This window comes from Mastigoproctus giganteus, chromosome 11 (assembly GCF_048544385.1).
Source record: "Mastigoproctus giganteus isolate SK-2022 chromosome 11, ASM4854438v1, whole genome shotgun sequence".
NCBI lineage: Eukaryota > Metazoa > Arthropoda > Arachnida > Uropygi > Thelyphonidae > Mastigoproctus > Mastigoproctus giganteus.
Window position 1 is genome coordinate 2898904 of NC_143585.1, and position 220328 is coordinate 3119231.

The 220328-nt window shown below is 37.2% G+C and overlaps 1 protein-coding gene across 2 annotated transcripts; it reads right to left on the reverse strand.

Moving 5' to 3' along the window:
• Window positions 1-27223: 27223 nt before the first annotated feature.
• Mcm3 (minichromosome maintenance 3) lies at window positions 27224-207473 on the reverse strand. Of its 2 annotated transcripts, none has more exons than XM_090385070.1 (18): window positions 207323-207473; window positions 201982-202094; window positions 193197-193319; window positions 179961-180046; window positions 170103-170233; window positions 164785-165023; window positions 156116-156221; window positions 146918-147048; window positions 125674-125828; window positions 120404-120612; window positions 119722-119811; window positions 107592-107676; window positions 88781-88907; window positions 73245-73395; window positions 68628-68863; window positions 56627-56739; window positions 39504-39615; window positions 27224-27425 (listed from the first exon to the last, which is right to left on the reverse strand). In XM_090385070.1, exons 1-18 carry the CDS (start codon window positions 207389-207391, stop codon window positions 27224-27226), a joined length of 2478 nt encoding a protein of 825 aa, XP_090241196.1. In that variant the 5' UTR covers window positions 207392-207473. The 2 variants fall into 2 exon arrangements, with proteins under 2 accessions (XP_090241196.1, XP_090241195.1); XM_090385069.1 differs by having other exon boundaries at window positions 39504-39618; window positions 207323-207472.
• Window positions 207474-220328: the final 12855 nt, after the last annotated feature.

Consider the following 220328-nt stretch of genomic DNA (forward strand, 5'->3'; position numbering starts at 1 on the left):
TTAAGGATGGGTTACACAAATAATTAGAGGAGATGAATAAATGATATGGGTAGGGTTTTTTTATGATTGATGCTGTATAAGTTTGCACCTAACACCAACTTAGAAATGGCTCATTTTATTCCAGATATAAAAATTAAAATTCTTTCAACATGTTAAGAAAAAAGGCATTATTTGGGATAATTATTCAGTACAATAAATTAGGAAAACACACTGCTCAGCATGGTTAAATTAAATTGAATTTCTAAAATAAAATGTTGGTAAGATATGTGTTCCCTCCGTGCATGCACACAAGGTACAGTCAACACACCAAATCAAAATATAGGTTACATTTTTGGATCCTCTCTGGGATTCTATTACTAGGCCAAAAAAAAAAAAAATAAATAAATAAATAAAAAAAAATATATATATATATATATATATTTTTTTTTTATTTTTTTTTTTATATTGCTTTTACAAAAGGATAATCACCTTCCTGTCTCTGTCAGAAAAATTCTTGTATATCATTGACAGATATCCCAAAATCTTTCTGCACTGCTCAGAGAACTAGTCGGAACTGTACAATTACCACTAGGTCTTTTTCATTTTCCCCTACTTTAATCCCAGAATAAGATATCCAACATATGTTATTCCGGGATTACTGCTACCCATGAACCACCTTGCCAAACTCTGTATCATCAGTAAACTTAAGACATTAAGCTTGATATGCTTTTATTAAGATCATTAATAAATAATGGAAACAGTAAGGGCTCAACACTCAACTCTAAAGAAACACCCCAATAACATTAGACCATGGCAAGTGACCATTAATAATCACTGCCACCTTCCACTCAACCATCCTTCTATCCATAGAATAACTGGTCCCTAATGCCACACCACTCCATTTTTTTTTTTTTTTTTTTTTTTTTACTGAGAGCTTTAATCCAAAAAGTTATTTAAAATATTTCCTAAACATAGAACATACAACCTACACACAATGGAAGCAAATTTTATGTTTCTCAGAATTCACACCAAGAATGCAAGATACCCTTAACATTAAGTGTTTAACTGTTCAACAGCAAAAAGAAACAGGTTTAAAAATAAGAAGCCAAAATGGGACCTCTCCTTGTCCCAACAACTACTCAACACATCACAATTAAAAACATGGAAGCATGTGGTGCACAGAAGCATAATTAGTGGGATATTAATATAATGGGAACTCATCAAATAGAGTATTACTTGTTAGCAAGATTTGAGACCTCAGGTAATCTCCATAGCCAACAATTCAGCAGATTAAGATTGGAAAAATTAAGAAAATTACTGTATATTATGACAAAATAATGCATCATAGTGTAGTGCACCATAACCATTTATTAAATTGTTGATTCTCATATTTACCATTGTGTCCTTCAGCTCCTATGAAGCTTGATGTCAATTTTTAAGATATGGCCTCCACTGCCTTACACATTATTTCAAGTGCAATATCACAATTACCTTACACAAATTAATTAAAAAACAAATTAAAAAAAATTACCTTACACAATGAATTTATAACTACCCTAATTCCTTACTCTCCTCCAGAAGTAATTGTTCAAAAAATCATCAACAGGCTACCATACGGCTTCTTTGATACCTACACTTGATAGAGAACTTCATATATGCTTCATATATGCATAATTCCCCAAATCCCTTTCACCTTCCAGTGTTTTTAATTCAACCCCAACAAATGTATGTTATTTTGAGATTATTTCTCAAGTGTAAAACCTTACATTTTACACCATTAAAACATAGTTTCCACTAACAGACGATCCCTGAATCCTGTCTAAATCATCCTGGAGCAATCTTAACCCTAGTTATCATCCACTCTCCTGATCTTCATATCATCTGCAAATTCTTACATTGTGTCCTGTATCCCTTCTTCAGTGTCATTTAAGAAAATCATAAAAACCTGATCTCTGAGACAATTTCTGGGGTTGAAAGAGGGGGGGGGGCCTATTTCTAACTCTAGCATAATCTGAAGAGTAATAATTAATTAATACCCTTTGGGTTGAAACTCACTTAAAGGTAATTTTAAAAAAATACTCTTTTTACCATGGATATGGTTTGTGTAAGTTGTTTACTGAAATGTTTTCATCTTAATACATATGTAAACAAAATATTTTGATAACATTTCAGGATTCTACCAAAATGTGACTGTGAACCAGTCCCACACATTAATTCGTTCATAAGAAATTATTAAGCCTAAGAGGGTTAAAAAGTGTTCCTGCAACTTAGCTCCTTTAAAAGCACATTATTAGGCTGAAGGTGAGCTTCAGTAGAAATCTGAAATGTTACCAAAATCTCTTATTACATATACATTGTGAGGTGACAAAATTTCAGTAAATACCTTATATAACCTTACAGATGGTAAATATATATATATATATATATATATATATATATGTTTTTTTTTTTTTTCAATTAACAGCAGTTTCTTTAGCTACTATTATTTATGTTTGATTACATTTGAATTTAACCCTAAAATGCTAAATTGATCTAATTTTTTGGAATACAATAAATATACTTACACTATATTCACACACTGTAAGTAAGGACTACTGTGGCTTATTTCATTCCTATCTGAAAGACATCTAGTTATAACACTCGGTCAAAGTTATCAGCAGAACTCAGATGTCAGAAATAAAATTTCCAAAATGCAATTTTGCTGTTTAATTTCTCCCAAGAGAAGACTGTACAAAATTACATCACGCATGGCACATATTTTTATTTTTCATAAAAGTATTTAGAAATAGTTTTGAATTACATGAGCAAGCTTTATATATTAATTTACATTAATGATTTCTTAAAAATTTTTACCTCTGAAGCTCAATTTAACATTCCAGATGACAGAAGATAGATTGTTTTTTATGAGTTGCATATAGTAAAAATTTTTTGTGTTCCTGAATGTTTTAATGTATTCTATGGTAAATAGTAGTTTTGTCATTCTTTGATGGACAATAGGATATTAGTATGTAAAGTAATCACTCATTCTAGGTAATAAATATTCCTGGTGGTAAAACTGGATTTGAACTCCACCAAGTTGAATTTGTTAGTCATGCATTTATGTACATTGACCACCAGATGGTCCAAAGGACTTCATTTTTTTGCTGAAACATCACATCAAGCTTTATATTAGTTCATCTGAATAATGCCACCAAACATTTACATGATATATCTCATCAATCTAAAAATTGTAAGAATTCTAGAATTTCCTACTAGAGGGAAAATTTGTAGTACGTTAATTATTATCCATTGTTATATCATTACTTATCCTGTACTCAGCTTATTATGAGTTAAAGGATCTAATAAAGAAATTATTTTATCAGACTAATTTTTGGATGCTACACATACACTGTTTAATAAGCACAGGGTAATCATTGTAAATAAGAAGCCAAATATATATATAACTTCAAGTAAAAGGGTGCTGAAGACATGAAATATATAAGTAACATTCTTTATTCTGTGCATGGTGTCAAATCTGTTGACAAATTAAAACTACACATCCACAGTGCAAACAGTAAAAACATGGCATTCAAGCATAGAGAATGCATGTGCTTGTGGTGAAACATTACCTCAAAAAACAGTAATTTAAAACTACTCAACATGCTTGAGTAGTTTTAAATGACTGTTTTTGTAGGCACTTTCAATATCATAAGGCACCATCAAAATCTGGCGTAACAGTACTGGCAAAACAATGCAAGAAAGGAAGCTTATGTAGTGCCAAGCCAATAAATAAATAATAATAAAAAAATAAAAAAAATAAATATACATTAATTTAAAAATAAAAAAAACTCAAATTAAAAAATAAAATAACTGGTGTCACATCCTCACTTCATTAACTATTTCAGAGAAATAGGTATCCAATCCCTCCTTAAATTTAGATACTCCCAAATTCTACAACAGTATGGGAATTTATTCAAACAGGCTCTAACTAATGAAAAAATTTTTGACATATAGTCTACAATTATCTCCAATTAATTTAAATTTATATCCCCTGGTGTATGTGATGTGGCTAAGTGTAAAAATTACTTGGCATTTAGTTTACTCAAGCCTTTTTGGAAGTTAAAATAAAATGGTGGTTTTTTTAGTTGAAAAAGGTAAAATCTAATAAAAGAGATACTAATAAAATGTTCAGTCATTATCTCAGCAGGACTGGTATAACCTTCCTACAGCTTAACAATTCAAAAATGCCAGAAACAATATCCTATATATGTATTTACAACTTCCACCCAATTGTGGATCAACTGATATTGCTCTAGGTAACCAGGGCAATATCAGTTTACAGTACACTAAACATAGCAGCTGCTGTAGCCTAATGGTCAGGCGTGCGGGTGCATAAGTACACATGCCTTGAGTGACCAGGGTTCAAGCCCGTGACTGCTGAATATGGTGCTGTTTCTTGTATTTTGTCTATCTTGTGAACCCCTCTGACCGTTTGGTCGTCCCGGAGTATAAACAGAAAATTTATTTATATACTGTCATTTTTTTTTACAATATAATGAAATATAAAAACGCCTACCTAAACCTTAAAATGCTATTAAAACTAACATTGGAAAAAAAATTAATAAAAAAAAAATTTTAAATAACACTACTATAAACATAGGTTACTTCCCAAAGTAATATCATTTGACCCACAACTGGATGGAGGATGTGTGTATATAAGTTGTTTTCTGCATAATTGGATTGTTACGCATTTTTTCCTTAGTTCAGTTTATTACTGTAATGTACAAGTAAAATAAAAGTAATATTTTCAATAATTTGGTTGCTTGGCATTATTACATATATACAGAGTCTGCAACTAAAAATTGACTTATGTGTATTGAAGAATATAACTTAGTAAAACTAGATAAGGTTAACAGAAACATATATGCATAAATTATTATCCATTCTCACTGTGTAAAGGAGAAATATTAACATTAATAGTGGTAAATGAGGCATCTATTCTGCAACCATCCTTTATTCAGTTTATTTTCCCTTATATATGTGTTGTCTGAAAAAAATTAAAGATACCCATCATTAGTCTCCTCAATCCATTTAAAGCCTTAAACAGTTCAATCTGCTCACAAGCACTTACTTTCCAAGTGCTCCAGTTTGTAGAAGTGAAGTCTTTCGTGGGTGACCTTTAGTTTTTGAGTACGTACCCTTTTGTGTCCTGGGGTCTTCTTTGACCCATTCCAAGAGATCCACATACTTTTTAAAGTGAGGCTTTCAGACCTAATGGCAGTACAGGTCTGGAAGCCTCACTTTAAGTCATAATTAGCCTCACTTGTTCAAAATACACTTTGGCTGCTTCACTCAAAATTACTGGGTATGTGCCATAAACTCCTTACTTGACTTTAGGCTCAAAATTTTTTCATCTGTAATAAACAGTCATCTGTAATTCTAAAATCATTAATTTCATATGTCTCAGCCTCTCTTCAGCATGAAGGGTCTGTCATCAGTAGAGACAACTGCAAATTGCAAAATACAGTAATGATATCACGTGCCATACAAGTCATGTATGGTACGTGATATCATTTAAGATGATGCTTGCTAGTATCATGTACCATACATGACTGGATCACCTTAGAAGCAGTATAAATAGTACATATGCTATGAGCCTAGTATTCTGTGCTATTGAAATGGCTAAGTTTTCGCAATTAACACCATGTAGAAAGTTGCTGTTGAATGCAGAGGGACATTCTACCATAAAAGAGCTAAAAGGATTCACTGTAATCAGTCAACAGTGGTATGTTTATAACAAAAATTATCAGAAACTGGCAGTCTATACAAAAAGAAAGGTGAATTTCCACAAATATCTTCTGCAGCTCAGTACAGATTTCTCGTCTGTCTGTGTGTGTCTGAAACAGAAAATCCTCGACAGCTCTCAAGGATACAGCATAGGGAGGATACAAGAGTAAAGGCAAGTACTACTATGTAGATGCCTTTTTTTCATCAGGATTAGTAACATACTGCCCAAGAAAAAAAGCAGCCACATTTGATGCAAAAAATGAAACCCCAGCATCTAAAGTGGGCAAAAGAGCATGCTGGAAGATCTGGGGATCAGTGGAAATGTGTTATTTTCTCTTATGAATCAAAATTCAATTTGCATGGTTCAGATGGCTAGCAGACTTTTAGATGAAGATGAGGAGAATTTCATCCTGACTGTATTGGTCTCCACAGTGAAACATTCTGCATCTCAAATGATATGGAGCTGTATTTCACATAGGCGAGCTGGTTGTCTTGAATTTGTGAAGGGTACAGTGAATATTGAGGTACAGTGAACAAGGACATTCTCAAAAAAAAAAAATTACTTCCCACAATTAGGGATCACTTGGGGATATTACCAATTGCATTTCAGGATGACTCTGCTCCATGTCACAGAGCCAAAACTATAAGTAGTACTTCATAAAATCAGCAGAAGTTTTAAATTTATGAAATGCTGTACTCTCGCTTAAATAAATGTAATTTATTTCGCTGTGTTTACTGGCTACAGGTGCGAAAACGGTTGAAAGATAAATTAATCTGCACAATAACATGGACTGGAAACAATCCAGACTTAAATCTGGCTGAAAATTGTTGGAACAAATTGGGTGTTTCAGTAATGGAAAAGAAACCAAAAACACTTAAGACAACTGCAGGAGACATTAATTCATGTTTGGTACCATGAGATTTCCCAGGAATACATTCAGAACCTTATCAAGTAGATACCACAACTATGTGGCAGTCATCAAAACAAGGGGGGGGGGCAATAAAATATTAGTGTGCATTTTGTTGTTTTATGATTACATAGCTGCCTGCCATTCTAGAATGAAAAATTAATGAAAAAAAAAAAAAAAAATGCTGCTTCATAGAAATTTTATTATATGAACCATTAAGTAACATGCTGTTATTTTGGAAAAAAATAGAATTTTTTTTTCAGCGTGGTCTGTGCTTGCTAACAGGAGAGACTGCTTTTACAGGGATGGGATATACTTAAATAGAAAGGGTGCAAGAATGTTTGCTGATGCTATCGAGGCAGTGTTAGGTGGGTCGGAAAACTGCTGGATCGGGGAGACTCGTAGACTAAAAGATTAACAGTAGCGGCGGGCAGAGGTGAAAGTGATTCTTGTACTACCTCTATTGTAATGAGCAGCAGCCTAGAGAGCAAGTTGCTAGGGACTTCAAGAGCTGCTGGGAGTCATCATGGAACAAGTAAATACATGGTCTGTGCTAGGGTAACTAAGAGTAAGAACAAGTGCATGTATACTTGCACATACACTAATGCTAGAAGTATAGTAAATAAAATTGATGAAGTGCTGATCAAGACATCAAAAGCAGATATTGTTGGGATATCAGAGACATGGTGTCACAGATATAAGCAGTGCAGAATTAGAATTCGTGAGTACAATGTGTACAGAAAGGACAGACAGGGTAGGAAGGGAGGAGAGGTTAAACTGTTAGTTAAGAAACACAAAATCTAAGGAAGTGCATCCAGTTGACACGGGTGGACAGTGCAATGTTGAGTCTGTTTGGTGTGATATAAACACTGGAAAAGAGAATGTTTTAGACCTAATGATTCTGATGAGTACAATGAATAGTTGTGCAGAGAAATAGAATGGGCCAGTAAATCAGAATGTATTGTAATTGGGGATTTTAGCTTTCCAGATATTGACTGGAACTTGTGGGTTGGTCATTCACATGCTAGCAAGCCTTTTGTGGATTTATTGGAGGACTGTTTTCTACAGCATGTTCAAGGGGCAACCAGAGGGAGTAATAAACATGATCTGATTATCAGCAGTGATTATTCATGCATTAAGAATTTGCAAATAAAGGAACCACTAGGTTGTTTGTTTGTTTGTTATTTGGTTTTTAGGAGCATTAGCAACTAAGGCCATATTGCTCCAGGGATATGCAGTGGTCATTCCCTAACCTTTCCCATCCTCCGTATTTGGTGGTCATGGGCTCGAACCTCGGTCTAATCAAGAAGCGTGTGCTACGCACTGCTGCTCCTGCCCACCTGGCTACGGAGGTGCCAACCACTATGTGACAGTGATCACAGTGTACTGATGTCGGATTTACTCAAAGAGGTAATTACCATCACGGGTAAAAGGAAGGGTTTTTGTTTTCGTAAAGGTGACTACAGTGGTCTCAGACAGTTTTTAAATTCTATACAGTGGGATCAACTGATGATGTTACCAATGATGAATTCTAAATGGGAAGACCTCAGGGACTTAATCTTGGAGGCTACTAAGGCTTTTCATACTAACTAAGAAATACTGTTCAAATTTCGCGCCTAAATGGATGTCGGATGAAATAATGAGGCTCGTGGAAGAAAAGAAAAATACATGGGATGCATATAAATTATCAGGAGACACAGAAGCCTATGGCAGATATAAGCTAGTCTGTAATCAAGTCAGAAAGGAGGTTAGGCAGGCGAAGGCAGATTATGAGAAATCTTTGGCAAAGGACGCAAAGAAAAACAGTAAAGAATTCTTTACTTATGTAAACTCTAGGAGGAAGGGGATGAATCAGATTGGTCCACTTTACATAGATGGTTAGACTACTGATGATCCTGCTCAAGTAGCTGATAAACTGAATGAGTATTTTGCATCTACATTCACACATGAGGAGTTATTCAAGGAGGGGAATGTGAGAAGTTTATCAAACTCAGGGAGATAAGTGATTTTGTAATAACTGAGAGCAAAGCGGAGGAGAAATTGTTGAAGTTAAACATAAAAAAGGCACCTGGAATCTATCCAGTTATAATGAAGGAGGTAGCTGTTTGTTTGTTTGTTATTTGGTTTTTAGGAGCATTAGCAACTAAGGCCATATTGCTCCTTGAATATGCGGTGGTCATTTCCTGACCTTTCCGCATCCTCCGTATTTGATGGTGACGGGCTCGAACACCGGTCTAATCAAGAAGCGTGTGTTACGCACTGCTGCTCCTTCCCACCTCGCTACGGAAGCACCCGAAGGAGATAGCAAGGGAAGAAAGCAAACCCTTAGCCATAAGTATGAGAGCATCCTTAGAGTCAGGGAAGGCCCCCAGTGGACTGGAGATGTGCAAATTTATCCCCAATTCACAAAGAGGGTTCAAAGGGTGACAAAAATAATTATAGACCTGTTAGTTTACCTTCTGTTCTGGGGAAAATAATGGAGTCAATGGTTAAAGAGGTGATACGGGATCACCTAGATAAGCCAGCAGTAATAGTTCAGACACAGCATGGGTTTGTAAAGGGGAAAATCTTGTCTGGTCAATTTGACTGAATATTATGATGTGGTCACAAAGAAACTGGATGCAAAAAATAATTTTGATATCATATACTTGAATTTAAGGAAACTTTTTATACTGTTGCACTTGGACGACTGCGTACAAACTGGAGCAGTATGGCATTAAGAGCAAGTTACTCCAATGGATATGGATAAAGGGATGGTTGAGTGAGAGATAGCAGAAAGTGTAATAAATGGACACTGGTCTATATGGATAAATGTTATTAGTGGAGTTCCCAAGGGTTCAGTGCTAGGCCTATTGTTGTTTTGTGTATTTATCAATGATATCGATGAAGGTATATCAGGCTTAGTGTCGAAGTTTGTAGATGATACAAAGGTTGGCAGGGTTGTTAATAACAGTAAAGACAGTATGCTACTGCAACATAATCTAGAAAAGTTAGGCAGATGGGCTGAGAAGTGGCAACTGAAGTTTAATATTGACAAATGCAAAGTACTCCATATGGGTAGAAGTAACTCAAGAGAAATGCACTAACTGTGTAGTACTACACTCAGGGAGGTGGAGAATGAAAAAGACCTAGGGTGTAATTTTGCAGTCAGATATGAAGTTCTCTGAGCAGTGCAGACAGGCTACCAGAGCAGGTCATGGAGTTTTGTCAATGATATATAGGAGTTTTGCCAGCAGAGACAAGGAGGTGATTATTCCTTTGTATAAGGCAATGGTCAGGCCATACCTTGAGTACTGTATACAGGTCTGGAATCCTCATTTTAGGAAGGATGTAGAGTTGCTAGAATGAGTACAGAGAAGTGCAACAAGATTCGTGACAGGAACAAAGGGGTGCGCTTACGAAGAAAGCGCAAAAACGGAAGTTGATAGCTTAAAAAATTTAAGGCTGAACTGGATAAACATTTGGATTGACCGGATGGGTAAAATGGGAAGGGGTTGTTTTTTTTTTTGTTTTTTTTTTGCTGATGCTGTATAAGCTTGCTTTCTTGTATCGCATGCCTCTGCTAACGATGCAACAAAGCAAGCTTATACAGCATCAGCAAAAAAAAAAAACAACCCCTTCCCATTTTACCCATCCAGTCAATCCAAATGTTTATCCAGTTCAGCCTTAAATTTTTTAAGCTATCAACTTCCACAACAACAGATGGAAGTGTGTTCCAGCAGTCAACTATCCGCTGGCTAAAGGCAAACTTCCGCACATCTATTCTACAACTGTCTTTCCTCGATTTGAATCTATGCTCCCTCAGGTTGTTAATCTGAGCAGGGGGAAGTATTCCATCAGAATTGAGCCTGCTCAAGCCATTCAAGGCCTTATACACCTCGATCAGATCACCTCGCAGGTGCCTAGTTTCCAGATGCTGCAACTTGCTGAACTAAAGCCTTTCTTCGTAAGCACACCCTTTACAAAGAAAGGCTTAAGTATGCCTCAACTAATGCTAACTGATGCTAATATACTATTTAATTGTATATTTATCCATAAGGTATAAAAGTAAATTTTTCTGCAATTAATATTTTCATATGTATATTGTTATTACTTATGTTAGTGATGGACAAGTTCCTTATGTTAGTGATGGATCGACAAGGAGACACAATATCTCCGAAGCTGTTTACTGCTGCCCTTGAGGAAGCTTTCAGAAGATTAGACTGGTCGCAGAAAGGAGTCAATGTGAACGGAGAGTACCTAAACCATTTAGATTTGCAGATGACATTGTGGTTATAAGCCATGATCCCAAAGAATTAGAGGAAAATCTTAATCAGTTATGCACAGTTAGTAAGGATTTTGGACTAAAGATGAATATGGCTAAAACAAAAGTAATGATGAACAAGTATGCCACGGAAAGGGAAATAATGATTGAAGGAGCAGTAATTGAAAAGGTGGAGTCATATACTTATCTGGGACAAGTTATTAGCTGTAATAATGATAAATGGCTGGAAGTCAAGAGAAGAATAAATTTTGGATGGATAGCATTCAGGAAATATAGTCACATACTGAAGAGCAATATCCCAGTTTGTCTGAAACGTAAAATAATGATTCAATGTATACTCCCCACCATGACTTATGGAAGTGAAACTTGGGCACTCACCAAAAGAATGGAAGAGAAGCTGAGAACTACACAGCGAAGAATGGAACGAATTATATTGGGAATCAGACTGTTAGATAAGAAGAGAAACACATGGATTAGGCAGCAAACTCAAGTAAAGGACATTCTTATCAAAACTAAAGAACTAAAATGGTCTTGGGCAGGACACACAGCTCGAAGACATGATGACAGATGGACTAAGAAAATAACAGAATGGTACCCAAGAGGAGCTAGAAGAAAACCTGGAAGACAAAGGCGGAGATGGATAGATGAAATTCGTGAGTTTTTGGGTAGTAAATGGATGGCCAGTGCTCAAAACAGAAGGAATGAAAAGTTGCTGGAGAGGCCTTCATCCTGCAGTGGATTGAAAATGGCTGATGATGATGATGATGTTAGTGATTAGCTACCAGTATAAGGAATACGGCCTCCGTAGCCTAGTGGTCATTGCAAGAGTGTAGTAGCACATGCTCTTTGAGTAGACTGGGGTTCAAGCCCCTGACTGCCAAATACGGTCGATCTGCCAACCCACACTGGACCAGCGTGGCAGATTATGGTCCATTTCCCTCAGGATGAATTGTTGAGGAGGCTTCCATCCTACATTGGGTTGATAATGACTACAGTATACCTTTTTTTTTTTTTTTTTACGAGTATAAGTTAAAACAATTTATAAAAAATGAGGTGATGCAATTTTTTTGAGAACCACTGTAGCCATTCAGTTCACCAGCAACGTCAGCTGGGTTATCTAAGACTGTCCCACATCGAGTACACAAGGATCCAATCTGATTTGTATTCTTTTTTTGTATTCACATACATGAAAGACTTCTTGTCTCCATTCCTTGCTCTCTTAGTCAGTACTTTCTCATACTCAACTTTGGTTATCCTAACCTTACAATACATATTATATATGAACTTGTAGCTCTTAGTACTTTTCACTGCTTTGTAACATTCCCATACTATCTTTTACTGCTTTACGAGACTGGCAAGCTTCGAATTCATCCACCTCAGCATGCCATCACAGTTGCGAGGTCATTCCACAATATGAGTGATGCCAAATGGTGTACAGAATAATACAGTATTTGAAGATTAAATGTGCAAGGCCAGTGATTAGCTATCATGTAGACAGGCAAGGCAATTGGCTCTGGGCCTCGGCCCGGCGTCTTTGGCTGTCTCCTGTTTTTGCAATTTTCATTAATTAAGTAGGGGCCTGAACATGTTCTTTGCCTTCGGTCCCGGAAAAGGCATAATATGATATGGATTTAAATTAATTATATAATATCTGTGTAGATACACCATAGTTTATCCATAAATTTAATAACGTACATAGTTCAGAGGCATCATTTAATTTTTTCATATTGTGGCTACCTTCACAATGAGATACCAAGTATTGCACTACTTCTAATAAATAATGCTTTTCTAGTAGAGACTACTGTTATTTATTCTCAGTGGGCACCACCACCACCATCCAGACGGCCATTTCAAAGCTAGTTGGCTTCATCATCGGTGGGCGGGCGGGCGGGCAGGTATCCTGATAATGCAAACATGCTATCGCAATTGCCAAATCGTTCCCCAATATGAGAGATGCCAAATGGTGTACAGAACTATACAGTATTTGAAGATTAAATGAGCAAGACATAATATGATATGGGTTTAAATAATATCGGTGTAGATACACAATAGTTTACCCATAAATTTAACTACATATGTAGTGTAAAGGCATCGTTTAATTTTATCTCATATTGTGGCTGCCTTTACAAGATGAGGCCAATGAACTAGCTTCGAAACATGTCAGGGTGGTGGTGGTGCCCACTGAGAATAATTAACAGTAGTCTCCTCTACTAGAGGAGCATTATTTATTCGAAGTAGTGCAATACCTGGTATCTCATTGTGAGGGCAGCCACAATATGAGAGAAAAATTAAATGATGCCTTTACACTACGTACGTAGTTAAATTTATGGGTGAACTATGGTGTATCTATACTGATACTATATAGTTAATGTTATAATAAACATTTATGAATTCTGTGATTACTTTAGCGATATCCCGTAATCCTAATGTATTTGCCCTCCCTCTGCAATTCACCCACTTAATAGGTATCATGTATCCTTAAAACTGTCATAATCCCCCCCCCCCTTCTGAAATTAAAAATTCTGCCTTTACCTTCTGCAAAATTTTTCTTCATCTTCCAACTAGACTAGCAAGTGCAGGATCACTACACCAGCTAATGGTTCCTGTACTTAAAGTCCTATGATGTAACATCTCTGACCTGCTGGTACAAATATTAGATTCTTATGCTGTGGGTAGCACCTCTTCTTAACCAAGAGGTGCTACCCGCCCCCCCCATCCTGCACTGTATCCTTCATGTACCATCTCAATGAAGTGGGCACTCAGTGTAAATTATTAAACTGTCAAAAATATTGGGAATACATAGCAAAATATATGTAGGTGTGGTCACTCCACCTCACCTTTTTATACATAACTGAAGGGAAATTGAGATATGAGTGATAAATCTTTTTTCTTAAGATTGGCTGACTAGGAAACTCTGTTCATAGAAAGTGTAGACTGATGACCACTAGGGATATGCTCTATAACAATTGACTTTGTAATTGACCAAGGAGTTGAGGAGACATCTGAAGTCTCCTCAACATCTGAAGTCGCCACAGGATAACATCAGGATGGCTATACTGGAGTGACCTTAAACAAGACTCCACTGGGAATATCAACCTGCTTTTCAAACATTTGTTATTACTGTCCTCCACTATTGCTGATTAAATAAACTGTTAAGGCACTCTGGTGTGACTTTTGATATGGTGTGTACTGTTCTTGTTCTTTATTTAGAGTTGAATACATTATACATCACAGTGCAATCTATATTTCAAGTTGCATAGAAGGAATCAGTTCCTTCTGATGAACTATATAATATCAATGTAAATACACCATAGTTTACCCATAAATTTAACTACATAAGTAGTGTAATGGCATTGTTTGATTATATCTCATATTGTGGCTGTTATTTATTCTCAATGGCACTACCACCCAAATGCGTTTTGGAGCTTGTTGGCTCACTCATTGATGGGCAGGCAGGTACTCTGATAATGCAGACATGCCATCATGGTTGCGAAGCTAATACCACAATATGAGAGATTCCAAATGGTGAAGATAATGATAATATTTTGAAGACTAAATGCACAAGGCATATGTTATGAGTTGAAATTAATTATATAATATCAGTGTAAATACACCATAGTTTACCCATAAATTTAACTACATAAGTAATGTAACGGCATCATTTGATTATATCTCATATTATGACTACCTTCACAATGAGATACCAGGTTTTGCACTACTTCGAATAAATAACGCCTCTCTAGTAGAGAAGGCTACTGTTAATAACAGAATGGAAACAGAGATGAATGACTGAAAGTCACAGATACTAAACCAGTTCCTTGTTATAATGAATAGTACAACAGACACTACTGAGTTGGGAGTTTTCGGAATAGGAGAGACTTGGATAAAGGATTTGGGTTGAATTAGATGTTAAGGATCTCAAGCAGGTTTCACAAGTTTGCAGTGATTCTTCATGCATTAAGAATCTGCAGATAAATGAACCACTAGGTGGCAGTGATCACAGTGTGCTGAAGTGGGATTTACTCAAAGAGGTAACTACCATTAGGGGTAAAGGGAAGGGTTATTGCTTCCGTAAAGGCGACTACGATGGACTGAGACAGTATTTAAATTCTATACAGTGGGACCAACTGATGATGTTACCAACAGCAAATTCAAAATGGGAAGCATTCAAAGAATTAATCTTGGAAGCTACTAGGCTTTACATACCAACTAAGAAATATTGTTCAAGGTTTAGGCCAAAATGGATGTCAGATGAACTAATGAGGCATATGGCAGAGAAGAAAAATGCATTGGATACTTACAAATTAACACATGACACAGAAGCCTATGATAGATACAAGTTGATATGCAACCAAGTTACAAAGGAGGTTAGGCAGGCGAAGGCAGATTACGAGAAATCCTTGGCAAGGGATGCAAAGAAAAACAGCAAAGAGTTCTTTACTTATGTAAACTCTAGAAGGAAGGGGACGAATCAGATTGGTCCACTTGATATTGATGGGTCAACTGTTGATGACCCTGCTCAGGTAGCTAACAAACTAAATGAATATTTTGCATCGACATTCACACATGAGGAGTTATTCAGCGAGTGGAATGCCAGAGGTGTATTCAACTCTAGCAGTAAGCTACAGAATCTTGAAATAACTGGGAGTAAAGTGGAGGAGAAACTGTTGAAGATAAACACAAGAAAGGCACCCGGGGTGGATGGGATCTATCCAGTTATATTAAAGGAGGCAGCAAAGGAAGTAAGCAAACCCTTAGCCATAATTATGAGAGCTTCCTTGGACTCAGGGGAGGTACCCATAGACTGGAAATGTGCAAATGTGACCCCAATTCACAAAGGAGGATCAAAGGTTGACACAAGTAATTATAGACCTGTGAGCTTAACTTCTGTTCCAGGAAAGTTAATGGAGGCACTGGTTAAAGAAGCACTGCAGGATCATTTAGACAAGACTTCAGTTATAGCTCGGACACAGCATGGTTTTGTTAAGGGGAAGTCTTGCCTAACCAATTTGATTGGATACTATGATGCAGTCGCAAAAGAACTGGATGCAGGGAATAGCTTTGATATTATATACTTGGATCTTAGAAAGGCTTTTGATACTGTTGCACATGGAAGACTGCTACACAAATTGGAGCAGTGTGGCATTGGAGGCAAATTGCTGCTATGGATAAAGGGGTGGTTGAGGGGGAGAAGACAGAGAGTGGTAATCAATGGACACTGCTCATCGTGGACTAATGTTATTAGTGGAGTCCCTCAGGGCTCAGTGTTGGGTCCATTATTGTTTTCTGTATTTATAAATGATATTGATGATGGTGTATCAAGCTTAATGTCCAAGTTTGCAGACGATACAAAGGTTGGCAGGGTTGTCAAGGACACTACTGACACTATGCTGCTGCAACTGGATCTGGAAAGGTTGAGCAGATAGGCTGAGAGGTGGCAAATGAAGTTTAACATTGACAAATGTAAAGTACTACACATGGGAAACAGCAACCCCAGAGCAATGTATCAACTCTGTGGTACTACACTGACAGTGGTAGAGAATGAAAGGGACTTGGGGGTGGTTGTGCAGGCAGATATGAAGTTCTCTGAGCAGTGCAGACGGGCTGCAAGAGTAGCTCATGGAGTATTATCAATGATATACAGGAATTTTTCCAGCAGGGATAAGGAGGTGATTATTCCCTTGTATAAGGCAATGGTCAGGCCACACCTAGAGTACTGTATACAGGTCTGGAGGCCTCATTTCAAGAAGGATGTAGAGCTGCTGGAACGAGTACAGAGAAGGGCAACAAGATTAGTGAATGGAACAAAGGGGTGCTCTTACGAAGAAAGGCTTAAGTTTTGCAAATTACAGTGTCTGGAGACTAAGCACCAGCGAGGTGATCTGATAGAGGTGTATAAAGCCTTGAATGGTTTGAGCATGCTCAATGCTGATGGGATTCTTCCTCTAGCTCAGAATAATCACCTGAGAGGGCATAAATTCAAATTGAGGAAGGACAGATGTAGGATAGACGTGCGGAAATTTGCCTTTAGCCAGCGGGTGGTTGGTTGGTGGAACAGACTTCCATCCCTTGTAGTGGAGGTTGATAGCCTAAATAAGTTTAAGGCTCAGCTGGACAGGTATTTTGAACGAACAGAGGTGTGAAGTGGAAGTGAGTTTTTTTTTTTTTTTTTTGGCTGATGCTGCATAAGCTTGCTTTCTTGCATCAAATGCCTCTACTAATGCTAAGTTTGTGTTAACGGAATATGGATCCTGTAATTCTCTCTATCTAAAAGAGATCAATATTAAAAGAATTTTTTTTTAGAAATAAACAAGGAGTTGCCTTTTATTCGGTCAGTATGATTTCTTCTTTACCAATTCTCCTTATGCGAATAAATTATGAAATGATACGTTAAAACAAGATTACATAATTTAAAACTCATAATGTGTTACTCACTATTGACACACGGGCAGTCCAACACCCCAGGATATATTGTTCAGTGGTGAACCTCAACCTGATCCCAGAAATATCAACCCCCCCTCCCCATGCAACCTTTAGTGAAGGAAGACATTTTGTCATAAACACGAATTTTAAATATGAATGAAATACTATTAAAATTACATAAAAGTATGATAAAACAATGAATTTAAAATTTTTATAGGATTTTAAATTCATTGTTTTATAATACTTTTATCTCAGCATATTGGCAGAGTAGGTTTTGTCTTCTAAGGTAAAGTGGAGAAGTCATGTACTTCTATGTACAAGCTGCAAACTGGCAAGGGACTAAGAGGTTGCCTTCACAAAAAGTCCTTCCTATACACATTGCACTCACCATATTCTGTAGGTACCTAATGCAGATTGAAGGCACTGTGCTGGATGGTGCTGAGAGATCATAAGATACTCTTTTTAGTTGAAACATACTATAGCTCCATAGTCTAATTATGACTGGATTAGATTGGTTGTTGTTGCTTCTCTGTGTATATCGTCTGTGAATTGCATGTTTTAAGGTCAATTTTCTGCTTGCTGGATGAAAAACCAGAGTTTCTGGGATGAAAAACCATGCTACCCTTGCCTGAGACTGACTTAGCTATGTTGTGAAAAAGACAATAATTCCTCCTGTCATCGACAGGATTCGAACTCGGGTCTTTTCCACCCAGTGTTGGGAGGACAATGATCCTACCAACTGCACTACCCATGAGAGCTGTCTGACAGGTGACTGTCAGCACCGCAAGACGTTGAGGATACAATACAGTACGAATTATCTTAAATTTCTGGAGGCACGTAGTTCACAAGTAGGTAATATGTTTGTGAATTTTTTTTTTTTTTTTAGTTTTGTTTGAAAAACTAAACCTAATATCTTATGGAATTGGTCATGGGTATTTCTATTCCTTTTAGTCTTAAGACAGGTTCTGGATGAAGACTACAATTTACAGATATGTATCGAATCTTTTCCCCCTCAGTTAATTGATGGCCATTGCATTTTGTCCAATTTTCAATTTTAGTTATTGCCCATTACAGTTGTCTTTCTATGGTGGCCATGTTTGATGACAGACAGGAAATAGCCAGATCATCCAGATATATAATGGTTTCTACTGTAGCTGGAATGTCTTGTACTAAGTTAATACTGGTACATAATGCAAAAAGAGTTGCACTTAAAAATTGATCCTTGAGGTATTCCTCCTTGCATGTTAATCCTATTCTGGAATTGTGCTTGAAAGGTCCTGAGACAGAGAAAATTCTGTATGAATTGAGGCAGGTTACCTCTCAGTCCAAGGTTGTATAAGCCTTGGAGGATTCCATATTTCCAGGTGATGTCGAATGCTTTATTAATATCAAAAGTTACTATTACCAAGTGTTCCTTTACAAAAGCATTTTGTAAAGGAACAGGCAAAAACAAAAAAAAAAAAATTCTGTCCTAATGCTTCTTATGTTGAATAACAAGGTAAAATTCTTATTAGTAGTATACCCTAAGAACTGTTATAGTAGACAGCCCACCTTCACAGGGAAGGAGAGTGAGTAACCAGTGAGATCCATATTTCTACATCTCATTGGACTAAGAGGCTGATTACTCAACACAAACATCACAACTTAACACCACACTATACCACAAACATACTCACCACTACACTGATTGGCTTTGCTGGGTGCAACATCTTCACATGCATATGGCATGGGATGTTGCCTTCACAAAAAGACTTTCCTTTAACCACACTCAAATTCTACATCCCTTGTGAGGAACCGGAATATGGTGAGTATCTAATGATTATTTGATGACTTAACCAGTACTTCAAATTCATAAAATTTCTTTACTACACTTAATGTACAAGCAAGTATATATGATCCTGTTTTTCAGCTTAGTAACCCTGATACAGCTCCCATATTTGCATGTACCATGACACCTTCTAGTATGCCACAATCTGCAACACCCTGCTTTCCAGGCTGCTGTATATCCCAACAGAAGTGCAAGAATTACTTTTACCTCTGCTTGCAGCTGCTATTAGTCTGTGCATCCCTGCAAACTAGCAAGTAATTTTGTAACTAACTTAACACTGCCTTAATAGCATTAGCAAATATTCTTGCACCCCTTCTATTTAAGCACATCTTATCACTATAAAAACAGTGAACCTATCCTATCACTATAAAAACAATCTCTTCAGGGTTGAATTGGTTAACAATGCTCTCATCATGTACTCCCTACTATCGTGTTTCTATTGTACTCCTATCATGTTCATATAAAACAAATAAAATGCATAAAATTTGCTCCTCCTTCGCTAATATTTTTGCTATTTTTCTGAAAATTCATTTATACGTGCATGGGCAACACAAACTTGCTAACGTGGCTCCTCCTGGTCATAAATTGTCAGTGCATTAACAATGGTTTAAATTTTGGCACTCTGATAGATTGATATTAAGACAGCTTAAGTGTATTCAGGCTATTAAAATTTGACCAGTGACTAAATTAACCCTTATTAAAATTTAACTTATTAATTTAACTAAATTAATTTAGTTACTGGGTTACTTTACACATGCACATGGCATGGAAGTTAAATTTCATTAAACTACCTACAATTATATATATATACGTGTGTATGCATGTGCATGTATGTGTAATATAACAAAATACACTTTTCAAAAATACACTTTTGATGCATAGTAGGTCAAGTAAAAAATGTTTTGTATAATTTATAAATACAACGGTCTCCAGTTATTTTGGGTGCATTGGGACAAGTGCACTTTGTTCTGATTAAGCGGCTGCCCCAGTTACACAAAGTTTCACATAAATAGTTAAAAATACACATAAAAATTTCACATAAATAGTTAAATGTTTGCTTTTTTTATTGACTTAAATTGGCATATTAATTTATTTTCTAGAAGTGCTTTATATTCCTAGTAACGATACTTAGTTTAATTTGAACTTAGATAAAGATTTTGTAGGTTATTACTTAGTATCGGTAAGGGTATTTAATCCACATGTTGGACCAGTTTTGCAGCTCCCACAAACGCTAAGTTTTTAATTATATTTAGCCGTTTTATTGACTTAATTGTTATATTAAATTGTTTTCTATAAGTAGCTCATAGACCTAGTCAAACTCCGTGGTTTATTTTGAATTTAGATAGCACAATTTTGAAAGTAATTAATACCTAGTGTCCGTAGATTTACCGTTCGTAACTTGCTGTCATTGTTATACAATAAAACGTATACCCCGAACTAGATAGTGTAAAGTTTAACGTAAAACTACACAGCAAGTATAGTAGTATCAATTAAATTGTACTTTTTAAACTGGCGCCTCCGTAGCCAAGTGGGCAGGAGCAGCAGTGCGTAGCACACACTTCTTGATTAGACCGGGGTTCGAGCCCGTGACCACCAAATACGGAGGATGCGGAAAGGTTAGACAATGACCACCGCATATCCCCGGAGCAATATGGCCTTAGTTGCTAATGCTCCTAAAAACCAAATAACAACAACTTTTTAAACTAAATATATATAACGACCTAGTTTTAACAAAATGTAACATTATAAATTAATACATATAACTTGACAGGAGATAAGAAAGTCATATAACGTAACTCAGAGATAATAATCGATCCTGAAATACACATATATAGTGTTATAACTGCATTGGGATATAAGTTTAAGGTTATATTTTGTATCGGAATTTTATTTGAAATTGAATAGAAATAATAACTCAGACCAGAGCAGCAAAGCAAAAGGCTCAAACTAATGGGAGTGCTGTGGCTCAGGGGAGAACTGAGGGGGGGGGGGGGTTGTCCTCTGAATCACAGCCTTTTGAAATGCACTGCTTGTTTGATGTTTGTGGAGCAATCAGGAAAGGGACATGATATTGTCAAGGGGAATGTCTTTGTGTGTGTGCGATGTAAGGAGTGTGAGGAAATCAGGTGCCAACTCAGCGTTATTATGGGCCTATATGAGAGCTTGAAGGATAGGGTGGATGCCCTCGAAGGTTTTAAATTGAGGGGCCCATCAAGCTCTCAGCTGCCCAAATCAATGCCAGAGCTTGCACTTGAACATCACGCAACACAGCAGCAACCCCCAAGGCAGAATGCACTGGTCCCAAAGGAACTAGTTGTCAGTGACTATTGTCAGGGAAACGGGGAACATATTGGGCAAAAAGGATAAGTGGCACAGGACTAGGATATGTCTGCCAGGGGCAAGGGTTGATGACATTGTAGAGCAGATATCATCTTTTAAGGGCACAAAAAGTGATATTGTTGTACACGTTGGCACTAATGATATTAAGAGTAGGAGACCGGCAGAATTACTTAACAAGTACAGGTCAATGTTGAAAAAAAGCCGTGAGTTAGGTTGAATTTGAAAGTGTCTGCAATTCTGCCCAAAACACGAGAGGAGGGAGTATATGATGAGAGCTTGTCAATCAATTCAGCCCTGGAGAGATTGTGCAAGGCTCAGGGGGTAGAATTTTTCTCAGCCTGGTTGGTCTGTTCTTGTTAACAGGACAGACTGCTTCTACAAGGATGGGGTATACTTAAATAGAAAGGGTACAAGAATATTTGCTGATGCTAATTGAGGCAGTGTTAGGTGGATCAAAAAACTGCTAGCTTGGGGGGGGGAGTACACGGACTAATTTTTCCAAATTACACTAAGTTTTCTGAAGTTTTGCAAATTACAGTGTCTAGAGACTAGGCTCCTGCGGGGTGATCTGATTGAGATGTATAAAACCTTGAATAGTTTGAGTATGCTCGATGCTGATGGGATTCTTCCTCTTGCTCAGAATAATTGCCTGAGAGGACAAATTCAAATTGAGGAACGACAGTTGTAGGATAGATGTGCAGAAGTTTGCCTTTAGCCAGCAGGTGGTCGATTGCTGGAACAAACTTCCATCTGTCGTTGTAGAAGTTGTTAGCTTAAATTGATTCAAGGCAGAACTAGACAAACATTTGGAGCAAGTGGATGGGTGAAATGAGAAGGGTGTGTGTGTGTGTTTTTTTTTTTTTTTTTTTGGCTGATGCTATATAAGCTTGCTTTCTTGCATCATGTGCCTTTGCTAATGCTAATACAGTGGACCCCCATTTTACGATTGGTTCACTGTACGATCAAATCACATTACAATGGACTCCCCATAATAGAATAACATTCACTATACGATATGTAGTAAGAGTTGTTCATTGCGATACTGTTTGTGAATTGAATTTTAGTTATATTAAATGGTATTCTAATAAGCGAAAATAAGAGGAATATTATCCATACACTATAAAAGTAAAGATATATTAAACACAAATTTACACTTTATTACTTTACTAATTAACAAATTTAAATGATATATAAAAACAGGAAGAATATTTTCCACAGGTTAGCAAAATAAAAATAAATTTACGCTTACATACTAGCTTAATTAATACTGTAATAAGTACATACTAGCTAATTGATATTTCTGTTCATTGACATTTTTTTTGGTTGTAAAATTTAAAACAATAAAAAAAGATAAGAAATCAATAACAAAGAACATGACACACACAAATTACAATTAACACAATACATGCAAGTGGGAAATGGAGTAACAAATTTACAAAGCTTAAAAAATAAGATGATTAGAGATGATTATGAAAATTTATTGATGTTTTTTTTATATGATTGAAGATTTCAGTGAAGGAAAATTTATTGATGTTTTTTTTATATGATTGAAGATTTCAGTGAAGGGAAAACACATTTCACTATAATAATGTAAAACCCACAGAATTCCACCTATTGGTATTATCGCAAATGCATTAAGATCGGGTTTACTACCTGTTCATAACAGATTGTACTAATAGAAAAGCCCAAAAAACTGGAAACTGCAAATTGTTTTTCATCTTTTATGGTAGTGACCTCCAGAAATGCGCTTTAGAAAAATATCACAAAGGCATTCAAAATCAATTCTTATAACCGAACATATGATAACAATGAAAGTGTAGTGCGTTTTAATGATTTGAAATTTGATTCTATAAAGTGGATGATTCTACTAACCAGTGATCATGTTGACTGGCACCTACTTATTTCACTTTTCAACGGGCTCACAACTGTCTCTGACCGGACGAAGTGGTCCAGTCGGAGACAATGGGGAAGGGAAATCTCGACCGGATTAACCGACGAAGTGGTCCAGTCAGAGACAACTGGGGAGGGATCTCAAGTGCAGCAGTCTCCTGCCCCAATTAAACAGCATGTTGTCCCGTTTAACTGGAGAGAGTGAAGAAAACCCTGGCTATTTTCTCGATTTGGTTCTGTTCTTTAAGAGATGTCCCAAATAAACAGCTGACCCCAATTAACTGAAATCCGTTGTAATAATAAAGGCTTTTTAATGTGCAACAAGTTAAGTAACAATTAATGTAATAATGTACAGTAATTAAAATTAATAATTTAATAAGTTTTAATTTAATAATTTTAAATTAAAAATTTTAATAATTTAATTAAATACATTAAAATTAATTTACTTCACTTGCTGTACATTAAAAAGCCTTTATTATTATTATAAATTAAACAAAACATTGTTTACTTATGAAACAAAAGTGAATTTTCTAAAAGTGTACTTTATTTTATTTCATCCCTCAAGCTAAAGCTGCTTAGTGCTGGTCCTATATGTACTCACCATATATTTCTTGCCAGTTCACGTGTTAACCATACTTTTGTTTTCCTAGTAAAGTTATGTAGAAAATCTGCCCAAGGCCTTTATGTACCCCACGGTTCTTTACATTGAGGTAGTTGCACTGGTGTTTTACTGTACTAAAACTATTCACCCTCCTAAACCCATAAATTCTAAAAATTCCAATATAGTAACTGTCTGGCTAGAAATTTTTAAAAATTCTAATATAGTAATTGTACTATATTGGAAAGGCCTCCGTAGCCAAGTGGTCAGGAGCGGGAGTGCAGTAGCACACGCTCTTTGAGTAGACCGGGGTTCAAGCCCCTGACTGCTGAATACGGTCGATCTGCCAACCCGCACTGGACCAGCGTGGCAGATTATGGTCCATTTCCCTCAGCATGAATTGTTGAGGAGGCTTCCATATTGCAGTGGGTTGATAATGGCTGCACTTTTTTACTATATTGGAGGCGTTATATTCCAATTATATGGCCTAGTTTTATATTTCTGCAACAACTAAAGCAATAATTCCTATATATATTAGCAAAATTATACATAATGCCAATTGCCTTGCTTTGCAAGGCAATTGACATCATTTTGATATTTCATTATTAGAATATACACCTTAGAATTAAAATAATAGCTATGTAGATACATATATACACACATACTATATTTTCAGTATATTTACACACTAGGTATCTGTCTAAGCTTAAGATCTAATGATCTTAAGCTTATTAATACTGTACAGCATCATTCCAAGCAGATTTATGCCACTTTTTTGATTAATGTTATAGGACCAGATGGCACATTAGGAGCTAATATATGCCTAAGTACATATTAAACTTCACCACCAAATAATTTTCTTAATAAATCCATTCATCTTATATGGATGTTCCTCCATTATTATTATTATCATTCACAAGGAAAGTGAATGGGCTTGTGTACCAGTTGCAGTTATTTCAATATATCAGTACTGATTTAATAACAGAAACTGGTATGCAAAAATGTACTAATTTCTGTTATTTTTCTATATTAAATTTGTAAAATTTTGTGAATTTTGAGCAGTGAATAGGGATAAAAGTATAAGTTAGAAATTTGAGATGATTAATAGTCAAACAGTAATCTTGTAACATTAAATACAAAAAAAAAATGGGATCGGAACACAAAGCCTAATACATAAACAATGCATTAAAAAATACACACACATACATACCTGAGGTGTAATGAAAAAGATTCAGGGGCTGATTTTATATCTTGCAACTGCAGAATCATAGCATGTTGTGATTTGTTGCACTGTGTTTGGTGGTCATCTAACACATAACAGTGAATGAATCACCCATTTAACTAAAATTCTTCTAAATTGGCATTCATTTTAAAACAAATTATTTTACTGAGTAGTGAATTTGCATCAAATTTTGTTTCAAATTACAGAAAATACAACAGAAATATAGAAAATGTTAAAAACAACTTTTGGAGGAAATGTGATGTACAAAGTTCAAAGGGACTACTTGTTCATTAAAGATGATCCTCACTCTGAAACCCAAAAAAAAAAAAAAAAAAAAGATTCAATCACTCATGTTCAGATCTAATCAAGAGTGATTGATGTTTAACTATCAGCAAAAGTTGTTCTAGAGAAATTGAAATTCCTTATGGGAAATGCAATCAATTTTAATACAAGATTTTATTGCCATGCATTTCAGCAAAGTGTGCCTTGCATTCTCACTGATGATCAAAGAGAGCTGTGAGTTCATTCTTGCATGTAAGGAACTCTTTCAACAGGCCTGCTGCTGACTTGCACTGTCTATTCCATTATTACTGGTAATGAATCATGGCTATGACCAGAACGAAGCCAAGTACTCTCAAGCAGAGGCTCAAAAAAGAAAGAAATCTCAATGAAATATAAGTGCTTATTTATTATTTTTTGTTTGACTCAGATGGAGTTGGGAAAAAAAAAAAAAAAGTAAGAATTTATCCTGCATGGCCAAAGAATGAACCAGAAATACAATAACAACAATAAGCAACTCTACAACAACTGTGTGAAAATGCCTGAACACCACACTCCATCACCAACATCACATCCTCCACTGTACTTAATGGATTTAGCTCCCTTTTTTTTTTTTAATTTTCTTTTTTGGTTTCCCAAGCTTAGTCCCCATTGAAAGGTCACAGATTTTTGAAATAACTGGGGAAATTATTCAGAACATGACACAGCAACTGGAAGCAAAATTTCAAAAGAAGCCTATCAAGTATGTTTCCAGAAGTTGAATTAGCACTGGAATCAGCCTATACAGTGTCAAGAGACTGCTCTGAAGGATGCCATTTGAATAGCTGGTAAAGTTCATTTCTCAAATATCAGCCAGTCTCCAAACGTTTCTCATCACACCGTGTGTGTGTGTGTGTGTTTTGGTAGTAGTTGGCGCATCGGCTTCTGTGGCCATAATGCACCTCCCAAGGTTTTTGCAGTACTTTGATCCAAGCCCGAGGCGGGATTCGAACCCGCGACCTTGGGTTGCCAGGCAGGCACTTTACCCACCTGGCTAGCCCAGTCAGCAGTGTGTATGTGTGTGTGTGTCTGTGTGTGTGTGTGTGATTATATTATACAAAATATTTAATATAAAACAAAATTTATATTAATTTTTATATTTTACATGCAAATGTGCAATTTTTGAAGACTGATTTTATAAACTTGAAAATGGAAAAAAAACTAATAATTCATGCAGTCTATTCAAGCATTGATATACTCCAAGCAGAACAAGCTTACTTCAGAAATAATATGGAGTTACAAAAACTGGGCAAAAATTAAAATGTAATTGTTTTTAAACAGTATCATAAATATTAAAAAGCACCTACATTCCATTATTTTATTATGTAATTGTTCATCAGAAAACTTAATATTCATTGGGCTCCATGTTTAAAGTGTTCACTATATGGATATGGACCTTACAAAAAAAAAAAAAAAAAGGCTGTGATTATAAAAAGATTTTTTTCATATTATTATTAATAATCACAACTTTTCCATTTAAAGCATAAAATGAGCATTTTAATTACAATATCAGCATAAAATTATGCTATATTCATTTTAATGAAGAGAATTTTGTAACATAATAAAATACAAAATTAATGTAAAATTAAACTGCAGAAGACTAAAAACAATAACAGACATTACATTCAACAAAAAGTTGCAAATCTCTATATACAAAATGATTTATGATGGAGTTCGGTAGAATCTACTAAATAAGGAAAACTACATCATCAGCAACCATTACTTGGTTAGCATCCATCATTTTTAATAAGGCTAGATCAATCTCCTCACGTTTAAAAGGAGCCTGTTTAACCTCCTTAGCAACAAATTCAACTATTTCTGCTACTGGAAGGGACTGGGTATGTTTCTCCTTAAAAATTTTCATCACAAGTGTACGGAAATATTGTAATCTGAAATAGAAATTAAAATGGATATAAATATTAATTTCAATGTGAATGGAAATATTCTTAGTGAAAGTTAATTTGATCTTTAAATAATTTTTAATAAAACAAGCCACAAGTAAGGAGTAAATCAGTGTTTTTCAAAATTTTTAACTGAAATTCCCACCCATCCCCAACACAAACATTACTACTAATAGTCACACCCATCCACTGAGACATTTTTAATGATAGTGAATCAAACTCATACATAAAGAACTGTGCAGAATGTTGCAAATCAGATACCACTCTTAATTTTCACGCATCATTATAACAAAATGTCATTAAGTGAAGTGTTGTTAATAAAGACATACCTTTCTAAGAGCAAGAGCTGAGAATTTTTGTAAATAGTGTCATCTGACATTTTAGGAAACCAATGTTTACTATTTTCACACAGCCATTAAGGAAACAGAGGTAATACCCTAATACAGAGATAATGCAATACAACAGAGATAATACCCTGCCCTGTGTGTGGTACTCCTCTGTTAGTATAGTGGGAGTAATGTTTAAGATTTGTGGTTTTCAATTTTCTCCATTTTAAAATCACCATAAGGATGGAGAGTGGTTCCTCCTTAATCTTAAAATAGTCACTCATATTATTAATGAGTGCCAGAATCAATTCTCTATTATAGGCAGCTTTTAGGTCAAGGAATATTACTGGGCCCTATTCCAATGCTCTCTTAATCCTAAATAGCATGTTCAACAGGTTGGTATTGGTTGATCTTTTCTTGTTAACTGTATGTAAGTAGGGAAAGGGCTATTCCCAAGGCAATGTTGAATAAGAGATGGGAGTATAGCCTTCTCAAATAACTTGAAAAGAGAGTTGGTCTAAAAGTGATTTAACTTCTTCAAATAGGCCTCTGGGGTTGGGAAAATTCATATTCACAAAAATTACACACGTACACCAACCATTGCTGAAATAATTTACTTTTAATTTACTTTAATACTGTAACAGTATTAAATTGTATTTTATTTTATTAGTATTTTATTAGTTCTATATACATAGAACTAATAAAATAACAAAACTTTTCTTTAAATTAATGTAGAATTAAAATAAAATCTATTTACAATAAATATATAAAAATATAAGAATTTATGAGAAAATAAAAGCGATAAAATAATGAAGCTAAAACCACTAAAATACCAATAAAACAATGAGACTAAAACCGCTAAAATCCCGACACTTTCAGAGGCATCCACCTCCTTTCTCAACAGTAAGATTTTTATGGTACAACACATCCTTAAATAACAGCAGGCTCACGGGCTCTCAATACATGGTTCCACAGGAGCATGGGCAGTATTCTCTTCATGCGCACTGGAACCGGAAATGGCTCGGGAGCGTGCCAGACGGAACCAATCATCCCGTCCGGGAATCACCACCTCAAAGAGGGGATGAATACGAATTCCCCTGTCTCTGTTAATGGTATTGTTCTTAGAAAAACAAATCCGCAAGCTCTCAAGCCGCTTGCAGTCCCAAAACCCATGTGCATGGCCGACGATGACCGCTTCATCCGGGGAGATCTGATGATGCTTTTTTGGGACATCCTTTTTTGGAACAGAAAGAGGACAGCCATAAAAAGAGAAGACAATACCAACGTTGGGCAAGAATTCCTCCACCTCTTCAAGAAAAAGATCGTTGCAAAAACTATAAGGTATTCCCAACAACAGCTGTTGAAGTCATTGGTTTTTCTATTCCACCCAAAAAAGCATTACTATATAATAATATCACTTCTGCATACAACTAAATTTGCACAAAATTAAGTAATTTTTTCAGTGTAAGTTTTCCTCTCTCCCCACCACTTTGTGGTGGGGAGAGAGGAAAACTCTTGCATCTAATTTATAATCCTCCTTAAAACTATATAAATTTTTACAACTTATAACACTTATTTTAATAATTTATTTGTATAACTCAACCATTTGTTATTCTGGGTTTGACTTTAACTAGCACCAGGGGCCTACTGGGATACTACATGGAGACAGTTTGCTTATGGTGACCCACACACACACTCAAGGTAAGTTTTTCTCTTAAAATTTTCAAATAATAGCACGAGCACCGCATTATTGTAATTAGCCTTATATTATTCAAAAATAAAATAGCAATGTTTGTTCTTTAATAATGTGAGTAATCACTAACGGTCATCTCCATATTGTTAATGAGAATTCAATTAATTTAAAATAGTGCAACATTTATCATAAACAGTTCTTTAACAGTATTAGTGATAACAATTGTCTGAGTATTCTGAATAAGATTTTGACCTAATACAAACAAGGAAGAATTAGACAAATTATTAAAGATGAACAGATGTGATGGATAGTTTTTTTTTCTTTTTTTCAAAAAAGTATTTCATAGTTGCAAATGATTGAAGCTTGCTAACTTCCATCAATGTACAATCAATGCTGTACACTTGAAATTGAAATTACCTGAACTCTATCACGACAGAATTTCTTACAAATAAAATAAATAAATAAATAAAAAATTGGTGGCAGTACTTCTGGTCTATTTTCTATTTTTACAGATTTTACAAATAGGTTATTTTTATACAAAAATACATAAAAACAGAAATATCAAAGGCTACATCCTCCAAACTTCTGAGATGTTTTGGAAGTTAAAAATTATTTACTTGGAATTTAAATTTAAAAATTTACATGCAAAGAACCTGTCTGATCCTGTACAACTATTTACCTTCGCTGTGTGTGTTAATTCTGCTTTAAGTGTCTCAAACAACACTGCTCATATTTGAAACTGGATATGTTGGATGATGTGTGGCTGACACTTCTGCCACACATCATTCAACAAAAAATACAAAAAGTAGTTTCTTTCTATGTTTTGTGTTTAATTGTTGTACAAAATGTGTTTTTTGTCTTTATTATTATTATTAATATATTTATTCCTTTATTCATTTGACAATGTGTGCACATATGTAAGTTTAAAATTTCATATTCTTAACAGTTCTCTGAACTTGAAAATAGAAGTGACTATTAGTTTCATTTTCAGACATATTTTGCACAGCATTTTTTAAGTATTTAAATTTTCTTATTAAAAATTACACATAATAAGTACTGCAATCTATTAAGAAAAGAAGCAGTGGGAAAAAAATAATAATAAATAATGTTGAGTGACTGTCAGGTTCCATGCAAATGTGTTTATTGCAAACTGGAACACAACAACCACTGCCAGGTAACTAGCCAGCTCTTTAGTTACTCATCTTGACATCCTCGTTATACTGTTTTTTTGTTAAAGGTATATATGCATTCATGGCTTCTGCAACCCTGCTTTACAGGAAGCCAGAGACAGAGGGAGGGCAAATTACATTACAGTACTTGTCCTCTGTGTGTCTGTATCTTTATTCACTCAGTTAAGAGGGGCCATATATTTAAACTCTCACAGTTCTCTGTCCTAAAATTAAAACTGTTGCTTTTACCTTCCACAACTGCCACATCTCTTCGCTGTCCAACTTAGAACTGCACTTCACTCCTATTATTCGAATGTTGAAATAATAGATTGGGCTAATAATGCTTACCATCTCTCATGGTAAGAAGCCCTCCGTATAGCTGTAGCAGGTTCCACCATCAATTGTAGTGCTCAAACCTGCATACATCCCTATTATGGAGGCTGTCATTTAGCAACGTGATGAGAGGTGCCAACCTAATAACTTTCCTAATGAACAATGCCACAACAATGCTGAGTCTACAGTTAATGTCCTCTTCCATTATTCCTGCTTTCCCTTCTTTCTTTTCTTCACCAAGTGCAGTCTGCAGTTGGATATCTGTATGCATTGCACAAGGCTACCTTTCTGCATTATAGTTGGCCTGCTGTTGTAGGCTTCAATAAGTTGACAAGAAAGCTCTTCGTCTCAAGCTATTTGCCCCATTTGCTTGATTTTATGTTTTTAATCCAACTTTTTATTTTAAAATTTTTAATTAATTTGATTTAGTTTTGTTTTTAACAGTCTAATTTTTAATTATATCTCTTCAATTTTAATTACACATTTTTGTTCCAATAAACTTTTGCTTTTTATTTATATTTTATTTTATTAGCTGTCAGTGGAGGCACTTCACTCCTTTTAAGGATTTCTGTGTATCAATTAAAAATTCTGAAGACCACAGTGAGTTCCCCATCACTTGCTTCACGACATAAGGGGCTAAATAAAATCATCCGTAAAACATTCACACTTGCTCATCCATTCCATCTGAATACAGAACCCCATGTAATACTCTACAATGTTCTGGTCTGTACCCCACCCACTCTCATTTTCCCTTTGTTTCCATCTACACAGATTCTATGTTGGAATTAGCATTAGCAGAGGCAAATGTTTCAAGAAGGCTATGCAGCACCAGCCCAAAAAAAAAAAAAAAAAAAAACCTCTCCCATTTCACCCTCCATTTGTTCTAAATGCCTGTCCAGCTCAGCCTTAAATTTATTTAGGCTATCAACTTCCACAACAAAAGATGGAAGTCTGTTCCACCAATCAACTACCTGCTGGCTAAAGGCAAATTTCTGCATATCTATTCTACAACTGTCTTTCCTCAATTGGAATCTGTGTCCCATCAGGTTCTTAATCTGAGCAAGAGGAAGAATCCCATCATATCATCATTCAGCATGCTCAAGCAATTCATAACCTTATACACGTCAATCAGATCACCTCGCAGGTGACTACTCTCCAGGCACTGCAATTTGCAGAACTTAAGCCTTTCTAGGTAAGAGCACCCCTTTGTTCCACTCACCAATCTTATTGCCCTTCTTTGTACTCGTTCTAGCAACTCTACATCCTTCCTAAAATGAGGCTTCCAGACCTGTACACAGTACTCTAGGTGTGGCCTGACCATTGCCTTGTATAACGGGATAATAGCCTCACTGTCCCTGTTAGCAAAATTCCTATATATCATTGACAAGACTCCATGACCTGCCCTGGCAGTCCGTCTGCACTGTTAGCGAATTTCATATTTGACTGCACAATTACCCCCCAGATTTTTTTCACTTTCTACTTCCTTGAGTGTAGTACCACACACAGTTGGTACTTTTCTCTTCTGTTATTCTGTAGGAATTCTGTACGTTTCTCTTCTGTTATTCTGTAGGAATAACAGAAGAGAAACGTACAGAATTTCATAACCAGTACTTTGCATTTGTCAATGTTAAACTTCAGTTGCCACTTCTCAGCCCATTTTCCCAAGTTATCTAGATCCAGTTGGAGTAGCAAACTGCCTTTACTGTCAGTTAACAACCCTGCCAACCTTTATATCATCTGCAAACGTGGACATTAAACCTCATACACCTTCATCAATATCATTGATAAATATACAAAACAACAATGGGACCAACACCGAACCGTGGGGAACTCCACTAATAACAATTGTCCACGAAGAGCAGTGTCCACTGATTACCCTTCTCTGTTGTCTCTCACTCAACCATCCCTTTATCCATTGTAGCAACTTACCCTTAATGCCATACCTCTCCAGTTTGTACAGCAGTCTTCCATGTGCAACAGTATCAAAATCTTTCCTGAAATTCAAGTATATGATATCAAAATTATTTTTTGCATAATTTCCTTTGTGACCACATCATAGTATCCAATCAAATTGGCCAGACAAGACCTCCCTTTAACAAACCCATGCTGTGAATTAACTATTACTGCAGTCTTGTCTAGATGATCCTGAAATGCTTCTTTAACCAGTGATTCCTTTTATTTTCCCCAGAACACAAGTTAAACTAACAGGTCTATAGTAACTTGTGTCACCTTTTGAACCCCCTTTATGAATTGGTGATACATGGGGACCTCCCCCTGAGTCCAAGCAAGCTCTCATAATTATGGCTAAGGGTTTCCTTACTTCCTTTGCTGCCTCCTTTAATATAACTGGATAGATCCTGTGCACCCCAGGTGCCTTCCTTATGTTTAACTTCAACAATTTCTCCTCCACTTTGCTCTCAGTTATTTCAAAATCACTTAGCTGTTAGGGTTTGATCAACTTCTGGCATTCCCCTCATTGAATAACTCCTCATGTGTGAATTTTGATGCAAAATACTCATTCAGTTTATCAGCTACCTGAGCATGATCATCAATAGTCAACCTATCTATGCTAAGTGTTCCAATCTGATTCATCCCTTTCCTTCTAGAGTTTACCTAAGCAAAGAACTCTGCTGTTTTTCTTTGCATCCTTTGCCAAAGATTTCTCGTAATCTGCCTTCGCCTGCCTAACTTTCTTTGTGACTTGATTACAGACTAGTTTATATATGCCATAGACTTCTGTGTCACCTGATACTTTATGTGCATCCCATACATTTTTCTTCTCTGCCACAAGCCTCATTAATTCATCTGACAACCATTTAGGGCTGAACCTTGAACAGTATTTCTTAGTTGGAATGAAAAGCCTAGTAACCTCCAAGATTAAGTCCCTGAAGGTTTCCCATTTAGAAGTCAACATTGGTAACCTCATCAGTTGATCCCACTATATAGAATTTAAAAACTGTCTGAGACTCCCTTTATGAAAGCAAAAGCCCTTCCCTTTAGCCTTGATGGTAGTTACATCTTTAAGTATTTCCCACATCAGTACATTGTGATCACTGTTACCCAGTGGTTCCTTTAACTGCACATTCTTAATCTGATTAATTCTTGATTAATCAGATCAAATTCTTAATGAATTTGATCTGATTATCACCAGTGATAATCAGATCAAGAGTATTACTCCCTCTGGTTGCCTCTCGAACATGTTGCTGAAGAGAACAGTATTCCAATAAATCCACAAAAGTCTTGCTAGTGTGCGAGTGACCAATCCACAAGTTCCAGTCAATATCTGGAAAGTTAAAATCCCCCATTATAAGACATTCTGATTTACCGGCCCACTCTCTTTCTCTGCACAATTGCTCATTATACTCAACAGATTCATTAGGACTATAACACACACCTACTCTCATTTTTCCTTTCCCAGTGCTTATGTTACACCAAAAAGACTCAACATTGCATTGTCCACCAACATCAATTGGATGCACTTTCTTAGATTTTATGTGTTTCTTAACTAACAGCATAACCCCTCCTCCCTTCCTGTCTTGTCTATCCTTTCTGTACACACTACTCCCCAAATTCCAATTCTGCACTGCATATGTCTGTACCATGTCTCTGATATCCCAAGAATATCTGCCTTTGATGTCTTGACTAGCACTTCAAGCTCATCAAATTTATTAACTATACTCCTAGCATTGGTGTACATACAAGTATACATGCACCTGTTTCTACTCCTAGTTACTCTAACACAGCCCATGTATTTATTTGTTCCACTATGACTCCCGGCAGTCATGGAAATCTCCATTGCCTCTGCCTGCGGCCACTGTTAACCTTTTAGTCTGTGTATCCCCCTCAAGCTAGCAGTTTTCCGACCCACCTAAACTGCCTCGATAGTATCAGCAAATATTCTTGCACCCTCTCTATTTAAGTGTACCCCATCCCTATAGAAGCAGTCTCTCCTGTTAACTGGAGGGAGTATATGATGACAGCCTTGTCAATCAATTCTACCCCTTGAGCCTTGCACAATCTCTCCGAAATGATTGACAAGGCTCTCATCATATACTCCTTCCTATCATGTCTGGGCAGAATTGCAGACACTTTCACTTTCAACTCTAACTCGCAACTTTTTTTCAACATTGACCTGTACTTGTTGAATAGATTTCTTAATGTCATTAGTTCCAACGTGAAAAAACAATATCACCTTTTGTTCCCTTAAAAGATGATACATGCTCGACAACGTCATCAACATTTGCCCCTGGCAGACACACCCTGGTCCTGTTCCACCTATCCTTCTTGCATAGTACATTTTATATTACCCGTGTGGGTTCCAAGTATGGAAATGTTTCTATTGTGCTTAGGCTGCATTTAGCAATAATAATGTCAAATAATGCAAGAAAGCTTATACAGCATTAGCCAAAAAAAAAAAATCCCACCTCATCTCTCAAACACCCTCTAATAATATGTTAGATTATTAATATGTTAATATGCCTCTCTAATTCTTCTTTATATTTATTCGGACTACCTACTTTTACAACTCCAGATGATAGTTTGATAAGAAACATCACACCCTCCTACATTACCTATCTTTCCTAGACATGTTATAATTTCACTATAGTACCTATAGCAAAAGAAAGGAAGGGTGGATGTGATGTTATATACAGGATGACTTTTGCGTAACATCAAGTTTCTGTTAGTCTCATTATGTGAGTGTTAGTTGTCTTAATTCAGATGTTCAAATGTGCTCATTTCATTGATAATACTTGTGACATTCCTGAAAAAGCTACAAAACGATGATGACATTCTTATTGATTCAGATGTAATCAAAGAGGAAAGTGTTAGAACGTGTTACCAAACAGTGAAGATTATTTTGGGGGAAAGTAAGAAATGTGACTGAGACATGAGGCCATATATCAAATAATAGTGACATACGATATAAAGAAGGAAGCTTATATAGTATCAGTCAAAATCTCCATCTCCCTCTAAAGTGTCTAATCTTTCCTTAAATTTATTCAAGCTATCTTCCTCCAAAACACCACATGGAAGCCTACAACCACCTTTTTCAATTTATATTTATGTCCAAGAAAGAGCAAGGAGGCCATCAATCCATCTGAACTCCAAAATATCTCAATCAGATCTCCTTGCAAGAGCTCAACTCCAAGACACTGCAATCTACAGAACTGAAGTCCTGGGTAAGAGTACCCTCTTGTTCTCACATTGCTCTCCTCTGCACTTAAACACATCCACATCCCTCCTAAATGAGGATTCCAAACCTGTAAGCAATATTCAAGATACAACCCAACTGCTGTCCTATAAAGCTAGACAATCACCTCTCCTTGTCCCTGTTAGCAAGTCTCCTGTATATAATCAACAGAATCCCATAAGCTGTCCCAGCAGCCTGTTGATACAGCCCAGAGAATGTAAACAAGAATAAACTGGAATAGCAATTAAGGGAGGGGGAAAATGGAGGAGAAGAGGGAAGTGAAGAAAAAGGGAAAATAGAGAAGTCCAAATTAAATTACACAAATCCAAAAGTTGCTTCAATACTGAAATTTTTTCATTATGAGGAACTAGAAAAATATTTTTGTTTTAGCATTATAAAACTTACAAATACAACACTGAATCAACAGAAAATTTCTGATTTCTTCAAAAAAGACTATAATTGGAAAGGTCTGTGTCTGTCTGCATATAATTAACTTTTAGTTATTTATTTAACATATTAATATTCATTGCTTAAAATATTATGTCCTATTTGATTTAACTATTTATATTTTCAAGTTTGCTTTGCATATAAAAATTTTCTTAAAAGCTTCTTTTTGTTTTAATTATATCTATGTCCTAATCCCCCCATATAAATTAACATATCTTGCTGGACTGTGGATAGTTTATTTTGATGAAGTAAAACTTGAAAATATGTAAAGATGATTAAAGATAATTAAAAGATCACATTTGATAATTTGAACTTTTCATTTATTTGTGTTACTCTTCCCCCTTATCAGTCCAAATTACTGAGGTTTTATTCTATTAACACACACAGGAAACCAGAATGCAACATATCAGCTACCCATCTGTTTGTCCCATCTAAATGAGTACATTTAAACTACAAAAAAATAATAATAAAATAATAATTAAATTAGCTATTCTTGCAGGTTAAATTTTATAAATATGAGTGAATGTCAGGTCATCTGTGTAAACTAACACTACAGTGACCAAATGAATGTTGTGATTAGTACTTAAAAAAAAAAAATGTAATACCTTAGTAGTTGTTATATTTAGGTGGCACCTGTGTCATGTCTGCCTTTAGAATGATGAATGTAAGATGACAAACGTGTGAGAGGGCTGTTATTCATTCTGCCCCTAAATATATATATAAAAAAAAGCAGCGCATGACTGCATAAATGTAAGTATGACAGGTATGCATGTAGAGTGTGCGTTGTTCTAACACGCCCCCCCTAATTTGTTTCAGTGGGGGCAACCTATTAGGAAATCCCCCTGCTGTACTGACACAGTGCCCTCTGATCCGAGGCATGACATGGGATTGCTGACACTGGTTTCAGTTGGCCTGACCAGTGTGGATTACTAACACAGCAGCACTGCATGTCCAGTGTGCAATCTCCTTCCCCACATAGAGTACCCTGGCTCTATGACTTTATGTTGCTCCAATCCATTTCCCTTCCCCACTTCCAAACCCAACCTTTTCACCTGATGAACTCTACCACTACAAATCTTTCTCTCTCTGCTCTTAACAGTCTCCCCTGTGAAGGATGGGCTCCTCCCACAGGGATGCCCCTCTAGCCCTTTAACTTCCTGTTCCCAGGTCTTCCTGTCATCCTCCTTTATCTTCATCTGTTCTTCCTCTCCTCATCTGTCTTCCTCCCTTTTTCGCTTTCCAGAGTTTTTTTTTTTTTCTTCTTCTGGGACCCTCCCTGGCAAGCTCAGGCATCACCCAAGGTTCACTGCCACCAGAGACCTTTCTATTCCCTACTATACCTGGCCTACCTCCTTGGGGCAGTGGATGGGCAATGTGGGGTCCCGCTAGGGCCCTGTGGCTAAATGTCCAGAGGAACAACAGATCAGCACAACTCAAAACTAAAACTCACACTATCTCAGGCGTTTACAGAGTTTCTACTGACACAGAGCATACAAATGTGGAGTTGGGGGCTCCCAATGCCGCTTGTTAATCAACACTATACTACACTGTTCCCATTTATTTCTGAATTGACACAAGTTGCATATTACTTCTATATAAGCACATTAAATTTGATGCAACATGGTATTTTCTCTCATCTATGAATGATTTATTTCAAGGAATTTAAGGAATAAATATAGTACCAGGTTTTTCCGTTAAGAGGCCCATGGGCTTGTATTTGGTTTTTGCATTTTTAAGGTTCTCATGTTGTCCCTAAATAGAAGCCCATGAGCTTCTTAACGGAAACAGGTTTATTTTGAAATAATATTTATTTGATTAATGAAAGGTTATTTTTATTTTAATTATTGCAACAATAGAACAGTATGAAATTAAAAATTATTCTTATTATCTTAAAAAATATAAATATATAAGACAAATAATAATTGCAAGAAGAGAATTATTTATATTAGTAATTTTCATTCAGAACCTGTTGTATCAGAGCAATTCGAGTTGTCCATGATGAGTTATTTTACGTGATCTAATCCGATGTCTCCTGGTCCATCCAAATAAGAACTTGTTGCTTACTTTAAAAGCCGGTGGTATTTTAAGGCCAAATTCTGGTGAGAAAATATAGTTTTGCAATGTGTTATAGGTAACTGATCGGTGGTTATTTCGTTCCTTTTTGAAAAATTCAAATAGTTTTTTTCTCAATTTCGGGATAAAACGCCTTCTTCCTGCACCCTCAAGACGTTTGTGTTTACGTTTTTTAACCAGCTTCAATAATTCTGCTTCTTGTTGCAACCAACGGCGAAGATTTTTCCTGTCAATGCGATGTTGTTGCGATATCGAATTTTGACTTTCCCCTGCTTTTAAACGTGTCACAAACTGTAGTTTTTCCTGGATAGTATACGATTTTCGTTTACTAGACTTTTTATTTTTCATTTTTAGGGTTAAATATTCTGACAACGAGTAAAGACGCGCAGTTCACATCTATTGCAATGACATCTCGGGCATGCGCAGAGTGCCAATATACGGTATGTTACGAGAAAGTGCGATATTATTCGTCCCCAATAAAAGCCCATGGGCTTCTATTTGGAAAACAAAATCCTAATATAGGCCCAGATGGGCCTATATTTGGGTGGGCCTCTTAACGGAAAAACCCGGTACTTGAAATAATAAATATTCCTGAAAGCTTTCACCGAGGAACAGTTACTGTTATTTGTAAAAAAAAAAGACAGCAAACAATAAAAAATTTTGATCTACAGAAATCCAAGTCCAATATAAAGAGGCATCTGCCTTCTCAGTCCAATCCATATACTGTCCTTGGGTATTACAGATTCAATAACCTTCTTTAAGGCTAACATTTGTAGTTTTTTAAACATCTTTAAAAATGCTATTTTCTTTTTCCATTTCAATTTTAGTTCTTACCTTTCCTCTGAAATTTCTAGTTTCTTTCCAGAACCATCCCCTCTTGAAACTGATTCATCTTTAGAAAGAGGTGCCACAGCTTTTGGAATGCTCGAAAGTTTGCGCTGGCCATCTTCTGAAAAGAAATACACTCATAAGAAATTATACCATTTATTATAATGAAACAGCAAACAGATAACTAGTGACCAACAAAATATTTTATGTCATTAAAGGTTGACATTTATGAACATATTAACATCACACCAATTTGTTATACAATAACAAGCAACTGGTTATGAGGAAACAGTCATACCTATAAAAAATACAAAGATTATACAACCTTTGTATTTCCATAAGTGTGACCTACGGAAAACAAAGTACAGGTAGCCCTCGATTTACGCTGGGATTAGGTTCCTGGGGGGACAGGCGCAAATCGAATCGGTACAAATGGAATCCTTTATATCATGGAGTCAGTGGGAAATCACAGGGTTAGGTTCTGGGCACCAAAAATTTTACCTACCCTTTTCAATACTGGTATATTTAAAGAAAAGAAATAAACTTTTTTAATTAAAGAAAGTGTTTTATTTTTAACCTCCATAAATACAGTATGTACATGTAAATAAAAAATAAATTAATTACATACTTAAAACAATTTTACAGTGGTGTAATGTCAAAGTTTTAGTTGGCTCTTGAAGGTCCTGGTTGAGGATCTGCTGTTGACGGCCCTGATTGAAAAGATTGCCTTTTTTGAAGAAAGGATCAAGTGTTGATTGCCTGGATTTCGACTGCCTGGTGTAGAGCGAGCAACACTACACCTGCAAAGATCCTTTGTAGATCACTGGTCTTCATAATTTTTGGAGGAGAGTCTTCTTCTGTCTCTTCCTCCTGCTGTTGGCTAAGTTTTGCAGCTAACTCTTCAAGGTCTTCCTTTGAAAGAGTCTCTGCATGACTCTTCAAGAGCTCAGTTACATCTTCAACTGTAACTTCTAACCCTGCCCCTTGTGCCAGCCTGCTGATGTCTTCTACAACATTCTGTTGTGGCTTGAATCCTCCGAAGTCATGCATGGGGTCTGGGAGAGGTTTACGCCACACTCCATTTAGACAATTGACAGTCACTTCTTGCCAGGCTGTGTTAATGTGATTGATACCCTTTAAGATATCAAACGATTGCCAGTATTCTCTAATGGTAATGTTGGACACATCCAAAGCCTTCACCATTTCTGTAAATGTTTGCCGCAGGTAATAAGCTTTAAAGGCAGCTATTACCTCCTGGTCCATTGGTTGCAAAACTGATGTTGTATTAGGGGGCATGCAGACAACATTAACTTTACGAGGTGTTCTGACTTCACCCAGATTTGTAGGATGTCCAGGGGCATTGTCCAAAAGAAGAATAGCCTTGGTTGGAAAATTTTTGTCATTGCAGAATTTGAGAACAGCAGGGCAAAAATAGTTGGTGTACCAATCTAAGAAGATGTCCTGTGTCACCCAAGCCTTCTTGTTTGACTTCCAGTACACAGGTAACATGGTGTTTCTGAATGGTACACCAACATTGGCTTCAATTTTAAATTGCCTGACACATTTGCTCCCAACAAAAGTGTCAGCCTGTCTTTTGATGCTTTAAATCCAGGAGCCAACCTTTCTTCATGGGCAATAAAGGTTCTTGAGGGCAATTTTTTCCAATAAAGGCCGGTTTCATCAACATTGAAGATGAGATCTGAAGGGTAATTACCCTCCTGTACTATGGCCTGAAACTCTGCAGGGAATGCGGCAGCTGCCTCAACATCTGCACTTGCTGCCTCGCCAGTAATTTTCACACTTCTGCATTTAGTTCTTGCTTTAAATCTCATGAACCCTCCCTTGCTAGCCAAAAATATTTCATTGCACTGACCTTTCTTCTTTAAGTCTTCAAAAATTGACTTAGCCTTTTCAGTTATTACAGCTTGGGTAGAGGGAATGTTTTTTTGGTTTAAATCATCGACCCAAATTGTCAGCAATTGCTCCATTTTTTCCAAAAGCTTATTTCTGCTGTAACTAACTTGTGTAGCACTTACTCTTGTAGTACTTTGAATTGATTCTTTTATTTTATCAGCATTCTTCATAATTGTAGTAACAGTCGATGTAGACATATTCATAGCCCTACACACATTAGGGTGGCTTTCACCAGCTTCCATCCTCCAAATAAGCTCCATCTTATTTTCCAAAGTAATAGATGGATGTGCCTTTTTCAAGCTTTCATTTTCAATAGTATTCATTGAATTTCTTTTACCAGACATGGTGTCTCTTTATTCTAATTAAATTAAAAACTTAACACAACTGGCAAGAGCTGCACACTGCTATTAATGATTATGCATTTAACTTATTAATAGCACAATTAGTAATAAATTTCCAACACGTGTACAAGGTGCAAACACCCAACTGAATGCTTTGCCTCCCACTTCCACAAGTAGCTACTCTGAGAGCGGGAAATTTTCTCGTCTCTGATACGGATGCGCTAATTGCTGATTAGTTCAATTGTTCTTGATCACGTGAACAGTGCATGATACATAGTACAGTACAATGCCATTAAATTTCGTCTGATGATTTTAAACTTTCAATTTATAAAAAAATTGAAAAAATAAATAAATAAAAATGGCCTTGTGGTTAGTGACCAGCGCAAATTGGACTGGCACAAAACGAGGGCAAGTAAATAGAATAGTTATAACAAATATTCTACAAATCAGTATTACAGCTTGTAGTTTCATTTTAATCTATTTTGGCATTAAAAATATCAAAAATAATGAGACAATGTTATTTGCATATACCATTAGAGATGGTGTTATATCCCACTAGGTCCCCCCTCCCTATGTTTGTGGTGCCTGTGTGAATTATGCTGTCAGCACATACCTCGAGTCAGTCTAAGAAATGCAATAAAAACAAACAGAAATGATAAATTTCTCTGATTAAAAACAAATAAAATTATTTGTAGAGTGCAATTAATAAAAATATCTGATATATGGTTAGTAAGAAACAAGTCATCATTTAATTTAGCATTAGCATTAGCATTAGTAGAGGCATATGATGCAAGAAAGCAAGCTTATTCAGCATCAGCCAAAAAAAAAAAAAAAAAAAACCCTCTCCCATTTCACCCCTCCGTTCGTTCAAAATACCTGTCCAGTTGAGCTTTAAATTTCTTTGGGCTATCAACTTCAACAACAAGTGATGGAAGTTGGTTCCACCAACCAACCACCCGCTGGCCAAAGGCAAATTTCCGCACATCTATCCGACATCCGTCCTTCCTCAATTTGAATTTATGCCCTCTGAGGTGATTATTCTGAGAAAGATGAAGAATCCCATTGGCATTGAGCATGCTCAAACCATTCAAAGCCTTATACACCTCTATCAGATCACCTCGCCGGTGCCTAGTCTCCAGACTCTGTAATTTGCAAAACTTAAGCCTTTCTTCGTAAGAGCAACCCTTTGTTCCATTTACTAATCTTGTTGCCCTTCTCTGTACCCGTTCCAGCAGCTCTACATCCTTCTTGAAATGAGGCCTCCAGACCTGTATACAGTACTCAAGATGTGGCCTAACCATTGCCTTATACAAGGGAATAATCACCTCCTTATCCCTGCTAGAAAAATTCCTGTATATCATTGACAAGACACCATGAGCTACTCTTGCAGCTCGTCTGCACTGCTCAGAGAACTTCATATCTGCCTGCACAATTACCCCCAGGTCCTTTTCATTCTCCACCACTGTCAGTGTAGTTCCGCAGAGTTGATACGTTGCTCTGGGGTTACTGTTTCCCATATGTAGTACTTTACATTTGTCAATGTTAAACTTCATTTGCCACCTCTCAGCCCATCTGTTCAACCTTTCCAGATCCTGTTGCAGCAGCATAGCGTCAGTAGTGTCCTTAACGACCCTGCCAACCTTTGTATCATCTGCAAACTTGGACATTAAACTTAATATCCCATCATCAATATCATTCATAAACACCGAAAACAACAACGGACCCAACACTGAACCTTGAGGAACTCCACTAATAACATTAGTCCACGTTGAGCAGTGTCCATTGATTACCACTCTCTGTCTTCTGCCACTCAACCAACCCCTTATCCATAGCAGCAATTTGCCTCCAATGCCACACTGCTCCAATTTGTGCAGCAGTCTTCCATGTGCAACAGTATCAAAAGCCTTTCTAAGATCCAAATATATAATATCAAAGTTATTCCCTGCATCCAGTTCTTTTGTGACTACATCATAGTATCCAATCAAATTGGTCAGGCAAGACCTGCCCTTAACAAAACCATGCTGCGTCTGAGCTATAACTGAATTCTTGTCTAGATGATCCTGCAGTGCTTCTTTAACCAGTGCCTCCATTAATTTACCTGGAACATAAGTTAAACTAACAGGTCTATAATTACTTGTGTCAGCCTTTGATCCTCCTTTGTGAATTGGGGTTACATTTGCACATCTCCAGTCTATGGGTACCTCCCCTGAGTCCAAAGAAGCTCTCATAATTATGGCTAGGGGTTTGCATACTTCCTTTGCTGCCTCCTTTAATATAACTGGATAGATCCCATCCACCCCAGGTGCCTTTTTTATGTTTATCCTCAACAATCTCTCCTCCACTTTCCTCTCAGTTATTACAAAATCATCCAGCTCACTGCCAATGTTTACTTTACCTACATCATTCTCCTTCCTGAATAACTCCTCATGCGTGAATGTAGATGCAAAATACTCGTTTAGATTGTTAGCCACCTGAGCAGGATCCTCAACTGTTGAACCATCAATATCCAGTGGACCAATCTGATTCATCCCTTTCCTTCTCGAGTTCAAGTATGTAAAGAACTCCTTTCTGTTTTTCTTTGCATCCTTTGCCAAGGATTTTTCGTAGTCTGCCTTTGCCTGCCTAATCTCCTTTGTGACTTGGTTACAGACCAACTTATATCTATCATAGGCTTCCATGTCACCCATTAATTTGTATGTATCCCATGCATTTTTCTTCTCTGCCACATGTCTCATTAGTCCATCTGACAACCATTTAGGCCTAAACCTTGAACAATATTTCTTAGTTGGTATGTAAAGCCTGGTAGCCACCAATATTAGTTCCTTGAATGCTTCCCATTTTGAGTTTGTTGTTGGTAACATCATCAGTTCGTCCCACTGTATAGAATTTAAATACTGTCTCAGACCATCATAGTCGCCTTTACGAAAACAAAAACCCTTCCCTTTACCTCTGATGGTAGTTACCTCCTTGAGTAAATCCCACTTCAACACACTGTGATCACTGCCACCTAGTGGTTCATTTATCTGCAGGTTCTTAATGCATGAAGAATCACTACTGATAATCAGATCAAGAGTATTGCTCCCTCTTGTTGCCTCACGAACATGCTGATGTAGAAAACAATCATCCAATAAATCCACAAAAGCCTTGCTAGTGTGCGAGTGACCAACCCACAAATTCCAGTCAATATCTGGGAAATTAAAATCCCTCATTATAAGACTCTCTGATTTACTGGCCCACTCTATTTCCCTGTACAATATATTATTATACTCATCAGAGTCATTAGGCCTATAGCACACTCCTACTCTCAATTTTGATTTCCCTATGCTTATGTCACACCAAACTGACTCGACACTGCCCTGTCCATCGATGTCAACTGGCTTCACTTCCTTTGACTTTATGTGTTTCTTAATTAATAGCATAACCCCTCCTCCCCTCCTGTCCTGTCTATCCTTTCTATATACATTGTATTCCCCAAATTCCAGTTCCGCATTACTTATATCTGTGTGACACCACGTCTCTGATATCCCAACAATATCTGCCTTTGATGTTTTGAGCAATACCTCAAATTCATCAAATTTATTTACCAAACTCCTAGCATTGGTGTACACGCAGGTATACATGCACCTGTTTCTATTCTTAGCTACCCTAACACAACCCATGTGTTTACTTGTAACGCAATGACTACCAGCAGTCTCTGAAATATCCTGCAATTTGTTTAGTTAAATGTAATAAAATTCTTAATTTAACAATAATATATCATAATTTTGGCAAAATATATAACAAAATTTTTGTTTATTAACATCAAATTAGTACAGGCATAAGGGAAGTCATTTCACAGTAAGTACAAAAATCTATGCATACAGATTTAATTACTCCACAAAATAAGTTAAATGAAAGATAATCTATCAAACAGCATTTAAAAAAACATTAATGTGAAATTTGGTTTTGAGCCTGGTATTGACTGCACAGCTTTGTAATTTGTGGAGAAATTTTTGTTAGTCACCCTAAGCTCCTCTTCTAAAACTTTTTCCCTTTTCTAATTTTTACAGTGAATGTCACTTAATATTATCACTGGTTACTGTTATCAGCTACTTATTGGGACCAATATCAAAAAAGGGCTATATTATCAATGTATGAGCATGCTAATTAAGATGAAACCTTTAAATCATAATTTATTTGGTAAACTACAATAGTTATTGTAATGACGAGCAGTTTAGAGGTGTTAAATATACATTTTGATATACAAAGGTAACAGCAGAGTTTTAATTTTAAGAATGTTGATTACAACGCAAAAAGGATTCTTGAATTCAATTCTTTTACTTGAGGGGGGAAAAACACTTCAACTATGGAATACTTATTACAGAAATCATGAATGTATTCATTCTATTAACTACTTACCTGACAGTACGAGTAGATGCACTGTTTGAAAATTGATTTGCCCATATGTGGTATGTACATCATGCATTTTGATATCTTGGTTTTATTGTGGTCACAAATATTCACTATCACGGATTTGTGCAATTTGCCTGTAAGGCATAACATAATTTTTTCTATAACCATAATCAAATATACCACGAAAACGTTTCAGCTTTTCTTCTGAGAGCAGTTATCATATTGTATCAATTTTCATAACAAAAACTAGTGGATAACAGCAATTCAGAAATTGAAATTTTTCTTAATGAATCAGATTGAGTCCCATATTTCAAATTTATGACATTACCGTATTTCTTTGATTCTAAGATGCCATCGATTGTAAGATGCACCTTAATTTCAGAAAAAAACGCTTTGATTCTAAGAAAAAAAATAAAATAAACCACTAAAATAAATCTAACTAATATTTTTATTATAATAGAATTCAATTTACTAACAATAATAGTATCAGTATTTATCAGTAGGTATGTTATTCATCACTTCCTTCTGAATCTTCTGAGGTCGATATCTGCATCTGAATCAATATCAGAGTCTACTTCACATTCAGGGTCAGATTCTTCTGAGCCGTCGTTATCTTCATTATCCCATAATATATCATCTTCTGAGCCATCGAGAGCGTTGGTGATGCAACATTTTTTAAATGAGTGCTTTACTATTCTTTCTGGGATCAGCTTCCAAACTGTTGGTACCCATTCTGCCAATTTTGATTGCAGTGCTTTCTTAATTTTTCGGGAAGGTGTCAGCGGAAGGTTGTCGGTCAACAGCCAGGATTCATATTCCTTTCTCAAGTAATCCTTAAATGGTTTGTTGACTGAAACATCGAGTGGCTGTAGTTGGCTAGTCATGGCACCAGGACCCTCAGTCCCCAGCAGCTTTCATTCCCCCTCTTACGGCAGCGAGAGGATCAGAGTGGAAGCAGAGGGTGCTAAGAATCTCTGGGTACGACCAGGCTGCCATGCACGGAAACTGAACTTGGCCTGTTATAACGTAAGATCACTCATCGGTGAAGACAGGATATTAGAGCTGGAAAAGGAATTAGAAAATGTGAATTGGAATATCATCAGTTTGGCTGAAACAAGAAGAAGAAATGAATCACTTATAAGTTTATCAAGTGGAAATCTGTTGTACACCAATGGAAACAGTGAAAGGAGTGAAGGTGGAGATGGGTTTCTGGTCCATAAAGATTTTAAAAACAACAGTTTAGAATTCAAAAGTACATCACCAAGAGTGTCAAGACTAATACTCAAGATTTCTAAGAGGTACAAGCTAAAGGTTATAATGATTTATGCACCAACATCGAGCCATGATGATGACGAAGAGGTTGAAGAAATGTACACTGAAATTGAGTCTTCTAGATGAGCAGAAAACCCACTACACTATTATTATGGGAGACTTCAATGCTAAGGTTGGAAAAAGACAAAACAGCGCAGAAAGGGGAACTATAGGAAATTTTGGAATTGGTGAAAGAAATGAAAGAGGTGAAAGACTTGTGGAATTTGCAGAATCTCAAGGACTGTCAGTAATGAACACTTTTTTTCAAGAAAAGGGTGAACAGAAAGTGGATATGGAAGAGTCCAAATGGATTAACAACTAATGAAATCGACTTCATCCTCACTAACAGAAGAAATATTGTGAATGATGTTACTGTCCTGAATAAGGTCAATGTTGGAAGTGATCACAGAATGGTAAGATGTACACTTGATATAGACGTAGGAAAGGAAAGGAAGAAACTGACTTGAGTAAATAATAAAAAGGTCTTTGACATAACAGAAGAGGAGAAAAAGCAGTATGTACTGGAATTTAAGAACAAGTTTGAGCTTCTGCAGACTGCTCAGGACCAAGATATCGACGAGGATTATTACAACTTTCTGAAAGTGATAAAGCCCAAGAAACCTATAGGGAAAAAGAAATCCAAAGAAGAAAAAATTAGTCAAGAAACACTTGTCATGATGAACCGAAGACGACAAATGAAGAGCAAGAAAAACACTGACAGGGAGAAAATTGAGTATACTGAGTTATGCAAAGCCACTAGAAAGAGACTTAGAGAGGACATAAGAAGATTTAACACAAGAAAAGTAGAACAATCATTAAGGGAAAACAGAGGATTTAAATCAGCAGCTATGAGCAGTAATACAGAAAGACAAATGATACTGAAACTGAAGAATAGCGATGGTGTACTTATAAACAGCAGAGAAGGCATAATTCAAATAGCAGAAGACTACTATAGAGAATTATACAAGGAGCAGGGGAATGATGCCAGCAGTGGGGAAGATGGATTGCAAAATAGCAACACATACCCGATATTCTTCCTGATGAGGTAGAACATGCATTGAAGAAAATGAAGAATCAGAAAGCCCCGGGGGAAGATGAAGTTACTGTAGAGTTGTTAAAATTGGGAGGAAGAGACATAACACAAAAACTGGCAAGGCTCTTCACAAAGTGCATTAGAAAAGGTGTGACGCCTAAGCAGTGGAATAATGCAATCATAGTTTTGCTGCATAAGAAAGGAGATAAATCAGAAATTGGAAATTATAGACCAATTAGCTTGTTATCCCACATCTACAAGTTGTTCACAAGGGTAATGACCTTTGTGAACAACTTTTTGTTCACAAGGATTAGAAAGAATACTTGATGAGAATCAACCAAAAGAGCAAGCTGGCTTTAGGACAGGATTCTCAACTATGGATCACCTTCACATAATATCCCAGCTAATGGAGAAAGCAAATGAATATAAAACACCATTATGCCTGGCATTTGTGGATTATGAACTGGACTGACGTTATTAGTGGAGTCCCTCAGGGCTCAGTGTTGGGTCCATTATTGTTTTCTGTATTTATAAATGATATTGATGATGGTATATCGGGCTTAATGTCCAAGTTTGCAGACGATACAAAGGTTGGCAGGGTTGTCAAGGACACTACTGACACTATGCTGCTGCAACAGGATCTGGAAAGGTTGAGCAGATGGGCTGAGAGGTGGCAAATGAAGTTTAACATTGACAAATGTAAAGTACTACACATGGGAAACAGCAACCCCAGAGCAACGTATCAACTCTGTGGTACAACACTGACAGTGGTAGAGAATGAAAGGGACTTGGGGGTGGTTGTGCAGGCAGATATGAAGTTCTCTGAGCAGTGCAGACGGGCTGCAAGAGTAGCTCATGGAGTATTGTCAATGATATACAGGAATTTTTTCAGCAGGGATAAGGAGGTGATTATTCCATTGTATAAGGCGATGGTCAGGCCACACCTAGAGTACTGTATACAGGTCTGGAGGCCTCATTTCAAGAAGGATGTAGAGCTGCTGGAACGAGTACAGAGAAGGGCAACAAGATTAGTGAATGGAACAAAGGGGTGCTCTTACGAAGAAAGGCTTAAGTTTTGCAAATTACAGTGTCTGGAGACTAGGCACCAGCGAGGTGATCTGATAGAGGTGTATAAAGCCTTGAATGGTTTAAGCATGCTCAATGCTGATGGGATTCTTCCTCTAGCTCAGAAAAATCACCTGAGAGGGCATAAATTCAAATTGAGGAAAGACAGATGTAGGATAGACGTGCGGAAATTTGCCTTTAGCCAGCGGGTGGTTGGTTGGTGGAACAGACTTCCATCCCTTGTGGTGGAGGTTGATAGCCTAAATAAGTTTAAGGCTCAGCTGGACAGGTATTTTGAACAAACAGAGGGGTGAAGTGGAAGTGGTTTTTTTTTTTTTTTTTTGGCTGATGCTGCATAAGCTTGCTTTCTTGCATCAAATGCCTCTACTAATGCTAATGCTAATGAAAAGGCATTTGACTCCATACAACATAAGGCAATGTTTCGGGCACTGGAAAGACAAGGCATAGATACCCCATATATTATGATTTTGAAGAAAATATATGAGAATGCTACCTCCTTTATTAGACTAGACAAAGACAGTGGGAAATTTAAAATTGAGAAAGGAGTTCAACAAGGAGACACTATCTCCGAAGCTGTTTACTGCTGCCCTTGAGGAAGCTTTCAGAAGATTAGACTGGTCGCAGAAAGGAGTCAATGTGAATGGAGAGTACCTAAACCATTTACAATTTGCAGATGACATTGTGGTCATAAGCCACGATCCCAAAGAATTAGAGGAAAATCTTAATCAGTTATGCACAGTTAGTAAGGAATTTGGACTAAAGATGAATATGGCTGAAACAAAAGTAATGATGAACAAGTATGCCACAGAAAGGGAAATAATGATTGAAGGAGCAGTAATTGAAGAGGTGGAGTCATATACTTATCTAGGACAAGTTATTAGCTGTAATAATGATAAATGGCTGGAAGTCAAGAGAAGAATAAATTTTGGATGGATAGCATTCAGGAAATATAGTCACATACTGAAGAGCAATATCCCAGTTTGTCTGAAACGTAAAATAATGAACCAATGTATACTCCCCACCATGACTTATGGAAGTGAAACTTGGGCACCCACCAAAAGAATGGAAGAGAAGCTGAGAACTACACAGCGAAGAATGGAACGAATTATATTGGGAATCAGGCTGTTAGATGAGAAGAGAAACACATGGATTAGGCAGCAAACTCAAGTAAAGGACATTCTTATCAAAACTAAAGAACTAAAAATTGTCTTGGGCAGGACACATAGCTCGAAGACATGATGACAGATGTACTAAGAAAATAACAGAATGGTACCTAAGAGGAGCTAGAAGAAAACCTGGAAGACAAAGGCGGAGATGGATAGATGAAATTCATGAGTTTGTCGGTAGTAAATGGATGGCCAATGCTCAAAACAGAAGGAACTGGAAAGTTGCTGGAAAGGCCTTCATCCTGCAGTGGATTGAAAATGGCTGATGATGCCACCAGGAATCACAACCAAGTCACTACGTTTTTGCACGATTTTATTTTTGACACATTTGGACAAATGTCCACGAAATGCATGATGTACTAGCATGCTAGGCGGGTTACAAAGACTTCCAGGACATCTATTCCACACAACATTTAGCCAGTCTTCCATAAGCTCTGCCGACATCCATTTATTTTTTTGTGCATGCACAATAAATATCTTTGGGGAAAATTTCATTCTTTGGTATGGTTTTTCTATTTAAAATTAAATATGGTGGCAATTTTCGACCATCAGCAGTGAAGCATAGCATCACAGTGATATGCTGTTTTTCGTAACCTGTGCTTATAATCTTGATTTCTTTAGCACCTTTAGCATCGACTGTGTAATTTCGAGGCATATCAAAGAAACTTCGATATGCCTCGAAAACCCTAGTTCATCTTTGATGAACTGGGGTTTCATCAGCATTTCCAATTTGACTAAACTCAGTTTCTTTTTTTCCCTTAATTTCATCACCTGTCGCTGAAAGTTAATCAGCTTATGCTGAAAGTCTGCAGCAATGTTTTGACAAACAGATGTTCGGTGCCTTAATTATAATCCACTACGATACACGAGTCTTTAAAAAGCCTTTAAAAATTATTTTCTCTATTCCGAGGGACTTGGCAATTTCTCCAGCTTTCAATTGCATGGCTTGTCGAGTGATGGGTAATCCTTTTGTGCGTGTCTCCATTACAAAACGTTTCACAGCTTCATTGACTTGTGGAAATCTTCCATTCTTAGGCCCTGTAAAACACTTGGTTGTTGCTTTGCATGAAAATATGGAATTGCGATCATTTCTCCAATGACGAACATTTACTTCACTAATGTCAAAATGCCGACCCACAGCTCAAGTTTCCATGTTCTTTTGCATACAAAATAACTTTTTGTTTCAATGCGGCTTCGTAGTGCAATCTTTTTGACATTTTAATGTGCAGTAAGGGATCAAAATTAACGAAATACAGTAACTCCACTTCTTACATACTTTCGAAGATACAAACAAAACTTCCTAGTTTTCGCTGAGTGAGCTCCACTATAATGAAATAACGGTGGCTTCACATTTCGAAAGCACGTGAAATCACCCACGCCACTTTATTCTCCAATGGAATTGGAGAATGCAATAACTTGGAGGTGGGGTTTCCACATAAAAACAAAATGTATGGTGCTGTGCAAAGTGCGGGAAAATTGAAAAAAAAAACTGCAATTGTAAGATGCCATCGATTCTAAGATGCACCCCGTTTTTAGAGATGTTTATAGGGGAAAAAAGTGCATCTTAGAATCGAAGAAATACAGTAATTGGAATTTTATTTTTCTCCTCTTCTTTCAAGATGATTGAAAGAAATTTAGACAAGGATGATGACCTCAGTGCAACTAAATTTAACAATTTTATTATAAACTTTGTTTCTATTATAAACAATTTTATTATAAAATTGTTTCAAGTATAAACAAAAGGGTTTCAAATATACTGCAACTCTATTTCGAGGTGGCCATCTTATTTCAAAATAGAATGGTGGACAGCTCAGATTTGTATAATAAGTTGTTATATAACAAGGCCAGGAAGTGGGGGGCTTGAGTAGGTGAAGTCAGAGTATGAGAATGTGCAAAAATGAATTTTGTTAGAAACAAACCTGAATCACTGTATCAAACATTTTCTTGAAACTCTTTTGATTTTATCAACCTAATAGAAACTTGACTGAGAGACATTGAGTCACCGCAATCAATAGCCCTCAAATTTGGTTATGATGAAAATTCATTTACATGGCCTAGTAAAAGAGGTGATAGAATTTCAATCCTATTGCAGACACATCAAAAAGTTATTTCCTTTAGAGGTAATTCTGAGTCTGTAACGATGACAGATGACATATCTCTCATTCTCTCACAGTAACAGTCTGTGCTGTTTGTCTTATACTTCAGGTTTCTTGTCTTACTTGTAAATTATTGGCTTAATAGCTAGAATTATTATATTAGTAACTGACAACATTTGCATTTGCAAATGTTTTAAATAATAATTCCAATAATAAATGGCTTCAAAATCATTACAGAAAAATTCAACCTTGCAATCCCAGCCACCATTAGGACATGAATGGTGGCTGGCTGGATGAATGGTAACCTGGTCGATAATCTGAAAGTCTTAAAATTTAAAGTACTGTCCTCCTCTGGCACCAGCTCAATCAATATTGGTCATGTAGATATGGATTCTTAACTCTGACACCTGCCTTCAGTCTGCTGCTTTGAACTTGGATCAGATCACAGTCCAAATTAATACAATGCCTGCCTTGTATTAGTGTGGACTGTTTGTTTTTGCAATGGATTAGTTTCATTATTTTTCTAGGATTGTGTAATAATTTTGCATCATTCCAATCCATGGTGAAATAAACAGCTTTCAGCTGCTTTTAAGGAAAATTTATCTGCTCACTGAAATTACAAATTAAACCCATTGATAGTTACTTCCAGTGAGTTCATTTACAAAAGAAAACTCTTCCAATGGCTGAAGCAGCAGAGTGTATGGTGTTCTGACATTGACAAGAATTCTAAAGCAAAGAAAAAGGATTTTTTCAGTAGCTTCATGCACTAAACCAAATGTCTTCCACACCCTGCAGTCACTGGGATGGGTAGTTCACATCCTCAAATTTTCCTCCTCTCACCGAGCAGTGGTGAATCTACCATGAGGATTTTTAGCAGGATAATACTTCTAAATAACAACTGATTGATTGAAATAATAAATCAGTTACTACTCTAGTCTAAGGTAGTGTGGATCAAATTTTCATGCTATGCCCTCAAAATTTTTAGTTATTATTGCATTGATAACCATATTTTGATGAGGTTATCAATGTAGTTAACAAAAGTCTTGATTGATAGAATGTTTGCAAAAGTCTGGGTTCCTCCTTCTGGTTGGAACATAAATTGATTCCCATGCTCAATACAAACATGTCAGCCAATCAAATGGATTTCTGATCGATCTTCCTCTCTTGATTCTGGCTCAATTATTAGAAAAATGCTACTTTTGTTACTTATTAGCCCAAAGTTCAGAAAGTTATGAAGTGAAAGTTTGAAGATTATACTAGATAACTTTAAAAAATTATCTAGTCATCATCATCATCAGCCATTTTCAATCCACTGCAGGATGAAGGCCTCTCCAGCAACTTTCCAGTTCCTTCTGTTTTGAGCACTGGCCATCCATTTACTACCCACAAACTCATGAATTTCATCTATCCATCTCCGCCTTTGTCTTCGAGGTTTTCTTCTAGCTCCTCTTAGGTACCATTCTGTTATTTTCTTAGTCCATCTGTCATCATGTCTTCGAGCTATGTGTCCTGCCCAAGACCATTTTAGTTCTTTAGTTTTGATAAGAATGTCCTTTACTTGAGTTTGCTGCCTAATCCATGTGTTTCTCTTCTTACCTAACAGTTTGATTCCCAATATAATTCGTTCCATTCTTCGCTGTGTAGTTCTCAGCTTCTCTTCCATTCTTTTTTGTGAGTGCCCAAGTTTCACTTCCATAAGTCATGGTGGGGAGTATACATTGGTTCATTATTTTACGTTTCAGACAAACTGGGATATTGCTCTTCAGTATGTGACTATATTTCCTGAATGCTATCCATCCAAAATTTATTCTTCACTTGACTTCCAGCCATTTATCATTATTACAGCTAATAACTTGTCCCAGATAAGTATATGACTCCACCTTTTCAATTACTGCTCCTTCAATCATTATTTCCCTTTCTGTGGCATACTTGTTCATCATTACTTTTGTTTTAGCCATATTCCAAAATCTTTAGTCCAAAATCCTTACTAACTGTGCATAACTGATTAAGATTTTCCTCTAATTCTTTGGGATCGTGGCTTATGACCACAATGTCATCTGCAAATCGTAAATGGTTTAGGTACTCTCCGTTCACATTGACTCCTTTCTGTGAGCAGTCTAATCTTCTGAAAGCTCCCTCAAGGGCAGCAGTAAACAGCTTCGGAGATATTGTGTCTCCTTGTCGAACTCCTTTCTCGATTTTAAATTTCCTACTGTCTTTGTCTAGTCTAATAAAGGAGGTAGCACTCTCATATATTTTCTTCAAAATCATAATATATGGGGTATCTATGCCTTGTCTTTCCAGTGCCCAAAACATTGCTTATTATTATTATTTTTGGTTTTTAGGAGCATTAGCAACTAAGGCCATATTGCTCCGGGATATGCGGTGGTCATTCCCTGACCTTTCCGCATCCTCCGTATTTGGTGGTGACGGGCTCGAACCCCGGTCTAATCAAGAAGCGTGTGCTACACACTGCTGCTCCTTCCCACCTGGCTACGGAGGCGCAACGAAACATAGCCTTATGCTGTATGGAGTCAAATGCCTTTTCATAATCCACAAATGCCAGGCATAATGGTGTTTTATATTCATTTCCTTTCTCCATTAGCTGTGATATTACGCGAAGGTGATCCATAGTTGAGAATCCTGTCCTAAAGCCAGCTTGCCCTTTCAGTTGATTCTCATCAAGTATTCTTTCTAATCTGTTAGTAATGACCCTTGTGAACAACTTGTAGATGTGGGATAACAAGCTAATTGGTCTATAATTTCCAATTTCTGATTTATCTCCTTTCTTATGCAGCAAAACTATGATTGCATTATTCCACTGCTTAGGCGTCACACCTTTTCTAATGCACTTTGTGAAGAGCCTTGCCAGTTTTTGTGTTATGTCTCTTCCTCCCAATTTTAACAACTCTACAGTAACTTCATCTTCCCCCGGGGCTTTCCGATTCTTCATTTTCTTCAATGCATGTTCTACCTCATCAGGAAGAATATCGGGTATGTCGTATGTGTTGCTACTTTGCAATCCATCTTCCCCACTGCTGGCATCATTCCCCTGCTCCTTGTATAATTCTCTATAGTAGTCTTCTGCTATTTGAATTATGCCTTCTCTGCTGTTTATAAGTACACCATCGCTATTCTTCAGTTTCAGTATCATTTGTCTTTCTTTATTACTGCTCATGGCTGCTGATTTAAATCCTTTGTTTTCCCTTAATGTTTGTTCTACTTTTCTTGTGTTAAATCTTCTTATGTCCTCTCTGAGTCTCCCTCTAATGGCTTTGCATAACTCAGTATACTCAATTTTCTCCCCGTCAGTGTTTTTCTTGCTCTTCATTTGTCGTCTTCGGTTCATCATGACAAGTGTTTCTTGACTAATTTTTTCTTCTTTGGATTTCTTCTTCCCTATAGGTTTCTTGGGCTTTATCACTTTCAGAAAGTTGTAATATTCCTCGTTGAGTACCTAGTACAATCTAGTACAATCTTCAAAATTATTTAGTATAATCTTCTCTGCCATTAGATTGGATTATAGAGATTTCACATTTCAGTAAGATTTACTGTGTACTAATTAATACAATGATTTAGTAACTGACAAGTGAGAACTCTCCCCAACCTACAAAAGTAAGGAAGCACAAAAATTATTTTTGGCAAAATTTAAAAATTTTTAAAGAAAGTTACATTAATCTCCTTAATGGTTTTAAGATAATTTCCATTCTAGGAATGGTGTGTAATTAGGTTATTCCATAATCAAAAATTACTTTTAAAATTAAACAGATATGTGAATATAAGTTACTACCTTCTTCAGTCTCCATATCCTCATCAAAATCATAAGGATCATATCCTTCATCTCCAGGTTTACGATGTGGTTCACGGGGTTCAAGTTCTGGATGACCAGTGCTGGTATGTCGTCTGGAAATGAAAAATATTTCTATAACATCTCAATTTGCCCAATCACTGAAATTCTCAATGACCTCAGAACTTACAAGATTATCTAAATTATTATTAGGGGAGGACTTTTACCCACTTCACTTACCCATCCCTTCTAATAATTTGTCCAATCTCTCTTTAAATTTAATAAACCTTTCTATGCCACAACATTAATGGATGGTTATGCTAACAATCAATGACTCTGCCTAAAAGCAAATTCCTGCACACCTCTATTCCACAGCCATCTTCAGTTTATTTTTATATTCCTGTGTGTGTCACCTGAGAAAGAGTAAATATTATAAAAGTTGTAATTAGCATTAGCAAGGGCACATGATGCAAGAAAGCAAGCTTATATAGCATCAGCCAAAAAAAAAAAAAAAAACCCCTTATTTCACCCATACCCTGGCTCCAAATGTTTGTCAAGTTCTGTCTTGAATCTATTTAAGCTGTCAACTTCTACAACAGAAGGAAGTTTGTTCCAGCAATCAACCACCCGCTGGCTAAAGGCAAACTTCTGCACATCTATCCTACAACCGTCTCTCCTCAATTTGAATTTATGCCCTCTCAGGTGATTATTCTGAGCAAGAGGAAGAATCCCATCAGCATTGAACATGCTCGAACCATTCGAGGCTTTATACACCTCAATCAGATCACCTCACAGGTACCTAGTCCCCAGACACTGTAATTTGCAAAACTTAAGCCTTTCTTCGTAAGAGCAACCCTTTGTTCCATTCATTAATCTTGTTGCCCTTCTCTGTACTCGTTCCAACAGCTCTACATCCTTCTTAAAATGAGGCCTCCAGACTCATTTTAAGTACTTGAGTACTGTATACAGATACAGTACTCAAGGTGTGGCATGACCATTGCCTTATACAAGGGGATAATCACCTCCTTATCCCTGCTAGAAAAATTCCTGTATATCATTGACAAGACACCATGAGCTACTCTCGCAGACCGTCTGCACTGCTCAGAAAACTTCATATCTGCCTGTACAATTACCCCCAGGTGCTTTTTATTCTCTACCATTGTCAGTGTGGTACCACAGAGTTGATATGTTATTCTGGGATTACTGCTTCCCATGTGTAGTACCTTACATATTTATTTTTAATTTAGATAAAGAGTTTTTGCAGATTACTACTTAATATACGTAAAACCTTTGTTTCGTTCGAATCTTGCAGCCATTGTTTTTGTATAGAGTAGTAGGGAATTCAAATTTTTAATTGTAGTAACTAGGCAGCTCTAACATATAATTATATAGCGTAATACGCATCACTGCATTTAAGATTCTATTAGATAGCGTAGTATTGCCAATTAATTGATTAAATTTATTGATCTTATTAATTTAAAATATCATGCCCCAGACTAGAGCAGCAAAGCAACAAGCACAAAGTGGCAGGAGTGCTGTGACTCGGGGAAGAACTGAGGGGGGCAATTCTCCAATGCATCGCAGTCTAAAAAAATGTGCAACTTGTGAAATGTTTGCCGAACTCTCTGGAACAGAACACGATCTAGCCAAGGAGGATGTCTTTGTGTGTGCCAGGTGCATAGAGTTTCTAGAAATTAGGCATCAACTCAGCATTCTACTGGGCGTCTATGAGAGCTTGAGGTTTAGGGTAGATGCCCTCAAAGAAATTAATATGAGGGGCCCGTCAAGCTCTCAGCTGCCCAACTCAACACCAGAGCTCACTCCTGGGCATCAGGCAACACAGCGACAATCTCCAAGGCAGAATGCGCTGGTCCCAAAGGAACTAGTTATTGTTGGTGACTCTATTGTCAGAGAGGCGGGAATATATTGTGCAAAAAGGATAGATGGAACAGTACCAGGGTATGTCTGCCAGGGGCAAACGTTGATGACATTGTAAAGCATATATCATCTTTTAAGGGCAAAAAAAGGTGATATTGTTGTACACGTTGGCACCAATGACATTAAGAGTAGGAGATCTGCAGATTTACTTAACAAGTACGGGTCAATGTTGCAAAAATGTCGTGAATCAGGGTCAAATTTTAAGGTGTCTGCAATTCTGCTCAGAGAAGATAGGAGGGAATACATGATGAGAGCCTTGTCAATCAATTCGGCCCTGGAGGGAGTGTGCAAGGCTCAAGGGATAGAATTTTTTTCAGTGTGGTCTGTGCTTGTTAAAAGGAGAGACTGGTTCTACAGGGATGGGATACACTTAAATAGAAATGGTGCAAGACTATTTGCTGATGCTATCGAGGCAGTGTCAGGTGGGTCAGAAAACTGCTAGCTTGGGGGGAATTCACAGACAAAAAGGTTAAAAGTAGCCACAGGCAGAGGTGAAGGTGATTCTTGCACAACTTCTATTAGAATAAGTAGCGACCTGGAGCGAGGGGTGCTGGGACTGATGGCAGTCATCGTGAAACAGGTGGGTATATGGGATGTGTTAGGGTAACTAATAATAAGGATAGGCATATACTTGCATGTATACCAATGTTAGAAGTATAGTAAATAAATTTGATGCAACTAATAATAAGAATAATAAGTAACTAATAATAATGATAGGTACATGTATACCAATGCTAGAAGTATAGGTATACATGTATACCAATGCTAGAAGTATAGTAAATAAATTTGATGAATTTGAAGTGTTGGTCAAGACATCAAAGGCGGATATTGTTGGGATAGCAGAGACGTGGTGTCACACAGATATAAGGAATGCAGAACTGGGGAGTACAATGAGTACAGAAAGGATAGACAGGATAGGAAGGGAGGAGGTGTTATGCTGTTAATTAAGAAAAACATAAAATCAAAAGAAGTGCATCCAGTTTATATAGATGGACAGTGCACTGTTGAGTCAGTTTGGTGTGACCTAAGCACTGCGAAAGCAAAAATAAGAGTAGGAGTGTGTTATAGGCCTAATGACTCGAATGAGTACAATGAACAATTGTACAGAGAAATAGAGTGGGCTAGTAAATTGGAATGTCTTATTATGGGGGATTTTAACTTCCCAGATATTGACTGGAACTTGTGGGTTGGTCACTCACACACTAGTAAAACTTTTGTGGATTTATTGGATGATTGTTTTCTGCAGCAGCATGTTCGAGAGGCAACCAGAGAGGGTAATACTTTTGATCTGGTTATCAGCAGTGATCGTTCGTGTATTAAGAATTTGCAGATAAAGGAACCAATAGGTGGCAGTGATCACAGTGTACTGATGTGGGATTTACTTAAAGATATAATTACCATCAGGGGTAAAGGAAAGGGTTTTTGCTTCCATAAAGATGAGTACAGTGGTCTTGGACAGTTTTTAAATTCTGTACAGTGGGATCAACTGACGATGTTACCAACAGTAAATTTTAAGTGGGAAGCATTCAAGGAATTAATAGTAGAAGCTACTAAAAGTTTCATACCTATTAAGAAATATTGTTCAAGGTTTAGGCCTAAATGGTTATCAAACGAACTAATGAGACTCGTGGCAGAGAAGGAAAATGAATGGGATGCATATAAATTATCAAGCGACTCAGAAGCCTATGGCAGATATAAGCTAGTCTGTAATCAGGTCACAAAGGAGGTTAGGCAGGCAAAGGCAGATTACGAGAAATCTTTGGCAAAAGATGCTAAGAAAAACAGCAAGGATTTCTTTACTTATATAAACTCTAAAAGGAAGGGGATGAATCTGATTGGTCCACTTGATATCGATGGTTCGACTGTTGATGATCCTGTTCAGATAGCAAAGAAACTGAATGAGTATTTTGCATCTACATTCACACATGAGGGATTATTAAGGTTTGAAAATGGTAGAAGGTTATCAAATTGTAGCAGGGTGCTTAATGATTTTGTAATAACTGAGGGCAAAGTGGAGGAGAAATTGTTGAAGTTAAACATAAGAAAGGCACCTGGGGTGGGTGGGATCTATCCAGTTATATTAAAGGAGGCGGCAAAGCAACTAAGCAAACCCTTAGCCATAATCATGAGAGCATCCTTGGACTCATGGGAGGTCCCCATGGACTGAAGATGTGCAAATGTATCCCCAATTCACAAAGGGTGGTTAATTGCTGGAGCAAACTTCCATCTGTCGTTGTGGAAGTTGATGGGTTAAATAAATTTAAGGAGGAACTGGACAGGCATTTTTACATTTGTCAATGTTAAACTTCATTTGCCACCTCTCAGCCCATCTGCTCAACTTTTCTAGATCCTGTTGCAGCAATGTACTGTCATTAGTGTCATCTGCAAACTTGGACATTAAGCCTGGTATACCATCATCAATATCATTTATAAATACAGAAAACAACAATGGGCCCAACACTGAACCCTGAGGGACTCCACTAATAACATTAGTCCACGAAGAGCAGTGTCCATTGATTACCACTCTGTCTTCTCCCACTGAACCATCCCTTTATCCACAGCAGCAATTTGCCTCCAATGCCACACTGCTCCAATTTGTGAAGCAGTCTTCCATGTGCAACAGTATCAAAGTCCTTTCTAAGATCCAAATACATGAATCAGTTATTCTTTGCATCCAGTTCCTTTGTGACTACATCATAGTATCCAATCAAATTAGTCAGACAAGACTTCCCCCTTAACAAACCCAATTCTGTGTTCGAGCTATAACTGAAGTCTTGTCTAGATGATCCTGCAATGCTTCTTTAACCAGTGCCTCCATTAATTTCCCTGGAACAGAAGTTAAACTAACAGGTCTGTAATTACCTCTGTCTCCCTTTGATCCTCCTTTGTGGATTGGGGTCACATTTGCACATCTCCAGTCCATGGGTACCTCCTCTGAGTCCAGGGAAGCTCTTATAATTATGGCTAAGGGTTTGCTTACTTCCTTTGCCACCTCCTTTAATATAACTGGAGAGATTCCATCCACCCCAGGTGCCTTTCTTATGTTTATCTTCAACAATTTCTCCTCCACTTTACTCTCAGTTATAAGATTATCTATCTTACTGCCAGAGGTGTATTCAACTCTGGCATTCCCCTCCCTGAATAACTCCTCATGTGTGAATGTAGATGCAAAATATTCATTTAGTTTGTTAGCTACCTGATCTATCATAGGCTTCTGTGTCACATGTTAATTTATATGTATCCCATGCATTTTTCTTCTCTGTCACATGTCTAATTAGTTCATCTGACATTCATTTAGGCCTAAATCTTGAACAATATTTCTTTGTTGGTATGAAAAGCCTAGTAGCTTCCAAGATTAATTCTTTGAATGCTTCCCATTTTGAATTTGCTGTTGGTAACATCATCAGTTGGTCCCACCGTATAGAATTTAAATACTGTCTCAGACCACCTTAGTCACCTTCACGAAAGCAAAAACCCTTCCCTTTACCCTTGATGGTAGTTACCTCTTTGAGTAAATCCCACTTCAGCACTGTGATCACTGTCACCCAGTGGTTCCAAGTAATGAAAGAGTAAAAGAAATGTTAAGGTGAGTGACAACTTGCTCAATTTCTGCCTGTGCTCATAGCATGAGGTACTCAATATTCTTAGTGTGGGACTGAGTATTAATTGCATAAAGGGACCAGTGTACATCGTATTATGGGGGCCACCATTCTGCAATATGATGAATAATGATGACACACTCATAATTTTGTTGAAAATGCATGTCATCTGCCACCAACAAATCCTAACTAGTTTTTGTTTCCCTTCTTATTTCCTCTCCCTTCTCCCTTCCTTGTTCCACCCTTTCTTTGAAGATTGTCACATCCTAGCTGCTTCTGTCACAAGGCAACTTTGCTTTTTAAATTGATGTGTGCGTCCACTGTTAGAAGAACTCTGCCTTGAAAGCATCTCACCTTGTAACCACTTACGTGTTCTTCATTCATTTTATCTTTTTTACCTGTATATTTTTTTAATCATTTTATTATTATTATTTTATGTGTTCTTAATTTATTTTTAATTTTATCTCTGCAAACATCATAGAAGTTGTGTAGGTGATTGCTGCAAGGAATCTTTAACGAAAAGAGTAAAGATGTGGTTGTTGCAAGGAATCTTTAATGAAAAAAAGTAAAGATGTGGTTGATGCAATGCCCTGTAACAGTTTTAGTTTAAATTCTTTTCAGTAGTACAAACTGAGGTTGTTAATAAATGCAAATGAGAATTGTTCAGAGGAGTAATTATTACTAAGCTTTTTATACCAACTAAGAGATACTGGTAAAGGCTCAGATCTTAATGATATGAATGAAAAAGACTAGTGATAGAAAAGAAAATGCAAGATGATTATACTACATAGCAAATTTCAAAAGATAAACAGATTATGTTTATCTGATTTCTTGGCATTTCTTTATGAATTTGGGTATGCTGATTCCAAATATGATCTTAGTTTTTGCTGGATCAATCGTTTGCCTGGAAACTGAAAGAAAAGTAAATATACAATAATACTGTATCATATTTATTAAATATGTTTAATTTCTGTACAGAACTGAGTAATGATCTTTGCTACAAGTAAACAACAAGCTAAAAAAGATAAAAAATTTGGAAACCCTCCTTGGGTTGCTGTTGTTCTTATTTGATAGTTTAATAGCACAAGAGCTACTGTGGCCAAATTGTGCCTATTTATTTAATTTAAAGTATGTACTCAGTAGAAATTAGAACTTGGTGTATAACTGGATTCTTTTCATATAAGTGAAAAATTCTGTCAAATTTGCATCTTTCCTGATCAGATGATAGAATACCAATGAATAAATTCTGTAAGCGCTAAAAATTGTAGATCTGGCATTTTGATAGTGAACTCAATCAATAAGAATGTTTCCATTGGTAAGGCATTCCACTTTACACATTGCAGAGAATCACCCTACATGTGGTGAAAAGGTCAGATTGGTGTGATCAACTGAAAGCACAACTTCTATTTCTTATGATGAACTTATAATCCACAAATGGAACCTGTGCATATATGGATTTATCAATGGCTGAGTGTTTTGCTGCTTGATCTGCACGTTCATTTCCTGTAATGCCGGGGGGGGAGAGAGAAAGTGTTCTGTTAGTCTTTTGTAATTTAATCAGTCAGGTGCTTATTTGGGTTAAAATAGGATGAATGATGAAGATTTATTTTATAATGCAGTTACTAATGAAGGAATTGTAGATTATGATCTACTGTTATAGGAGTTGTATGATGCATTCCAAAGTTAGTTTAAATGCACACACCTCTCTGCAATAAATAAGCTACATTCAACAGGAATGTATTACCAAGAGTGTGGAGTGGGAAGTATGACTGCTGCACCCATAGCTGTGTCCATTTTTGAGCTAATGGGGTAAATTTAGTGGTGCAATTTTTGAGCTAATGGTGCAATTATATGAGCTGCATGTAATTGCAAGGTAGTCTGATTTTGCTAAGTTTTTCTCCCATTGATAGATAGCAGTGTTATCACAGAGAGAATGTACATATGACTCCATGGGAGATCAGGCATTTCAACCTCCTGAAACATGTTAACAAAGTATATATTCCAATCTTGCATTAATTCCTGTAATTATGTTTTTTTTTTTTTTATGTAAATCCCAACCACGAGAGGTGTTAGAACCTATAGTACTTAGTACCGTGCTTGGGATGGAGGTTGAGAAGACGAAAGAAGATATTTGTTGACATTGGACTTGAACTTCTGTAGACTGTAATTTTCAGCAAATACGTATGAAGGAAGGTTGTTCCAGAAAACGGCAGTTGAATGAATAAACGAGGAAGATGAAAAGTTAGTTCTGTGAGTTTGAAGTTGGATAGTAAATTGATGTTGGCTGGTGGCGGCACGTGTTCGGACTGTTTTGAAAGAGAGAGCAGGAATTATAGAAGCTAATTCAGAAGAACGGTGCCTATGGTAGTATCTGTAGAAGAGGCATGCATACGTCTATGAGACAGCGAGTGGAGAGACTCTGTTAGAGATAAGTCATTAATTAACCTAACTGCCCTCTTCTGAATGGAATCAAGAAGCCTGAGAGAGGTTTTGGGGGCACCACCCCAGATGTGGGAACAATATTCCATGGCAGGGCGGATTTGCGATTTATACAGAGTGAGCAGCTGTTTGGAAGAAAAGTAACACCGAGAGCGAAAGAGAAAACCAAGTTTTTTAGATGCAGAAGAAGCAATATTTGTAACGTGCTTGTGCCAAAACAGATTAGAAGTCAGGGTAATCCCCAAAAGAGATATATCATTTTGCCTAGAAATCGGAGTGTCACTAAAGATAAGTATAGGAGCAGAAGACTCCTTTTTGCGAGATATAAGACAAGACTGTGTTTTAGAAGGGTTGAAATCAACTAAGTTGTCTTTACCCCACTGGAGAAATACCTGAAGATCGGCATTTAAGGAATTGGTAGCAGATTTTTGAGAAGTTGAAGCTGATTGAGCAGGACAAGGTTTCTCAAAATGGAACGTGGAATGCAATGTGCTATCATTGGCAAAACTATGGATAGGATTTCCAGTCAATGGAAGAAGGTCATTAATATACAAGAGGAAAAGAGTGGGGGAAAGAACTGAACCTTGGGGGACACAGGCATTAGTGGAGAAGTTAGAAGACAGAGCCATCTACCATCACCCTCAGTGAGCGATCAGAGAGAAAACTGGATAATCAATTACTAAAACAGTTGGCAAACCATAAGATGAACACTTGTTTAGAAGACCTTTATGCCAAACACCATCGAAAGCCTTTGAGATGTCAAGAGCAACTACTTGTGTTTCACCGAACCTTTCCATTGAATTAGTCCATAAATGGGTAACATAAGCCAGAATATCACCAGTGGATCGACACTGACGGAATCTATACTGGCGATCGTTGATCAGACGGAAGGTTTCTAGGTAGTTTAAAATTTGGCGGTTAATTGATTTCTCCATTACTTTAGAAAGAGTAGAAGCAATTGCAATGGGACGATAACTGGATGGGAGGGATTTGTCACCCTTTTTAGGAACTGGCTGGATATGAGCAAATTTCCAAGCAGAAGGAAAAACACCTTTGGAATAAGAAAGTGAAAAAAGGCGGCAAAGAATAGGAGTAAGTTCAGGAGCACAGGTTTTGAGAACAAGTGGAGAAATACCATCGGGACCTGGAGCTTTCTTAGCATCAAGATTCGTCAAAATCTTTCTGACATCCTTTTGACGGAAGACCACAGGAGGCATTGAATGGAGCATGTTGGGAATAGTGGGAGGTGTTTTACCAAGATCGTTAATGCATGAGTTGAAAGAAAAATGGGATGCCAGCAGGTCAGCTTTATCCTTGGCTGAAGTGACAATAGAACCATCTGGTTTGGACAGAGGTGGGAGCAGAGATGGGCGAAAGTTGTGCCCAATAGCTTTGGCAAGAGTCCAGAATGCTTGGCTACCATTAGGGCAAGAAGCAAGTTTTCTACTCTTACCCTGTTCAAACTCTGGTTTGGACTGGTTAATAACTGCTTTACATTTGTTGCGAGCTTTGGTGTAGGCAGAAAATGAAACTGAAGAATTAGAAACAAGCCAATTACAATATACAACATTCTTCTCTTGAACAGCCTTAGCACATTTATTGGAAAACCAAGGTTTAGATAAAAGACGAGATTTTAAAGTGGAGTGTGGGATAAAGGATTCCATTCCTGCAAGAATAATTTCACTGACAAGATCTGAGCAAACATTGACATCAGAACTTTTGAAACGGTAATCCGACCAAGGAAAAGATGAAAAGAAGTCTCGCAGGTCATCCCATTTTGCATTCTTGTAATGCCAAACAACACGAGGTTGGGAATAGCCATGAGATAAAGGTTCCATTGGAGAAGAGACAATTACCAAGTTGTGATCTGAAGTGCCTAAAGGACCTCTCACATCGACCGTGTACTTAGAAGGGTTGTTTATGAGAAAAAGATCAAGTGTATTGGCTGTATGATTAGGATTGTCCGGTATTCTTGTAGGTAAATGAACAATCTGTGCAAGATCATTAGTAATTGCAAAAGCCTCAGCATCTCGACCAGCTGGTTCGGTGTGACTAGAAAACGGAAGCCAGCTGGAGTTGTGAACATTAAAATCACCAAGGAAAATTACCTCACTGTTAGGAAAGTTGGACTGGAGAAAGTCAAGTTGCAAAGAGAGGAAGTCAAAGAGCTCCAAGTGATTAGTGGAGTTGGGAGAATGGTAGAGACAACAGATGAATTTGACACAATGAGGTAGAGAGATTTTAAGCCAGAGAAGATCAAAGAGAGGAGATTCCAAATTGCCAAGTCTCTGACAGGGAATATCAGAACGGACATATGCAATGTCCGTTCTGATATTCCCTGTCAGAGGTAATCCTGGCATTAGCATTAGTAGAGGGATTTGATGCAAGAAAGCAAGCTTATGCAGCATCAGCCAAAAAAAAAAAAAATTGACTCTGGTAGGTTTATTTTCATTAGTCTTGCTTCTGTAATGATTTATCCACTGCTGCTTGAAAAGAAATGGTCAAACAGGATGAGATGGAAAACTCTGCATTTGAATTGCATATTGGAAAAGAAGAGGAATGTTTTCCTAAGAGCAAGTGGAGGTACATTAGCTTCTACACACACACAGACTTTGAATTGGTGTTGTCCAGAAAGCATAAGAGCTATTCTGAGAGCAGTACACACTTGATAGGAGTAAGCCACTCACTCATACATAGTCAAAAACAGGAGCACTGTAATCAAAACAAAACCTGATTAATCCTTGATATAAATGGAGCAAAGTATAGTGGTCAGCACCCCATGTCATGGCAGACATTACATTGTGTCTCTTCATGGTTTTCAGGCAAAGAGTTCAATATGTGTTTTCTTTTAAAAATTCAGTATTCTGTCAAGGATTAAAACCCCGAAGCATATATTATTGGTGAGAGGTATGAGGCAGTTACTCAGTAGTAATTAGGGTTCTAGATACATGTTATATTTCTCGCAAAAAAAGTGGATAGCAGTAGATTTCTGCATTCAGAAAGGTGATAACCATTTTGTGATGTCCATTATTCTATTATATTTATTGCAATTTTAAATTAGCTATGAACGGTCTACATATTCTGCGAGTCTGATCAGCATAAAAGTATGCCTCAACAACAGTAATGTGGTTTATTCTGATGGTAAATAATGTAGTACTGAACACAGATCCTGGCAGAGGACTCTTCTCGTCCTGAATAAAAGATCAGGAAAGATCTCAACTTTAGAAAATATTGATTTAGAAGTGGTAAGTGACCGGACAGTGCTGTGTGTCAGGTGCTCTTTCAATATCCAAATTAACATTGACAAGATGTATATAAAAGGATTTTATATATACAAAAGGATCAAACATATAAAATCTTCTTTTATAAAAGGATTTTATACGTTTGACTAAGCTTTAACCATGAGGTCTAGACTGGATCTATTTTTTCGAAGAGAGAGAGAGAAATTGGTCAGCAATTCTGTGAATGTGATAGGTCTTTTCCTGGTTTGAGGATTACTAAAATGTAATGAGTGATGCAAAGTGAAGATAAGAGTTTTCAGTAAAAATTTGGCTGAAAAAAAATAGTAAAGAATGCAGATGCTGGAGAATTAAGTAAGATATTCTATCCCGATCACTAGCACTGTTGGTTGATCTTTTTAATGCTTACTGTAGTTAAGATATTGTGAAAGGTTGGTTATAAGGAAAATAATTATTGGTTATAGAATTTATTTTATGTTTTTCTGCTGAAAGGAAGCAATGTATAATGTCGCAAATACTTTAAAAAATGCTGCCACAAGGACATTCACTGGACTAAAGTGCCAATTTCTATTCAAATGTCAAAGAGATAGACCCAGGAGTTGCAATTAAGTACATCTGGAAGGGACAATTAAGTTTTCATTTTCTTTGTTTTAGCTATTAGAAGATCTAAAAAGGAAATTAAAATATACAAATAATTCTTAAATTGTTGCATGGTTTAATTTATCACCCAAATTCTAAATTTCACACATGTAAGAAAATGACTAATTTATGTATACATAAACACAATACTTTTTCCTTTTCTTCCCTCTCTCATCATCTTCACTATGTTCTTCTTCTTCATCATCTTCACTATGATGACGTCGCTTGCGAGGTCTTTCCATTACTTTTTTGAAATAAGCAAACTGTACCAATTCAATGGCAGCCTGTGCATCTTCCAGACTCACTTGTTTAGAAAAGCGAGCTTTTGCATGAGCAGTAGCCAATCGAATTAGAGTCTCCAGTGTTCTTGCTGTCACAGGTTGTGTCTACAGAAAAATTTGTACATTATAATTATACAAATTATAATATAATTTCTATATATAAGTTTAAATTATATTTTATGTTATTTGAAATAATTTATTCTGTATGGGGAAAATTGCAACAGATGATTACTGGATGGAAAGGGGACCAAAGTTCTACTCTATCTATCAAGTGTTTTGTGTATGTAATCTCAAATGGAAGACACTAATTATGAACTTGAATTCTGATGTCATTTGAATAATGAATCCACAAGAACAGAAGGCATAATAAGAAATTTATTAAAATTACTAGAAAACCTGTGGCAAATGTTTTGCAAAACCTGTTTCAGAGAAGAAGTAAAGATTAATATCGAAGTAATTACAAAAACTTTTCGCTTGGCTTCCCTTCACTGCTAACTAATGTGTCAGTGGGATGGACTCAAGTAAAAATGCAATTTGATAATTTTTTACTGACTGTAAAAAAATGTCCTGTTAAAAAAATTATAATTATTGCACAAAAATTACCTGTAAACTGCTATGTAAAGATGTCCACGAGCAAAAAAGCCTGACCCTGAAATTTGTTGATTCTGATAACAAAAGCCAAGAAATTGCCTTCTCTTCAAAGAGAATGACAAGTTAATTTTACTGGAAGTTAAATCAATTCTTGGGGTTTGAAAATCAGTTGGAAAAATTTTTGGAATTTTTTTTTTTTTCTCAATTTCAATGCTAAATAAAACTGATTGCAAAGAGAATCAGGTTAAAAGCACACAAGCTCATGTATTCAAGTTCAAGTTCAAAGAACGTTCAGGACAGTGAGACATAAGCAAATTATTATATAGATTATACATGACAAGGAGGAAGAGTAGATTATACCCACATCTGAACTAGGATGGGATGGCTGCTGCTTATTCAGGAGGAATAATAAATATTTTGGGAGGTTATAGTATTGATTATTCTGAGTAAAAAAGTTCACATAAACATGTGTTCTATTCTCAATGGATACGGAGATACAGCTGTTTGAAACTGGTGTGCACAAAGTCATTATGAGAGGTATTAAAGAATGATAAATGACTTATTGTTTGTATTTATTGACTTTTTGATACAAAACACAAATAATTGACAAATTTTTTACAGTTCATAATAAATGTTCGAAAATCCTACCGCTAACCTCAGTGCACTTTGCAACTCTTGTGGTAATACAAATGTTGTTCTTCTGAGGCCGTCTTGGCATTCCTTTATGAGGGCAGCAGTATCCAAAATGCAAGCGAGCAATTCGTCTCTTGTAGTCACCTTTTCTTTGTATACTGAGCTTTTCATCCATCGCCACAAACAAAAATCTAATGGAGTGAGGTATGGAGTGAGGTATTACTCAACAGAAACTCCTACAATGGCATAATAACCTATCCTGCATGGCCAAGTTCTAAGGAACCAGAGGGAAAAGAATCAACAATTGGAAAAAAAAACCACAGGTCATTTACTCATACTCAGTAAAATACCATTAAAATAACTTCAGAACATGAATTTGGTGGCCAATGAACGGGAACACCCACAACAGCCGATCCGTTGTTCAGGGAAAGTTCAATTTAGATATTGTATCGCCATATGGGTATAATGTGTAGTCATGCTGAAAGTACATACCAATCCTCCAATAGTAGTGGAAGTTCGTGTTGCAGAAATTCTAGGTAATTGGGCCGTGTAAGATGATTTTGTAACACAACAGGCCTAATCAACTGATTGTCGATGATACAATACCACAGAGAAGCAATGTTGAAAATTTGTTTCTACAGTAGCATGTGGATTTTCGCCTCACCACTTGTGAGAGTTATGGGTGTTGCTGATACCGTGATGGGAGAAAGTAGCTTCATCACTGAACAGTATTAATGGAATTAATCGGAGATTAGCATTTACCCATCGACAAAATTCCAATCACTGGGCATCGTCTCCTGGTTGAAGATGTTGCACTCGCTGTATGTGAAGATACAAGCCATGCTCACGTAATGTTCGACATACTCTTGTCTGTGGAACATCAATATGTGTAGAAATTCTTCCGCCTGAAGAATGTGTCTATTTCATCCACATTTTGTTCATTTGCACATTCAGAAGAAATATGGGCGCTGGAAATTATACCAGTCTCCCGCAGTTTGGTATAAACACTAGTAAACACTCTTGAATCTAGTATTCTACAGTTAGGAAACTGTCGACAGTATTCTCTACAAGCCAAGCAGCAGTGGCACTTCCACCACAAACACCATATCAGCATATTCAGCATGTGTGAAGATGTGCGGCATTCTTAACAACACTTCTAATACCAAACAGCATCAGGTTATAACTGTTTCTTGGTCACATCTGATTCAAGGAGGTGTGCACGCCAGTTTCAAACAGTTGTATATTTCTGTATCCATTGAGAATTGGACACATGTTTATATGAACTTTTTTACTCAGAATAACTGATACTAATACCCCCCAAATATTTACTATTCCGCCTGAATCGCTCTGTATATGAGGATTGTTCATTTAATTTGCAGACTGGTGCAAAATTTTGTTTACTGCACAAACTTTCCATAATTGCCGCTAGAGGTGCTCTCCCTGATCACTGTACTTGTACTTGTCAAGTACTAGTGTGCCAGTACTTGTCAAGCTAGTGTTGCACGAAGAGAGTTTTTTTTAGCCGTGTGTCACTGACAATCATTTTGAAGCAAGTATCATGTCAGACATACAGATTGCACAGCAATGTGCGATTCATTATGGTGTCAGAAGGGGTTTAAATGCATCGGAAACAGTTAAAGAGATGAATGAAGCATACAGTAATGAGTGTCTTGATAGAACAGCTGTATTCCAGTGTGATCGAACTTTCCAGTGTGAAGTGGCTTCTCCAATCAAGACAATGCCAGGCCCCATATGGCTAATATTGTGAGGGCAGTTATCACTGCTATATGTGCTGTGGTTCTGCCACATCCCCCTTATTTACTGGACTTAGCCCTGTGTGATTTCTTCCTGTTTCCACATCTGAAGAAAGCTCTGAAAGGCAAGCATTTTGCATCTGACACAATGATGCTCACAGAGCCACAAATGAAAGCACTTCGCAGTCTTTTGAAAAATGGCATGCAAGAAGCATTTAATGCATGGGTATGACAGCGGCAAAAGTGTGTAAAGTTGAAGGGAGAGTATTTCGAGAAGGAGAAATTCACAAAAGATTCAGATGATGCCAATTAAGATAAGAGCCTGCACCAGTTTGCAAATTAAATGACAATTAAGTACCTTATAATTATAGATGGCAACTGATCCTAATCATTCAATTAACAAAATAAAGGTGCCTCTGTAGCCAGGTGGGAAGGAGCAGCAGTGCGTAGCACATGCATCTTGATTAGACCGGGGTTCGAGCCCGTCACCACCAAATACGGAGGATGCGGAAAGGTCGGGAAATGACCACCGCATATCCTGGAGCAATATGGCCTTAGTTGCTAATGCTCCTAAAAACCAAATAACAACAACAAAATAAATAATTAGCCAGTTTATTACTCAACAGAAACTCCTACAATGGCATAATAACCTATCCTGCATGGCCAAGTTCTAAGGAACCAGAGGGAAAAGAATCAACAATTGGAAAAAAAAACCACAGGTCATTTACTCATACTCAGTAAAATACCATTAAAATAACTTCAGAACATGAATTTCTTCACCAAGTTGCTCATTGGGAACACACTCAGAACTAAGTTTTTTGAATAGGTCATTGAAGGGGACACACTGGAATAATATGATGCATGCAAAATACATATAAGAAACAGTTAAACAAACAAAAACGTCTTGTTTATATGATTTGTTAACCTGAGACAGAAGGAAGGTTGATTTTACACAGTTATAAATTTTCACTAAGTTGACATTTTTACTTAAGATCAAAGTTATATTCAAATTATACCCACATCTGAAAATTTTGTGGTGAAAATAATATTTAGTTATCGTTACTTCGAACTGTCTAAATATTAATAACACTTAGATGGATTGAAGTAACAATATACCTTACTGTTATTGAAATTTAGACTCTGAACTAGCTTGATAATCAGTTTACTATAATTATTGAGCAAATTTCAGAATCGAAATTTCAATTTCACATCAGAATATACAACAGTGAACTAGATCTTTTTGGGTTTTTTGAGTAATAATTTACATAAGTAATATTTTGTAAATTAATTTTGAGATATTCTGAAAATTTAATTTCTTTAATACAGTGAAACTTCTTTACTGGGCACCTCTCCTCCCCCAGTGGTGTCTGCTATAGAGAGGTTTCACTGCATTTTATAAATTTAATCTTGGGTAATAATTCAGCTGAAATGATACACATTTCTGATCTGAGGGCAATTCCTCGTAGTCAAGGCATTATTAATTGTATATATCCATATAAAATGCTTACCCTTGCAAGATCAGTGTTTTCTGTATCCATAGATCTTAGTCTCGAGTATTCTTCAGCAATACAGGTGCAAGCTTCTTTTGTCAAAGTAGGTTTAAGAGCTTTGGAGATATGAATGTATTTTTTCATGAACTTGATACTCACAATTTTTTCCCTAGAAGATCAATATAGTATTACAAATTATAGTAACAATTTATTTACTATTATATATATTTTATAAACTACTTCACTTTTAAATACAGTTCTAATTATTACTATTAATTACAAATACTGAAAGTCATATGAAAGTCACAAAAACAGTTAATAGAGGATACACAATCATCTACTTTTTCTATTTACGTCATTTTGCTACGACATCAATATCTTATAACAATTTTCTGTGATTTGTGTACTAACTTCTAGTATGTAATTATGAAAATTAACCTATTTTTAATTACATGTGAGAACTTTTTTTACATAAACAAATATTTAAGTAAAAATTAGGAGGGCGAAGAACATGTTAATGACCAGGGATTAAACAAGTCATCATTATCAGTGGGGGACTACAGTAATTAAGCATTATTAAGCAGCTACCTGGCAAATATAAGTAATTAAGCAGCTCCCTGACAAATATAAGTGATGGTGATTTATTTAATCACTGGTCATTAAGGTGTTCTTTACTCAGCTTATAGAGATTTTGTAGCATCTTAAGACATCATACTCTTTAAAACCTATTCCTCTGCCTGTAACAACTACTACTACAACTACCTTTCTCCTACAAACAGTATCCAACTCTGAACTTTATGATCACATCCTGTTAAAGGTCCCTACCCTGTACTCTCAGCCCTAATAATGTCATTTGGTTTGTGGGCAATGATCAGATCTAGAATATTCTATCACATACTGATACAAATAACAATCATCTAGTAGGTTTAAAAATTTTATTCATCATGGGGAGGAATAAAATTTTTAAACTTCAGGAATAAAATTTTTGCATCATTTTCTATGTACTGCATGCTGTCCTTACTTATTTGTTGCAAATGTCTGATTACATCACATTTTCGACCACTTTAAACTGAAAAGTCATATCTACATACAGAAGTCATTTTCTGTATCATACTGCATCATTTTCTATGTACTGCATGCTGTCCTTACTTATTTGTTGCAAATGTCTGATTAAATCACATTTTCGACCACTTTAAACTGAAAAGTAACATCTACATACACAAGGGAAACATATCACACTTTTCAGATTTTACAATACAGTAATACCCTGAAGTTACGCGATAGGTGGGTCCGACGAAAATCGCGTAAGTCAAATTCGCGTAAGTCAGGGTACAACTTTGCATATAAATACATATAAATTTTGCTTAATTGGGACCAAGGACTAACAAAAACACTAGTTTAGAAGAAAAATATTAATAAAATTGCAGTTCTTTATACATATTAATACAAAATATGTATTAAAAAAACAAATGACTTACGTAAAAAAGTTATTTCGATGTCGATGGCTTCATAAAATCTAACAAATTCGTCTGCCGACACAGCGCCTTCTTTTTTTCACGCAGAATTTCTTCGTAGCAAGCTAATAATTTTTTTATTCCTTGCTTTGTAGCTATAACGCGTTCTTCGTTGGAGTCTATGTTTTCTAAAATTTTTAAGCCCTTTACAATTGAGCCCTTTTCAATTTTCAACCTGTCAAGTTTGCAATTGTCATGTGCTTTTCGCCGTTGCTTCATTTAGGCCTGTAGCACATGCAATATCACATGGGCTTTCATTTCGCTCAAAGCGTTTCACAATTTCATATTTTTTCTCTATCGACAGAGGCGGACTGGCCATAAGCTTTACCGGGGAAACCCCGGTGGGCCAGTGTGATTTTGGCCATAAACCATAGTATGAGGCCACTATAAATTTTCCCGTGTAAGAATTTTTGATCCAGTCCGCCTCTGTTTATCGATAATTGCTTTTCTTTTTCTTTCTGAATCTGCAGTGTCTTCACCAGGACGCTTCCTTTTCACACCTTTTAATTAAGTATTTTACTCATTTTTAGGGAATAAAGCACAATTAAAAAACGAGGAGGCACGCTTGATACGCATAAACAAAGCTGCGCGCATGTAGCAACTGAATAAACAACACCATAAAGGCAGAGATACACTATTAACACCTCACATTTCTAGGGGTTACTACCATAAAACAATAAAAATCCAGTTGCGTTTCTTCTAGTGGAATCTGTTATAAACTGGTAGTAAACTCGATCTAATTGCATTTGCGATTATACCGATAGCTGGAATTGTGTTGGTTTTTACGTTATTATGGTGAAATGAGTTTCCCCTTCACTGATATAAAAAACATAAAAGCAGCAAAGTTGAATTTTGTTCATCTTTCGCTCTCATTCTCCGCCGTCGCACCGTATATCGATAACATATGAAAAACGACCTTGAAGATAGTGGGCGGCAGCGTTGCCAAACGAAAAAATCAAGAACCGCGTAACTCCGAGTTCGCGTAAGTCGGGGTAGCGTAAGTCGGGGTATTACTGTACATGGAAAATATTGCATATAATTCTCCTGAAATTTTACTTCTTATTTCTTTAGTGTCTTAATGAAATATATTGTCAGGTGTGCAACATAAATTAGCACACCTGACAATGAAAATAAGCAGAAATTCATAGAATTTTTTAAAAAATTCCAATTTAATTATTTTTTTTCTGGTCCTTGAGGCTGTTGCAGACATTCTCTCAGATATGCCAGACAAGCCGTACTTGCTATCTGGGAGTCTAAAATGCTGATGGAACTGATATTTGGGTGGCACTCAAGTCAAGTGTACCAATTTCGACGAAGTCTGGATGGTCTGTGACAGCCAAATCCTCTGCTTGCACCCTCACGATGGTAGGACTGTAAGCAATCCTGGGTATAACATCCATGCACAAGCACACAGTGGGCGACCACCCGGGTGTGAACCAACATAAGCAGGAGTCATGGTGTGGCACCCACACAAAAATGCAGGAATGCTGCCCCTCTGTGTTACCAGGCAACACTAGGTGGTAGATGGCTTTCATCAACTGGTGCAATACCACCAGCTTATTGGAGGCGTGAAGTGGTGGAACGAACCCATGTTTAGTCTAAAGAGCTAAGTTCCGGTAAACCCTCCCCCGTATCTTCCATCATGCAGTAAGATTGATGTCTTTTGAGGTTATGATGAACACCATACCGGACAATCCTAATCATACAGCCAATACGCTTGATCTTTTTTCTCACAAACAACCCTTCTAAGTATGTGGTTGAAGTGAGAGGTCCTTTAGGCACTTCAGATCACAACTTGGTGATTGTCTCTTCTCCAAGGGAACCTTCATCTCATGGCTATTTCCAACCTCGTGTTGTTTGGCATTACAAGAATGCAAAATGGGATGACCTGCGAGACTTCTTTTCATCTTTTCCTTGGTCAGATTACTGTTTCAAAACTTCTGATGTCAACGTTTGCTCAGATCGTGTCAGTGAAATTATTCTTGCAGGAATGGAATCCTTCATCCCACACTCCACTTTAAAATCTCGTCCTTTATCGAAAACCTTGGTTTTCCAATAAGTGTGCTAAGGCTGTTCAAGAGAAGAATGTTGCATATTATAATTGGCTTGTTTCTAATTCTTCAGTTTCATTTTCTGCGTACACCAAAGCTCGCAACAATTGTAAAGCAGTTATTAATCAATCAAAACTAGAGTTTGAACAGGCTAAGAGTAGAAAACTTGCTTCTTGCCCTAATGGTAGCCGAGCATTCTGGTCTCTTGCCAAAGCTATTGGCAGCAAATTTTGCCCATCTCTGCTCCCACCTCTGTCCAAACCAGATGGTTCTGTTGTCACTTCAGCCAAGGATAAAGCTGACCTGCTAGCATCCCATTTTTCTTCCAACTCATGTATTAATGATCTTGGTAAAACGATTCCCACCATTCCCAACACGCTCCATTCAATGCCCCCTGTGGTCTTCCGTCAAAAGGATGTCAGAAGGATTTTAACAAATCTTGATTCTAAGAAAGCTCCAGGTCCCGATGGTATTTCTTCACTTGTTCTCAAAACCTGTGCTCCTGAACTTACTCCTATTCTGTGCCGCCTTTTTTCACTTTCTTACTCCAAAGGTGTTTTTCCTTCTGCTTGGAAATTTGCTCATATCCAGCCAGTTCCTAAAAAGGGTGACAAATCCTTCCCATCCAATTATCATCCCATTGCAATTACTTCTACTCTTTCTAAAGTAATGGAGAAATCAATTAACCGCCAACTCTTAAACTACCTAGAAACCTTCTGGCTGATCAAAGATCGCCAGTATGGATTCCGTCAGTGTCAATCCACTGGTGATATTCTGGCTTATGTTACCCATTTATGGACTAATTCAATGGAAAGTTTCAGTGAAACACAAGTAGTTGCTCTTGACATCTCAAAGGCTTTCGATGGTGTTTGGCATAAAGGTCTTCTAAACAAGCATTCATCTTATGGTTTGCCAACTGTTTTTAGTAATTGGTTATCCAGTTTTCTCTCTGATCGCTCACTGAGGGTGATGGTAGATGGCTCTGTCTTCTAATTTCTCCATTAATGCTGGTGTCCCCCAATGTCAGTTCTTTCCCCAGCACTTTTCCTCTTGTATATTAATGACCTTGTTCCACTGACCACAAATCCTATCCATAGTTTTTCTGATAATAGCACATTGCATTCCACTTTCCAGTTTGAGAAATCTTGCCCTGCTCAATCAGCTTTAACTTCTCAAATATCTGCTACCAATTCCTTAAACGCTGATTTCCAGGTAATTCTCCAGTGGGCCAATGACAACTTAGTTGATTTCAATCCTTCTAAAACTCAGTCCTGTCGTATATCTCACAAAAAGGATTCTTCTACTCCTATGCTTATCTTTGGTGACACTCCGATTTATAGGCAAAATGATATATATCTTTTGGGGATTACCCTGACTTCTAATCTGTTTTGGCACAAGCACATTACAAATATTGCTTCCTCTGCCTCCAAAAAACTTGGTTTTCTCTTTTGCTCTCGCCATTACTTTTCTTCCAAGCAACTGTTCACTCTGTGCAAATCCCAAATCCGTTCTACCATGGAATATTGTTCCCACATGTGGGGCGATACCCCCAAAACCTCTTTCTGGCTTCTAGATTCCATTCAAAAGAGGGCAGTTAGGTTAATTAATGACTCATCTCTAACAGAGTCTCTTCACTCTCTGTCTCATAGGTGTACTGGTTATGCTGCATACCTTTTCTACAGATACGTCCATGGGCACTGTTCTTCTGAATTGGCTTCTATAATTCCCGCTCTCTTTCAAAACAGTCTGAACAGAGGTCTCCACCAGCCAACATTCATTTACTGTCCATCTTCAAACTCACAGAACCAACTTTTCACCTTCCTCGTTTTCTGAAACTACCTTCCTTCATACGTATTTCCTGAAAATTATAATTTACAGAGGTTCAGTCTAATGCCAACAAATATCTTCTTTCATCTTCTCAACCTCCAACCCATGCACGGTACTAAGTACAATAGGTTCTAATATCTCTTGTGTTTGGGGGTTTCATAAAAAAAATAAATAAAATAATTTTTTTTGAAAAGAAAAAGGAGGTAAAACTATGATATTGCAGAAAGCAACAAATTACAGCAAGGTGGAGAAAGGGTTCAATGAAGTCAAAAAGATAGATTCTCTATCTTAAACTGGGAGAGTTAGTAGATATGTATTCTCCTTGAGATCAATATCTGTGGCATGGAGAATAAAGAAGTTAAAAATAACTGCACATTGCTGTCTAACTTACCTAAAGTCCTAGAACCATGAGTTGTTGTGCTCATCTTTTGTGTGCACATTTTGTCAAATTGATTGGCACAGTAGATGTATAATAATGTCTTTAATACCCTGATATAGGAATCTAAAGATGCTATTTATTGTAGTGCAAAGTGCACAACTCTTAATGGATTGTAGGATCATAAATAGGTTAGAGAAAAAGAAAGAGCAAAGTCAGAAATAGTAGGAAAATCTTCCAATTGGAAGTTTTTCTTCTATACGCCACTTAGCAACTCACCTCATTCAATGTCACACACCGGTATAGGACCAGGGTATGTTTTCCAGGGGCAAAAGTAGATAACATTGTAGAGCAGATATCTCTTAAGGGAACAAAAACTGATATTGCCATAAATGTTGCAACTAATGATATTAAGAGTAAGAGATCTGAGGGCTTACTTAACAAGTACAGGGCAATGGCAAAAAAAGATGCAAGTTAGGATTGAACTTGAAAATGTCCGCAATTCTGCCCAGACATAATAGAGTATATATGGAGAGCCTTTTCAATCAATTTGGCCAGAAAATGTGCAAAGCACATTTTCTGGCCAAATTGGAAAGGTGGAGAAAGGGTTCAATGAAGTCAAAAAGATAGATTCTCTATCTTAAACTGGGAGAGTTAGTAGATATGTATTCTCCTTGAGATCAATATCTGTGGCATGGAGAATAAAGAAGTTAAAAATAACTGCACATTGCTGTCTAACTTACCTAAAGTCCTAGAACCATGAGTTGTTGTGCTCATCTTTTGTGTGCACATTTTGTCAAATTGATTGGCACAGTAGATGTATAATAATGTCTTTAATACCCTGATATAGGAATCTAAAGATGCTATTTATTGTAGTGCAAAGTGCACAACTCTTAATGGATTGTAGGATCATAAATAGGTTAGAGAAAAAGAAAGAGCAAAGTCAGAAATAGTAGGAAAATCTTCCAATTGGAAGTTTTTCTTCTATACGCCACTTAGCAACTCACCTCATTCAATGTCACACACCGGTATAGGACCAGGGTATGTTTTCCAGGGGCAAAAGTAGATAACATTGTAGAGCAGATATCTCTTAAGGGAACAAAAACTGATATTGCCATAAATGTTGCAACTAATGATATTAAGAGTAAGAGATCTGAGGGCTTACTTAACAAGTACAGGGCAATGGCAAAAAAAGATGCAAGTTAGGATTGAACTTGAAAATGTCCGCAATTCTGCCCAGACATAATAGAGTATATATGGAGAGCCTTTTCAATCAATTTGGCCAGAAAATGTGCAAAGCTCATGGGGTAGAATTTTTCTCAGCATGGACTGTGCTTGTTAAGAGGAGAGACTGTTTTAATAGGGATAGGATAAACTTGAATAGAAGGGGTTCAAGAATTTTCATGATTCAAGAATATTCGTTGATGCTAACAAGGCAGTGATATATGGGTCAAAAAACTGCTAGCTTGGGGGGGGGGATGATACACAGACGAACAGTTTAACCAGGGCCACAGTAGCCTAGTTAGCAAGAACGCTAGACTGTACTGAGTGGAGTGTGCAGGGTTCAAGACCAGCTGTCGGTAGTCATGGATTTCCTCCTCAGTATCTTGAGTTGGTCAGTCTCAAGGCCAGGTGCTATTAGCAAGTCAAATCCAAGGATCCTGACTAGAAATGCATTTGAAATAAATAGTTTAACTAGAGCCACAAGCATGGGAGAAAGTCATTCTTGCATTGCTACTACTGGTACATGCAGCAGCCTGAAAAGCAAGGTGTCTGGGATTTCAGGTCCTGCTGTGTTAGGGTAACTAAGAGTAAGAACAGGTGCATGTACACTAATGCTAGGAGCACTGTAAATAAATTTGATGAATTTGAAGTACCGATTAAGTTACTGAATGGAGATTGGCCTTGAAAGTAACCAGTTCAGCTTCAATTTTTGGCCAATTTCTCGTCACATGCACCTGATGATCTAATTCATCCCGGAGGTTCTCTACTGGATTCGAGTCAGGGCTGTGGGGTGGCTAGTCCAACTTTGCGATGCTAGTGTCCTCAAACCAGTCCATCACAACACGAGAAGTATGATATGGTAAGATGTCCTGCTGAAACAGTATAGGCCTTCCCCAACATATATAATTCACAAGCAGGGGAGAAAGTAATTCCGTCTGCCTCCTGTCCAGAACTAATGATCCCAATACAGACCATAAAAAATAGCATCAGATCATCATGTATATACAGTTATAATGGGAATTTACTACATATACATCAATTAATGGGAATTTACTACATAAATCAATTTTCATTACAATACTACTACTTATAGTACTTTCTTGCTCTTAATATCTTATCTTCTGGCCCAGTCAATCCTATGAAATGCTGCGCATTTTTTAACATTTACAGTATTCTTGTTTAAAATGCTTTTCAGCTTATATCACCTTTTTTTTTTTTTAAATAAATTCAGATATAACTCTCCTTATTATTGATTTTTGGTTTTGGCAAAGGAATGATAGACTAAATCATTGGGAATCATTTATAATGCAGTTTGTTTCCTTTATATAATTCATTTCAAGTGCAAGTGCCATTTGTTTATTTCATATTTAACCTGAAGTGTTGAATATAGAAAGGTCACTCTTTATAACTCAAGCATTGGGCACCTATACTGACTACAAATAGGAGTTTACAATCATGTAATGAAAGTTATGTTTTCAATTGTAAATTTTCTTCTGAATATTGCTTTGCTGCTCATTTAGATTGGATACCTTTAGTATTAGTATTGGTCGCATGGTGCAAGAAAGCCTATGGCTTATGCTGCACCAGCCAAAAAAAAAAAAAAACAACAATGATAAAAAAATAAAAAATAGATAAATAAATAATAATAATTAATAAAAGAAAAGGATATTACACCTATCATCCTATGCACTTCTCTCATCCGAAGGTACTATCCAGATGACCTTTGAATTTCCCCAAACTCTCAGCTTCTACCACCCATGTAGGCAACTTATTCAAGTAATTTATAACTCACTGGCTAAAATAAAACTCCCTGTAGTCCAATCTAAACATTTCCCCCTGTAACTTGAATTTATGTCCCCTAGTTCTAGCATCATTTATAACCTTGAAAATTCCGTCCTCGTTCATTTTACTGATGTCTCTCAGAGCCTTAAACACCTCAATCAAATCTCCTCTAAGGTGTCTAGTTTCCAAACTCTGCAACCCACATATTCAAAGTCTTTCTTCATAAGAATGCCCTTTTGCCAATCTCACTAGGCGAGTTACCTGTCTTTGCACATTTTAAGAAGCTCGATGTCTTTCTTTAGGTGCAGTCTCCATACTTGAACACAGTATTACAAGTGTGGTCTAACAAAAGCCTTATATAATGTTATTATCACGTCCCTATCTCTACTTGCAAAAGTTCGATAGATCATCGATAGGACACCATGGGCCTTCCTTGCAACCTGTTTGCAATGCTCAGAGAATTTCATGTCTGACCGTATCGTAAAACCCAAGTCCCTTTCCTCCAGTACTGGGTTTAGTTGAACTTCACTAAGTGAATAAGTTATTTTGGGATTACTGTTTCCCAGGTGTAATACCTTACACTTTGTTGGATTAAAGCATAGCTGCCATTTTTCTGACCATTCCTGAAGTCTATCTAGGTCTCTCTGAAGACGCTCAGCTCGACAGTGATCATTAACTACTCTACCAATTTTAACATCATCTGCAAATTTAGACATCACGCCCTCTATCCCTTCATCGATGTCATTTATGAAAATTAAAAACAAAGGTCCTAATACTGATCCTTGGGGAACCCCACTTCTTACATCAACCCAATCTGATGAATAGCCATTTATCACAACCCTCTGCCTCCTGCCCTGAAGCCATCCTGCTATCCATCTAAGGATTTTCCCAGTGATTCCAGCTTATAAAGCAACCACTCATGTGGGACTGAGTCAAAAGCTTTGCTGAAATCTAAATAAACAACGTCAAAATTATTCCTTAAATGGAGCTCGTGAGTGACCCTTTCAAAATAGCAAACCAGATTTGTTAAACATGATTTTCCCTTTACAAAATCATGCTGAGTACCCTTGAGAATTTCAATTCGATCCAAATGATCCTGAATTCCACCCTTGATCATTGCCTCCATGATTTTCCCTACTACTGAAGTCAGACTGACAGGTCGATAATTTCCAACTTCACTTTTAGAGCCACCCTTATGTATGGGAGATACATTTGCACTTTTCCAATCCAAGGGAATCTCCCCAGAGTCTAGTGATGCTCGCATAATTAGCCTCAATGGTTCAATGCACTCGCTTGCCGCCTCCCTTAAGATTATAGGGTATATTCCATCAACTCCAGGAGTCTTACTGGTCTGTAGGCTCGAAAGTTTTTTCATTAAATAATTTTGCGAAATTTCAATATCATTAATTACATATTTTTTAACTTCGTTCCCACAATTTCCCATTGCCACAAAAGGTTTTTCATTTGTAAATATAAATGCAAAATAACTGTTGAGTTCATCTGCAACGGCAGCTGGTGTATTTAATACTATCCCCTTTCCTTTACGTAAAGGTCCGATCTGGTTTGTCCTGCTCTTCTTGGCATTTATATATGTGAAGAATTCTTTATCCCCCCCTCTTTGCTCTGTTTGCTAGTGATTTCTCATAAACTGCCTTTGCCTGTCGAACCTTTTCTGTGGCTCTATTACACATCACCTTGTAGCTGTTATAGGCTTCAGTACTTTTTATTGCTCTGTAACCTTTCCATGCCACCTTTTTCTGCTCAAGTAATGTGGCAACTTCACTATTCATCCAACTTGGAACCCCTCCTTGTGGAGGCGCCTCCGTAGCCAGGTGGGCAGGAGCAGCAGTGCGTAGCACACGCTTCTTGATTAGACCGGAGCCACCAAATACGGAGGATGCGGAAAGGTCAGGGAACGACCACCGCATATCCCTGGAGCAATATGGCCTTAGTTGCTAATGCTCCTTAAAAAAAATAAAAAAATAAAAAAATAAAAAACCAAATAACCTCCTCGTGGAGTATTTTTTTAATGGTAAATACGCATTCAAGGCATCTGTGATTAATGTTTTAAAAGCATATCACAGTTCAATTGTATTCGTTCTCTGTGCGACATCTACCCAGTTAAAAAGGCCATGTAGTACCTTAAGGCATCGTAATTTCCTTTTCTGAAATTAAAACCCATTCCTTTGCCTTTTACTTCTGCTACCTCTCTCATCATCATCCACCGTAGAACTCCGTGATCACTTCCTGCTACTGGTTCCTCTACTGTCAGTCCTGTTATGTCATCTGATTCATGGGTGATGATGAGGTCTAGGATATTCTTTTCTCTAGTACTTTCCCTGACATGTTGATACAAATAACAGTCATCTAGTTGATTTAGTTTACTGCAATCAATTAGAAGCAAATTGAAATCACCCATAATAAGACATTGACGCTTACTTGCCCATTCCATATGCATGTAGAGGCTTTCGCCATAATCTTCACAATCACCTGGTCTGTAGATTTCTCCTACTCGCATTATACCTTTGTTTCCAACTATCTCACACCATACAGATTCTATACTAGCATGTGAAACGTCTGAATCCGGGAAAGCTATCGTCGCACTCAGGCTGCTTCTGATAAGAAGCATTACCCCACCACCCCTTCTATCTATCCTATCCTTCCTAAATACATTATACAAGCCATACTGAAACTCATCATCCCCTATTTCCGGGTGGCACCACGTTTCCGTAAGCCCTATTATGTCCGCATTACTTGTTTTAACCAGCAGTTCGAATTCACTCATTTTATTGAGGCATTTCTAATATTACTATATAAACAATTAAGACTTACTGTTTTTGTATATTTAACAACCCTAACACAACCCTTGAAGTTTTTTTAGGCTCTCTTCCCTGGCATTAACTACCCGCTCACTTGAAACGTTTCTGGCCCCAGAACATCTAGATAATATGACCAGTTGTGGTAACAGATAAGAACTCTTGAGGTATGTGTAAGAGTTACTTTGACCAATATTATCAGATAAACGCGTGTCAGTATTACCCACATCCCCCCTAACTAGCAGTTTCCCTGAACCTTTAAGGTATTCTCAATAATACTGGCAAAAACGTTTGCACCACCTTTGTTTAAGTGTATCCCGTCTCTACAAAACAAATTCCTTCTACCTACAAGTGTGGGTCATGCTGATAGAAATTTCCCCCCCTAAAGCCTTGCAGAGTCCTTCAAGTCTTGAGTTAATCCACAAGGCTTTTAACATATAATCCTTCCTATCGTGTCTGGGCAGAATTGCAGACACACAGACATTGTGGCCTAGCTCGCGGCATTTCCTCAGCATGGTCCTGTATTTTTCCAACAAATCGTCAGATTGTGTACGTTTAATGTCATTAGTCCCCACATGAATAACAATATTCTCTTAACCCCCCCTTAAAATCTGACAATCTGTTGGTGACATCATTAATAGTTGCTCCTGGCAGACATACCCTGGTTCTACTCCACCTATCATTATTACAAAAAATATTCCCTGTTTCCCTGACAATGGAGTCTCCTAATAAAACAATGTCCTTTTTAACCAGAGTATTTTGCACTTGGTTTTTCTGTTTTGAGGCCCAAATCAGGTGTGCATCACTTGGTAGATTGCTGGAGTCTTGAGTCCCTGACGAGCTCCCAGATGTATTATTCTCGAGGGCAAGCACCCGTTTTTTCAGTGACTCAAATTGTTCCATCAGTGCACCAAATTGTAATTTAAGATCGGTGCACTCCTTACATCGATCACAAAGAAAAGAATCCCCAGGTGAGTTATGATTAGTCACCAGGTCGACCTTGGAAAACATTCCACAGGTTCCGCAATGGATTAAATCATGACTCACCCGTAAATCGCCATCGGCTATTTCCGCGTGAGTCACGATACCCTGTGACATGTTTAAGGCAGATCTCGTAACTACCATTATAAAATTAGCTAAATATCAATGAAAATTAACTTTAAAAATGATATCTATAATATTATAAAAATCAAACTGTTACAGGAAAACCTATAACAAAATAATCCAACAATATCTAAATAAATCAAATATTTAAAAGCACTAACCAACAGTAATCCAATCCACTTAACTGAGGAGCCCTGACAAAGTGCATCCGCTCACCTCAAATGCGAACACACTAGCACTGTTTAGCACTAAATTCACTGTTCAGCACGCGGTTTCTAACTGATACTACCTGTAATCTGATGATGAAACCAAATAGTTTTGAAACTGATCAAAACAGTGCTTTCAAGATTTTTAATGAACAAAGTCACCTACCAGGTGATATCATTCAATAAAAACAATACTGGTTATTTTAGGTCGACTTGTGAATAATATAGTCATTTCGAAAGAGCCAAAGTCCATGCTCTGTCACTATCACAGGAGGGAAAATGTCTTTTTATTGCAGTATAGATAGAAAAGCAGAACATAGCACAAGCATTATTTCTCAAACTATCATGTTTATGATACTTAAGGTATGTTTATTTAATAAAATCTTTTTAAAATTTTTCAGTTTTTTTATAGCATTCAAAAAAAAAAAAAAAAGTTTGAAAGTACCATAAAATGCAAATTAAGTGTGCAAGTTTCCAACACACATAGTAACAATTGCTTCATAAACACCACAATAAAAAAATAATAAAATAAAATAAATATATATATATAAAAAAACACACACACACACACACACACACACAAAAGTATAGTGGCTGCATGTGGTATCAAAACAAAGGCACAGTAGTCGACCTAGAACCTTTTCCTAGTTGTCTGCCAAGTCATATTCCAACAAACTGATTAGTTCTGCAGTAAGAGAGGTTTTCATTACCTTGTGTTTTACTGGAATAATGACAGACAAAAGAATCAAACAATGAATCAACCTCAAATTTTTAACAAAACTAAGAAAGTTATAAGTGTTACATCGAGTTTAGGTAGAAGATACTATATCAATAATTCGTGTTTGAACAGATAAATAGCATAAAAGATTTTTAGAAGGAAGAGAGAAAGTGAATGAATGACCAGGTCATCTGGTATCCATGAAAACTGATGAAAATGTTGACCAGGAAAGGACTGATTAGAAGCGATCTATCATTTAAGCATTATGGTTGCTTAAATGATATCAAATGGTTGCAGCAGAACTCAATATGGACAAGGAAATGGTTAGACAAATTTTAAATGAAAATTTTGGCAATAAGAAAAGTACAAAGATGGGCACCAAAATTTTTTAATGAAGATCAAAGAATGAGGAGACTTCCAGTTTGATGTTTTGAAGATCCAGACTTTCTGAATACTGTAATTACTTGGGATGAAAGTTGGCTGTTCCAGTAGAACCGAGCAATTGAAAGACAGTCAATGCAATGGAAGACAAAACAATCCCCAGATGAAAAAAAAACATGAATGTTAAAATCAAGAATGAAAACCATGCTTCTTGTTGTCTTCGATATTAAAGGAATTAGGGCTGAATATGTCCCATTAAATCAAACATACGAGGAGCAGTAAGAAAGTAATGCCTCCTATTTTTTTTCTCAGAAAATTTAATTCCTACAACTATGCCTTTTACATCAATTAATCCTCAATCATAGTGTTATATAAACGTAGTGCTATATTTTCAAAAAGTCAACATCATTTTCTATGCACTTCTGCCATCTCCAAGTCAGATGCTGTATTCCAATCCCATAAAAGTCATTATTCTTGCTCCAGAGGGCTTCGCAAAGTGTGTTCTTGAGCTTGTCATCATCTGCAAAATGGGTTCCATGGAGTGCATCCTTCAGTAGGCTAAAGCGGTGATAGTCAGAAGGTGCAAGATCTGGACTATGAGAGGGGGGGGTGAGGAAGAACAGTGCACCCCAGTTTTGCAATGGCCACCATTGTGTGCAGACTGGTGTGGGGTCATGCGTTGTCATGGAGAAGAACCTCATTAAGATTTTTGTCTGGTCGAACTCGACAAATGCGAGCTTTCAACTTTTTCAACATTTCCACATATCAATCTGAGTTGATTGAGGTGCCACACTCCAAGAAGTCCACAAGCAAGACCCCATCTTTGTACCAAAACACTGTCACCGTGACTTCACTGACAGAAGGCTGTCTTTTGAACTTCTTGCATGGTGAATTTTGATGGTGCCACTCCAGATTGTCTCTTTGTTTCAGGGTCATAATGGTGGACCCAGGTTTCTTCACTTGTGTGACTATGAGTGAAAGAAAAACCTCCCCTTCACTCCCTTCAATCACCACTCTTTGCTTGACATGTATATCTGTAACATCCACCATTTTGAACTATCTGTGTGCTGTACTCAAAAGACTAATTACAGTGCTATTCAATATGGTGAAACTAGAGACCTCTAGTGGTCACTCACTGACATGTGAAATGATCTTCAGTTCCACATTTGAAAGCAAAAAATTAGGAGGCATTACTTTCGTACCGGTCCTCATATTACACTGAAGTTCTGACAAGGCTGCATGAAAAATTTGAAGGAAAAGACCTGAACTGTCGAAGGATGTTTGAATACTCTATCAAGACACTACTCAAACACACAATGCATTCTCTGTTCTGGCTAAAAAAAAAAAAAAATTCCCTGTGTATGAACATGCACCCTAAATGGGTTCCTTTAATAGTACTTAAAGGAATCACTTAGGTTCCCAAAAGGAAGATGGGGCCTTGCTTATAACACTTTCTCTTCTCCATTTAAAGTGCTGAGAGAGAGAGAGAGAGAGAGAGAGAGAGAGAGAGAGAGAGAGAGAGAGAGAGTGCTAAAAACAAAATAAACATATTTACATCTTTGATTTAGTGCCATGAAGAAGAGCATCATGCTTTTCATATATGGTTGTTTCTCCCTCTTGTTGCTCTACAATATCTGGGTCTTTAGTTGCCAGAAAATCAGCACTGCTCTGGAAGGGCAATGCTAATGAAAAAAAAAAGAAAACACACAATAAATTAATATGTATAAAAATATATTAATTTCTGTTAATTCAAACCTATAGTGGTTTCTACAATGAATCTTAACATTTTATAAAATATCTGTTGTGATTTCTCATTAAAAAAAAAGTCTTTGATAACAGTATAGTGTTTTTGCCACTTCTCACTCACTGGGAGAGGCTAATGTTTTTAGTGGAGTTCCTCTGGATTCTGTGCTGGGGTGATTGCTGTTTTCAATATTTATCAATGATATTGGTGAAGGTGTATCAGGGTTAATATCTAAGTTTGCAGATAATACAATGGTTGGCAGGGTGGTTAAGTACAGTCATCAGGGTGAGCTATTGCAACAAGATTTATGAAAATTGGTCAATGGTCTGAGAAATGGCAATTGAAGTTTAACATTGACAAATGCAAGTTAATCCATATGGGTGGCAGTAACCACAGAGTAACTTATCAACTGTGTGGTACTACACTCAAGGTAGTGTGGAATGAAAAAGACCTGGGGGTAATTGTGTAGTCAGATTATGAAATTCTCTGAGCAGTGCAGATATGTTGCCAGGGCAGCTTATGTGGTTATGTCAATGATTTACAGAAAATTTGCTAGCTGGGATAAGGAGGTGATTATCCCTCTATATAACGACTCATTTTAGTAAGGATGTAGATCTGCTGGAACAGGTGCAGAGAAGGCCAATTAAAGGAAGGGAACAAAAAGGGTACTCTTACCTAGAAAGGGCTTCACAGCAGGGCTGTGCAAATCACAATCTAGGGGGGCCCCAATTTAGGGAGCCATCAAAATCCCAACATAAACAAAGGAGGCCCCTTAATCCTATTTGCACACGGGCCCCCCAAGTACATTTGCATGGCTCTAGGCTTCAGTTCTGCAATTTGCAGAACTGAATCCATTCATTACTTTCAGCTTACGAGAAATATGCATTTAGTCAAAGCTTAATAAAAAGATGAAAGCTTACTCAATCCATTCAAGGCTTTAAATGCCTCATCCGGATTTCCCCGCAGGCCTCTAGTTTCGAAATGCTGCAAACTGCAGCATTTCGAAATTAGAGGCCTTCGAGAAAATCTGATTGAAGCATTTAACGCCTTGAATGGATTGAGTAAGCTAAAAGCTAATAGCATCTTCCATTTGCTGGGACTACACACGAGGGATCATAAATTCAAGTTGAGGAGGATGGTGGGAGTAATACTCTTGATCTGATTATCGGTAGTGATTCTTCATGCATTATGAATCTGAAGATAAAGGAATCACTAGGTGGCAGTGATCACAGTGTGCTGATTTTTTTTTTACTTAATTACACAAAGATGTAATTACCATCAGGAGTAAAGGGAAGGGTTTTTGCTTTCTTAAAGGTGACTATGGTGGTCTGAGACAGTATTTAAATTCTATGCAATGCGACCAACTGATGACGTTAAAAACAGCAAATTCTAAATGGGAAGTATTCAAAGAATTAATCTTGAAAGCCACTATGCTTTTCATACCAACTAAGGAATATTGTTCAAGGTTTAGGCCTAAATGGATGTCAAATAAACTACTGAGACTCATGGCAGAGAATAAAAATGCATGTTATGCATATAAATTATCAGGAGACACAGAGCCTATGGTAGATATAAGCTATATATGCCAGTCAATAATCAAGTCAGCGTAATCAAGCAATGGCAGATTACAAGAAATCTTTAGCAAAGGATGGAAAGAACAACATCAAAGACTTCTTTACTTAAGTAAATTCTAGGAGGAAGGGGAGTAATCAGATTTTACCACTTGATATCAATGGTTCAATTGTTCGACTGTTGATGACAAACTGAATGAGTATTTTGCATCTACACTCACACATGAGGAATTCTATAGAGAGGTGGAGGCCAGATGTTTATCAAACTATCAGGGAGCTAAATGACTCTGTAATAACAGAGAGGAACATGGAGGAGAAATTGTTGAAGTGGATGAGATCTATCCAGTTATAAGAAGTAAGCAAAACATTAGTCATAATTATGAGAGCTTCGTTGGACTCGAGGGAGGTCCCCATGGCTGGAGATGTACAAATCTGATCCCAATTCACAAAGGAGGATCAAAGGGTGCCACTAGTAATTACAGACCTGTTAGTTTAAATTCCGTTCCATGGAAATTAATGGAGGCACTGGTTAAAGAAATACTGTTCAAAGTTTAGGCTTAAATGGATGGCAGATGAACTAATGAGACTCGTGGCAAAGAAGAAAAATGCATGGGATGCATATAACTTATCAGGTGAAACAGAAGATATATATGCTAGTCTGTAATCAAGTCACAAAGGAGGTTAGTCAAGCAAAGAAAGATTATGAGAAATCTTTGCAAAGGATGCAAACAAAACCAGCAAAGACTTCTTTACTTATGTAAACTCTAGAAGGAAGGGGATGAATCAGATTGGTCCACTTGATATAGACGGTTCAATTGTTGATGAACCCGCTGAGGTACATGACAAACTGAATAAGTATTTTGCATCTATATTCACAAATGAAGACGTCTTTAGAGGAGGCCAGAGGCCAAACTCTAGAAGGAAGCTAGAGTTTGATAATTTAATATAACTGGATGGGATCTATCCAGTTATATTAAAGGAGGCAGCAAAGGAAGTAAGCAAAGCCTTAACCATAATCATGAAAGCTTCCTTGGACTGAAGAGAGAACCCCATTGGACTGGAGATGTCAAAATGTGTCCCCAATTCACAAGGGGGATCAAAGGGTGACACAAGTAATTACAGATCTGTTAGTTTAACTTTTGTCCAGGGGAAAATAATGGAGTCACTGGTTAAAGCATTGCAGAATCATCTAGACAAGACAGCAGTAATAATTCAGACACAGCATGGGTTTGCCAAGGGGAAGTCTTGTCTGACCAATCTGATTGGATACTATGATGTGGTCACAAAGGAACTGAATGCAAAAAATAATTTTGATATCATACTTAGATTTCAGGAAAACTTTTGATACTGTTGCACATCGAAGACTGCTGTATGAATTGGAGCAGTATGGCATTAAGGGCAAGTTGCTGCAATGGATAAAAGGGGGGTTGAATGGGAGAAGATAGAGTGGTAATCAGTGAGTACTGCTCTATGTGGACTAATGTTATTAGTGTTGTACCTCAGGGTTCGGTGTTGGGCCCACTGTTGTTTTGTATATTTATCAATGATATTGATCAAGCTATATCAAGGTTAATGTAAGTTTGCAGACAATTCGAAGGTTGGCAGGGTTGTAAATAATAGTAATGATAGTATACTACTGCAACAGGATCTAGAAATGTTGAGCAGATGGGCTGAGAGGTGTCAACTGAAGTTTAACATTGACAAATATAAAATATTGCATATGGCTAGCAGTAACCACAGAGCAATGTACCAACTGTGTGGTACTACACTCAGGGCAGTAGAGAATGAAAAGGACCTAAGGGTAATTGTACAGTCAGATATGAAGTTTTTTGAACAGTGCAGACAGACTGTAAGAGAAGCTCATGGTGTCCTGCTGCTCCTTCCCACCTGGCTACGGAGGCGCCTGCCCCAGCAGGGATAAGGAGGTGATTGTACCCTTGTATAAGGAAATGGTCACACCATACCTTGAGTATTGCATACAGGTCTGGTGGCCTCATTTTAGGAAGGATGTAGAGCTGCGGGAACAAGTACAGAGAAGGGAAATGAGAATAATGAGTAGAATGGCAACAAAAAGTTGCTCTTACCAAGAAAGACTTTAAGTTGTGCAAATTGCAGAGTCTGGAGACTAGGAACCTGCGAAGGGATCTAATTGAGGTGTGTAAGGCCTTGAAAGGTTTGAGTAAGCTCAATGCTGATGGGATTCTCCCTCTTGCTCAGATTACTCACCTGAGGGGACATAAATTCAAACTGAGGAAAGACGTGTAGATATTTGCCTTTAGCCAGCGGGTAGTAGATAGTTGGAACAAACTTCAATCTGTAGTAGTGGAGGTTGAAAACTTAAATAAGTTCAAGGCAGAACTAGACAAGCATTTGGAGTGAATGGAGGGGTGAAGTGGGAAGGGTTTTTTGAAATGGGAAGGGAGTGAGGGATTTTTTTTTTTTTTTTTGGCTGATGCTATATAAGCTTGCTTTCTTGCATCATACGGCTCTACAAAAAATACATTCGAATTTGGTTATAACGAGCACGGAAATAATGAGATCACGACTGTAATGAGCAAAAAGCCATAATGATTTTAATTTACACATATTCCCATACAATCGCTCGGTGTTATAACGAAAGTACTACACGGATATACTGTACAAAATTTGGTAACTATGCAAACATTCTTAGTTGCTAGGGGTTGAAAAAACTCAATTCTTGGAATAGACAAAAATGAAAAGGGCGACTCAGTTTTAATGACCACCCGCATTGCATCAGATTAGCGGCCAGTTTATGACCTTGTTCTTTCAGGGACGGGGACTATACAATAGTGCATTGGCATTCTGCTTGTCACATTATCCTATTTACAGATTGTCTTTTATTCACTGAACCTTAAATTTATTTCTAAGAATTTTGTATGCATTTCGAGATTTCTAAGAATTTTGTATGCATTTCAGGATTTCTATGAACTTTGTATGCATTTTTGGACTTCTAAGAACTTTGTATGCAGATCACTTTACTGTCATTTAAATAAAATCAGTTAGAAACTAACCCTTCCTTTGGAAACACATCTACTAACAAAAGAAAGTGTCTCTCGATTTGTGAAAAAGTCGAAATTATTCGTGAGTTAGAACGTGGTGCAAAAAATGTTGAAGTGTGTAAAAAGTTTTTGTCCTCTTCAACAGTAATGGCATTGTGGAAGAATAAACATGTTTACATAACGGCACTGGTAAAGAACATAACTGATAAAAAAAAAAAATGCAAGGTTACAAATGCCAATGAAGCATTGCTTCAATGGTTCACTACACAAAGAAGTGCTGGATTTTCAATAGACGATCTGATCTTGGAGGCCCAAGCAGAAAAATTTGCTAAACAATTTGGACACAACGATTTTGTATGTAACAACAATTGGCTGGATTGATTTAAAAAGCATATTAATACAAATAATATGTAGGTGTATACTAATACTGTATTAATTTTTCTCTCTAATATTTCTTTTGTTTTTTGAATCCATCTTTTAATCAAGTTATTGAAAAAAAAATAAAATAAAAATAGGAGGCAGATCCTATATCTCATCACAGATATAACTGAGTAACGGTTATAACAAGGAAATTTTGTCAGTCCCTTGATTCTCGTTATAACCAAGTTTGACTGTATGTTTCTTTCTTAAAATATGTCCAATATTGTTATTGTAACCTTTGGTCCTTTCAGCAGTGAACCTTTTGCTAGGGAGGTCAACTCTGAGTTAATGGGTTGTTGCAGTGTAAAAATGAAAACTTTTGTACATGAATACTTTTAAATATAAATTTTTTGTTGGGTTGACTTAATTACTCAATGTTAGAATAAAATTATTTTAAAAAATGAAATCACAGAAAAAAATTGTCGTAATTTTTCCTATGTTAACATTAGCAGAGACATACGATGCAAGAAAGCAAGCTTATACAGCATTAGCCAAAAAATACCCTTCCCATTTCAACCATCCATTCACTCCAAGCTAGTTGTGCCTTGAATTTATTTAAGCTGTCAACTTCCACAATGAGAGATAGAAGTTTGTTCCAGCAATCAACCACCAGCTGGCTAAAGGCAAATTTCTGTACATCTGTTCTACAACTGTCTTTCCTCGATTTGAATTTATGTTCCCTCAGATGACTAATCTGAGCAAGAGGAATAATCCCATCAGCATTGAGCTTGCTCAAACCATTCAAAGCTTTATACACCTCAATCTGATCACGTCACATGCCTAGTCTCCAGATGTTGCAATTTTCAGAACTTAAGCCTTTCTTCATAAGAGCAACCCTTTTATTCATTTTGCCAATCTTGTTGCCCTTCTCTGCACTCATTCAAGTAGCTCTATATCCTTCCTAAAATGAGGCCTCCAGACCTGTATGCAGTACTCAAAATGTGGCCTGACCATTGCCTTATACAAAGGGATAATCATCTCCTTATCCCTGCTGGAAAAATTCCTGTATATCATTGACAAGACACCATGAGCTACTCTTGCAGACTGTCTGCACTGCTCAGAAAACTTCATATCTGGCTGCACAATTGCCCCCAGGTCCTTTTCATTCTCTACCATTACACTGAGTGTAGTAATTCTGTAACTCTGATATGTAACTCTGAGGTTGCTGCTATCTATATGCAGGTACTTTACATTTGTCAATGTTAAACTTCAGTTGCTTCTTCTCAGCCCACCTGCTAAACTTTTCTAGATCCTGTTGCAGTAGTGTATCATACTTACTATCATTAACAACCGTGCCATCTTCTTATCATCTGCAAACTTGGACATTAACCTGATATACCTTCATCAATATCATTAATAAATACATAAACCAACAATGGATCCAACACCGAATCCTGGGAGACTCAACTAATAACATTAGTCCATGAAGAACAGTGTCCATTGATTACCACTCTGTCTCCTCTCACTCAACCATCCCTTTATCCATAGCAGCAATTTGCCCTTAATGCCACTGCTCTATTTGTACAGTAGTCTTCTATGTACAACAATATCAAAAGCGTTCCTGAAATCCAAGTATATGATATCAAAATTATTTTTTGCATGCAGTTCCTTTTTGACCACATCATAATATGCAATCAAATTTGTCAGACAAGACTTCCCCTTAACAAACCCATGCTGTGTCCAAACTATAACTGCAGTCTTGTCTAGGTGATCCTGCAGTGCTTCTTAGAATTAGTAGAGGCATATGATGCAAGAAAGCAAGCTTATATAGTATCAACAAAAAAAAAAAAAAAAAAAAAAACTTCACCCATCCATACAGTCAAGGAATTTTTGTCTTGTTCTCTGAATTTATTCAAACCATCCACTTCCACATCAGATGGAAGCCTGTTCCAACAAATCAACCAACTACTGGCTAAAGGCAAACTGCAATTGCCCTTCCTTAACTTGAATTTGTATCCACGCTCAATGTGTATTGTCTCAGTAAGAAGAATACTATCAATTCAGCTTACTCAATCCACCAAGGCAATCTAAGACCTGCAGGGCAGTTTTCATTAGGTTTATTATTATATAGCTTTATATACCGAAAGTCAAACAGGTATTCCCACCTGGGATGAGATGGAATATCTTTAAATTTTGTAGCATAGTCACATAGCAAGCATTTTCATCTAAGGTGCAGTGGAGGTTCATTTGCTCAATATACAGACTGTGGACTGGAGATGTTCTGACGGCTCCCGTTGAATGGTATTCAGACGAAACAAGGAACTGTTTCTTGCAGAGTGATAAAGGTGATCTGTAATCTAAATGGGACCAAATCAAGGTTTTATAAAGTTGTAAGAGTGAGTGTCTATGGACACCCCAGGAGTTAGCGGAGACAGCTCTTAAGATGTTTAGTTTCTTTAAACAAGCCATTCTAAGGTAGTCTATGTGATTGGAAAAATTAAGTTTATTTTCTAGATATAAACCCAATAAACGAAAATCGTTGGTAAGAGGAATCAGGTTGTTTTTTAAATATATTTCAGGATCTGGATGTAGTTTGCTTTTACAGAAATGAATTGTAGTTGATTTATTTTCTGCTAAAGAATATCTATTCCATCGCGCCCACAATTCTATTCTGGCTACGGATAGCTGAAGTTGCCTTTTAAAGGCATTCATCGTTTGTGACTGACAAGAGATAATGAGGTCATCGGCAAACATGTATAATTCAACTGTTTTTGGTATGTCTTGTCATATTTGTAATTCTTATTGTGAATAATGTTGCACTTAGGATGGAACCCTGCAGTACACCCTCCTCTTGTTCAAATGATTTAGACAAACTGTTCATATATCTGACCTGAAACATTCTGTGGCGCAGGAAGTTTTTTATAAATTGGGGTAATTGCCCCCTCAGACCAAAAGAACGAAGGTCCTGGAGGTCATTATATCTCCAAGTGGTATTGAAGGCTTTCTCAATGTTAAGATTAACCATAACCAGATGTTAACTCCTTACGAAAGCATTGCGGATGTTTGCTTCTATTTTGATCATCGTGTCTAAGGTTGGGCAATTCTTCCGAAACCCATACTGGTTTCGGTTTAACAGATTGTTCATTTCTAGAAACCATGTTAGCTGCCTGTGAACCATCATTTTTTCTAAGATTTTGCCTAAACAGCTACTCAGTGAAACTGGCCTGTAATTATGCAGGATGGTATGATCATTCCCTGGCTTCAGAAATGCTAGTACAATTGAGTGACACCAGAATTTCAGATGTACATTTTCTAAAAATATTCAGTTGTAGAAATTCAACAGGGAGTTTATTGCTTTGTTATTTAGTTTTTTTAACATTACATAACAGACTCCATCTGGACCATAACAGACATCCAGTACTGCTGGATAAAACATCCGGCAGTACTGGATGTTTTATTGAGATACTCTAAAAGTTCTGTTAATGTAAATAGTTGATTATACAGGTGTGATACCACGGTGGAGAAGTTTATTTTATGTTTTTCTTAATTTAATGTAGGATGACTGAATTTTTTGAAAGGTTTGGCTGAATGTAGGCACTGCTGATATACTGGAAAATGATTTGGCTAGTGCATTGGCTATTTCTGTTGGCGCAGACAACTCCTGTCCTTTCCAGTTTAGGATTGAGGCTGGGGACTGCACGTATTTACCATTAAATGCTTGGATTTTCTTCCACATGAGGCTGTTGTCCATGTCCTTTTTAATGGCAGAAGTAAAACTTATCCAGGCATCTTTCTTTACTTTTCTTCTTATTTGGCAGAACTTGGCCTTGAGTCTTTTAAAGTTAATAAGATTACCAGTTATAGAGAATTTTCGAAATAAACTCCAAGCTCTATTTTTTTCCTGTTTAGCTTGTGTGCTAAACAGGAAATTCCATCAGTAACTGCTGTGTTTGCATTTCCCAATCACAGATTTAGGTATTGCAGAAGTAGCAGCTTGTAATATCTGGCTGATTACATGATTGGTGACATTATCTATGGCTGAGACTGAATTATATCATCATCAAACTGAATTAGAGAGGCATATTCATGCCAGAGTGCCCTACGGAATTTTTCAGTTGCACTGCAATGGGGACGAGTTTACTTGTGTTTGAATCTTATAAAGGATTGGTAGATTGAGTGACACCTGAGTGATCTGATAGTGAATGTTCACTGTTTAGTGGGTTATCAAGAACTGACCACTCCGTATAGGCATATATGGAGGGAGAACAGATTGAGAGATCTATTGCAGTGATGGATCCTGTAGAAAAACGGATATAGGTAGCGCCAGTGTTTAACAAGGTAAGATGATGAGTATCAAGCAGGGATTCTATTAACTTGCCACTTTTGTCTATTGTTGGAGATCCCCCAATAGTGGATGAGCGTTGAAGTCCCCGAATAAGCAGAAGGGAGATGATAGCTGATCTATTAGACTTTCTAAAAGTCGTCTGAGGTGAAAGAGAATTTTGGAGGGAGATATACATAGAAGCTATTGTGACAGTGATACCAACTACAATGCAAACTGCCACTACTTCAAAAGTAATCTGAAGAGAAACATGTTTGGATGGAATATTGTTTCTGACAATAATTTCCACCCCTCCATGAGCTAGCATATCAATACTCTTATCTCGTCTAAAGATAGCATAATTTTTAACAGTAGGACACACTCGAAAATTTAAAAGAGTTTATTGTAAGGCTATGGCAGCTGGTTCATACCAATCGATAAGATCCTGCAAATCATCTTTTGTATTCCGGAAGCCTCTACAATTCCACTGAAGGATTTTTTTTTTCCATTATGTGATTTTATGGGTTGTTTTTGCTTCTGACTGCATTTTAGTTGTAGTTCTTGTATCAATTTATTTTTATTTTGTCTTTCTTAGGAAAGACAGGGCAGGTCACATTCATCTCATTGGTTGCATGTAGTTCTAAAATGCCATCATCTGAATCATGATGTTCATCAATGCCCATTCCAGTGGAGAGTGGTGATTGCTGTTTCATGGTTTTTGTTACTTTTGGTTTTATTGTTGAGGAATGGTAATTGGGGAATTACTAGCTTGTTTGTTCTGTAGAATGCTGTTTTGAAATTGAGAGCGACAAACATGCCCAATTCGCAATAGTTATATTCGGAGGAACTGATACTTCAGTTTGGATCCCTACAGACTGGAAATGTGTAGTTGTTGTGGCATATGTGCGCTTTGTCTCTGTTTTGATTATCTATCTTCCAGCTTCTGTCTTTGTCACTTTGTTTTCCTTGCTTCCATAGTTCACATGTTTTTGAAAAAGTCGGATGGTTACCCTTACAGTTCGGGCAATGCGGAGTGATAATGGTGCATTCAGATTGGTTACGTTCCTTTGAACACAGTTAAGACATATTGCCTCACCTCGATATGCAGTTTGTGAGTGTCCATATTTTTGACATTAGTATCACCTGATGGGATTCGAAATGTATGGTCGGATACAGCAATGTAGGTAGCCTGCTTTTACAGATATTGGTAAGTTAGGAGTGCTAAAAGTAAGAACTATACTCCTGGTTGGAACCAGAGTACCATCTTTTTGGGTCTTGATTCTCCTTGCTTGGATGACCTTTCGATTCGATCATGTAATTCTTGGACAATTTCCTCCTCTGATACAAGTAATAAGTCCCATTCTGTTATTACTCCCTTTGAGGAGTTTAAGGTGGCATGGGGAGTAACTTTTATTGGGTGTCCTCCAACGGTTGCGAGCTTTAATAGCTTCACAGAATGTTGAGGTTAGGGTGATCATCTCTACCAGATGATCACCCGACTGAATATTATTATAATAATAATAATAATAATAAAAAATCAGTTAGGTGAACCAGCAACAGAATCAATGCATTTCTGCACTAGGAAGGGTGATAATTTGCTCAGAGGCTGATCTGATAGTGAATGTAAGATGAAGAAAGCTGGTATCTCCTCTTGGGGGGTTGTTTTCAACCCTCTTCAGTTGAGAATATTCATTATTGGTATCATTTGTCACTAGTTTTGAGCTCAATGGCTCTAAAGGTGGATACATTTTGTTATCCATCTTCGCTCCTTTTAGCCCTGAGAGAGTGGATTTCTTCTCCCATGCTGGGGCTGGTAACCTGGCTGGTAAAAAAAAGAAAGGTGGTTTTCTTTTCTGAAACTTAGTTACAGTTCGTAAGACTAATTTTACTATTACTTAATGAAAACGTAAAGAAACTTTAACAAATGAACAAAACTGTAACTTCGTGAAAAACACTCTAGATATCACTGAGAATCGCTTGATCACTATAACACTTGGCACCCGGGTCCATGAAAGGCCTGAAGAATTCAAAGAGATGTTTGTGTACTACTGTGTCAAAGCGTTTATCGGGGCTGTTTTGCAAGGATATGGGTCAGTAATCAGACACAACACATTCACCTTTTTTTTTTGTAAACTGGAAGTATGTTGACCTATAATACAACTGTCAGCTTTTAAATAAATATGTTGAATGTTTCAACATATTTATTTGAAACATACACCGATGATCCAAAACATTATGACCATCTATGACCATCCATAATATGATGTTGGTTCTCCATGTGCAGCCAAAATAGCTCGAACCCGGCGAGACATGGACACTACAAGATTTCTAAATGTCTCTTGTGGTATCTGGTACCAACACGTAACCAGCAGATCCTTTAACTCCTGTAAAGTCCATGGTTGAGGCGCCGCAGATAGGAGTTGCCGTCCAACACAAACCACAGATGGTTTTTTTTTTTTTTTGTTAGTTGTTGGCGCATCGGCTTCTGTGGCCATAATGCACCTCCCAAAGTTTTTGCACTATACTGATCCAAGCCCGAGGCGGGATTCGAACCCACAACCTTTGGGTTGCCAGGCAGACACTTTACCCACCTGGCTAGCCCGGTCAGCAAACCACAGATGCTTGATGGGATGGATGTCTGTGGAATTTGGAGGCCAGGGCAATACCTGGAAGTCTTCCTCACGTTCCACGAACCAGTCTCTAACAATCTGGTGGTGTGGCATGGCGCATTATCCTGCTGAAAGATGGCACTGCCAGAGGGGAAGACCGTTGCCATGAAAGAGTGTACCTGATCAGCAATGATGTTTAGGTAGGTGGTAGACATCAGAGTGCTCAGCAGATGGATGACTGGCCCCAGGGTATCACAGCAGAACATTGCCCAAAGCATGACACCACCGCCACTGGCTTGTTTTCATCCTGGTGCATCCAGGCGCCATCACTTCCCCAGGTAAATAATGCACATGTACCCGGCCATCCATGTGGTGTAACAGGAAACGTGATTCATCAGACCAGACGCTCCTGGACCTTGAGCAATTCTTCCAATTGCTCGAGGTCCAGTTTCAATGCTTGCGTGCCCATTGTAGGCACTGTCGCTGGTGAACCGTGGTTAGCATGGGTACTCAGAGCAACCTGCTACTGCACAGCCCCATTTTCAGCAGGGTTTGTTATGTTTGTTTGTTTGTTAGTTATTTGGTTTTTAGGAGCATTAGCAACTAAGGCCATATTGCTCCGGGATATGCGGTGGTCATTCCCTGACCTTTCCGCATCCTCCGTATTTGGTGGTGACGGGCTCGAACCCCGGTCTAATCAAGAAGCGTGTGCTACACACTGCTGCTCCTTCCCACCTGGCTATGGAGGCGCCTTTCAGCAGGGTTTGATGTGCTTTGTGTTGTGACACATTACTCCCATCACCAGCAATTCAATTAACGGCGAGTTGCGCCACAGTCACCCTTCTGTTGCCACGTACCATCCAGGAGAGCCTTTGCTGACCTCGAGCATCAATGAGCCATCGTCGTTCAACACATCACAGGCAGTTTGTGGGTTTTCACTTCTCAGACCACTTTCAGTAGGTACTAACCACGGCTGACCATGAGCACTCCACCAGCCGTGCTGTTTCAGATACGCTCTGACCCAGTCGTCTGGCCATTACAATTTGGCCTTTGTCAAACTCGCTTAAGTCCGCTGCCTTTCCCATCTGAAGAACAAGAGTAACACTGATTAACAGAGCTCAGTAGCAGGTGTTTTTTATACCATGTCCTGACCCACGCACACACCATAGTTAACCTGCAGTTGCTTCGATTTGCATAACGACTCGCTGGTCATAATGTTTTGGCTCATCAGTGTATGTTCTATGTTTCAACTATAGAAACTCCTTAAAGTGTTTTGGATACTTACCCAGCCTGAGAGATAAGTTGAAGATATGATGAGTTTCAGATTGGTGGCAGTCTTTTTCCAAAATATAGCAGGTATGTTATCAGAACCTCTAGTGTAGTCATTTTTCTTCTTTTCAGTGCCGACTTTGAATCATAATCTGTGATAAAGAGGTTGATGAGGATACCATCTTTAACTGAGGTAGTCAGGAAATGAGGTAGATCTAAATTTATTTTTAGTTTGAATTCTGGAAAAATTTTTGGCAAACTCTTGAGCAATACTGAATTTGTCAGATAAGAGGATTTCATTTGAGTTATGGGGTTACAACTTGCTACTGGTTTTATTCTTGTGCTTCATGAAATTCCAGAATAGTTAAATCTCTGTGAGTAAGTAGAATATCACTATCCTGCTATTCTGAACTGACTCTGTATACATTTTGTAAGATTTTAATATGAGCATTTTACTTCTTTGAAGTTGACTGAATATTTCACAGTATCCACTGTCACCTGTTTGCTTATACTTGTTCCTACAAAACTCTTTAGATTTAATTTTATTTATTAATCAGGGCCTATCTTTGGAGTATTTTGGTCCTAGGCAAAATATTTTGAAGGGCCCCTGCACCCTACTTTAATAATAAAAAATAATAATAATAACACTATAATCCAAAATGAGGATTACGGTCAATATAAAAATGTAAGGCAAATAAATTTGCATATATTTCTAAGAGTAAAAATTAAGAATATAACACACAACACATGTATTCGAATAAAGCATTTATTTTTGGTATGAAAATCAGGTACAAGTATCAATATAAATACCATAATAATTTTATTTGCATTTTTATAAGGAACACGAGAGCTCATGTTTGTCATTGAGCTACTGGAAATCATTGATTTTAGCTGTGTCAATTGCCATTTACAGGCACCGCAAAGTACGGGCCCTAGGCACATGCCTAGGCCTAAGACAGACCCTCTTATTAATTCACTGTTATACCAGTGCAGGTAGGCAGAGCATTCCGTCAGATGAGAATGAGGAACAATGTTCGATATAAATGAGTGGACACAGTTGAACAGGTTATTGGGGAGCACACTGATGTCATCGACAGCGCCAAAGAGCTGCTTGTCCATATTGATGAGAGCTAGGTTGAGCAGAGGCTAGTCAGCCATTTTTAAATTGAACTGTGAAGAATGGGAGCTGCATTTGAAGTTATGAGAAATCAAAGTGATATCAAAAGTGACTGGCGAATAATCTGAGTGGAATATAAGACTGTCTTTGCAAACCTCTATCTGAGTAGAGGTGAATAAAAATTGAAGGTAGGCACTAGTTGGAAATTTCCCGCACAAAAGGTATGTGATAAAGAATACAAGGCGTATTATTATAATGATGTTTTCCTATTTAATATGTTTTTTAAATATAGAAATTCTTTATTTTTATATTAAAAAAAAATAAAACAATATAAACATTTCGGTAATCGAACAAGTTAGTGCATAGCATCATTTTAGTTCGTAGTAAACGCATAATTTTTTACATCTCATATTGTGAATGCCTTCAAACACCAGAGGTATTAGAACCTATAGTACTTAGCACTTTGATTGGGTTGGAGGTTGAGAATATGAAAGAAGATATTTGTTGACATTATACTTGAACTTCTGTAGACTGTAATTTTCAGGAAAAATGTATGAAGGAAGGTTGTTCCCGAAAACAACAATTGAATGAATAAATGAGGAAGATGAAAAGTTGGTTCTGTGAGTTTCAAGTTGGACTGTAAATAAATGTTGGCTGGTGGTGGCACATGTTCTGACTGTTTTGAAAGAAAGAGCGGGAATTATAGAAGCCAATTCAGAAGAACAGTGCCCATGGAAGTATCTGTAGAAAAGGCATGCAGCAGAAACAGGACAACTATGAAACAGAGTGGAGAGACTTAGAGATGAGTCATTAATTAACCTAACTGCCCTCTTCTGAATGGAATCAAGAATCCTGAGAGAGGTTTTGGGGGCACCACCCCAGATGTGGGAACAATATTCAATGGCAGGGCGGATTTGCGATTTATACAGAGTGAGCAGCTGTTTGGAAGAAAAGTAATGCCGAGAGAAAAAGAGAAAACCAAGTTTTTTAGATGCAGAGGAAGCAATATTTGTAATGTGCTTGAGCCAAGGGAGATTAGAAGTCAGGGTAATCCCCAAAAGAGATATAACGACTTGCCTAGAAATCGGATTGCAACCAAAGATAAGCATAGGAGCAGAAGAATCCTTTTTGCGAGATATAAGATAAGACTGAGTTTTAGAAGGATTGAAATCAACTAACTTATCTTTGCCCCACTGGAGAATTACCTGGAGAGAGGCATTTAAGGAATTGGTAGCAGATATTCGAGAAATTGAAGCTGATTGAGCAGGGCAAGATTTCTCAAAATGGAAAGTGGAATGCAATGTGCTATCATTGGCAAAACAATGGATAGGGTTTCTAGTCAAAAAGTGGAAGAAGGTCATTAATATACAAGAGTGGAGGGAAAGTGGAGTCAGTGAGCGGTCAGAGAGAAAACTGGATAACCAAATACAAAAAACAATTAGCAAATCATAAGATGGAAGCTTGTTTAGAAGACCTTTATGCCAAACACAATCAAAAGCCTTTAAGATGTCAAGAGCAACTCCTTGTTTTACTGAACTTTTCCATTGAATTTGTACATAGATGGGTGTTACCCATAATATAACCAGTGAATCAACACTAACAGACTCCATACTGCTGATCATTGATCAGATGGAAGGTTTCTAGAGAGTTAAAGAGCAGACAGTTAAATGATTTCTCCATTACTTTGGAAAGAGTAGAAGTAATTGCAATGGGACGATAACTGGATGGGAGGGATTTGTCATCCTTTTTAGGAACTGGCTGGATATGAGTAAATTTCCAAGAAGGAAAAACATCTTTGGAATAAGAAAGTGAAAAAAGGAACCAAAGAACAGGAGTAAGCTCAGGAGCACGGGTTTTGAGAACAAGGGGAGAAATACCATCAGGATCTGGAGCTTTCTTAGCATCAAGATTTGTCAAAATCCTTCTGACATTCTATTGAATGAAGACCACAGGAGGCATTGAATGCACCACCATTGGGAATGGCTGGGGAGTGTTTTACCAAGATTATTAATACACGAGTTGGAAGAAAAATGGGATGCTAGCTGGTCAGCTTGATCCTTGGCTGAAGTGACAATAGAACCATCTGGTTTTGACAGAGGTGAGAGCCGAGATGGGCAAAGGTTGCGACCAATAGTTGGGCAAGAGACCAGAATGTGTGGCTACCACTGGGGTAAGAAGTAAGTTTTCTACTCTTAGCCTGTTCAAAATCTAGTTTGGACTGATTAATAACTGCTTTAAAACTACTGCGAGCTTTAGTGTAGGCAGAAAATAAAACTGAAGAATTGGAAACAAGCCAATTACAATATACAACATTCTTCTCATGAACAGCCTTAACACATTTATTTTACTTTGACAATTCATGGTGTATTCGATAGTAAGAAAGGGTGGGGGGAGGACATGCTGTATGAAGTAATTAAATTTTTTGTATATGACATACACATGGTAAGAATATACCCAGATCCTTGACATAATGTGGCCTCGACAATGCCCACCCCCCTGCACACACACACACACAACTCAAACTCCCTCCAGTCACTATCTGACAGAGTAGAGGCAACAAGATTATACACTAGCTGATCCGGAAGCCTCCTAGAGAGTTACCAATAGGTTCGGTCCGGTGTACTAACTAGTGGCCAGCCTGCGAACACCGTTTTAGAGCTGTACCCTCGAAATGTAAGGAAGTTTGGATCTCGCCATGATGTCCATCAACATCAGTCATACTGCATGATGGAAGAGATGGGGAAGGGTTGACCATAACTTAGCTCTGGAGACTAAACATGGGTTCCACCGCTTCAATCCTCCAATAAGCAAAGTGGTGGTACTTCACTGGCTGACGAGTCACCTACCAACTTCCCTGGTAACACAGAGGGCACCACACCGCTGTTGTTGTTGTTTTGGTTTTTAGGAGCATTAGCAACTAAGGCCATATTGCTCCGGGATATGTGGTGGCCATTCCCTGACCTTTCCGCATCTTTCGTATTTGGTGGTGACGGGCTCGAACCCTGGTCTAATCAAGAAACATGTGATACGCAATACTGCTCCTTCCCACCTGGCTACGGAGGCGCACATCACACCGCAACCCCTGCTTACGTTGTTTCACACCTGGGTGGTCACCCACAATGTGCTTGCGCATGGGAGTTATACCCAGGATTACTAACAGTCCCAGCATCATGAAGGTGCAAGGAGAGGATTTGGCTGCCACAATCCATCTGGACTTCACCGAAATTGGGTCCACTTGACTTCAGTGCCACCCAAATATCAGTTCCATCAGCATTTTAGACTGCCAGATAGCAAGTACGGCTTGTCTGGCATATCTGAGAGAATGTCTGCGGCAAAGTTAAGGACCAAATTCTGGCGGATACCACCACCAATGGTTAAGTGTTGCCTATTCGAGAATCTACTGCCGAAGGTAGTTAAATATCAAGGATACTCATTGTGACGGCATTCACAATATGAGATATAATAAAAACAATGCAATTTCATCTACTTTTGTGATTTTCTATGAACTAAAATGATAATACACACTAGCAATTGTTTGATGAGTGAATTTTCCATAGTCAGAGGCTTTCAGTGCTAAAACCTTTTATTAAAAATATTTTGTTATAATGGAAGTGGCATATTGCAATTGTTTTCATCAATATCCATAACTGGATACGTCGACAATGTTAATTTCTGATAGTTGTGAACAGTTCTGAATTACATAGAGGATTGTTGTTCCGTCCTATTATAATTGTGACCTTTTTTATGTATGTTGAAACTCCAAAGGAGCTCCTTTTTACAACTTGGTAATGAGTTCAATGAACAAAATGTTAAGCAATTAGAAATCCTCAGTTTAAAAAATGTTTCTCATAGGTAGAGTAAAATATTTATAAATTCTGAAATAGTACTTAAAAATGATCTTTAACTTATGTATGTGTATCTTTTCATTTTTATTTGTGTAGTTAAATTTCATACACTTAAGATCATTTTCACTTCTAAGAAGTTCTAAACCTCCACTCCCTTGGAAAACTTCTTCTGGTTCTACTGTAACTATAAAAATTAGAAGGCTTAAACACTCTCTCTGCAATAGACTGCTTTATGAGAGAAAATGCTTTGAGATAGCTTTGAATATCACTATGATCACTCACTTGACACTTAGGTATACCCCTCTTGGGGAACATGATCATACTCATATTATATCAGAAACCAGGTGCAGTATACCAAGGTTACACTATAATGTAATTAGGCCATTCTCTATTGTCACTCTTATTTACTTTTGATATGCCATTAATAAAACTTTTGTAAGAAACATCCAAAAAGCACAAAAACAGACATATTTTCAGTTAAAACTTATCAGAATTTCTTCAGTTACATACGTTCTCCATCAGCTTCTCCTGGTGCCCTATAGCGATGCATCCTGACAACATGATCTGAGATTTCACGGTCACTCTCTGGATCCATCTGCACATAATTAAAATATAACAAAATAAAACATAACAGGTCACTTCAGTTCAAATGAACAATGATTTAAAATCATGGTATGTATTCTACTTTGAATTTCTATAAAATAAAAAAAGGGTAGTCAATAATCTAACAAGAAATTGAACATTACACCTGTATAACTATTATAACTATTACATTTTCTGTATCCCCCCCCCCCAACAGCTAGTGGTTAATCCAGAAAACAATAGTTCTTTGGTGGTGGTGGTAGTGGTAGTAGTAGTAGCGGCATGTGATGCAAGAAAGCAAGTGTATGAGCTTATGCAGCATCAGCCCCAAAAAAAAAAAAAAAAAAAAAAAAAAAATCACACCATTCCCTCCAAATGCCTGTCCAGTTCCTCCTTAAATTTATTCAACCTATCAACTTCCACAACGATAGATGGAAGTTTGTTCCAGCAATTAACCACCCGCTGGCTATAGGCAAATTTCCACACATCTATTCTACAGCTGTCTTTCCTCAATTTCAATGTATGCCCCCTTAGGTTTGTAATCTGAACAAGTGGAAGGATGCCATCAGAATTCAGCATGCTCAACCCATTCAAGGCCTTATACATCTCAATCAGATCACCTCGCAGGTGTCTAGTCTCCAGCCACTGCAATTTGCAGAACTTAAGCCTCTCTTGGTAAGAGGATCCCTTCATTCCCCTCACCAATCTTGTTGCCCTTCTCTGTACACGCTCAAGCAAATCGATATCCTTCCTAAAATGAAGCCTCCAGACCTGTACACAGTACTCAAGGTGTGGCCTGACCATTGCCTCATACAGAGGGACAATCACCTCCTTTTCCCTGCTAGCAAAATTCCTATATATCATTGACAAAACCCCATGACCTGCCCTGGCAGCCTGTCTGCATTGCTCAGAAAACTTCATATCTGACTGCACAATTACTCCCAGGCCTTTTTCATTTTCTACCACCTTAAGTGTAGTACCACACAGTTGGTACTTTTCTCTCGGGTTACTTCTACCCATATGTAGTACTTTGCATTTGTCAAGGTTAAACTTCAGTTGCCACTTCTTAGCCCATCTGCCCAAATTATCTAGATCCTGTTGCAGTAGCACACTGCCATTACTGTCATTAACCACCCTGCCAACCTTTGTATCATCTGCAAACTTCAACACTAAGCCTGATATACCTTCATCAATATCATTGATAAATATACAAAACAACAGTGGACCCAACACCATTAGTTATCATCATTAGGCCACAAAAGTTCTATAGATAAGCTATGAACTGTTGCAATAACATGTAATATAACAGTGCTTCCCAACCATTTTCACGCCACGGCACACTTGGGAACTTATAATTTTTGTACAGCACACAGAAATAAACTGGAGCAGATTTTGGGGTGTCCGTAAGGACTTTGTGAAAAAATGTATTACATTTGTTACATTATATGTAATTATGATAAGAAAAGTAAAATATAAATACTATGGAAGATATTAAATATTTAATATTCAATTCCTATAAAACTTCAAAATAAAATCTTTTCAAATTTTTGAAATCACGAAAAATAACTTTTTGAAATTCATATTACATCATTCTATAATCTGTAAATGATCCAGCAACAGGTTTTCAATTAAAAAAAAAAAATACTGATACCAGAGTAACAACATTACAGATCGTTCTGTGAAGTAACAAAATGCAAAGAATAGTAAAAAAAAATAAATCTACAGCAATGAGTAACATTATTATCAAAACTGGACAACCTTTTGACTATAGCAGACATCAAGGATCATTCAACATTTGTGAACAGAGGCAGACTGTCAAAAATTCTTACCGGGGAAAACTTTTAGTGGCCTCACAACAGTGTTTATGGCCATGTAATTGCACATCGGTCTCCAGCCTCTGGATCACCAGGGTTTCCCCGGTAAGTTTTATGGCCAGTCCGCCTCTGTTTGTAAATGGTCCATCCTGTGTAAACTAATGAAAACTGGAATAACAAATTTACTTCCATTTTCAGCCTTTCTATCACAGGTTAAAAAAGATGCTTGAATGGGTGAATTTTTTTCATGCTCTGTTCTGAGAAACTCGAAAATGTAAAATCACTACACTTGACAATGCAGAATCACAAAATAGTACATGATAAGAGCTGCAGAACTTTCTTTCTGTGCCAATAAAGCAAAATGAAAACATCTGATTGGCTGAATTTTTTGTTTCGTTTCCCCTTAAACTTTGCAACAAATTTTCCCACCCTAAGGGAAAACAGAACAGATACATATAAAATGGTTATAAAATGTATTAAAAGCGGCAAAGTCCAGTCTTGTTCGCTATATAGAAAGAAAGCAATAGACAAGGGTAGAATAGTAGTAGCAATGGCATGTGATGCAAGAAAGCAAGTGTATGAGCTTATGCAGCATCAGCCAAAAAAAAAAAAACACACCATTCCCTCCAAATGCCTGTCCAGTTTCTCCTTAAATTTATTTAACCTGTCAACTTCCACAATGACAGATGGAAGTTTGTTCCAGCAATTAACCACCCGCTGGCTAAAGGCAAATTTCCGCACATCTATTCTACATCTATCTTTTCTCAATTTGAATTTGTGCCCCCTTAGGTTCGTAATCTGAACAAGTGGAAGGATCCCGTCAGTATTCAGCGTGCTCAACCCATTCAAGGCCTTATACACCTCAATCAGATCACCGCGCAGGTGTCTAGTCTCCAGCCACTGCAATTTGCAGAACTTAAGCCTCCCTTGGTAAGAGGATCCCTTCATTCCCCTCACCAATCTTGTTCCCTTCTCTGTACACGCTCAAGTAAATCTACATCCTTCCTAAAATGAGGCCTCCAGACCTGTATGCAGTACTCAAGGCATGGCCTGACCATTGCCTTATACAGAGGGACAATCACCTTCTCCCTGCTAGCAAAATTCCTATATATCATTGACAAAACCCCATGACCTGCCCTGGCAGCCTGTCTGCATTGCTCAGAAAACTTCATATCTGACTGCACAATTACTCCCAGGTCTTTTTCATTTTCTACCACCTTAAGTGTAGTACCACACAGTTGGTACGTTTCTCTGGGGTTACTTCTACCCATATGCAGTACTTTGCATTTGTCAAGGTTAAACTTCAGTTGCCACTTCTTAACCCATCTGCCCAAATTATCTAGATCCTGTTGCAGTAGCACACTGCCATTACTGTCATTAACAACCCTGCCAACCTTTGTATCATCTGCAAACTTCAACATTAAGCCTGATATACCTTCATCAATATCATGTTGAATGTTGTTGTGAAAATAGAAAATGACCTCAAAACCATAAGTTTAATGAAACTGCATGCTTTGGAGTGACATGTTGGACAAACAACTACCGACCAGGCTAGCCGGGTGGGTAAAGCTCCTGCCTGGCAACCCAAAGGTCGCGGGTTCGAATCCCGCCTCGGGCTTGGATCAAAGTACTGAAAAAACCTTGGGAGGTGCATTATGGCCACAGAAGCCGATGCGCCAATTACTACCAAAGAAGAAGAAGAAAGAAGACAAACAACTTGTGTGATCGAAACCCGCTAATTTTGGGATGACTGAAGTAGGCGTTTTACTCTTCCTTGTCATTGTTTAATTCGCTCTCTGAACACCACGAGATAAATGCTAATTACATGATGGGGTCCTCCCACTCATCGGTCACTTACACAGAACGTCATTTCCATATGCAAGGATCATCAGTAATTTAGATGTGTCTCTAGCTAGCATAGTAGCATAGTAATAACTCATTCATAGTCCTTGCCGTTTTTTGCTTAAGATAAGCAAAAAAAAAAAAAAAAAAATCTAAGGCACTAAAACAACACCACTGGCCATAGCTAGACTGTTATGTGACAAATTTGTGTATTGTAAAATAAAACATATTGCCCAGCAACAACAATCAGTGTACCCACACACACACACACAAAAAATGTAAAATAAATCAACACTATAATAAAATCAGATGTAATGTACACACTATGTATGTGTATATTTGGCACTGGTTTTGCTGAATATTTTATGACTAACTTTTATTTGCTACTATTTCTATAAGCATGGCACAGTCAAAACAATACTTGGATGGCCAGTCACTGTGCTGATAAGAATGTGTTACATTTAATTTAAAAAAAAAAAAAAAAAATCTCGTTTATTAATGAAATTCGTTAATTGTCTTAGAAATGAATCTATCTTCTAAATTTAACGATTCCCCTTTCAAGATCGGGCCCAAATGCAGCTGCATTGGAATAGTGACGCCACTGAACAAAATCATTGGTTTTTCTGAAGTTTGGCTTTCAGTTAGCTCTTCGTACACTCAAAACCCCTTGAGAAAATAGAGAAGAAGCGAAACACCTCCTGCGTTATTTTTCTTTAATTTTGAATTTTTGGTTAAGGGAAGGCATATGCCCCTCCTCTGTTCCCCTTGAATACGCCCCTGTCCCTAACCTCTCGTGGCACACCCAGTAATCTTTCTGCAGCACACTGGTTGAGAAGCTCTGTAATATAGGTTACAGTTAATACTTTGGCTCCCGGGCACCCTTTTGGACCCAAGGCCCTGGTACGACGTACTCCCTGCATCCCCCTCTCATAAGCTCTGCTTGCAACATTTATTGTTTGTTTGTTTGTTATTTGGTTTTTAGGAGCATTAGCAACTAAGGCCATACTGCTCCGGGAATATGCGGTGGTCACTCCCTTGACCTTTCCACATCCTCCGTATTTGGTGGTGACAGGCTCGAACCCCAGTCTAATCAAGAAGTGTGTGCTACACACTGTTGCTCCTTCCCACCTGGCTACGGAGGTGGCCTGCTTGCAACATTTACATCTGTTAGAATAGTGCATGACTGGCTACTTCTTTGCTGGTGCTTCATACAACTTTACAACTTTTAAAATATTTACACCATTTGAACACTGCTGATCTTCTGAAAGCATTACTTTTGAATCACCTGATGTCTCCTTACCTGTTTTCCTCCAATTTAACATAAAATTCGATTGTGATTCTCTGCTGAACAATAACAAAATCTTCTGCTTTGGCTACCATAATAATTATTACTTTGCAAAACAATTCATTGCATAACAATAAAACAAGACACCATGGAGTGCACACACCATATGGCATTCCAACTAAAGAACAATAATTGTAATACACTGTACTGTTATTGCTGTTGGTTTTTAGGAGCATCAGCAACACAGACCAAATTGCTCCATTGTGTATTATGTCTGTAAAAATGTATTCAGAGTGTTGCCAGTCGATGTATTTAATGTTTTAAATGTTTACTGTTAACTAATATAAATCTCTAAATTCAAAATTACCTATTTTCTGTTTATTATTGCAAGCCTTCTCTGAGAGTGAGTATCTCTGACTCACTCTCAGAGGAGTACCCTTTTTCCTATATTACTTCACCTTGGATGTACAGTATATTATGCTCTTCAACACTTATATTAGATTTTAATTTGATAAACTCTTTATCAAATTCAGAATTTTTTCAGATCTAGACAATCTGAAAAACTTAAGCATAATTACTGAAGGGGAGGGAATATTCTAATAGTACTGCAACAATTGTGTATAATTCATTGTAATGAGGTAACAAAACAACATATGGTGACAGACTCTACTAGAGTTATCATGAAATAAAACATCTGTTTATCTCATGGCACAACGTTTAATGAATCAGTACTGTAGTAGGCAGTTGTGTTCGATAGCGATATTACTAAACTTATTTTTCAATGGTACTGGGAACAATATTTTGTATGTTTTAAGACAAAGATGTGCAATATAATTTTTGATAATGTTTGAAAAAGCAGTCCAGAGAAATTAGAAGTGCTACAGAAAGCCTGTGGCCCAGAAACCATGAACAGAGCAACAATATTCAGGTGGTGGAAACAATCTGAAGGCGGAAAAACAAAACTGTGGTTTTGATAATGTTTCATCAAAAAAAAACTGACTGGTAAATGAATGCAAAAGTTTATTTTTACAGAATTTGTTTGTTAATTTAAATTCATCATTGAAAAGAACTCACTACACTCTGCCATCCATGAATTTCATTTCTCCATCATCTAGAACTCTTGATACTATTTCCACAACTCTGATTATGTGAGCTACAGAGATTGGCAAACAGGAACCCTATAGAGGGGACCTGATTGAGGTTTATAAGATTCTGAGAGGAATTAGTAAAATAAATGGTGGCAAAATTTTCACTATTATAAAGAATTCCAGAACTAGGGGGGGCCATAAATTCAAATTACAAGGAAAAAGTTTAGACTAGAGTGTAGGAAGTTTTCTTTTAGCCAGTGAGTTGTCAATTGCCTTCAACTACCTGCAGAGGCAACCTGTTCCGGTTGCCTCTGCAGGTAGTTGAAACTGATTTGAAGAAATTTAATGATCAACTGAATAGTTGATCCTTGAATTTCTTCAAACTTCCTCTCCTCATGTAGGTAACTACACGAGAAGAGGAAGTTTGAAGAGAGAGGAAGTGCATAATTTGTATTTTCTTATCTATTTTTTCTTTTTTTTTGGCTGATGCAGCAAAAGCATGTCTTCCTTACATTATATGGCTAATACTAATACTAATATCCTGTATAGATAAAGAAATGGCTGATAACCTCACTTTATAGAACACACATAGAAGCTCACAAACACAGTTTTTCTTTCCTGTCACTTTTTTTTTTCTCTCTCACTCTCCTTCCCTTTCATCTATCTTTATCCAACATGGGATATTCCTATGCAGGACAATTTTTTTTTTTTTAAACAATGCACACACTGGCCTTACCTTGACAGAATCTAAAAACCGAACAGAGCAATGAGGTGGAGATAAACTTTTGTTCTAGGAGCTGCCCATACAAAAACCCAAAAAAACCCCAAAAAAACTCACAGTATAAGGCAATTGTAAGACCACATTTGGAATACCAAGTCCAAGTATGGAGATTGAACTTCTTGAAAGGGTTCAAAGATGGGCAATTTGCATGGTGAAATCATGCAAAAGGGTGACCATACAAGGAAAAACTTTGATTATGTAGGCTACGGAGCTTTGCAACCAGGCACCTTATGGGGGGGGGGGGTTTAAAATGCTCTGAGAAGGGTTTAATGAAGGCAGAATTTCCAGTTATAAACAAAACTAGATTGTAGAACTAAATTGTAGTTTGGCCAGCAAGTTGTTGATTAATTACTGGACAAATCAACACAGGTTAAGTATCCATTCGACCTGTGAAGAAATTCACAGGTCAACTGGATACTTACCTGTGTGAGGAGGGAAGCGCATAATTTGTATTTTCTTATCTACTTTTACTTTCTTTTCCTTTTTTTTTTTACTAGTGTAGTAAAAGCCTGTGTCTTCCTTGCACTATATGGCTAATAATAATACTCACTATGATATACAAGGTGTGGCAATAAAGTTTCTGGACTAGTGGTGTTGTTGTAGTTATGTTCGATGAGTTTAAAAATAAACAGAAGTGGTACGTTGTAGTTCAAACTTCTTCCAACAGATAGTGGCACAGAGATTGTCCAGTAAGCTGAGAGGTTGCAATAACAACCAGTTTCGTTAATGAAATATTAATGCAACTAACAAAATGGAGCAATTAACGAATATCAAATTTTGCTTTAAACTGTCAAAATATGCAACAAAAACTTATGAAATGTTAAAATCTTTATGGTGATGTACCAGTGTGTTGAATGGTATAAGCGGTTCCAAGGTGGACTCGAGGATGTTTGTGATGACCCAAGAAGTGGGCATCCATCAACCTTTTGAAATGAGGAGAGCTGCAAAAGTTTGGAAAATTGTAGCAAGAGATTGTCATTTGACCCTCAGAATGATGGCTGATGAGTTCGATGTGAATAAGGAGACAATTCACCAAATTTTACATGAAGATTAGGAAAAAGGTCTGTGCTGCACACATGAACAGAAAAAAAAAAGTGTCATCATGAGAAGACCTCATCCAGACTTGTCAACAAAATCCTAATTTCCTTGACTGTTACTGTCACTGGTGTAACATTTTCACAGGACCCAGAGACAAAGCATCAGAGCATGCAGTGTACTTCAAAATCATTACCAAGGCCAAAAAAGTTTCATTTACAGAAGTCCAGTATCAAGATGATACTGATCATGTTTTTCAATATACAGGATATGATCCACAAGGAATTTGTACTTGAAGGGGGGAAGGGAGAGTCAGTGCTGCGTTCTACATACAGGTGCTTTGAAGGCTACTGAAGTGCATTTCCTAGTTGAGGTTACAATTTCAAAAGGAAGGCTGCGGACAACTCTACCTATTCCACACTTGGTGTGAAGACATTTCTGATGAAACATGGTATTGTGCAAATCAACCATCCACTCTACTCTTCCAATCTAGCGCCAGAAGTCTTTTTCCTCTTTCTCAAGGTGAAAACTGCCCTCAAAGGAAAGAGATTTCAGGATGTTGAGGACAAAAGGAAAAACTTAACTGCTGAACTGAACATCATCTCTTTGCATGCCTTCACCTGACTCTTTTCAGAAATTTTGATTACTTTGTATGATTACTTTGAATAAAAATAAAACCATTTTTGAGATCCTTCACTTTGCATTCTTTTTATTGACCAGTCCAGGAACTTTATTGCCATACCTTGTATGCTTAGCAATAACCAGAGGGTGGCCAACCATTTCTTGCAATGTATTAGATATGCTGAAAGTGCATTACCTAAGGGCATATCCATAAGCTACCAGAATCAGTCCCTTCCCACCAACTACTGATTTGCACCAAAATTTTTTTAATTACTTTTTTAAATAAAGCAATTTCACTAGCATACAAGTTAGTGCAATTGCATCATTTCTGTATGTAGCCAACTACTTAAGTAGTTATAAATTGGCATCAAGTATATCTCATATTGTGAATACCTTCACGAGTTGCCATGATATTGCACTACCTCGAGTAAGTAACGCTTCACCACAAAAGACTATTGTTACTTATTCTCAGCAGATATCATCACCCATTTGGCACCATTTCGGAGCTTATTGGCTCCTCATCAATGGGTGGGTAGGTACCCTGGTGTTGCAATGATGACAACCCAGTTGTGAAGTACAACCCCACAATATGAGAGATGCTTGATGCCTTATAACTACTTAAGTAGTTATCTACATACAGAAATGATGTAATTGCCCTAACTTGTTTGCTGGTCAACTCCCTCCATAACCTGAGGCTCTAGCCCTAAACTATACTGTAATTCAAATTACTCCACACCATTAGGCATCTCTCATATTGTTGAGTTATACTTCGCAACTGGGTTGTCATCATTGCAACACTAGGGTACCTGCCCACCCTCTGATGAGGAGCCAATAAGCTTCGAAACGGTGCCGTATGGGTGATAGTATCTGCTGAGAATAAGTAACAATAGTCTTGTGAATAACTAACAATAGTGGTGTTGGGAAAAGAATAAAAGGAAACAAATGAATTTGACAGAATGTGATAGAGAGATTTTAAACCAGAGAAGATCAAAAAGAGTAGATTCCAAATTACTAAGTCTCTGACAGGGAATATCAGAATGGACATATGCACAAGTACCACCTTTGAAGCAAAAGGAATCACACAGTGAATAATTTGGACAACTAAGATGAGCAGTGGTTAAATCAATCAATAACTGATATTCTGTCAGAAAATGTACATGGGATTTGGAAGACCGTAGGTAGAAATAGACTTCATTGAGATTAGAACTGAATCCATGTATATTTGTGAAATGAACAAGGAAGTGTTTGGGAGGTTTAGATCTTTTCACAGATAAGTTTGCTCTATTAGTTTGACAATTCATGGTGTATTCAGTAGTAAAGGTGAGGGCAGAACATGTTGTATGATGAAATGAAATTTTTGGTATGGCGCATACATGGCAAGATATGGGTCTGGCCCAAAATCCGGACGGCCAGAATCCTGAGTGTCTACTATATTGTAAATATATATGAATATAATTCTATATATTTATTAGTTTTTTAGTAAGTAAAAATTTATCTTATTAGATTAATTTTGTTGAAAGAATATAAAAAATAAAAATTTTAACGACAAATACCTCTCTCAATTTGAAGATCATGTTTTCTGTTACAGAAACAGTTTTAAAATACAATCAGCAAATAAAAACAACTTAATTAATTTTACATTATATTGCAATTAACTGGTAATTTTTCAAGTCAAATTTTGGTATTTGTATAGGGCAGTTGAGCAATAATTATAGGTATAGCATTGAAATCTAAAGATAAAAAAACTTGAAATAAGATTACTTTCAGAATATGGAAATTTAGAGTAATGTATTTTGGCAGCAGCTGCGTAACATTTGTCATAAATATCATTAGCACAACTAAAACTAATTGTACAGGTATTTGTTATTAGCTGTACTTGCACAAATTTCTTTGAGAAGTACAATAGGCATGACCATGGGCATCGGCAGGATATTTTGAAAGTGATAACAGGAAAAAATATTCCATTTTCTTATTATTGCAATAATAATAATAAGAAAATGGGATTTCTTGTTAAAGATTCTGCAGTGGGAGAGGAAAGAATTCTTCTCTTTACAACAAAAGTAAATATTCAACACCTATCATTTGCTCAATATTGGATTATGAATTGTACATTTAAAACCATGCCCACAATTTTTTTTTTTTTTATCAATTATATACAATACATGCACCCGCTGGTAATGAAAACTATCAAATTCTTCCCTTAGTTTGTGTTGATGATGAATAAGAGTGAAGAACATTATAAGCGTTTGTTTCAAGATATGATTGACATTGCCCAAGAAAATGAAATTGAATTGAGGCCACAGGCCAGATTAACTGATCTGGAATTAGCTGCAATAAATTCTTCCAAAAGAGTCCCCTAATGTGTCTAATATGGTCGTTCAGTTGTGTCTAATGTGTTCAGAGTAAAATTCAAGAAAATGGACTAGCAGCTCAGTACGGCACCAATGAAGAATTTAGTTTGCTGCTTTGATATTTGTGTGCCTTGGCATTTATTCCTTCTGGTGAGATACCACAAGCATTTAATGTTCTGAAGCCACATTTACCTAGGGAAGCTAGTGATGTGATAAAGTGGTTTGAAGACAATTATATATATGGAAGAATTAGACGGTATGTGCATAATGGTACAGTAATTCGCACTCCACTATTATTTCCATCAACATTATGGTCCGTATAAGATTCCATTCAACTGGGAATTCCATGCACCCAAAACAGTGTTGAGGCTTGGCATAGAAGATGGGAGTGTATAGTTGGACAAACACATATTGGCATATATATGTTCATCGAGGAAATATATATATAAAGTGCGTGCTGTTTATTCAGTAATATGGCATAAAATATTAACATTATCATATACTGTTTGCATAACTGCAATGTACATGTTCCATGTGTTCAAAAAAAATTAATGTTTTCAGCGGCTGTTTTGATTACATGAAAAACATTTTTTATCGCAATTTCTGAGATATGGACTCTAACTTTGTTTTATACAATCAGTTGTTGAGATTTTGGTTGTCAGGATTTTGGGTGGCACTAGTAAGATATACCTCCTTGACATAACGATAATACTCCCTCCATACACGCTTCTTGGACTCCCTCCAGTCATTATCTGTCAAAGTAGGGCAGCAAGATTATACACTAGCTGATCCGGAAGCCTCCTAGAGAGTTACCAATAGGTTTGGTCCAGTGTACTAACTAGCGGTCAGGCTATGAACACTGTTTTAGAGCCCTACCCTTGAAGTGTAAGAAAGATTGAATCTCGCCACGATGTCCATCATAAACTCAAAACCGACATCAATCATACTGCATGATGGAACCGATGGGGGAGAATTTACCAGAGCTTTGCTCTAGAGACTAAACATGGGTTCCACCACTTCAACACATAAGCAAACTGGTGGTAGTCATCTACCACCACTGGCTGATGGGATTCATCTAACACCTAGTAAGGTGGTAAGTTTGCTATACTGTTGGTTACGTTTACTATAACAGACATTGTTTTTATTGTATTTAGAAAATAGAAAACAGAAGAGAGATAAATGTATATAATATTGGAATTTCAAATTGTTAGTTATTTTTTATTTCACTTATAACAGCTCACCTTATCTAGCATAATAAATAATAAATCAAATCTAGATAATAAGGAATCTTGCAGGCCAATGTTTTCCATAGGAGTTCGATACTGGTCATACTAAAAAAAAAAAAAAAAACATTAGTAACAGGAATGATTTCTTTCACTCACACATCTATAAAAGGTATTTGTTTCTTCTTCTTCTTAAGTGGTTTCCAATTATTTTATATGCCTGGTTAATCAGTATGCACTACATAAAGGTAACTTTAGGAGGTTTTTGCTCTGTAGATTATATACTATGGTCTAGCCTGGCTTTTTTTTTTTTGTTTTTTTTAACAAGCCCTTTCTGTAGAAAATTGATTAAAAAGGCATGATGGTATAATGTACATAGAGATTACTGGTTAAAAAATATATTAAAATACTAGCAGCAAAAAGAAAATTACAGACATTGCTTTTATTGTGAACACAGGGTTTAAAGCATTCCTTTTAAATTTTTATTCACAGGAACTTAAAGTAAGTAAATAGCCAAAATAGTTTCAAAATTATATAATGAATATTATTACAAGAATTTAAATAGATATTGTAACAACTTTAATCCATATGAACAATGCCAAAGAAATGGTTTCCATGTGTTTCTAGTGTGTAGTTATTGACAATATCAATTTCATTTATCCTACATTTTAATTTAAAACTTTCAAAGAAAAAAACACACCTTTCCATACACTGGATTAGCCGCTGCCAAAACACTGCAACGTGCATTCAATTTTGCATGTATTCCAGCTTTAGCAATGGTCACTCTTCCTTGCTCCATAACCTCATGAATGGCTGTCCTATCAATGTCAGACATTTTGTCAAATTCATCAATACACACAACTCCTCGATCAGCTAGGACCATAGCTCCAGCTTCTAATCGCCTGTCACCTAAGAAATATAACAACATTTCAGCTGGTAAAAATCCAAGCTCCACAAAAGTTCAATAAACAGGAATTTTTTTCCCCTTCAAATCATCAGCAAACTTTGAATATTTGAAGGAAAAATGAGATAGAAAAATGTGAGCTTCTTCCCCTGTACAGTCAGTCCTCGTATAACGTGTTTGCACTACACGAATTCGGTCATACACGATTTATAAATAGGGGAACGATATCTTATATAACACGAACTGAATTTGCTTATGCACGATTCGCCTTTGTGTTCACAAGAAATGGCAGTCGAACGCAGAATCACCCCAACCGAATGCAACACGATAGGAATGAAGAGAAGATTCTGAAAATGTATTTATGTTTTTTATATCAGTGAAGGGGAAACACATTTCACCATAATAACGTAAAAACCAACACAATTCCAGCAATCGGTATAATCGCAAATGCAATTAGATCGAGTTTACTACCAGTTTATAACAGATTCCACTAGCAGGAACGCAACTGGAAATTGTTTTTATTGTTTTATGGTAGTGACCTCCAGAAATGTGCTTTAGTAAAATGTGAGGTGTTAATAGTGTATCTCTGCCTTTACGGTGTTGTTTATTCAGCTGCTACACGCGCGCAGCTTTGTTTATGTGTATCAAGCGTGCCTCCTCGTTTTGTAATTGTGTTTATTCTCTAAAAATGAGTAAAATACTTAAAAGGTGTGAAAAAGAAGTGTCCTGGTGAAGACACTGAAAATTCAGAGAGAAAAAGAAAAGCAATATCGATAAACAGGCAGACTGGATCAAAAATTCTTACCCGTGAAAATTTATAGTGGCCTCATACTATGGTTTATGGCCAAAATCACACCAGCCTCCAGCCCACCGGGATTTTCCCGGTACGGCTTATGGCCAGTCTGCCTCTGTCGATAGAGAAAAAATATGAAATTGTGAAACGCTTTAAGTGAAATGAAAGACCATGTGATATTGCACGTGCTACAGACCTATGTGAGACAACGCTGAGAATTACAAAGAATGCAGAGAAAATAAAAACAACTTTCATAGCAGAAACAACTCAAAGTGTAATTAAAATCCATTAGATTAAGACACAAAGAATTGGAAGAGATGGAACGGCTGTCATCTGTTTGGATAGAAAATGAAACAAAAAACAAGTTTTTTTACGATAGAAGCAAAAGCATTAGCAATATTTCATTACGTAATAGTCGTAATAAAATACGTAAGTATTTTATTACAATTATTTATTGTGTTTGGTAATGTTTTGGTTACAAATGTGTGTTCAATCTTGGGTAGTCGGCACCAAACCCTATTTTTCCCATAGGACCTGTTGTTTATATTGCACGAGGGTTTCTAGGAACACAACTATCGTGCTATACGAGGACTGACTGTACTATCATTAAGAACAATTACAAATAGGAAAGATACCAGTAGTGTCCCTGAGAAACTCCACTTGCTACACCAAAGAATATCCAATTATGACTACCATCTGTCTTATATCTTTTAGACAGTCCCTCCCTCTAAAAAAATCATCATACCGGTAAAACCAATATCTTCCTGAAAGGCAGGCTAAATCTGTCAGCCTTTTAGAAAATTTTGAAGGCAAGCTATATAAAATAAAGTTTTCTTTTATTAAGCATCTTAATAAATTTTTAATAATTTTTATATAGTATTTTATCTAAAGCACCAGTATTAACTTTTGTCACTGCTTAAATAAATGGCAAAGATAATGCTGGAATCATCTGAAAAATTTTGAATGAAAAAGTTTGTACATTAGTAACATTTAAATATATATATATATTTTTTTCTTACTTTGAATTGTATGCTCAACATTATCTTGAAATAATTGTCAAAAATCAAATCAGAATTAGAAAAAAAAAAAAAGCCCATTACCATTACTTTTTTTTTTATTTTTACAATATTTATTTGGAAAATTAAATGCACAGGGCATAATCCTTATGGGTTTTGATAATTAACTATATAGTATCAGTGTAAATACACCATAGTTAACCCATATATTTGAACTACGTATGTAGCGTAGAGGGCATCGTTTTAATTGTATCTCATAATGTGGTTGCCTTCACAACGAGATAGCTACTATTGCATTACTTCAAATAAATAACGCTTCTCTAGTAGAGAAGACTACTGTTATTTATTTTCAGCGGTACCACCACCCAGACGATCGTTTCAAAGCTGTGCGGCTTCATCATCAGTGGGCGGGCAAGTACCCAGGTAATACAACAAGCCATCACAGTTGCGAAGTTATATCCACATTATGAGAGATGCCAAAAGGGTGTGGTGGTAATGTATTTGGAAAATTAAATGCACAGGGCATAATCCTTATGGATTTTGATAATTAACTATATAGTATCGGTGTAAATACACCATAGTTAACCCATATATTTGAACTACATATGTAGCGTAGAGGGCATCGTTTTAATTGTATCTCATAATGTGGTTGCCTTCACAACGAGATAGCTGCTATTGCATTACTATTTAGTTTCTAATATAGTTAATAATATAGTTAATATAGTATATAGTTAATTATCAAAACCCGTAAGGATTATGCCCTGTGCATTTAATTTTCCAAATACATTACCACCACACCCTTTTGGCATCTCTCATAATGTGGATATAACTTCGCAACTGTGATGGCTTGTTTTATTACCTGGGTACCTGCCCACCCACTGATGATAGACCAAGAGTCTTGAAACGGTCGCCAGGGAAGCTGGATAATCACGGAGTTTCCGAGAATAGGTAACAACAGTCTTCTCTACTGGAGAAGCGTTGCCTATTGGAGGAATTTATGAGTTTTTGAGTGGTGTGAGTTGACGGAGTTACTGTCCCTTTCATTCTTCTGCATCGTTTCGCTTCCTCTTCCGCTCCTACTATAACTTTCCCTCTACTTTTTGCTTTTCTAAGTCTAATAGGGACAAGTGGATAATCGAGTAGATATTCACATACATACAAACAGCTTCGAAACGATCGTCTGGGTGGTGGTACCGCTGAAAATAAATAACAGTAGTCTTCTCTACTAGAGAAGCGTTATTTATTTGAAGTAATGCAATAGTAGCTATCTCGTTGTGAAGGCAACCACATTATGAGATACAATTAAAACGATGCCTCTACGCTACATACGTAGTTCAAATATATGGGTTAACTATGGTTGTTGTTGTTGTTTGGTTTTTAGGAGCATTAGCAACTAAGGCCATATTGCTCCGGGAATATGCGGTGGTCATTCCATGACCTTTCCGCATCCTCCGTATTTGGTGGTGACGGGCTCGAACCCCGGTCTAATCAAGAAGCGTGTGCTATGCACTGCTGCTCCTTCCCACCTGGCTACGGAGGCGCCTCTGTTAACTATGGTGTATTTACACCGATACTATATAGTTAATGATATTTATGTACCATTTAATTCAATTTTATCAACTTCTAATTGAAATTAACTGTGCTTTAATGTGTAATGAAATATAACATATTAACAACAAACATTATAATATTAGGGATAACCAAGACATATTATCCCATTTAAGTCTATTTTGCACAGCTAATGTATTAATATGCAAAAATGTAGTCCTCGCAGGTTATGACTGCTACACAATTGACCTGATTCTGAGTTTGAATCCCAGCAAGTGAGGAGGAACTTTTATTAATATTTCACAATGTGTGGCTGAGTTTATTAATCAGTCTTGTTCCATGGCTTTATCTCCTATTAACTTGGATTCTTCATTTGGCAAACAGGCAAACCAACCAAGAAATATGTGCTATTGCACACACAACACGCTGACACCTCACAGCCTAAATTTCTCTAGCAATGAACAGGCATGCACAAAAACCATAAAAACATACCGAAGTTAGTCTTTACTTGAAAAACTGATTTTTTCATAGAAAGGAGATCATAAGAAATGCATAAAAAAGTACTGCCCAGTGCTTGTTAAAGAACCATAATAGCACCTTTACTGGTGTTGAGACTAAAAAAAAAAATGAATTTTCAGCCTCGCCTTCTCTGGTAAACTATAACCTGTACTGTGGATGTTTAATATCCATTAATCCTTGAATGACAGATGTCCAGAATAATCAAATGGCATTGATATATATTCTACAGAACTTTAGTCAAATCAGAAAAGAGAAAGCTGTTTGGTTCTCTACATCAGATCAGCCAGATTATGCTCTGGCACTACAATTAGGCAATCTACATATCTAAAAAATTTCACATTCCAAGACAAGTTTTACAGACAGATCTACAGGCTGGATAGTTTGCATAGTGGTTTTGAACCACTATGCAAACTTGATAGCCTATATAAAACTACCAATAACAGATTCAAATGCCGAGAACAAATTAGCACTGTATAGATGCCCTACATAAGACTTTAATACATATACAAAACTAGTAAGAACTGGTTTCATGAACTTTATTACTGTTAAATAGTCTAACAGTTATAATATAAATCTACTATTTCAATTGGTAATTATGAGCTTCAGAAATAAAAGCAGTCATAAAATATTTTAAAATAAGATCTAAATGAAGACAGTCCAAAAAATTAAAAACTGACTAACCTCTAGTGTAGTGTTTCCCATTAGTATTACTAGGATCCTTTATCAATATACTATTATTTAAATGTTAATTCTAGACCCAAACAGAAGAAACAAAAGAATGAATATTCCCATTTTACATAAAATTTTATGGCAGAAATTAGAATTTCCTTAATAACAATTACACACTTCATTATAAAAGGTGATTAACTAAGATCACGACTTATGAACAAATTACATTTAGTTTGGGAAAATGTTTCAAACCTTTGTAGTCAAACTGATAAACTCTGCTTACAATCTAATTTCATCAGAACGTGGACCGACATGCCAACAATACAATAAATAAAGCTGAAAGGCAGAACAATCATATAATGGCTTCCTCTTTGAGGACGCTATATGATTGTTCTATATGACTATATTATTCAAATTACAACTGCATTTTCTAATAATAATTAATGAATATCAAAATACATCTCTGATATGTATAAACAGACTATATTGTAAATTAATTAATTACAATCCAATATCTTAACCTGTTTCCTGGTCAGTAGTAACGGCAGCAGTAAGACCAACCCCTGAAGAGCCTCGACCTGTGGTTGGAATAGCTCGTGGAGCTGTGTGAAGGACATAACGGAGAAGCTGTGACTTTGCAACAGAAGGATCGCCAATAAGCAATACATTGATGTCACTGTATACATAACATGCATATTTAATTAATTCATTCTTAATATTTCATGTAAAAAAATAAAAAAAAAAATCTAAGTTAGTACAAAAATAAATGAGACAAAATCCAATGAAAAAAAGAAAATCACATTTTAGCACACAAATACTATTTTAATTAGTTGATTGATTAATTAATATTAGCATTAATAGAGGCACATGATGCAAGAAAGCAAGCTTATACACGATTAGCCCAAAAAAAAAAAAAAAACGCTTCCCATTTCACTGATCCATTCATTCCAAATGTTTGTCTAGTTCTTCCTTGAATTTATTTAAGCTATCAACTTCCATAAAAACAGATTCAAGTTTGTTCCAGCAATCAACTACCTGATGGCTAAAGGCAAACTTCCACAAATGTATTCTACAACTGAATCTATGTCCCATCAGGTTTGTAATCTGAGCAAAAGGAAGAATCCCATCATCAGCATTCAGCCTGTTCAATCCATTCAAGGCCTTATACACCTCAATCAGATCGTCTTGCAGGTGTCTAGTCTCCAGAGCTGCAATTTGCAGAATCTAAGCCTTTCTTCATAAGAGCACCCCTTTGTTCCCCTCGCCAGCCTTGTTGCCCTTCTCTGTACTCGTTCAGCAACTCTACACCTTTCCTAAAATGAGGCTTCCAGACCTGTACGTATATCAAGGTGTGGACTGACCATTGCCTTATACAAGGGTATGATGATCACCTTCTTCCTGCTTGCAAAATTCTGTATCTCATTGACAACACCCCATGACCTACTCTGGCAGCCTGTCTGCACTGCTCAGAAAACTTCATATCTGACTGCACAATTACCCCAGGTCTCTTTCATTTTCCACTACCGTGAGTAATGACATATAGTTGGTATATTTCTCTGAGGTTACTGCTATTCATATGCAGTACTTTGCATTTGTCAATGTTAAACTTCAGTTGCCACTTCTCAGCCCATTAACCCAAGTTTTCCAGTTCCTATTGCGGCAACATATTGTCATTACTGTTATTAACAACCCTGCCAACCTTTGTAACATCTGTAAACTTTAACATTAAGATTGATATACCTTCATCAATATCATTGATAAATATACAAAACAACAATGGGCCCAACACTGAACCCTGAGGGACAACACTAATAACATTAGTCCACATAAAGCAGTACTCACTAATTACCACTCTATCTTCTCCCATTCAACCCTCCTTTTATCCATTGCAGCAATTTGCCCTTAATGCCATACTGCTCCAATTCATACAGCAGTCTTCGATGTGCAACAGTATCAAAAGCTTTCCTGAAATCCAAGTATGATATCAAAATTCTTTTTTTGCATCCAGTTCCTTTGTGACCACATCATAGTATCCAATCAAATTGGTCAGACAAGACTTCCCCTTGGCAAACCCATGCTGTGTCTGAATTATTACTGCTGTCTTGACCAGATGATCCTGCAATGCTTCTTTAACGAGTGACTCCATTATTTTCCCTGGAACAAAAGTCAAACTAACGGGCCTGTAATTACTCATGTCACCCTTTGATCCCCCTTTGTGAATTGGAGACACATTTGCACATCTCCAGTCCGTGGGGACCTCCCCCGAGTACAAGGATACTCTCATAATTATGGCTAAGGATTTGCTTACTTCCTTTGCTGTCTCCTTTAATATAACTGGATAAATCCAATCTACCCCAGGTGCCTTTCTTATGTTTAAATTCAACAATTTCTCCTCCACTTTGCTCTCAGTTATTACAAAATCTTTAACTCCCTGTCAGAATTTGATAAACATCTGCCCCTCTCCTCCTTGAATAACTCCTCATGTGTGAATATAGATGCAAAATACTCTGTTAAAGTGTTAAAAAATGCTATCATTTTTTAACCCTTTCACCTGTTTCTTAGAAGCATTTATTCCTTAAAATGTCCTATACTTTTTTCCACGGTCTATACAATTAATCTGATGGAATGAACTAGTTTAACTTTAGGTTTCGTAACGGCAGTCGGTCGCTTCCCGGGGGAAGTTGTGGTTGAAGAAACGATACACCGCGTTTAGTGCCCAGAACAATTAAATGACGTCAGTCACCCCTCTCCTCGATGTAAAGGGCAGTCCAGTTCGCGTATGCTTAATTGCTCACAAGCGAAAAGAGCAGATTGTGACTTTGACAGAAGAGCATGAGAAATCAGAACATAATCCCTTACGAAATCGAAACTAATAAACCCAATGACTAATAAAATTCCGTTCTTAAAAAGCATATTGATTTATGTTTGATGAGGCGATTTTAAAACAAAAGAAACTGCCTTACACAAACATGGTATTTCCTTTCTTCTCACAATATTTCATTTTTAGTGGTGACAATTCACAAAGTTGACAGTCCCCAAATGAAGTTCTTTGCCCAGCTTTATTGACCTGGTGATCTCAGAACAGGTCAGGGTAAATTAAGAGGGAAAAACCAGAGGTATTTATATGAAAAAGGGGAAAGAAAAGAGATCTTTTTCTTTGGACAGTCTTACGGTAGGTTGCGGGTTTTCGAGGTGGAAAAAGGAGAGTTCTTGCCAGTCGTAACGTAGATTTCGTGAGATTTGGTGTTGAAAAAGTTAGAGAGCGGATTCAAGAAGCAAAGTGAAAGATTAAGTCGGCAGAGAGAGAAAGAAAGAAGATAGCCAAAAGTCGTAATTATGGATCAGACGGTAGTACCGAGGAGCGCCAAGAAAGAAAGACATTTTGTTGGTAAGTGAGTTTTTCTTAAACAACATAACCTAATCACTTGAAGTTAATCATATTTTCCCACTGCCTTTAATTCACACGCACTAACCTCTCTTCTCATTAAAATCATTCAGACAAATGTATATCTATTTTTATAGTTAGAAGTTAACAGTAAGCACGAATTGTCCAATTAGTTGTTTTAATACTAATTGTAATTATTATGTTGACAGATGATTCTTATTCCATTAATGGAACAATTGTATGACATAACTGTCATCACAGAGTGTAAATTCATTAGCTGAAAAGCCACATGAAGAACATTACAAAACTGTAATACTGCTATCAGCAAGATACTGCTTGTATTCAGTTAAATTACCTAATAATCACATACTAATTAATCTAAACTATTTAATGGTTCTATTGTACTCTTTTGTATACTTATAAGTTTAATAAATCTTGTTTTGTTGATCATTTTGCCTTGTGACAATTCTTCTGACACATAATTTATATAATTATTGAGTAGTTTTTGAGTTGGAGTTATGCGGGCTCAAGGATCACCTTAAGGAGAACCTTTGAGTTAATCACAATGCGATCTTGATGCTGTGGGCTTACTCTTAATTAAGTCTGAGTGGGCTTGAGGGTGCAAGATTTTGTCTTTAGCATTAGCATTTAGCATTAGTAGAGGCATTTGATGCAAGAAAGCAAGCTTATGCAGCATCAGCCAAAAAAAAAAAATAAAAATAAATAAAATAAATAAATAAAAAAAAAAAAAAAAAGAAACCACTTCCACTTCACCCCTCTGTTCGTTCAAAATACCTGTCCAGCTGAGCCTTAAACTTATTTAGACTATCAACTTTTACGACAAGGGATGGAAGTCTGTTCCACCAACCAACCACACGCTGGCTAAAGGCAAATTTCCGCACGTCTATCCTACATCTGTCTTTCCTCAATTTGAATTTATGCCCTCTCAGGTGATTATTCTGAGCTAGAGGAAGAATCCCATCAGCATTGAGCATGCTCAAACCATTCAAGGCTTTATACACCTCTATCAGATCACCTCGCTGGTGCCTAGTCTACAGACACTGTAATTTGCAAAACTTAAGCCTTTCTTCGTAAGAGCACCCCTTTGTTCCATTCACTAATCTTGTTGCCCTTCTCTGTACTCGTTCCAGCAGCTCTACATCCTTCTTGAAATGAGGCCTCCAGACCTGTATACAGTACTCTAGGTGTGGCCTGACCATTGCCTTATACAAGGGAATAATCACCTCCTTATCCCTGCTGGAAAAATTCCTGTATATCATTGACAATACTCCATGAGCTACTCTTGCAGCCCGTCTGCACTGCTCAGAGAACTTCATATCTGCCTGCACAACCACCCCCAAGTCCCTTTCATTCTCTACCACTGTCAGTGTAGTACCACAGAGTTGATACGTTGCTCTGGGGTTGCCGTTTCCCATGTGTAGTACTTTACATTTGTCAATGTTAAACTTCATTTGCCACCTCTCAGCCCATCTGCTCAACCTTTCCCGATCCTGTTGCAGCAGCATAGTGTCAGTAGTGTCCTTGACAACCCTGCCAACCTTTGTATCGTCTGCAAACTTGGACATAAAGCTTGATATACCATCATCCATATCATTTATAAATACAGAAAACAATAATGGACCCAACACTGAGCCCTGAGGGACTCCACTAATAACATTAGTCCACGATGAGCAGTGTCCATTGATTACCACTCTCTGTCTTCTCCCCCTCAACCACCCCTTTATCCATAGCAGCAATTTGCCTCCAATGTCACACTGCTCCAATTTGTGTAGCAGTCTTCCATGTGCAACAGTATCAAAAGCCTTTCTAAGATCCACGTATATAATATCAAAGCTATTCCCTGCATCCAGTTCTTTGGTGACTGCATCATAGTATCCAATCAAATTGGTCAGGCAAGACTTCCCCTTAACAAAACCATGCTGTGTCCGAGCTATAACTGAAGTCTTGTCTAAATGATCCTGCAGTGCTTCTTTAACCAGTGCCTCCATTAATTTTCCTGGAACAGAAGTTAAGCTTACAGGTCTATAATTACTTGTGTCAGCCTTTGATCCTCCTTTGTGAATTGGGGTCACATTTGCACATTTCCAGTCTATGGGTACCTCCCGTGAGTCCAAGGAAGCTCTCATAATTATGGCTAAGGGTTTGCTTACTTCCTTTGCTGCCTCCTTTAATATAACTGGATAGATCCCATCCACACCGGGTGCCTTTCTTGTGTTTATCTTCAACAATTTCTCCTCCACTTTACTCCCAGTTATTTCAAGGTTCTGTAGCTCACTGCTAGAGTTGAATACACCTCTGGCATTCCCCTCGCTGAATAACTCCTCATGTGTGAATGTCGATGCAAAATATTCATTTAGTTTGTTAGCTACCTGAACAGGATCATCAACAGTTGACCCATTAATATCAAGTGGACCAATCTGATTCATCCCCTTCCTTCTAGAGTTTACATAAGTAAAGAACTCTGCTGTTTTTTCTTTGCATCCCTTGCCAAGGATTTCTCGTAATCTGCCTTCGCCTGCCTAACCTCCTTTGTAACTTGGTTGCATATCAACTTGTATCTATCATAGGCTTCTGTGTCATGTGTTAATTTGTAAGTATCCCATGCATTTTTCTTCTCTGCCATATGCCTCATTAGTTCATCTGACATCCATTTTGGCCTAAACCTTGAACAATATTTCTTAGTTGGTATGTAAAGCCTAGTAGCTTCCAAGATAAGTTCATTGAATGCTTCCCATTTTGAATTTGCTGTTGGTAACATCATCAGTTGGTCCCACTGTATAGAATTTAAATACTGTCTCAGTCCATCGAAGTCGCCTTTACGGAAGCAATAACCCTTCCCTTTACCCCTAATGGTAGTTACCTCTTTGAGTAAATCCCACTTCAGCACACTGTGATCACTGCCACCTAGTGGTTCATTTATCTGCAGATTCTTAATGCATGAAGAATCACTGCTGATAATCAAATCAAGAGTATTACTCCCTCTAGTTGCCTCCCGAACATGCTGATGTAGAAAACAATCATCCAATAAATCCACAAAAGCCCTGCTAGTGTGTGAGTAACCAGCCCCCAAATTCCAGTCAATATCTGGGAAATTAAAATCTCCCATTATAAGACTCTCTGATTTACTGGCCCACTCTATTTCCCTGTACAGTTTCTTATTATACTCATCAGAGTCATTAGGCCTATAGCACACTCCTACTCTCAATTTTGATCTCCCAATGCTTATGTCACACCAAACTGACTCAACACTGCACTGTCCAGCGATGTCGACTGGCTTCACTTCCTTGGTTTTTATGTGTTTCTTAACTAATAGCATAACCCCCCCCTTCCTATCCTGTCTATCCTTTCTGTAGACGTTGTACTCCCCAAATTCCAGTTCTGCATCCCTTATATCTGTGTGACACCACGTCTCTGATATCCCAACAATATCTGCCTTTGATGTTTTGAGCAATACCTCAAATTCATCAAATTTATTTACTAAACTCCTAGCATTGGTGTACACGCAAGTATACCTGCACCTGTTTCTATTCTTAGCTACCCTAACACAACCCATGTGTTTACTTGTACCGCAATGGCTGCCAGCAGTCTCTGAAATATCATGCATCTTGTTTTTCAGGCTTCTGCTCATTCTAATAGAAGCAGTGCAAGAATCTCTTTCACCTCTGCCAGTGGCTACTGTCAATCTACTGGTCTTTGTCTCCCCCCAAGCTAGCAGTTTTTCGACGCACCTAACACTGCCTCGATAGCATCAGCAAATATTCTTGCACCCTTTCTATTTAAGTGTATCCCATCCCTGTAGAAGCAATCTCTCCTGTTAACAAGTACAGTCCAGGCTGAAAAAAATTCTACCCCTTGAGCCTTGCACAATCTTTCCAGGGCCGAATTGATCGATAAGGCTCTCATCATATACTCCCTCCTATCGTGTCTGGGCAGAATTGCAGACACTTTCAAATTCAACCCTAATTCTCGGCTTTTGTTCAACAGTGACCTGTACTTGTTAAGTAATTCTGCCGATCTCCTACTCTTAATATCATTAGTGCCAATGTGTACAACTATATCACCTTTTGTGCCCTTAAAAGATGATATTCGCTCTACGTCATCAACCTTTGCCCCTGGCAGACATACCCTGGTCCTAATCCAACTACTTGACTTTCATTTGTAACCCAGGCCTTCTGGAAACACATTAGCGTGCAGCCTTGTCAGAAGCTGAGTTATTCATAGAGAAGGTTGTTTAGGCAAGCATACACGTTAAAACAGAAGGAATCCTGTGGAACAACTCATTTAGTTCAGCAGCCATCTGAGAATGATCATCTACACTCAAACTGTTGATATCAAGGATACCAATCTGATTCATCCCCTTTTTTTTTAGAGTTTATATAAATAAAGAAGCCTTTGCTGGGGTTTTTTTTTTTTTTTACATCCTTTGCCTAAGATTTTTCATAATCTGCTTTCGCTTACCTAACCTCCTTTGTGACTTGATTATAGACTAGACTGTATCTACCATAGGCTTCTGTGTCACCTGATAATTTATGTGCATCTCATGCATTTTTCTTCTGTGCCACGAGTCTCATTACTTCATCTGACATCCACTTGCGCATAAACCTAGCCATATTTCTTAGTTGGAACAAAAAGCCTATTATCTTTCAAAATTACTTCCTTGAATGCTTCCCATTTAGAAATTGCTGTTGGTAACATCATAGTTGGTCCCACTGTATAGAATGTAAAAAATCTGAGACCACTGCAGTTGCCTTTACAAAAGCAAAAACCCTTCCCTTTACCCCTGATTGTAGTTACATCTTTAAGTAAATCCCACATCAGTACACTGTGATCCCTGGCACCTAGTGGTTCCTTTATGTGTAAATTCTTAATAATCACTGCCGATAATCAGATCAAGAGTATTCTCTCTTGTTGCCTCTCTTCCTCTTGTTGCCTCTCTAACATGCTGTTGTAGAAAACAATATTCAATAAATCCACAAAAGCCTTGCTAGTGTGCGAGTGACCAACTCAAGTTCCAGTCTATATATGGGAAGTTAAAATCCCCCATTATAAGACACACTGATTTACTGGCCCACTCTATTTCTCTGTATAATTGTTCACTGTGTTCATCAGAGTCATTAGGCCTTTAACAAACTCCTACTCTCATGTTTGCTTTCCCAGTGCTTATGTCACACATAACTGACTCAACATTGCACTGATCTATGTCAACTTCCTTAGGTTTTGTGTTTCTTAACTAACAGCATAACCTCCCTTCCTATCCTGTCTATCCTTTCTGTACACATTGTACTCTCCAAATTCCAATTCTGTATCCCTTATATCTCAGTAGCATCATGTCTCTGATATCCTACAAACATCCATCTTGGATATCTTAACCAGCACTTCAAATTCATCAAATTTATTTACTATACTCCTAGCATTGATGTACATGCAGGTATACATGCACCTGTTCTTACTCTTAGTTAATCTTAACACAGCCCATGTATTTACTTGTTTCATGACCCCCAGCAGTTCCTGAAATCCCCAGCAACTGGCTGAGCTGCTGCTCATTCCAATAGAAGCAGTGCAAGAATCATTTCCACATCTGTCTACGGCTACTGTTAATCTATTATTCTGTGAATCCCCCCCCCCAAGCTAGCAGTTTTCCCGACCCACCTAACATTACCTTGATAGCATCAGCAAATATTCTTGCTCCCCTTCTATTTAAGTGTATCCCATTCCTGTAGAAGCAATCTCTCCTGTTAACAAGCACAGACCACGCTGAGGAAAATTCTACTCCATGAGCCCTGCACGATCTCTCCAGGACTGAATTGATTGACAAGGCTCTCATCATATACTTCCTCCTATCGTGTCTGTGCAGGAATTCTGACACTTTCAAATTTAACCCTAACTCATGACTTTTTTTTCAGCATTGATCTGTACTTGCTTAATAAATCCACAGATCTCCTACATTTAATGTCATTAGTGCCAAAGTGTACAATGATATCACCTTTTGTGCCCTTAAAAGATGATATCTCCCTACAGCATCATCAACTTTTGCCCCTCTCAGACACACCCTGATCCTATTCCACCTATCCTTGTTGCACAATATATTTCCTGTTTCCCTGACAATTGAGTCACCAACAATAACTAGCTTCTGTGGGACCAGCGCATTCTGCCCTGAAGGTTGCCTGGTGCATTAAAGTGCTCTGGCATTGAGTTCAGCAGCTGAGAACTTGATGGGCCTCCATTTTACTCTTCAAGCCCTCATAGACCTCCCATCAGAATACTGAGTGGCCATTTTTTCTTCATATTCTCTGCACCTAGCAACACAAAGACAACTACTTGTGTTTCACCGAACCTTTCCATTGAATTAGTCCATAAATGGGTAACATAAGCAAGAATATCACCAGTGGATCGACACTGACAGAATCTATACTGGCGATCGTTGATCAGACTGAAGGTTTCTAGGTAGTTTAAGAGTTGGCGGTTAATTGCTTTCTCCATTACTTTAGAAAGAGTAGAAGTAATTGTAATGGAACGATAATTGGATGGGAGGGATTTGTCACCCTTTTTAGGAACTGGCTGGATATGAGCAAATTTCCAAGCAGAAGGAAAAACACCTTTGGAATAAGAAAGTGAAAAAAGGCGGCAAAGAATAGGAGTAAGTTCAGGCGCACAGGTTTTGAGAACAAGTGGAGAAATACCATCGGTACCTGGAGCTTTCTTAGCATCAAGATTCGTCAAAATCCTTCTGACATCCTTTTGACGGAATACCACAGGAGGCATTGAATGGAGCGTGTTGGGAATAGTGGGAGGTGTTTTACCAAGATCATTAATACATGAGTTGGAAGAAAAATGGGATGCTAGCAGGTCAGCTTTATCCTTGGCTGAAGTGACAACAGAACCATCTGGTTTGGACAGAGGTGGGAGCAGAGATGGGCAAAAGTTGCGACCAATAGCTTTGGCAAGAGACCATAATGCTCGGCTACCATTAGGGCAAGAAGCACGTTTTCTACTCTTAGCCTGTTCAAACTCTAGTTTGGACTGATTAATAACTGCTTTACAATTGTTGCGAGCTTTGGTGTAGGCAGAAAATGAAACTGGAGAATTAGAAACAAGCCAATTACGATATGCAACATTCTTCTCTTGAACAGCCTTAGCACATTTATTGGAAAACCAAGGTTTATTTAAAGGATGAGATTTTAAAGTGGAGTGTGGGATAAAGGATTCCATTCCTGCAAGAATAATTTCGCTGACACAATCTGAGCAAATGTTGACATCAGAAGTTTTGAAACAGTAATCCGGCCAAGGAAAAGAAGAAAAGAAGTCTCGCAGATCATCCCATTTTGCATTCTTGTAATGCCAAACAACACGAGGTTGGGAATAGCCCTGAGATAAAGGTTCCATTGGAGAAGAGACAATCACCAAGTTGTGATCTGAAGTGCCTAAAGGACCTCTCACATCGACCGTGTACTTAGAAGGGTTGTTTGTGAGAAAAAGATCAAGTGTATTGGCTGTATGATTAGGATTGTCCAGTATTCTTGTAGGTAAATGAACAATCTGTGCAAGATCATTAGTAATTGCAAAAGCCTCAGCATCTCGACCAGCTGGGTCGGTATGACTAGAAAAAGGAAGCCAGCTAGAGTTGTAAATATTAAAATCACGAAGGAAAATTACCTCACCCTTAGGAAAGTTGGACTGGAGAAAGTCAAGTTGCAAAGAGAGGAAGTCAAAGAGCTCCAAGTGATTAGTAGAGTTGGGAGAACGGTAGAGACAACAGATGAATTTGACACAATGAGGTAGAGAGATTTTAAGCCAGAGAAGATCAAAGAGAGGAGATTCCAAATTGCGAAATCTCTGACAGGGAATATCAGAACGGACATATGCACAAGTACCACCTTTGAGGCGAAAGGAATAATACAGAATAATTTGGGCAACTGAGATGGGCAGTATTTGAATCAACCGATAACTGAGATTCTGTCAGAAAAAGTACATGAGGTTTAGCAGACTGCAAGTGGAAATGGACATCGTTGAGATTAGAATTGAGACCACGTATATTTGTGAAATGAATTAGGAAGTGCTTGGGAGGTTTAGATCTTTTCGCAGATAAGCTTGCTCTAATAGTTTGACAATTCATGGTGTGTTCAATAGTAAGAAAAAGTGTGTGGGACATGCTGTATGAAGTAATGAAATTTTTGTATATGGCGTACACGGTAAGAATATACCCAGATCCTTGACATAACGTGGCCTCGACAATGCTCCCCACATACATACTACTCGGACTCCCTCCAGTCACCATCTGGCAGAGTAGAGGTAGCAAGATTATACACTAGCTGATCCGGAAGCCTCCTAGAGAGTTACTAATAGGTTCGGTCCGGTGTACTAACTAGCGGCCGGCCTGCGTACACCGTTTTAGAGCTGTACCCTCGAAATATAAGGAATATTGGATCTCGCCACAATGTTCATCATAACCTCAAAAGTCATCAATCATACTGCATGATGGAAGAGATAGGGAAGGGTTGACCGGAACTTAGTTCTAGAGACTAAACATGGGTTCCATCACTTCAAGCCTCCAATAAGCAAAGTGGTGGTATTGCACCGGTTGATGAGAGTCATGTACCACCTAGTACTGCCTGGTAACATAGATAGGCGGCATTCCTCCATGTGGTGTGGGCACCACACCTCGACCCCTGCTTACGTTGGTTCACACCTGGGTGGTCACCCACCATGTACTTGTGCATGGAGGTTATACCCAGGATTACTAACAGTCCCACCATAGTGAAGGTGTAGACAGAGGATATGGCTGTCACAGACCGTCCGGACTTCGCCGAAATTGGGTCCACTTGACTTGAGTGTTACCCTAATATCAGTTCCATCAGCGTTTTAGACTCCCAGGCAGCAAGTACAGCTTGTCTGGCATATCTGAGAGAATGTCTGTGACAACCTCAAGGACCCGAGCTAACAGATTCCTACTACAGTGCTATGTATTACTCTATCTAGTTTTACGTTATGCCTTACACTATCAAGTTCGAGATATACGTAATGCTATTCTGTATTGATACTACGCAATGGCGGCAATTTCTGAATGGTACATGTTTTACGAATACTAAGTAATAACCCACAAAATCTTTATCTAAGTTCAAAATAAACTAAGTATCATAACTAAGAATATAAAGCTAGTTCTAGAAAATAAATTAATGTCAATTTAGTCAATAAAATGGTAAAAATTTAAGAAAAACTTCTCTAATAGCTGGAGCCGTAAAAACTTCGCCCGCACCGAACTAATCTCGTTCCCACCATCAATATTAGTATGTTGATAGGAAAATTGTAAAGTTATTACAAACTTTACTCTAATATCCCAATATTTAAATTAAAGAGTAGCTTTGGATATATCAAATGATTAAGACAAAACTTATAACTTTATCTAATCCAATAAACTAATTAAATAAAATAGTAGCATATCCACATATCCTTTTTTAACTCAATGAAAAAAACAAAATAATAAAACTGATTAACTTCATAAAGAATTTAACCCATTTTCACTAAAATATAATTTTTATTTGGTGCACCATTACATTATATTCCACATAATGTAGCATTCCACATAAAGTCCAATGATTTTCATGTTATGCAGCCAACAATTATTAGTTCTTTAATCACTGTTCTCTGCATTCGTTCCAACAAGTAGATACCTGTAAGCATTACTCAGGGTGTAGATCATAATCACCTCCTTGTCCCCACTAGAAAATTCCTGTATACCATTGACAGAACCCTATGAGCTGTTCTAGTAGCCTGTCTGCACTTCTCAGGCAACTTTATGTTAGATTTTACAAAATACTACTAGGTCTTTTTCATTCTCCACCATCCAGAGTGCGATACAAACTACAGAATAACATACAAATTAGTATGTTAAACTGGGATCACTGCCATCCATATGCATTACCATACATCTATCAATGTTAAATCTCAATTGCCATTTTTCAGCCCATTTTCTTAATTTTTCTATATCTTGTTACATTAGTGTCTTAATTCTGTCATTGACCACCCTGTCAACCTTTATATCACTGAAAACTTCAACATTTAGCTTGATTTGCATTTATCAATATCATTAAAGAACAATGAAAGCAGTAAGGGACCCAGGACTGAAACCTGAGGTAGTCCACTAATAACATTAGTCCAAGAAGAGCAGTGCTCATTAATAACACCCCCTAACTCCTGCCACTCAACCATCCCTTTATCAATGTGAGCAACCTGCTCCTAAGTCCTCACTGCTCCAATTTGTACAGCCATCTTTCACATGAAACTGTGCCAAAAATTTTGGTGAAATCTAAGTATATCATGTCAAAATTATTCTTTTCAGCTAGGTTCTTTGTTCCTGTGTCACAGTAGTTAATCCGATTGATCAGACAAGACCTCCCTGTAACAAATCCATTCTGTGATTTCCATATAACTCCATTGTTGTTGATATGACATTGCGATACTACTTTAACCACTGACTCCATTATTTTTCCTGGAACAGAAATCAAGCTTACAGATCTATAATTACTCACTTCATCCTTTGAACTCCTTTGTGCATGGGAGAAACACTTAAACATTTCCAATCTATAGGGACTCCCCTAAATCCAAGGATGCCCTCATAATTATTGCCAAAGGCCTGCTCATTTCTTTTGCTGCTTCTTTTCATATGATTGGATATATTTGATCAGCCTACGTATTTTTATACCAAAAGGTGGTACTGTTCTTATTCGGATGTCAGATGAGCTGATAAAGACTAGTGGGATGAAATCTACACTACATACAAATTATGAAATTATATTACTAAGTGGGGTTAGGTAGGTTATTGCAGATTACAAAAAATAAAATAAAATAAAAAAATAAAAGTACTCTGCTTATGTTAACACCAGAAGGAAAGGGATATACCATATCAGTCCACTATTTATGGGCTGCATCTCTACTGATGATCCTGTTCAGTTTGCTGACAAACAGTAAATATTTTGCATTTACATTTCATACAAAAAGTTTTTAGAAATTAGCAAGTTATAACTTGGAGCTAAATGATTTTTTAATAACTGAGATGAAAGTGGAAAATAAATTATTGGAGCTAAAAATAAATAAGGAATCTGGGGTAATGAAATCTATCCAATTATATTAAAAGAAGCAGTAAAAGAGATAAGCAAATCTTTGGCCATAATTCTGAGAGAAACCTGGGATTCAAGGAAGTTCCCTAGAAATGGAGATGTGCAAACATCTCTCCATTTCATAAAGGGTGGGGAGGATCAAAGAGTAAAGTGTGTAATTACACACCTGTAAGTTTAACTTCTATTCAGGAAAAATTAATGAACTCTGCAGTTAAAGAATATGCAAGGTCATTTTGACAGTTATACAGCAATAACAGCAGCATGAGTTAACAGAAGATCCTGTATTTTGAATATTCTTACAGGATCTCGATTAAATAGTAATAAAGCAGCTGGATGCAAAAAAAAAACTGTATGGCATCATATACTATGATTTCGGTAAAGCTTCCACAGTATTCCGTACAAAAGACAGCTGCAGAAATTGGAGTAGACAGGAATTAGGGGGAAGTGGCTACTATGGATAAAGGAATGGTTGAGTGGCAGGAGACATGGCGATTATTAATGCCCACTGCTCTTCATGGCCTAAAGTTATCAATGAAGTCCCGCAGGGGTCAGTGTGGCACCTTTTATTGTTTTAAACATTTATAAACAATAATGATGAAAGCATATCAAGTTTAACGTTGAACATTGCTGATGACATAAAGGCTGGCAGGATGGCTGATGGCAGGCATCAGGGTATGATACTGCAACAAGACCTAAAGAAATTAGAAATCTGGACTGAGAAGTGGCGATTGCGATTTTCTGTTGATAAGTGCAACATATTATATCAGTAATCCCAAAATAAAATATTGATAAGTGATAAAATATTGATAAGTGCAACATATTATATCAGTAATCCCAAAATAAAATATCAACTTTTCTGTTGATAAGTGCAACATTTGGATATCAGTAATCCCAAAATAAAAGCCAACTGGGCGGTTCAACACTTGAAGTGGTGGAGAATGAAAAAAAATCCAGGAATAACTATACAATTAAACTAAACATTCTCATGAAGTTCTCTGAGCAGGGCTACTAGGACGACTGAAGGACACTATGGGCTTTTGCTGGCAGGGACAAGAAGGTGATTATTCTATTGCTTAAGGTAATGGTTAGGCCGCATTTTGAGTACTCCATATAGGAAGCGTCATTTTAGATACGACAGAGATCTGCTGGAATGAGTGCAAAAAAGTGCAATAAAATTAACTGGGGATACAAAAGGGTACTCTTATCAAGAAATACTTGAGCATTGTAAATGGCACTATTTGTAAAGCAAGTATCTGTGAGAAGATGACTGAAATGTTTAAAGATTTAAATGGATTAAGCAAACTAAATCTGATGATGCTCTTACTCTTTCTTGGATGACATGCGTAAGGGTACAAATTTAAATTAAAAAAAAAAAAAATCTTTCAACCACAGAGTAAATGATTATTGAAACAAACGTAAATGTGGTAAAGCAAAAAGTACTTTGAAAATTGAAGGAAGGATTACACAAATTATCAGGAGATTAAGGCTGTTGTGTTTTTTTTTGGCAGATGCTGAATAAACTTACTTCCTTGCATCATTTGCACTACTAATAATATAAATCTAAACATTTTGTCAGCTTATCAATTCTCACATGTTCTGCCACCTCAGCTTTTACCTCATCTACAAACTTTGGAATGAACTTATCCATGAAAAGAACAAACATTCTCATAAACTTCCTAATTCATTTCAAAAGTATATGTGGTGTCAGGCCCACCATCTAAGAATTCTTTTGGTTGCCTCACCATCATTCATCTCATTTCTCCTAATTACTTCTCTATGATTGCATTTTCTATAAGGGTGATTTTTTGTAAAGACCTTATATTCCTTTTCTGAAATGCCCTACACTGTAATATCCTCTTTGATTTCCATTGGCTCAAAATCTCTTTACCTCATTCTGTTAAATTTGTTTGTTTGCATTGTCACTGTCAACGCTATTAATCAGAAGTTCGATTTCCTTTGACACTTTTTTTCTCAACTCTAACTTCCCTAAAAGTAATTTTTCTTGGCAACTTTAATGGTGGGTCGGAAAACTGCTAGCTTGGGGGGAGACAAAGACGAATAGATTAACAGTAGCCACTGGCAGAGGTGAAAGAGATTCTTGCACTGCTTCTATTGGAATGAGCAGAAGCCTGAAAAACAAGATGCAGGATATTTCAGAGACTGCTGGGAGTCATTGCGGTACAAGTAAACACATGGGTTGTGTTAAGGTAGCTAAGAATAGAAATAGGTGCATGTATACTTGCGTGTACACCAATGCTAGGAGTTTAGTAAATAAATTTGATGAATTTGAGGTATTGCTCAAAACATCAAAGGCAGATATTGTTGGGATATCAGAGACGTGGTGTCACACAGATATAAGGAATGCAGAACTGGAATTTGGGGAGTACAACGTCTACAGAAAGGATAGACTGGATAGGAAGGGAGGAGGGGTTATGCTATTAGTTAAGAAATACATAAAATCCAAGGAAGTGAAGCCAGTGGACATAGCTGGACAGTGCAGTGTCGAGTCAGTTTGGTGTGACATAAGCATTGGGAGATCAAAATTGAGAGTAGGAGTGTGCTATAGGCCTAATGGCTCTGATGAATATAATAAGAAACTGTACAGGGAAATAGAGTGGGCGCCAGTAAATCAGAGAGTCTTATAATGGGAGATTTTAATTTCCCAGATATTGACTGGAATTTGGGGGCTGGTCACTCACACACTAGCAAGGCTTTTGTGGATTTATTGGATGATTGTTTTCTACATCAGCATGTTCGGGAGGCAACTAGAGGGAGGAATACTCTTGATTTGATTATCAGCAGTGATTCTTTATGCATTAAGAATCTGCAGATAAATGAACCACTAGGTGGCAGTGATCACAGTGTGCTGAAGTGGGATTTACTCAAAGAGGTAACTACCATTAGGGGTAAAGGGAAGGGTTATTGCTTCCGTAAAGGCGACTACGATGGACTGAGACAGTATTTAAATTCTATACAGTGGGACCAACTGATGATGTTACCAACAGCAAATGCAAAATGGGAAGCATTCAAAGAACTTATCTTGGAAGCTACTAGGCTTTACATACCAACCAAGAAATATTGTTCAAGGTTTAGGACTAAATGGATGTCAGATGAACTGATGAGGCATATGGCAGAGAAGAAACATGCATGGGATACATACAAATTAACACATGACACAGAAGCCTATGATAGATACAAGTTGATCTGTAACCAAGTTACAAAGGAGGTTAGGCAGGCGAAGGCAGATTACGAGAAATCTTTGGCAAGGGATGCATAGAAAAACAGCAAAGAGTTCTTTACTTATGTAAACTCTAGACGGAAGGGGATGAATCAGATTGGACCACTTGATATCGATGGGTCAACTGTTGATGATCCTGCTCAGGTAGCTAACAAACTAAATGAATATTTTGCATCGACATTCACACATGAGGAGTTATTTAGCGAGGGGAAAGCCAGAGGTGTATTCAACTCTAGCAGTAAGCTAGAGAATCTTGTAATAACTGAGAGTAAAGTGGAGGAGAAATTGTTGAAGATAAACACAAGAAAGGCACCCGGGGTGGATGGGATCTATCCAGTTATATTAAAGGAGGCAGCAGAGGAAGTAAGTAAACACTTAGACACAATTATGAGAGCTTCCTTGGACTCAGGGGAGGTACCCACAGACTGGAGATGGGCAAATGTGACCCCAATTCACAAAGGAGGATCAAAGGCTGACACAAGTAATTATAGACCTGTGAGTTTAACTTCTGTTCCAGGAAAATTAATGGAGGCACTAGTTAAAGAAGCACTGCAGGATCATTTAGACAAGACTTCAGTTATAGCTCGGACACAGCATGGTTTTGTTAAGGGGAAGTCTTGCCTGACCAATTTGATTGGATACTATGATGCAGTCACAAAGGAACTGGATGCAGGGAATAACTTTGATATTATATACTTGGATCTTAGAAAGGCTTTTGACACTGTTGCACATGGAAGACTGCTGCACAAATTGGAGCAGTGTGACATTGGAGGCAAATTGCTGCTGTGGATAAAGGGGTGGCTGAGGGGGAGAAGACAGAGAGTGGTAATCAATGGACACTGCTCGTCGTGGACTAATGTTATTAGTAGAGTCTCTCAGGGCTCAGTGTTGGGTCCATTATTGTTTTCTGTATTCATAAATGATATTGATGATGGTATATCAAGCTTAATGTCAAAGTTTGCAGACGATACAAAGGTAGGCAGGGTTGTCAAGGACACTACTGACACTATGCTTCTGCAACAGGATCTGGAAAGGTTGAGCAGATGGGCTGAGAGGTGGCAAATGAAGTTTAACATTGACAAATGTAAAGTACTACACATGGGAAACAGCAACCCCAGAGCAACGTATCAACTCTGTGGTACTACACTGACAGTGGTAGAGAATGAAAGGGACCTGGGGGTGGTTGTGCAGGCAGATATGAAGTTCTCTGAGCAGTGCAGACGGGCTGCAAGAGTAGCTCATGGTGTATTGTCAATGATATATAGGAATTTTTCTAGCTTGAAATGAGGCCTCCAGACCTGTATACAGTACACTAGGTGTGGCCTGATTATTCCCTTGTATAAGGCAATGGTCAGGCCACACCTAGAGTACTCTATACAGGTCTGGAGGCCTCATTTCAAGAAGGATGTAGAGCTGCTGGAACAAGTACAGAGAAGGGCAACAAGATTAGTGAATGGAACAAAGGGGTGCTCTTACGAAGAAAGGCTTAAGTTTTGCAAATTACAGTGTCTGGAGACTAGGCACCAGCGAGGTGATCTGATTTAGGTGTATAAAGCCTTGAATGGTTTGAGCATGCTCAATGCTGATGGGATTCTTCCTCTCGCTTAGAATAATCACCTGAGAGGGCATAAATTCAAATTGAGGAAAGACAGATGTAGGATAGACGTGCGGAAATTTGCCTTTAGCCAGCGGGTGGTTGGTTGGTGGAACAGACTTCCATCCCTTGTCGTAAAAGTTGATAGTCTAAATAAGTTTAAGGCTCAGCTGGACAGGTATTTTGAACGAACAGAGGGGTGAAGTGGAAGTGGTTTCTTTTTTTTTTTATTTATTTATTTATTTTTTTTTTTTTTTATTTTTTTTTTTGGCTGATGCTGCATAAGCTTGCTTTCTTGCATCAAATGCCTCTACTAATGCTAATGCTAATATTCACAACTCCAGCTGGCTTCAATCTGTCCAAGTTGTATTATCCAGATAATTTATTTTATTTATTTCGAATGCATTTCTAGTCAGGATCCTTGGATTTGACTTGCTAATAACACCTAGCCTTGAGATTGACTAATTCAAAGTACTGAGGAGGAAATCCATGACTACTGACAGCTAGTCTCAAACCTGCACACTCCACTCAGTACAGCCTAGCACTCTTGCTAACTAGGCTACCTGGGCCCCATATCCAGATGATTGAGCTACAGGGACTTTCACTAAAACAAATAACTTTATACAACTTGCCCATTTACCTACTACCAAGGAATCTTAATTACATCTCTTCCTTAATGATAACCTTTCATATTATATAGTTAATATTAGTTGTTTACTAAGTACATAAAAAATTTTCTCGTTTATACTCCAGCACGACCATGAGGTCAGAGGAGTTTTCAATAAATCTTGAATACAATCTTTAATTGTATTTAGCAGCCACAAGCTTGAACTACTCACTCAAAGAGTGGATACTACTGCACTCACTCCTGACCACTCAGCTACATCAGGCCTATAATCTAAAATTATTTGTATGAAATGTCCTCTCATAGTCTACTGGCCATTTGTTTACATTATGGAGCATTACTCCTGTTTCTTATATCCCCAATTAAGATATGAGATATAGACTAGTAACATAATAATGAAAATAGGAACATAAGTTAGAACTTTTTTATTAATAGCTGTACATACACAGCATTATGACAATGGTGATATATGTATTTATTTACCCCACACACCCATCTCTTCTATTATGCAGTATGAATAATGTTTTTTGAGGTTATGATAGGTATCATGGTGTGTTAGTTGTCAAACAGCCCCAGAGGTTCCCCCCACCCATCTCTGCGGGTTTCACAGTGTGGTGAGATTCAATAATCCTTACATTTCAAGGGCACAGCTCTAAAACAACTTTAAGAGGACAGCTGCTAAATAATTCTCCAGACTGTAATTCAGAATGCCTTATAAAGGGTTTTTTTTTTTTTTTTTTTTAAACTTTTCAGATATTGGCTAGAACTGGTGGTGGGTTTGTCACCCACACAATAGCAAGATTTTCTGGATTCAACGGATGACTGTTTCCTAAACCAGCATGTTAGAGGAGCAACAAGAGAAAAACAACTGATCTGATTATCAATATTTTTGATCGGATTATCAGCAGTGATTCTTCATAATATTCATATAAAGGAACTACTAGGTGGCAGTAATCATAATATATTGATGTCATTTTGCTTTCATAAAGGGACTGTAGTGGTTGTGGACAATTTTTATATTGCAAGGAATGACTGTAAATTGCATGGATGATTATAAATAAGCAGGGGACATAGGTCGCTGCAATAAGTATAAACTAGTCTACAATCAAGTCATTAAGGGAATTGAAGAGCATAAATACTAAATTTTGGGGAGTAACAGAAGGCTGGATCACATGTTTACTTTCAGGTAGCATGTTGTAGGTCGCTGGATTGAATTGGCTGCAACAGCGGTCGAGTTTAAAAGAATTAGATAGGAACTTTTTGGTCACAGGGAAAGTTCGAACAATACATTTTTTTTTTTTTTTTTTTTTTTACAGATGCAGAAAAAGCCCACTTCCTTGCATCATTTAGCCATTGTAATACTAATACTATACTGACACTGTTCAATAACATCACTGTGAGCTTAACATAGCATAATCTTCATCAATTCTAAAAAGCTTTGAGAAGTTAGTATTACTAAATTCTCCATTAATCTTATCAATCATATTAACTTTAAGAAAAAATCATTAAATTGAAGATTAATGTCTCTTAATTATCATTTTTTTATATTATGATACAAACCTGACTACAGTAATATGTCACTGGCTGAGAGGGAAAAAAAAAGTTATTCCCATTAATCAATAATCTCAGAAATATGATGAACTGTAATGATACATCTTTGAAGTTCATAAAAATTTATAAACTTTAATATAAAAATAAAATGAATAATTAAAAGACAAACTGTAACTAACTTCTTAAGTCACATATATTAAATCTAAAATTAAAAATTTTAGCATTTTCAACACATACCCCCTAAGACGAGTTCCATTAGGTAAAACCTTTTCTACACCACCTAGAAGCATACAGAGTAATGCCTTTTTGATGTAGTCATGACCATGTATGGATGGAGCCAACGATCTTGACAAAATATCAAACACATCCTGAAACATTTAAGTGAAACAATTAAATCTGTTATCATTAATCAAATTAGCAATTATGATTAATACGTTTTAATTTAAAAAATTTAAATGAGGATGAGAAAGACAATCAGATGCAATTATATGATCTGACAATTAGTTAAATTGTCATTCATACAAATTTGCATTTTTTTCATGTCAAACTTAGATAGGTTTATGCCTAATTATACCAAAACCACTACAGAGTATTTGGTTACAGGCATTCATCACATAATGTGCGGAACCTTTAGTGTTCTTTGAAAAAAGCGTAAGCCAAATCCATGTTATATGAAGACTACTTTTTCACATAATACAGGTTGTAAGTAAATATCGCAAACATCAATGGTCATATGTAATGTTTGATCTTCAGCGTATATTTAGCTGTGTAAAACAACTGTAAGTACAGGTGACTATTTTCACATCTCCTCGTGTTGCACCTGGTATTTTTCTTTTTTTCCTGTTCAAATAAAATCAGCATATATTTAATGCAGAAGCACACCAATGATGTTTTCAGATTAAACTGAAGACAGGGAACAACCTCCCATTCATAAAAAAAAAAAAAAAAAAAAAAAAAAAAAATAGCCGAAGCAAAATTAAGTTTAGAAATGATAAAAATCATGCAAATTGCTTTTAATTTAAAAATACCATTGGTATACAGTTACCCCATTTAGTTTATTTTAGCATTTTAATATCTATATATATATATATAATTCTGTAAGTCATATTTTCCATTTATCAAAATTGTAATAGTATTTGCCATACAGTGCAAGAAAACCACACTGCACTGGCAAAAAAAAAAAAAAAAAAAAAACAAGTGGTAAGAAAATACAAATTATGTGATTCACAGGTAAGTGTGAGGAGGGGTTGACCGTTGAATTGATTCAAACTGTCAGTCTCAACTACCTGCAGGGCAACTTGTTTCAGCTATCAATGACTCACTGGCTAAAAGAAAACTTCCTATGATCTAATCTAAACCTTAAGCCCCATAATTTGAATTTATGATCCCTAGTTCTGGAATTCTTTAGAACAGTGAGAATTCCACCTTCATTCATTTTTACTAATCCCTCTCAGAGCCTTATAAACCTCAATCAGGTCACCTATGAGGTGGCTGGTTGCCCAACTCTGTAGTCCACATAATTGGAATCTTTCCTTATATGGTCGTGCTTCTGCTGATCTCACCAATTGAGTTGCCAGTCTTTGGACCCTTTCAAGAAGCCCAATGGGTTTTTTCAGATGAGGTCGCAATACTTTTACAAGTATTCCAAATGGGGTCCTCCTTATCTCAACAGGATAGCATTCGATAAATCATCGACAGGACAACATGGGCTTTCCTTGCTACCTGCTTACCCTGTTCAGAAAATTTCACATTTTCCCAAGTTGTAACTCCCAGATCCCTTTCCTCCTTTACTCCTCAATCCCACCAAGTGTATAATTTATTTGCAGGTTGCTATTCCCCAAGTGTAAGACCTTGCATTTAGCAGAATTAAAACATAGCTGTCACTTCTCTGACCATCTTGTGAGCAAATGGAAGCAGCTTAATTAATACGTACTGCAATATGTACATACTAATTGATATTTCTGTTCACTGACTTTTTTTTTTTTTGTTATAAAATTTAAAACAGTAAAAATGATAAGCAATTAATAACAAAGAATGTGACAGGACACAAGTGAGATACAGAGTAATGAGCGTCTGAAAATTTATTTGTTTTTTTTATGTGATTGAATATTTCATGGAAGGGGAAACACATTTCACCATAATAACATGAAAACCCACAGAATTCCAGCTATCGGTACTATAGCAAATGCAAGAAGATTGAGTTTACTACCAGTTTATAATTAATTACACTAACAGAAAAGACCACTAAACCGGAAACTGCAAATTGTTTTTATTGTTTTATTTTTATTTTTATTTTTTTTATGTAAACCCCAACCGCGAGAGGTATTAGAACCTATAGTACTTAGTACCATGCTTGGGTTGGAGGTTGAGAAGATGAAAGAAGATATTTGTTGACATTGGACTTGAATTTCTGTAGACTGTAATTTTCAGGAAATACGTATGAAGGAAGGTTGTTCCAGAAAATGGCAGTTGAATGAATAAACGAGGAAGATGAAAAGTTGGTTCTGTGAGTTTGAAGTTGGACAGTAAATGGATGTTGGCTGATGGCGGCACGTGTTCGGACTGTTTTGAAAGAGAGAGCGGGAATTATAGAAGCCAAGAACAGTGCCCATGGAAGTATCTGTAGAAGAGGCATGCAACAGAAACAGTATGTCTATGAGAGAGCGAGTGGAGAGCCTGTTAGAGATGAATCATTAATTAACCTAACTGCCCTCTTCTGAATGGAATCAAGAAGCCTGAGGGAGGTTATGGTACTGACCTCCAGAAATGTGTTTTAGAAAAATACCATGAAGGCGATAACGACTAGCAAGTCAATAGCAGGGATTCACAAAAAGGAATGGAAATGTTGAAAATTACATCTGTGCAAAGCCATTAGAAAGAGACTCAGAGAGGACATAAGAAGATTTAACACAAGGAAAGTAGAACAAGCATTAAGGGACAACAAAGGACTTAAATCAGCAGCCATGAGCAGTAATACAGAAAGACAAATAATACTGAAAGTGAAGAATACACAGTGAACTCATAAATAGTACAGAAGGCATAATTCACATAGCAGAAGGCTACTATATAGAATTATACACGAGAGGGAATGATGCCAGCAGTGTGGAAGATGGATCACAAATTAGTAACACATATGACATACCTGATATCCTTCCTGATGAGGAAGAACATGTGTTGACGAAAATGAAGCATCAGAAAGCCCTGGAGGAAGATGAAGTTACTGTAGAGTTGTTAAAATTGGGAGGAAGGGGCATGACACAAAAACTGGCAAAACTCTTCACAAAATACATTTAGAAAAGGTGTGATGCCTAAGGAGTGGAATAATGCAGTCATAGTTTTGCTGCATAAGAAAGGAGATAAATCAGAAATTGGAAATTATAGACCAATTAGCTTGTTATCCCATATCTACAAGTTGTTCACAAGGGTCATTACTAACAGATTAGAAAGAATACTTGATGAGAATCAACCGAAAGAGCAAGCTGGCTTTAGGACAGGATTCTCAACTATGGATCACCTTCACATAATATCACAGCTAATGAAGAAAGCAAATGAATAAAACACCATTATGCCTGGCATTTGTGGATGCCGTAGCCTAGTGGTCAGGCGCGTGGGTGCATAACTACACGTGCCTTGAGTGACCGGGGTCCAAGCCCGTGACTGCTGAATACGGTGCTGTTTCTTGTATTCTGTCTATCTTGTGAACTCCTCTGACTGTTTGGTCGTCCCGGAGTATAAACAGAAAATTTATTTATTTGACTCCTTACAGCATAAGGCAACGTTTCAGGCACTGGAAAGACAAGGCACAGATACACCATATATTATGATTTTTAAGAAAATATATGAGAACGCTACCTCCTTTATTAGACTAGACAAAGACAGAAGCAAATTTAAAATTGAGAAAGGAGTTCGACAAGGAGACACAATATCTCCGAAGTTGTTTACTGCTGCCCTTGAGGAAGCTTTTAGAAGATTAGACTGGTTGCAGAAAGGAATCAATGTGTATGGAGAGTACCTAAACCATTTACGATTTGCAGATGTTGTGGTCATAGGCCACGATCCCAAAGAATTAGAGGAAAATCTTAATCAGTTATGCAGATTAGTAAGGATTTTGGACTAAAGTTGAATATGGCTAAAACAAAAGTAATGATGAACAAGTATGCCACAGAAAGGGATATAATCATTGAAGGAGCAGTAATTGAAAAGGTGGAGTCATATACTTATCTGGGACAAGTCATTAGCTGTAAGAATGATAAATGGCTGGAAGTCAAGAGAAAAATAAATTTTGGATGGATAGAATTCAGGATATATAGTCACATACTGAGGGGCAATATCCCAATTTGTCTGAAACATAAAACAATGAACCAATGTATACTCCCCACCATGACTTAATGAAGTGAAACTTGGGCACTCACCAAGTTTCCAGGTGCTACAATTTGCAAGAAGTCTTTCTTTTCTGCATCCATTCCAACAGATCTACATACTTCCTAAAATGAGATTACCAGACCTGTATGCAGTACTTAAGATGAAGGATAACCACTGCCTTATACAATAAGATAATTACCTTCTTGTCCTTGCTGGCAAAATTCTTGTATATCATGACAGAACTTCGTAGAGCTCTCCTAGTAGCCTTTCTGCACCATTTCTTATCCCTTAAAACAGGGGTCCCCAAACTATGGCTGTGGGCCAGATCCAGCCTGCTGATATTTTGATCAGAAAAATTAATGTTCATATGAGATCACAATAAAATTTATGGAAAACACATTTTGCAGATTATTTTAACATCCGTTGGTTGATTAATAGTGTTGACACCTGTGTCATCAGCTTAGTGTTGCTAGATATTAATTCTGTTATTTCCACTCAAAACTATTCTTTGAAATATCGTTTAAATAATCTGTTAATCTTGATCCTGTCATTAAATAGCAATAGTCGTTAGAGACAGAAATTATGGATTTCCTAATCCCTTATCATGACTTGGGTGACCTTGCATCTCCTCCACAGACACCTACCCATTTCATAGTGGGGGTTACTTTCTGCCCATCATGTAAATGTAATTTTTCTTTAATACTAAGTTAGCAGGTCACTTGTTAAGTTCAAAAGCTAAGCATTTGTTAGAGTCTCGTATACACGTTTCGTTTAATAAACCATTAAGAGAAAATATAGAAGTGCTGTATTGATTGAACGCTTCGCGAGCGTGACCAACTTCGGTAGCCTCAACAAATAGTTTTATGAAAATCTGGGAGAAAACAAGTTAGTGTCGTGTTTTGTAGTCCGGTAAGTAGGTACTGTTTTTATCTGATGTTATATTTTTTGTAGTAATTAAAATCACATTCCCTGTCAAACAAAAATCAACCATTTAAATTTTTTGTAATAAACCTTAAAACTTATTTCGAATTTATAAATAAATTTACGTTAAAATATTTCAAAAAATTTTAAGACATCAGTGCTTGCTTACTTCAATATTTAATAGTATTTTTTTTATTTTTTTATTCCAGGGACCCCATAAAAATCATGCCAAAGTTGATGTCGAAAAAAAGAAAATTTGATGCTGTGTCGAGTTTTTAATGAGCGGTGGCCAATTATTTACTTTTTTTGTACTGATTAATGATACTTGCACATATCTTATTTTCTTATTTGCAATGAAGCCTTGTCGGTGTTCAAGGAATATAATGTGAAACGTCACTACACCACAAAACATGCCTCAAATTACGATAAATTTCAAGGAGCTTTGCGGCAGAAAAAATTCCAAGAACTAACCCAAACTTTTCAAAGTCAACAACAGAAGATTAGAACTTTTGCTCATCAAAATTTATCTGCTGTTAGGACTAGTTTTTGAGCCTCCCAAATCATTGCCGAAGAAGGAGGGGCCTTTACGGATGGAGAATTTGTAAAATGTATTTGTTTGGCAATTGCAGAAGTATGTTCTGAGAAAGTAAAGAATTTTGTGTTTGTAAGTTTATCTTCAACTGAACTGTAATGAAAAGAATTGTTCAAAATCAACTCTTAGACAAAGTTTGTAAATTCACATTTTTCAATAGCAATTGATGAGAGTGAAGATACAAGCCATACAGCTCAATTACTAATTTATATCTGAGGTGTAAATTAAAAAGCTTGAAAGATACAAGTGAAAATATATTTTTGAGTGTCAGAAGTAATTGAGGGCCTCAAATTGAACTGGGATTTGCTATCAGCGGTTACGATGGATGGTGCTGAAAATATGGTCGGTACTAAAATTGGGTTCATGAGTCAGCTTCATAAATATCTTGAGAGTAAAAATATTAAAAAAACCGATGCAATTTCATTGTATAATTCACCAGCAGTCTTTTTGCAGAAAATTTTTGAGCGTAGATTCAGTCGTGTCAACTGTCAAGATCAACAGTAAATTTTATTCGCAAAACTGGTCTGAATCATCAGCAATTCAAAAATTTTCTTGAAACAATTGAGGCCGAATATGGTGATTTGTTGTATCACAATGAAGTACAATGATTGAGTTGCGGTAACGAGTTGAAGCGATTTTTTGAACTTAGGATCGAAATAGATCTATTTATGAACAAAAAATTGAAACCTGTTCTGGAACTGTCAGTTCTCAAATGGTTGTGGAACCTTGTCTTTCTAACAGATATATGTGAACACCTGAATTTTCTTAATAAGAAACAGCAAGGACACGATAAACTTGTCAATGAATCGTATTACAATGTCAAAGCATTTGAAACAAAACTGGAGCAAATTTTAAGCAATTGCTATTCTATTACAAAACTGGAGTTATTTAAAAGTCAACTACTTCGGAATAATTTTTTGCATTTTCCAAGTTGTGATAATTTATCTAAAAATATGCCTGGTTGTAATTTTTCTACTAAAAATTTTGTTCAAAACATTAGTTTGTTGCAGGAAAATTTTGTGAATAGATTTTCTGATTTTAAAAATAATTCAAAGGTGTTAGAACTTTTTCAAAATCCATTTGATGTACCCGTCAACAATGTTGATGAGAATTTGTAATTAGAGTTGGAAGATCTTCAATCTAATGATGTACTGAAGACAATATTTAAAAATGAAAATCTAATTCAATTTTATTCAACATTATTGGAGTCAGATTATCCAAAAATTAAAAATTTTGCAAGAAAGGTTATGTCAATTTTCAACAGTACATGTATATGTGAGCAGACCTTTTCAAAAATGAAATACATAAAATCAAAAATACGATCATGTCTAACTGAGGTGCATTTACATGAATTTATAAGAATTGGAACTAGTACTTTAATAAAACTCGATATTACAAAACTCAGTCACACTCTACAACCACATTCATCGCAATAATTATAATTTTGTTGTATTACTAACTGTATTTTTGTGATTAGTACAATAAAAAGTAATAATTAAAATTTGATATAAACAAAGTGGTAAATTTTATATTACATATCCATCGATGAAGCAGGAAGCAAAGGGTATCAAGATTAATGGACAACAGATTCATTGCATCAGATTCACGGACAACATAGCATTATTAGCTGACTCAAAGCAGGAGCTGTGTAAGATGTTCGAAAGGCTATCATTAAGGCTACAAAATTCACATCTAAAGATAAATGCACAAAAGACTAAAATACTTGTCGTCACCAAGAATGATGAACAACCTCAAACAAAAATCAAAATGGGGAACAACAAAGTGGAACAAGTGAAACAGCTTTGTTTTTTGGGGAATTGTATTACCCAGGACACCTGGTGCGCTACAGAGATCAGAAGAAGAATCACCCTTGCCAAGCAAGCTTTCAGTAACAAGCAAAATATTCTAACCAGCAGACACATCAACAGGAGATCAGGAAAAAGTTTGCTAAGTCATTCGTTCTGGTCTGCCATACATTGAAGAGTTTATTGAGACATTGAGATTTCTCCTGCTTTATATCCGTAGTTAGTGAGAGTTCTATATCCAGGATCGTTGCCGGAATACCTTTTTTAATTCAATAGTGGAGTGTGCTGCTGTATGGAAATGACACTTGGACATATGCAAGCAAGATATCAAGAGACTGGAGGCATTGGAGATGTGGGTCTGGAAGAAGATGTTGAGGATTAGCTGGACCGAGCGACGATCCAATGAATCTGTCTTGAACGAGATGCAAGATGTTGGCAGCTACTCACGACAGTGGAAAAAAGATAATCTAAATTTTTAGGACACACCCTAAGACATAACAAATTTTTAGTGAATATTTCAGAAGGAAAAATATTGGGAAAGAAAGGAAGGGGACGACCAAGGAAGAATATTTTGGAAAACCTAATGAGGAAAATTAACTTTAGGGGATATGAGGAAATGTTCAGCAGTAGACAGAGATGTATGGTTGCAGCGACAAGGCGAAGTCTTTAGAGTCTGATGATAATCCATTGATTTATTTTTGATTCTGTAAATATAGGTAGGCATAAAATTTGTTTCTCTGCATAACTTTAATCAAATGTAGTTTTCAGTAATCAGGAATTTTCTCTGCCAAATATTCCAAAAATTCATACTTGGCTCACTTCTCTAAATGTTTGGGGACCTCTGCCTTAAAAGATAACTGTTTTGTGACATTATAAACCTTGGAAGTAGTATAGTAGTGTGGAAGCTAGTGCCTACAAAACTCTTCTGTTATCATTCTGAAATCATTCTTTAATCGTTATTTAGTCATTCTGAAACTCTCGTCTGTCATTTGTTTACTAGGCAAGTGCCTTGTAAACAGATAACAGAAGAGAGTTTAGAATATGATGAAAATAGTAAAATAAATGCTTGAAATACAGAATAAATGTTTTGCTGAAGCAAATGCATGAATGTTAACTTTTTTTTAAACATTCCTTGAAAATAATGTAAAAACTTGTACCTTGGCGAAAGAAACAAATTAGCCTCGGGAAGCATATGTGTCTATAGTATCAAAACTAAGGATGCAGCACAAAACAAAATAAAAGTAAACATCTGTAATCCATGTGTTCATGTCCCTTCAACTCTTTATATTTTAATATTCCTATAATAGGATGCATCTATTTTTATAGATGCCCAAAATTTGAATGAAAAGACCAAAGTCTTTTCAAAGGTATTGATCTTTCAAATTATAAGGCTACCCACCAAGAGTTCCACTCTAAAAATAAGTTGGCACTTCTCTTCAAGACATATAATGCTACTTTTTAGAGCCTTTTGGTGTCTCACTTGTGAGTTAAATCATCACTGGTTTGTCAGGTACGACACCAATAGGGCACCCAGCCTCCAAAGATGACATACCAAATAAGAACCACAACATTCTGTGGATTGGTACATTAAAAATTAGTAACATTATGATTTGGTTTTAGAGGGATGCTTAACCTATTTGTAGCACAGCATATAGGCAAATCATGGTAGTAACCTTACAATTTTAAAGATCCTACTCCAAATCACCAGTTCAGAAATTTTAAGCTCAAAATATTAAGGACAAAATAACTGCTTACCCCTTTTTGCCTGCTGAAACCACGACATTTGCTTACATCTTGAGCAGAAATGTGAGGTGATTCTTCTTTACTGAGTAAGTTGATATTGTTAGCTATAAGAATAGTTCTAAGAAAAAAAAAATGTATTAAATAACTATTTATTTACTAATGTAAATAAATATATACTTATTATTTTTAATTTAATAATAATAATAATTAGTAAAATATAAATAGCTAAATACATAACAAGTAACAAACTTGAGTTTGTTATTTATTGTGTATTTAATATAAGTAACAAATGAAAGTAACACTATAAATAAAACTACAGCTCATTCTATATTAATCAGAATAAATTCTGAAGTAATGAATACCGGTAAATTGAAAATTACTAAAACTTTCTAATTAGACTTTAGCAACAACATTCAGTAATTTAATTTTGCAGTAATTTCCCAAGTATAATATGTCAGGAATTGTGATCCATTTAGTTGGTATTGGTATTGGAGTTTAAGGGCACAAGGGCAGCTAAGGCCAAAATGTGCCAGATCCTATATTATAATCCTAAAGTAATATAATGTGTTCCATTTTGGCATTAGAGGAATTCATATATATGTATTTGCTTCAGAAAGGTATAGAGTGTAGCTAGGTTAGCACTATTGCCAATCATGTGGTTAAGAGATAACGGTTCTTGCAGTTGTGATTGAGAATGGAAAGTACTTCTGAAATGGGAATAGTGAGGACAATCTAAAAGCATATGCTTGACTGTAAGCGGTAGTGTACAATGCGTGCATCGAAGTGGGTCATCCCCCATGAGTAGAAACATATGGGTTAGGTGCGTGTGTCCTATCCTTAGTCTTGCTAGTACAACTTCTTCCTGTCTATTTTGTCTGAAGCTGGAAATCCATAACGCTGGTTCTTCTTTGATTTGGAGCAACTTGTTATTACTTTGTGCCTTCCATATTTCTGTCCACTGAAACATACAGACTTTTTTAATATGCTTCAAATAGTCTCTATATGGTACTTGGTAATTTGCTGGTGATGTACTGTTTGGTTTTTTGGCTGCCTGATCTGCTCTCTCATTGCCTAAGATACCAGAATGCCCTGGGATCCAGCAGAATTTTACTGAATGATTCCTACTTCGTAGATGGTTTAAACAGCAAATGATTTGTTTTTTGATTGGTTGTGATATTGAAAATTGATTGCCCAAAGAAGACACTGCACACAATGAATCAGTGTATATTATACTGCTAGCATTGTGGAGAGTGTTAATATTCTGTAAGGCTAGTTTGATTGCATATAACTCAGCAGTATAACTGCTACATTCAACTGGTAGTGATATGGAGACTGTAAAAGACGGAAAGACAGCTGCGGCACCAATGGCAGAACCTGTTTTTGAGCCATCTGTATATATTTGGTAGCTTTGTATATTGTTGAGGGCATATTCTTTATGTAGTTGTTTGATATTTTCATCTGCCAGGGAGTTCTTTCCCCATTGCTGAAAGTGGATATCACAGTCAGGGAGATTTATAGACCAGGGTGGATTAGGAATATCGCTCTCTTGAAGTATGTTATCAAAATCAATATTCCAGGTGTGAAGCAAATCTTTTAGTCTAATGCCAGTTGGTCTATTTTCAGTCGGTTTACTGTTATAAAATGCTGTCCACTCAGGGTTCGAAAGCAACAGTCGAACGGGATGGTCTGGAAGGCTTTGAATTTTAGCTGCATAATTTAGAAGCAACATTTTCCTTCGAAGGTGAAGTGGAGGTTTGTGTGCCTCTACATACAGACTCTGAACAGGGGATGTTCTAAATGCGCCCAGAGCAGTGCAAAGGGCACTGTGTTGGATGGTATTAAGTCTGATTAATGCACTTTTCCTAGCTGAATCATATATAATAGCACCGTAGTCTAAACGAGATCTGATAATAGCACGATACAAATGTAATACAGTGTATCTATCAGCTCCCCATGTCATAGCAGAAATGGACCTAAGTATATTAAGTTTCTTTAGACAAACAGTTCGGAGGTATGTGATATGTGAAACAAAGTTCAGTTTGGTGTCCAATATTAAGCCTAAGAAACAAAGATTACTGGTGAGAGGGATCAAATGGTTTTTTAATCTGAGTTCTGGTTCTGGGTGTAGCTTACGTTTTTTGCAAAAGTGAACTGCAATTGTTTTTTGATCTGATAAACGATATCCATTCTGCATTGCCCATGTCTCCAACTTATTTATGGAGAGTTGCAGTTGTCTTTCAATGGTATGAATATTTTGTGAACGGCAAGATATAGTTAGATCATCAGCATACATATATAGTTCTACAGTGTTTGGGATGTTGTGTGATATGGTGTTCAGTCTAAGTGAAAAAAGGGTAGAGCTCAGTACTGATCCTTGTGGGATACCTTCTTCTTGAGTGTAGGACCGAGAAAGTACAGATTGATAGCGGACCTGAAAGGTTCTGTGTTGAAGAAAATTTCTAATGAATTCTGGTAAGTGCCCTCGCAATCCTATGGAATGAATTTCTCTCAATATGCCATACCTCCAGGTAGTGTCGAAAGCCTTTTCTATATCGAGACTTACTATTACAAGATGTTCATTTCTGACGTAAGCATTGCGGATGTTAGTCTCGGCTTTCACCATTAGATCTAAAGTGGATCTGTTTTGTCGGAAACCAAACTGATTGTTGTTCATCAGTGCTTTAGTTTCAAGAATCCAGGTAAGCCGTCTGTGTATCATTCTTTCTAGGATTTTACTTAGGCAGCTAGTTAGAGAAATAGGTCGGTAATTTTCTGGAAGTGAGTGATCTTTTCCTGGTTTAGGAAAGGCTAAAATGATGGAATGATGCCAGGAAGATGGATATGTACCTTCAAGAAATATCCGATTATAGAACATTAATAGTAAATTCAAGGCTGCACTGTTTATGTTTCAGCATTACATAATATATACCATCAGGTCCAGCTGCACTGTTGGGTGATCTATTTAATGCTGTTTGCAGTTCAAATAGGTTAAACGGTTGATTATAGGCAATATATTGGGTAGTATGGAATTTTATTTTGTACCTTTCAGCCGAAGCTTTGATTTTAAGAAAAGAGTTGCCATATGCTGACGTGGCAGATGTTTGGTAGAAATTCTCTGCAAGGGTGTTAGCTACTTCTTCAGAAGAAGAAATTTCCTGTCCATTTTTGATTAAGATGGGAGAAGGAAGTGGTGGATATTTCCCATTTAATTGCCGAATCTTTTTCCAGATGAGATGACTGCCAGTATCCTTTGTAATAGTGGAGGCAAACTGTATCCATGATTCCTTTTTGGCTTTTCTTCTAATTTGTCTAGCTTTTGACTTTAGCCTTTTATATTGAATTAGGTTGTTGGTAGTTGGGAACTTCCGGAACAGGTTCCAAGCTTTATTTTTTTCCTTTTTGGCATTGGTACAAGCTTCATTCCACCAGTGTTTAAGGTTTTTGTGTTTACATGTGGAGGCTTGAGGTATTGCTTCGGAGGCATTGGTCAGTATTTGCCTGGTAATATGCTCTGTGACATCATCAATGGGTTGTACATAATATATACCATCAGGTCATAATAATATACATAATATATATGTACATAATATATACCATCAATTGGCTATCAAAAGAAAGACGGGTTGAAAACTTTTCCCAATCTGCTCTGGAGAATTTCCATTTTGAGCGATTATCAGGATATGATGTTTGAAGCGTTTGGATTCTGCATATGATTGGAAAGTGATCACTATTGTGTGGGTCGTTTAATACTGTCCATTCTATACTGGGATATAATATGGGGGAACAGAGAGTTAAATCAATTGCTGACATTGATCCAGTGGGAAGGTGAGTATAAGTTTTTTCACCAGTGTTCAATAATGTTAGATTCAGTTGGTCTAGTATCGTCTCGATCAAGTGTCCTCTATTGTCCATGTGGTCTGATCCCCACAATGGATAATGCGCATTGAAATCACCAAGGATACAAAAAGGTGGTGGTATTTGTCTTATAAGGTCTTCTAGTTCTTTAAACGTGCACATCTTGTTAGGTGGAAGGTACAGAGATACTAGAGTTAGAATTTGCCCAACTGATACACGTACAGCAATAGCTTCTAAGTGGGTTTGGAGCGGAATGTTTCTAGAGGGTATTTTACTGTCAACTAGAATCGCGACGCCTCCACGTGCGGATAATGAGGAGTTTCTATCTTTTCTGTAAAATGTAAAATTTCTGATTGATGGAGTTACTTGTGGAGTTAGATTAGTTTCTTGTATGCAAACAGCAATAGGACCATATCGGGAGATTAAATCATAGATGTCATCGGTATTGCTGCGTAAACCTCTACAATTCCATTGAACAATGTTCTGCATTATCGGGGTTTGAGGAGGGAAGGCGAGTCTGTCTGTTTCTTGTGAGTGGTTTGCTTTTGACGGTAATATTTCATTTTATCTTTTTTAGGAAAATTGGGACGTCCGGGATCTGTACTCTCTTCTATGTCATCAGTTTGACCTGACGAAAATCCAGTCTCCATATCATCTTCTGCATGAAGATCAAGGACTGTTTCATCGTGTGTAACTATATTTTCAGAGTCCATTCTATTTGAGTTTGTCTTTTGTATTTCAGTGGCTTGTTGCCTTCGTGATTTATTTGACATTTTATCACATGATTTTATTTTAGGCGGAACTGTGATAGGGGTATTACTTATTTCATCAACTAGAACCGGTTTGGTGGTAGGTTGAGATGTTGACAGCACAGATCGGGCCCATTCTGCAATGGATGTATTGGGCGGAATTGATACCTCAGTTTGGGTTGAAACAGCTTGGCACTTTAGTGTAACGGAAGCGTACGTGGTTTTTGGGACAGCTGACTTTATTTGCTTTCTTGCTTCTTGATATGTGACCTTATTCTCGATCTTGTACTTTTGTATTCTTTTTTCAATTTTCCAGAGTTTGTATGATTTTGAGTATGCTGGATGGTCATTCTTGCAATTTGAACATTCTGGAGCCTTTGCGGTACACTCTGTTTGTGAATGGTTTTTTGACCCGCAGTTAGGACAAGTGGTTTCGCCTCTGCATGTTGTCTGGGAGTGACCAAACTTTTGGCACTTGAAACATCTTAAAGGGTTTGGAATGTATGGGCGGATACGGCAGTTTAGGTAGCCTGCTTTAACTGAGGTCGGCAAATTCGGTGTACTAAAGGTCAATATAATATTACGTGTGGGAACAAGTTTGTCATCCTTCTTTATTATAATTCTTCTTGCTTGAGTTACTTTCTGTTCTAGTAATTCCATGACTATCTCCTCTTCGGTTACGTTCAACAAATCCCACTCACTTATTACTCCTTTTGAGGAGTTCAAGGTGTTATGTGGTGAGACTTTGATTGGGATTCCGCTTATAGATGACATTTTTAGTAAAAATTCTGAATGCCTTGCTTGAGTGGTCTCAATTAAAAGATCTCCTGATTGGAGCCTTTTCGCCATTTTCGGTGTACCTGCTGCATTCTCCAGACATCTCTGGATGACAAAAGGAGAGAGTCTGCTTAGCGGCTGAGTCGATAAAGAATGTATAATCAGAAAAGCTGGTGGTTCTGATTTGTTACAATCCTTTTTCAGTCTTTTCGGAAGATTGGGATCGTCTTCCATTCTGTGAGTCTCAGTATGTTGAGGGCCTGTTGGCTCTAGTGGTGGACATGCGTCACAGTCCATTGTTGCTCCTTTTAGCCCTGGGAGTGAGAGCTTTTCCTCCCAGATTTCCGGCCCCGCCACGTGGAGGCAGGAGCGGTGCCACCTAGTGGCCAAGCGGTTGGAGAGGTTAGTTTGTTAGTGCAAAAATTAATAAATATACTAGGAAAAGAAAGGTAATTTTCCTTTCTGGGTTCTTACTTAGGATCTGTTAAGTACAGAACCACTTATAAAGAAATAAGGATGAGAAAAGCACTGGAAAGAAAATATAACGAAATCACTGAGAAAGAGCACTATATATCACTTAGGAAAATCGCTTGGACACTATCGCTTGGCACTCAGGGCTCCATTTAGTTGGGAGTGGTAATTCACTTACATATTATCGTAGGGCAATTGTAGTTTTCCAAGATACACATTCTATGAGGAGGGAAAAAAAAAAAAAAAAAGTTTTTTGATGGATGTATGATTTTTTCATAGATCTAGGCATACGGTATTAGTATTAATACCATATGCCTGGCAAACAAATGATGCCAGGAAAAATCTTATAAGGCAATAAAAAAACAAAAAAAAAAAACATGGGTTTTACAATGGTTTGCGGCCCTCCAAAGTTCAACCCTACCCAACGACATCTTATTCCTTAATATTTAATTTCTCTCATTGGGTTTTCTTTTCCCCTGAGACAACTAATTTTTAACATACAGGTATATCATATTAGGAGTGAGTGAGAAATTTTGATAAAAGAAAGATAGTGGGCATGATTTAATTCAACCACCTTTGCTTTTCAATAGGCATTAAATGCCTAAGTGCTTTCAGAGTTAATGTTTCCGCAATCCTTGGAGTTTGCACCTTTCCAACAGCAGCAACCTTGGCGGAGGCGTGGTTTATTCATTCTTTTGTTTCATTGGTCAATATATGAAGCATGGATGGGATGAGGAAATGTTTCAGTCTACTGTTTCTACTTTCTAAGTGACAATTAGTATTGATTTATTGGTTTCCTTGTGGAAGTTGTTTATTTTTGATCCACAGTGCTTTTCTGAGTGACATGGGCTATGAGAGTTAAATAAAAATAGTTTATATTTTATTATTTAATTTTTAATTTTTGTAGTTATTCAACTCATCATCGATCAAGTCAAGTAATGAAAAGAAAGTGTCCACAGTATCTGGATGAATATCTAGCTTATGGTTTTATCGAAAGCCATTCAACTCGAGATAGCCTGTGTGTCTTATGTGTAATAGTTTTTTTTTTCAAATGAGACTATGAAACCATCAAGACTTTTAGATCACTTAAAAAGGAAATATCCTGATAAAGTTGGTAAAAATATTGAATATTTTAAAAAATTAAAACAGAATTTTGAGCAACGTAACTCTGCTACTTCCTTATATGAGAACACACAAACAAATGACGATGGAATGATTGTCTTATAAAATTGCAGAAATCATTGCAAAACCTGGTAGTGCTCATACAGTTGCTGAGACTGTTATACGACCCACATTAGAGACCAACTTCAACAGTGATGGATTAAAATCCTTCCAGTATTTTAAAAGCATTGCCATTGAGTAATGATTCAATTTGAAGATGAATCAATGAGATGTCAGTTAACATTGAAGAGCAGCTAATTGACAAACTAAAAACGAGAAAATTTTCTATTCAGACTGATAGAATAGAAAAGACTAAGGGTTGCTCTTATGAAGAAAGGCTTAAGTTTTGCAAATTACAGTGTGTGGAGACTAGGCACCTGTGAGGTGATCTGATTGAGGTGTATAAAGCCTCGCTAGGAACCAACAAAAATATCACCTACTACCACTCATCCTGGAGGGAAAGATCGAAGGCAAGAAACGCCCAGGCAGACCGAAAATGGCATGGCTAGATAACATCAACACCTGGCTTCACATGACAACAGCACAAATTCTACACGTAGCGCTAGACAGAGAACAATATCAAAACGAAGTCGCAAACGCCATTCGGCAGCATTAAAGAAGAAGAAGAAAGCCTTGAATAGTTTGAGCATGCCCAATGCTGATGGGATTCTTCCTCTTCCTCAGAATAATCGCCTCAGAGGGCATAAATTCAAATTGAGGAAAGACAGCTGTAGGATAGATGTACGGAAGTTTGCCTTTAGCCAGCAGGTCTTTGATTGCTGGAACAAACTTCCATCAGTCGTTGTAGGAGTTGACAGCTTAAATAGATTCAAGGCAGAACTAGACAAATATTTGGAGCAAGTGGATGGGTGAAATAAGAAGGGTGTGTGTTTTTGGCTGATACTATATAAGCTTCCTTTCTTCCATCATGCTAATGCAACTCCATTCCTGTGAAGATGACCTGGCAATACTTCTTTAACCACTGATTCCATTATTTTCTATGGAAGAGAGAGAGATCAGGCTTACAGGCTTGTAATTACCCACTTTGGCCTTTCATTTCTCTCCCCCTTTTGTTTATAGAAAATACATTTGCATACCTCCAGTCTTTAGGGCCTCACCTGGATGCTCTCATAATTATGGCCAAAAGCCTACTTACCTATTTTGCATTTCTAATATAATTGGATATATCTGATCAGCACCAGGTGCCTTGTATACTTTTAGCTTCAACCATTTCTCTTCCATTTTCTTCTCAGTTACCACAAAATTTTAGCTGCCAGTTAAAATCTGTTTACTTCTGATATTCCCATCCCAAAAAACTTCATGGGTAAATGTAGATGCAAAATATTTATTTAGTTTTTCAGCAACATGAACAGGATCATCAATAGTCATGCCATTCATATTCAGTGAGCCATTTTCTATTCTATAGAATACCTAGGAATTTATATATATTACCTACGAAATCTGCAAAAAAAAGTTATTTCATACTTTACCAGATATTCTATATAATGCTTGGATTCCACACCTTACCAGTTACATATACAAATTTGTATATTGTATTACCCCTCCCACACACACAATACAAGAAAAGCTTGTTTTACTGGAACCAAACCATTCAGTCATACATTCAGTACAATTATTTTTATCAATTTTAAATTACATACCACATACCTGAATGTTCCAGCAGTATAACCACCTTGTTTACTAGGTAAACAACGATATGTACCTACAACCTGAACTCTGTCTCCAGGTTTGCAACAGTCTACCAAATCACTGTCTGCTATAATGTCAACACTCCTGGGAAGTTGTCCTGCAGGGGCTTTTTCTGGCATTTCTTGAATAGAAAACGTCTGATGATCTTTGTACGTACATAATCCAAATTCCGTTTCTAACAAGTTTCCATCTTCATCCTAAAGAAAATAAACTTCTCACTCAAAGGTCGAAGAGGTCTAGCAACTACATAACCCATAAGAAAATCAAAAAGTAAAACTCAAGGTATACTTCAGATATAATTGTACCTTCATTGGTAAGCTACAGGCATTTATTCAAGTAACCTTACATGAATTTATAAATCACCAATACTCCCAAGCCATTTCATAAGCTCCTGAAATGTGTGTGTGTGTGTGTGTGTGTGTGTGTGTGTGTGAGAGAGAGAGAGAGAGAGAGAGAGAGAGAGAGAGAGAGAGAGAGAGAGAGAGAGAGAGAGAGACAGACATCACATACTTGTTCATTTAAAGAAATTGTACACATAAGAAAAAGTTCTCAAAACTAAACATGTTCAACTTTTGTTTTGTAAGTGTTCCATAAATATATTGTGAGATGAAAAGTTTTCCATGACTAAAAAGTTTGAGAAATGCTGAACTACATAATCCATGAAAAAAGGAACAAAGTCATTCTGCAAAGCACTGAAATAAACTTCAAAAGGTTTCAGTGGCATCACCGAAACCTTTTTAAGTATTGGTATCTGTGGATTTGTTCTCACAACAAATCCACAGATACCAATACTGGAGATTGCACACACAAACACACTGAGAATGCAATGAGTTATCAAAAATACAAAGAGTTCTCTAAAGTCCATTAACAAGCTTTTTGTTTGTTCACATAATTATCTAAATAAAGGCATCAAAATACTGCACTGCATTTCAAACTGTAGCTCTCACTGGCAAGATTCTCATGTCAGGAATCTCATTGCAAAGGATTAAACAAGTGTTCATCATTGAGGATGCAAGACTAAAATGCATTGCATTTGCAAATCTTGTGTTAAACTGACATGTACTATAAGGTACAAATTTCACTAGAAACTTTGAGGATGGTTAAATATCAATCACTTCGGATCAGATTACAAATACAAGCAATTGAATCATTGGTTTTTAATGATAAGTACAGTGAGAGCGAAGAATGTTTTCAACAGCCAAATAGCCCATCTTATGAACCCTAAAAAGTCTTTGAATGACACCCAGCATCTTCTCTAAGAGTTATTTTTAACATTTTTTGGGTGTCTGGTGGTGCACTTTTCATTATTTGATACAAATTCACTGCTCAGTAAAATCACATATTAAAATGTGACAAAACACATAAAACGTCTTCGATTCAAATGCTTCCTTTCAGACTGACTGCAAAGAAACAAGTGAGTTAAGAATTACTATAACCAGAAGTCAAATGATGGGACTGAGTCAAATGATTTGCTCAAATCCAAATAAACAATGTCGAAATTATTCCCTAAGCCCAGCACTTGAGTGACCCTGTCAAAACAGGTATCCAGATTAGTTAAACATGATCTTCCCTTTACAAAACAATGCTGAATATCTTCAGAATTACATTTCTATCTAAATGATCCTGAATTCCACCCTTGATCATTGTCTCCATGATTTTCCCTCTACTGAAGTTAGACTAACTGGCCACAATTTCCCACTTAACTCTTAGAACTTTGCTAATGCCATATTTTAACAATTGTTCCAATCAGCTCAGTTTCAGAATGTGGTTTTGCATTTTGACAACTCCTATCCAATTCTCTTACACAGATTTTCAATGACAAAACACATGGTGATGCTTTACTTATGACATGACTGCAGTTATGCTTATGTTCATAAGTCAGTCAGTCAGTCAGTCAGTCAGTCTCTCTCTCTCTCTCTCTCTCTCTCTCTCTCTCTCTCTCTCTCTCTCTCTCTCCATTGTCTTTAATTCAACTATTCCTAGTAGATTATTTCCCATATGTAAAATTTCATATATTTTGGAGCATTCAAACATAGTTCATCACAGTTGCCACTTTTCTAATCATTCTAAACACCTATCAAAGTCATCCTAAATGAACACAGCTAAACAATGATTTATAGTTCTAGGCACAAAAGAGTACTGTTACCAGAAAAGACTTGAGTTGTAAATTACACTGAGTGGAAATTAGGCATCTCGAAGGAGTCATGAATGAAGTGTTTAAGGCTTTAAATAGGTTGGGTTGGGTTAATTGTTTTAAATAGGTTAATTGGGTAAATTAAATACAGGTGGCTTCTTTACTCTTTATCATATGATACAAATAAGGATGATAAATTTAAACAGAACATGGATGGTTGTAGAATAGATATGTGGAAATTTGCTTTTCAGCCTAACACAAGCCTCAAACACTGGAGTAAGTTGCCCCCTAATGGGGCAACTTACTCCAGTGTTTGAGGCAAAGAATCTAAGTTCAAAGCAGAACTAAATGGTTTGAACAATTTTTCATTCTCACAAGACACCTTGTGAGAATGAAAATAATATGAATATTCTGTTTTATTTTGTTTTTATTATTAGTGTTCCCTTGATATTCGCAGGGGATGCGTTCCAAGGCTTACTGTGAATAGCGAAAATCTGTGAATAACTAATATCTCCTCCCTAGTTACTCCCCTTTCAGAAAAACCATTTTCTTTTTAAAGTAAATGTACACCCAGCTGTCAGTGTTCACTAGAAGTTCAGTAGCTCATTTTTTCACACCTTTTTTTAAGGGATATTTTCCTTCTTGTAAATGCTAATAAAATAAAAATAAGAGAAATCGTTAAATGATTTATTATTAAATTTGTCAACACATTTAAATCAAAACTAAAGAAAAATAAATTTTAATTTTTCCACGTATATGAACACACATATCTTATTAGTTAACATAAAGAAAAAATATTTATCCTTTTATGAAAAAACAGCATTATAGGGAGCTGCTGCTTTTTTTTTTTTGTTTCATTTCTTTTTCCAACATGGTGTATGCCATAAATGCCTGTTCCAATTCTCAAGCAATTTTTGTACTCCTGTCCATTGAAGGATCTAATTCACAGATTTTGTGCTTTAAATAGATCTGCAAAAGACTAGTATCCATTGGTTCACATTCATTTCCTCTTCTTCTACATCAGTTGAACTTTGTATAAGCTCATCAAGATCCTCTTGTGTTAACTCATAATTAGGCTCTTGTAAGAGTTCTTCTACCTCCCCAAGTACCAGGTCAGACAATCCCTCCCCTGCATTGTTTGTTTGTTTGTTTGTTATTTGGTTTTTAGGAGCATTAGCAACTAAGGCCATATTGCTCCGGGATATGCGGTGGTCATTCCTTGACCTTTCCGCATACTCCGTATTTGGTGGTGACGGGCTCGAACCCCGGTCTAATCAAGAAGCATGTGCTACCTCCCCTGCATTACAAGTGCAATTTCAATGTAACAATTTCTTGTATTTCTTGGTCAGCAGAAGGGATTTTCGTGGAATTTTACACAGCTTCCACCCATAACTTTTTCCAGCGTGCATTGACCGAGTCCTGTTTTAATTCCTCCAGTGCTTCTTTAACTGTGACAATGCAGTCTGCAATATTGATTTTTTCCAGCTCTGCATAACTCCAACATTTGAGTTTTTTTCCACTGCATTGAAAATTTGATGAAAACGAAAAGACAATTTTGTGTAATGAGCTTTGAACATTCAAATTATACCTTGATCTAACAGTTGAATGAAAGAAGTCGTGTTAAGGGGCAGAAAGATAACTTCTATATTTTTATTTAGATGTTTCAATTGCTCTGGACGTCCTGGTGCATTGTCCAGGATAAGCATAACTTTGAACGAAAGATTTTTCAGCTGCAGGCACTTCTCTACTATTGGTTTAAGTATTAAAGCAATACATAAACCAAATCAGGCAGAATTCTCATGTTACCTATGCTTTTTTGTTACTTTGCCAGTAGACAGGGAGTTCATTTTTTTTTTTTTTTTTTTTTTTTTTTACCTTTAAAGCTCTTGAATTTCAGGAATGGTAAAGCATAGTGGGTTTGATCATATCGCCTGCTGCATTTGCACAAAATAAAAGTGTCACCCTATCTTAACTTGCTTTAAATCCTGGCATCCATATTTCCTCTTGGGTAAAATAGGACCTGTTAGGCATTCTCTTCCAGTAAAGCCCACTCATCTGCATTAAAGACTTGTACTATCACATACCCCTTCTCCTCAGTTACTATTTTTTTTGCAAAATTCTTCAGAGAAAACTGCTGCTGCTTCTTAGTCAACAGAAGCTGCATTGCCAACCACCTTTACATTTCTTAAAAAAAAAATCTTTTAAATCCTTCAAACCAACCTTTACTGGCAGTGAAGGTTTTTGTAGAACTTTCAGAAGACGATCCTTCTCCACCTTGTTCTTAGTGATAATGGTCATAAAGAGATTTTGCTTTTTCTCTTAAAATTGTCGAATTGATTGACAATCCCTTTTTTATATTGTTTTCCATCCACACACTCAGCGCTCTTTCCATTTTACTTAATGCTTTTTCGCATACACGAGAAACAATCTTCGCACTCTTTGGCACACTAGCCACAAAACAACTGTGGATTTCTTTCTCCTTTTTATAAATATACCGCACTATACACTTGTTAATGCAGTATATCTTTCCTGCGGCCGCCAAAGATTTCAGATCTTTAATCTTATCTAAAAGTTCCACTTTCTCTGCCAGTGTGAGAACTTTTATTTTTCTCTTGGTGTTTCACAAAAATTGTCACGTTTAGGTCCCATTTTTAGTAGATAAGGGTAAAAAATGAAGTGCTCACAGAAGACAACATGCAAACGTCACAGTAGCAATCTCACAACCACTCACAACTGACAAAAAAATTCAACTAGACCAGTGTGCGCCAGTGCCTTACCGACGATGACATGCACACATATACAGCTGCGTGCGTGAGTGTGTGCGCACACAGGAAACAGACTAGACGCATGACTCATGCAAGCCAGATCCCGAGAAATTCAGGATCTGGATTTCTCGGGATCTGGAATTTTAATTATTCGTGGGGCTTCCACGAATAATTCAAACTGCGAAGTGAGAGACCACGAAAAGCAAGGGATCACTGTATATTTTTTTTTGGTTGATGAAAAAATAGTCCACTTCCTTGCATCATTTGGCTGCCCTACCAATATTAAATTATACACATATCTTCACATACTAAATAATCACTAAATAGAAATTAAATCGAAACCGAACTTTCACAAATCAAATTACAGTTGAACATACCTTGGTTGGGTACACAGAACTAGAGGGATATGCATCATAAGATGTCAGATCTGTGTACCGCCTTTCCATAGTCTTCTTTGTAGCAGGACAATAATGAACACTTCGAACAACTTTTGGTCGGACCAAAGAACCTAAAAATAGAAAAACTCATATGTTAGTTACTAATATTTATTCTTCTAAATGTTAATTTGCAAGAATTAACTGATATAAAATTACTGTTATTGATATAAATTACTATTACGCTCTTGTAATAGTACAAGAGCATAATAGTAATTAATTAATAGTACAAGGGCGTAATAGTAATAGTAAAAAAAAAAAAAAAACAAGATTTTCATTAAAAATTGAAACAAAATAAAAAATTTTAAAATTCAATAAAACAAAAAAAATTTGAAACAAAACAAACACACTAAAAAATTAAACCATTAAACTAAAATGTAACATTCAGAGGTTTCTTATTGTTACTTTTTTTAAAAATTTAATTACCAGAAACATTACAAACCTAATAAAAGCAAAGCAGAATATTTTAAAAAAGGGATATGAAGGATTACATGACCTCATGTAAATGCAGAATGGTTGTATTCACCATCGTGTGCAGAAGCAGAGAATGTTTACTCAGACTAAATTTACTGCTTCTAAGTGAAAAAAAAAAAAATCATCAGAGATCACGTTTTTGACAGATGGACAATGTAAAAATTTAGTGTAAGTGTTTAAAAAATCAGTTAACTGAGATTTTTTTTTTTTTTTTTTTTTTTTTTGTAGTTGTTGGCGCATCGGCTTCTGTGGCCATAATGCACCTCCCAAGGTTTTTGCAGTACTTTGATCCAAGCCCGAGACGGGATTCAAACCCGCGACCTTTGGGTTGCCAGGCAGGCACTTTACCCACCCGGCTAGCCCGGTCGGCAACTGAGATTTAAACTATTTAATGGCCAGGCTTCACTTATTTACAATTTATAAGAGGATGCAAATCTATCAACAATATAAGCCTGGAATGACCCAACCGAATGACATAACTACTTAAGTTCCCATATACAAGAAGTGTAAAAAAAATAATGGAAACATCTGATTTGAAAGTAGCCGAGTGGTCAGGTGCAGAAGAACACGTGGTTTGAATGATGGGGGTACAAGCCCGTGACTACTAAATACAGTGCTGTTTCTTGTATTCTCTCTATCTTGTGAACTCCTCTGACCATTTGTTCGTCACTGGGGTATAAACAGAAAATTTATTTATTAGTTTTTGTAATAGTTGTATGAACATGCAATGATGATTTTTTTTTTTTTTTTTTTTTTGTTTATTTCTTGCAAGTAGTAGTATTGTGAAGCAAAAATGATAAACACTGAAGTGTATTTTAGAGGTGATATTAAAAAGTACATGAAGAAAATTACCAAGCTGTCTGAATTTCAAAGAGGTCAAATTGTTGGTGCACATTTAGCAGAACCATTGGTAACTAAAAGTGCTGATTTGTTCAATATATCCACAGCAACTCTATTGAAAGATGTCTGCATTCACCAAGTATGGAAAACAAAATATGATAGGATAAATGGTGTCAAAAAATTGAAGCTGACTAAAAGAACACTGAAGAGGATTGTAGTCCAAAAAAACATAAAACTACTGCCTCAAAAAAATAACTGCAGAACTTAATGCGAGTCTTTTCTAGAAATTTCTAAAAAAACAGTCTGATGCAAACTTCATAAAGCTGAAACTTATGGCAGAGCTGCTATTGTCAAGCCACTTATTACTGAAGCTAATGCTAGAAAGAGGAACAATGATGTAAGGAGCATAAAAACTGGACAACACCTGATGATTGGAAAAGTTATATTCTCAGATAAATCATCATTCACACTTTTTCCAACATCAGAGTTTGTTTGGCAAATGCCAAAGGAAGTGCATCATAATGACTGTCTAGCACCAACTGTCAAACATGGAGGATGATCAACAATATCTTGGTATACTTTAGGTCTGATTATCACTCCCAATAGGCGAATTACTGATACTGATTACCTCAATATTAGCATTAGTAGCGACAAATGTAGCAAGAAAGCAAGCTTCTACAGCATCAGCCAAAAAAGAAACAAAAACAGTGTGGAAAAAAAAAAAGACACTTCCCATTTCACCTATTCATTCACTCCAATAGTTTCTTCAGTTCTTGCTTGAATTAATTTAAGCTAGAGGGGTAGTGAGGGAGGGGGAGTTGCCCCCAGGTGCCAGGAAGACAATTTGCCCCCAGGCAACGAAGACCCTAGTTACCTTACTGATTTAAGCTATCAACTTCCACAACAGATGAAAGTTTATTCTGGCAATCAATCACCTGCTGGCTAAAGGCAAATTTATACACATCTATTCTACAAATATCCTTCCTAAATTTGAATCTGAGCCCCCTGTGTGCAGTCTGAGCAAGAGGAAGAATCCTATCTGCACTGAGCTTGCCCAATCCATTCAGAGCCTTAAACACCTCAATCAGATCACCTCAAAAGTGCCTAGTCTACAGTTGCTGCAATTTGCAGAACTTTAGCCTTTCTTGGTAAGTGCATTCCTTTGTTCCCATCACCAATCTCACTGCCCTTCTCTGCAATCTTTCCAGCAGCTCCACATCCTTCATACAATGATGCCTCCAGACATGTATGCAGTACTTAAGATGTAATCTGACCATTTCCTTATACAGTGAGATAATCACCTCCTTATCCCTGCTAGCAAAATTCCTATATATCATTAACAAAACCCCATGAGCTGTCTTCACAGCCTGTCTGCAATGCTCAGTGAACTTCATTCAGACTGCACAATTACCCCAATTTTCCATTACCCTGAGTGTAGTACCACACAGTTGGTATGTTACTCTATGATTACTGCTACCCACTTTTTCCAACATTTGCTAAAGTTTAACTTCAATTGCCATTTCACAGCCCATCTGACCCTAAATTTTTAGATCCTGTTGCAGTAGCATACCATCATTCCTGTCATTAACCACCATGCCAATCTTTGTATCATCTGCAAACTTGGACATTAATCTTAAATGCCTTCATCAATGTCATTGATAAATATAGAAAACAACAGCAGACACAATGCCAAACCCTGGGGGCTCCACTAATAACATTAGCTGACGAAGAGCAGTGTCCATTGGTTACCACTATGTATCCTCCCACTCAACCAGTCTTTTATTCATAGCAGCAATGCCTTTAATGCCACACTAGCCCTTAATGCCCTTAATGCCACACCAGCTCCAATTTGTACAGCAGTCTTTTATGTAAAACAGTATCAAAAGCTTTCCTGAAATCCAAGTATATGATATCAAAATTATTTTTTGCATCCAGTTCTTTTGTGACCACATCATACACTTGTGTGTAAAATTTAAGGACCAGTCAGGTTTTCACCTGTAGCTTCTCATAGGAGTGGCCTGGATATGGGAAAAGCATACCAAAGGAACCTCGTGAGGTACAGAAATGAAGGAAACAACACCGACACAACAACGGAAACAAAACGGTACAGAGGGACTTTATTCAAAAATGGCAACATAGCACTGGCTGCCATGATACAGATGCATCACTGCCTAAGATGGAATAAAGGGAAGAGGTGGTCCTCAGTAGGAGATATGGCTACCTCTAATGTCGATGCAGGCTTTACACCACCTATCCATACTTAGAACAATGTTGTTGATAAGTTCTTGAGGTAACATTGTCCATTCTAACCCAAGCACGGTACTAAGTACTATAGGTTCTAATACCTCTCGTGTTTGGGGTTCACATAAAAAAAAAAAAAAAATTCCTCTGTCAGCGACATCTTCAGCTGAACATTTTCTGGTGGGTGTGGACATGCCACTAGGTGTTTCCCCAGAGCGTTCCATGTGTTTTATGGGATTTAGATTGGTGGAATGGGCAGGCCAATCCATACGAACAATGTCCTCACTTTCCAAAAAGCATATCAACAGCTCCAGTGTGATGGGGTGTGGCATTATCATCCATAAACATGAACTTGGGGCCAATGGCACCTTGGAACAGATGCACATGGGGAAGGATTACCTGAGTACAGTAGCGTGCACCGGTTACAGTACCACCTTCCAGTATCTGGAGTTGTGTATGTCCATCCAAGATAACGCCTCCCCAGACAAGAACACCTCAACCACCATATCGATCCCTTTCAGTGATGTTTGAGGGGTGATACCATGTGCCAACCTCTCGCCAGATTAGCTGACATACAGAATCGCTGCTGCGACTGAATCTACTCTCATTAGCAAAGCGTACCTTAAGTAAAGATTTTGTGGTTGTAACCTTCAGAAATAGTGTTGGTCCTTAAGTTTTGCACACCAGTGTACTATCCAACCAAATTGATCAGATAAGATTTCCATTTAACAAACCAATGATGTGTCTGAAGTATAGTTTCCATCTTGTCTAGATAATGCTGCAGTATACTTCTTTTACCAGTGGCTCCATTCTTTTCCCTGGACAGAAGTTAAACTAACAAGTCTGTAACTACTCATATTACCCTTTGGTTCATTGTGCAATGGGGACACATTCACACATCTCCAGTGTGCAGAGACCTCCCCTGAATCCAAGGATGGTTTGGTTGGTTGGTTTTTTTTTTTAGGAGCATTAGCAACTAAGGCCATATTGCTCCGGGATATGCGGTGGTCATTCCTTAACCTTTCCGCATCCGCCATATTTGGTGGTCACGGGCTCGAACCCTGGTCTAATCAAGAAGCGTGTGCTATGCACTGCTGCTGCTCCTTCCCACCTGGCTACGGAGGCGCCGAATCCAAGGATGCACTCATAATTATGGCTAAGGGTTTGTTTACTTCCTTTGCTGCCTCCCTTGATATAAATGGATTGATCCCATTTACCCCAATGTCTTTCTTATATTTAACTTCAAAAATTCCTCTTCCACTTTCCTCTTAGTTATTACAAAATCATCTGTTAAAGTTTGATAAATTTCTGGCATCACTTCCCTGAAGAATTCCTCATGTGTGAATGTAGATGCAAAATATTCATTCACCTCTCATTTTTGTCATTTAGCAACCTGAGCAGGATCATAAATGGTTGAACCATCTATATCAAGTAGACCGATCTGATTCATCCCCTTCCCTCTAGTGTTCACATAAATAAAGAAGTCTTTGCTGTTTTTCTTTGCATCCTTGGCCAAAATTTTCTCATTATCTGCTTTTGCTTGTCTAACATCCTTTGTGACTTAATTACCATAGATTTTCTGTGCCGCCTGATAATTTATAAGCATCCCATGAATTTTTCTTCCCTGCCACGAGTGTGATCAGTTTATCTGATGTCCATTTAGGCCAATAACTTTAAGAATATTTCTTAGTTGGTATGAACTGGTAAATTAATTCCTTGAACACTTCCCATTTAGAATTTGCTGATGGTAACATCATCAGTTGGTCCCACTGTATAGAATTTAAAAACTGTCTGAGAGTACTGTAATCACCTTGATAAAAGAAAAAAACTCTTCTCTTTCCCCTTGATGGTAGTTACATCTTTAAGTAAATCCCAGATCAATACACTGTGATCACTGCCTGCTAGTGGTTCTCTTATCTACAGATTTTTAATGCATGCAGAACGACTGCTGATAATCACACCAAGATTATTGCATACTCTCGCTCGCTCGCTCACTCTCTCTCTCTCCCCCCTCCCTCCCTCCATCCCTCCCGTATTGCTCTTTCATTGCAGATAATCATATGAATAATATTGCTCTCTCACTGTTGATAATCACACAAAGAATATTACTCTCTCTTGTTGCTTCTCTAACCCACAAGTTTCAGTCACTATCTAGGAAGTTGAAATCTCCCATTATCAAACATTGATTTACTGGCCTGCTCTATTTCTTGTACAGTTGTTGGTTGTACTCATCAGAGCCATTAAGCTTATAACACACTCCTACTTTCATTTTTGCTTTCCCAATGTCAATGCTTATGTCACACCAAACTGACTCAACATTGCACTGGTCACCCATGTCTACTTGATACACTGCCTTAGATTTTTTGTGCTTCTTAACTAATAGCATAACCACTCCTTCCACTAACCTGTCTGTCCTTTCTGTGTGATTTTGTTTACAATTTTTTTTTATGTTTATACCTGGACCTAAGGACCCTGTCCAGGTATAAACATAAAAAAGGGACCATTCCTGCAGATGCCGTGGTGTTTGCTTTTTTTTTTAGCTGGCATGGTATGGGATGCCAGGCCAGCTAAAAAAAAGCAAACAGCATGTTTGCTGGTCCAGGTCAGTGTGTGGGATCACTTCATCCAGAAAGGTGACCTACAACCATAGAGTTCCCTTTCTTATGTCTGTTCTCTCTCCACCCTAGGAGAATTCTCTACTATCCCCCCCCCATAACTTGGGTGGTTCCTACCCAACCTTTCGCCTGGTGGCTGATATCACCACATCTTTTCAATCGCCTCTTAATAATGTTTCCATATAACTAAGTCAACAATATTTCAGTCCTTCCTACCCATTTGCCTTCTTCTGATTACTGTCTTGTGCACTATGGATTTTATTTTCATAAAAATGAATGAAGAATGTATTCACAATTTAATAATGTTAAAGTATCAAGGGCGAAGACATAGAAAGAGACTATCTGTAAACTACTGGAAGCTTATCAGCAAACTGCTTTCCATTAAGTGCTGACTGATCTGAATCATTATATCAATCAATCACTTAAACTATGGTGTTATAGTCTGTTACACCCATGCACCAATCAGTTTATTGCTTATTACTTGCACACATCACTCAAGCACTCATTCTCATACTTTTATCTGCTATTATGATATAAAACATTAATTTTAGGAAAGAGTGCAGATGTTCTCCATTTACCAAGAACAGAGAGAGGCTGCCAGTAGCAGGAAAGAAGTTTGCCATGGTTTTCTTTGTTGACATTTGTCTGTATTTGCAGGTACAGTCTGTCCCCGACATATGTAAGAGATATATTCTGAGACTTCTTACGTAAGTCAATTTTTACATAACTCGGGAATGATTGATAAAATATTGCTACTATATCCTTAATATGCCAAATTACAAAAAAAAAAAAAAAAAAAAAAAAAACATAATATCCTCAGAAAAATAGTTATATAACATAACAATTAAAAACTTTATCTGGGGACAGCAGTGAAGTAGCTGGATTGGCACATAAGAAAAGAAATCATAAAAGGAAGAAAAAAAATACATGCTATTGTACTGTAAAACTGATATGTATTTCAATATGCCGTGTAGGCTTTATAGGGGCTACTAAGGGAATCAAAACCAAAGTGTAATATTTAAGAAAACTGGTCTAAAACACACAAAGAATCAAAGTCTATACAACTTCAGGTGATGAACTGAAGGTAACTTAAAACAAACCTGAAGCATTAATAAGATACATTAATTGTGTAGGCTGAGTAGAGGTCAGGGAGGTAGTAAGCAATATGAACTATTCGATCTTCATCTGTTTCATATACATTTTTTTTTCTCTTCATAAATTTCACGATAAGAAATCTTGAACTTTTCTTCTTTCTATTTTCAAGAAACATTCAGTGTTTTCATCCATTCCATCAAACACAGAGAGAGACTTTCATGAATTTTACAAAATGCTTCTGTCATTTCTTTTAATTTGAACTGCTTCTTAGGTTGCCCTGATTCCTCAACAGATTCGGCTCCCCCTTGCTCCACAACTCTTTCCGCATTCAACTGGGCTAGGTCTTCTGTTGTTATATCTTCATCTCGTTCATCTACAAGCTTGTATACATCTTCGTCTTCCAGGACCAACTGCACTCCTGGGCTAAGTTTACAATTTCTTTGGTAACAGATGACATAAGCTCATCTTTATTGAAGCCTTCATTGTTAAGCTTGGAATGTTTTAGAAGTTTTTTTTCCAAACTCTGCTCATACAAGTTGTTGTCAAGGCCCTTGAAATGTTGCATATTCTATCAAGGATGTTAAATGCCTTCCAAAATTCCCACAGATCCATCTTACCTTGCTCTGTTGCATTTACAGCCTCAGAAAATGTTGTCTGTATGTAATAATAAGCTTTGAATGCCTGGATAACTCCCTAATCCATTGGTTGAATCAAAGCCATTGTATTTGTTAGAGGGAAGTATACCACCTGACATTGTTGTGTAGATCATCTAGATATTTAGGAAGACTGGGAGCATTGTCATTGACATTAATATCTTAAAAGGCACTGACATTTGTAAGCAATATTTTTTTTAACTTCAGGGACAAACACATTTAGAAACCATTCTTCGAACATGTTTATTGTTACTCAGGCCTTTGAGTTAGCCCTGAAGTGTATAGGAAGCAATTTCTTGTCAGCACCCTTAAAAGCCAGTGGGTTTTCTGAGTGATAAACCACTAAAGGTTTAAGTTTATAACCCGCTATGTTACCCCTGCTAAGAAAGCGTTACTCTGTTTTTGGCAGCTTTAAATCCAGACCAACTTTTCTTCAATAGAAATATGTCCTACTAGGCATTTTTTTCCAAGAAAGGCTAGTCTTATCCACATTAAATATTTGTTGCTCCAAATAACCACCACTTTTTATAACCTCATCCAATTTGTCCTTAAATTTTTTGGCAGCCCCACAATCCGCACTTGCTGCTTCACCACTTATGGCAACATTATGATATCCGCTTCTCTTACAGAAGCTATCAAACAAACCATGACTCCCAACAAAGGTGGTTTCAGTATCATCGCTCTTCTTAAGATTCTCAAAAATGGCACGAGCCTTTGCTTTGATGAGGTGGAGACTTAAGGGAATGTGTTTTTGGATCTGGTCTTCCATCCAAACAATAAGTAACATTTTTGCATCTCGCTTATTAATCCCGTTCAAAGCCTCGATTATTTTAGTTGACTTCATTGGTGCTGATCCCTTCACCACTTCACGTATTCTGTCTTTGTCCTTTATTATTGTGTTCACTGTTGACACCGACAAATCTAAATTCCGCATGATATTTGTTAATATTTGACCAGTTTTCATTCATCCTTATTATTTTAATTTTCTGATCAAAATCGATCAATTTCCTTTTCTTGGTAGATTTATTAATACTGCTGTCATTCTCTTAGACGGCACCATGATAACAGTCAAAATAAAATTTTCTGTAAAGAACTTCACAGAGTTAAGTTACAAAAGATGCTGTCACACCTTACAACGTGCATATGAAGCCCACACTACACGATGAGAGTTTGAGGTAAAGTCACTGAAAAATGGTAGGACAACGTGAATTTCAACTTCACCACAATAACTATCCATATGTAACAAATATTACATATGCAAACAAAATGCAAACAAAAGCTCCCACTTCGCTCTCAAACAAACCTGAACTGACTCTATAATCCAGAAAGAAAGGAGGGAAAGAGACAAAGTCTGTGTGTAATTCTCCGAAGAAATTGCCTATGGGACACAGTCCACGTGGCTTGAACATTGTGGAGGTTTCTCTGAAGTGCTTTGACATAGTTCACCTGTCTCAAACACAGGTTGTCAAATATTTTTTCAGAATTTTTAAAGCAGAAAATGAAACGTTAATCCTAGTTATTTACCTAGATTCCAGTTATGCCAAAGGTTATTATCCACCATAGTTTGTATGGGAACAAAAATAAAAATTTATATTTATTGTTCTATCATTCGACTCTTAAAAATTATATAGAAAATATCTTTGCAATTTTACCAAAAAAATTTACGTAAGTCCAAAGTAACTCGGGCTTACATAAGTCGGGGACTAACTGTACTAGAATGCTGCCAACCTTATTAGTATACAACTGACACATTCTCCAATTAGCTAGTACAGTGGGAGGCTGCCAGTAGCAGAAAAGCAGAGTGCCAATGGATGCTTCATAGTTTCTTTCTTTACCTTCACCATATCAAGTGCTATGATTTTTGCATTATTATCAGCACTTACATTTAGTTACGATACCCTCAACACAGACTATGTTACCAAGCAAACGTGAAGTCAGAGTTCGAGGTGTCACATGTTTACTGCCAAAGCTGAAATTAAAACAAAAAAAAATTTCTTAAAAAATGTTTTAATGTTAAAATTTAACTCTTCCTAAATAATACAAAAGTAGGTAATTAAAAGTAAATATATATAAAAAAATCAAAGCAATATAAATTGCTATAAATACTTCATTATATATATAACAAATATACAAGGGCTGTTCAAGGTTAAACTGCCCCTCCACTTTTTTTTTTTTTACTGAAGATGTGCATCAGGACAATTATGCACAGCAGTTGGGAGCACTGCTATCAGTTTAATCCATAGCCACACACCCTGGCGCAGAACAAGATGGCATCAGGCTCCATCACTCCAAATGCAGAATAGTGCTGTATCAAATTTCTGTCAAAAGGAAAAGTGAAAGCTGAAATTCTCCAGAGGTTAAATGCCCAATGTAGAGAAGAGATCCCCCAACAAGTATTTATAATTGATGCAACAAGTTTTCAAAAAGCCACGAAGAAATGGCTAACATACTAGCTGATACAGATGTGAATTTTCTCAATGTCAAGGAGCTGATTAAAGAAAACAGATGACTTACAGGTATCTGACACTGCAATCAAATGTGTGCATATGGAAGTGTAGAAGCAATCATTCATGAACACTTATTGCTCAAGAAAATGTGTGCATGGTGAATCCAAAAAATGCAATTATTTCTGCAGCAAACAGAATGATGACACAGAATAATGAAACAGAATCCCACCACCCAAAAAATTCAAGATGTTATCTTCAGCTGGCAAGATCATGGCAAGTGCAATTTGGGATTTTATAAAGGTTGATTCTTGTCATTTTCTGCCACTATATGCAATAGTTAATGCTCAATATTATAGCAGTTTACATCTCAAGAAATCTGTCAAAAGCAATCATTCTGCTGTACAAACAGTTCACAGATACAATAAATTTGTCAATGACTACATTGGCAGCCATAAGCTGGGAAATCAAAAGCAGCCCTCTTTGAGGAGTGGATTTAGCTCCCAATGATTATCACTTGTTTGGGTTATCATTTGGTAAGCAGTATCTCATACTGGGAAGCACACCACCACAAGCTGTCTGTCTTGTACGATAAATACACAGCACTGTAACCAATAGCTTATCCATGTTTTTTAACTAATAATGTAAGGCTGAGACAACTCGTAACAATTTATTTCAGGATATTAGTATTAACATTAGTATTGAGAAAATGATGCAAGGAAGCTATGCTTCCTTGCATTATTTTCTCATTTCCATGAAGAGCAATGCCCACTGATAGCGACTCTCTGTCTTCTCCCACTCAATTATCCTTTTTTTTTTTTTTTTTTTTTTATACATAGCAGTAATTTGTACAGTAGTCTTTTAAGCTGGAAAATCAAAAAACAACCCTGCTTGAAGAGTGGATTTAGCTCCCAGTGATTATCACTTGTTTGCGTTATCATTTGGTAAGCAGTATTTCATACTGAGAAGCACATCACCATGAGCTGTCTGTCTTGTACTATAAATAAACAGCACTGCAGTTGACGTGGATGGAGAGTGCAGTGTTGAGTCAGTCTGGTGTGATATAAGCACTGGGAAAGCAAAATTGAAGGTAGGAGTGTGTTATAGGCCTAATGACTCTGAAGAGAACAACAAACAACTGTACAGAGAAATAGCGTGGGCCAGTAAATCAGATTGTTTTATAATGTGAGATTTTAACTTCCCAGATAGGGTGGAACTTGTGAGTTGGTCACTCGCACACTAGCAAGACTTTTGTGGATTTATCGGATGACTGTTTTCTGCATCAGCATGTTCAAGAGGCAACCAAAGGGAGTAATTTTCTTGATTTGATTATTCATGCATTAAGAATCTGCAGATAAAGGAACCACTAGGTGGCGTGTGTAGTGATGTGGGATTTACTCAAAGATGTAACTATCATCAGAGGTAAAGAGAAAGGTTTTTGTTTTCATAAAGGTGACTACAGTGGTCTCAGACAGTTTTTAAATTCTATACAGTTGTGCTCCTCACCACTCGGCTCTGTAATCAAGTCACAAAGCAGGTTAGGCAAGCAAAGGCAGATTACGAGAAATTTTTGGCAAAGGATATAAAGAAAAACAGTAAAGAAATCTTTACTTATGTAAACTCCAGAAGGAAGAGGATGAATCAGATTGGTCCACTTGATACCGATGGTACGATTGTTGATGATTCTGGTCAGTTGGCTGACAAACTGAATGAGTATTTTGCATCTATATTCACACGTGAGGAATTCTGCGTTGTTGTTGTTTGGTTTTTAGGAGCATTAGCAACTAAGGCCATATTGCTCCGGTGATATGTGGTGGTCATTCCCTGACATTTCCGCATCCTCCGTATTTGGTGGCTCATGGGCTCGAACCCCGGTCTAATCAAGAAGCGTGTGCTACGCACTGCTGCTTCTGCCCACCTGGCTACGGAGGCGCCATGAGGAATTCTACTGCACACGATACAATAGGAGGGAGTATATGATGAGAGTCTTGTCGATCAATTCAGCCCTGCAGAGATTGTTTTTTTTGTTTTTTTTTATGAAAACCCCAAACACGAAAGGTATCAAAACCAATAGTACTTAGTACTGTGCATGGGTTGAAGGAGAAGTATGGGGGGAGGGGGATGTCAGAAACTTTGCTCTAGAGACTAAACATGGGTAAAAGTGGTGGTATTTCACCAGTTGATGAAAGTCATCTACCACCTACGTGCAAGGCTCAAGTGGTAGAATTTTTCTCAGCCTGGTCTGTGCTTGTTAACAGGAGAGACTGCTTCTACAGAGATGGGATACACATAAATAGAGAGGGTGTAAGAATATTTGCTGATGCTATCAAGGCAGTGTTGGGTGGGTCAGAAATCTGCTAGCTTGGGGAGATACACGAGCTAATAGATTAACAGTAGCAGCTGGCAGGTGTGAAAGTGATTCTTGCACTGCTTCTATTGAAATGAGCAGCCGCCTGGAAAACAAGGTGCAGGGGATTTCAGAGACTGCTGAGAGTCATTGAAGAATAAGTAAATACATTGGCTGTATTAGAGTAGTTAAGAGTAGAAACAGGTGCATGTATACTTGCATGTACACCAATGCTAGGAGTTTGGTAAATAAATTTGATCAATTTGAGGTGTTGGCCAAAACATCAAAGGCAGATATTGTTGGGATATCAGAGACGTGGTGTGACACAGATATAAGGAATGCAGAACTGGAATTTGGGGAGTACAATGAATATTTACTTATTCCTCAATTATTCTCAGCAGTCTCAGGATGGGAAGGGAGGAGGGGTTATGCTATTAGTTAAGAAACACAAATTCCAGGGAAGTACAGCCAATCGACATGGGTGGACAGAGCAGTGTTCAGTCAGTTTGGTATGACATAAGCACTGGGAAAGCAAAATTAAGAGTAGGAGGGTGTTATAGGCCTAATGACTCTGATGAGTATAATAAACTGTGCAGAGAAATATAGTGGGCCAGTAAATAAGAGTGTCTTAAAATGGGGGATTTTAATTTCCAAGATATTGACTGGAATTTGTAGGGTGGTCACTTACACAGACTAGCAAGGCTTTTGTGGATTTATTGGATGATTGTTTTTTACAGCAGCATGTCCGGGAGAAAACTAGAGGGAGTAATATTCTTGATCTGATTATCAGTAGTGATTCTTCATGCATTAAGAAACTCCAGCTAAAGAAACCACTAGGTGGCAATTATCAGTGTGCTGAAGTGGGATTTACTCAAAGAGGCAACTACCATCAGGGGTAAAGGGAAGGGTTTTTGCTTTCATAAAAGTTACTATGGCAGTCTGAGACAGTATTTAAATTCTATACAGTGGGACCAACTGATGATGTTTCCAACAGCAATTTCAAAATGGGAAGAATTAATCTTGGAAGCTACTAGGCTTTTCATAAGAACTAAGAAATACTGTTCAAGGTTTAGGCCTAAATGAAGGTCAGATGAAATAATCAGACATGTGGCAGAGAAGAAAAATGCATGGGATACATATAAATTAACAGGTGACACAGAAGCCTATGATAGATAGAAGCTGGTCTGTATCCAAGTCACAAAGGAGATTAGGCAGGAAAAGGCAGATTACAAGAAATATTTGGCAAAGGATGAAAGAAAAACAGCAAAGAGTTCTTTACTTATGTAAACTCTAGAAGGAAAGAGAAGAATCAGATTGGTCCACTTGATATCAATGGTTAAACTATTGATGATCCTGCTCAAGTAGCTAACAAACTAAATGAATATTTTGCAACTAAATTCACACATGAGGAGTTATTCAGGGAGGGGAATGCCAGAGGTTATTTAAATTCTGACAGTGAGCTAGATGATTTTGTAATAATGAAGAGCAAAGTAGAGGAAGAAATTGTTGAAGATAAACATAAAGGCACCTGGGGTGGATGGGATCTATCCAGTTATATTAAAGGAGGCAGCAAAGGAAGTAAGCAAACCCTTAGCCATAATTATGAGAGCTTGCTTGGACTCAGGGGAAGTACCCATGGACTGGAGATGGGCAAATGTGACCCCAATTCACAAAGGAGGATCAAAGGGCGACACAAGTAATTACAGACCTGTTATTTTAACTTCTATTCCAGGGAAATTAATGGAGGCACTCGTTAAAGAAGCACTGCAGGATCATCTAGACAAGACTTCAGTTATATCTCGGACACAGCATGGGTTTGTTAAGGGTCTTGTCTCACCAATTTGATTGGATACTATATGGTCACAAAGGAACTGGATGCAAAGAATAATTTTGATATCATATATCTGGATCTTAGAAAAGCTTTTGATACCGTTGAACATGGAAGACTGCTGCACAAATTGGAGTAGTGTGGCATTGGAAGCAAATTGTGGCTATGGATAAAGGGATGTTTGAGTGGGAGAAGATACTGCTGTTCGTAGACTAATCTTATTAGTGAAGTCTCCCAGGGTTCAGTGTTGGGTTCATTGTCGTTTTCTGTATTTATTAATGATATAGATGATGATATATCAGGCTTAATGTGTAAGTTTGCAGATGATACGAAGGTCAGCAGGATTGTTAATGACACTAATGACAGTAAGCTGCGCAGCTAGAAAAGTTGCGCAGATGGGCTGAGAGGTAGCAACTGAAGTTTAACATTGACAAATGTAAAGTACTGCATATGGGAAGCTGTAACCCCAGAGTAATGTATCAACTGTATGGTACTACACTGACAGTGGTAGAGAATGAAAAGGTAACTGGGGGTAATTGTGCAGGCAAATATGAAGTTTTCTGAGACTGCAGACGGTTTCTGCAAGAGTAGCTCATGTTGTCTTGTCAATGATATACAGGAATTTTTCTAGCAGGGATAAGGTGGTGATTATCCCATTGTATAAGGCAATGGTCAGGCCATACCTTGAGTACTGAAAACAGGTCTCAAAGCCTTTTAAGAAGGATGTAGAGCTGCTGGAACGAGTACAGAGAAAGAGAAGGGTTGTTCTTACGAAGAAAGGCTTAAGTTTTGCAAATTAGTGTCTGGAAGCTAGGCACCTGCAAGTTAATCTGATTGAGGTGTATAAGGCCTTGAATGGTTTAAGCATGCTCAATGCTGATGGAATTCTTCCTCTTTCTCAGAATAATCACCTGATAGGGTATAAATTCAAATTGAGGAAAGACAGTTGTAGGATACATGTGCAGAAGTTTGCCTTTAGCCAGAGAATGATTTATTGCTGGAACAAACTTTCATCGATCACTGGAGAAGTTGATAGCTGAAATAGATTCAAGGCAGAACTGTTTGTGTTTGTTGTTTGGTTTTTAGGAGCATTAGCAACTAAGACCATATTGCTCCGGGAATATGCGGTGGTCATTCCCTGACCTTTCCGCATCCTCTGTATTTGGTGGTGACGGGCTCGAACCCCGGTCTAATCAAGAAGCGTGTGCTACGCACTGTTGCTCCTTCCCACCAGGCTACAGAGATGCCAAGACAGAACTAGACAAACATTTGGAGTGAGTGGATGGGTGAAATGAGAAGGGTTTTCCCCCCTTTGGCTGATGCTATATAAGCTTGCTTTCTTGCATCATATGCCTTTACTAATGCTAATTCTAATGCTAAGTAGAGGCCAGAAGCTTATCAACTCTAACAGGGAGTTAAATGATTTTGTAATAACTGAGAGCAAAGTGGAGGAGAAATTGTTTAAGTTAAATATAAGAAAGATACCTGGGCTGGATGGGATCTATCCAATTATATTAAAGGAGGCTCTTAGCCATGATTATCAGGGCATCCTTGAACTCAGGGGAGGTCCCCATTAACTGGAAAGGTGCAAATGTATCACCAATTCAGAAAGGGGGATCAAAAGGTAAAGAGTAATTATAGACCTGTTAGTTTAACTTCTATTCCTGGAAAATTAATGGAGGCACTGGTTAAAGAAGCACTGCAGGATCATCTAGACAAGACTGCAGTTCTAGTTCAGACGCAGAATGGGTCTGTTAAGGGGAAGTCTTGTCTGACCAATTTGACTGGATACTATGATGTGGTCACAAAGGAACTTGATGTAAAAAATAATTCTGATATCATATACTTGGATTTTAAGAAAGCTTTTGATACTGTTGCACATGGAGTACAAGTTGGAGCAGTATGCCATTAAGGGTAACTTGTTGCTATGGATAAAGGGAAGGTTGAGTGGGAGAAGACACACAGACTGGTAATCAATTGACACTGTTTTCTGCATTTATCAATGGTATTGATAAACTCAATGTCTATATTTGCAGACGATACAAAGATTGGTAGGATTATTAATTGACAAATGCAAAGTACTGCATATGAGTAGCAGTAAACCCAGAGTAATATACCAACTGTGTGGTACTACACTCAGGGTAGTGGAGAATGAAAAAGACCTGGAGGTAATGCAAAGTACTGCATATGGGTGCAGTAACCCTATAGACATTTACTAACTGGGTGGAATTATACTCAGGATAGTGGAGAATGAAAGAGACCTGGTGGTGGGGGGGGAAAATATGCAGTCAGATATGAAGTTTTCTGAGCAGTGCAAACAAGCTTCAAGAGTAGCTCATGGAGTCTTGTCGATGATATATAGGAATTTTGCTAGCAGGGATAAGGAGGTGATTATCCCCTTGTATAAGGCAAACCTTGAGTACTGCATACATGTCTGTAACCTTATTTTAGGAAAGACAGAGAAGGGCAACAAGATTAATGAGTGGAACAAATGGTTACTCTTACCAAGAAAAGCTTAAGTTCTGCAAATTGCAGAGTTTGGAGACTAGGCACTTGCAAATTGATCTGATTAATGTGTATAAGGCCTTGAATGATTTGAGCAAGCCCAATGCTGATGGGATTCTTCCTCTTGCTCAAATTCCACACCTGAGGGGGCATAAATTTAAATTGAGGAAAGAAAGTTGCAGAATAGATGTGCGGAAATTTATCTTTAGCCAACAGGTGATAATTGCTGGGACAAACTTCTATCTGTGATTGTGGAAGTTGACAGCTTAAATAAATTCAAGGCTGAATTAGACAAACTTTTGGAGTGAATGGATGGGTGAAATGGGAAGGGGTTTTTTTTGGCTGATGCTATATAAGCTTGCTTTCTTGCATCATATGCCTCTACTAATGCTAATGTCAAGAGTATCAAAAGCTCTCCTGAAATCCAAGTACATGATAACAAAATAATTTTTTGCTTCCAGTTCTTTTGTTGCTGATTCATAGTAACCAATCAAATTGATCAGACAAGATTGCCCCTTAAGAAATCCATACTCTGACAGCAGTATAATTGCACTCTTATCTAGACAGCCCTGCATTATTCCTTTAACCAGTGACTCCATTATTTTAATTGTTATGTCAGTACACTCCAAACTCTACTTTCAATGCTTGCTTTGAGCTGCTAAATGCTTTGTGGATTGCTCTTGTAAGTTTTCAGCTTTAATAAGTGCCAAATAAAAAGTAATCCAGAGATGTAAAATCAGATATCTACAGTTCTCAGGGTATGATTCAATCCCCCAAAGACTTGCAACATTTCAGTAGTTAAGTGTATGACATGGCAAGTTGCCCTTTCCTGTTGGCACCAGATTCTCTTCCATTTTCCTCTAGCAATGCAATAAACTGCATATGATGCCTTGGTAAACATCAGAGATTATGTTCCCATAGTTTTGTTCAAAAAATATAGGACCAACAATCCTTCCTTGAGATTACACCACACCAAATACCAATTTTATGGACAAGTAAAGGGGGTTTCACAAAATATATACAGATTTTCAGCATTCCATATTCTCCAATTTTGACTAATCATGTAGCCACTAAGGTGAAATTACGCTTCATTGGTGAACTAACTTTTTATCCAAAATTTGAATACAGTCATAAACTTTTAAAATACCAACAGTAACATTATCATTATCCTGAATTTGAAGGAGCTCATGCATACTGCAGATTCAGTATGGAAAAAGTTTTAGGTATTTTCTTACAGTGAAATCAGCTTTAATGAAGTATGGTATTGGTATTAGTGGCAAATAATGGAAGAAAACAAACTCACACAGCATCAGAAGAGAAAAAAAAAAAAAAAAAACTTTCACACATCACCTGTTTTTCCTTGAATTTATTCAAACTACCCATTGGATGAAGGCAAGCTTCCACACATCTATGCTACACCCATCCTTCTTCAATTTGAATTTATGCCCCCACATATGTGTAGTCTGAGCAAGAGGGAAAAAATGCCATCAGCACTGAGCCTTCTCAATTCCATTCAAAACCATATACAGCTCAATCAAATGATATCCCCTTTTGAAAATCCAAAAAATTTTTTTTTGAGATGTAGAGATTTGTTTAGATTGCAAATTGTTTGCCTAATGTTATCTAAAGTGTCATGCATAAGAATACTTACTTTTTCATATTGCTCGTTCCCAAACGATCCACACTCAAAGTCAAAATCAAGCTCACATTGTTGTAGGATTTTAGGCACCTCAGTGACTTAGACCATATTGTGTATATGTTATGGCTGTAAATTGTGTGTGTGTGTGTGTGTGTGTGTGTGTGTGTGTGTGTGTGTGTGTGTGTGTGTGTGTGTGTGTGTGTGTGTGTGTGTGTGTGTGTGTGTGTGTTCGTGTTCTGTGGTCAATTGCATGTTTGCTGGAAGAAAAACTATACAATCCTCACCTGAGACGAACTAACTAAGCCATGATGTAAAAAAAGCACATAAAAATTCTTCATATCAATAATGGGATTCAATACGGCTTTTTCCACCCAATGTGGTGGGGAGGATGGTTTGCTTATATGCAAAGTGCTAACCACAAGGGCTTCGACACTCACAAAATTTCTTTATCTTGAAAATTGCAGCATTGCATGGACAGGTAGTATTAGGGAATTCTTTCAACAAATTTTTGTTGACATTCACTATAAGACTTTGCTTCCAAGTAAGATTCCACTAAAAAATAAGTTGCTTGATGGTATAGGATAGTATGGCATGACTTTACCCACCAGTGATGATATGTGTAATTTCAAACTGGATTGTGACAAACTGAACACTTAAAATGCAAACTTGTCACTTCTTCCAGTTATCTAATATCCTCCACTAGTGCCCTCACACAATGACACAAATGATCATTACTTGGTAGCATTTTACTTAATACAAATAATATGGGTTTGCCCGTATATCTACAATGGAATTCAAAGTCTGAATTGAACCCTGGGACTTTTGAATATGCCATCTTTTCATGTAATTTTATACACTAGTATGCTTATTCAACAAGTGGCATTGTTTCCATTTACTGAAGGAATTACTACAAACAATAAACATGTAAATTACCAAATGGAACTGAAATATATCAGAGGTACTTCTTCAGCCGGCCTCCGTAGCCGAGTGGGCAGGAGCGGGAGTGCAGTAGCACGCGCTCTTTGAGTAGACTGGGGTTCAAGCCCCTGACTGCTGAATACGGTCGATCCGCCAACTCGCACTGGACCAGCGTGGCAGATTATGGTCCATTTCCCTCAGCATGAATTGTTGAGGAGGCTTCCATCCTGCAGTGGGTTGATAATGGCTGCACTTTACTTTTACTTTTACTTCTTCAGCACATTACAACCATGCTTCATAATTTTTTTTTTTTTTTTTTTGCAAACCGTCTTGGAAATGGGAGAATGATGTATCAACTTTTTACCAATGCCATAAGAAGATAACCACCTTTTAACATTTGTTTCTCTATGTGGGTTATTATTAAAAAATTTGTTTTCCAAGCAGTGACTTTACTTTCAATCAGAGCTGTTTTAAAATCAGAGCATGTAAAAGTCAGGCATGCCTCATTCTTGTTTTCAGATCTGGTGTTCTCTCTACATGCATTATCGCCATGTTTCACAGCAAATTTTTTCAGCCCAAGGAAACGGCAAACTGATGTGTCAACTGTTTACCAATGGCATAAGAGAACCCCTATCTTTTAACTTTCCCCCCCATGAGCCGTTCATAAAAATTTCCAAGCAGTAAGCGACTTTTAATTTCAATCAGAGTTGTTTTATGTGAAAAGGCCAAGCATGCTTCATTCCAACTTTTTCCAAATTCATGGCAAATTTCTCTTCTCTTGAACACACTCATTGAAATAAATTCAGTTTTCTTCATTCAAGAATTTTTTTTTCTCTTTTTACTGAAAATTCCTCAACTAACTCACTCAATTCACTGAAAATGAAACTTTCTTTGCCATTAAAATGTCAGGAACAGTGAAAGCAAACTCTGGGCTACAAATCTGATAGACTGGTGTAAGCATAACAATAATAGTTACCACTAAGTGCCACTAATTTGGTTACTACTAAGTGCTCAATGAGCACTTAGTGGTAACCAAACTTGCCATAACATTTAGCATCACTTATTTGGATTTTAACAAAAATTTCATAGTATACCTACACATCTGAATTCAAGTTCTAACTGAAAAATTGTTATTTTTTCTCCCCCCCCATAAATAGCAAGTTATTTAAGAACATAAAAAAACTCCACACTACCAAGGCAATTTTTTTTTGTTGTACTCAGCCCCTGGAATATTTTCTGTCTAGTATTCTCAGGTATCTAAAGTAAAATAAAGCTGAGCACATCATGTAGCATAATTAGCAAAAGCAATTGGTGCTCAGATATGAAGTTTGCTCAAAGTGATATAACAAAAGGAAAAAAGTTACCTTTTTTTGCATAGATTACAAGTATTAAATAGAAAATAATATCCTAAGACATGGACTCTCTCTCTCTCTTTCTCACACCCACAAGTATATAATACATAAACATAATGCTTATTTCAATGTATTAACATATTTTTCTTTAGAGTGAAAATGCTCAATTCATTTAATTCAAAATGATGTAAAAATTAAAATTAGCAATCTTGTTAACATCTAAATTGCATGCTAAATCTAGCATGCAATAAATTTATTCAATTTCTCAACAGTACAAATATTCACTTTCATACTGACTAAACTAATGCATTACCCAAATATTTACCACAATAAAACTAAAAGATTATTACTATTTTAAATGACAATTACAAAAATCAAAAAAATTCTGCACAGTATTAATAAGAGTATCTGACTAAAAAATTTCCCTTGAATAATTAATAACATCATGTTCTGCACCTGTACAGATATTTCAAACCGGTTTAAATTGAAATGGACATTTTTTGGCCCTTAAACTTCAAATTAACTAGGTTTTACTATATATATAAACTTTTACTTTAAAGTTTACACAGCTTTTTTAAAGCCTTAAGCACTTAGGTCTCAACAAAGATGACCAATTTCCAGATGCTTCAGTTTATAAAACACAAGCTTGTATGTGCAAGATTGATCAATGGTCAAGCTCAGTTGCAAAAGCAAGAAGGATGAATCATTTTAGAATGAATTAATTTATTTAAACATTTCAAATGGAGAATTTCTCTCTGATTTGAAAGAGGTATAAAATGAAAATGACTACACTAATGAAGTACTAATAATTGCCTGGTACCAATTTTATTACCAATATATAAATACAAGTCGATCACAGAATCTGACCTGAATTACTGCTTTTCAAATGTATTATAATTAAAGAATGCTGAGCTTATAACCATAATACTAGCACTTAATATTTACCACTACACATTACAAAATATTTTTGAATATAATAGTCTTCTCAAAAAAATTTTATTACCAAATTAAATAGAGTAATTGTTATTCGTCAATAAAAGAAAGTATATAATTTAAAAAAATAACAATAGCAACACTTGGTAAAATGCTTCAATTTTATCTTAATTTGATTATTAACAAAAATCTTTCATTAAAATGCATTACTTTATATAAAACTTCTTGGAATACAATATTTTCAGTGTGGACTGAAGTCTGTTACTAACTTGTCATGTCTACAAAATTTGGATACCATTTAATTAAAAATAGCTGGACGGACGGACAGACAGACAGACAGACACAGAGAGAGAGAGAGAGAGAGAGAGAAAATATTAGTACAGTTCAATTACTGCTGTTGAGGCTTTATGGGCTATTTTTACTCCGTGGCTAAGTTAGTGTGTTGTGGATAAATGGTCTCTTGGCCCTATCTCGATCTCTAACTCAAGTTTTTTCTGTTCAGCAATAATGGAGTCAATGGTTAAAGAAGCAATATAGGACAATCAAGACAGAAATGCAGTTATACAGCAGTCACAGCATGGATTTGAAACAGTATGAAAAACTGCAGTACAAATTGGAGCAATGTAGCATTAGGGGCAAGTTACTACTATGGATAGAGGGATGACTAAGTAGCAGAAGACAGAGAGTAGTTATCAATAGGCACTTCTCTTTTTGAACTAATGTTATTAATGGAGTTCCCCAGGTTTCAGTGCTGGAGACCACTGTTGTTTTCAAGATATATCAGCCTAAGTTTGCAGATGGTACAAAAGTTGGCAGGATGGTTAATGACAGTAATCAGGATATGATACTACAACAAGAACTAGAAAAATTATCTTTCAACTGACTGTAAAATACAAATGGCATACAAATACACTTGTAGAGGTGATCAACAGTCCCCAACTGGGGCCCAAGTGTAACCTCATTATGACTAACAGGTGAAGATTTAACATTGCATATTATTTTACAGGAACATGATACATGGCATTCATAGTTTTTAGGAAAAAAATATATATAAAAATGTTTTTGATTTCATAAAAAAATTATATAACTAAAATTAATTATTTCAATTTAACTTTTTAACACCAAGAAACGAGTTTTTTTAACAATTACTCACCTTCCTTCTAAGCCAATTGTGAATTCTTCAAATTGTTTAGCATATGTTGCATCTGCAGCTCCAACAAATTCTTTTAGAGCTCTTTGAAAAGATGTTAACTCCTCAAATGCATTACTAAGCAATCTGGAACATGTTGGGGAAAAAAAAAAAAAAAATTGGATCAATGGATTTTGTGTGTGTGTGTGCGATCTTTCTTACATACATATATAACTATGTATGAAAGATTATACAGGAACGATACATGTGTAATTAATAAAATGTATACTCAAGATAATTTGTTGAATTCCAATGCAATTATTACTTTTTAACAATTACATCAAACTGGTTGAACCTCAAATAATAAATACTTAGTTATCTGCCTTTAATACAGTTACTCAATAATTTCAAACAGGGAGAAGACCAGCCTCAGCCAATTTCATATGATGGAAAAATCCATCATTCTTTTTAATCAATTGCAACAAGTTTTTTGTTTAACTAATGTATCACAAACCTTTACAAATGATAAATAACACTACGTAAAATGATAAATATTATGATAATGATCTAACATAAAATGATAAAAATACAATATGATAAATATTAACATGATACATAATATGATAAGATAATGATAATAATAATGATACAAATGGTAAATAATAATATTGCATAATTCTTTTAAGGGGCATAAATCAGTATTACTGTTTGTAATTAATACTGATTTATGGCCCTTAAAATTGCTCTTACTATATTGTAGCAGTCTGTTTGAAAAGTATCCAGACTGATACAATATAGTTGCAAAATACTTATATGGGGTGGACAATTCAATCCCCTTCAAAACAGAGTCCTGATAATGAAATTGTAACATTTTCCTCAGCAATATATGGAATTTCATTATTGTTATTACAAAATTACGAAGGTTATTAACCCACTAAGTGGCATGGCAGAAATCATGACTGCAAGCACGCTGGAGTACAAAAATCACCAATAAGATTTTTTTTTGAGATTTTGGGATAAACTACAAGAAATATTTAAAAATGGAGAAATTGAAAAATTTTATTCTTAATTCTGATACTATATTGGAAAAGATCAAACAACTTCGGTAGAAAACAGTTTTGATATTTAAAAAAATTATTTTGCTGGCTGCTTTCAGATCAGAAGTAGCAAAGTTGCCAAAATCTAAAGCAACCTAAAAAAAATCTGAAATTTAACATCTCTGTGAATTAAATTTGTCATTAAATTTAACATATCTGGGAAAATTTAATATTGTTATTTTTATCATTATATAACATATAATGACAAAAATATGTGATAAATATTAACATAGGTATAGGTATGTTGAGGGTCAGACAGCTCCAGGGATTTCTCCAATCTCTGTGTATGTTCTATGTATCGAGTAACAGTACCCTGTCTATGCCAGAGGTTTAAAAAATAATGTATGGGTCATGTGATATTTAGTTTGCTGTGCCCATTGTTCATCTGGCATGTTGGCCACCAGGCCCCTAGTGGGACCCATCATTACCATTCCTAATGGCGAGGACACCGGACGGGTGTACCAAGAGACTAATTATACTCTGGCAGGTCCAGCCACTTACTTTCCTGGGATTTTGGTGGCTAGGACCTACCGGAATTAACATAATGATACGTAATGGACTGGACTGGACTGGCAGATCAGCTGAGGAACTTTTTCCATCTCGCCCAAGTCAGAGAGAAGTACAGCGTGGTGATCGCCAACCTCCAATAAGGAGGCAGTGTCAAAAGAAGATACGTAATATGATCAAATGCCTTAAAAAATATTTTACAGCTATTTTACATTAAATTGCATTAATAGAGGAAAATGATGCAAGAGAGCAAGATTATGCAGCATCAGCAAATAAAAAAAAAAGCCACTTTCCATTTCACCTATCCATTCCCTTCAGAAGTTTGTCTAGTTCTTCCTTGAATTTATTTAAGAAATCAACTTCCACAACAACAGTTGGAAGTTTGTTCCAGCACTCAACCGCTCGCTGGCAAAACACAAATTTCCACACATCAATTCTGCAACTGTCTTACCTGAATTTGAATTTATGCCCCCTTCAAGTGCATAATCTGAGCAAGAGAAAGAATTCCATCAGCATTGAGCTTACTCAAACCATTCAAAGCCTCAAAAGCCACATCTCAATCAGATCAGCTCACAGATGCCTAGTTTCCAGATGCTGCAATTTGCAGAACTGAAGCCTTTCTTGGTAAGAGGAACCAGTTTGTTCCCTTCAACAATCTCATTGCACTTCTCTGTACTTGTTCCAGCAGCTCTACATCCTTTCTAAAATGAGGCCTCCAGACCTGTATGCAATATTCAAGATGTGGCTTGACTATTGCTTCACGATAGTTGTGTTCCTAGAAACCCTCGTGCAATGCAAAATCTCGCAATATAAATAACAGGCCCTATGGGAAAAATAGGGTTAGGTGCCGACCACCCAAAGATTGAACACACATTTGTAACTAAAACATTACCAAACACAATAAATAATTGCAATAGTCGATTATTATTCGTAATAGTTGTAATAAAATACTTACGTATTTTATTACGACTATTACGTGATAAAATATTGCTAATGCTTTTGCTTCTATCGTAAGCAAACTTGTTCTTTGTTTGATTTTCTATCCAAACAGATGACAGCCATTCCATCTCTTCCAATTCTTTGTGTCTTGATCTAATGGATTTTATTACACTTTGAGTTGTTTCTGCTATGAAAGTTGTTTTTATTTTCTTTGCATTCTTTCTAATTCTTGGCATTGCCTCATTTAGGCCTGTAGCATATGCAATATCACATGTTCTTTCATTTTGTTCAAAGCATTTCAGAATTTCATATTTTTTTCTCTATGGACAGAGGCGGACTGGCCATAAACCTTATCGGGGAAATCCCTGTGGGCCAGAGGCCAGAAGACGATGGAGGCCAGTATGATTTTGGCCATAAACGTTAGTATGCTACAAATTTTCCCCGGTAAGAATTTTTGACTCAGTCCACCTCTGTCTCTATCCACATTGCTTTTCTTTTTCTCTCTGAATCTGTAGTGTCTTCACCAGGTTGCTTACTTTTCACACTTTTAAGTATTTTACTCATTTTTAGGGAATAAAGCACAATTACAAAATGAGGAGGCACGCTTGATACACATAAACAAAGTTGCACGAGTGTAGCAACTGAATAAACAACACTGTAAAGGCAGAGACACTTAATACCTCACTAGCTCACATTTTACTAAAGCACATTTCTGGAGATCACTACCATAAAACAATTTCCAGTTACGTTTCTGCTGGTGGAATCTGTTATAAACTGGTAGTAAACTCGATCTGATTGCATTTTTGATAATACCAATAGCTGGAATTGTGTCAGTTTTTACGTTATTATGGTGAAATGTGTTTCCCCTTCACTGATATAAAAAACCAAAATACATTTTTCACAATCTTCTCTTAATTCCTATTGTGTTGCATTCAGTTGGGATGATTCCGCATTGGAATGCCATTTCTTGTAAACACAAAGGCGAATTGTGCATAAGCGAATTCGGTTCGTGTTATATATGACATCGTTCCCCTATTTATAAATTGTGTATGATCGAATTTATGTAGTGTAAACACGTGTTATACGAGGACTGACTGTACAATGAAATAATCACCTCCTTATCCCTGCTAGAAAATTTCCTGCATATCATTGACAAAACCCCATGAGCTGTGTTAGCAGCCAGTCTGCACTGCTCAGAATACTTTTACAATATTTCTATACTTCTACAACTGAAAAATAATTAATGATGCAGATCAGGACAAATAGAATACTTGAGGAATACTAAAATTCAAGCAAATTTTTTTGTTTTCCCTGATCTGCATCATTAATTTACTTGAGTTGCTTGGTGCAAAAACTATCACTGTTAAAAAACTAGTTCTGGCTTTCAGATTTAAAAAAGAAAAAAAAAAAAAAGCATGGATTTTTAATAGGCAGCCAGGTGTGATCAGGCAGATGCTGAGAAAATGTTATTTTCTAGAGTAGTCCATCACAGCTGTGAAATCTGTAAGAGGTGCCATCACTGTTTGGGGTTGTATCTCATGTTTTGACTTAGATCACTGGTTGCTGTACCCTCACAACGGTGGGACTGATGGTAATTCTGGGTATAACCACCAAGTGCAAGTCCTGAAATACAACACCTAGCATACAGGAAGTGACCACCCAGATGCAAACCAACGTAAGCAGGGGTCGAGGTGTGGCACCCACACCACACAGAGGAAAGACATCCCTCTGTGTGTTACCAAGCAATACTAAGTGACAGATGACTCTCATCAACTGGTGCAATACCACGACTTTGCTTAGTGGCTTGAAGTGATGATGGAACCATTGTTTATTCTCTAGAGAAAAGCTCCAGCAAACGTCCCATCTGTATGGATGGTAGAGATGGGACGTTTGCTGTATAATCGATGTCTTTTGAGGTTATAATGGACATCATGGCGAAAATGTAAGGAAGGTATCTTTGAAATATAAGGAAGATTGGATCTTCCTTATATTTCAAAGATACAGTGCTAAAACAGTGTTCACATGATGGCCTCTAAATAATCCACCAGACCAAATCTATTGGTAACAATCTAGGAGGCTTCTGGATCAGCTAGTGTATAATTTTGCTGCTTCTACTCTGCCAGATAGTGACTAGAGGGAATCCAAGAAGTGTATGTGGTGGACATTGTAGAGGCCACATTATGTCAAGGAGCTGGGTATATTTTTGCCATGTATGTGCACCATATCGAAAAATTTCATTACTTCATACAATATGTCCTCCCCACCTTTGACTAACTAATATTAGCATTAGCATTAGTAGAGGCATTTGATGCAAGAAAGCAAGCTTATGCAGCATCAGCCAAAAAAAAAAAAAAAAAAAAAAAAAAGTAACATAAATAAATAAAAATAACCACTTCCACTTCACCCCTCTGTTCGTTCGAAATACCTGTCCAGCTGAGCCTTAAACTTATTTAGGCTATCAACTTCCACGACAAGGGATGGAAGTCTGTTCCACCCACCAACCACCCGCTGGCTAAAGGCAAATTTCCGCACATCTATCCTACATCTGTCTTTCCTCAATTTGAATTTATGCCCTCTCAGGTGATTTTTCTGAGCTAGAGGAAGAATCCCATCAGCATTGAGCATGCTCAAACCATTCAAGGCTTTGTACACCTCTATCAGATCACCCCGCTGGTGCCTAGTTTCCAGACACTGTAATTTGCAAAACTTAAGCCTTTCTTCGTAAGAGAACCCCTTTGTCCCATTCACCAATCTAGTTGCCCTTCTCTGTACTCGTTCCAGCAGCTCTACATCCTTCCTGAAATGAGGCCTCCAGGCCTGTATACAGTACTCTAGGTGTGGCCTGACCATTGCCTTATACAAGGGAATAATCACCTCCTTATCCCTGCTAGAAAAATGCCTATATATCATTGACAATACACCATGAGCTACTCTTGCAGCTCGTCTGCACTGCTCAGAGAACTTCATATCTGCCTGCACCACCACCCCCAGGTCCCTTTCATTCTCTACCACTGTCAGTGTAGTACCACAGAGTTGATACGTTGCTCTGGGGTTGCTGTTTCCCATATGTAGTACTTTACATTTGTCAATGTTAAACTTCATTTGCCACCTCGAAGCCCATCTGCTCAACCTTTCCAAATCCTGTTGCAGCAGCATAGTGTCAGTAGTGTCCTTGACAACCCTGCCAACCTTCGTATCGTCTGCAAACTTGGACATTAAGGCTGATATACCATCATCAATATCATTTATAAATACAGAAAACAATAAAGGCCCCAATACTGAACCCTGAGGGACTCCACTAATAACATTAGTCCACGACGAGCAGTGTCCATTGATTACCACTCTCTGTCTTCTCCCCCTCAACCACCCCTTTATCCATAGCAGCAACTTGCCTCCAATGCCACACTGCTCCAATTTGTGCAGCAGTCTTCCATGTGCAACAGTATCAAAAGCCTTTCTAAGATCCAAGTATATAATATCAAAGTTATTCCCTGCATCCAGTTCTTTTGTGACTGCATCATAGTATCCAATCAAATTGGTCAGGCAAGACTTCCCCTTAACAAAACCATGCTGTGTCCTAGCTATAACTGAAGTCTTGTCTAGATGATCCTGCAGTGCTTCTTTCACCAGTGCCTCCATTAATTTTCCGGGAACAGAAGTTAAACTCACAGGTCTATAATTACTTGTGTCAGCCTTTGATCCCCCTTTGTGAATTGGGGTCACATTTGCACATCTCCAGTCAATGGGTACCTCCCCTGAGTCCAAGGAAGCTCTCATAATTATGGCTAAGGGTTTGCTTACCTCCCTTGCTGCCTCCTTTAATATAACTGGATAGATCCCAACTAATAGAACAAACTTACTTGCAAAAAGATCTAAGCCTCCCAAAAACTTCCTCATTCATTTCACAAATATACTTGGTCTCAATTGTAACCTCAATGATGTTCATTGTATAATTCCTTTCAATTCAAAAGGTGGTACTTGAGCATATGTCCATTGTGATATTCCCTGTCAGAGACTTAGTAATTTGGAAATCTTCTATTTTCAATCTTCACTAGCTTAAATCTCTCTACGACATTCTGTTAATTCATCTGTTGCCTCTATCATTCTCCCAACTCTACTACTCACTTGGAACTCTTTGACTTCCTCTCTGAAACTTGATTTTCTCCAGTTCAGCTTTCCTAACAGTGAAGAAATTTTCCTAGGTGATTTTAATGTTCACAACTCCAGGTGGCTTCCATTTTCTAGTCACAGATCCGGCTAGTTGAGATGAAGCTTTTGCAATTACTAATGACCTCACACAGATTGTTCATTTACCTAAAAGAATACAAGATAATCTTAACCAGACAACCAACACACTTGACCTTTTTCTCACAAACAACCCTTCTGTGTACTTAGAAGAGTGAGTGGTCCTCTAGGCACCTCAGATTACAACTTGGTGATAGTCTCTTCTCCAATGGAGGCTTTCTCTTGTGGCATTACAAGGAGGCAAAAGTGAATATTTGCAAGATTTCTTTTCTTCCTGGTCGGATTACTGTTTAAAATCTTCTGAAGTCAACATTTGCTCAGATCGTGTCAGTAATATTATTCTCGTAGGGATGAAATTCTTTATTCCACGCTCCACTTTAAAATCTCATCCTTTATCTAAACCTTGGTTTTCCACTAAATATGCTAAGGCTGTTCATGATAAGAATGTTACATATTGCAACTGACTTGTACCCAAATCTCCAAATTCATTTCTGCCTACTTTAAGCCTCGCAACAATTGTAAAGCAGTTTTTCCTGACATCTCAAAGGCTTTCAATCATGTTTGGCATAAACAAGCTTCTAAACAAGCTTCCATCTTATGGTTTGCCAACTGTTTTTTGTAGCTGGTTATCCAGTTTTCTCTCTGACTGCTCACCCTCAGTGAACGGTCAGAGAGCACTCACTGAGAGTGATGGTAGATAGTCTTCTAACTTCTCCACTAATGCTGGTCTCCCCCAAGGTACAGTTCTTTCCCCCACTCTTTTCCTCTTGTATATTAATGACCTTCCGTTGACCAAAAATCCTATCTGTAGTTTTGCTGATGATAGCACATTGCATTCCACTTTCCCGTTTGTGAAACCTCGCCCTGCTCAATCAGCTTTAACTTCTCGAATATCTGCTACCAATTCCTTAAATGCCGATCTCCTGATAATTCTCCAGTGGGGCAAAGACAACTTAGTTGATTTCAATCCCTCTAAAACTTAGTCCTGTCTTATATCTCACAAAAAGGATTCTTCTGCTCCTATACCTAATCTTTGGTGACACTGATTTCTGGGCAAGATGATATATCTCTTTTGGGGATTACTTCTGACTTCTAATCTCTCTTGGCACAAGCACATTACAAATATTGCTTCCTCTGTATCTCAAAAACATGGTTTTCTCTTTCGCTCTCAGAGTTACTTTTCTTCCAAACAGCTGTTCACTCTGTACAAATTGCAAATCCGCCCTACCATGGAATATTGTTCCCATATCTGGGGCAGTGTCCCCAAAACCTCTCTCAGGCTTCTAGATTCCATTCAGAAGAGGGGAGTTAGGTTAATTAATGACTCATCTCTAACAGTCTCTCCACTCTCTGTCTCATAAGTGTACTGGTTCTGCTGCATGCCTTTTCTACAGATACTTCCATGGGCACTGTTCTTCTGAATTGGCTTCTACAATTCCCGCTTTCTCTTTCAAAACAGTCCAAACACGTGATAACGCCAGCCAACATCCATTTACTGTCCAACTTCAAACTCAGAAACAACATCTTCCTCATTTATAAATTCAACTGCCCGTTTCTGGAACAACCTTCCTTCATACATATTTTCTGAAAATTACAGTTTACAGAAGTTCAAGTCTAATTTCAACAATTATCTTCTTTCGTTTTCTCAACCTCAAACCCATACACGGTACTAAGTACTACAGGTTTTAATACCTCTCGTGTTTGGAGTTTTCATAAAAAAAAAAAAAAAAAAATTTAGTTTAGACTGATTGATTAATTAATTAATTAATCAATCTAAACTAGATTTCAAACAGGCTAAGAGTAGAAAACTTGCTTCTTGTCCAAATGGTAGTCGTCCATTTTGGTCGACTACCATTTGGAGAAGCAGTGTAAACCGTAAGATACAAAATAATCCTAAGACACACAAGGTCAAGGTTCTGTAAAGTATATAACAAACTCTGAATAAAAATTAACAATTCAATGTAACAACTAAAACAACTAATCTAGCAACTAAATTTTAAAATGCAACATCATCATCTTACCCCTGTGCTCTCTTTAGGTTCTTCTTACGTAGGTCATTCACATTCACAATAATACGAGACTGATCATTATTGATCATATCCTTTACTATCTGGCTATAAACTCCTTGATCATCCTACAAAAGCATATAATACTAGATTTCAGCTAATGACACAAACACACAGTGGTTCTAAATTATACTAATGAAATTATAGGGATAGTTCTACATGCCAAAATAAGAAAATTTCATAAAAAATAAATGTCTGATTCTGAATGGTTTCACTGTCATGGCCATTTGAATTTTAAAAAAATGGCTTTGGAGTTTCAAATGGTAAAAGAGTAATAAAAAAAAATAAATAAGTATATGCAAACATGTGCCGAGTATAAATAAACATTTTAGTAACAGTATTTGCCATATAATGTAAGGAAGCCACAGCCTTTTGCTGCACTGGAAAATAAAAAAAAATTGATAAGAAAATGCAAATTATATGCTTCCTCCTCACACAACTATCCAGTTGACCTTTGAATTTATTCAAACTGTCAGTCTCAACTACCTGCAAGGGCAACTTGTTCCAGCAATCAACAACATGCTGGCTAAAAGAAAATTTCCTACAGTCCAATCTAAACCTCAACCCCTGTAATTTGAATTTATGACCCCCTAGTTTTGGAATTCTTTAGAACAGTGAGAATTCCACCTTCATTCATTTTACTAATCCCTCTCAGAGCCTTATAAACCTCAATCAGGTCACTTCTGAAGTGCCTGGTTGCCAAGCTCTGTAAGCTCACAAAATTGGAATCTTTCGTCATACCGTTGTCCTTCTGCCGATCTCACCATTCAGGTTGCCCATCTTGTTGGACCCTTTCAAGAAGCTCAATGTCTTTTTTTCAGATGAATTCTCCATACTTGAACACAGTATTCCAAATGCGGTCTTACAATCATCTTGTTTGTTTGTTTGTTTGTTATTTGGTTTTTAGGAGCATTAGCAACTAAGGCCATATTGCTCCGGGGATATGCGTTGGTAATTCCTTGACCTTTCCGCATCCTCCGTATTTGGTGGTCACGGGTTCGAACCCCGGTCTAATCAAGAAGCGTGTGCTACTCCTCCAACACCAGGTTACGGAGGTGCCAATCATCTTGTGGGAGCCTTACAAGAAGCTCAATATATTTTTTCAGATGAGGTCTCCATACTTGAACATAGTATTCAAACGTGGTCTTACAATTGCCTTATACAGTGGGATTATGACCTCCCTTTCCCTACAGGATAGCATTCGATAAATCGTCGATAGAACACCATGGGCTTTCCTGGTTGCCTGTTTACACTGTTCAGGAAACTTCATATCTGCTCTATCATAACTCCACTGTTTCTAATTAAACCCCACCAAGTGTATAATTTATTTGTGGGTTGCTATTCCCCAAGTGTAAGACCTTGCATGTAGCAAGGGTAAAACATAGCTGCCACTTCTCTGACCATCTCTGAAATCTGTTCAAGTCATCCTGAAGGAGTGCTGCTTGGCATTGATCATTAACGACTCTGCCAATCTTCACGTCATCTGCAAATTTTGGCATCACGTCATCTATACCTTCGTCAATGTGATTTATGAAAATGAGAAACAGCAGTGGTCCAAGAACCGATACTTGAGGGGCCCACTCCTGACATTACACCAGTCTGAAAAATATCGATTATTCACAATCCTCTTCCTTTTGCTAGTTATGAATCTGTTTATTGTTCTTTTTTATTATTTTTATAATAAAAAGTGAATCTACAGTTACAATATATACTAATCAAATTGTAAATTCTCCCTACCGTGGAATATTGTTCCCATATCTGGGACAGTGCCCCAGATGTGGAAACAATATTCCATGGTAGGGAGTTGATAATGCAGTCTACAGAAATTGCAGACTGTATGCAGAAATTGCCTGATAATACAATCTATAGAAATTCAAGTCTAATGTTAACAATTTTTTTTTAATCTTCTCAACTTTCAGCGTATGCACAATACTAAGTACTATAGGTTCTAATACCTCTCATGTTTGTGGTTTTCATATAAAAAAATTCCTGTACATCAGGTGCCCCCAAAACTTCTCTCAGGTTCCTAGATTCCAATCAAAAGAGGGCCATTAGGTTAATTAATGACTCGTCTCTAACAGTGTCTAACTCGTCTCTCCACAGTGTTTCAGATTTTGTGACTGCTGCATGTCTTTTCTAAAGGTACTTCCATGGGCACTGTCCTAAATTGGTTACTATAATTTTTCTCTCTCTCTCTCTTTCTTTCTTTCTTTCTTTCTCTCTCTCTCTCTCTCTCTCTCTCTCTCTCTCTCTCTCTCTCTCTCTCTCATCCCTCCTTCTCCCCAATGCATTCTAAACACATACTGCAACCAGTGAACATCTTTTACTGTCCCACTTCAAACTCACAGAACCAACTTTCCTTCTTCCTCATTTATTCATTCAACTTCCGTTTTTGGAACAACCTTCCTTCATATGTATTGCCTGATAATAAAATCTACAGAAATTCAAGTCTAATGTCAACAAATATCTTTTTTCATCTTCTCAACCTTCAGCATATGCACATACTAAGTACTATAGATTCTAGTACCTCTTGTGTTTGTGGTTTTCATATAAAAAAAATTTGTGTACATCATCAACAAAATCCTGGCAGCTTGTCTGCAGTGCTCAGAAAACGCCTATCTATTACCACTACCCTAAGGATGCCAAAGTTGGCACAAAAAAAGCAGAAACCGAATTTCTGTGGAAAGTTGCCATAGCAACAATTATTTCTTGAGTGGCACAACACAGCTAGTACATTAATCTGGTATTACTACTACCCATATGAAATACGTTACATTTGTCAATGTTAAACTTTAATTGCCACTTCTCAGCCTATTTGCCTAATTTATCATCTCAAACTTAGAAAATAAGCTTGGTATGCCTTCAATATCGTTAATAAATACTGTAAACAGTAAGGGGGGGGCCCAGCACTGAACCCTCAGGAACTCCACAAATAAAACATTAGTTGCCACGTTTGGTGCATTTTATACACCAAAAATGTTAAACCTATAAATTTAAATACCTATTAGAATGAAACCACCATGAAATTTAGTATCCCTCCAGTATGACATTTACTTTTGATCTCCATTATTACTTTTTAACTGGAGAAGTTTAGCTATAAAAATTCTTTATAGCACAATGTACATCAAGAAATAATTGTTGCTATGGCAACCTTCCACAGAAATTCAGTTTCTGCTTTTTTTGTGCCAACATTGGTATCCTGAAATTTGGCTGTTTTACAGTAGTTAGAAATTTTTTTTTCTGATAACAAGACTTATTTCTAATGATGTTTTTTGATCTTATTATACATATACTCCTAGAATATACTCTAGAAAATATACACTATTCCAAAATACGATAAATATTTTAATAAATGAGCATCCTGTTACAAACCCTTATACCAAGTTCTTGTTCACGTGCACAATGACAATGAGTAAGAAGAACGGAATACAAATTTGCTTTTCTCAAAGCTGCTGACATCATGTCATAAAAAGTCACTAAATAATATTGAAAATTGAAAATGATAAGTCACTAAAATGACTTATCATTTTTAAAGGATCTTAGCAATCTCCACTCTATTACTCCCTACTTATTGTCGAAAAGCTGTTTAAGACAATCTGGCTAAATTTCTTGATGCAAAAGGACTCTTGTTTTTCTTTTTTAAATGTGTGTTTCCCCCCCCCCCTGCTACCACAAAGTTTCTATATAAGCCTGGGCACACTATCACGTGCTTTTGTTAATTCAGGGGAATGGGTAAATGTACACCAAAGAATCTGAATTGGTAGCACATGCACTGGTGTGCAGCCAGGTCTATAGTAATAGGAACTTCACAGTAATATTATAAAAAGAGACTGAAAAATAAAAGAAGCCTTTTACATCAAGAAATTTATTCACAAATAAAGGAAGCTATGGCACTGACTTTCGAACATTAAGTAGGTAGTAACAGTGTGGGGGGGGGGTGTAGTGAGCAGACTTCTAGACACATGACACCATATCATAGGTATCTCTAATCCATGTAGTAGTAGTGACATGTGATGCAAGAAAGCAAGTGTATGAGCTTTTGGCTGATGCTGCATAAGCTCATACACTTGCTTTCTTGAATCACATGTCACTACTACATGGATTGGAGACACCTATGACATGGTATTAGCAGTTTCATAAAGACAAACTTGTATCCCTTGTTTTTACTCCTTGCGCCTGTGAACCTGGTATAAGGTACATGACACTCAATTGTTAAAATGTTGATCAGTTGCACAGTGGTTGTGCAGGCAGATATGAAGTTTTCTGAGCAGTGCAGACGGGCTGCAAGAGTAGCTCATGGTGTATTGTCAATGATATATAGGAATTTTTCTAGCATGGATAAGGAGGTGATTATTCCCTTGTATAAGGCAATGGTCAGGCCACACCTAGAGTACTGTATACAGGTCTGGAGGCCTCATTTCAAGAAGGATGTAGGGATGCTGGAATGAGTACAGAGAAGGGCAACAAGATTGGTGAATGGAACAAAGGGGTGCTCTTACAAAGAAAGGCTTAAGTTTTGCAAATTACAGTGTCTGGAGACTAGGCACCAGCGAGATGATCTGATTGAGGTGTATAAAGCCTTGAATGGTTTGAGCATGCTCAATGCTGATGGGATTCTTCCTCTTGCTCAGAAAAATCACCTGAGAGGGCATAAATTCAAATTGAGGAAAGACAGATGTAGGATAGACGTGAGGAAATTTGCCTTTAGCCAGTGGGTGGTTGGTGGAACAGACTTCCATCTCTTGTTGTGGAAGTTGATAGCCTAAATAAATTTAAGACTCAGCTGGACAGGTATTTCGAACGAACAGAGGGGTAAAGTGGAAGTGGTTATTTTTCATTTATTTATTTATTTTTATTTTATTTATTTATTTTTAGGCTGATGCTGCATAAGCTTGCTTTCTTGCATCAAATGCCTCTACTAATGCTAATGATCATGGTATTAAAGTATTGAAATCGTTTATTTCTTTATTTTATTTGTATAATAAACATGTTTCTATTACGAATATATGACCAAATACATGTCAATATTTCCTTATTAATGAGCTATGGGTTACTTCTATTATAATTAAATGGATTGGTGGTTCAGGTAAAATTTGTTTTATTATTGAAACATGATCCATAGTCACAAAGTGTAAAAATCACTGCACTAGCTGATAATCGTTGAAGTTTATAGTAGACCTTTTAATTTCAATCGATATTCGATAATGAAAATATTTAAACTAAAGCTTTCTGATTCCTGCACATACCATGATGAACTATTTCGCTAATCAAACTATATTCACAAAACAAAACCTACATCGTCATCCAGAAAGTCTAAATATTCCTTCTGTATATCTCGCAGTCTCTGATCTACTTCCACATCCATTTTGCTATATTATTATTTGAGGTACTATTAATATATTTTTAAAATATATATATATCCCTAAGGCCTAATACGGCAACAAACTGTATAGTCAACTTAAGAAAGAATTTAATAACTGTCCAGCACCGAACGCTGAACAAGCATGTCACAATAAAAGCGTACTAACTTCGCGCCAAAATCATCAACTAGCAATGTAGGCATTTAAACTCCTTTACGCCCTCTCCTAGAGAGAAATGAAAAGTAAAATTGCAAAAAAAAAAAAAAAAACAGTGGCTGATTAACATTAGCATTATAGAGGCACGTGATGCAAGAAAGCAAGCTTATACTGTATCAGCCAAAAAACATTCCCATTTCACTGATCCATTCATTCCAAATGTTTCTATAGTTGAATTTATTTAAGCTATCAACTTCCGCAACAAAAAATTAGCATTAGCATTAGTATTGGCATTTGATGCAAGAAAGCAAGCTTATGCAACATCAGCCAAAAAAAAAAAAAAACCCCACTTCCACTTCACCCCTCTGTTCGTTCAAAATACCTGTCCAGCTGAGCCTTAAACTTATTTAGGCTATCAACCTCCACCACAAGCGATGGAAGTCTGTTCCACCAACCAACCACCCGCTGGCTAAAGGCAAATTTACGCACGTCTATCCTACATCTGTCTTTCCTCAATTTGAATTTATGCCCTCTCAGGTGATTTTTCTGAGTTGGAGGAAGAATCCCATCAGCATTGAACATGCTCAAACCATTCAAGGCTTTATACACCTCTATCAGATCACCTCGCTGGTGCCTAGTCTCCAGACACTGTAATTTGCAAAATTTAAGCCTTTCTTCGTAAGAGCACCCCTTTGTTCCATTCACTAATCTTGTTGCCCTTCTCTGTACTCGTTCCAGCAGCTCTACATCCTTCTTGAAATGAGGCCTCCAGACCTGTATACAGTACTCTAGGTGTGGCCTGACCATTGCTTTATACAATGGAATAATCACCTCCTTATCCCTGCTGGAAAAATTCCTGTATATCATTGACAATACTCCATGAGCTACTCTTGCAGCCCGTCTGCACTGCTCAGAGAACTTCATATCTGCCTGCACAACCACCCCCAAGTCCCTTTCATTCTCTACCACTGTCAGTGTAGTACCACAGAGTTGATACGTTGCTCTGGGGTTGCTGTTTCCGATGTGTACTACTTTACATTTGTCAATGTTAAACTTCATTTGCCACCTCTCAGCCCATCTGTTCAACCTTTCCAGATCCTGTTGCAGCAGCATAGTGTCAGTAGTGTCCTCGACAACCCTGCCAACCTTTGTATCGTCTGCAAACTTGGACATTAAGCTTGATATACCATCATCAATATCATTTATAAATACAGAAAACAATAATGGACCCAACACTGAGCCCTGAGGGACTCCACTAATAACATTAGTCCACGATGAGCAGTGTCCATTGATTACCACTCTCTGTCTTCTCCCCCTCAACCACCCCTTTATCCATAGCAGCAATTTGCCTCCAATGTTACACTGCTCCAATTTATGTAGCAGTCTTCCATGTGAAACAGTATCAAAAGCCTTTCTAAGATCCAAGTATATAATAGCAAAGTTATTCCCTGCATCCAGTTCTTTTGTGACTGCATCATAGTATCCAATCAAGTTGGTCAGGCAAGACTTCCCCTTAACAAAACCATGCTGTGTCTGAGCTATAACTGAAGTCTTGTCTAAATGATCCTGCAGTGCTTCTTTAACCAGTGCCTCCATTAATTTTCCTGGAACAGAAGTTAAGCTCACAGGTCTATAATTACTAGTGTCAGCCTTTGATCCTCCTTTGTGAATTGGGGTCACATTTGCACATTTCCAGTCTATGGGTACCTCACCTGAGTCCAAGGAAGCTCTCATAATTATGGCTAAGGGTTTGCTTACTTCCTTTGCTGCCTCCTTTAATATAACTGGATAGATCCCATCCACCCCAGGTGCCTTTCTTGTGTCTATCTTCAACAGTTTCTCCTCCACTTTACTCCCAGTTATTTCAAGATTCTGTAGCTTACTGCTAGAGTTGAATTCACCTCTGGCATTCCCCTTGCTGAATAACTCCTCATGTGTGAATGTCGATGCAAAATATTCATTTAGTTTGTTAGCTACCTGAGCAGGATCATCAACAGTTGACCCATCAATATCAAGTGGACCAATCTGATTCATCCCCTTCCTTCTAGAGTTTACATAAGTAAAGAACTCTTTGCTGTTTTTCTTTGCATCCCTTGCCAAGGATTTCTCGTAATCTACCTTCGCCTGCCTAACCTCCTTTGTAACTTGGTTGCATATCAACTTGTATCTATCATAGGCTTCTGTGTCATGTGTTAATTTGTAAGTATCCCATGCATTTTTCTTCTCTGCCATATGCCTCATTAGTTCATCTGACATCCATTTTGGCCTAAACCTTGAACAATATTTCTTAGTTGGTATGTAAAGCCTAGTAGCTTCCAAAATAAGTTCTTTAAATGCTTCCCATTTTGAATTTGCTGTTGGTAACATCATTAGTTGGTCCCACTGTTTAGAATTTAAATACTGTCTCAGTCCATCGTAGTCGCCTTTACGGAAGCAATAACCCCTCCCTTTACCCCTAATGGTAGTTACCTCTTTGAGTAAATCCCACTTCAGCACACTGTGATCACTGCCACCTAGTGGTTCATTTATCTGCAGATTCTTAATGCATGAAGAATCACTGCTGATAATCAAATCAAGAGTATTACTCCCTCTAGTTGCCTCCCGAACATGCTGATGTAGAAAACAATCATCCAATAAATCCACAAAAGCCCTGCTAGTGTGTGAGTAACCAGCCCCGAAATTCCAGTCATATCTGGGAAATTAAAATCTCCCATTATAAGACTCTCTGATTTACTGGCCCACTCTATTTCCCTGTACAGTTCCTTACTATACTCATCAGAGTCATTAGGCCTATAGCACACTCCTACTCTCAATTTTGATCTCCCAATGCTTATGTCACACAAAACTGACTCAACACTGCACTGTCCAGCGATGTCGACTGGCTTCAATTCCTTGGTTTTTAAGTGTTTCTTAACTAACAGCATAACCCCTCCCCCCTTCCTATCCTGTCTATCCTTTCTGTAGACGATGTACTCCCCAAATTCCAGTTCTGCATCCCTTATATCTGTGTGACACCACGTCTCTGATATCCCAACAATATCTGCCTTTGATGTTTTGAGCAATACCTCAAATTCATCAAATTTATTTACTAAACTCCTAGCATTGGTGTACACGCAAGTATACCTGCACCTGTTTCTATTCTTAGCTACCCTAACACAACCCATGTGTTTACTTGGACCGCAATGGCTCCCAGCAGTCTCTGAAATACCATGCATCTTGTTTTTCAGGCTTCTGCTCATTCTAATAGAAGCAGTGCAAGAATCTCTTTCAGCTCTGCCAGTGGCTACTGTCAATCTATTGGTCTTTGTCTCCCCCCCCCCCAAGCTAGCAGTTTTCCGACCCACCTAACACTGCCTCGATAGCATCAGCAAATATTCTTGCACCCTTTCTATTTAAGTGTATCCCATCCCTGTAGAAGCAATCTCTCCTGTTAACAAGTACAGTCCAGGCTGAAAAAAATTCTACCCCTTGAGCCTTGCACAATCTTTCCAGGGCCGAATTGATCGACAAGGCTCTCATCATATACTCCCTCCTATCGTGTCTGGGCAGAATTGCAGACACTTTCAAATTCAACCCTAATTCTCGGCTTTTGTTCAACAGTGACCTGTACTTGTTAAGTAATTCTGCCGGTCTCCTACTCTTAATATTATTAGTGCCAACGTGTACTATATCACCTTTTTTGCCCTTAAAAGATGATATTCGCTCTACAACGTTATCAACCTTGGCCCCTGGCAGACATACCCTGGTTCTGTTCCAACGAATTCCTTGAAACAGGACCAGGGTATGTCAGCCAGGGGCAAAGGTTGTTTGTTCGGGCAATGGAAGTTTGTTCGGGCAAATGGAAGTTTGTTCGGGCAATCAACTACCCGCTGGCTAAAGTCAAACTTCCGCACCTCTATTCTACAACTGTCTTTCCTCAATTTGAATCTATGCCCACTTAGGTTTGATTTCTCAGCAAGAGGTAGAATCCCATCAGCAATGAGCCGCTCGATCCATTCAAGGCCTTATACCCCTCAATCAGATCGCCTCGCAGCGGCTTATTCCGCAGAAGCTGCAATTTGCAGTACTTAAGCCTAACTTCATAAGAGCACCCATTTGTTCCCTTCGCCAGTCTTGTTGTCCTTTTCTGTACTCGGTCTAGCAACTCTACAACCTTCCTAATATGAGGCTTCCAGACCTGTACGCAGTACTGAAGATGTGAATTTGAAAGTGTCTACAATTCTGCCCAGACGCGATAGGAGGCAGTATATGATGAGAGCCTTGTTGATCAATTCGGCCCTGGAAAGATTGTGCAAGGCTCAAGGGGTAGAATTTTTTTCAACCTGGACTGTACTTGTTAACAGGAGAGACTGCTTCTACAGGGATTGGATACACTTAAATAGAAAGGGTGCAAGAATATTTGCTGATACTGTCGAGGCACTGTTAGGTGGGTCGGAAAACTGCTAGCTTAGGGGGAGACAAAGACTAATAGATTAACAGTAGACACTGGCAGAGGTGAAAGTGATTCTTGCACTGCTTCTATTGGAATGAACAGAAGCCTGAAAAAGGAGATGAAGGATATTTCAGAGACTGCTGGGTGTCATTGCGGTACAAGTAAACATATGGGTTCTGTTAGGGTAGCTAAGAATAGAAACAGGTGCATGTATACTTGCGTGTACACGAATGCTAGGAGTTTAGTAAATAAATTTGATGAATTTGAGGTATTGCTCAAAACATCAAAGGCAGATATTGTTGGGATATCAGAGACGTTGTGTCACACAGATATAAGGAATGCAGAACTGGAATTTGGGGAGTACAACGTCTACAGAAAGGATAGACAGGATATGAAGGGAGGAGGGGTCATGCTATTAGTTAAGAAATACATAAAATCCAAGGAAGTGAAGTGAAGACATCGCTGGACAGTGCAGTGTCGAGTCAGTTTGGTATGACATAAGCATTGGGAGATCAAAATTGAGAGCAAGAGTGTGTTATAGGCCTAATGATTGTGATGAGTGATAGATATAAGTTGGTCTGTAACCAAGTCACAAAGGAGATTAAGCAGGCAAAGGCAGACTACGAAAAATCCTTGGCAAAGGATGCAAAGAAACACAGAAAAGAGTTCTTTACATATTTAAACTCAAGAAGGAAAGGGATGAATCAGATTGGTCCACTGGACATTGATGGTTCAACAGTTGAGGATCCTGCTCAGGTGGGTAACAATCTAAACGAGTATTTTGCATCTACATTCACGCATGAGGAGTTATTCAGGAAGAAGAATGATGTAGGTAAAGCAAACATTGGCAGTGAGCTGGATGATTTTGTAATAACTGAGAGGAAAGTGGAGGAGAGATTGTTGAAGATAAACATAAAAAAGGCACCTGGGGTGGATGGGATCTATCCAGTTATATTAAAGGAGGCATCAAAGGAAGTAAGCAAACCCCTAGCCATAATTATGAGAGCTTCTTTGGACTCAGGGGAAGTACCCATAGACTGGAGTTGTGCAAATGTAACCCCAATTCACAAAGGAGGATCAAAGGCTGACACAAGTAATTATAGACCTGTTAGTTTAATTTCTGTTCCAGGTAAATTAATGGAGGCATTGGTTAAAGAGGCACTGCAGGATCAGCTAGACAAGAATTCAGTTATAGCTCAGATGCAGCATGGTTTTGTTAAGGGCAGGTCTTGCCTGACCAGTTTGATTGGATACTATGATGTAGTCATAAAAGAACTGGATGCAGGGAATAACTTTGATATTATATATTTGGATCTTAGAAAGGCTTTTGATACTGTTGCACATGGAAGACTGCTGCACAATTTGGAGCAGTGTGGCATTGGAGGCAAATTGCTGCTATGGATAAGGGGATGGTTGAGTGGTAGAAGACAGAGAGTGGTAATCAATGGACACTGCTCAACGTGGACTAATGTTATTAGTGGAGTTCCTCAGGGTTCAGTGTTGGGTCCGTTGTTGTTTTCGGTGTTTATGAATGATATTGATGATGGGATATCAAGATTAATGTCCAAGTTTGCAAATGATACAAAGGGTGGCAGAGTTGTTAAGGACACTACTGACGCTATGCTGCTGCAACAGGATCTGGAAAGGTTGAACAGATGGGCTGAGAGGTGGCAAATGAAGTTTAACATTGACAAATGTAAAGTACTACATATGGAAAACAGTAACCCCAGAGCAACGTATCAACTCTGCGGTACTACACTGACAGTTGTGGAGAATGAAAAGGACCTGGGGGTAATTGTGCAGGCAGATATGAAGTTCTCTGAGCAGTGCAGACGAGCTGCAAGAGTAGCTCATGGTGTCTTGTCAATGATATACAGGAATTTTTCTAGCAGGGATAAGGAGGTGATTATTCCCTTGTATAAGGCAATGGTTAGGCCACATCTTGAGTACTGTATACAGGTCTGGAGGCCTCATTTCAAGAAGAATGTAGAGCTGCTGGAACGGGTACAGAGAAGGGCAACAAGATTAGTGAATGGAACAAAGGGTTGCTCTTACGAAGAAAGGCTTAAATTTTGCAAATTACAGAGTCTGGAGACTAGGCACCGGCGAGGTGATCTGATACAGGTGTATAAGGCTTTGAATGGTTTGAGCATGCTCAATGCCAATGGGATTCTTCATCTTGCTCAGAATAATCACCTCAGAGGGCATAAATTCAAATTGAGGATGGACGGATGTGGGATAGATGTGCGGAAATTTGCCTTTGGCCAGCGGGTGGTTGGTTGGTAGAACCGACTTCCATCACTTGTTGTTGAAGTTGATAGCCTAAACAAATTTAAAGCTCAACTGAACAGGTATTTCGAACGAACGGAGGGGTAAAATGGGAGTGGTGTGTGTTTTTTTTTTTTTGGCTGATGATGAATAAGCTTGCTTTCTTGCATCATATGCCTCTACTAATGCTAATGCTAATGCTAATGAGTATAATAAGAAACTGTACAGGGAAATAGAGTGGGCCAGTAAATCAGAGAGTCTTATAATGGGGGATTTTAATTTCCCAGATATTGACCGGAATTTGGGGGCTGGTCACTCACACACTAGCAAGGCTTTTGTGGATTTATTGAATGATTGTTTTCTACATCAGCATGTTCGGGAGGCAACTAGAGGGAGTAACACTCTTGATTTGATTATCAGTAGTGATTCTTCACGCATTAAGAATTTGCAGATACAGGAACCAGTGATCACAGTGTGCTGAAGTGGGATTTACTCAAAGAGGTAACTACCATTAGGGGTAAAGGGAAGGGTTATTGCTTTCGTAAAGGCGACTACGATGGACTGAGACAGTATTTAAATTCTAAACAGTGGGACCAACTAATGATGTTACCAACAGCAAATTCAAAATGGGAAGCATTCAAAGAATTTATTTTCGAAGATACTAGGCTTTACATACCAACTAAGAAATATTGTTCAAGGTTTAGGCCTAAATGGATGTCAGATGAACTAATGAGACATATGGCAGAGAAGAAAAATGCATGGGATACATACAAATTAACACGTGACACAGAAGCCTATGATTGATACAAGTTGATCTGTAACCAAGTTACAAAGGAGGTTAGGCAGGCGAAGGCAGATTACGAGAAATCTTTGGCATGGGATGCAAAGAAAAACAGCAAAGAGTTCTTTACTTATGTAAACTCTAGAAGGATGGGGATGAATCAGATTGGTCCACTTGATATCGATGGGTCAACTGTTGATGATCTTGCTCAGGTAGCTAACAAACTAGATGAATATTTTGCATTGACATTCACACATGAGGATTTATTCAGCGAGGGGAATGCCAAAGGTGTATTGAACTCTGGCAGTAAGATAGAGAATCTTGTAATAACTGAGAGTAAAGTGGAGGAGAAATTGTTGAAGATAAACACAAGAAAGGCACTTTGTGTGTATGGAATCTATCCAGTTATATTAAAGGATGCAGCAAATGAAATAAGCAAATCCTTAGCCATAACTATGACAGCTTCCTTGACTTAGGGGAGGTACCCATAGACTGGCGAAGTGCAAATATGACCCCAATTCACATAGGAGGATCAAAGGCTGACACAAGTAATTATAGACCTGTGAGTTTAGCTTCTGTTCCAGGAAAATTAATGGAGACACTGGTTAAAGAAGCACTGCAAGATCATCTAGACAAGACTTCAGTTATAGCTGGGACACAGCATGGTTTTGTTAAGGGGAAAGTCTTGCCTGACCAATTTGAATGGATATTATGATTCAGTCACAAAAGAACTAGATACAGGGAATAACTTTGATATTATATACTTGGATCTTAGAAAGGCTTTTGATACTGTTGCACATGGATGACTGCTGCACAAATTGGAGCAGTGTGGCATTGGAGGAAAATTGCTGCTGTGGATAAAGTTGAGGGGGAGAAGACAGAGAGTGGTAATCAATGGGCACTGCTCGTCGTGGACTAATGTTATTAGTGGAGTCCATAAGGGTTCAGTGTTGGGTCCATTATTGTTTTCTGTATTTATAAATGATATTGATGATGGTATATCAAGCTTAATGTCCAAGTTTGCAGACGATACGAAGGTTGGCAGGATTGTCAAGGACACTACTCACACTATGCTGCTGCAACAGGATCTGGAGAGGTTGAGCAGATGGGCTGAGAGGTAGCAAATGAAGTTTAACATTGACAAATGTAAAGTACTACATATGGGAAGTAGCTACCCCAGAGCAACGTATCAACTCTGTGGTACTACACTGACAGTGGTAGAGAATGAAAGGGACCTGGGGGTGGTTGTGCAGGCAGATATGAAGTTCTCTGAGCAGTGCAGACGGGCTGCAAGAGTAGCTCCTGGTGTATTGTCAATGATATATAGGAATGTTTATAGCAGGGATAAGGAGGTGATTATCCCTTGTATAAGGCCACTCCTAGAGTACTGTATACAGGTCTGGAGGTCTCATTTCAAGCGAGAAGGATGTAGAGCTGCTGGAACGAGTACAGAGGAGGGCAACAAGATTAGTGAATGGAACAAAGGTGTGCTCTTACGAAGAAAGGCTTAAGTTTTGCAAATTACAGTGTCTGGAGACTAGGCACCAGCGAAGTGATCTGATAGAGGTGTATAAAGCCTTGAATGGTTTGAGCTTGCTCAATGCTGATGGGATTCTTCCTCTTGCTCAGAATAATCACCTGAGAGAGCATAAATTCAAATTGAGGAAAGGCAGATGTAGGATAAATGTGCGGAAATTTGCCTTTAGCCAGCGGGTGGTTGGTTGGTGGAACAGACTTCCCTCCCTTGTTTTGGAAGTTGATAGACTAAATAAATTTAAGGCATAGCTGAACAGGTATTTCGAACGAAAAGGAGGGGTAAAACGGAAGAGTTTTTTTTTTTTTTTCTTTTTTTTTGGCTGATGCTGCATGAGCTTGCTTTCTTGCATCATATGCCTCTATTAATGCTAATGCTAATGAAACACTATGCCGTCTTTATGAGTCCGGCTGATTCACAGCGAGAGATCGTTAAACGATCGGATCGGACGACCATCGTGGAGGTAGTATTTATAATACGGTGAGAAGGTATATGACTTTTGTCAGAAAGAACTGAGTAATGTCAATTAAGGAACATACTTTTGAATGAAATCTGAACCTGATAACTACGGGGTGATTGCTGTCTGGAAATTCCTTGTGTCGGAACGAAAGACTTTAGACCTAGTGACTAGTCTGGAAATGCCATCCCATGCAGATGTGAGGTTCCTCTTTCTCCTCATAAATTCCATTTTTTTTACAGGGGCAGGTCTCCGAAATAACAGTTCCTGGGATTTTCTTTTCCCCATAAAATTAGTCTTTTGACCAATAGAAGTTTTGAAAATTCAAAAAGGGGGATATACATATATGCAGATGGGAGACAAAGAAAGGGGAGAAAAAAGAGCGCGGACGCAGAGAGAGAGGACAGAGGGAGAACAGAAACGGACAGAAGAAAACTAGGAGAAAAATCTATAGAGAGAGAGAGAGAGTCGGACGCTGAGGAAGCTTTTCTTTTTGAGGCTATCTGACCATAAGAGACGTCTCGTGGGTCTTGTGTCGCTGGCTCCTGCTCTCAACTGCCAACCCCTGAACATACCAAGGAGTATTGTGGTAAGTTAGCATTGGCATTAGCATTAGTAGAAGCATTTGATGCAAGAAAGCAAGCTTATGCAGCATCAGCCAAAAAAAAAAAAAAAAAACCACTTCCACTTCACCCCTCTGTTCGTTCAAAATACCTGTCCAGCTGAGCCTTAAACTTATTTAGGCTATCGACTTCCACGACAAGGGATGGAAGTCTGTTCCACCAACCAACCACCCGCTGGCTAAAGGCAAAGTTTCACTCCATGTTTGTAATACGATAGCTAGCAGAATGAAAGTGTCGAACATTAAGACCTAACCTCTTATTAAATAGAGTCCAGTGACAAACAACCCTCCTCCTAGATACATACTATGGTATCATCTATTTTATCACTTAGAACTATTTTATCTATTTCAACACTTAGAACCTAGAATTTATGGCTAACATGATCCACTTGTATAAATGTAATACTATCAGTTGTGATTGTCAAACCTATATGGCATTCCTACACTTGTACCCAGTTATTCGGATAGCGAGATGACTGTCGGCTCCAGAGAGTACGAGCAGCAGTGCCAACTAAAGGTTACATGAAGAATGCAGACAAATTTATATATATATATATATATATATATATATATCATTAAATATTAACCTATTGTTTATCCATTAATAAGAGATAAAGATTTCTTATTTAACTGTTCGAAAGACACCATAACTTGATTTTTATATCTATATGTATGATACAATAAATAAATCATGTTTTGTTTAATCATCCTTGCCTCTTATCCATTGTCTTGCTGCATGTTATCCACAGCACGAGTTTTATATTAAACGAACCGTATTATGCGGCATTTTGAGGTGTAACTAATAGAAAGATTTCAGTGAATAAACATAACACCGATTTTGATGTTGGGAGTATATTCTCCACTATTCAGAATAGATCTTGAGAACATGAGATTGTTGTCCCAAAGTATAAACCACTAGTCGATCATATAAAACACAGGCGTTTTCTGGAACATCCGTATTAGTGATTAGACTTGCTCGGAACCTTATTGTACACATTGAATGGTAAATAATAGTAAGAGCTGATGGCCTTATTCTCCATTGGCATGATGTCCAGCAAGCAAGCACACAATAACAGAGAGCCCTGTGGAACAGATTGAACCATTTTCTGAAGGTCGTATATCGACATTAGAGTTTACCGATCTCGAGAAGAAAGCAGGGTTTTGACCTGTGTGTTATTCTGGGCTTTTCAGCTTGCACAACACGCAAATCGGTCTGTGAACACAAACCGCTACATATTAATACATATACATTTATACAGCCCTTAAATATTAAAAAAATAATAATAATAATAATTTTTTACAACCAAAAAGAGCCCATCTTACTTGATTCAATCGGCATTTTGTCTAGAGCTTTACATATGGGTCGTCGAGGTTCAGCTTTCAAACTGATTCTCAACGTTTTCTCATCTACAGAGACTTGAAAACATTCTACCCTCTCTTTCCAATGCTAATGGCTGCATATTTTGCCCATCTCTTTTCCCACCTCTGTCAAAACAAGATAGCTCTATTGCTACTTTAGCTAAGGATTTTTTTTTTTCACCTCGTGTATTAATGAACATGTTAATCCCTCTCCCACCTTCACAGTATGCTCCATTCAATGCTTCCTGTGGTTTTACATCAAATGGATGTCAGTATGATTTTGATCATTCTTAATGCTAAGAATAAGAAAGCTCCAGTTCCTGATAGTATTTCACCACTTGCTCTCAAAACCTGTGCTTCCGAACTTACTCCTTTTCTGTATCGCTTTTTTTCACTTTCTTATTCCAAAGGTGTTTTCCCCTTCTGCTTGGAAATTTGCACATATCAAGCCAGTTCCTAAAGAAGATATAAAAAAGATAACGGAGATATCAATTTACCACCAAGTCTTAAGCTATATAGAAACTTTCAATCTGTTCAATGATAGCCACTATGGATTGCGTTAGGGATGATCCTCTGGGTTATGTTACACCTCTATTGCCAAATTCAATGGAAACCTTTATTTTGGTGAAACTCAAGCAGTTGCTCTTGAAGTCCAAAGGTTTTTGATAAAGTTTTGCATATAGGTCTTCTGAAATAAGTTTCGTCTTTTTTTTTTGTAGTTGTGAACTTTTTTTTGTAATTGGTATCCAGTTTTCTCTCTGAATGCTCATGCAGGCGATGGCAGGTGGCTCTCTGTCTTCTAACTTCTTGGGAAACACCAATACTGGTGTTTCCCAAGGTTCAGTTCTTTTTCCCACTCTTTTCCTTTTGTATATTAACTACATTCTTCCATTGACCTGAAATCCTATCCAGGGTTTTGCTGAAGATAGAACATTCCATTCCAGTTTGAGACACCTTGCCCAGCTCAAATTGCTTCAACTTCTCTAATATCCACTACCGATTCCTTAAATGCTGATCTCCAGGAAATTCTCCAAAGTGTCAAAGATAACTTAGTTGCCATCAATCCTTCTAAAACTCAGTCCTGTCTTATATCTTGCAAAAAAAAAAAAAAAAAAAATTATTCTCTGCTACTATGCTTATTTTTGATGACACTCACATTTCTAGGCAAGATAATATGTTTCTATTGGGGATTATCCTGACTTCTAATCTCTCTTGGCGTAAGCACACTACAAATATTGCTTCCTCTGCATCTAAAAAACTGGTTTTTCTCTTTCGTCCTCGGCGTTAATTTTCCTCAAAATAGCTACTCATAACTTGCATAACTTTCTCTAAC

Bases quoted from the DNA above. Each gene is read 5' to 3' on its own strand.
- Mcm3 (XM_090385069.1), bottom strand. From the start codon at position 207,391: ATGGATGTGGAAGTAGATCAGAGACTGCGAGATATACAGAAGGAATAT. The intron at 125,829-146,917 runs GTATGTGTTGAA...TTATGTATACAG, and splicing joins AATGGAACTCGTCTTAGGGG to TGACATCAATGTATTGCTTA. The intron at 88,908-107,591 runs GTATGTAACTGA...TTTTTTCATTAG, and splicing joins AGGAGAAGCTGATGGAGAAC to CATTGCCCTTCCAGAGCAGT.